The sequence below is a fragment of the Balaenoptera acutorostrata genome, chromosome 8, assembly GCF_949987535.1.
Source record: "Balaenoptera acutorostrata chromosome 8, mBalAcu1.1, whole genome shotgun sequence".
Taxonomy (NCBI): domain Eukaryota; kingdom Metazoa; phylum Chordata; class Mammalia; order Artiodactyla; family Balaenopteridae; genus Balaenoptera; species Balaenoptera acutorostrata.
Window position 1 is genome coordinate 61,152,618 of NC_080071.1, and position 242,170 is coordinate 61,394,787.

At 37.2% G+C, this 242,170-nt stretch overlaps 1 protein-coding gene across 1 annotated transcript; it reads left to right on the top strand.

Moving 5' to 3' along the window:
- Positions 1-12,263: 12,263 nt before the first annotated feature.
- Positions 12,264-207,629, top strand: BMPR2 (bone morphogenetic protein receptor type 2). The gene is made up of 13 exons (XM_007190546.2): positions 12,264-12,397; positions 102,783-102,953; positions 104,030-104,200; positions 162,669-162,779; positions 163,548-163,639; positions 165,691-165,921; positions 166,648-166,762; positions 172,246-172,406; positions 173,429-173,576; positions 177,676-177,812; positions 193,873-194,045; positions 197,520-198,799; positions 200,118-207,629. The coding sequence occupies exons 1-13, from the start codon at positions 12,322-12,324 to the stop codon at positions 200,366-200,368; spliced, it is 3,117 nt and encodes a 1,038-aa protein (XP_007190608.1). The 5' UTR covers positions 12,264-12,321; the 3' UTR covers positions 200,369-207,629.
- The last annotated feature ends 34,541 nt before the right edge of the window (positions 207,630-242,170 follow it).

Here is a 242,170-nt window from a genome sequence, read left to right on the forward strand (position 1 = left end):
TTTAAAGGAAGTAATTTTTTTTTAATTGAAGTATAGTTGATTTACAATGTTGTGTTAGTTTCTGGTGTACAGCAAAGTGATTCAGTTATACATATATATATTCCTTTTCATATTCTTTTTCATTATACGTTATTACAAGATATTGAATATAGTTCCCTGTGCTATACAGTAGTACCTTGTCATTTATCTATTTTATTTTATTATTATTTTTAAATTTATTTATTTATTTATTTATTTATTTTGGCTGTGCCGGGTCTTAGTTGTGGCACGTGGGATCTTTAGTTGCAGCATGCATGCGGGGTCTAGTTCCCTGACCAGGGATTGAACCCAGGTCCCCTGCATTGGGAGCGTGGAGTCTTACCCACTGTACCACCAGGGAATTCCCCTGAGTTCCTATTTTAACTGGTGATTTTGAGATTTGGTAACTTTGAGATTGATGCAAAGAACTAGTCTAAAGTAAGGATGAAGTATCTCTGAAAATGTGGCTGGTTTTTAATAATTCGCTACAACCATGAACTATTAGTTCTATTATTAACTTCGGGTTACATAGCCCTTTTGGTGTAAAGGATTCTTAACATAAAGGTCTTCTCTCCTGCTGAGCTAGGTAGCCTCCTAAATGAACTCTTTTTTTTTTTTTTTTTTTATAGCTACTTTATTTATTTATTTATGTATTTATAGCTGTGTTGGGTCTTCGTTTCGTGCGAGGGCTTTCTCCAGTTGCGGCAAGTGGGGGCCACGCTTCATCGTGGTGCGGGGGCCACTCTTCATTGCGGTGCGCGGGCCTCTCACCATCGTGGCCCCTCCCGCTGCGGGGCACAGGCTCCAGACGCGCAGGCTCAGTAGTTGTGGCTCACGGGCCCAGTTGCTCCGTGGCATGTGGGATCTTCCCAGACCAGGGCTCGAACCCGTGTCCCCTGCATTGGCAGGCAGATTCTCAACCACTGCGCCACCAGGGAAGCCCTTTTTTTTTTTTTTTTTAAAGGCATGTTTTTCTTTTTTTTTTTTATTAATTTTTATTTATTTATGGCTGTGTTGGGTCTTTGTTTCTGTGCGAGGGCTTTCTCTAGTTGTGGCAAGCGGGGGCCACTCTTCATCGCGGTGCGCAGGCCTCTCACTATTGCGGCCTCTCTTGTTGTGGAGCACAGGTTCCAGACGCGCAGGCTCAGTAATTGTGGCTCACGGGCCCAGCCGCTCTGCGGCATGTGGGATCTTCCCAGACCAGGGCTCGAACCCATGTCCTCTGCATTGGCAGGCGGATTCTCGACCACTGCGCCACCAGGGAAGCCCCTAAATGAACTCTTGATCTGCTCATTCTAAACCAATCTCCATCTAGCAGTCTGAATGATTTGTGCAAGATGCATATTTGATCATGCCACTCCTCTGTTTAACACCCTTCAATGGTTTCCCAGCACTGTAGGAAAAAGACCAAATGCTTAACACAGTCCATCACCTATCTCTTTTGCCAGTGTCCTCTAAGCTCTCAAGAACTGGTCACACAGGTTGTTTAGATCTTCCAAAAAAGCCAGTGTCTTCCCATCTTTGCTCAAATTTTACTTTCTCAACAAATCTTACCCTATCATATTTTATACTATTACCTGATTGACCTCCCTACTCCAAATTCAATCACTCTTAACTTGTCTTCATTTTCTTTTTCCACAGTACTTGGCACCTTCTACGTACTAGATACTTTACTTATTTTTCATGTCTTTTATTTACTGCCTGCCTCCCTCTGCTAGAATGAAGTGTCAAGAAGACAGAGATCTTTATGTTTTATTCACTGATGGGCACATAATAGGTGCTTAATACATATTAGTTGAATAAATGAGTAGATAACACTTTTAGTACAGATTTGAAAGTAACAGACCTGTAATTCTGACAATCAGGAGTTGATTAATATGGGACTTCCCTGGTGGTCCAGTGGTTAAGACTCTGTGCTTCCAATGCAGGGGGTGTGGGTTAGATCCCTGGTCAGGGAACAAAGATCACACATGCCTCGCACTGCAGTCAAAAAAAAAAAAAAAAAAGAGTTAATTAATAATAAAGTTGAATAAAAAGAGATAACAAGATTAAGGGTATGGGGACTTCCATGGTGGTCCTGTGGTTGGGACTCCTCGCTCCCAAGGCAGGGGACCCGGGGTCCATCCCTAATCAGGGAACTGGATCCCACATGCATGCTGCAACTAAAGATCCCTCATACCGCAGTGAAGATCCCACGTGACACCACTAAGACCCAGCTCAGCCAAATAAATAAATAAATAATTTTTAAAAACTAAAGGAAAAAAAACAAGATTAAGGGTATGAACCCTGGACTGAGTTGGGAGATATGAGTTCAGTGTTTGACTCTGCTCCTGTTTTGTATATACATTTGAGTAATTGCTTTTTTGGAAGTGTGTGTGAAAATAAAATAAGGATCATGTATAATACCTTAGCCACAGACATGGCCAGCCCGGGCAAATTTATGAAGCAATTGTGTCTCTAAACTTCCTCCCTCTTTCTTTTCAATATCTGCTTTCCTTTTGGACAACTCCCAAACCCAGACAATCAATATCCTCATATTCTTTTTCCCCCCTAAGATGTTTTCTAGATTAACTGTTAGAAAGTATGTTATCAACTAACTCATACCAAAGGTATACATGATTATGAGATTAATGTGGGGTAGGTGGAGGTACCTAAAATTTAATAAAGGAAAATGCCTCTATTGAAAAAAACAAAAATTTTGGAATTCAGGCACCATATAACTGTATTTTTTAATATTTATTTTTATTTATTTATTTGGCTGCGCCAGGTCTTAGTTTCCTAGTTTCCACACGTGGGATCTTCATTGTAGAGTGCAGGATCTTCATTGTGGCATGTGGACTCTTAGTTGCAGCATGCATGTGGGATCTAGTTCCCTGACCAGGGATTGAACCTGGGCCCGCTGCTTTGGGAGCGTGAAGTCTTAACCACTGGACCACCAGCTAAGTCCCCATAACAGTTGTTTTAAATATAGCAAACCATTTTTCTGATTTTAAAGGCCTTGCATGTTTATTATTATTTTTTTTTCATATTTATTTTTATTTATTTATTTGGCTGCGCCCGGTCTTAGTTGCAGCACTAGGGGTATTCGTTGTGGCATGCATGTGGGATCTAGTTCCCTGACCAGGGATCAAACCTGGGCCCTCTGCACTGGGAGCGCAGAGTCTTAACCACTGGACCACAAGGGAAGTCCCTTGCATGTTTATTATTGAAAATATTTAAAAGTATAAAAATATTATTCATACTTCCACCATACAGAGACAACAATTTTGTTTTGATGTCTATTCTTCAATAGATAGTATGTATTTTTTTTTAATAGCTCTTCTGTGTTTTTTTTTAATTAATTAATTAATTTTTGGCTGTGTTGGGTCTTTGTTGCTGCGCGCGGGGCCTTTTCTAGTTGCGGCGAGCAGGGGCTACTCTTCCTTGCAGTGTGCGGGCTTCTCATTGCAGTGGCTTCTCTTGCTGCGGAGCACGGGCTCTAGGGGCGTGGGCTTCAGTAGTTGTGGCACGCGGGCTCAGTAGTTGTGGCTCATGGGCTTTAGAGCACAGGCTCAGTAGTTGTGGTGCATGGGCTTAGTTGCTCTGTGGCATGTGGGATCTTCCCGGACCAGGGCTCGAACCCGTGTCCCCTGCATTGGCAGGCGGATTCTTAACCACTGCGCCACCAGGGAAGTCCCAATAGTATGTATTTATACAGAGAATTATACAGAGAATCTTATATACATACGGTTTAGATAATATATTATTTACATTTAACATTCTGATTTCCCAATTTAACACTGTATCATGGTCATGTCCCCATGCCATTAATTATTTTTTGTAAGTACCATTTTAATAGCTCTATAGTATTCCATTATTTTTATGTCATAATTTACCCAACTGTTCCTTTATTGTTGGATATTTGAATTATTTTCAACTTTTTACTACTATAAATAACATGACAGGGAATTCCCTGGCCGTCCAGTAGTTAGGACTCCGTGCTCTCACTGCCGAGGGCCAGGGTTCCATCCCTGGTCAGGGAACTAAAATCCCACAAGCTGCGTGGTATAGCCAAAAAAAAAAAAAAAAAAATGTGATTGATGTCTTTGTCTGCCTTTCTGACTACATCCTTAGGGTAGAGTCCTAGAATTTCATAGCTGTTCTTTTTTTTCCAACAATCTTTTTTTTTCTTTTTGTTTGTTTTTTTCAACAATCTTTATTGAGAACCTATTCTGTGCTAGTTACTGTACTTATTGCTGGGGATAGAGTGATAAATAAGAGATCATCCCTCTTTTTAAGCTGCTTACAATCTAGTAGGGAAGAAAATGAAAGCAAGTAATCAGAATGCAGCCTGACAAGTGCAACATTAGAAGCTTATAAAAGGTATAGAGGTAACGCGAAGAGGGAATAATAATTTCTGTTTGGGATTTGGGGTCAGGGGAATCCTCATAGAGGTAGTACTGTCTGACCTGGATGTTGTATGGTGGACAAAAATTAATAAGACAATCAGAGGGGGAAAGGGCATTCCTGGCAGATATAAGTTCAAGTGTAAAGGCATAAAGGTATGTGTGTTTGAGGAACTGTAAATTCTTTGGTAGCACAGAGCTCCTGAGAGAAGAGGCTTTGACTGTTTTGCTTAATGTATCCAGAGTAGCACAGTACAGAGCCTGGAGCACAGTAGACAATAAATACTTGCTGAACAAAGGAATGAATGAGAGGAGCTTGGACTTAGTCTTGTACTTCCCATTGGCTGAACCTAACTGGAAGCCAGTAGGCAAGGGAGTCTTGGAAATTTAGTTTGTAGGAGTCAGTCTCTGAACAAAGAAGAGAAGGGAAGGGAATGGAACTGAGAACAAATAGGCAAATTATCTACACCTTTACTATGGCCTATTAACCTTGTATGATGTGGGGCATGCCTACCTCTCTAACTATGTCTCCTATGCTCCAATAAACAGTCCCCCTTTTCATTCATCAGACATACCAAGATTGTCTTAACTAGTTCAGGGCTTTTGCTTGTTTCCTAAGCCAAAAAGGCTCTTCTACCAGATCTCTGCCTAGCAGAGATCATTCTGATAGAATCCTTTTCAACATTCAAATCCCAGGTCAAGTGACACTTCCTCAAACAAGCCTTCCCTAATAAGTCCTTTTAAGGTAGAATAGCTCTCCCTCTCATATTGTCTCTCCTTGCTAAAAGGTAATGTGGTGAACATAATCTTGTCTCTCCTTGCTAAAAGGTAATGTGGTGAACATAATCTAAGGTGACCCCCCAATCATTCACATCCTTGTAAAATCCCTTCCCTTGGAGAGTGATGGAAACTATGCCTTGCTTCTAATCAATAGAATAAGGCAAAGGTGATGGGATGCCACTCCCATGATTATGTTATGTTATATACAACTCAGTCTTAGCCGACTGGAGCAAGAGAGACTCTCCCTGTTGGCTCAAATGAATACGCTACTATGTTGTGAGAACAGCTATGGAGAAGGCCACATGGCAAGAAACTGTAGGGGCCTCTAGGAGCTGAGAGCAGCCCCTGGCAGACAGTCAACATCTGAATGAGCTTAAAAGGAGATTCTTCCCCAGAGAAGCCTTTGGATGAGAACACAGCTTGGCTGACACCTTGATTGCAACCTCGAGAGATTCTGAGCAGAGGACCCAGCTAAGTTGTGCCTGGTCTCTTGATCCATGGAAACTGTGAGATAATAAATATGTGTGGTTTTGAGTTGCTAGGTTTGTGGTAATTTTTTAAACAACAATAGAAAACAAACACAGGTAAGTGCCATGAGAGCATGAGAGGAAGGAACTTGGCTCCCTTGTTCCTTTCATATCATTATATCTAGACTAGTGACTGGCACATAGTTCAATAAACAATAAACATTTATTGATTATATAAATGAAAGAATGAAAGGATGGATGGGGGGATGAATGGATGAACTTCAGCTGGATGCAGGGAGAGGACAGGATTGGATCCTAGAAACATGGCTAGTGGCTATAGGCTAAGGAATACTACTTTCAAAGGGAGAAGTGAATCCACTGGGCAGGTATTGATGCGGTTCAAGGACTACAGGGAGACAGGAGATCTGATATCCTGTTTTAAGATTTCTTTTATTATGTTAAACTTCTTTTTTAAAAAAATTCTAAGCCTTAGCAAAAATTTTAACCATATTTTAGTGTAGCTTAGAGAATAAATGAAGGGTCCTGTTGCTACTCTTTGGAGGAAAGCAGAGCTCAGTGTCTGGCATTTGCAAGGAAAAGCTCTTACAAGGTGTCAGTAGAGAAGTCCAGACCATATCAGGTAAATCTGTGGAAAATGTAAGTCCTCCTCTGGGATTGGGATCTTTCACATGCTTAGGGAAAGGCTGCGTTCTCCTGCTGTGAGTCATTCAGGATGGGAGGTTCAGATGATTCTATTTTGTTCTTAAAGAGAAGGGTTACCCCAGAAGCTAGGCTAACTAAAATTTCAAAAGTTATATAAAAAGAGAAGGAAAGAGATGGGACAAAGATCTAGGTTCCAAAAGCAAAGTTTTTTGTTTGTTTATTTTGTTTTGTTTTTAAAGCTTTGCTTATTTCAGAAAGAGAGAGACTTAAGTTTGCTTTTAGGTCCAGAGGATGAGGGGGGTGGTGTCAGTCTCCAATTTAACTTTCCTTGTACTTCACATCAGGGTTTTCCCCTCTCCCCACAACTACAACTTAATCTTACAAAAGGAGACAATGCCATGTCCCATAACTCAGTTAAATCCTAAAGGTTAAATCCTAAAGCTTCTAAGCAGCTTTAAGTTGCCTTCTGTTACTGGACCCTGAAGGGTGTTCCAGTGCTAACTTCTGGGCATCTGTATTGTTTTTATTCTAGAGTTAAGAATTTTTCTTCTATTTTTCTTTGACACCACCGCTTTATGATGATAAGCTTTGTTCTTAAAAGTATTCAGTATCTCTGAGGCCAGGTAACTCCTATTAGTCCTCAGAGGAGATAATAGGGTTTCTGACTTGGTCCTTATTCCAATCCTTGTTCTAATAATCTACTTAGTCCTCCCAGTTCCCTCCTAAAATCAGGGCCTTACTTTGTTTTTGCAAGTCTTCCACCTCAGAGGAAAGAGATAGTCCATGAGGAGCCATACCACCTAGTAAATTTCCATCAATCTTAGAGATGCTCTTGGTCTGTTCACCTGGATTTCTGTGTTGCTCCCCTCATTTCCCGGTTTCTTACACCAAAGTTTTTCTCGTATGTTAGAAAACCCTCCTATACTACTCGTTGGGCTTTTGGTGATTAGAGTACTGGGGATTAACTTCTCCTTGGGCACCATGGTAGTTATTAAGGTTGTTCACAAATTTTCATGTCCTCCTACTTCTAGTCACGTGGGACAGAATTACCTTTCCCTTTTCTCTTGAGGTTAGGTTTAGACTTCTTTGGCCAATAAAGTGTGAGTGGAAGTGAAGCATATTGCTTCTGGGTGGAAGCATTTTAATGGCTAAAGCAAGACACTGTAGACTAGCAATTAAAATTTATGATCCCTATTGCGGCAATCTTGAAAGCATGTATCTCAGTGAAGCCTCCAACAGTCTGGGGACTTCAGTGACTACAATGAGCAGAGTCCATGTAGTGGATGCTGTACTGAGTTCCAAGATCCACCCTTTAGGACTGAAACACCACGTCTCCCAACTGCTGGAAATATTGGTGGCTGACAGCGCTCAACTGGGTCCCTTTCTGGAGGGGTTGCTCTTGGCTAAAGAGAGCCCTCTCACCCAAGGAGCACCTCCCTTCCCTGGGTGCAGCCCACATCCAATGATGGGTTGGCATAAGGGTATAAAGACCTAGCCCCTGACTCAATTTAGGACAATGTTGAAGGGCCATCCTAGTGCCAGAGCTCCCTGCAGAACTGGCTGAAGCCTCAGTTTTGTAACTGTGCTGCAGTTCAACTTCTCCCTCTGCTCAATCTTGTGACCCACAGTCTCCAGAGATTGTTCTTTTTTTTTTTTTTTTTTTAAAGGATTTTCTTATTTATTTATTTATTTATTTATTTATTTTTGGCTGTGTTGGGTCTTCGGTTCGTGCGAGGGCTTTCTCCAGTTGCGGCAAGCGGGGGCCACTCTTCATCGCGGTGCGGGGACCGCTCTTCATCGCGGTGCGCGGGCCTTTCTCTATCGCGGCCCCTCCCGTCGCGGGGCACAGGCTCCAGACGCGCAGGCTCAGCAATTGTGGCTCACGGGCCCAGCTGCTCCGTGGCATGTGGGATCTTCCCAGACCAGGGCTCGAACCCGTGTCCCCTGCATTAGCAGGCAGATTCTCAACCACTGCGCCACCAGGGAAGCCCCAGAGATTGTTCTTGAGAGCACCACCCCAAAACCTCCTATATGCAAATCTGTTTCAGGGTCTGTTTTCCAGTGAACCCCATTTGTGATGGGCTTCCTAACGACTTGTATCAAACATACAATGTGTGAGAACTAAACTTTTGTTGCAATAAGCTGCTGAGAAGTTTGTTACAACCCAGTTTATCCTAACTACTACAGATAACAAACTTGCCTGCCCTGCTAATCCTTTGTTCTCACCAGAGTTTGACTTTTATTGTCTGTCTTGTCTTATTGGACAGATTGATTGCCAAGTTCTAGTTTTCCTCTGATGTTCTTTCTCATAGTGAGTGAACAGCCATGTCCCAGATGAGCTATTACAAGAGTCAACTACAAATTGGCACTCGCCATTGGCACTTGCCATCTACCTCTACAAGGATTAGATCAGGTGCTTCTGCAGCTGCTGATTTTCAACACCCCCTGAAAGGAGTTCAGGGTGGAGAGCAGAAGTGAGGCACTCTGTGCTCTGGGAAAAACTGGCAGAACGGGTCTTCAGATTGTTATTTTCAGGAGACAATTTTATGAGCCCAATTCTTATATCTCGTCATATCTAGAAAAACACTAAAATCCTTCATGGTGACGACTGCTCCTTGTGAGTAGAAGAAACCTTCTGTAAAAAAATACGGGCTTGATTGCATGTATGCCCCCTTCACCAAAATCACATATATACTGACCTTCCCCCCTGCCTCTTTGGAGCAGTTTCTCAGAGCTATCTGGGATGCTGTCTCCCGGGCTGCAGTCCTCATTTTGCCCCAAATAAAACTTAACTGGCAACTCTCACGTTGTGCATTTTTTTAAGTTGACACAAGGAACAACAGAAAAGGGAAGAGGGTTGTATATCTAGTTGTCTACTAATTATTCATACCAAGTTGGTGGCATAATTTTTTTCATATGAATTTCCTAGGACCCTTTCTTCTTTTCTATATAACCTATACATTTATAATATGTCTAAGGGTACTTCTTGTTTCTTAGGAAAATTTTTATGCAAGTAAAAATAGAGTAATCAAGTACTTAATCCCAATTTGAGAAAGAAAAACAGTATACTACCAATTAATAAACTTTCTACACCTCTAACATACTTAAATCCTATTGCTCTGAGTGCTAGCTCTTATTTCTTGAAAGTCAAATGGTAGAACAATACCAGTTCCTTATTTTGGGCCTTTTGGGCAAAAAAAAAAAAAAAAAAAATATATATATATATATATATATATAGTAATAAAACTAGTGAATCAAAGTATATGCTTTTTTTTTTTTCTTTTTAAGGGATTTTACTACAGAGAAAAACTTCTCTCTGCCTGAAGGGTAAACAGTATAAAAATATTTCCACTAAAAAGAGTCTGAGAATACTGAGCTGGTATTACCACAACCCCTAATTATATAAGATACTTAGTATGATAACAGCAACTAGTGTAAGGAATGTGAAGATTTATTTACATCAAGTTCAGATAAAGAGATAAAAGGGGACTTGAATAAGCAAGCAAAGAGTATGACTTCAGTAGTGTATATTTGAAGGTATCTTTGAACTGCCCTTAGCCACAATGAAAGACCAGCAAAACCAGTCTTCAGAATAACCCTTCTGCTTAGAAGGAGAAGGGAAGGCTAGACTTCACCTCTAAGATCGCCCTCCCACGCAGATTTTCCACCTCGCAGCTAAGAATTAAACCCAGACTTCCGATCATGGCGCCAAGCACGTCACCTTCTCCCTCTTCCCCCAGCAAAATCCCACCCAAGTCGACCAGATCCCTCAGGAGTGCGTAAGAGCTGCAGGGCGGGGGTGGGGGAGGTGGGAAGGATTCCCTTCCCCAATCCTGGTTGCTTGGGGTTTTGCAATTCAAAAAAACCCCTACTAAACAGATCCTCTCCAGATTCAAAGGAAGCTTCTGTACCAGCAAGACCTGCTCTTTTCCTCGGCTGCGTAGACCCAACCCCACTCTTTACCTAGACGCGGCGACTCCTCACCGCAAATTTCCTTTCAAATGTCCTAAAAAGCCCCTAAGGCCCCCAGCCTTTGTGAATAAAGGCCCACCCTCGAAGTGGAAACAGCGCTGCATAGACAGATTGCACAGACAGCAGGACAGCGAATACAATTGTAAAAGAATGAGTTCTTTCTGGCTTTGCATCCTTTCAAATGTTCAGTACTCCCGTTAGCTAAGAAGGGTTACGGTAATGGGTGCTTGAGGGAAGCAGGACACCGATTAGAGCAAAAATATCAATATAGGGGTGGTCTTTCCAAATTCCGGCTTTTGTTTGAGTCAGTGAGAGTAGCCCGAGGAGGCCAAGGTCTCCGGTTCTGCGAAAGGTGGGTCCTTCCCAATTCTTTGGGCTACGGACAGGCAGGCGCGGGCCCCAAGAAACAAAGGGGGTTGTTCTGTCCTTCGAGGCTTTACTCGAGTCCCAGAGGAGTCAGAGGCTAAATCACCGAGCTCGGAAGAGTTTGCCAAAGGCTGGACAATACATGCGGCCGCCCTCTCTTAAGCACGCAAATCCCAAGCGTGGACGTCTGGAAGGTGTGTGTGTGTGTGAAGGAGAAAGGACAGTGCTGTCCATTGCGGGGTGCCGGCCCCACCGTGCCCTGCCCTCAGCGGCTGCGCTAGGGCCGCGGAGTCCGCCTCAGTTAGCACTGGAGTGAGGGGCGGGGCCGGGCGGGGCCGCGAGCGCGCAGGCGCAGTGCGGCCTCGTCGCGCCGCTGCAGCCGCCGCCGCCGCCGCCGCTGCTGCGGCCGCCGCCCGCGCTGCACCACAGGCCCGAGACAGACTGGGCCGGGAAGAGCCGGAGACGGAGGAGGAGGCGGAGGCGGCGGCGGAGGCGGGGCGACTCCGGTGACCGGGAGCGCCGCAGACTGGCAGCTGCGGCGACTCCCCCCTTTGTGTCTGGTCTGCCCGGAGCCGCTGGAAGTGCTTCCCGGAGGGGCGCGGGGTGTCTCGCCGCCTCGCTGCCCACCCCCTCCCCAGCCACCTACATCCGCCCTCCCGCCGCCCCCCACCCTCGGCCCGCGACGCCCGAGCTCCGCCCGGAGCCTAGAGCTGCGGGAAAGCTAGGAGGCGGCGGCGGCGGCGGCTTCCTCGGGAGGGGGGGGTTGTGATTCGCTCAGAGGAGCCATTGACGGGAGAAGACAAGGCTTTCACAGTGGAATTTACCTCAGGCAAGATGGAGCGGCAGCAATAAAAAAGAGAGAGAGGAGCGCACCCGGGAGGGCTAGAAAGGGCAGCCTCCCGGCACCTCCCCTCCGCCCGCTGTCTCGGGGAGCTCGGGGCCCAGCCTGAGGACCCCTCCCCTCCCCCGCTTCCCACCGCCACTCAGCCCTCCCGCCGGGACCTGTCGGACCCTCGTAGGATTGTTCCGCGAAGGCGTGAAGGCCGTGGGTTTGTCCATGGAGGCCAGCACCTTTTTCGATCCAGTCGAGGAAGAGAATTTGCTTTGCTCGAAATCGGAGTAAGGGAAGCACCGAAGCGAAACTTAAAAGGAATCTTGCCCTCCCGGAGCACAGGCGATGCGCCTCGGGCCGCCGGGCGCCGCCGCCGCCCGCCCGGTTTCGCCCTTCCCGGCAGTCGGGAACTTGTGCTGATCCTCGGCGCCCCTCGAATCCCCGCTCCCCACCCCTCGGCACCCTGGATATGTTTTCTCCCAGACCTGGATATTTTTTTGATATCGTGAAACTACGAGGGAAATAACTGCGGGGCTTTTTTCTTGTCTCCCTGCTTCTCCCCACAGACATGCCTTCACTTTGGGGGGCCGAGGCACCCTGTCCTGGGCGAATGAACACCCGCAGCCGCAAGGGAGAGAAATGAAGGGAATTTCGGCAGCGGAATGAAAGCTCTGCAGCTCGGTCCTCTCATCTGCCATTTGTCCTTTCAAACTGCATTGTAATACGGGCCGGATAAGTCCGACGAGAGCGAGGACTAGCCTCCCGGCCGCGTTTCTCCGCCCTCGTTCACTTTCCGTATTTCTTTTCTCTGCTCTCCTGCTTTTTGGCTGGCCCAGGGATGACTTCGTCGCTGCGGCGGCCCCGGCGGGTGCCCTCGCTGCTGTGGACCGTCCTGCTGGTCAGCGCTGCGGCCGGTGAGTAGCCCCGGGTGGCGCGTCCGGGCCACTTCTGCGGGTGGCGGGGGAGGGAGCCTGCAGAGGCCGAGGCCTGCGCTCGCCCGTCGCGACGCGGCCGCCGATCGCCCGGTACCTGCGCGCCTTTCCTAGTCCTTCCAGGCAACTAACCTTTCACGTTGACGTGTAGTTTCGAATCCCCGCACCTCGTATTCCCCACCACCCCACCCCACCCCCGCCAGGGGAAAAAAAAAAAAAGACACATTGGGTGTGGTATCTTAACATTTTTAGCTGTGAGGTAATGCAAGGATTAAAAATAATATTTTAATCACCAGTGAACACTGTCTATTATGAGATCTTTGGAAACAGACCTGTAGATTTTTTTTTTCTAATATAAAGAAGCAGATTTGGCTTACAGTAAAAAGAACATCAACTGTAGAACATATAGTTGAACCTTATTTTTAGATGTAGATCACTCTTTGAGAATCCATGTTACTTTCATTATTCCAAAATGTTCTCGAATGAATTGAATAAATAAATGTTGAGGAAGGCAGAACTGTGAGATGCTTAATATACTGTATAATATTGTTAATTGTTATTATCGTTAGTATTATTTTGTTCCGAAGTATGTTAGTAATAATATTTTCATCTTTTCAATCTGGACAGTCGTATTTTATATGCTTTTGGAATTACTATTGGGCTTAGAAGTATTTTTGGTAGCTTTTCATTTAGTCATGTGGCATCTATTGACTTTCCTGTCATTGAGACAACTTTGACCTCACATCAGACTTCTAGGAGATTTGAGTCCTGAAAGTTCTTTTGACATTTTACTGAAGCTTAAAGGGAAATGGTAGTCATCCTTTCCTTAGAATATTTTGATTTTAGTTCTCAGACACCTTAGGAAAAACCTCGTTTCATTTGCAGTTACTTTTCAAGCAGTCTTTTGGTGATTTGCTTTTAGAAATTTTGGGGAGTGAATCATACATATAATTCTTAAATTTGGTTTAGGATGGCCAAATAGATTATACATCTAAAAATGAATAAAGGACAACATAACACCTTTCCAGTTATTTTTTCTTAATAAGTGTAATATTCACTTTCAGTAAATTTCTCATTGCAATGTTAGACACGGACGGGTGTTTATTTCCATTTAAAAAGTCTGCATTGGGAAGATACTGAAACAGTTTTTGAACTTTCTTTTGTGCTTCTGATATTGTTGATTAATGTCTATTATGTTTGTGATAGTTGTGTTAACATAATTTGAACTTCTGAATTGAATGTATTTTGACATTGATATTTTAATATTCTTAATCATCACAATTCCTTTTGGGGTAAAAGTGAATGATTTTTCTCCAGAGTTCTTTATATTCTGTTAGCTGTTTAAGTTCTCTAGTAGTAAGCCATGTGGTCCCTGTAAAATATGAAGAGAGTAAAAGGCGTTAAGTTCAAGCAGTCATTCTAAGAGGAGAAATCTCAGAGCGTAGACTTGTTAGTGTTCTTTGTTATTCTTGACCTTTTTAGAACATAGATTCTCATTTATTGTTGACAGGCTTATCATTTTGTGATCAGAACTGATAAAAGTAAGAATAAACTTGATTTCTGTTTGGTAAATAAAATATTAGAATAATGGCCCTTAAAAGGGATGGATTAAAGTAATCACTGTTTAAAAGTGATTTTAGTCATCTTTTTCTTTAGTATTACATAGCACCAGATGCCAACATTTGTGAAATTGGATTTCAGAGCTGTAACAATAATAGTAATAGTATTTATTGAGTGCTTGCTCTGCGCCAGCAACTGTCCTAATAGCTTTACATGTATTTTCTCATTTAATTCTCATGACAGTTCTTTACTCCAGGTTCAGTTATGCTCCTTTTACAGAGTGAGTGAAGTATAGAGAATTTAGATAACTCACCACACAGTCAGTAAATTGTGGAGCTAGAATTACAGTCTGTTCCCTTACCTATCACATTAATGATGACAACAACTTCTCACTCTAATTGGGAACATGAGAGAGTTAGTGTCTTCACCAGATTAGCCTTTGAAGAGAAGCAAGGACTCTTGACAGGATCTTGGTACAGCACTGGTTGCGCAAATGTCATGGTTCTAAATGTGTAAAACTTTGCCTAATATTGGAGTGGCTAGAGCAGTTTCATTAAGTGCAAGGTGGCTAGAGAGGGCTTGTGTGAATTTGGGATATATAGATGCAGTGATGTAACTAGACGTGCAAATGGTACAGCTGAACAGGAAAATAATACTGGAAGACTGATATCACATCTCTCTATGGGGTCGTGGATAATCCTCTATTTCTTTTGAGTCCCTCTTTCCTGCTTACTCTGTTTAGTTCTTGGATTCCTTAATTCTAAGAACAGTTAGTATGCAAAAATAAGAATTTATGAAAAATATGTGCTTGTTTGGTTTATAAATGATTTTTTTTTCTTTTTTTTTATGGTCTGGAACAGGGGCATGAAGCTGAACTTGTTCTTTTTTTTTTTTTTTTTTTAATATTTATTTACTTATTTAGGCTGCGCCGGGTCTTAGTTGCAGCACGTGGGATCTTCGTTGTGGCATGCGGGATCTAGTTCCCGGACCAGGCATCGAACCCAGGCCCCCTGCATTGGGAGCAGGGAGTCTTACCCACTGGACCACCAGGGAAGTCCCATGAATTCTTAATTTTAATAAAAGGATACAATATAACGTAATACTTATTTAAAGGTCAGCTTCTGTTTAAAAAAATTTTTGTTTGAAAAAAAAGTTGCCAAGCTTTTTATTTAGGTTGTAATGGTTACAGATAACATATCTAATCCTATATCCTGCCCCACCATATGCCGCCCAATGAGCAGACTCAGCTACTCTTTTCCCTCCAGTCTTAGTTCTTGTGTTCATCCTTCTTGTCCTTCTTGGCATCCTTCTTGGCCTGGGAGACCGGGGAGCCCATGGTATTTCAGATGGTCTCATTGGGATCCCTACCTGGAAGCTTCTCCAGGACACTGAAGGAATTCAGCGTCCTGCATCATGTCATAAACCTTTTTCTCCTTGGCTGGCTCACATGTGTCCGTGGCTCAGTTGTCACCCATGTCAGCTGATTCTGCCTAGTCAATGTCAGTTGATTCTTCCTGCATTTGAAATAATTCACTTGACTGGATTTCAATTTTACATACATCTCTTCAGAAACACACACATTGTCTACAAAAGCTATCGTGGCATGTGGGTTGCTGTAGTGGTGGTATTGGTATTAGTGTGTGTGTGAAATGCGGGGAGAGATGTTTATTCTAGCTTTCCTTCATTAATGGCCAACTTTCTTAACAGTGAAAGAGAAGAAATTGAATATTGGTCTCTGACGGGTAAATTCTAACTATAAAAGGTACAGAGTGAAGTCAGTATAAATCAGTTAATTTTATAACTGGCCATATCGCTTTTTTTTTTTTTTTAACTGAAGTATAGTTGATTTACAATGTTGTGTTAGTTTTTGATGTACAGCAAAGTGATTCAGTTATACATATATGCATTCTTTTTCATATTCTTTTCCATTATGGTTTATTACAGAATATTGAATATAGTTCGCTGTGCCTATACAGTAGGACCTTGTTGTTTATCTATTTCATATATAGTAGTTTGTGTCTGCTAATCCCAAACTCCTAATTTATCCCTCCCCCACTGCCTTTCCCCTTTGGTAACCATAAGTTTTCTATGAGTCTGTTTCTGTTTTGTAAATAAGTTCATTTGCATCCTATTTCATATTCCACATGTAAGTGTTATCATATATTTGTCTTTCTCTTTCTGACTTACTTCACTTAGTATGATAATTTCTAGGTCTATCCATGTTGCTGCAAGTGGCGTTATTTCATTCTTTTTTTAAAAATAAATTTATTTATTTATTTTTGGCTGCGTTGGGTCTTTGTTGCTGCGTGTGGGTTTTCTCTCCATCTGCGGCGAGCGGGGGCTACTCTTCTGTTGCGGTGTGCGGGCTTCTTATTGTGGTGGCTTCTCTTTGTTGCGGAGCACGGGCTGTAGATGCATGGGCTTCAGTAGTTGTGGCACGTGGGCTCAGTAGTTGTGGCTCGCAGGTTCTAGAGCGCAGGCTCAGTAGTTGTGGCGCACGGGCTTAGTTGCTCCGCGGCATGTGGGATCTTCCTGGACCAGGGCTCAAACCCGTGTCCTCTGCATTGGCAGGCGGATCTTAACCACTGCGCCACCAGGGAAGTCCCCTCAATAAATTCTCTTTAAAGAAATTCTGTGTAAGGAACTGGTAGATGTAAGGTACAAGTTTTCTACTATGGCGTGCCTTTAAGAGTCTGTATGATATGTCAAGTTACATAGCAATAAGATGTTAGGGGAATTATTACCAGAAGAGCTAATGTAAAAGTTTACATACATACCTAGAGTCCCAGTGTCCAACACTGTCCATCAACCTTGCCTTGAGCATATTAAGTAACACTTAAACTTCATTACACAAATTATCAAGCTATAATACAAAATTTGTGTAATCATTTTCACCTTAAATGTGTTGATTGTGGACTTGATGGAAGAATTATGGAACATGATAAAGTATTGTGCCAGAGGTATTGGCTGTAATAGTTTTAGATGGAGTTGGATGTTTGGGGGACTAGAAGGATCGTATGCACACATATCTCTTTATGGCAATTCCTCATCTATATCTGGAAGGCTAGATGCAGATGGCGTTGAGAAATTTCAATTTGTTAACGCCAGAAGGTCTTCTCGTTTATCTTTCAAGACAGTTTTCCCTTAAAAATTTCAGTGTCAAAAATATACTTAATAATATACCTTTATTCTGTCCCAGCAATTTAAGTGCAAAATAGCGTGATTTAGAGCAAAACATGACTTAACAAATGACATAGTGTGTCATTTACATATATGTATATATGTGTATGTATCTAATAATCCAAACCACCTAGTTCTTTTCTTTCATTTAAATGAGGAAATAGTTGACTTTTCCCAACATTATTGATCTTTCTTCAGTCTTTGCCTTTGAAGACAAGAATAGTCTATGAACCAAGCTATATAATTGTAAAAGACACTCTAGGCCAACCTTTTAGGGAAAGCTTTGTTTTTGTATTTTTGTTTTTCTTTGGAAAGTAAAGAGAAAATACTGTTAATCCCATAACTCCAACACTGTGTTTTATTTTGGTGTATTTACTTCTAACTTTTTTTTTTTTTTTTTTTTTTAAAGGATTTTCTTATTTATTTATTTATTTATTTATTTATTTTTGGCTGTGTTGGGTCTTCGGTTCGTGCGAGGGCTTTCTCCAGTTGCGGCAAGCGGGGGCCACTCTTCATCGCGGTGCGGGGACCGCTCTTCATCGCGGTGCGCGGGCCTTTCTCTATCGCGGCCCCTCCCGTCGCGGGGCACAGGCTCCAGACGCGCAGGCTCAGCAATTGTGGCTCACGGGCCCAGCTGCTCCGTGGCATGTGGGATCTTCCCAGCCCAGGGCTCGAACCCGTGTCCCCCGCATTAGCAGGCAGACTCTCAACCACTGCGCCACCAGGGAAGCCCTACTTCTAACTTTTAAATAAAGGAGTGTATATTTTTGTGTGGGTGTGATTGTATAATTTATTAATTATATTTCAAACTGTTTTTTGAGCCATGCCATGTGGCATGTGGGGTCTTAGTTCCCCAACCAGGGATCGAATCCGTGCCCCCTGCATTGGGAGTATGGAGTCTTAACCATTGGACTGCCAGGGAAGTCTCTACATTTCAAACTTTTAAACATGGAATAATATGTCACAAACAGTAACTGTGTAATATTCCATTGAGTGTATTTGTTAGTATTTACTTGATTCCTGTTAGGAGATGTTTAGCTTGTCTTGGTTTTCTTCTCTTAATAAAGAGTACCGTATTGAATGTTTTGTGCATATGTCCGTCTTGTGTTTTGGTTTATTTCTGTATTCTCATCTTGATCTATCAGCAGCATGACTCAGTTTGATCATTTGTTTTTTCCTCCTTGAAACACTTCCTTCATTTGTGTTCTAAGATACCACACTCTTGGTTTTCATTCTGCTTCTCTATCTCCTTTGATAGTTCTTCTTTATGTCCCTCACCTCTAAATGATATGTTGTCCCAGGACTCAGTCCTTTGTCCTTTTCTGTGTCTACACTTACTCCTTTGGTGATCTCATCTAGTTTCATGGCTTTAAAAATAACATCTAGAGGCTGAAAAGTTTCAAATTTATTTCCATCCTAAACTTCTTTCCTTGAAATAAAGTTGCGTGTAGCCAGCTGAGTGAGTATTCCGCATCTCCACTTAGATGTCTGATAGTCATCTCGAACTTAGCATGTCCAAAACTGAACTCCTGAGCTTCTTCTGTAGGCCTGTTCCTCCTGTAGTCTTACCCAACTCAGCAAATGGCAGTTCTGTCATTCTAGTTGTTCAGGCCCAAAATTGAATATATCCTGTCTCTTCATTTTTTTTTCTTCCACACTCATATCCAGTCTGATAGAAAAAATTCTTGGCTCTACCTTCAAAATATATCTAGTCTGACTACTTAACACCTCCACTGCTACCATGTTAATCTAAAAGCCATCTTCTCTCACTTGTAGCTTTTCAGTAACTTCTGTTTTCTCTAACACTTTTGCTTTATTACATTAACTTTTCAGTATAGTATCCTTAGTCACCCTTCTCAAACTTAAGTCAGATCATCACTTTTTTCTGTTTAAAACTCTCTGATGCCTCTCTATGTCACTCAGAATCACAATCAGAATCTCAGAATCTCACTCAGTCACAATCATTTAAAATATCCTACACAATCTGACCCCTACTACTTATGGCTGTATCTGCTGACCTCTGTCTTGTTCAACTTTTATTGTGCTTCTAACTTTACAAAGAAGTAAAAATTCAGAAAATCAAATGTTTTAAAAGAGGTTAGGGCTTCCCTGGTGGCGCAGTGGTTGAGAGTCTGCCTGCCAATGCAGGGGACACGGGTTCGAGCCCTGGTCTGGGAAGATCCCACATGCCGCGGAGCGGCTGGGCCCGTGAGCCACAATTACTGAGCCTGCGCGTCTGGAGCCTGTGCTCCGCAACAAGAGAGGCCGTGGTAACGAGAGGCCTGCACATCGCGATGAAGAGTGGCCCCCACTTGCCACAACTAGAGGAAGCCCTCGCACAGAAACGAAGACCCAACACAGCCATAAATAAATAAATAAAAATTAAAAAAAAAAAAAGGTTAGATTTAAGATGCTTTATATAACTTGATAGTGGCTACAGTTAGTGAGTAAATCTGTATTGGGGGAGTAAGGGAGGAGACATGAATATTTCTTAAGCCTTTACTATATCCACTAAATGCCTTACATATTTACTGTGTTATCTCATTATCCTCTAAATAGACTGATCGCTACTATTATTTTTTCCTTATTTTACAGATGAGTAAACGAAGTCTATTATACCTTCAAAGCAAAGCATTAATGTAATATATATAGTGTTAGCCTGCAGGTATAAAATACTTGTAATAGTTCAAGCATCTGAAAATCTTATTGGCATTTTAATCATTCAGGAATAATTGCCTAGACTGAACTACTTCTTAGTTATGATTTCTTATTTTGCTATAAATGACAGCAGATTATTTTCGGTTTTGGTTTGGAGTATAGCAGTCAAATGTTGGTGGATAATAAAAATTTTCATAGAAGATTCAAAGCTTAAGTTTTGAAAAGGAACACCAATTAGATCAGAAGAGAGATGATGACATACTTAGTGGAGGATAAATTTTCAGTGTTTCCATCTGTTGTTAGTGATTAGAACCCCTAGGGGCCAGTCTAGTGTGAAGAGTAACTTTTTATATTTAGTTACTACCCAAAGGGCCATATCATGGTGACAAGAAAGGCAAGATTAAGAACAGTCAAATGATGTCAGAAAATGAATTTATTCATGTTACTTATCGAAACAGAGTTCTTTTTGTGGGAGATAACTTTTCTGGGATATTTATTTTTTCCTTTTGCTAAACCAGTGTGTTAGCTTGATGAAATGTTATCAAGAATGTTAAACTAAATTCACTTTATCCTTTAACACCAACTTTTTCCATTTATCCAGCACTTCTCTAGGAATCATTATTTTGTCCATTTACTTAGGTTTATGAGAAGTTCAGTTTTACTGATTCTTGCTAAATCCTTTTAAGTGCAAGACAGTACTCTTAGATTTGTACTAAGTCAGCTTAGATTTGTACACTAAGCAGCTAATAGGCTGCTTATACTTATACTTCTACTTATACTACTGGTAAGTAGTATAAGTAGAAGACTCACTATTTAGTCTCGTGGTCTCTCCCAACCTCTAGGAAATGTGATCTTTCCAAGTATCTACAAAAGGAATTTGGGAAACAGCACCAATAGTGACTATAGGAAGTAGTAAGATAAACTTGTATTGACTTTGCTATGTATTTTAAGACTTGTTTTTGCTTCTAGACTTTATTTCTTTGAAAGAATCTTTGTTTTTTAGAATCCTAAAGTTGTAACACAGAATCATTAAAAAAATTTTTAGGTGATAATGAAGTATAGAAAATAAAAAGACCCATTCCCTCTTTACTTTATCTCTAATTCCATTCCCTAGATGTAACCATTGTTAGTAGTTTGCTGTATAATTTTTCATACTTTTTTTTTGTATGTACTATAAATAAACATCTGGGTATAACTAGAGTTTGTTTTTTTAAACAAAGGTAGAATCATTACGTACTATGTAATACACAGATTTTTGTGATTATTCATGCAGGATAGTTCTGGAAGTAAAATCATTTGTTGAAAGTTTGCACATTTTAAAATTTTGATATGAATTTTCAAATTTCCCCCCAAAAGATTGTACCAGTTTTCATTTCCACCAGTAGTATATCAGAATTTCCATTTTCTTATACCTTTTCCAAATATTGTATAATATCAATGTTTTTAATTTTTGCCAAAGCAAAAGCATTGTATTTTGTTTCAGTTTGCAGTGCTTTAATTATTAGTGAAGCCAAGCTTCTTTTTGTATGCTTACTGGCCAATTGCATTTCTCTCAATTACCTGTTCAGGTATCAGATTAATTTTCCTAATGATTTGTTTCTTTTTCTTATTGGTTGAAGGTGATATTAATATAAAAGAATGATTTTATGCAATTAGAATTGTTTATCTTTTCCTTTTTGATGTCTGGGTTTTGTGTTATCTTAGAAAAGCCTTTGTTCTGTCTTATAGTAGATGAGTCTATAGGTTCGTTGTTTTTTTTTTTAACGTTTAGATAATTTAAACCACCTGGAACTATTCTTTGTGTTGTACGTATAGTAACTCAATAATAATAAGAAGGTAGATTCTCTTATGTATTATCCCCATTTACAGATGAGGAGTTTTAGGCACAGAAAAATTAAGAAACTTGTCGTGGCAACATAGCTAATAAGTGATAGAGGGGGAATATAGACACAGGCAGCTCATGCTCTAAACTGCTGCACTCTACTGCTTCTTATATAGGCAAATTGTCTTTTTTTTTTTTTTTTTTTTATGGCTGTGTTGGGTCTTCGTTTCTGTGCGAGGGCTTTCTCTAGCTGTGGCAAGCGGGGGCCACTCTTCATCGCGGTGTGCGGGCCTCTCACTATCGTGGCCTCTCTTGTTGCAGAGCACAGGCTCCAGACGCGCAGGCTCAGTAATTGTGGCTCACGGGCCCAGCTGCTCCGCGGCACGTGGGATCTTCCCAGACCAGGGCTCGAACCCGTGTCCCCTGCATTGGCAGGCAGACTCTCAACCACTGCGCCACCAAGGAAGCCCTAGGCAAATTGTCTTTTAATCACTGAATTCCAAGTAGACAAAGTGTCCTGTTTGGGTAGTGAAAAGCATCATTTAGGGGCAGTTAATTTGGAATATATAAAATGTACTTCTGCTAACTTGTCATAATAGATTTTTTGCTTGTCATGGTAAATAGGTGACTAATATCAATTGCTTAAAATGCCTGAGCATTGGGACCCAGACATTTTAGCTCTCATTTAGAGCCTTCCCTATTATTTTAATTTAAAAGTTTCTAAGAACCCTGGTTGTTTGGGTTTCTAACGAGGGAGCATCAAGTAAGTAAATAATATGACTAATATCAATGGCTTAAAATGCCTGAGCATTTGTATTCATTTACTGTATTCAGAACAACTTTGAGTTAGAACCTGTTCTTTTCTTTGCAGCTGGCGTGTGGAAATACATAGCACCAAGTGGAATACTTTTGTCATCCTAGTTTTCCATTCTAGTGGTCATATTTCATAGGAGTAGTACAGATGTAGGGAAGAATAGTGGTAGCAAAAGGTAAAGGGACAGAGTTGGGGGTAGTCTGAGGGAGAAGGGAGAAAAAGTAATTTACTTAATTTCCTCTTTTATTGTCTGTCGTTCTCCACCCAAACTGCCGCAGCTTGGTCTGGCCTTGTTGCCCTTGCCTTTTATCTCTGTATTGGTGTACGCTAGAAAGCAGCATACCATTCTTTGTGTAAGCTCTTCTAGGTTTGTGAATTCAGACATTTTTAAACAGTAGCTTTGATATTGGAAAGTTTGGGAGCTATTACTTAAAGCAAAGAATTATATGTGAAAAGAAAACTCTGAACAATTAAATGACAATATCAGAAGGAAGTTAATACAGTCAGAAGTACTAAAATTACTGTGGGTTGCATTTATCATCCTGTCACTTAAGTGAACCGAGTCCTGAAATCTTTTCAGGCCATTTTACTTATTTAGGTCACTAATTATAGAATTTGTTGTTTAGAAGATAACATCTAGTTAAAGTGTTTGGAGAGAGAGTCCTGTGAGATTCAACTGAGTCACGTCCTCAGTAATTATCTTGAGAATTGTGTTGGAGAAGCAGTGAACTTCTGTAGCTAATGAATATTTCATTACTGTTTAAAGGAACCTGTTGTATAAAAGATTTACCAAAAAAATGTGACATTAATAAAGTAATACTTGGGACCTCCCTGGCGGTCCAGTGGTTGGGACTCTGTGCTCCCACTGCAGGGGGCGCTGTTTCAAACCCTGTTTGGGGAACTGACATGCCGCGAGGCATGGCCAAAAAGGAAAAAAAAAGTAATACTTAAATACAAAGAATTATAGTAGATGCTAATGAGAGTAGCAACGTAAAATAGCTATTGTTTAATAACCATAATGTCCCTCTTTATGAGTGCCAATTGTGTGTCAAGTACAATGCAGAGTGTTTTTAACATGTTTTTCTCTATCAAAACAGTTGAAAGGTAGATATTTTTCCTATTTTAAGATTAAGGAAGCAGATAAACAGAGATTAAGTGCTTTGTTTGATGGTATATACTTCTAATAATAACTTATTACTTATTGAATTATTTACTGAATACCTCTTTATGACAGGCATGCTAAGTTTTTAACTTTATTTCACAGAATCCTTATCCTTTATTTCATAGAATCCTTGTATCAGCTTTGCTGAAATAGATATTTTTTTCATAGGTAAGGAAACAGTTGCACAGAGGTTAAATATATCACCCAAAGCCTTACACTTAGAAAATGGCAGAACTGGAATTCAAGCCAAGGTTTTCATGATTTCTGAAAGTCTCTGCTCTTAACCATATTTCCTCTGAAGACTTTCTCATTTTTAAGAGAGAATTGATCACATTGAGCTGCCTTTCAACTTGGAAATTCTGTGGATTGTTCTCCGTAAAATAATAAAATTAGGATAGGTTATCTTCACACTAGTTGTGTAATAAAAGGTATTCATTGAACATGAATATGCTAACTGTTTTGGGTAGAGAACGACAGACGATAAAAGAGGAAATTAAGTATGGAAGAAGTATGGATCACTGTCCCAGTATTGACAGACTTACCCTATTATAGGACAAGAGCATAAATACAATGGTGTATGCTCAACTACTGGCTGGGTTAAAAAATCCAAATTTGAAGTAAGGTATACAGAATGCATATAGGCAGTAATAAGAAGGATAGTAATAATTTGGGCAGTGGATGAGTCACTGTGGCTGGAAAGGCATGGCATAGAGCTCACAATTCCTTTGAGGTTGGGCTAAGGGAATTCACCTCATAACGGAGGTACTCTTTAGAAGAGCAGCCAGGTGGCCAAGGCACAGTGACCAAATGTGTGGTAAACATAGGTGTGAGCCAACTGTAAGGAGCAGGGACAGAGGCTGAGAGGCCTAGTCAAGTGGGCTAGACTGTACAAAAAAGAGGAGGAGGAGAAGATTCAGCAACCTGAGTAGTCCTCTGTCATTCCTGTGGCCACTGAATTTTATATTTGGTTGACGGTCATCCTACTGAGCCCATGGTGGTGGGGTGGTGATGAAGGCTGAGGTTATTTGGGGCATATATATTCTGTCTTATTTAAGATTGGCTTAAGTGCTGTACTGAACTCTGAAGACTTGAGATCTGGCTAATAATGGTTTATAATCCTTTGTGGGGAAAGTGTTGTGAGGGGAGTATAGATGATTAAGGAGGTAGCGATCAAAGTAGCAATCCAGAAGAGAGAGACACATGTAAGATCTCACTGATACTGTTTAGGGTTGCATTTCCCAGCCACATTACTCCCTACTACTTTCATTCTTTTTTTAAAAAAATTAATTAATTAATTAATTTTTGGCTGTGTTGGGTCTTTGTTGCTACGCGTGGGCTTCCTCTAGTTGCGGTGAGTGGGGGCTACCCTTCATTGCGGTGCGTGGGCTTCTCATTGCAGTGGCTTCTCTTGTTGCGGAGCACAGGCTCTAGGTGTGTGGGCTTCAGTAGTTGTGGCGCACGGGCTTAGTTGCTCCATGGCGTGTGGGATCTTCCCGGGCCAGGGCTTGAACCCGTGTCCCCTGTGTTGGCAGGCAGATTCTTAACCACAGCGTCACCAGGGAAGCCCTACTTTCATTCTTGACAGTTGGAGTTTTTGGGGTATCTAGCTACGTTTGCTTTGTTTTTTTTTTTTTTTTTTTAAAGGATTTTCTTATTTATTTATTTATTTATTTATTTATTATTTTTGGCTGTGTTGGGTCTTCGGTTCGTGCGAGGGCTTTCTCCAGTTGCGGCAAGCGGGGGCCACTCTTCATCGCGGTGCGGGGACCGCTCTTCATCGCGGTGCGCGGGCCTTTCTCTATCGCGGCCCCTCCCGTCGCGGGGCACAGGCTCCAGACGCGCAGGCTCAGCAATTGTGGCTCACGGGCCCAGCTGCTCCGTGGCATGTGGGATCTTCCCAGACCAGGGCTCGAACCCGTGTCCCCTGCATTAGCAGGCAGATTCTCAACCACTGCGCCACCAGGGAAGCCCACGTTTGCTTTGTTTGATGACAGAATTTAAATCAGGTAAGAGGAAACACTTAAAATGAAAAGCAAGTAGTAAAAGAAAGCAGAGGGTATCATAAAGAGATATAGGAAAAGAAGCCCCATTTTAACCCTTAGGTAATGTATTATATGATATATATTAAATGATTCATCAGAGGTATTGTATGCTTGATTTTGTTTTGTTTTTTAATAGATTCAACCACAATGTATTTCCTTGATAGGAGTGCCTTATAGTTTTCTTGAGCAAGAAAGTTTTATTGATACTTTAAATCTCTAGTATACTAAGGGTGAGAGCAGTGTTAATGAATAACATGTCCCCTAAAAAATACCATGTTTCACTAAACCTAAGAACTTTTGATCTATAATTTTGTTTAAGCAGGTTACAGTAGTAAAGAGAAAATGATTCTCTGGTTTCAATGTTTTATGATGACATTTCTACAGAGAAAAGTATTGATAATTTAAATTCAAAATTCTTCATATTGCATCTTTAGAGATTTTCTTTACAGTGTTTTTGGGGAAATGTTTCATTCAGCTCTTTTCTAATTATGTGTGAAAAAAAACTGACTACTAAAATAAAAGGGCTATATGTGAAGCAAATTATATGCTGTAATGCCTCTTATGTTGCCAAGTACACTTAATGAATGAGGCAGGAAGGCCATTTAGCCATCCAGGGAGGCAACTCAGCCTAGTGCTTTTCTATAGGGCAACTGTTAAAATAAGTTTAAAGACATCATAAGTTTAAGGAGAAGACAAGTTTGTAACACTCTTGAAATGAGCCAAGATAAAATATTCACCTGCTGATTTTTGAATATTCTTATGGTTTTCTTATGTCTTCTGGCATTTGAACACTGTTTAGTAGTGTTGAAAGGAGATGTTGAGCAAAATATGTAGGAGACCTTACATTCTGTAATCTAGCTTATACATGTTGTATTTATGAAGATTAGGTTAGGTTAAGAGAATATCGTAGTATCTTGTAACCATGAACAAGGCATCTGGATTTCTGCCTCTAATGGCACTTACTTGTTGAGAAGACAGATCATAAATAAGTAGTAAATACATAAATGAACAAGATAGAGATTATGATAAATGTCACAGGGTTAAGGTGTTAGAGGGTTAAGGTGGTCAGTGGAGCCTTCCTTACAAGGTGACATCTGAAGAATTAAAATGAGGCAGATTTGTGAATAATTGCAGGAAGAGAAACAGAAAGCACAAAGGCTGGAAGGTGGGAAAGAGCTTGGTATTTTACAGGATCAAAAAGGAGACTGGTGTGGCCTATAGTAACTTAGGGAGAGAGATGCATGACAAGGGGTTAGATAGGCAAGCAGGAGCCAAATCTTGCGGGGCCTTTTAGGCCATGGTAGAAAGATGAAGAGTTTGAATTTTAGTCTAGGAAAATGGGAAATGCTGTTGAAAGATTTTAAACAGAGTAAATTCATTATCTAATTTTCATTTTTCAGCGGTGACTTTGGCTTGTATGTGGAGAAGGATTAGAGAGGAGCCAGGGAGAAATAGGAAGCCTGGTTAGGCAGTTGTAGTAGTCAAGATGGACAAGGGAGGTGGCAGGTTGGATTTTTCTCCCTGGTACTGTCAAATAACATTTTGGTATCATTACACACCTCCTTCTGTGCTATACTGTTTTTTAAATAGCAAGGACTATTTCTTGGGTTTAGAGTGTACAGTTGAATTAGTTTTAAAAATGTATTTCCTTCACATGTTTATTTTAGAGATCTGTTATTTAATATTTTCAGTAAGCACTACAAATATGTATTAGTATTATCTGTATTTTTCATTTATTGGAAAAAATGTAAACATGGGAAGTATTTTGCCTCAAAATAATTCAAAGAATAGGGCTAGAGTCCATCTCCCTGGACTCCCTTTATGATGCAGAGAATACAGACTATAAGGATAATTCCTAGTCATACGGCCCTTGTAGATCAGGACTTTCCTGTTTGTCCTGTTCTTAAAAAGATTATTGCAGAGTTTGAAGACTTGGGTCATATCTCATTTGTATTCTCACTTAAAGTAGATGTAATCTTTCTTTTCCCACATAGGCACATATTCAGTATTTTACTTTGAGATTTTTGTTGTTTTTTGTTGATACTCTTCTTTCCCCCGCATTATCACAAGGAAGTGCTCATTCATATATCCCGAGTAGTTTTTGGCCAGGGTAACTTTTTTTCATTCTTGGTTACTTTCAAATAATATTAGAGGCTGCTAGTTTTCATACTTGGACTCTAGAATAAAGTTGGCATGACTGCAGTCTCTAATGTCTCATCATTTTTTTTCTAAACTGACCTTTAAATTATGAGCAATAACAGAGTTTGACCAATAATTTTTTTTTTTTTTTTAGTAGTAGAGTGAAAACTCCGTAAGGCAACATGATAATTGGGGGCAGAATTAGGGTAGAATTTAAATGGGGTAAAGATTTTACAGCTAACTTCCAGAAGCCCTGACATAGCTGGCAGAGTCTATTTTCCTAATCTGATACCTCAGCAGCAGAAGTTTTACAGTTAACTGTTTTAATTTGTAGATATTAAAATACAATATCTGGGTAGTATTTCATTGTATATATGTACTATATCTTCTTTATCCATTTATCTGTTGATGGACACTTAGGTTGCTTCTATGTCTTGGCAATTATAAATAATGCTGCTATGATACTGGGGTTCATGTGTCTTTTCGAATTAGTGGGGTTTTTTTTTTTTTCAGATATATACTGAGGAATGGGATTGCTGGATTATATGACAGTTCTATTTTTAGTGTTTTGAGAAACCTCCATACTGTTTTCCACAGTAGCTGCACCAATTTACATTCCCACCAGCAGTGTACGAGGGTTCCCTTTTCTCCACATCCTCCCTAACATTTGTTATTTCTGTTCATTCTGACAGGTGTGAGGTGATACCTCATTATAGTCTTGACTTGCATTTCCCCGATGATTAGCGATGTTGAGAATCTTTTCATGTACCTTTTGGCCATCTCTATTTCCTTCTGGGAAACATGTCTGTTCACATTTTCTGCCCTTTTTTTTTTTTTGGCTGTGTTGGGTCTTTGTTGCGGTGCGTGGGCTTTTCATTGTGGTGGCTTCTCTTGTTGTGGAGCATGGGCTCTAGGCATGCGGGCTTCGGTAGTTGTGGCTCGCGGTCTCTAGAGCACAGGCTCAGTAGTTGTGGCACACGGGCTTAGTTGCTCTGCGGCATGTGGGATCTTCCCGGACCAGGGCTCGAACCCGTGTCCCCTGCATTGGCAGGAGGATTCTCAACCACTGCGCCACCAGGGAAGCCCTCTGCCCATTTTTTAATGGCAGAGGGTTTTTTGTTTTTTTGGTACTGAGTTGTATGAGCTCTTTATATATTTTGGATATTAACCTCTTATTGGTCATATTATTTGCAAATATTTTCTCCCATTCAGTAGGTTCTTTTTGTTTTGTCAGTGGTTTCCTTTGCTGTGAAAAAGCTTTTAAGTTTACTTAGGTACCATTTGTTTAATTTTGCTTTTATTTACTTTGCTTTAGGAGACAGATCTAAAAAAGTATTGTTATGATTTACATCAAAGAGTGTTCTGCCAATTTTTTTCCTCAGAGTTTTATGGTTTCCTGTCTTACATTTAGGTCTTTAATCCATTTTGAGTTTATTTTTGTATATGGTGTTAAAGACTGTTCTAATTTCATTCTTTTTTTTTTTTTTAATTAATTTATTTTTGGCTGTGTTGGGTCTTTGTTTCTGTGCGAGGGCTTTCTCTAGTTGTGGCAAGCGGGGGCCACTCTTCATCGCGGTGTGCGGGCCTCTCACTATCGCGGCCTCTCTTGTTGCGGAGCACAGGCTCCAGACGCGCAGGCTCAGTAATTGTGGCTCACGGGCCCAGTTGCTCCACGGCATGTGGGATCCTCCCAGACCAGGGCTCGAACCCGTGTCCCCTGCATCGGCAGGCAGATTCTCAACCACTGCGCCACCAGGGAAGCCCCCTAATTTCATTCTTTTACATGTAGCTGTCCATTTTTCCCAGCACCACTTATTGAAGAGACTATCTTTATTCCATTGTATATTTTTACCTTCTTTGTTGTAGATTAATTGACCATAAGTGCATGGGTTTATTTCTGGGCTCTCTATCCTGTTCCATTTATCTCTGTGTCTGTTTTTGTGTCAGTACCATACTGTTTTGATTATTGTAGCTTTGTAGTATAGGCTGAAATCAGGGATCATGATTCCTTCAGCTCTGTTCTTCTTTCTCAAGATTGTTTTGGCTTGTCCAGTCTCTTTGAACCTTTCTCTTTTGAACCTGTTTGTATTACAATAATAGTATTTATGTTAAAGATGGGATTTTTATTTATTTTTTATTTATTTTATTTACTTTTTGGCTGCATTGTGTCTTCGTTGCGTGTGGGCTTTCTCTAGTTGCGGTGAGCGGGGGCTACTCTTGGTTGCAGTGTGCGGGCTTCTCATTGTGGTGGCTTATCTTGTTGAGGAACACAGGCTCTAGGCACGCAGGCTTCAGTAGTTGTGGCGCACAGGCTCAGTAGTTGTGGCCTGCTGGCTCTAGAGTGCAGGCTTAGTAGTTGTGGTGCACAGGCTCAGTTGCTCCATGGCATTTTTTTTTTTTTTTTGGCTGTGTTAGGTATTTGTTGCTGTGTGCAGGATTTCTCTAGTTGTGGTGAGTGGGGGCTACTGTTCGTTGTGATGTGCAGGCACCTCATTGCGGTGGCTTCTCTTATTGTGGAGCACAGGCTCTAGGCACGCAGGCTTCAGTAGTTGTGGTGTGCGGGCTCAGTAGTTGTGGCTCGCGGGCTCTAGAGCACAGGCTCAGTAGTTGTGATGCACAGGCTTAGCTGCTCTGTGGCATGTGAGATCTTCCCGGACCAGGGATCAAACCCATGTCCCCTGCATTAGCAGGCGGATTCTTAACCACTGTACCACTGGGGGAGCCCCGGGCAGGCGGATTCTTAACCACTGAGCCACCAGGGAAGTCCCAAAAGATAGGATTTAATTTAAATTATCTGCAAAAGTATATTCTTTTTTTTTTTTTTTTAATTTTATGGCTACTTTATTTATTTATTATTTATTTTTGGCTGTGTTGGGTCTTCTTCGGTTCGTGCGAGGGCTTTCTCTAGTTGCGGCAAGCGGGGGCCACTCTTCATCGTGGTGCGGGGGCCGCTCTTCATCGCAGTGCGCGGGCCTTTCACTATCGCGGCCCCTCCCGTTGCGGGGCACAGGCTCCAGACGCGCAGGCTCAGTAGTTGTGGCTCACGGGCCCAGCTGCTCCGTGGCATGTGGGATCTTCCCAGACCAGGGCTCGAACCCGTGTCCCCTGCATTAACAGGCAGATTCTCAACCACTGCGCCACCAGGGAAGCCCGAAAGTATATTCTTATACATAACCTTAATACATAATATTTACGACTAAGATGGGGAAGACAGTTAACGTGATATAAAGTTAATCTTTATCAGTGTTGATCTTGGATATTTAAAATTTATTTTTACCAGGGTAATATTAGAGGAAATAGCCATCACTTAAAACACTTAAATTTAAAAGAAGATTTTTGATGAATAGTAGGTGTGTATCATTTAAAATAACACAAACCTATGTATTTTGGAATTTTTTTTTTTTTGGCTGCACCATGCGGCATGTGGGATCTTAGTTCCTTGACCAGCGATCGAACCTGCACCCCCTGCTTTGGAAGCACGGAGTCTTAGCCACTGGACCACTAGGGAAGTCCTATGTATCTTTGAATTTTAAGTTATTTTTGTAATAGATGTGGATTTTAAATTCAGTAACCAACTGAATTTGGTAAACCATCTTAGCCGGATTAGTGTAAGAAGTTTGTATTATTGCACCATGCCATCAATTTTCACTTTCTCCTTTTCTTTTTAGATTTTTCTACTCGCTTTAATTAAAATTAACCATCCAAAAGGGAAAAAGCTTTTTTTCCTCTACATATGTTATAAATTAGAATTAAATGTTAGATTCTAGAAAATAACATATTAGCTATCATTTTTTGAGTACTTAATATGTGTGAGGCATTGTGCCAATTTTATCTTTTTTAATCTTTTCAACCCCTGTGAAGTACAGAGTTTGTTGACCCTATTTATTTATTTATTTATTTATTTATACCACAGGCTTAGAAAAGTTAAGTAAATCTCCATGGTAATTTAGCTAGTGGTAGTGCTGGGATTTGAATTCAGGTAGTCTGTAATTCCTGAGCCCTTCCTGTCATTGACAGCATGTAACTCTCCTTGTTTCTTTGGTTGCTCTTATCAAAGGTCTAAGAATCTAAGTTGAAAGGAACCAGTACTTGGTTCTGGTGGCTCAATTGTACTGTCTTATGCTCAAGACCTGGCAATAATAATTTTGCCTTTTTTCCAGGAAAATATCTTTCAAAGAAAGGAAATAAATGAATTGGGTCTGTTTTCTGGAGAATAACAGGGTCATATACAGATTTTGTTTTTAAATTAATTTATTTATTTATATTTATTTTTGGCTGTGTTGGGTCTTCGTTTCTGTGCGAGGGCTTTCTCCAGTTGCGGTGAGCGGGGGCCACTCTTCATCGCGGTGCGCGGGCCTCTCACTGTCGCGGCCTCTCTTGTTGCGGAGCACAGACTCCAGACGCGCAGGCTCAGTAGTTGTGGCTCACGGGCCCAGCTGCTCCGCGGCATGTGGGATCCTCCCAGACCAGGGCTCGAACCCGTGTCCCCTGCATTGGCAGGCAGACTCCCAACCACTGCGCCACCAGGGAAGCCCCAGATTTTTTTTAAAATGCATTTATAATGCCCAGGATAATTTAAAAATGAAAAGTTGGTATCCAAACTGCCAAGAATTAATAAAGTATATGAAATAACTCAGAGAAACACATCTTTGCTTCTTTGAAAGGAAATGTAACTAATTTTTTTTTTAAATTTAATTATTTTATTTTTGGCTGCATTGGGTCTTCATTGCTGCGGGCAGGCTTTCTCTAGTTGTTGCGGTGCGCGGGCTTCTCATTGTGATGGCTTCTCTTGTTGTGGAGCACCGGCTCTAGGTGTGCGGGCTTCAGTAGTTGTGGCTCGCAGGCTCTAGAGCACAGGCTCAGTAGTTGTGGCATACAGGCTTAGTTGCTCCGTGGCATGTGGATTCTTCCCAGACCAGGGCTCAAACCCTGGTCTGCTGCATTGGCAGGCGGATTCTTAACCACTGTGCCACCAGGGAAGCCTGTAACTAACTTTTTTACTAAAACATTCACTTCATAAATGAGACTCAGGCTTGGATTGTAGTGGTTTTAATTTTTTAAGTTTCTTTTTGTTGTTTTGAAAAGGGAGTAAAGATTGTTTCATTTTTAGATATTAAAATTACCTAAATATGGACTTATAAGAAATACTTCAAGGCGCTTTCTCTAAAGTGACTCTACTTCTGTATGTTTTCAAAATTATATAGTTAAAAATTTAGAAATTTAAAAATTACTGAGGATGATTTATGGGTTATGCTTAATGTACATCTTTTTTTCTCATAGTGTTTTTCTCTCTGTTGGTTGAGTGTCCCAGTTGTTCTTTGGTTAAAAAGGAAATAAGTGGTTTAGAATGCCTAGGTTTTCTTACAATATCTTTGAAAGTCTATAATGATATTGCTTATCATAGAAGAAATGGAATAGCTGAGTAAAAAACGTGTATCCCAGCTTGTAAAATTTTTAGATTTTCTAGGCCACAGGCCAAAGTTTTGTTAGTACACAATGTTTTAGCTGCTGAATATGTAGTAAGACTCAGATTTTGGGAGTTTATCTTAATTATTGGCTTCTATAATAGCAAAAATTAAGTCATTACTAGATTTGATATACTCACTTTTAGGATTAGTTGATATTAAGCATTGATATATTAAGAAATGTTGATATTTGAAGGAAAATTACACACCCAATTGTAATACAAAAGATGTGTTCCACGGATTTCATGATTTTCTTTGGCATGTCAGATAAATTGGGTATCTAATTTGTTTGTTTCCGCAGTAGTGCATCTGAAACTTAAAAGGTATTTTAGTTCAAGTATTATTTTATTTCTTGTTTGTTACAAAGTGAGTCTTATGTAAGAGTTAACTGTTTCAGAGATAATAAATAGAAAGAACGAGGAAGAATGATTTGTTTATCCTCTTTCGTTTTCTTTTTTATGTTAATAATTTCCTACAAAATTAGTACTATGTCAGATCTTTTTAAAAAAATTATTATTAATTTATTTATTTATGGCTGCATTGGGTCTTTGTTGCTGTGCGCGGGCTTTCTCTAGTTGCGGCGAGTGGGGGCTACTCTTCCCTGTGGTGTGTGGGCTTCTCACTGCGATGGCTTCTCTTTTTGAGGAGCATGGGCTCTAGGCGCGCAGGCTCAGTAGTTGTGGCTCGCAGGCTCTAGAGCACAGGCTCAGTAGTTGTGGCGCACGGGCTTAGCTGCTCTGCGGCATGTGGGATCTTCCCGGACCAGGGATTGAACCCGTGTCTCTTGCATTGGCAGACGGATTCTTAACCACTGCGCCACCAAGGAAGTCCCTATGTCAGATCTTTAGTTAGCATTAACTTTCTTCCTTTCTTTTGATACTTTCTAAATGAAACAGTAATCTTCTCTGGAGTTAGGCTATTAGCATTACAATATTTAAAAAGAAAGTGTTCAGAAAAAAGTACTTTGAAAAAAAAAAACCTCTTTCTTAGTTTATTTCTGACAGGTATGGATACCCAGATAGACAGCTTCTACAATTAACATGAGGTATTGTTAGGACAGTTTGATTAGACATAAGCTAATTGGTCTCTGAGATAATTTCTTTTTTTAAAATATTGTTTTGCTTATTTTAAAAAAATATTTATTTATTTGGCTGCGTCGGGTCTTTGTAGGCAGCATGTGAGCTCTTCGTTGCAGCACACGGGCTTCTCTCTAGTTGTGGCGTGCCGGTTTTCTCTTCTCTAGTTGTGGCACGGGTTCCAGAGCGCGTAGGCTCTGTAGTTTGCACGTGTGGGCTCTCTAGTTGAGGCGCGCGAGCTCAGTAGTTGGGGTGCATGGGCTTAGTTGCCCCGCGACATGTGGGATCTTAGTTCCCCGACCAGGTATCAGATTCGCGTCTCCTGCATTGGAAGATGGATTCTTTATCACTGGATCACCAGAGAAGTCCCTCTGAGATAATTTCTATTCTTTAGATTTGAAATGGTCTCTCAAAAAAAATAAAAAAAGCCACACAAATAAACACACACATTTTAAAGTCAAAATCAAATTTAAGAGGATCAAAATGAATTGTTTATTTATTTATATTTTTGGCCATGCTGCACGGCTTTTGGGAATCCCAGTTCCCCAACCAGGGATCAAACCCATGTCCCTTGCATTGGCAGGAGAATTCTTAACCACTGCACCACTAGGGAAGCCCACCAATTCTTTTTATTGTGGTAAAATACACATAAAATTTACCATCTTAAGCATTTTAAAGTGTACAGTTCAGGTGTATTAAATATATTCAGAATGTTGTGCAGCTATCACCACCATTCATCTTCATAACTCCTTTCATCCAGTAAGACTGAAACCAGCTGTACTCTATGCCCATTAAACAATAACTCCCGTCTCCCTAGTCCCTGGCAACCACCATTTCACTCTGTCTCTATGATTTTGACTACTCTAAGTCCCGTATACAAGTGGAATCATACAGTATTTGTCTTTTTGTGACTGGTTTATTTCACTTAGCATAATATTCTCAAGGATCATCCATGTTGTAGCATATATTAGAATTTTCTTCCTTTTTAAGGTGTTTAGTAATTTTTTTGATACTGAAAATAATATATAAACCTCAGAATTCTTAGTCTTATTTGCCATCTGCCTTCCACATATTCCAGAAGAGTAGAAGTTTATTTGTGTCTGCCTTCAGGAGGGCACAGACGCTCCATTTAGGGACTTGGCCTGATGCCTATTTGGTTCAGTAATTACTAGTGGTGAGATGTTCCCACGGTTTGATAAGTTTGACTTTTGACTTGACTTCAAGTTTGAAGACAATATCATACACCATGCTCACTGTATGCTCAGTACCTAGATGAAGAGAGCTGCAGAGTTCAATAGAAGATAGCAGACTCCTTCCAAGTTCTAAACAAAAAGGATTTCAGCTATAATCACTTGCCATATCATTGCTATTTTGAACTCTCTTTTGCAACTTGCTGTTTGTCCAGCTAAACTTCTGTGTTCAGTGAAAGCTATTGCATTTTCAGTTGCCACCAAGCCAGTCCCATAATTTTTATTTTGCTCATAGTTCCCATAATCAGTTAACTACTGCAGTTTGAAACGTTGCTTCAAAGTATCCATGGGTATCCTGCTCTCATAACAGTAATACTCTCTGATATGCCTTTATTCTTCAGCCTACCATGCACTGGTTCCTTGGATATTCTGCTGACATGAAGCGTTTCTGGACTAATGAGCCTCACTGCACTAGTGGAGGGGACTGCTCTTTCAGGTCTAGCTATTAGTGATATTGTTGGCAGTAACATTTTTTTTAAGCTTTTTATTTTGAAATTATTTAAGACTTATAAAAAGTTGTAGGAATAATACAAAGAATTCCTGTATGTATGGGGAAGAATTCCTAGCTTCCCCAAATGTTAATATTTTACTACATTTGCTTTATCATTTTCTCTATATGTTCGTATTGTCTTGTTCTGAAGCACTTGAGAGTAAATTGTAGACATCATGCTCATTTACCCCAAAATATGTCAGTGTATTTCCTAAAAAATGGAGATATTTTCTTGTATAACCACAATACAATTATCAAAATCAGGAAATTAACATTGTTACAATACCTCTTTCTAATCCAGAGGCCTTCAAATATCATTAATTGTTTTAATAATGTCCATTATTGCCAAAGAGAAAATTTTTCTGGTCCAGGAGACAAATCCAGGATCATGCATTACATTTAGTTGTTTTGTGTATTTATACTCCTTTAATCTCTGACAGTTCCTCAGTCTTTCTTTGTCTTTTATGACCTTGACATTTTTGGAGAGTACAGGTCAGTTATTTTGTAGAATATCCCTCAATTTGAATTTATCTGGTGTTTTCTTCATGACTAGAGTCGGGTAATCATTTTAGCAGAAATGCTACATTTGGGTAATTTGGGTTCTGCTATCCTAGCCCATCCTATTGGGGACACATGATGTCAATTTGCCTCATTACTGTTTTTTTTTCTTTTTTTATAAATTTATTTTACTTATGGCTGCGTTGGGTCTTAGTTGCTGGGCGTGGGCTTTCTCTAGTTGCAGAGAGCGGGGGCTACTCTCTGTTGCGGTGCGTGGGCTTCTCATTGCAGTGGCTTCTCTTGTGGAGCACGGGCTCTAGGCGCACGGGCTTCAGTAGCGGTGGCGCACAGGCTTCGTTGCTCCGCGGCATGTGGGATCTTCCCGGACCAGGGCTCGAACCCGTGTCCCCTGCATTGTCAGGCGGATTCTTAACCACTTCGCCACCGCGGAAGTCCCTGCCTCATTACTGTTAATGTTAACTTTTATCACTTGGTTAAGGTGATATCTGCCAGAGAAAGTTACTATTTTCCCCTTCGTAATTAAAAAGCAACTTGTAAAGAGACATTTGAGACTATGTGAATAGCCTTTTTCCTCAACAGACTGGTTTCAGCATTTATTGATGATTCTTGAGAAAGTGATTTTTTTCTAAACCTAATATTTCTTCTACATTTATTGTCATTCTACCATAAGGAAGAACTTTCCTTTCTCCTTATTTATTTTATTCATTTGTTTATTTCCATGTGGACTGGTGGGTTTTTATTTTAGTCAGTGGATTTAGTTATGCATTTCTGAAGTGATGAAGGAGACCTGCTTTTTAGGTTCTTAATAAATGTGTGTGATGTTCACTTAACTGTGTTAAGCCTCAGTTCCTAAGGTGTTATAATGATTTAGTTCAATTAAAGATGTGAAAATGCTAGTTGAATGTTAGTTATTATAGGTTTACAATCTCGTATGAAATTTTGAAAATAAAAACTGAGTATCGAAACTGTTTTGTTAGCTTGCAGCATACTCATTTGGTGGCAAAACAAATTTGAATAGCTATAAAAATATTTACAGTTTTATCTAAGTGTAAATTTTCATACTTTTTGCTGAAGAAATACGATAGATTTAATTACTGGGAGCTTCCACAGACTCTGCAGGGAATGTTGTGTAAAACATGGCATAGGGCTTCCCTGGTGGCGCAGTGGTTGAGAATCTGCCTGCCAATGCAGGGGACACGGGTTCGAGCACTGGTCTGGGAAGAGCCCACGTTCCGTGGAGCAACTAAGCCAATGCGCCACAACTACTGAGCCTGCACTCTAGAGCCCGCAGACCACAACTACTGAGCCTGCACTCTAGAGCCCGTGAGCCACAACTACTGAAGCCTGCGCACCTAGAGCCCATGCTTCACAACAAGAGAAGCCACCCAAATGAGAAGCCCGCGCACCACAACAAAGAGTAGCCCCCGCTCGCTGCAACTAGGGAGAGCCCACGCACAGCAACGAAGACCCAACGCAGCCAAAAATAAATAAATAAATTTATTTAAAAAAAAATGGCATATGCACATGGTACTTTGTAAAACCTGGAAAAATTCAGAATTTAAAGCACATTTGGCTTTAAAGGTTTCATACAAAGGCTTGAGGACCTATAGTACTATAGAGGTTCTATTTATTTGTGAGTATACTTTGAAATTACCAACTAATTTAGTTGGAAAAATTGATGCTGATAGTTACAATAGTATTTAGTAACCAAGACTATCACACAATTAGAATAGTCCTATCAGCATTTGCATAAAGAGCAAAGAATAAGGAGAAAACCCAGCACTTTCTTTCCTATCAGGTATTTTCTCATGCTATTTTATATACAGTTAGGGAGATCAGATTCCCTTGTGAGTGTTTTTCATTCTTAACTGCTGAGCTGGCTGCTCTTCCTAATGTATTCCTAATGTTCTTTCTACTCTCTGCCTACTTAGGCAGGTTGAAAGGATACTTTATGCAGCTATAGAATATAGAGTATCCTGCCGTTCCTCAACTGCCCAGTGACTTTAGCTAATGTTTATTAGTGTTCTATGACTGCAGAATTAGGTTCATATTAAATGATATAAAGACAGATTTTAACTGTTCCTTGACTGAAAAGTGAGTTCTTTTTAGAGTACTAACAGGAAGTGGTCTTACATTTTAGTAGAATATAATAATAATAACATACTTTGCTGTCTTTCCATGGTTTATGAACATAATGGTTATACTGTATGTAATGAGAATTTTAAAATTTGTTTTTATAACAAACGGTACTTATGTTCAGGTCTCAAAATAAATTAGCTGAATAGTGCATACTTTTAAAAGTCTTTAGCTTTATCACTAGAAATTCTCTTAATTATTAATTTAGCTACTATTCGTGAAACTTATTTTTGATTAGTTTTTTGTGTTCTATTATTCATGTACATCAATTCAAACTTTTTAATTTAAATTAATTCGACTTCTATAATCTAATTCTAATACTGAATTTTCAACTCTCCTAAATTATGCTTGATTTAGATAAAATAGTTTTAAACTAGTAACTTAAAAAAGTAAAACTAGTTCAAAATAATACATGCCATAACCAAAAAATTAGAAGTTATATGAAAGGGCATACAATGAAATGAACATTTTATAACCTTATTATCTAAGCCAGGCAAAGGTTGGTAGCTTTCTTTCAGTTACATGTCACTCAGCCTGTTGAGTATGCAGATGTCTTTTGTTCACTTGCCACCCACTTGAAGTAGTGAGTGAAGGGGAACTAGTGAAGATTGCCAACAGTACCTCACATCTCATCTCCCTCGTTAGGTAATCATAAAGTTGGTTGGCACGTGGTGGCATCCAACTTTATGATTGGAACATGTTTCTAGAAGTGAATTAGAGAGTTTTGTTTTTATCAGTTGTAGATTTTTTTTACTATAGTGGGTACAAATTTTCCTGGTAGCTGATACAGTTGCAGTGTACTAAGAATTTTGTAGAAGCATTTCAAGGGAAAGTTATTCTGAAATTAGAGTAGATAGAAGTGATTTTGTTTTGTTAATGAATTTTGGAGATATCTTTCAGTAAGGCCAATTCAAGTTTTTACTTCAAGTGTTGCATGCCAGCGAAAATGACTTCATCTTCTATATAGGTTGCTAATCCTTAAAATATATATGTATTTAGTCAGTGTTTTCATTGGTGTAAGTCAATAAGATGATAAATCTTCATTATGTAACATTTTAAGTTGATGAGCAGTATTTTAAGAGTTTTATTTTTAAAGCAAAAAGGTAAGCCAAATGTTAATCTGTAACACATATAGTGGTACAAAAATTTGTTGAAGTGCCAGATTAAGGAATCAAGTAGCAGCAACCAACGAGTCTCAACATATTAATTAACCCAAGCTTCTTAACGAATAAATATAATTTAGTTTTTGTTGCTGAATGATTTCAAGACTACATTTTTCTTTTAGGATTGTTAGTAATTACGATGCAGTAAAATGTTAGAAATTACAGTGGTTGCTTAAAATGAACATGCAGCAGAAAGGATTCAACAGTGCTTTTTTTTATAAAGAGCTCTGTTGTTAGCACAGTTTTGCCTGTGGTTCCTCTCTTTTAGGGCAAGGCTGTAATGCCTAAAAGTTGCCAGGACTTCATTAAACTAATGTTGGATTACAGCCAGACATTTAGTTGGTTGAGACCCCAGCCTTCTCTGAGACTCAAGAGGAGCGGGTGGGAAAGGGAATGAGGTGGGAATGGGAGGTAGAAGAGACTTTTACACAGTAATTTATGTATTTATTGTGTCAGATGGGTTTAGCAGACTTTTAGAATTAATTTAAGTCTTTAAAGCCTCAAATAAGGACCCCTGGAGAGTCCTTAAGACCCTTTCAGAGGATCTGCAAGGTCAAACATATTTTCTTCGTAATTCTAGGATGTTATTTGCTTTTTTCACTATGTTGATATTTGCACTGATTGTGTAAAAGCAATTGCGGGTAAAACTGCTGGCTCCTTAGCACAACTCAAGGTGGTGGCACCAAACTGTACTAGTTTTCATTGTGATCTTCACTGAGAACTTGCAGTTAAAAAAAACCAAAACAAACAAAAAAAACCTACTCAGTTTCACGTAATATCTCTTAGTTGAAGCAATAAAAATTAATTTTATTAAATCTAGTCCTTTGAATGAAGGACTTTTAAATTGTTTTTCTAATTGTCTTTTTAATATTTTGTGTGGCAAAATGGGAAGCACAAGTATTTCTGCTGCTTACCAAAGTGTGATGATATGTACTTGGATCCAGTTCTTCTAGAAGGTAATGAATGCTCTTATCTCACCAGTTAAAGATGATGGGAGTCCTAGAACATTATAAATCCTCAATCCAATGATCTTTCGCTTAGGCCAATGATTCTTTCCTTTTCATTGAAAGTCATGTATTCCTGTAAGAATCTGATGAAATCTGTGTACCCTCTCTGAACACACCATGACCCACATGCATGTACTCACACACTCACAGGGTCACATAAGCACATGCTCACTCAAAGTTGTAAACAATTTAAGAGTTCTTGATTGGTCTCCTGGAGCATATTCATGGATTTCTAGCTAAAACTCTGTTATGGGTTAAATTTTGTCCCACACAAATTTATACGTTGAAGTCCTAACCCCCTTTACTTAAGAATGTGACCTCTTTTGGAAATATGGTTAATGCAGGTGTAATTAGTTAAGATGAGGTCATATTAGGGTAAGGCCAAGCTGTAATCCAATATGACTAGTGTCCTTATAAAAAGGGGAAATTTGGACACAGACATGCAAATGGGGGAGAACCACATGAAGATGAAGGTAGAGATCTGCAAGTCAAGGAATACTAAAGATTGCCAGGAAATTACCAGAAGCTAAGAGAGGTGTGGAACAGATTTTCCCAAATAGTCCTCAGAAGGAACCAACCCTGCTGACATCTTGATTTCAGAATTCTAACTTCCAGAACTGAGAGACAATAAATTTCTGTTGTTTAAGCCACCCAGTTTGTGGTACTTTTGTTTCAGTAGCCCTAGCAAATTAATACAGACTTCCTGGCCTGGGTTGTAGTTTCATAGCACCTTTTGAATACTGGCCAGAGTAGTTTCCATAGGGAACCGTGCTCTAGCTTTAGGATATCTTATATTTTACTTTATTGATACTTTTTCAACATCAGAAAATTTAAAACTTCTTTCTGCTTATGGAAAATTAAAGGTGGAATATAAAATAGTGATTCAGTTTAGTTTAGCAAACTGTTTTCAGTTAATTCACTATGGTGTATTGGGCAGAGAAGGACACTGGAGCCAAAAGGTCTAGATTTGAATTCTTACTATAAGAACTTCGTAAGTCATTTAACTTTTCTAGACCTCAATTTTATTCTTTTAAAATGAGAAGTTGAACTTGAACCCTTTCTAACTCTAAAAGATACTGACTCCTATCTGACTTGATGAATTTGGATAGTATTTTTTAAAAAAATAAATTTATTATTATTTTTTTGGCTACGTTGGGTCTTTGTTGCTGCACGCGGGCTTTCTCTAGTTGCAGTGAGCGGGGGCTACTCTTCAATGCGGTGCATGGGCTTCTCATTGTGGTGGCTTCTTTTTTCAGAGCATGGGCTCTAGGCGCGTGGGCTTCAGTAGTTGTGGCACATGGGCTCAGTAGGTGGGGCTTGCGGGCTCTAGAGCGCAGGGTGGCACACGGGCTTAGTTGCTCTGCGGAATGTGGGATCTTCTTGGACCAGGGCTTGAACCCATGTCCCGTGCATTGGCAGGCGGATTCTTTTTTTTAAAATTTTTTATTATTATTTTTTTAAATTTTTGGCTGCGTTGGGTCTTCGTTGCTGTGCACGGGCTTTCTCTGGTTACGGTGAGCGGGGGCTACTCTTCGTTGCGGTGCGCGGGCTTCTCATTGCGGTGACTTCCTTTGTTGGGAGCATGGGCTGTAGGCGCGCAGGCTTCAGTGGTTGTGGCATGTGGGCTCAGTAGTTGTGGCTCACGGTCTCTAGAGTGCAGGCTCAGTAGTTTTGGCGCACAGGCTTAGTTACACTGTGGCATGTGGGATCTTCCCTGGCCAGGGCTCGAACCCATGTCCCTTGCATTGGAAGGCGGATTCTTAACCACTGCGCCACCAGGGAAGTCCTGGATAGTATTTTAACTTTAAATTGACCTGATGTGTTTTAATGTTTCTTTTATTGTATAGTTAGGCATATATTTCGTAGAGTTGCTTGTAGGAATATATTTTGTAGAACTTGACTTCTGGTTAAAATTTTTACTTTAAATAGTACTAATGGAATAGAAGAAGACTATTATGATTCAAGCTGTGTCAAAGGCTGTTACCTGCACTCCCTCTCTACCTTTTATCTTGTCAGACTATATCCATCCATTTAGAGCATTGGTTCCCAGCTTTTTCTTACTATACCATAAATTGGACACTACTGAAGTCTTGTATTCCTGAAGCCTGAAGAGAAAATCAGATACCGTAGTTAGTACTGTTTAACTGTTCTGTCGTTTCCTCTGCTATCATGTTTTTATTCATTCATTAGAAGTCCAGACATGGAAAGGTTGAGTGTTTGCAGGGTACTACATAATTTGTGGGACCTAGGGCAAAATGAAAATGTGGACCCCTTTGTTCAAAAAGCATGAAAAGATAGTAAAATATATACCTTTTTCTTTTCTTCCATGTCTCTCTGACTTACAGGGTTTTAAAATTTGTCATTTAATGTCATTTTAAGTAAATAAGAATTAAAAACTTAAATTATTATCATGTTATTTTAGCATTCATTTTTATATTGTGATGCTCATTTAAAATGCAAATATAAGAATATTTAACTGAATTGTGGGATCACTGAAATTAAAGTTATATTTTATAACTTGTATTTGCATGTGTAATTTTTACCAGAACAGTAGAAACACTTACGAAACTAACTCAGCTGTTTTTATTTTACTTCTCAATACATGAGTATTCTACCAACATTCTACGTTTGGCTTACTGATGAATAAGGAAGGCCTGAGAGAAAAAAGGAATTACGGGTTTGCTCTGTCTTTACCTTTCCTTCTATGTCATCATATTTTGCATAAGTGGTTGCCTAAAACTGGCAAGTAATAGGAGTAAGAAAGGATATGATAGGGTTCTTTGGTTGTTCATGTTTCATAGAGCACCATCGCCTTTTGTGTTCTAAGCAAATTGTGGCCTCTTGGGGCTGTGAGCACCCTCTTCTCCAGATTAGAGTTGATATAATATTCTTTGTACTCTGTGGCTAGGGAAGAAACTTATTTTTCTGAGGATCCTTGCTAGTCCTTTTGTAGATCATCGTCAGAAGGACCCTAGGTTGTAACCAATGAGATAAGGAAATTGATGTTAACCATTTGCATAGAATTAAATTGTTTAATAGGAATCCAACCACCAGAACAGGAGTCTTACTGTTCTGTTTTCTGGGACATGAACATAGTTTCATGAGTGAGGAATATTTTTAGCAAATTAAAATTGCTCTCTAAGGTACAGTTAATTAATCCATTATGGTTTGACCCCGGTTTTAAGGGAAACCATATGAAGTTGAGCATTAATGAGTAAATAAATCTCTGTGCCAGAGATTGGGAGACTTTTTGGGTCATGGTGTCATACAAGCTTGGAGTTAGGCACATGTTAGAGGTTGTGACTTGGTAATTCAGCTGTTTCACTTTATCACCAGTGTGCCCTGACTGCTACGCAGGGACAGCAAGAATGTTCTAATAAACTTAAAGCTGTGGTGATGCTGTAATTGATATTAGTGGCTTAGGTCTGGGGTAGTATAGCTGAGCAGTCCTGTTCAGGCATCATTCTCCATGCTTATATTTGTTCTGTCCATCTGTGGCACCTTGTTATTGTAAATATTGGTGTGATCCATCTAGTTCAGGTACTTCTTAATAATACTGTATTCACATTATATTCTGCATAAATATTATACCCAGGAGTTACACCACTAATGGGTTTTTTTTTTTTTTGGAGAGTTTCTTTTGTTCTTGTTTTTGTTTTTGGACACGCTGCACGGCATGTGGGATCTTACCTGGGCCCCCTGCATTGGGAGCGTGGAGTCTTAACCACTGGACCACCAGGTATGTATCCAAGAGTTATACATTATTTTTATAAAATAGATTTAGTTTTTCTCAGTGAATCCTCTGTTTTCTTTATGAAATCCCAAGTTTAAAAAAATCTCTTCCAGGGAGTTCCCTGGTGGCCTACTGGTTAGGATTCAGGCTTTCACTGCCGTGGCCTGGGTTCAATCCCTGGTCGGGGAACTGAGATCCTGCAAGCTGTGCTGCGTGGCCAAAAAAAAAAAAAAAAAAAGTAATTCTTGACTTTAATTTTCTGGGATGATGAGTAAAGTGCTAAAAGATGTAATGGTCAGGTCTTGGTGTCCAAAAGTTTGTGTATTGTCTTATATAAAATACTTTCTATAAAGTGTTTTTTAAAAGCTTTGTAATTTTAGGTGGCAAAATAATTCTATATGTTCATTTTCTCTTAGAAACCATATATCTTTGGTTGCTTCTTAGGTCTAACTATCAATATCCACCCATCTGCACTGGTAGGTTAAATTGCTTCTCATAAAAGATTGGTCTTTACAAATTTTTGTTGTTAGCTTTTCATTATCACTAGATGTTAATTGTACTGGCACAGTAGTATATGAAATCTAGGGAAGAAACAAATCTGTGTGAATCATAGGAGAGTTAATGGGTCCTCCCCAGAGCTCTCATTTAGTTAGATAAATGTATGTAAAGCACCACTTAGCACTGTGCCTGGCACAGAGGATGTGGGCAACAAGTGTTTTTAAAATAAATAAAAATTTAGATTCTTGTAAGCATTAGTATTAATTATATTAGGGACTCTAATCAGTCTTCTATCTTTGAGATTTGAATGAAGCAGGAAATAGGGCGTAGGACCTACAAGGAAACAGGAAGTCTACCCATGTTTTTATTTCACATTCCACTTGAACTATCTTAGAAACACAGGGTAAAGCATCAAACAATGGTTATATATGGGTCTTTTTTTTCTTTTTAACTATCTCTTTATCTACTTTGTATTATATTTTTATTTTTTTTTATTTTTTTTTTTTTTATTTTTTTTTTTTAATTGAGGATCTTGAATCAGATGCGTATGTTTGATTGATTGATTGATTGATTGATTGATTTTGGCTGTGTTGGGTCTTCGTTTCTGTGCGAGGGCCTTCTCCAGTTGTGGCAAGCGGGGGCCACTCTTCATCGCGATGCGCGGGCCTCTCACCATCGCGGCCTCTCTCGTTGCGGAGCACAGGCTCCAGACGCGCAGGCTCAGCAGTTGTGGCTCACGGGCCCAGCCGCTCTGCGGCATGTGGGATCCTCCCAGGCCAGGGCTCGAACCCGTGTCCCCTGCATTAGCAGGCAGACTCTCAACCACTGCGCCACATGGGAAGCCCCTATATTTTTATTTTAGGATACTGGGGATGGAGTGTCCTGTGTCTGGACATGCCTGGAATGTCTTTAATTGATTCATTAATATCAGGAACATTGTGTTTCTTTGTCAAGGAGATTTTTTTTTCATTTCCCATTCATTAGTCAAAGAAACAAAGTATTCTTCTTAAATGTTCATTAAAACTGGTATGTGACTCAAAAACCAAATCATTCAGATCAAACAGGATGTGGAAAGAACTCAAAAAGCTATGTAAATAATAACCTAGTTGTATTATAAATGAGTAATATATAATCACACTGAGGGAGGTGGAGAGGAAAAGAACTAGCCTAAGTTACTTTGAAAAATGATAAAGCTAAAGACAAAAAATGTTATACCCAAATATTATACTCTAGTTGTTTCTTTCTCATAGCGGTATGGATGAGCACTTCTAAATTGCTATTAGCAATTCTACTTTAAATGTATACTTGTATTGAACAAATAAGTAAAAATATTATGGATATTGAGAGTTAGGTTCTTAACTCTCTCCACTGAGAAAACCTAGAAGTAATGACACCACGGTAGCAGTGAAATACACTGCTGCCCAGATCTTGGTTTCTAAATAACATTCTCCAGTAAAAGGAAGCCTGGAGAAAAATGATTGATTCCAGGGCTGGGACAGGGAAATCAAGATGAACTGGAACATTTAATGGTACCAGAAAGTAAGGAAGTGCTCAAAAAATGATGAGGGTATGTTGGAAGGATACAGCTAGTTTGAAGGTACTTCCACTGGCCAAAACTGGGACAAAATAAGCAATGATAGTATTGGATCACAATCCCTAGAATAAAATAAATATCTGTGAGTCTATACTAACATTAACAAGGGAGAAGGGACAGCTCTTTTTTCTATTTTATTTTTTTAATTAATAAACTTTATATTTGAGAGAAGTTTTAGTTCACAGCAACATTGAGGGACAGCTCTGTTTTACAGAATTCCAGTTAATAAATGGAGAGTGAATGATGGAAATAAAAAAATCATCATTAGGCAGATACTGCATAGGTTTTTGTTTCAGGCAAGAATCAGTCAGTGGATACTAATGTTAGTGAGTGAAAGCATAATGAGAAACAGGATGTTTGTATAGTCTCAAAGTATCTTTCCAACAAGATATTTTTTAATTACAAAGGGAACCTTATTTACAGTGGAAGAATCCTGGAGACACCACCTAACCAAGTGACACATTAACATTTCAGGCTTCCTTGATAAGATGCACTGAGGACACAGCATCACCTCTGTGGTATTCTTGCCAGAGAAGCTTAATCTCAATGTAATCATGAGAAAACAACAAACCCAAATTGAGGAACATTCTATAAAATGACTTATCATTTCTTAAAAAAAGTCTCAGGGTCATGAAAAACAAAAAACTGAGGAACTATCACATGTTAGAGGAGACTAAGGAAACATGACAGTTTGTGGGATTCTGGATAAATCCTGGACCAGAAAAAGAATATTAGTGGGAAAATTGATGAAACCTGAAAAAGGTCAGTAGCTTAGTTAATTGTGTTTTATCAGTGTTAATATCCTGGTTTCCATAATTGTACTGTGGTTGGTTGTGTAAGATGTTAATATTAGGGAAAGCTAGGGTAAGGTTATATAAAGACTGTACTATTTTTTGCAGATTTTCTGTAAATTTAAAATATTTTCTGTTGAAAAGGTAGGTGTGTATCTTATAATTCTAAAAATATTTAAGGTGGTAAAAGGAGTTCTTGAGGTAATAAAATGATGAAGTCACCAAAACTTGTGACTAAATTTCAGTTAATTCTTTAGGCAGATTCATTCATCCTTGACAATTTTTACTTTAAAATTGTCATGAGGGACTTCCCTGGTGGTCCAGTGGCTAAGACTCTGCACTCCCAATGCATGGGGCCCGGGTTCAATATCTGGTCAGGGAACTAGATCCCACATGCTGCAACTAAGAGTTCGCATGCTGCAGCTAAAGACCCCGCATGCCGCAGCGAAGATCCTGTGTGCCAGAACTAAGACCCGACGCAGCCAAATAACTAACTAACTTAATATTTTTAAAAAGTCATGAAAAGTGTCCTTTCCTCTGCCTAAGTATTTTGTTCATATAATCATGATTTTAAAAATTTCTGCCCCATAAGAATTAGGAAATAAAATCTTTGAATGTAAAACAAGAAACTCCCTGACCTGAGAAAAGTCTCAGATATAAGAAAACAAAGATAAATCCAGCGTTAGATTGAGCATTTACACAAGTCAAAAACCAAAACAAAAGCCTCTGTCCAAAATCATTGCAGATGAGGGTATTTTCAAGTTGGAGAGGAGTGGTGCTGTATTTGAGTACAGAAAGCAAATGGTTGAGAAGAAAGAATGTCTGGATGTTTGAGCCCTGTAAGTGAAAGGGATGAGATTACTGAGTGGGCTGTATAGGTATTGGGCTGGCCAAAAACTTCGTTCGGGTCTTCCGAAACATTGCACAGAAAAACCCGAACGAACTTTTTGGCCAACCCTATGGAATGACTTTGGGGGGAAAAATTGGGACCCTAACTTATTGGTGTAGAGATTGCAAGATGGTTAGACAGTCAGTTTAAGCTGTTAGGAAAGTTTTAAAATAAGAGAAAGAGAGGAGAGAGCAAGCTAGAGGGAACATCTGGGGGATGTGTTGATCAAGATAGAAAGGTTCAGCTTAGAGAAGCTGAATATACATTTCTGTATTTTCTGAATATCACAGAGGTTAGTCAAGAAATTTCTAGGGGAATTGTCTGTGTCAGAGTTTTTGAAATGGAAGTTTTGACTTTTAAGCTTGAACAGACTTTGTTCTATGTGAATCCTGAAATCCTTTTTCGGCCCTCAAGTTTAATCGGAAAACATAAAAAGAATTAAATCAGTAAATTAGACATAATAAAACTCTACCTGGGTGAACATGTCATACTTTATAGATGGCTTCTGTTGTATCTGTACTTGAAGACGATTATAGGTGTTTTTCTTTTTTAAATTTTATTTATTTATTTTTGGCTGCGTCGGGTGTTCATGCAAGGACTTTCTCTAGTTGTGGCAAGGGGAGCTACTCTTCGTTGCGGTGTGCAGGCTTCTCATTGCGGTGGCTTCTCTTGTTGAGCACAGGCTCTAGGCGTGCAGGCTTCAGCAGTTGTGGCACACGAGCTCAGTAGTTGTGGCTCGCAAGCTCTAGAGCTCAGGCTCAGTAGTTGTGGCGCATGGACTTAGTTGCTCCGTGGCATGTGGGATCTTCCCGGCCCAGGGCTTGAACCCTTGTCCCCTGCATTCGCAGGCGGATTCTTAACCACTGCACCACCAAGAAAGCCTGATTATAGGTGGTTTTGTGCTGCTTCTGTATCATTTTAGGATGGCTAAAATTAAAGCTTTAGAAAAACTTTGTGCTTTGGTATGGTATCTGCACAGCAGGAGAGTAATCTCAATACAAAGATATTAAAAGATGTCTTAAGATGGTGCTGATTCTCATAAATCTTGGTGTCCCTCCAATATGTTATTGATTTAACAGTTTCTAACACTGTTTGGTGCAAGAATCATTATAGATATTGAATTCTCAGTTTACTTCATTTTCCATTTTTATCCTTGTTTACATAGGCTTGTTTTCAGTTTGACTTGAAGTCTTAGATTGAGGCTCAGACTATCACATGTTGCAAACAGAATAATACTGTAGGGAAGAAAAAGTCTTTTCCTCTACCCTTCTGTGTTCTCGACTGGGGCTCTGTAACAAAAAACAGATTACAAACAAAAGCATACAAATTTATTTGATATAAGTTTTAAATGATATAGGAACCTTCATAAGGAAATGAAGACCCTAAGAAGCAGATAAGCCTGAACATTTTTATACTAGGTTTGATGAAGAGTGGAAAATTGTGAGAAAATGTGATAGAACAAAAGTATATGAGCTAAAGGTAGTAAACTGGGGGAAACATAGCAAGACCTGTTCCTTTGGATTCCTCTTGGTGTCCCTCTGTCTTTGAAGATAAGGATGCTTTTTTTTCTCCAGGTATAGGGATGGCACCTCTCACGTAGGGGTTTTATGATCTGCTTCAGGGGAGATGGAGGAGGTCAGAAAGTCCTTCCTGCACCTGCTGTTTCTCAGATTCCTTCAGCTTAATACATTCAGTATGCAAAGGTGCTATATTTTAGAATGGTGGGGTTTTTTTGTAGTTCTTTCTTTCTTTTTTTTTTTTTTTAAGAGTGGTGTGTTTTGAACCCCACCAATATTACAAATACTATTTATGGTCAAGAACTTAGACCTCTACTCTTCACATTAGAGTACATGTCCAAAGATAGGTCATTAGAGTATAGCTATTATTCTGTAATTTATGTATTACTAATTTAATGTTATATGTACTGAAATTGTCCTATGTTGGTACCTTTCTGTCTAATATCTTTGGCTTCAGCTTTAAAGAGATGAATTTTGTTGGAGCCTGCCCAGGTATACAAGTGATAGTTTTCTGAATATTCTCCATAGTGGGCCAACATATTTTACTTGCTAAAATGTTATTTAAGTGTCTGTGGAAATGAACTGCAGCATACTTCAGGCTCCCCTATTACTTACTAACCTCATTTTGAAATGGCTGATTTGTAACAGTGCTACTATCCTATTGGCTTTGTGACAGATGGAATGAGTTTTCTGCCCTTTAGCCTGGAAAGTATGTCTTGAGTTCTTACTATTTTATTTGAAGTCATATAAAGAAAATATCCACTACATCCTGGGGAACTTTGCTAAGATCAAAGATTATCACTTTGAATTTTGGTAGTATTTTATAGTATTCAAAGTGTTCTCATGTGTATTTCCTCATTTGCTAGAGGTAAGATCAGTACTTTTTCTATGGTGGGAATAGTAGTCCAATCTGTCATCACTTATTAAGATATGTTTTGTCATGATTTTAAGATATAACTTATATTTGGCATCAATAATTCTCAATAAAAATACAGGCAAGAAGTGTTAGTTTTGTAAATTTTATAATCGGGAGATAATAAATCCTGTGGGAAAACTAGAGTTTATATAATCACTAACTACACTATTTAAAAAAAAATTTTTGTTCCCTCAAACTTGTTTTTCTGTGTTTATACCTGTGCTGGGTCCAGTGTCTTCAGTAATTACTATTTCATTGGTGGTTCTAAGATTATGTAATTGAAGCAGGAAGAGGAAAACTATGTTTTTTTCAGTTTCATTTTATTATTTTATTATTAAATATTTATTTATTTATTTATTTATGGCTGCGTTGGGTCTTCATTGCTGTGTGCGGGCTTTCTCTAGTTGCTGTGAGCAGGGGCTACTCTTCGTTGCACGGGCTTCTCATTGCAGTGGCTTCTCGTTGTGGAATATGGGCTCTAGGCGCATGGGCTTTAGTAGTTGTGGCTCGTGGGCTCAGTAGTTGTGGCACGTATGCTGTAGAGTGCAGGCTCAGTAGTTGTGGCGCATGGGCGTGGTTGCTCTGTGGCATGTGGGATCTTCCCAGACCAAGGCTCGAACCCATGTCCCCTGCATTGACAGGCGGGTTCTTAACCACTGGGCCACCAGGGAAGAAAACTATTTTCTACATGTGTATTGTATACCATTTGCCTATATGTATAAGTATACATATAGTTGATTCTCATTATTTGTAGATGCTTTATTTGCAAATTCACCTACTCACTAAAATTTGTAACCCCAAAATCAATACTTGTGGCACTTTTTTGATCACTTGTGGACATATGCAGAGCTGTGAAAAATTTGAGTCATCTAATATGAATGTTCCCAGTGAGGTCAAACAAGGCAGTGCACTGCCTTCTTTTTTTTTTAAGGATTTTCTTATTTATTTATTTATTTATTTATTTATTTTTGGCTGTGTTGGGTCTTCGGTTCGTGCGAGGGCTTTCTCCAGTTGCGGCAATCGGGGGCCACTCTTCATCGCGGTGCGGGGACCGCTCTTCATCGCGGACTGCCTTCTTGTTTCAGTTCTTATACTATAAATAAGTGTCCCCTCCATGGTCTATTTAGTGCCACATTTTCCCATTTTTATGCTTTTTTTGGTGATTTCACTGCTTAAAATAGCCCACAAATGTAGTACTGAGGTGTTGTCTGGTGTTCCTGAATGCAAGAAGGCTTTTGTGGAGAAAATACTTACATTAGAAAAGCTTCATTCAGGCATCAGTTGTAGTGCTGTTGGCCCTGAGTTCAGTGTTAACGTATCAACAATATATATTAAATAAGGTTTCTTTAAGCAGAGACACACACATAAAACAATGTTATATATTGTTTGGTTGATGAAAACGTTGTGACCAGAGGCTGTAGGAATCTAACCCTGTACTTCTCCTAGATGTTCATTATTTGTTAATTCAGTGTTTGCAGCAACTTTATAGAACATACAAGAATCAGCTGTGTGTGTGTGTATGTATGTATGTAAATATGTATATGATACCTATCTATGTTCCGTATTATATATTAAACATATTATTAATGATACTACATATATTGTATATTATTAATTATGTATGTGTTATATGTATCCCATTCTCATCTAATCCTACAAAAGCATCCATACTCTTATGAATGAGGAAAATAAGGTAGACACAATTAATATAGTAGCCAAAATTCATGGTCAGGCTCCAAAGTCTGTATTCTTTTTAGATTACACTATCTGCTTTGCCTAAGAAATATCATATAAAACATGTAAATATATCTTGGCATTCAGTTAGATTGCAGGAATAGTAAGTTTTCCCCTCACATCCATCTTTCTATTTGAAAATTCAATTGCCTTGATTTTAGGGTAAAATTCAGCATCATGTACTTTTTTGCTTTAAAAATTTAAATACCTTTTTCTTCAGTGATTGGTTTATTTAAAATGACATGGGCTAATTAGGATAACTTTTTCTAGGTAGTTTTTATTGATTCTTTTTTGGGTTTTATGTTTTAAGTACAGCCTTGACTGGGAAATGTGAAACTGCAGAGTTTCAGTTTCCCTAAGTAAGGTCTCATATGTTTAGTATATCTAATGTCTCCAGAAGAAGACAGTATCTTGTTGATTCTTAAGCTTTTCACTACTATTTGTTTTCCAAAAAGCACAGTGAGAAATTAGAAAAAAAATTTATTATATAAATAAAAGAAGGGAATGATGCACATTTCCTCCAAAAGGAATCAGAAGATTTCTATTAACAATGCTTACTTATCCCTTCCGTTTTTCTCCTAGAGGTAGAATTGATTAATTAATTGCCTACTGCTGCTTATTGCTTACCATAAACAGAGGAATTAGGATGCATCTAACAAAAAATAAAAACAAGACACTAAGAAAAAATAGAAGACTAACCCTTGACAATAATTGAAAGGTCTAACATCCATTTAAAATACACATATCCAAAAATAATAATAATAATAATAAAAAACACATATCCAAAGAAATATTGAGCAATTGTAAAATTAAGCTTGAAGGGTGTGTTTTTACTAAATAGTATAGCACAATTAATGAAATTAATTTATACACAGAAACTCAGTGAATTTTATTGATTAGTCTTACATATCCAGACTCCTTTCAAATACTGCTTCCAATTAAGTCTTCTGGGTTTAAGTTGGAGGATGGGGCCTGCTGGCGTTCCTGAATATGCATTTGTAACCCTACATCCTGCCTGGAATATGAAAACATTTGTAGAAGGGTGAAGAGTTTTAAAGGAGATGTTTAGCAATTGTTTTTTTGTATATGAGATCCAGTTTAGAATAAAAAAAATATTACCAAGTTTCATTTAAAAAAAAAAAAAGAAAGAAAGAAAAGCTGTGTTTTTCTTTTAAAACCAGGCAGTGATATATTTGCAGGCGTAGTTACCTATCACTGAAGGATTTTTTTCCCCCAGAATCTTAAGTCTGTATAATTATTACTCTTAGCGCTTTCTATAGTATTTGGTAGTAAAGCTATCCCCTTTAAACAAGTTTTAAAATGTTTTCAATCCTGAGAGTTGTTTAGAGGAGGGGAATTTTAGAAATTTAGAGGCAAGGAGGTGAGTAGTACTAGAGTTCAGCCACAGGTAAGGAACGTCCCCTTTTTGCCACTCTCCCTCCCCAAGAAAAGAGACAATTCCACTAAGATTCATAGATGTTGGGAAAGCAGCAATGGGAGAAACTGTTGATTTTTTGCATGTGGAGTGGGATGAGGAAGAGGACTCAAGAATTTGAAAAGTGAGTGTATAGTAAATGACATGTACTGTCATTTTAAAGTTCATTAAATGTTTCTTTTAAGCTCACTTCAAAAAGCAGAAAATGCTTTCAAAGAAACTTGTGAATGACAGCTGCTTTTTATCTTATCCTGTAGCTAATTTGAAGTATTCTATACAGAGTTCTTCAAGTTGCCATTTCCAGTGTCTGATCATCAATGAAGTTTATATATTGTTATAAAATAATAAATATAAGGAGCTAGATATTAGCAGGAAAGTAGCAACAAAGATATGTAGACCAGATGACGACTCAAGGCCTGTTAGTGAAGATGTATCTAACTTCATGGTTTGACACGTGACTTCTAGTCCAAAAACAGCATTGACAGGTATAATTTTAAATGAGCTCAAAAACAATTTTAACATCTCCTTGGAGTAGAAGAGCAAAGTGTTGTGCCTAGCCAAGTTCTGGGACTGGAAGTTGGCAATGATGAGTACGAACTAGGTTCCTATAGGGTTAACAGGGTCCAAAAGTGACCATGTGACAAGATCAGAACCAGGCTTCCTGCCTTGAACCCAGGTGTTCTTTCTCCTTGAAACGAGGCCAAAAATCCCCCCAAAGAACAACAACAACAAAAAACAGCTTCTTCCTTCTTGGTGGTAAAAAAATTTAAAAATTTAAAATCTTTTCATTAACTACGGACCTAATGAGTATGAGAATGAAGACGCTTACCCTTATGACCAGAACTTAGCCAAGGTCCCTCCGATCTGTGATGGCATCTGCAGCATCCCCAGTATCTTTGCAGGGTTCGAGTTTCAAAATGATATTATAGGAACCTAGTTTAGGACTACGAGCAGGAGGTAGATATACGGGCGAAATACCTGAAAGTATTCTGGGGAGCAAATGGTGAGTGGGAGTTGGGGGAGAGAGAGAAAGAGAGAGCAAACAAAAAGTCTGAGACTGCAAACTCAAATTTCAAAACATATGCAGAAGAAAATCTAATACTGAGGAAGGTCATTAGAAATGATTCAAAGGTGACACTTATATGTGGGAAAAAAATCTATATGTGAAAAACTTGAAGAAAATATATATCTTTTTGACCTTGGTCTAGAAAAGGATTTCTTTAAAAAGGTACAAAAAACAAGTAATAAAAGGAAATTAATAAATGTAATTAAATTAAATTAAAAAATTCTGTACAACAGGAGATATCACAAAATGAAAAAAGCAGCTACAGGTTGAGAACGATATTTGTAACATATGTAATCAAATAAGGATTATTATCTTAAATAGGAAAAACACCTTAAAAAGCAATTCAAAGGGAAAATGAGAAAGGATTTGAATTCACAAAATAGGGAACCTGGATGGTTAATAAGCTTCTGAAAAGATGCATGATTAATCAAGGAAATGCCAGAAAGAAGATAAAAAAAATTCTGGAGAGTCTGACATTAGCAGTTCAGTGCTGTGGTTGGAAGTAATATATCACTTAGGCCCTGAGTTAGGACATGGAGCAAGACCAAGAAATGAACCTTTGTTGTTTAAGGCAACGGAGATTTTGGGATTATTAGTGAACATAATCTAGTTTATTTTGACTGATAAAGGAGGACGTAAATGGCTTCAGGACTAGGATGAAGGGGAGACTTTTAAGTATATGTCCCGGTATACCTTTAAATTACTATGTGCAGGTATTATATTAAAAAGTAAAATTACTTTGGTTACCATATAGAGACTAGATTATGAGAGGATGTGGAGGAACCAGTAAGGAGGCTATCAAAGTTGGTTAGGCAAGAGATGATGACAGTCAAAACTAGCATGGTGCATTGGATACAGATTAATACAGATAGAAGGAGTCTAGAGATATTTTGAGGTAAAGTTCATTGCACTTTGTGATTAATTGGATGTTATGTATTTCTGCAGTGGAAATTTTTATAGTGAGCATATAATACATTTGTGGGTCTAAAATAAAGTGATTAAGTAAAAAATAAAGAAGTAGGCCTTTATAACAAGGTTTCATTATCAAAATAAAGTTATGTTGACTGAAATAAAAACACACAACATGAGAGCTGAGAATTTCAGTTTTATTTGGGGACTTACTGAGGGCTATAGCCTGGAAGACAGCCTCTCAGATAGCTCTGAGGAACTGTTCCAAAGAGGAAGGGGGGAGGTCAGCATATATGTGATTTTGGAGAAAAGGATACATGCAATCAGGCATACATCTTGGTAGAAGGTTGCTACTAGTCACGAGGAACACATATCTCAGTTAATGATTTTAGTGCTTTTCTAAGTATGGGAAGATGCAACAACTGGGTTCATAAAATTTTCTCCTGAAAATAATCTGGAGGCCTGTTCTGCTAGTTTTCCCAGAGCACAGAGTGCCTCATTCCTGATCTCCTTCATAGCTCCTTTTAGGGTGTGTTCGTTGAAGGTCAGTGACTGCAGTGGCTAGTGACTTAATTCCTGTAGAACCAGACAACGAGTGACATTCTTTAGTTGGCAGTTGTTAAGTAAAAAAGAAGTAGGCCTATACAAGATTTCATTATCTTCTGAGCCTTAAAACTTTTTCATTTCTATATTATCATTTCTCTGAGGTAGTTTGATTTCTTCACTTCACTAACACCCACCCACCTCCCTCCCTCCCTCCCTCCCCCCCCTTTCTCTTTCTTGCATACACTCACTCTCTGTAGTTCACAGTTCATCAGAACTTAACAATTTATAGTTTCTGTTTCTTTGGTTCTGTTCATATTGTTCTTTTTAAAAACAAATTATTTATTTATTTGTTTATGGCTGTGTTGGGTCTTTGTTGCTGTGCGTGGGCTTTTCTCTAGTTGCGGTGAGTGGGGGCTACTCTTCGTTGCAGTGCACGGACTTCTCATTGTGGTGGCTTCTCTTGTTGCGGAGCATGGGCTCTAGGCACACGGGCTCAGTAGTTGTGGCACGCGGGCTCAGTAGTTGTGGCACACGGGCTCAGTAGTTGCGGCTCCCGGGCTCTAGAGTGCAGGCTCAGTAGTTGTGGCTCACGGGCTTAGTTGCTCTGCGGCATGTGGGATCTTCCCGGACCAGGGCTCGAACCTTTGTATCCTGCATTGGCATGCAGATTCTTAACCACTGTGCCACCAGGGAAGCCCCTCATATTGTTCTTGAATGCAGTTGTACCTCTTGATATCTTACTTGACTTTTTTGGGGTCCATCACGAATCCTTTATCTTTCCTCATGCCTCTAGCTAGAAGTTTTCACATGTGCCCATAGCATTCTGTTTACTTCTGTCACAGCATTTTTCCTTCCAAAACCGTTCTTCCTTTATTTCCTGGCTAAGTTATTGACACCACTATTTACCCTATTGCCTAGGCCACAAATACAGGGCTTATCTTTGGTTCTTGATTATTCTCTCAATTTCCATTCCTATTTCCACCAGAGCATCCTACTAGACACCAAAGTAATCCTGTCATTTCTAAGGAGATTAACTAAAATCATCTAGAAACAGCTATAGCATATACAGCATACAGAAATTATTTTCTTACCTCTTAATATAACCCTTGAGGGATTTTTCTTATTTCCATTATACTGGTGAGGGAACTAGGTTCAAAGAGGCTAGGGTTAAATGTTAAAATTTTTATGTGATTTCAAGGCCTATGCTAGTTTTGTTTGGTCCTATAAATATTTCTATAATCCATTCCCTTTATTTCTCTCAGTTCCTACCTTTATCATGTTTCTCTCTGGATTATTGCAATAGCTTTTTTTTTTTTTTTTTTTAAATGATGGAAGTTTATAAGGAAATGGGTTGTTTTTTTTTTTTTTTTTTTTTTTAATTTATTTATTTATTTATTTTTGGCTGTGCTGGGTCTTCGGTTCGTGCGAGGGCTCTCTCTAGCTGCGGCAAGTGGGGGCCACTCTTCATCGCGGTGCGGGGACCGCTCTTCATCGCGGTGCGCGGGCCTCTCACTATCGCGGCCCCTCCCGTTGCGGGGCACAGGCTCCAGACGCGCAGGCTCAGCAGCTGTGGCTCACGGGCCCAGCTGCTCCGCGGCATGTGGGATCTTCCCAGACCAGGGCTCGAACCCGTGTCTCCTGCATTAGCAGGCAGATTCTCAACCACTGCGCCACCAGGGAAGCCCTAGCTTTTTTTTTTTAATATTCTTTTCCATTATGGTTTATTATAGGATATTGAATATATGCAATAGCTTTCTAACTGGTACAGTGCCTCTCTTCTCTCCCTCCCCCAATCTCTTTTTCATACTCTGCCAGAGTGCTTCTTTAAAATACAAATCTGTTCATTTTATTCCCCTGCTTAAAATTCTTCAGTTGTTCCCTGTGGCCTACAGAGTGAAGTTCAAACTCCTTATCATGGCACATCCATCATCTGGTTCCTGCTTACATTTTCAGCATCATTTCCTACTTACTCTCCCTTCCCCAGTCTGCATTCCAGCAACACTGAACTGTTTATGGTTACTGGAACTTAACATGTTCTCTTCAAGATTTTGCTTTTGGAATTTTCCCCTTGCATGGAATTTCCTTCTCTCCTGGTCTGCCTTGTGAATCCTTACTTTTCTATCACAGTTCAGTTCAAGCTATAGTTCTGTGATGTGGACATTTAAAAATATTCCTTGACTTTCCCCAGAAGGATGAGGCAGTGTTAGGATTGTCTGCATCTTCTTTTTTTTGCTTCCAGTAAAGCATTTACCACATCGTACACTGTTTCTCTCACCTATTAGACAGTGGCATCCTTGAGGACAAAATTGTTTTCTTGAATTTGAGATTATCTTTTTAACTCTAGTCCCTAGTATATATGAGTCTGGCACAGTAGATATTTGTATTAATCTGCTTGGGCTGCCATAACAAAATACCATAGACTGGGTGGCTTAAACAACAGAAATTTATTTCCTTGCAGTTATGGAGGATATAAGTCCAAGAGAGCGTGCTGGCATGGTTGGATTCTGGTGAGGGCTCTCTCTCTGACTTGCAGACAGCCACCTTCTTGCTCTGTGCCCCCATGGCCTTTCCTTGTATGTGTATGTTGTGGGAGAGAGAGAAATCTCTTTCTCTTCCTCTTCTTATAAGGCCAGCAAGGCTATTGGATTAGGACCCCACACTTATGACCTCATTTAACATTTTTTTTTCTTTTGGCTGCATTGGGTCTTTGTTGCTGCACGGGCTTTTTCTAGTTGTGGCAAGCGGGAGCTGCTCTTCGTTGCAGTGCACGGGCTTCTCATTGTGATAGCTTCTCTTGTTGAGGAGCACGGGCTCTAGGCACACGGGCTTCAGTAACTGTGGCACGTGGGCTCAGTAGCTGTGGCTCATGGGCTTAGTTGCTCCACGGCATGTGGGATCTTCCCGGACCAGGGCTTGAACCCGTGTCCCCTGCATTGGCAGGTGGATTCTTAACCACTGCGCCACCAGGGAAGCCCGACCTCATTTAACATTAATTACCTCCTAAAAGCCCTATCTCCAAATATAGTCACATTGGGGGTTACACTGAATTTGGAGGATACAATGAATTTTGTGGGGGATACACTTAAGTCTATAGCAGGATTCAATATTTGTTGAAAGAATCATTTAAATTATTTTTATTTTATGATTCACTGTTTACATGATTGTCTTTGCTATTAGATTATACATTTCTTGACACTTGGGGTTGTTTCCTATTTTTGTATTTCTTGGACTTTGAATATATGGATTTTCAAGAGTTGTTGAATGAACTAATTTAATTGCATTATAGAATGAGATTGATGTGTTATTTAAGTCAGATAGATGCCTAAGTAGGGCTTCTGAACTACTAATTTTGACTGACTTTCTTCTCTAGATCTCTTATTCTTTGTCTTCGTATTTCAAGGCAACCATTGTTACTAGTTTCAGAAGTATTCTATTTATATATAAGTATTATATATATTTATCACTGCAGGATTTTTGTCATTAGAGATAATAAATTATGTAAAATAACCAGTATGCTGTAATAAATCTAGTAGATTTATTACTGCTCCTGCAGTCAGAAAATTCTTTTAGGATTTGTTTTCATTTTATAGTTTGAAATACTCTGTTAATTATCAGATCACGAAGGTTCCCCATATTCATGTGTAAGTAGAAAGTAGAAAAGTGATATCTAATATCAGATAATGAATTATATCTTACCAGTTATTTGAGGTTATTCTATATCATGATGTTTCATTCCATTAGCACAGTGGTACTAAACAAGAGGTGATTTTGCATCTGGGATATTTGACAATGTCTGGAGACATTTTGGGTTGTAAAAACTAGGGGATGCTACTAGCATTTACTAGATAGAAGCCAGGGATGCTGCCAAACAGTCTAAAGTGTACAGGACATCCCACATAACAAAGAATCATCTGGCCCAAAATGCTAGTAGTTCTGAGATTGAAAAACCCTGTATTAGCATAAAGCATAATGAATTGAGTATAAGCCATGGCCTCTCTCGTTCTTTCTATAATTATAGTCTACGTTGACTCTTCATTTCATGATTTTATAATTTTAAATCTAAAGCGATCCTAGATTAGGTGTTATCTGATATGCAGCAGATGTGTACATCTGTCCTGTTTCTCAGATTCTGATCTTAAAGTCATTTTATCATATAGTGTTGACATTTGCTTTTGAAAGTTTTCACCTTAATTAAAAACATACCAAAGGCAGCAGAAGATACGTGTTTCTTAAACTAAAATGATAAAGTGATCCTTAACTGTTCAGTACTTTGCTGCTTTTGAGTTTGATCTGACCCTATTGCATAACCCACTGAGGCTAAAATTATATAGCCATCTGCCAGCTGGTAAAATAGTAGCAGTCTAGGATGTTCAAGAGTATTGGTTTGCCTCATTGGAGGCAGGTAAGGCCTACGTCTAAATTTCATCTTTATGGGACCTCCAAGGTATTTAGGGCTATTAATAATGTAATTTTTCTCTGGAATTCGGCAGTTAGATGGTGAAGGTGATTCCTGGTGGATGTGAAGTCATGAGAAGTAGGTGATGTGAACCGATGTAATAACTGGTGTCCTTTTAAGAAGAGATGAAGGCAGAGACGCTTGGAGGAATGCAGTGTGATGATGGAGACGGTGATTAGAGTAATGCCATCTGCAAGCCAAGGAACACCCAAAAATTGCTGGTTAGAAGTTACAAGAGCCAAGGCAGGCTCCTCCCATACAGGTTTCAGAAGGAGCACAGTCCTGCTGACTTCTAGCCTCCAGAACTGTGAGACAATAAATTTTTGTTGTTTTATGTCACTCAGTTTGTAGTACTTCATTACACTAGCCCTAGAAAACTAATACAGTATCCACATTATTATCTTTAATGATGTTGAAGAAATTCATTAGGATTGAAGGTAACTCTGAATTATTCAAAAACTTAGTCTTTTAAATAGAGTTGCCTGAAGGTCTTGCCAAAATCCAGTAGTGTCTCTGGGCTGTCCTGAATTCCTGACAAGGGAGAAACTGGTCTCTTCATAACTGTGGCATCATAAGTCACAAATTGACAAGTTGCCTGTCAGCTGATATATCAAGTAGTGGTTTGGATCATAAACAATATTTTCATTTTTAGATTAACTTTCTGTAGCCTGAATTGTTGCTGTTTTCTTTGTTTCATAGTGAATTTTGTTGGTATTATATGCGCTACCTAATAAATATTCTTTGGGGAAGTTGCAGTGGTTTTAACTGGATTAAAGCCCTAGTTCTTTTCTTTGAGGAAATGACAAATGTTGCTGGACAGTAGACAACTCTGCTAGATAATCAAGAGATATTCAGGTTTCTTTGTTTATAGTGACTGCCATGCCTCCAGATTTTCTCCTTTAAGATGAAAGCTATGGGCATTTCCCATTAGAAACATGGGAAATTCTTTCACCTCTACAAAATTTCAAAGGCTTTAGATTTAGGACCCCTGGAACAGAGGTTGAGACTAAAGCTCAGTTCATAAGAGGCAGTGTCTAATTATAGTGGCTGTGGTAGAGCAGAGGATAGTAAGCGACTCCTGAAGGGAAGAACAGAGGTGCTCTTTGTGGTAACATTCTCCTGATTGGGACCATGGCTTAGGTCATAAGGTTTCCTATTCTAGGGCCCGGGCCTACCCTAAATTAATGTCTTGACATTTTCAGTTGTTTATGTTTAATTAATATATATATTTTTCCTGTTAGAATTGCTTATTGAATTTTTAACAAAGGCTGAAATTTGTTATTTTCTGAGGAGGAGTAGCATGTTACTAGAGATAACGTGTTACGAATAGAGAGAAAAAAATATAACTTAAGGGAAATTATTTACAAGTGACCTTATGTTTCCCAAATTGATAACTGGTTTCATTTTTCTCAGGAACATTGGTAAATGTGGCTACACAGAGTTTATAGCTATGATCGTATACAGCAGATACATACAAATTAATTGAAAGAAGTATCAATTCTAGGAAATATCCATTCATCTATCCTCTATGCATGGGCATATGTGTCATTATTGTATGTGTATAGGGAATGGAAGATCACTCACCACACCCTCACCTGCCCTACCAAGTTCTTCAATTTAAAAATGAGCATAGGGATGGAAGTCAACTTTAATTTGATAAAAAATACAGCCACCTGGCAAAAGAGGATAAGTGCAAAATCAGTTGCAGTTAACTCAGCCAGTGGGTTGGTAGCAATAAGAATCCATGTTTTATTAACATGTCTTCATTCAAAAGGATATAGTTTATCCTGAGCTGTACCTCTATTGTGGTTTGGTGAGTTTTGTCTTCTGAGCTTTTGAGTTGATCTGTGGGCTGTGACTAGCATTAAAAGATATTAGTATGTTGCCCATAGTAAGAAAAGTATTGTTTCATGAATTTTTTGTTTAACTTACACGTGTATGTACGTGTGTACTAGGTCATACGACTCAAAAAAAAAAAAGCATTTCTTACACTGTTGTAAGTTAACTATAAAATGGCACGTCATTTTTAATAGTGTTAATAAATTGGCCATTTTCATGAAAACTTTATCTTGATATAGAAATTTCATTTGGTTCTTGGCTTTGTAATTTGCAACAGTGCATGGCCTATCTTTTGAATTAGCAAACTCTGAAAACATCCAAGTAGATCATCTATCAGAGATCTTACATACAGGATGAAATTCTGCCTTTTTATGGAAAATTTGACTTCTTTGATTCTTTCCAAGTAATATTTTGTGATTCTAACTTATTTATGGTCCTACTCCTAGAAAATGATATAATCTTTTTGTACAGTTTTTCCAGTTGTACTGAAAATAACCTCAGCCCAAATTGGTTTTGCCAAATTTGGCAGTTTTGCAAGAAACATGACTATACAGTTCTTTACTAAGTCTTTGCAAAATATTTTGTCGTGCTGTAGGAATTGTGCTTTACTCAGCTTGCTGTTTCTTATTTTCATGCCTTCCCATATTACCCAAATGGAAAATTCTTCTTTTTAGTAAATTAACATCTCTCTGGGGGCTTCCCTCAAAATACTTAAATTTACCTCTCTCAGAACTTCAGCTGATTGTTTATATCTTTGCTTCTTCTGTTTTCAGTTGTTGCAAATAAATTTTTACTTGTTGTATAATGTTTTACAGATGTGGTTTTTATTCACATGTAATATTTTCTATAGCAGCTTTATGAGAAATAATTTACATATCTATAATTCATTCATTTAAAGGACAAAATTCAGTGATTTTTAGCATGTTCACAGTTGTTCAACTGTCCCCTTAATCAATTTTAGAGCATTTTTATCACCCCCCCCCCCCAAAAAAAGTCCTGTACCCATTAACAGTAATTCTTCATTCACTCCTTCCCCCAGCCCTTGGCAACCTCTAATCTACTTTCTGTCTCTTAAGAATTTGCCTATTCTGGACATTTCATATAAATGGTATGATAAAATACACGTGACCTTTTCTGTCTGGTTTCTTTCAGTTAGCATTCTGTTTGCAAGGTACATCCATGTTGTAGCATGTATTAGTAATTCATTTGTTTTTGTTGCCTAACATTCCATTATGGATATGCCATATTTTGTTTATCCATTTATCAATTGACATTTAGGTTGTTTACATTTTTTGACTATTGTGAATAATGTGGTTATGAATAATTTTGTACAAGTCTGTGTGAACATGTTTTTATATCTCTTGGGTATACGGTTAGGAGTGGAATTGCTGGGTCATGTTGGTTGAGTTGTAAACGTTTCTTTTATGTTTTGGATACCAGACTTGTATGAAATATATAATTTGCAATTTTTTTTCTCATTCTGTAATTGTTTTTTCACTTTCTGCATGATGTACTTTGAAGCATTAAAGGTTTAAATTTTGATGTTCAAATTACCTATTTTTCCTTTTGCTATTGTGCTTTTTTGGTGTCATAGCTAAGAAACTATTGCTTAATCCAAGGTCACAAAGAAATATGCTTATGTTTTCTTCTGAGAGTTTTATAGCAGCTTTTACATTTGGAGTCTGTGGTTTGAGTTAATTTTTGTATATGGTGTGTGAGGGGATCCCACTTCATTCTTTTGAATGTAGATATGCAGTTGTGCATGGATATACAGTTCAACTATTTCTTGGAAAAGCTAACTTTTCCCCCACTGAGTTGTCTTGGCACACCTGTTAAAAATCAATTGACGATACATGTAAGGATTTATTTCTGAACTCCCAATTCTATTTCCTTGATATATATATGTCTGTCTTTATGCCAGTACCACACTGTCTTGATTAATGTCACTTTGGTAGTGAGTTTTGAAACCAGGAAATGTGAGTCCTCCAACTTTGCTCTTTTTCAAGATTGTTTTGGCTATTCTGAGTCCTTTGCATTTCCATATGAAATTTAGAAGCAGCTTGTCAATTCTGCAGAAAGGGAACTGGTATTTGATAGGGATTACATTGAATATGTAGATCATTTGGAGAGTATTGCCATTTTAACAGTATTAAGCCTTACAATCCATGCGTGGGATATCAGTGACTTTCGATGACTTTTTGTAATAGTTTTCAGTGTACCATTCTTAACCACTGCACCACCAGGGAAGTCCTGGAATTGTATTCTTAATTTCACTTTTGGATTGTTCACTGCTAGTATATAGAATACAATTGCTTTTTGTATATTGGTCTCGTATTCTGCAACCTTGCTGCACTTATTTATTAGTTCTAATAGTATTTTGTGATCACTTAGGATTTTCCATGTATATGACTGTGGCATCTGCAAATAGAGATAGCTTTACTTCTTCCTTTCTAATCTGAATGCCTTTTATTATTTTTTTCTTTGTCTTTTCTCTTTTTTGCCTAGAATCTCCCGTACAGTGTTGAATGGAAGTTGGGGAGCCAACTTCTTTGTCTTATTCCTGATCTTAGAGGAAAACTTAATTTTCAGTTTTTCACCATGAAGTATGACGTTAGCTGTGGGTTTTTCATAGATGCCCTTAATCAGGTTAAGAAAGTTCCCCTCTATATTTCTTAGGATGCTAAATAAGCATTGGGTAATATTTATATATTTTTCCACATGATAAAATAATCATAATACTAGTCTTTCAAAACTTTTCTCTCTTCATTTTTTCTCTTTTGTGTTGAAGGGAAAGCAGAGATGACAGCAGGAGAGTTATTTACAATAAGTGTCTTTTTGAATTTAAAAACGCTATTTGATCGTTATAGAATAGTCATTAATTTAGTTCATTTAAAAATTACAAAATATATTGGAAGTAGGATAATAGAAATGTTTTCTTGAGGAAGTCAAATAACTTGTCTGGGTTAACTTCTTGTAAATAAAGGGAATTACCCTAAGTGAACCTTAACATTATTATCCTCTTCAAATTTCAATGATTCTGGGACTTCCCTGGTGGCTCAGTGGTTAAGAATTCGCCTGCCAATGCAGGGGACACGGGTTCGAGCCCTGGTCCGGGAAGATCCCACATGCTGTGGAGCAGCTAAGCCCGTGCACCACAACTACGGAGCCTGTGCTCTAAAGCCCTTGAGCCACAACTACTTAGCCTGCATGCCACAACTACTGAAGCCTGCACACCTAGAACCCGTGCTCCACAACAAGAGAAGCCACCGCAATGAGAAGCCCGCGCACCACAACATAAGAGTAGCCCCTGCTCGCTGCAACTAGAGAAAGCCTGCGCTGGGTAACGAAGAACCAACGCAGCAAAAAATAAATAAATAAATAAATAAAAATTAAAAACAAAATTCAATGATTCCGTGGTTTTACAGCTCAAATGTATTATAGGTTCCCCTCAACCTGAACCCCTGTACCTGTTAGCAGTTAAATCTCTTTTTACCTTCTACACACACCTCCCTATTCCAGCTGTAGGCAACTACCAATTTATTTTCTGTGTCTGTCTTCACCTGTTCTGGACATTTTATATAAATGGAACTATATAATTTGTGTTTTTTTGTGGCTGACCTCATGGTTCATTCATCTTATAGCATGTATCAATACTTCTTTCTTCCCTTCCTTTCCCTTTCTTTCTTCCTTTTCTTTCTCCCTCCCTCCTTCCTTCCCCCTCCTTGCTTCCTTTCCTTTTTATTGTGGCAAAAATCATAACATAAAAGTCACCCTCCCAACAGTTTGCAAGTGTGCAACCAAATGCACATTGTTTTGCAACAGGTCTCCAGAACCCCTCTGTCCTGCATAACTGAAACTCTAAACCCACAAAACGCCTCCCCTTCCCTCCTCCTAACCCCTGGCAACCACTATTCTACTTTCCATTTCTGTGAGTTTGACTGCTTTAGATAACTCATTTGAGTGTAATTATACATTTGTCTTTTTGAGTCTGCTCTATTTCTCTTAGCATAATGTCCTCAAGGCTCATCCATGTGATAGTATATGACAGTATTTCCTTCTTTTTTTTAAGGATGAATAATATTCTATTGTATGTATATACCACATTTTCTTTATCCATTCATCTATCAATTAACATTTAGGTTGCTTCTACCTCTTGACAATTATGAATTAGGCTGTTATGAACATGTGTGGTATAGGCTGAAATGTCGCCCCCCGCCATTCATATGTTGAAGCCCTAACTCCTAGTATGACTGTATTTGGAGATAGGGCTGGTGAGGAGGTGATAAAAGTTAGGCCCTAATCTGATAGTCCAACAGGGTGGTGCCCTTAAATAAAGAGGAGGAGACACCAGAGCTTGCCCTCCCTATCGCTCCCCCCACCACTCCTCCTCCTCCTCCTCCTCCTCCTTCTTATGTCCACCCCACTCTCTCTGCCACGTGCAGACATAGTACTGAGAAGATTGCTGTCTCAAACCAGGAAGAGACCCCTCACTAGAGAACCAAATCACCTGGCACTTTCAGCTTGTACTTCCAGCCTTCAAAACTGTGAGAAATAAGTTTCTGTTGTTTAAGCTACCCAGTCTGTAATATTTTGTTACTGCAGCTGTAGCTGATTAATATAATTGGTGTGCAGATATCTCTGAGATTCTGTTTTCAATTCTTTTTTTGTTTTTTTTTTTTGTTTTTTTTTAAAAAATTATTTATTTATTTATTTATGGCTGTGCTGGGTCTTCGTTTCTCTGCGAGGGCTTTCTCTAGTTGTGGCAAGCGGGGGCCACTCCTCATCGCGGTGCGCGGGCCTCTCACTATCGCGGCCTCTCTTGTTGCGGAGCACAGGCTCCAGACGCGCAGGCTCAGTAATTGTGGCTCACGGGCCCAGTTGCTCCGCGACATGTGGGATCTTCCCAGACCAGGGCTTGAACCCGTGTCCCTTGCATTGGCAGGCAGATTCTCGACCACTGCGCCACCAGGGAAGCCCCTGTTTTCAATTCTTTTGTATATATATCCAGATGTGGGGTTGGTGGATCATATGTGGTAGTTCTATTTTTAATTTGTTGAGGAATCTCCATACTGTTTTCCATAGTGGCTGCACCATTTTACATTACCATTAACCGTACCCAAGAGTTCCAGTTTCTCCAAATACTTGGTAACACTTGTTATTTTCTTTGCTTTTAAAAAATATTTATTTATTTATTTATTTATTTGGCTGTGCCGGGTCCTAGCTGTGGCATGCGGGACCTTCACTGCCGGTGTGGGATCTTCGTTGCAGCATGTGGGACATTTAGTTGCAGCACTTGGGACCTTTAGTTGTGGCATGCAAACTCTTAGTTGAGGCATGTGGGATCTAGTTCCCTGACCAGGGGTGGAACCTAGTAGGCTCCCTGCATTGGGAGTGCGGAGTCTTAGCCTCTGGACCACCAGGGAAATACCAACACATTATTTTGTTTCTTTTTTCTTAAAGTGGGCATTCTAATGGGTATGAGGTGATATCTTGTTGGTTTAATTTGCATTTCCCTGATGATTAGTGATGTTGAGCATCTTTTAAAATTCTTCTTAGCCATTTATATACCTTCTTTGGAGAAGTTTCTATTCAGATTTTTCCCATTTTTAAATTGGGTTATTTGATTTGTTGTTATTGAGTTGTTGGAGTTCTTCACATATTCTGGATAATAACCCCTTATCAGATATATGATTTGCAAATATTTTCTCCCATTCCATAAGTTGCCTTTTCACTCTTCATGGTTTCCTTTACTGGCAGAAGTTTTAAAGTTTGACAGAATCCCATTTGTCTGTATTTGCTTTTGTTGCCTATTCTTTTTGTGTCATATCCATAAAATCACTGACAAATTCAATGTCATGAAGTTTTCCCTTCTATGTTTTCTTCTAGGACTTTGATAGTTTCAGGTCTTAGGATTGGGTCTTTAATGCACTTTGAGTTAATTTTTGTATGTGATGTAAGATAAGGAAGGGTCCAACTTCTTTCTTTTGCATTTGGCAATTCAGTTTTCCCAGCACCATTTGTTGAAGAGGCTGTTCTTCTCTCCTTTGTGTAGTCTTGGAAGGGTTTATTTCTGGGTGCTCTCTTCTGTACTGTTGGTCTATATGTCTGTCTTTATGCCGGTATCCCACTGTTTTGATTACTGTAGCTTTGTAGTGTTTTGTAATCAGGAAGCGTTAGGCTTCCAAGCTTTGTTTTTCTTTCTCAGGATTGTTTTGGGTATTCAGGATACTTTGAGATTCCATATGATTGCTTCATTTTTTAAAAAGTATCCAAAAATCCATTGTATGTCTATATCATATTTTGTTTATCCATTCATCAATTGATAAAGATATGGGTTGTTTCCAAGTTTATTTTCTTATGGCTAATGCTGCTATGAATATTTGTGTACAAATTTTTATGTGGATATATGTTTTCTTTTTAAAAATATCTTTTTAAAATTAATTTATTTTATTTATTCTTTTTTTTTTTGGCTGCGTTGGGTCTTTGTTGCTGCGCACAGGCTTTCTCTAGTTGAGGTGAGCAGGGGCTACTCTTCATTGCGGTGCGCGGGCTTCTCACTGCACTGGCTTCTCTTGTTGTGGAGCATGGGCTCTAGGCACGCGGGCTTCAGTAGTTGTGGCACGCAAACTCAGTAGTTGTGGCTTGCAGGCTCAGTAGTTGTGGCACACGAGCTTAGTTGCTCCGTGGCATGTGGGATCTTCCTGGACCAGGGCTCGAACCAGTGTCCCCTGCATTGGCAGGTGGATTCTTAACCACTGTGCCACCAAGGAAGCCCTTGGATATATGTTTTCGGTTCTCTTGGGTACATATCTAGGAGAGTAATTCCTTGGTCATATGGCAACTCTATGATTAACCTTTTGAGGCTCTGCCAGATTGTTTCTCAAAGCAGCTGCAGCATTTTATAGTCCCGTCAGCAATATATGGGGGTTCCAATTTATATGCATCCTTGCCAACACTTCTTATTGTTTGTTGTTTTCATTATAGCCATCCTAGTGGATGCTATTGTAATTCCCTGGATGTGTCACATAAAAACATATTTTAAGATTGGTGCAAGAAAGAATATGCCTTTGTGTTTACTTGTATTTCCAAATAGGGGATAATTCTACTGTTTATATCTCTGCCCACTATCTCAGAAGATATATTACATTGTAATATCCTTAGAGCAGGGCTTTTCTGCCTTGGCACTGTTGACATCTTGTGCTGGATGATTTTTTTGCGTGGGGAAGTATATGTGCATTGTAAAATTTTTAGCAGGACCCCTGTCCTCTACTGCAGATGTCGGTGGCACCACCACCTGCAGTTGTGACAACTAAAATTGCCTCCTAACATTGCCGAAAGTCCCCTGGGGAGTAAAATTGCCCCTGGTTGAGAACTGTACTGCCTTAAAAAAGAAATAAAATATTCATCTTTGTTCATATCCTTTTTTTGTCAGTCTAGATTTTGCTGTTTTTGTCATTCAGAATATTTAACTTTGCTCAACAAAATTTTACAAAATTTTAATCTTTCAAATAAGAGAAATGGATTATTGCCTAAAATCTTGCTAATTAATTCGCAGGGGAGTTTTTCCTCAGTGAGTTTAAGTTGAGATTTGTAGGATAGGGATAAAGTGTCATCTTTTTTTTTTTTTCTTAGAAAGTTTATTTTTGAAATAAAGATTTTAGGCACATATGCTTGTGAAGAAATTTTTAGAATTATATAACCCTAGATGTTGACTTAGATGGGAACTTAAGAAAGGCTTAATTTAACATATTTTTTGATTTTTAGAATGCAGTCTAGAGAAATTATGTAATTTTTTCAAGTAACATTGTAACCTGACTGGTGACAGAAATAAGATAGAAAGACCTGTGGTGTTGTTTTGGGGTTAGAGGGTGAAGGTTTGCCTGTTTGTTTTTTGGGTTTTGTTTTGTTTTTTATTGGTGAAGATAAATGTATTTAATATATGGGGTTGGAAGGATTAGTTTGCTTTTGGGTAAAAGTTAATTCATAGTCTTACTTCATATCATATGTACAAATAAATGACAGATGGATTGTAGTGATAAACAGTACAAAAATAATTTTGTAAGAAAAGTGAGGCAATGAGAAAATAGAATAAAATAGAAGTCAACATTTTAGGACAGTAGAAACACTCTATATGATACTGTAATGATGGATTCATGTCATTATGCATCTGTCCAAACTCATAGAATATATAGCACCAAGAGTGAACCTTAAGGTAACGGGTGATTATGATGTGTCATTGTAGGTTCATCAGTTGTAACAAATGCACCAGTCTGCTTGAGGATGTTGATAATAGGGGGGGCTATGCATGTGTGGGGGCAGAGGGCATATGGGAAATCTCTGTACCTTCCTCTCAAATTTGCTGTCAACCTCTAAAGCTGCTCTAAAAATAAAGTCTTTAAAAGAAAAAAAAAAGATGAATTTAAGCAAATTAAAAAAAAAAGAAGTTGAACATTTATCTCTGGAAGGAAAAGGCTTTTTCTGTATTTAGTGTGATGGAAAATTAAAGTGAAAAGAAAATCTTGATAGATTGACAATGTAAAAGTTGTGCCTCTTTGCCTTTTTAAAAAAAATATTTATTTATTTGTTTGTTTATTTATTTAGTTAGTTGTACTGGGTCTTAGTTGCAGCAGGTGGGCTCATTAGTTGTGGCATGCATGTGGGATCTAGTTCCCTGACCAGGTATCGAACCCGTGACCCCTGCATTGGGAGCGCAGAGTCTTGTCCACTGTGCCACCAGGGAAGTCCCTCTCTTTGCTTTTTGACAAAACTTCTGTGTTCCATTATATCATTAGGAAAACCTGTTCTTTTGATCCCCAGTTCAGTGCTTTCTTCATAACACCATGTTTTATAGAACTAATAAACTCTCTCTGCCCTATTTAGTTTGTTCTGTTCTGTCTGGAATAGATCATATTATGAAAAATATATTGAATATATTTCATATGTACTGAAAATATATGAATGAAGAGCTGGTTACAGTAAAAGCTTAGGGCTTGCTTTTAAGAATTTATATTCTTAGATACCTGGGAGCTTGGATATACATATACTTATATATCCATGTGGCTATTGTAGATATACTTATTATAATGACATTTGACCCAATAGCATGTATATTTTACTTAAGACTTTGGAGATGTTTTTAGTGGGGTTTGTTTTGGCGAGTAGTGGATAATAAGTTACGGCTGAGTTGTCAGTTTGGGTGTGTGTGTGTGTGTGTGTGTGTGTAGTATTGTTGAAGTTTAATTTACATAAAATAAAATTCCCTCTTTTAAGTACCCAGCTTGATAAGTTTTGAAAAATGAGTATGATTGTGTGACCATCACCACAATCAGTAACATCTCAACACCCTCAAAATTTTCCCTCTTAACTGTTTACCATTGCTTCCTGCTCTCAGCTCTTGCTCCAGGTTACTGTTGATGTGTTTTCTGTCTCTTTGATTTTATCTTTAGTATTTAATATATGTGAAATGAATTTATTAATTAGTATAATAAATTAATGTAGAATTAACTGTTCATTTAGAAGTATATCTTACGCTTTTTCGTCTTTAAAAATGAATGACTTTAATAGTGATTAGACAGTTTTGTATTTGTCTGTAGTATTTCATATATATATGTTTTTTATATTTATTCATGTTGTTACATGTGTATGTAGTTCATTCCTTTTTATTGTTGAGTAGTATTCTTTAAGCTGTTGTGAATAATGCTGATATGAATGAACATCTTGAATACTGGTACGTTTTCATTTCATGGAGTACCTAGGAGGGAAATTGCTATGTAGCACTGTAAACTGCTCAAATTTTCCAAAGTGGCTGTACTGTTTTGCATTTCACCAGTAATGTATTAGAGTTCCACTTGCTCTACATTCTTTCCTGTGTTGTTTTTTTGTATGTTTATGTTTATATATGTCATGATTTTGAAGACCTTGGTTTGTTCATATGTGAAACTCTTTTGCATAGAAATGGTTTTATGGAGGTTGCCAGTGTTTTGTTTTGTGTGTGTGTTTGTGTGTGTGTTTTAAAGAGCACTAGAAATTTGATCAATATAACTTTGGATCAAACAGTTCTCTTTTATTTACCCATCTTTACCCCTATAATTAGCTCTCCATTTAGAAGTATATCTTAGGCTTTTTAATTTTTAAAAACCAAAAACAAATAACTTTTTTAGTGAATTAGACATTTTTAAAAGAGTAGTAGTAGATAAGTGACATTCTTGGTGCATTCCATCACCATATACTTTAAGGTACTACCTCTGTCCTTTTTTTTTTTTTCTTTAATTTATTTTTTGGCTGCGTTGGGTCCTCTTTGCTGCGCGAGGTCTTTCTCTACTTCTGGCGAGTGGGGCTACTTTTCATTGCGGTGTGTGGGCTTCTCACTGCGGTGGCTTCTCTTGTTGCGGAGCACAGGCTCTAGGTGCCCGGGCTTCAGCAGTTGTGGCACGTGGGCTCAGTAGTTGTGGCTCGCGGGCTCTAAAGTGCAGGCTCAGTAGTTGTGGCACACAGGCTTAATTGCTCCATGGCATGTGGGATCTTCCCAGACCAGGGATGGACCCATGTCCCCTGGATTGGCAGGCAGATTCTTTTTTTTTTTTTAGATGAATGAAATGCTTTCTTTCTTTCTTTCTGGCTGTGTTGGGTCTTCGTTTCTGTGCGAGGGCTTTCTCTAGTTGCGGCAAGCAGGGGCCACTCTTCATCGCGGTGCGCGGGCCTCTCACTATCGTGGCCTCTCTTGTTGCGGAGCACAGGCTCCAGACGCGCAGGCTCAGTAGTTGTGGCTCACGGGCCTAGTTGCTCCGCGGCATGTGGGATCTTCCCAGACCAGGGCTCGAACCCGTGTCCCCTGCATTGGCAGGCAGATTCTCAACCACTGCGCCACCAGGGAAGCCCCTCTCTGTCCTTTTTTTAATAGGTATTCTTTAAAATATACAAACATAATTTTTATAAAGAATTTTAAATTTGTAAGTTAATATACTGGTGAGAAAATTCTTCATAATTAAATATGCACAATAATTTTTAATTTTTACATTAAAATTTTTTTTTAACTTTTACATTTGTTTCTATTTTAGCTAATTGATACTCTCTATAAACCATAATAATGGGCCTTTTAGGTCTTCAGTTTTGATATCCTGTTAGTTTAATGTAATAAAGAGTGTGTTACCAATACTAAGTCATAATCCCACCATATTTTGGAATATATCCTTCCAGGAGTTTGTTACATACGTGCGCATGCACACACACACACACACACACACACACACACACAGTCTCTCTCTCTGTCTCTCTCACACACACAAATTTACAAAAATGGAATTATGTTCACTGGTTTTTTGTAAAGGACACGGTTTATTTTATTTGTAAAATCATAATCCTTGTTTATTTATTTTGAATATTTTATTTTTTATACAGTCACCATATTTAATATGGTCTTTTCCATTAAAAAATATATCATCGTCCCCCACCACGTAAGCAGATCAAGTCTAAACGATTTTTTATGGCTGCGTAGTATTTTATTTTTGTATATACTCTGATTTTGATAACCTAAATGTTTATCAGTAGAGAACTGTTTCCAATTTTTACTATTATAAACAATGTTCCAGTAAGTTCACTTATACATATTTACATATTGGTTCTTTATTTTCTTAGCATAAAAATTGAAAGGGAATTTGGGGGCTTAAGAGCATCCACATTAAAAATATTTATGTAAAACACCACGTCGCTCTTGTGGAAAGCTGTGGCAAAGTATGTAGTTGAAGAATATTTTTAGGATACTCTAAAATTTATTCTCGAAAGAGTAGCTACTGAGAATGACCACTGATTGCACCATAGGAGGAAAAACTGAGTGATTCAAAGCCATCCTATGAAATTCTTATATATTTATTTGTTTTGCAGTTTTATAACTTTTATATTTCCATCAGTAGAATATACGCACCTTGAGAGTAGAGTCACTGTCTATTCCTTTTGTAGTATACTGTATCTTATTCCTACCATATCTCCAGTGCCTGGCATATAACAGGTGGTTAATAAGTATTTGACTGACTCTTTAATGACTGATTGTTAGTCAGTGGTTTACTGTTGCTGTGAATTCGGGGAGAACAATGTATCTCACTGCTGTTTGGGAGAGCTTGGACTGCCTGAGACATTTTGTTCAGCCCAGAGTTGTTGTTGTTGAGTACGTGTGTATTCATATGTGGTGTTTTTTGTTTTTTCTTCCCCTCAGTCAATTGGACAACTTTTGTGGATGGAGAAACTTTACTTCGGTCTTTTTTTTTCCTTTGGCCACCATCACGGCTACAACATTGAAACATTAATAAATGATGCTAATTAAAGTGCTAATAATTACAATAATGATAAAGCTATTATTTCTTGCATGTTTTTTGTTTGACACAGAGAGAGAGAGAGAGAGAGAGAGAATCTGAGATAGTCTATGATTTACCTTTGAAGTTATATAATAGTTCACCTCAGCCATGTTTAACCAAGAGATCATTTGAGCTAGTGACCTGGCAACCCAGGCCCAAGTCCAGTTGGACAGCTGGTCGACCTGGCAACACGGTGTCCAAGGCCCATGTCTGTTCAGACAGCTGGTCAGCCTTGCAACCCAGTGCTCCAAGTGTTTGTGTGTATTTTAATCAGCCTTTGGTTGTCATTCTCCTTTGGCATCTATGCAGAAAAGGAGTTAACAAAACAAGGTTGCTATCCTTAGAAAGATCTGCTTATAAGATTGGCCTTTGGCTGGCATCTGAGAAAAATTGGATTCTGGGAGTGTTCCCACGATTTCATAACTGATAAGAATGGTTTACTATGCTTAAATTATTTATACAAACAATTTGGTTTATGTTGAGCACCTCCTTTTTTTCTAGGAGTCTGGAATTTTTGTGTGTACTAGACAGAGGCTGCCTACGTGACCCCAACAAAAACTTTGGATACTGAATCTCTAATGAGCTTCCTTGGTTAGGCATTTCACACGTGTTCTCACAATTCAGTGCTGGAGGAATTAAGTGCATCCTCTATGACACGGGGCGAAAACCCCTGGAAACTTGTACCTGGTTTCCTCTGGACATCACCTCATATAGCTTTTCCCTTTGCTGATTTTGGTTCTGTATTATTTTGCTGTAGTAAATTATAGCCATGAGTACGATGATGTGCTGAGTCCTGTGAGTCCTAGGGTAGTTACAGGGACTCCCAACATAGCACCAAATTCAGGAACATCCTAAAGAGGCACTTTATGAAGACTGTAATCTTCTTCCCACTTTGCTCTCTCTTTGACATTATGGGAATGCTCCCCAGAATGACAGTTTAATCTCTTGTAATCTGGATAAAGAAATATATAAATTAAGAGATAATTATTTAATTTTTGAAAGAATTGGAAAAATAAGAAACTTTCTTACTTGATTTATTATAATTGAATTTAGAAATTTGAGTTTGCACCAAATTTTTTAGGAACATTTCTGTTAGGTTAAGACATTCTCTCTTTGTAGCGATACTCTGAAATCCCAGTTTTGTTTGTCCCGAGAAATTTGTGTTCTAAGAACAGGATACTGTTGTTTCAGTTATTCAGTTATTTGCCCCATTACTGCAAGGTTCCTGTGTTGTTTATTTTAGATAGTTCATTTTGACACTTAGATAAACAGAAGCCAAACACACAAGCATACCCAGAACTAGTCCTTGAACTTTGTTCCAGGGTAAAGATAAGGCATTTAGACTTTTCCAGTACAGATAAATATATTACAGCTACTGAAAAATGGATGTTATGTGACTCTTGGATTGTTTAGATAGGCAGTGAAGGTCTTAAAAAAATTCCTGCCAACAAAACTAAGGGAAAATTTATATTCATTCATAGAACCAGCTTTTAAGAGCTTCTGTGGTGCAAGCTTTTTTGTAGGGTCGTACTTCTTCAGAGCCAAACCCTGGGATCCACGTGTTCCACTGGCATTCTAGATGCAGCTGGACATCTTTCACCTCCAGGATGCTGGACTTGCGATGCCGAGATTAGGCATAAGATTCTGTGACTCAGGAAAACATTTGTATATACCATTTCACAACATGCATAAAAAATTGCTCTGAACTATGTTGTCCTGTTCCTGTTCAGTTTTATACTGTGTACCTGTCTTTTTGAAAATGGACCTAGTTGAGGTATAAACTGCATGTGTTTAAACTGTATAATTTGATGAATTTTTATAATTGTATATACTTATGAAAGCCCTCCACCACAATCAGCATACAGAACATTTTCATCATCTCCCAAAGATTCCTTGTTCTCTTTTGTAGTCTTTTTTTCCTTCTGCCCCTAGCACCAGGCAACCACTAATCTACTTTAGATTTCTTTTATATTCTAGGATTTCATATAACTGGAATCATATGGTATGTTCTCATGTGTAGTGTCTATCACTCAACACAAGATATTGAGATTTATCCACATTATTGCATGTGTCAGTAGTTTATTCCTTTTACTGCTCATTAATATTTATATGGATATATTACATTTTGTTGATCCATCCATCAATTTATGGACACTTGGATAGTTTCCATTTGGGGGCTATTATAAATAAAGCTGTTATTATACTTGCTTTTGCATGGACATAGGGTTTCATTTTGCTGGTGTGCCCTACTTTTATTCATTTTTTAAAAATTTTTTGTAGTAATACTTCGTGTCCTTCGCAAAAAATAGGGGAAGGAAACACATTAATCATTCACATATTCAAAAACATATATATCGAATGCTCGATATAATGCCATGTGCTGAAGACACAGTGGTGAACAAGAACTCAGCCCCTGCTCTTATTTAGAGCTTCTAATTTGATGAATAAGTCGGGCACATACAAGTAATAAGAAGTTGTGGAGATTGTGTAAAGTACAGAATGCTGTGGAGCATATGATAGGAGTTACCGGCCTTACCAGTCTGGGGTGAATAGGGAGAGATTCTTTGAAGAAGAAACGTTAAGATGAATAGAGGTTGAGTAAATGAGGCATTTTGTCTAGGTAAAGGGAATAGAATGCATGAATATTCTAAGGTGAGAAGGAGAATGGTACTCCATGGTTGCTGTCTGGATGAAGCTGGAAAGATTTGCAATTACTAGATCATGCAGGTCCTTATACATCATCTTAAGGATTTTGGAAATGAAAATCAAGCAAGGAAGTGATAAGGTCAAATTGTGGATCTCAGCTCAGTATATACTGTGGTCAAGTTTTTTGAGTAAGTACTTTATAATCTCCTTATTTCCAGAAATTCTGCCTGCCATCTTTAATTCTGTTGATTACTTTTAACCATAAGTTTTAGTAAGGAATACTGTTAGTCAGGTGTTTTGGTAAGGAATGCTATTAGGAAGTTGTGCAGAATATTGGAGTAAGATTCAGATGACTACTCATTTAATTTTCTTATTTATTTCTGATTAAGTAGAATTTATCAAGATATGACTGGAATACTAATGTTGAAAACTTTCATATATGTAAGAAAAGTTTATTTGCAGGAAATCAGTTTGGCAGGAGGCCTGATATATAATGCTTGGCGACAGTCTGATGACCTTTTGTAACCTAGTACCTTGTTAAGATACTGAACACTCTTTTATAGTACTTGCTCTGAGGCTAGGAAGAGGAAGTCTTTTTTTGGAGGACCAGGGTTGTCATAACAGTTTACAATTGTGCTTTAAAGAATAAAAGCAAAAAGTGAGCATAATCTCAAACTAGTTTTGTTTATATCTAGTGCCTGGTATATTTATATAAACTACTAGAGCTGCACTATCTAATTATGTCACTATCCACATAGTTGGCTTTATTAGTCAACTCGAACTGCCATATAAAATACCATAGATTGAGTGGCTTAAATCAAAGGAATATATATCTCACAATTCTGGAGGCTAGGAAGTCCAAATTCAAGGTGCTGTTTGGTTTGCACACAGCCATCTTCCTCACATGGCAGTGGTGAGTGCGGGAGAGAGGAAGCAGGCTGTCTGGTTTCTCTTCTTATAAAGGCACTAATCCCATCATGACGGTCCCTCCCTCATGACCTCAACCAAACCTAATTACTTCTCAAAGGCCCCCCCTCTAAATACAACTACTTTGGAGGTTAGGGCTTTAACATGAATTTTGAGGGTACACAATTCAGTCCATAGCAGTGGCTATTTAAATTTACGTTTAATTAAAATTAAAACAAAAAAAAATCAGGTTTTTTTTGGTCATATTAGCCATATTTCAAGCGCTTAATAGTGGCTACTGTATTGGACAGTATAGATTATAGAATATTTCCATCATTGCAGAAAATTATATTGGATAGTACAGATACAGGCAGCGTTTGGAAGCCTTTCAAGATCCTATGTATCATATAAACGAGGTTAGTCCTATTTTGAGTAAGAGGCAAGGCTGTGATTGCTTCTAATTTGGTTTGCTTTCTTCAATGAATATCCATTATAATGAACCCTTTTAAGAAGTAGAGAGTTTTGTTTGGAAGCAGTGGTTAGTTTCATTTTAAAGTTGATTTTTTAAACTGCTATTTGCTATATTATTATCATGGTGTGTTCTTTTGTATGATTTTTACTTTAAAGTAGTATTGCTAATTACTTGTTTCAGATCTCATCAGAAAGGTCATTTCTATATGTATAATACTTTTCAAAGCCCTTTCATATATCTCTGCAAACCATGGTGAACCTGAGTTTGGAGATTGCATGAACTATACAATATACATAGCTTCACATGTGGGTATCTCTTAAAAGGCTCAGAGTAGTGTAAATGCTCCTTTCTAATAACAATAAATCTATAAATTGACCTATATTCTTCCGTCCCTCCCTCCCTTCCTTCCTTTTTTTAAAGTGTCAAATATCAATTTGAATTTTTAGAGGGAGAATATACCTTTCCAGTACACTGTACTGGAAAGGTATGTGTCTGCCAAATTGCTCCTATTATCAAAATAGATTTATCATCTGTCTATCTATCTATGGACACTAGTATTATTAGCATCTGATCCAAAATAATGAATGAAATTAAGCTTCATGTTGTGAGATTTTGAGCTAGAATAATAGCCTTAATACGTTTGGGTTTTGTATATCATGATGGGCACATCCTGTTTCAGTTATTTATTGCTTCAGATGATGGTTTTTTTTTTTTTTCATTGCTTCATCCCCAGTATCTGACACAATTTTTGTTCACAAAGAAGGTGCTCTATAATTATTTGTTGAACAAACTTTCAGCCCGTGACAATTGTCTTGTAAATACTTTAAAATCTCATATGACATCTAGCCTACTGTGTATTAATACATATTGCCCCCAAATCAGTACTTGTTTATTAATGTGTATTCCCTATATGTACTATACTGAGACATGCACTTCAATATATATCATAAGTGGAGATCTGACTTTATAGTAGCAGATAATATGTGAATATTTTTAACCATTTCTTATGTAAAACCATCAACATAATAAAATTTTATAATAAAGTCCCTCTTAATAGATCTTGATCTTAGCTCTATTATAGTGAATCTCTATTAGTATAACTCATATACATGCCTATGAGATAACTGTTTCTCATGACAATCATGTTTTTGGTGATTTCTTCAGCAATTTATATCTTTAATGATTGTTTTAGAAGAAAAGAAAATAATACAAATAAAAAGATACATCATTTTATTTTTAGCAAGCTTTGGTTTTATATATAGTTTTTAAGTTTAGATAAGCCATTGAGATATTTGGAAACATATGCTCATTCTTCTTTGTCAAAGTTTCTTTTTTTATCTTTTTCTTTCTAGTGTCAAACAATAAAATGGGGACATTTCTACTCCAAGGACAAAACATAGGTTACAAAATTTCACTTTTTTAAAGTTAAATAATTGGACACCTTCTACTTAAATGGTATGATAACACATGGCCAATTCTGTGTAATGATACTTTCTGCTGAAAGCGTTAATTTGCCACATCTATAAAATTGATTTTTAAAAAAAATTTGAATGCTTAATACTCTCGTTTTCTGTCTTTGTTAATACCCTCTGTTAGAATTTGGCCTCTGCTTTATTCTTTCAAACTCTTCTTTTTATTCTTTCTGTATCTCTGAGTTTAACAAATATTCAAAGTAGATGCCAACCAAATGGTAAAGATTTCTTTCATGTCACGTTTTCCTTCATTTTATTTTTAAAAGTTGCCTTCTTTTTGATTTGAGATGTGAATTTTTTACATTCTTTAAACTAATTTTCTTATTTATTTTGTTCTCCAATATATATCTGCCTGTAAGTAAGCTATTATTTATAACTACAATTTTCATGTCTGTCAAATCTCCTCAGGGTATAAATTGGTTATCACTAGGTTCTAAAAAGCTATTGTGGAGTTAATTTGAAAAAAACTGTTCTCTATATTGGTGTACAATTTCTAGAGTTTTACATTTATAGACCTAGCTTGCATGCTGTATCGTAAAGATAGAAAAAGTGTAGGCTGTTCTCAAAATGTTGGACTGAGAAAGTAAGATGTCCTGCTGCCAAATATATTGTTGTTTTCATGTCTCTGCTATAATTCTTCTTCTTTTTTTTTTTTTTTTTTTTTTTTTTATAATTCTTTTTTTCTTTAGGCATTCCCCTGTAAGCGAACTCTCTTCCTTTGCTTTCCTAAAGGTCTGGTTTTTTGGATACTTGTTTATGAAACTTTTATTGGCTACCACCTGGCTACTCACTTCGGAATCCTCATACTCCTTCTTTTACCCACTTTTAGTTATTTGGTAAACATGATTTATCAATAGAGCTCTACTTAGTTTTGTTGAATAAAATGATAAAAACTCGTACTATGAAAAATAGAAGATTATTTAGAATTCCTAGAGGTTGATTCTATTTCTGAAAATTAGATAGAATTAAAACCCCCAAGTGTTTAAATTGTTTGGCATTTGGCATTAGAGTAACTCTGTTATTAAGAAAAAGAAAACCATAAGAATATTTGAAGGCAGGGAGGAAGAACATCCTTGCACTTATATTTTAAGGGATGTAACTAAAAATTCAGTAAATTTTGATGAATCTCAAAAGCATAATGTTTTAAATTAAAAAAAGCAAGTTTCATGATCCTGTGCACTACCTTTTATGCAAATTTAAAAACACCTCAAAGATTGCCAAACATTGTGGATCCATATATTCATATATATGTAGTAAAAATATAAAAAGATACATTTAAGGGTTGAACACAAATTTCATGAATGTTGTTACTCCTCAGGAAATAGGATCAGGGAAAAGTCAAATAAGTTTCCAAGAGTAGATATAACATTTAGAATAGATCAAAGCTAATATGGGAAAGTATTAACATTTGTTAAATCTGGATGGTGAGTACTATGGTTTATGTTATACTTTTCTGTGATTTGAAATTTTTTATAATAAAACAATTTAATAGGAAAAATTAAATCAGTATTAAAAGAAGTAAAGAATAGATGTGGTACCACAAAACTGAGTAAGAAGCCTGGAAGGATACGATGAGAAGCTCTCATAGAAGCAGAGCAAAAGATGGAAATGCTGAAATAGAATGTACTGATTTTGGACACCATGGGTTCATAATATAACTGTCATTTTCAAAACAAGGAAAAGAAATGAAAACAATTATCAAAACATAATTAGTATTATTTTTCTGACCTGAAAAAAGACAATTTTCTATATTGAAAGGCTTATCTGAGTATCAATAAATGTATAATAAAAAGAGAACAATACTTTGAACTAAAAAGAAAGAAGAAGCATTTATAATTAGTCCACCAACTTCCTAGTTTGGTGAAAAGGAACTAAAATCAAGCTTCACCTCTGAAAATCTAATGTTCACTATGAGCTGTGTTAACAGTTTTGACATAAAAATGATGTTTCCAGGATTCAGGGGAAGCGAGAAAATATGAGGGTTTTAAATCAGAAGCAACAATTCATTTGACTGAGAATAAGACTTGACTGCAGTTGACTACTTAATGGTAAAGAAAAGAAGAAGTCAGATTCCTTTTACATATTCTCAGTTATTTGACAAACATATTCACATAATTTGGATTAATTCTGTGTATTATATTTTCTTATCTTCCTAAATGTCAGGAATCATACCATAAATTTCCTTTGTACCTCCCTAGTATGGCGGTGGGGTTGCATTTTGGAAGGGATGACTCTATTACCTGCAAAGCTGCTTTGCATATTGCAGAATATTTAGCACCCCTGGCCACTGGCATTAAAGCCAGTGAAAACCCCTCAGCCATTTTGACACCCGAAACAAAACAAACAAAAAAATACCTCTTCACACGTCTCCAAGTCACTACCCTCCCACCACAGGCCATCCTGCCCAATTTAGGAACTGCTGTTCATGTATTGGTTTGTACTCAGAGTGTTAACCAACACCTACCAATCGAAAAACATTTAGCGGCTATCTAAATCTTTTAATAAATGTAGCGATTACAGTAATTCTGTCTTTTACCCAATTTTTCATCATGCCTCTCCATTCCCCCATCCCATACTTTTAAATAATTAATTAATTAATTAATATTTATTTATTTGGCTGCGTTGGGTCTTCGTTGCTGCATGCAGGCTTACTCTAGTTTTGGCGAGCGGGGGCTACTCTTCGTTGCGGTGCTCAGGCTTCTCATTGCGGTGGCTTCTCTTGTTGCGGAGCACAGGCTCTAGGCACGCAAGCTTCAGTAGTTGCAGCACGCGGGCTCAGTAGTTGCGTCACACAGGCTCTAGAGCGCAGGTTCAGTAGTTGTGGCACACTGGCTTAGTTGCTCCACAGCATGTGGGCTCTTCCCAGATCAGGGAAGAGACTTTATTTTTTACAGTACTTTTAGGTTTGCAGGAAAATTGCCTGGAAAGTATAGAGTTCCCATATACCCACCTACCCAGACTCCTCCACTGTCAAAATTAAGATGAAGAAGTTCCCCTGTATTTTTATCATGAATGGGTGTTGATTTTTTTTTTTAATTTATTTAATTTATTTATTTTTGGCTGCGTTGGGTCTTCATTGCTGTGCACAGGCTTCGTTGTTGTGCACGGGTTTAGTTGCTCCGTGGCACGTGGGATCTTCCTGGACCAGGGCTTGAACCCGTGTCCCCTGCGTTGGCAGGTGGATTCTTAACCACTGCGCCACCAGGGAAGCCCCTGGGTGTTGATTTTGTTAAACACTTTTCCTTCATCTGTTGATACGGTCATGTGAGTTTTCTTCTTTCGTCTGTTGATGTGATAGATTATACCAATTGGTTTTTGAATTTTAAACCAGCCTTGCACACCTGGGATATATCCCCCCATAAAAATTTTTTCCCCAAATGTTCAACTATAGATAGGCCTTGTGATTTTTTAGTCTTAGCCATTCTATGTTCAAAACTCTGTCAAGGTATTCTATTTTTACGCATTGTTTTAGCTTACCACAATTTCTTCATTTATAAAATGAAGAGATTGAACTATTAACACTGAAGTTCTTCTTAGTGCTCTAGTTCTGTGAATCATGTCTAGAATATTTAAGCTGTCATTGCCCAAAAGCCCAGCATTTAAAAATTAAAAAAAAAATTTTTGTTGTGAAATATTTCAAACGCACTAACACTCAGAGACAAATACCGAAGACCAAGATTTATTAAGTGTTACATTTTGTCATTATTCCACTATATTTGTTTTAAAAATGTATGTGTGCATGGATCAGATTAGTTAAAACTCCACTCCCTAATTTCATTCCCTTTCCAGCTTTCCAAAACTAATGCTTTCCTGGGTTGCAATGAATCCATGTACCTGTAGTTTTTATACATAATGTATGCATCCGTAAACAACCTAGAGTATTACTTTCGGTTATTTAACGTTATATACAGGCGAACTTTGGAGACATTGTGAGTTTGGTTCTAGACCACCACAATAAAGCAAATACCACCAAAAAAGTGACTCGTGAATTTTTTGGTTTCCCAGTGCATATAAAAGTTATGTCTAAAAAAACAATGTACATACCTTAATTTAAAAATACTTTATTGCTCAAAATGCTAACCATCATCTGAGCTTCTAGCGAGTCAGTCTTTTTGCTGCTGTAGGGTCTTTCCTCCCTGTTGATGACTGCTGACTGATCAGGGTGGTGATTACTGAAGTAGGTGCTGTGGTAAGTTTTAAAATAAGACAGTAATGGGGACTTCTCTGGTGTCTCAGTGGTTAAGAATCCGCCTGCCAGTGCAGGGGACACGGGTTCGAGCCCTGGTCTGGGAAGATCCCACATGCCACAGAACAGCTAAGCCCATGCGCCACAACTACTGAGCCTGTGCTCTAGAGCCTCTGAGCCACAACTACTGAAGCCCACGCACCTAGAGCCTGTGCTCTGCAACAAGAGAAGCCACCGCAATGAGAAGCCTGCACACCATAATGAAGAGTAGCCCCCACTCGCCGCAACTAGAGAAAGCCCGCGCGCAGCAACAAAGACCTGCCAGTGCAGCCAAAGATAAATAAATAAATTAAAAAAAAAAGACAGTAATGAAGTTTGCTGCATCAATTGACTCTTCCTTTCATAAACAACTTCTCAGTTGCATGTTGTGCTTTTTGATAGCATTTTACCCACAATAGAACTTCTTTCAAAAGTGGAGCCAATCCCTTAAAACCCTGCTGCTGGTTTATCCACTAAGTTTACGTAATATTCTGAACCCTTTGTTCCAAACTCCTCTTAATGTTGATATTTTGACCTCTTTCCATGAATCACAAATGTTCTTAATGGCGTCCAGAATGGTTTCCAGAAGGTTTTCAACTGACTTTGCCCATATCCATCAGAGGAATCACTGTCTATGCCAGCTATAGCATTACGAACTGTATTTCTTAAATAAGACTTGAAAGTCGAAATGACGCTTTGATCTTTGGGCTGCAGAATGGCAGGCATGAAAACAGCATTAATCTCTTTGTACATCCCCATAAGAGCTCTTGGGTGACCAGGTGCACTGTCATTGAGCAGTAATATTTTGAAAGGAATCTTTTTTCTGAGCAGTAGGTCCAAACAGTGGGCTTAAGATATTCAGTAAGCCATGCTGTAAACAGATGTGCTGTCATCCAGGCTTTGTTGTTCCATTTATAGAGCACAGGCAGAGTAGATTTGGCATAATTCTTAAGAGCCCCAGGATTTTCGGAATGGTAAGTGAGCATCAGCCTCAACTTCAAGTCACCAGCTGCATTAGCCCCTAACAAGAGAGTCAGCCTGTCCTTCGAAGCTTTGAAGCCAGGCATTGACTTCTCTCTAGCCCTGAAAGTCCTAGATGGCATCTTCTTTCAACACAAGGCTGTTTCATCTACATTGAAAAAAATCTGTTATTTAGTGTAGCCACCTTCGTCATTTATCTTAGCTAGATCTCCTGGATAACTTGCTGCAGCTCCTACATCAGTACTTGCGGCTTCATTTTGCACTTCTGTGTTATGACAATGGCTTCTTTCCTTAAATCTCGTGAACAAACTTCTGCTCGCTTCAGACTCTTCTTCTGCAGGTTCCTCTCCTCTCTTGGCCTTCATAGAATCGAAAAGAGTTTGGGTTTAATTTACCTTTCTTTTTGTAGTTTCCTAAGGTGGTGACGTCCCTTTTTAAAATTCAAATACATAGGGCTTCCCTGGTGGTGCAGTGGTTGAGAATCTGCCTGCCAATGCAGGGGACACGGGTTCGAGCCCTGGTCTGGGAAGATCCCACATGCCGCGGAGCAACTGAGCCCGTGAGCCACAATTACTGAGCCTGCGCGTCTGGAGCCTGTGCTCCGCAACAAGAGAGGCCGCGACAGTGAGAGGCCCGTGCACGCGATGAAGAGTGGCCCCCGCTTGCCACAACTAGAGAAAGCCCTCGCACAGAAACGAAGACCCAACACAGCCATAAATAAATAAATAAATAAATTTAAAAATGGTCCACATCAAAAAAATCTTTAAAAAAAAACACTCTAAAAAAATTCAAATACATATAGAAGGAATTGATATACTAACCTAATACATATTCAAAAATTATCTCTACCAAATTATTTTTAAGATTAGTTTTAAATTTACATAAGTGAAATTTTCTCTTTTTGGTATACAGTTCTATGAGTTTTGAGAAATACATAGTCATGTAACTACCATCTCAATTAAGGTACAGAACATTTCTACCCCTCAGAAATTCTCTTTTGGTACCACTTTATCATCAACTACTCCGTCCTACCCCCCCCCCCCCCCCCCCCCCCCCCCCGCCGCCGCTGCCCAAATCAGGTCTCTGGCAACCAGTGATCTAGTCTCCATTCCTGTAGTTTTACCTTTTAGAATGTCATATAATGAATCATATATTATATAGCTTTTTGAGTCTGGGTTCTTTCATTTAGCATAATATATTTGATATTCATTCATGTTGTTTCTTATGTCAATAGTCCATTCCTTATTTATTTATTTATTTATTTATGGCTGCATTAGGCCTTCGTTGCTACACGTGGGTTTTCTCTTGGTGTGTCGAGTGGGGGCTACTCTTTGTTGCAGTGTGCGGGCTTCTCATTGCGGTGGCTTCTCTTGTTGCGGAGCACCGGCTCTAGGCATGCGGGCTTCAGTAGTTATAGCACATGGGCTCAGTTGTTGTGGCTCACGGGCTCTAGAGCACAGGCTCAGTGGTTGTGGCGCACGGGCTTAGTTGCTCTGCGGCATGTGGGATCTTCCCAGACCAGGGCTCGAACCCATGTCCCCTGCATTGGCAGCGGATTCTTACCCACTGCACCATCAGGGAAGTCCAGTCCATTCCTTTTTATTGCTGAGTAATACTTGTTTATCCATTGCTCAGTTGAGGGACATTTGGGTTATAAACAGTTCTTTGTGACTATAAATAAAGCCGCTATAAGCATATAGTGACTATAAGGTTTTTTTGTGAACATAAATTTTCATTACATTTAGGTCAATACCCGTAAGTATTAGGGAACGGGATTACTAAGTTAAATGGTATATGTTTAACTTATAAGAGACTACCAAACTATTTCTCACAGTAGTTGTACCATTTTGCATTTTCATCAGCAGTTATTCCCATCTGTGTCAGCATCCTGATCAGTACTTGATGTTGTCAAGAATTTTTTGTTTTGTTTTTAAATTTTAATCATTCTAATAGGTGTGTAGTAGTATCTCATTGTAGTTTAAAATTTTTTTCATTCATTTCATTTTTAAAAAAAATTGAATTGTAATTGACATGCAATATAATATTAGTTTCAGGTGTACAACATAGTGATTCAGTATTTTTATACATTGTAAAATGATCACCATGATAAATCTAGTTACCATCTGTCATCATACAAAGTTATTACATCATACAAAGTTGTATTATTAGCTATAATCCCTATACTGTATGTTATAGCACCATGACTTATTTATTTTAAAACTGGAAGGTTGCACCTCTTAATCTCCTTTACCTATTTTTCCCATCCCCTCACCCTCCTTCTTTCTGGAAACCACCAGTTTGTTCCCTTTATCCATGAGTCTGTTTCTGCTTTGTTCTGTTTGTTCATCTCTTTTTTTTTTTTAGATTCCACATGTGAAAAGTGGAGTCACATGGTATTTGTCTTTCTCTGTCTGACTTATTGCACTTAGCGTGATACCCTCTAAATCAATGCATGTTGTAGCAAATGGCAAGATTTCATTCTTTTTTATGTCTGAGTAATATTCCACAGTGTGTGTGTGTGTGTGTGTGTATACACACACACACCACATCTTATTTATCCATTCATCTGTTGATGGGTACTTAGATTGCTTCCATATATTAGCTATTGTAAATTATGCCACAATGAACATAAAGGTACATATATCTTTTCAAATTAGTGTTTTCATTTTCTTCAGGTAAATAGAAATGGAAATGGAATTGCTGGGTTGTATGGTAGTTCTGTTTTTAATTTTGAGAAACCTCTATACTGTTTTCTGTAGTGGCTGCACGAATTTACATTCCCACCATCAGTGTACAAGGGTTCCCTCCCTTTTCTCCACATCTTCACCAACACTTGTTATTTGTTGCTTTTTTGAGAATAGCCATTCTGACAGGTGTGAGGTGGTATCATTGTGGTTTTGATTCGCATTTTTCTGATGATTACTGATGTTGAGCATCTTTTCATGTGCCTGTTTGCCATCTGTATGTCTTTGAAAAAATATCTATTCAGGTCTAATGCCCATTTTTTATTTGGGTTGTTTGGGGTTATTTTTTGATATTGAGTTGTATGAGTTCATTATATATTTTGGGCATCAACTCCTTATAGGGATTGCAAATATCTTGTCCCATTAAGTAGGTTGGCTTTTTATTTTGTTGATGGTTTCCTTCACTATGCAAAAACTTTTTAGTCTGATATCATCTCATTTGATTATTTCTGCTTTTGTTTCCCTTGCCTGAGGAGACATAGCCAAAAAATATTGTTAAGATTGGTGTCAAAGAGGTTACTGCCTATGATTTCTTCTGGGATTTTTATAGTTTCAGTCTTACTTTTAAGTCTGTAATCCATTTTGAGTTTATTTTTGTACATGATGTAAGAAAGTGGTCCAGTTTCATTCTTTTGCATCTAATTGTCCAGTTTTCCCAGTACCATTTACTGAAGTGCCTCTCTTCGTCCATTGAGTATTCTTGCCTCCTTTGTTGTAGATTAATTGATCATATAAGCGTAGGTTTATTTCTGGGCTCACAGAATATTCTGTTCCATTGATCTGTGTGTCTGTTTTTGTGCCAGTATCATACTGTTTAGATTATTATAGCTTTGTAGTATTGTGTGAAATCAGGTCATGTGTCACCTCCAGCTTTGTTCTTTCTCAAGATTGCTTTGGCTTTTGGGGCATTTTGTGTTTCTATAGAGATTTTAGAATTATTTGTTCTAGTTCTGTGAAAAATGTCATTGGTGTTTTGATAGGAATTGCATTGAATCTGTAGGTTGCTTGGTAGTATGGACATTTTGATAATATTAATTCTTCCAATCCATGAGCACTGATAAATGGATATCTTTCCATTTATTTGCATCATCTTCAGTTTCTTTCTTCAGTGTCTTACAGTTTTCTGAGTACAGGTCTTTCACTTCCTTGGTTAAATTTATTCCTAGGTATTTTATTCTTTTTGATGCAATTGTAAATAGGATTGTTTTCTTCATTTTTCTTTGTTTGTTCTCAGTGTATAAAAGTGCTGCAGATGTCTGCATATTAATTTCATATCCTGCAACTTTACTGAATTCATTTATTCTAATAGTTTTTTTGGGGGGGGATAGAATCTTTAGGGTTTTCTATATATAATATTGTCATCCCCAAATAGTGACAATTTTACTTCTTTCTTTACATTTTGGATGCCTTCTATTTCATTTTCTTGCCTAATTGGTGTGATTAGGACTGTGAATACCGTGTTGAATAAAAGTGTCAAGTAGGCATCCTTGTCTTAGTTCCTGATCTTAGAGGAAAAGTTTTCAGCTTTTCACCATTGAGTATGATGTTAGCTGCGGTTTGTCATACATGGATTTTATTATGTTGAGGTATGTTCCCTCTATATCCACTTTGTTGAGAATTTTTATCATAAATGGATATTGAATTTTGTCAAATTCATTGTACTTTTAATTTATTTTCATGTGAAATTCACATTTATAATGTGAAAATTTATTTGCCATGTATCTATTTTTAATGTAGGGAAAAGAAAGATGGATGGATCAATCTTGTTCTTGTTATGCTTCTAGGAAAAGCCAGCCAGCAGAGGTTTCCACATTAAAGGGCTCCGGGTATCCAGGCATCAGAAGGGAAAGAGTGCCGCTTTGCCTGTTGGACCTTGTTACAAAGGACTAGTCTTTGTTTAAACAACAACAGACATCCCAAACTGGAATCTCTTATCTCAGATATTTAGTGCCATAATTAGCTTGTATTTTGTCACATTTTACTTTTTTTATATGTAAAGGATACTACATGAATGGTTCTTTAAACCATAATCCCATAGCACAATCCAGTTTCTCCCCATACTAGAACTACTTGGTGAGAGGAAGTAAGAGAGTGTGAATGCTTTTTAATAAACTTTTAATGGACAAATGTGTATGATGAGGCACAATGTATTTTGTTGGTAGAGCACATGGTCTTAGTGTCAGGTTTCTTTTTACTGACATCGTACTTTATTTTTCTAGGATATTATTCTTATTTTACTTCAAATAAACAAAATTCCTAATAAAATTGAACATATACACAAATGTTCATAGCAGTTTTATTTCTAATAGCCAAAAACTGAAAACTACCCCCATGAGCTTCAAAAGGTGAAAAGTTAAACAGATTGTGTATTTCATCCATATCATGGAATACTACTCTATAAAAAGTAATGAACTATTGATACATGCAACAAATTGGGTGAACCTCAAGGAATTTTTGCTCAGTGAAAAAAGTCAATCTCTAAAGGATATGTACTACATGATTCCATTTATATAGTAATCGTGAAATATAATCATTGAGTTGGAGAACAGATTAGTGGTTGCTGTTGGTTAGGAATGGGGACAAAGGGATCGTGATTATAAAGCGTTAACATGAGGGTATCTTGTGATAGTACAGTTGAATATTTTGATTGTGATAGTATGTGACCGAATTGCATAAATTCGTACTCACACAAGTTGAGTGCATGTATAACTGGTAAAATCTGATTAAGCTCTATGGATTGTGCTAATGTTGATTTCTTGTCTTTGATACTTCACAGTGATTGTGTGGGATGTTTGCATTGGGGAAAGGGGTACTGGACTTGTCCCTATATTCCTTCCTTCCTTCCTCCCTCCCTCCCTCTTTGAGAGTGGGACAGCACAAGCTTTATTCAGTGGCCAAAGAATGGAGAAGTGGGAACCTAGTTCACAAATCACCTTCTCCTCCTTACATTTCTTTCCAACTACCTGTGAATATATAATCATTACAAAATTTTAAAAAAATGTAAAAATAATTCAAGTACAAAAACCCTTTTATTTTTGAAATATGTAATACATGAATATATTTTCATGAAAATTCAAATAATATAAGAGTATTTGGTTAAAAAAAGGAAAAGGGCAAATAGTTAATATTTTAAGTATAGCCATTTTTTCCTTTCTTTCCTCCCCCATAAAAGCGAATAGATAGTATTTTTCAGTGTATGCATAATGATGCTGATTTATGTCGGTAATGACAGTTAACTGATGCAGACATGATAAAACTATGCCATACCTTTATACTCTACATTCTTAATAGTGTTATATTGCGGAGTGGGAAACGTAAGACAGCTGAGTATTCCAGACATGCCACATATGTTCCTGGGAATTAAATGCTGCACATGATTAGCAAATGCTGATCCAGAAAGCATATGTAAACAGAAAATGATTAGTTTATTCTCAGTAAGTTGGAGATATATATATATGAAGATAATATAATATTGCATGTATACACATACTATTTTCACAGCTTCATTTATAGTAGAGTGGTCAAAGGACTAGATGATTATTGCCTAGATTTTGTAACCTTTGAATGGGAATATGATATTGAGTACAATACATGTAGATATGAAAGCTGTCTGCCTGTAACACTGTTGGGTATTCGTGGTATACAAAATGAGTTATATACACCTAGTCTTCCTCTAGGAACAAGTGTAGTCAGCCTCCTACTTGGTGGGGGAGATATGCATGTAAACAGATAAAATATAATGCCATACAATGCTAAAACAGATAGAGTTAAGAGATTTGGTAGTGTAGAACATATCATTTAACTGCAGAGTAAACTGAAGAACATGAAAAATGGCATTCTAGATACTGAGTACATTATGTATAAAGGTCAGGAAAGGCCTTGGCATATTAGTGTGGTGGAAACTGAGGAATGGAGGAGTGGGATGAATGACAAGAGATAGATTGAGTCCCAGGGCTGACTTACCCATTAGGCACAGGGCCCACAGTATTTCTGGAGGTCCATGAAAATGTTTTAATTTGTTTTAAAAGCAGAAGGAAAAAAGGAACTTTCATGTTGAAGAAAATGTTCTAATATCTAGGGTTAACATATTGTCTTTATCCCAATGCAGTTGTGAGGTATAATTTTTTTTAAAAATAAATTTCTTTATTTGTTTTATTTTTGGCCGTGTTGGGTCTTTGTTGCTGCACCTAGGCTTTCTCTAGTTGTGGTGAGTGGGGGCTACTCTTCGTTGCGGTGCACGGGCTTCTCATTGCAGTGGCTTCTCTTGTCGCGGAGAACGGGCTCTAGGCACGCAGGCTTCAGTAGTTGTGGCATGTGGGCTCAGTAGTTGTGGCTCGCAGGCTCTAGAGCGCAAGCTCAGTAGTTGTGGAGCATGGGCTGAGTTGCTCCACAGCATGTGGGATCTTCCCGGACCAGGGCTCGAACCCATCTACCCTGCATTGGCAGATGGATTCGTAACCACTGTGCCACCAGGGAACTCCAAAGTATAATTTTTAATATTTTTTATTGGAGGAAAGGGCCCATGAAATAAAAAGTTCCTAGGGCCCACCAAAGTGATTATGGTCGTGTTGGGTCTTGCTTATGAAGGATGTTAAATGCCAACTAAAGAGCTTGAATTTAATTCTAGGAACTTCAGGGAGCTAAAAGATTTTAAGCATGATCAACTCTTTTTATGAAGATACCTCTGTCAGCAGTTTGGATGAGACTGTTTGCGGTTCGATGTAGTTATGTTAATCAAAATTGCTTTAGTGCTTATTACAACCAAATATCACCTGTTTAAAATGAGGAGAGAGAGGGCAGACAGCAGAAGCAAGAAGAACTACAGTCCTGCAGCCTGTGGAAAAAAAATTACATTCACAGAAAGATAGACAAGATGAAAAGGCAGAGGGCTATGTACTAGATGAAGGAACAAGATAAAACCCCAGAAAGACAACTAAATGAAGTGGAGATAGGCAACCTTCCAGAAAAAAGAATTCAGAATAATGATAGTGAAGATGATCCAGGACCTCGGAAAAAGAATGGAGGCAAAGATCGAGAAGATGCAAGAAATGTTTAACAAAGACCTAGAAGAGGGCTTCCCTGGTGGCGCAGTGGTTGAGAATCTGCCTGCTGGTGCAGGGGACACGAGTTCGAGCCCTGGTCTGGGAGGATCCCACATGCCACGGAGCAACTAAGCCCATGAGCCACAATTACTGAGCCTACGCGTCTGGAGCCTGTGCTCTGCAACAAGAGAGGCCACGACAGTGAGAGGCCCGCGCACCGCGATGAAGAGTGGCCCACGCTTGCCGCAATTAGAGAAAGCCCTCGCGCAGAAATGAAGACCCAACACAGCCATAAATAAATAAATAAACAAATACTTAAAAAAAAATAGACCTAGGAGAATTAAAGAACAAACAAACAGAGGTGAACAATACAATAACTGAAATGAAAACTACACTAGAAGGGATCAATAGCAGAATAACTGAGGCAGAAGAACAGATAAGTGACCTGGAAGACAGAATGGTGGAATTCACTGCTGTGGAACAGAATAAAGAAAAAATAATGAAAAGAAATAAAGACAGCCTAAGAGACCTCTGGGACAACATTAAACGCAACAACATTCGCATTATAGGGGTCCCAGAAGGAGAAGAGAGAGAAAGGACCAGAGAAAATATTTGAAGAGTTTATAGTCGAAAACTTCCCTAACATGGGAAAGGAAATAGCCACCCAAGTCCAGGAAGTGCAGAGAGCCCCATACAGGATAAACCCAAGGAGAAACACACCGAGGCACATAGTAATCAAATTGGCGAAAATTAAAGACAAAGAAAAATTATTGAAAGCAACAAGGGAAAAATGACAAATAATATACAAGGGAGCTCCCATAAGGTTAACAGCTGATTTCTCAGCAGAAACTCTACAAGCCAGAAGGGAGTGGCATGATATACTTAAAGTGATGAAAGGGAAGACCCTACAACCAAGAATACTCTACCTTGCAAGGATCTCATTCAGATTCGATGGAGAAATCAAAAGCTTTACAGACAAGCAAAAGCTAAGAGAATTCAGCACCACCACACCAGCTCTACCAGAAATGCTAAAGGAACTTCTCTAAGTGGGAAACACAAGAGAAGAAAGGACCTACAAAAACAAACCCAAAACAATTAAGCAAATGGTCATAGGAACGTACATATCGATAATTACCTTAAACGTGAATGGATTAAATGCTCCAACCAAAAGACACAGGCTTGCTGAATGGATACAAAAACAAGACCCATACATATGCTGTCTACAAGAGACCCACTTCAGACCTAGGGACACATTCAGACTGAAAGTGAGGGGATGAGAAAAGATATTCCATGCAAATGGAAATCAAAAGAAAGCTGGAGTAGCAATACTTATATCAGATAAAATAAACTTTAAAATAAAGAATGTTACAAGAGACAAGGAAGGACACTACATAATGATCAAGGGATCATTCCAAGAAGAAGATATAACAATTATAAATATATATGCACCCAACATACGAGCACCTCAATATATAAGGCAACTGCTAACAGCTATAAAATAGGAAATGGACAGTAACACAGTAATAGTGGGGGACTTCAACACCTCACTTACACCAATGGACAGATCATCCAAAATGAAAATAAATAAGGAAACAAGCTTTAAATGACACAATACACCAGATAGATTTAATTGATAATTATAGGATATTCCATCCAAAAACAGCACAGTACACTTTCTTTTCAAGTGCGCACAGAACATTCTCCAGGATAGATCATATCTTGGGTCACAAATCAAGCCTCAGTAAATTTAAGAAAATTGAAATCATATCAAGCATCTTTTCTGACCACAATGCTATGAGATTAGAAGTGAATTACAGGGAAAAAAACGTAAAAAACACAAACACATGGAGGCTAAACAATACGTTACTAAATAACCAAGAGATGACTGAAGAAATCAAACAGTATCAAAAAATACCTAGAGACAAATGACAATGAAAACACAATGATCCAAAACCTATGGGATGCAGCAAAAGCAGTTCTAAGAGGGAAGTTTATAGCTATACAAGCCTACCTCAAGAAATAAGAAAAATCTCAAATAAACAATCTAACCTTACACCTAAAGGAACTAGAGAAAGAAGAACAAACAAAACTCAAAGTTAGCAGAAGGAAAGAAATCATAAAAATCAGAACAGAAATAAATGAAATAGAAACAGAGAAAACAATAGCAAACATCAATAAAACTAAAAGCTGGTTCTTTGAGAAGATAAACAAAATTGATAAATCATTAGCCAGACTCATCAAGAAAAAGAGGGAGAGGACTCACATCAATAAAATTAGGAATGAAAAACGAGAAGTTACAACAGACACCGCAGAAATACAAAGCATCCTAAGAGACTACTACAAGCAATTCTAGGCCAACAAAATGGAAACCTGGAAAAAATGGACAAATTCTTAGAAAGGTATAACCTTCCAAGACTGAACCAGGAAGAAATAGAAAATATGAACAGACCAATCACAAGTAATGAAATTGAAACTGTGATTAAAAATCTTCCAACAAACAAAAGTCCAGGACCAGATGGCTTCACAGATGAATTCTATCAAACATTTAGAGAAGAGCTCACGCCCATCATTGTCAAACTCTTCCAAAAAGTTGCAGAGGAAGGAACACTCCCAAACTCATTCTATGAGGCCACCATCACCCTGATACCAAAGCCAGACAAAGATACTACAAAAAAAGAAAATTACAGACCAATATCACTGATGAATATAGATGCAAAAATCCTCAACAAAATACTAGCAAACAGAATCCAACAACACATTAAAAGGATCATACACCATGATCAAGTGGGATTTATCCCAAGGATGCAAGGATTCTTCAATATATACAAATCAATCAATGTGATACACCATATTAACAAATTGAAGAAGAAAAACCATATGATCATCTCAATAGATGGAGAAAAAGCTTTTGACAAAATTCAACAGCAATTTATGATAAAAACTCTCCAGAAAGTGGGCATAGAGGGAACCTACCTCAACATAATGAAGACCATATACGACAAACCCACAGCAAGCATCATTCTCAATGGTGAAAAACTGAAAGCATTTCCTCTAAGATCAGGAACAAGACAAGGATGTCCACTCTTGCCACTGTTATTCAAAATAGTTTTGGAAGTCCTAGCCTCAGCAATCCGAGAAGAAAAAAAAATAAAAGGAATCCAAATTGGAAAAGAAGAAGTAAAACTGTCACTGTTTGCAGGTGACATGATAGTATACATAGAGAATCCTAAAACTGCCACCAGAAAACTACTAGAGCTAATCAATGAATGTGGTAAAGTTGCAGGATACAAAATTAATGCACAGAAATCTCTTGCATTCCTATACAGTAACAATGAAATATCTGAAAGAGAAATTAAGGAAACACTTCCATTTACCATTGCAACAAAAAGGAGAAAATACCTAGGAATAAACCTACCTAGGGAGACAAAAGACCTGTATGCAGAAAACTGTAAGACACTGATGAAAGAAATTAAAGATGATACCAACAGATGGAGAGATATACCATGTTCTTGGATTGGAAGAATCAATATTGTGCAAATGACTATACTACCCAAAGCAATCTACAGATTCAATGCAATCCCTATCAAATTACCAATGGCATTTTTTATGGAACTAGAGCAAAAAATCTTAAAATTTGTATGGAGACACAAAAGACCCCGAATAGCCAAAGCAGTCTTGAGGGAAAAAAACGGAACTGGAGGAATCAGACTCCCTGACTTCAGACTATACTACAAAGCTACAGTAATCAAAACAATATGGCCCTGGCACAAAAACAGAAATATAGATCAATGGAACAAGATAGAAAGCCCAGAGGTAAACCCACGCACCTATGGTCAACTAATCTATGACAAAGGAGGCAAGGATATACAATGGAGAAAAGACAGTCTCTTCAATAAGTGGTGCTGGGAAAACCGGACAGCTACATGTAAAAGAATGAAATTAGAACACTCCCTAACACCATACCCAAAAATAAACTCAAAATGGATTAGAGACCTAAGTGTAAGACCAGACACTATAAAACTCTTAGAGGAAAACATAGGAAGAACACTGTTTAACATAAATCACAGCAAGATCTTTTTTGATCCACCTCCTAGAGTAATGGAAATAAAAACAAAAATAAACAAATGAGACCTAATGAAACGTAAAAGCTTTTGCACAGCAAAGGAAACCATAAACAAGACGAAAAGACAACCCTCAGAATGGGAGAAAATATTTGCAAACGAATCAATGGACAAAGGATTAATCTCCAAATATATAAACAGCTCATGCAGCTCGATATTAAAAAAACAAACAACCCACTCCAAAAATGGGCAGAAGACCTAAATAGACATTTCTCCAAAGAAGGCATACAGATGGCCAAGAAGCACATGAAAAGCTACTCAACATCACTAATTTTTAGAGAAATGCAAATCAAAACTACAATGAGGTATTACCTCACACCAGTTAGAATGGGCTTCATCAGAAAATCTCCAAACAACAAATGCTGGAGAGGGTGTGGAGAAAAGGGAACCCTCTTGCACTGTTGGTGGGAATGTTAACTGATACAGCCACTATGGAGAACAGTATGGAGGTTCCTTAAAAAACTAAAAATAGAATTACCATATGATCCAGCAATCCACTACTGGGCATATACCCAGAGAAAACCACAATTCAAAAAGACACATGCACCCCAATGTTCATTGCAGCACTATTTACAATAGCTAGGTCATGGAAGCAACCTAAATGCCCATTGACAGATGAATGGATAAAGAAGAAGTGGTACATACATACAATGGAATATTACTCAGCCATAAAAAGGAACTAAATTGGGTCATTTGTTGACATGGATGGATCTAGAGACTGTCGTACAGAGTGAAGTAAGTCAGAAAGAGAAAAACAAATATCGTATATTAATGCATATATGTGGAACCTAGAAAAATGGTGCAGATAAACCGGTTTTCAGGGCAGAAATTGAGACACAGATGTAGAGAACAAACGTATGGACACCAAGGGGGGAAAGCTGTGGGGGGGGGGTGGTGTGATGAATTGGGAGATTGGGATTGACATGTATACACTGATGTGTATAAAATTGATTACTAATAAGAACCTGCTGTATAAAAAAAATGTGATCAAATGTATTCTCTTGGAAAGAAGCAAAAAAATACTGCATTATATGTTTGAAAGTCTCTAAGAGAATAGATTTAAATGTTTTCACCATACACATACATACACAAAATGGTAATTATGTGAGGTGATGGAGCTGTTAACCAACCCTATTGTGGTAATCATTTTGCAATATATACATGTATCAAATCATGTTGTACACCTTAAACTTACACAATAATATATGCCAATTATATCCCAATAAAGCTGGAAAAAATTTTAAAAAAATAAAATGAGGAGAGTAGTTTTTAAAAGACTCATATCTAATCACTGTATTTGATTAAGGATGTCCCTTGAAAGAGTTAATTGACCATACTTGATTGATCAAGATTTGTTCATTAGCTGTTGACAAATTCAGAAAACCACATGTAAATGATCAGGTCTCTTTATGTGAGAATATAATACTAGGCTATACTGTTTCTCATAGTACTCTTTGTTTCATGCCTACTTTTCCTGCATTATTTATGAAGAATCCAAAACTTTATACAGAGATATTGCTGAGACATTACAACAAATAGCATTTTAAAAGCTGCAAGCGCTGTTTTACAAAATGTAGTTTTTCTTTCTTTTAACCAAATGGAGTTTAGTTAGAATTCTTGCTCAAACACCTTTATTTAATATAGGAATTTGCTGAATCATAATTTGAGAGTTACTCTTAAAATAACGAAGTATAATTTTCCTATACTAATGACACTGTCATAAAAAAATTCCTATGAAGTAGGCTGAAGTAATTTTAAGAAAAAATTTTTTGGTGAAAACTGAGGGATATTAAAGGTATGATTCAGTGTCCTACAGTTGTACCTTTATTGCCTTGATCTTGGGATGAGGGGAGAGGGAGACATAGAGGAGATTGGATTTGTTTGTTTGTTGTCTTTTTATATAAGGAGAATTTTAGGTTTCAGTCATCAAATTATTTAATAATGGAACTAAAAATTTTATGCATGTTCATTCCTTTAGCTACTTTTCAGATGTGAAAGAAATCCAGGCAGAGGAAAAATTTTCATTTTGTATTTATTGTTTCACAAGGATATACTTTTCTTTTTCTTTTTAAATTAAATAAGGCACTTATTTATTTATGATCCATCTACCTCCAGGTACGGTTAGATCCCTATTCATTAACTCAATATTCAATACAAAATTCTAGTCAAAACGGATAACAACAGAAGAGGAGGGGAAAAAATAGAATATCGTGGTTGTGGAAAACTAGAGATAATGAGTTCATAAATTCATTCTGATCTTTCTAACAATCAAGACAGAAAGGGAAACAGAGTGGGTTACATAATTTCAGCAAGTGGTAGTAGGTAAGTAGCACATAACCTGAGTCAAGAAATGGGGATAAGGAATTATGTCTCATAAATAGGCATGCTTTTTTAGATCTACATTACAGAGTTTTGTTTTTAGTTTGCGTCTTTTAAGTATCAATCTTTGTGTTGTGTGTACTTTATATGTAGAGATATGTTTGATTTTAATCTTTATAATAATTTTGTAAAGTTTGCAAATTAGGGTATATCTAAGGAAATACTGGTAAATGTGCAAGATAATATAAATGTTTGTCATTAAAGGAATTTGAATATGTGACTACATGTGGTAAAAATGTGGTATACTCATAATCTGGCTAATGCCCTGGAAGTAGTTTATATAAAAGGCTAGGGGGGCTTCCCTGGTGGCGCAGTGGTTGGGAGTCTGCCTGCCGATGCGGGGGACACGGGTTCGAGCCCTGGTCTGGGAGGATCCCACATGCCGCGGAGCAGCTGGGCCTGTGAGCCACAACTGCTGAGCCTGCGCGTCTGGAGCCTGTGCTCTGCAACAAGAGAGGCCGCGATAGTGAGAGGCCCGTGCACCGCAATGAAGAGTGGCCCCCACTTGCCGCAACTAGAGAAAGCCCTCGCACAGAAACGAAGACCCAACACAGCCACAAATAAATAAATAAATAAATAAACTTGGGGGGTGGAATAAGGCTAGGGACTTCCCTGGTGGTCCAGTGGTTAAGAATCCTCCTTTCAATGCAGGGGACTTGGGTTCGATCCCTGGTCAGGGAACTAAGATCCCACATGCTGGGGGGCAGCTAAGCCTGCGGGCTGCAGCTAGTGAGCCCGTGCGCTCTGGAGCCCGAGCACCGCAACTAGAGAGAAGCCTGCACACCGCAATGGAAGATCCTGTGTGCCGCAACTGTGACCTGACGCAGCCAAAAATAAATAAGTAAATAAAAAATCTTTTTTAAAAAAAGGCTATACTACATTTTCTGGCCATTTATATGATATTAGTAAATATCTTCTAGAAGACTGCCTGAAGTTCTAAATTGTGGAAATGTGGAAGTCACGTTTATTTTTTTTTAGTAATTACTGTCTGTCGCCAAGCAGACTATAAGGTGCTTGAAGGGTAGAACTCTGTATTATCTATTTGTGAATCCTCTATTTACTTAGCTCAATACTTTGAAGGTGCTTTCTGTTGTAATAAATACGGCAGGTCTGTGTTTCTAAATAGACTTGGGCACACAGTTGTTGGTGCTTTCATTTCTTCTCTAGGGTTTGGTCCTTAGTTTTGTAGTTTCAGAAACATTATTTTAATAAATCATTTCCAGTGCTAAGGTGCTAATGAATTAAGCCATACTAAATAAGATACACAGCAAAATCAAGAAATAAATCAGAAGCCCATTAGGAATATAGTGGCAAAGTGTATTAGATTGTTATTCTGGCAAGTCAAACACAGTAGGAAAGTCTGCTTTAAGAAACCAAATAAAGATCAGCTGTTGCTTTTGATAACCATTTACTTCTTTGGTATTCTCAGCAGTGTTGGTAAATGTTTATTAGCTGATAAATTATGTGGCAAATGTTCTACTGAGATTAGTTAAATCAGATTATGTATATGGAGAAAGACTGACTGGCGTTGGAAATACATTGGGTTGACTTTTGGTATAAGGGATTGTTGAGCATTTCTTCTTCTGACTATTATATTGATTTTTTAAAAATTAATTAATTAATTTAACTAATTTTTGGCTGCATTGGGTCTTCGTTGCTGCGCATGGGCTTTCTCTAGTTGCGGCAAGCAGGGGCTACTCTTCGTTGCGGTGCGTGGGCTTCTCATCGCAGTGGCTTCTCGTTGCAGAGCACGGGCTCTAGGTGCGCGGCCTTAGTAGTTGCAGTGCGTGGGCTCAGTAGTTGTTGCGCACAGGCTTAGTTGCTCCGCGGCATGTGGGATCTTCCCGGACCAGGGCTCGAACCCGTGTCGCCTGCATTGGCAGGCGGATTCTTAACCACTGCCCCACCAGGGAAGTCCCTATATTGATACTTTTAAGGACAGAAAATCATTTTCTTATTTAGCACTAATAGCCTTAATTTTTAAAAACAGGTTTATTAAGGTATAATTTACATAGCATGAAATTCATGCATTTTTAGTGAACAGTTATTTTTTTGTACATTTACAAAGCTGTGCAAACATTGCCACAATCTAATTTTGGAACATTTCTATCTCCCCAGATAGAAACCATGTACTATCCATTTGTAGTCTCTCCTCATCCTTAGTTTAACATGCCTAATGTTATGTTTAACATTTTACAACTGAGTATAAAATATGGTAGAAGTGAGTACTGTAGAATTTCCAAAAACTATTCAGCCTTCTAGGTTTGCTAATTTGTTTTGAATTTTTAATAATTTAGAGCATGGACATTTTTCTGATGATATTTCTTTATTCAGACACCAATATTATTCAATAGGAGAAAGAGTGGTGAGAATAATTTATGTAAGAGGGTATTGCTTTTGGGAAATGAGTTTTCAAGTTTGCTTCTTGTTTGGAAGTTACAAATTAATTAATGAAAAGAAAGACGTTACTGAATAAATACAAAATTGCACATTTATTCAAGCCTTGTTAGGGATTTAGTAGGGAAGTTTACAGTGCTTTTCAAAAAGGCACTAAGATTTTATATAATAATGTTTTGCAAAGATTATCATAAAGTGAATTTGTCATTCTTTTTTTCCTTTATTTTAGCTTCTCAGAATCAAGAACGTCTTTGTGCATTTAAAGATCCATATCAACAAGACCTTGGGATAGGTGAGAGTCGAATCTCTCATGAAAACGGAACAATATTATGCTCAAAAGGTAGCACCTGCTATGGCCTTTGGGAGAAATCAAAAGGGGACATAAATCTGGTAAAACAAGGCAAGTAATACTTTTTTTACCTGAAATAACTGTTTCATAAAATTGAAGTTGATCTAAGAAGGGCGTGGAAGTAGATTATAAAACCCTCTGCAGGAGAACAGTTAGTTTAAAAGTGTGTATTCATGTATGTATTCATACCAAGCTCCAAATTTGCAAAGGGTAATTGGTTTTAGCTTATTTTAATAATATTTTATTACAATTTTAATAATATAATGCCATTTTATGAAGTTTAGAAAATAAAACTATAAGAGAAACAAATGTCTACAATTCCATACTTTAAAAAGTTTTTTTAAAAAACTATATTGGTTTATTCCCTTCAGGTGTGTTTTCTTTGTACTTCTATGTTTATATGTGTGTGTGCTATTTTTTTCAAAATTATGGTAATACTATATAAATAATTTCATATACCGTTTTTCCCATTTTAAATTATATCATGGATATTTTCCTATTTCTTTAAATATACTTTGAAAACACTCAAAATCTATACAATTTTTCATTGTATACATGTATCTCAGTTTACTTACACATTACTCTGCAGTTGGACATTGTTTTCTGGTTTTCATTGTAATACCTAATGCTTCAGTGAACATCTTTGAACATAATTCTTTGATTGTATCTCATAATTTTCCTGGAATAGACTTCTGGAAGTAAAATTAGATTATAAAACATGAAAAAGCTCTTCATAAAAATTGCCATGTGACTTTCTAGAAATGTTATATACATTTACATTCCCTCCAGCACTGTGTGTTACTGAATCCTTGTTATTGTTATATATAATTATTTTAAAACCCAGAAGAATTCAATAGATATAGACAAAAATGTAATCTTATTGATTTTTTAATAATAATTCTTAGATTAACTGTGAAGTGAAACATTTTATTAGTGGCTTTTTCCTTCCATGAAATGCCTGTTTATACTTTGCCATTTTCTGTTATTTAAAAAATGTGGTTTCCTATTGGTTTGCAAGAGTTATAACTTATAAAAAATGTGGTTTCCTATTGGTTTGCAAGAGTTATAATTTATTTACATTATTACATATATAAACCTAACTTGTTTACATTAACATCAATTTGTAGGTTGCTGGTCTCACATTGGAGATCCCCAGGAGTGTCACTACGAAGAATGTGTAGTAACTACCACTCCACCCTCAATTCAGAATGGAACATACCGTTTCTGCTGTTGTAGCACAGACTTGTGTAATGTCAACTTTACTGAGAATTTTCCACCTCCAGACACAACACCACTCAGTAAGTAGTTAAAGTAACGTACGTTTCCTTGTAATTCCTTTCTCCAAAGATTTTTAGAATTTAAAAATATATGAAAATATTCAGGTTGGGCCAGAGTGAGAGGGAGAGTTCCGGCATCATGAGACTATATCTAGCTAACACCTAAAATCGAAAAGAGATACACCAGGATTTCCAAGGTATTGGTATATTATCAAATAAGTTTGAATCAAAATATAGTACTTTCCAACTCACATGAAGAGGAGTTTGGCAATATTAAGAACACAACATATGTGCTTACTCTTTCACCCAGCACTCCCATTTGTAGGAGCTTATCTTTGAAGACATACCTCCAACAGTATGAAAATACATATGCATAAATTTATCCATTGTAGTATTGTCTGTAACTGCATAGTATTGGAAACTACCTAAATGCCTAAGAATAGGAGATTGATTGAAATCCACTATGGTACATACGTGTAATGGAGTACTAAATATACAGCTATAAGAAAAAAGTGGCTAAGATCTCTGTGAACTGATATGGAGTGATTTCTAGAGATAACGTTAGGTGAATAAAAAGTTTATATAGTATGCTGTCTTTTGTGTAAAACAGAAAGCTTATCTTTACAAAAAGAAGCAAAGAAAGGATAAACCAGAAAATAATGAAGTTGGTTACTTACAAGGGTTGGAGGGAATGGAACAGAAAGGATACAGGAAGGAGGAAAAATCCTCTGAATATAGCTTTATGCATGTAGTTTTGACTTTTGGAATCCTGTTACTAACCTGTGTGTGCAAAAAATATAATTAAATCATTAAGGATGGGAAGGGGGCAAAATCCCAAACTGAAAACAAATGAGCCCAGTTGTATTTTACATAAACATCATAATCACACTTAAGGGAAAAAGAAACAACTAATCTAAGCATTTTACAAAAACAGTATTTGACTGTATATACTCTTTTAGGCAAGATATGATATAAGAGATGGGGGGAGAATTGCAAACAAATACTGAACTCTTTTTAGAAGGTTTGATTTTTAGTAGTGTATACAAAGCAATTCTGAAACAATTGTAGATATATTTGTATTATAGGATTAAGAAAATGAGTATTAGTGTTGATATTCTTGGGAACTAGTGTTCTCACTGAAGGAATAGGGAAACAGTTATAGATGGGGGAAGAAAAGAGAATCCTATGTGAATAGATTGTAGTTCAAGGTATTATTATGGACTTACGACTTAAAAAATATCCATATGTATGTGTTACATGCATGTATATGCAGCCATGTATGTATGTATTTGTATGAGTATGTATTTATATGCGTGTGTGTATACATACATGCCTACATATATTTCTTATCTCTGTTTGTTGAAAAAAATAAGAAGCAAAAGCACCCCTGTAGCTATGAGTGTACATAATGCCCAGGTTTAGTTTCTACTACGGCTCTGCAGTCAGTGGGACTTGGGCTCCTTGGAAAAATGACTTATTCTAGGACTGGGGCAGGATAGGTGCAAGATAAGCCTGCAACATCTTATAACACTAGAAGATAAGGAAAGAAGTACCCCCCCAAAAGGATGGAGACTTGTCACAGTAGCCAGTTTGAAGGAACCTCCCACGAGCTACATTTGAGATCATGTTAGTGCTAAAAAAGTACAGTAATAAGTTATAAACCATTGGAGGGAAAATGAATTGAGTCTATGCTGATAGCAGAGAAGGGAGAAGAGAGGGCACTTGTGGATAGTAGAATGCCAAGTGCCAAGTTGTAACTGTAGGTGTTGGAAAATTATCATTATGCAGCCATCATGGCAAGGATTGGATCAGGCAAGAATCATCCTAAGATCCTAAATCTAGGGGGCAGGTTCAATAAGGACTGAGGATATTTGCATTCTTTTAGAGTTTGTCCAACATATTGCAAGGGAAAAATTAGTAATTATAAAGTGAGGAAATTGGACAATAGCTTAACCAGGTAATATCATTAATGAAGGGCAGATGGACGTCTGTGATACTCTGAGAACACAGTGTCACTAATTTAGTACTGTATTTCAATCAAGAATGAATAATCTAATCACAAAGGAACATCAGGCAAATCATAAATTAAGAATGTTCTGTTATAAAAAGGGAGTTTGTTTTCCTCAAAAATGTCAATATCATGTAAGAAAAAAGAGACTGTGAGAAAGATCTATATTAAAGGAGGCTAAAAAAGTTGACAACTAAGCGGTACCTAACTCTCCTATATTGGATGTGCAAAATGTGATAAAGGATGTTGTTAATCCAATTGACAAAATAGATGATTAAAGATTTTTTTCAATGTTAAATTTACTGAAGCTGATAAGAATAGTGTGGTTATATAAGAGAATATCCATATTCTTAGGAAATACTCTAAGAAGTGTTTAGAAGTAAAGGGCCATGATGTGTGTATCTAACCTTCCTTGAATGATGAAGAAAATGGGGTATAATGGTAAGAAAAGTGAATTTGTATAAAGGCATATGGGTATTCTTTGTACTATTGTTATTCTTGCAACTGTTATAATTATTTCCAAATAAAAAGTTTTAATTTTTTTTAATAATTTTTTTTTATTGAAATGTAGCACTTTTCAAGAATTCTTTTCTCTGTCAAGAAATTTTATCAGTCCATACTCTAAGATCTTCAGTTTTGGATTATTTCCTTTGATTTTTTATTTATTTATTTTATTTTATTTTATTTTTTAAAGTGTTTTTTAAATTTCTTATTTTATTTTATTTTATTTTATTTTATTTGGCTGCATCGGGTCTTAGTTGTGGCCCACAGAATCTTTGTTGCGGCATGTGGGATCTTTCGTTGTGGCGCGCAGGCTTCTCTAGTTGCGGCACGCAGGCTTCTCTCTAGTTGTGGCACATAGGCTCCAGAGTACGCGGGCTCAGTAGTTGCGGTGTGTGGGCTTAGTTGTCCTGTGGCATGTGGGATCATAGTTCCCCAACCAGGGATGGAACCCACATCCCCTGCATTGGAAGGCGGATTCTTAACCACTGGACCACCAGGGAGGTCCCTATTTCCTTTGATTTATTGATGAAACACTAAACTGAAAGCAATAGGGAGTTTTTTTCATGTAGTTTCTATCTACTCAAGGCAATTAGCTTTTATTGCGAAATTATACTGAATTGGCTATATTTATTTTCCACAAAAAAACAAACAAAGCAAGATCTCTAATTTTCACATCTAGCTCGATGAAAGAGAAGAAGTGAATTTGTCCATAAATTCACCTCAAAGATCTTTACAGGGGCTTCCCTGGTGGCGCAGTGGTTGAGAATCTGCCTGCTAATGCAGGGGACACGGGTTCGAGCCCTGGTCTGGGAGGATCCCACATGCCGCGGAGCGGCTGGGCCCGTGAGCCACAATTACTGAGCCTGCGCTTCTGGAGCCTGTGCCCCGCGACGGGAGGGGCCGCGATAGTGAAAGGCCCGCGCACCGCGATGAAGAGCGGTCCCCGCACCGCGATGAAGAGTGGCCCCCACTTGCCGCAACTGGAGAAAGCCCTCGCACGAACCAAAGACCCAGCACAGGCAAAAATAAATAAATAAATAAATAAATAAATAAATAAAAATTAAAAAAAAAATACAGTATCCAATGTTGCCCTTTAAAAAAAAAAAAAAAAAAGATCTTTACAGCTACATTTCAGATTGTTACCTAGATCTTGGTCTACTGTAATCTTTTGAATCAAAAGCAGGGAACGATTGCCACTATAAATCAGTAATGTTATCCTGATAAAAAGGGAAAGTGTTTTAAGTGTTCTAATTTGAGAGTGTTAACCCAATTAATGTATTTTGTTCTTCAGACAAAACAATCAAGTAAATTCATTGTTAGTAAACAAAATGAATATTTACTTTTATATTAATTTCAAGAAAAATAACCACTACTATATAGAATGTTAGACATTTAGTCTGTAAATGGTTAGGTGCTTGACCAAAATAAAAATAGTTTTAAGTGTTAAAGTTTTTTTTTTTTTTTTTTTTTTAATGTCTGAAACATTTATATTAACATATTTCCATACATATTTCCATACAAATACAAATATAAGATTTTTAGAAATTTCATGTAATGTCTGAAACATTTATATTAACATATTTCCATACATATTTCCATACAAATACAAATATAAGATTTTTAGAAATTTCATGTAGTGTCTGAAACATTTATATTAACATATTTCCATACATATTTCCATACAAATACAAATATAAGATTTTTAGAAATTTCATGTAATGTCTGAAACATTTATATTAACATATTTCCATACATATTTCCATACAAATACAAATATAAGATTTTTAGAAATTTCATGTACTGTCTGAAACATTTATATTAACATATTTCCATACATATTTCCATACAAATACAAATATAAGATTTTTAGAAATTTCATGTAATGTCTGAAACATTTATATTAACATATTTCCATACAAATAACCCAATGAAAGTTTAGTATTAGTTGTTTTGTTTGTTTTTTTATACTGCAGGTTCTTATTAGGCATCAGTTTTATACACATCAGTGTATACATGTCAATCCCAATCGCCCAATTCAGCACATCACCATCCCCACCTCATCGCAGTTTTCCCCCCTTGGTGTCCATATGTCCATTCTCTACATCTGTGTCTCAACTTCTGCCCTGCAAACTGGCTCATCTGTACCATTTTTCTACGTTCCACATACATGCATTAACATACGATATTTGTTTTTCTCTTTCTGACTTACTTCACTCTGTATGACAGTCTCTAGATCCATCCACTTCTCAACAAATGACTCAATTTCGTTCCTTTTTATGGCTGAATAATATTCCATCGTATATATGTACCACAACTTCTTTATCCATTCGTCTGTTGATGGGCATTTAGGTTGCTTCCATGACCTGGCTATTGTAAATAGTGCTGCAATGAACATTCGGGTGCACGTGTCTTTTTGAATTACGGTTTTCTCTGGGTATATGCCCAGTAGTGGGATTGCTGGGTCATATGGTAATTCTATTTTTAGTTTTTTAAGGAACCTCCATATTGTTCTCCATAGTGGCTGTATCAATTTACATTCCCACCAACAGTGCAAGAGGGTTCCCTTTTCTCCACACCCTCTCCAGCATTTGTTGTTTGTAGATTTTCTGATGATGCCCATTCTAACAGGAGTGAGGTGATACCTCATTGTAGTTTTGATTTGCATTTCTCTAATAATTAGTGATGTTGAGCATCTTTCCATGTGCTTCGTGGCCGTCTGTATGTCTTCTTTGGAGAAATGTCTATTTAGGTCTTCTGCCCATTTTTGGATTGGGGTGTTTGTTTCTTTGATATTGAGCTGAATGAGCTGTTTATATATTTTGGAGATTAATCCTTTGTCCGTTGATTCATTTGCAAATATTTTCTCCCATTCTGAGGGTTGTCTTTTGGTCTTGTTTATGGTTTCCTTTGCTGTGCAAAAGCTTTGAAGTTTCATTAGGTCCCACTTGTTTATTTTTGTTTTTATTTCCATTACTCTAGGAGGTGGATCGAAAAAGATCTTGCTGTGATTTATGTCAAAGAGTGTTCTTCCTATGTTTTCCTCTAAGAGTTTTATAGTGTCCAGTCTTATATTTAGGTCTCTAATCCATTTTGAGTTTATTTTTGTGTATGGTGTTAGGGAGTATTCTAATTTCATTCTTTTACATGTGGCTGTCCAGTTTTCCCAGCACCACTTATTGAAGAGACTGTCTTTTCTCCATTGTATATCTTTGCCTCCTTTGTCATAGATTAGTTGACCATAGGTGCGTGGGTTAATCTCTGGGCTTTCTATCTTGTTCCATTGATCTATGTTTCTGTTTTTGTGCCAGTACCATATTGTCTTGATTACTGTAGCTTTGTAGTATAGTCTGAAGTCAGGGAGTCTGATTCCTCCAGCTCCATTTTTTTGCCTCAAGACTGCTTTGGCTATTCGGGGTCTTTTGTGTCTCCATACAAATTTTAAGATGATTTGTTCTAGCTCCGTAAAAAATGCCATTGGTAATTTGATAGGGATTGCATTGAATCTGTAGATTGCTTTGGGTAGTATACTCATTTTCACAATGTTGATTCTTCCAATCCAAGAACATGGTATATCTCTCCATCTGTTGGTATCATCTTTAATTTCTTTCATCAGTGTCTTATAGTTTTCTGCATACAGGTCTTTTGTCTCCCTAGGTAGGTTTATTCCTAGGTATTTTATTCTTTTTGTTGCAATGGTAAATGGGAGTGTTTCCATAATTTCTCTTTCAGATTTTTCATCATTAGTGTATAGGAATGCAAGAGATTTCTGTGCATTAATTTTGTAACCTGCAACTTTACCATATTCATTAATTAGCTCTAGCAGTTTTCTGGTGGCAGTTTTAGGATTCTCTATGTATAGTATCATGTCATCCGCAAACAGTGACAGTTTTACTTCTTCTTTTCCAATTTGTATTCCTTTTATTTCTTTTTCTTCTCTGATTGCCGTGGCTAGGACTTCCAGAACTATGTTGAATAATAGTGGTGAGAGTGGACATCCTTGTCTCGTTCCTGATCTTAGAGGAAATGCTTTCAGTTTTTCACCATTGAGAATGATGTTTGCTGTGGGTTTGTCATATATGGCCTTTATTATGTTGAGGTAGGTTCCCTCTATGCCCACTTTCTGGAGAGTTTTTATCATAAATGGGTGTTGAATTTTGTCAAAAGCTTTTTCTGCATCTATTGAGATGATCATATGGTTTTTATTCTTCAATTTGTTAATATGGTGTATCACATTGATTGATTTGCGTATATTGAAGAATCCTTGCATCCCTGGGATAAATCCCACTTGATCGTGGTGTATGATCCTTTTAATGTGTTGTTGGATTCTGTTTGCTAGTATTTTGTTGAGGATTTTTGCATCTATATTCATCAGTGATATTGGTCTGTAATTTTCTTTTTTTGTAGTATCTTTGTCTGGTTTTGGTATCAGGGTGATGGTGGCCTCATAGAATGAGTTTGGGAGAGTTCCTTCCTCTGCAATTTTTTGGAAGAGTTTGAGAAGGATGGGTGTTAGCTCTTCTCTAAATGTTTGATAGAATTCACCTGTGAAGCCATCTGGTCCTGGACTTTTGTTTGTTGGAAGATTTTTAATCACAGTTTCAATTTCATTACTTGTGATTGGTCTGTTGATATTTTCTGTTTCTTCCTGGTTCAGTCTTGGAAGGTTATACCTTTCTAAGAATTTGTCCATTTCTTCCAGGTTGTCCATTTTATTGGCATAAAGTTGCTTGTAGTAGTCTCTTAGGATGTTTTGTATTTCTGCGGTGTCTGTTGTAACTTCTCCTTTTTCATTTCTGATTTTATTGATTTGAGTCCTCTCCCTCTTTTTCTTGATGAGTCTGGCTAATGGCTTATCAATTTTGTTTATCTTCTCAAAGAACCAACTTTTAGTTTTATTGATCTTTGCTATTGTTTTCTTTGTTTCTATTTCATTTATTTCTGCTCTGATCTTTATGATTTCTTTCCTTCTGCTAACTTTGGGTTTTGTTTGTTCTTCTTTCTCTAGTTTCTTTAGGTGTAAAGTTAGATTGTTTACTTGAGATTTTTCTTGTTTCTTTAGGTAGGCTTGTATAGCTATAAACTTCCCTCTTAGAACCGCTTTTGCTGCATCCCATAGGTTTTGGGTCGTCGTGTTTTCATTGTCATTTGTCTCTAGGTATTTTTTTATTTCCTGTTTGATTTCTTCAGTGATCTCTTGGTTATTTAGTAACGTATTGTTTAGCCTCCATGTGTTTGTCTTTTTTACGTTTTTTTCCCTGTAGTTCATTTCTAATCTCATAGCGTTGTGGTCAGAAAAGATGCTTGATATGATTTCAATTTTCTTAAATTTACTGAGGCTTGATTTGTGACCCAAGATGTGATCTATCCTGGAGAATGTTCCGTGTGCACTTGAGAAGAACGTGTAATCTGCTGTTTTTGGATGGCATGTCCTATATATATCAATTAATTCTATCTGGTCTATTGTGTCATTTAAAGCTTCTGTTTCCTTATTTATTTTCATTTTGGATGATCTGTCCATTGGTGTAAGTGAGGTGTTAAAGTCCCCCACTATTATTGTGTTACTGTCGATTTCCTCTTTTATAGCTGTTAGCAGTTGCCTTATGTATTGAGGTGCTCCTATGTTGGGTGCATATATATTTATAATTGTTATATCTTCTTCTTGGATTGATCCCTGGATCATTATGTAGTGTCCTTCCTTGTCTCTTGTAACATTCTTTATTTTAAAGTCTATTTTATCTGATATGAGTATAGCTACTCCAGCTTTCTTTTGATTTCCATTTGCATGGAATATCTTTTTCCATCCCCTCACTTTCAGTCTGTATGTGTCCCTAGGTCTGAAGTGGGTCTCTTGTAGACAGCATATATATGGGTCTTGTTTTTGTATCCATTCAGCCAGTCTATGTCTTTTGGTTGGGGCATTTAATCCATTCACGTTTAAGGTAATTATCGATATGTATGTTCCTATGACCATTTTCTTAATTGTTTTGGGTTTGTTTTTGTAGGTCCTTTTCTTCTCTTGTGTTTCCCACTTAGAGAAGTTCCTTTAGCATTTGTTGTAGAGCTGGTTTGGTGGTGCTGAATTCTCTTAGCTTTTGCTTGTCTGTAAAGCTTTTGATTTCTCCATCAAATCTAAATGAGATCCTTGCTGGGTAGAGTAATCTTGGTTGTAGGTTCTTCCCTTTCATCACTTTAAGTATTTCATGCCACTCCCTTCTGGCTTGCAGAGTTTCTGCTGAGAAATCAGCTGTTAACCTTATGGGGGTTCCCTTGTATGTTATTTGTCGTTTTTCCCTTGCTGCTTTCAATAATTTTTCTTTGTCTTTAATTTTTGCCACTTTGATTACTATGTGTCTCGGCGTGTTTCTCCTTGGGTTTATTCTGTATGGGACTCTCTGCGCTTCCTGGACTTGGGTGGCTATTTCCTTTCCCATGTTAGGGAAGTTTTCGATTATAATCTCTTCAAATATTTTCTCTGGTCCTTTCTCTCTCTCTTCTCCTTCTGGGACCCCTATAATGCGAATGTTGTTGCGTTTAATGTTGTCCCAGAGGTCTCTTAGGCTGTCTTCATTTCTTTTTATTCTTTTTTCTTTAGTCTGTTCCGCAGCAGTGAATTCCACCATTCTGTCTTCCAGGTCACTTATCCGTTCTTCTGCCTCAGTTATTCTGCTATTGATTCCTTCTAGTGTAGTTTTCATTTCAGTTATTGTATTGGTCATCTCTGTTTGTTTGTTCTTTAATTCTTCTAGGTCTTTGTTAATCATTTCTTGCATCTTCTCAATCTTTGCCTCCATTCTTATTCCGAGGTCCTGGATCATCTTCACTATCATTATTCTGAATTCTTTTTCTGGAAGGTTGCCTATCTCCACTTCATTTAGTTGTTTTTCTGGGGTTTTTTCTTGTTCCTTCATCTGGTACATAGCCCTCTGCCTTTTCATCTTCTCTGTCTTTCTGTAACTGTGGTTTTTGGTCCACAGGCTGCAGGATTGTAGTTTTTCTTGCTTCCTTTTTTTTTTTTTAAGTGTTAAAGTTTAAAGGAATTAATTAAAATATAAAATTAAGAAGCAGAACTTTTTGTTCCTTGACATATATTGAATAATACATCAGTAGAAAGTTTGGCGATAGTGATTTTTTTCTCTAATTTTTAATTATAAAAATGCCATTTATTGACTATTTAATATAAACATTGGCCAAATAAAGACATGTATTTAAAAATTACTAGAAATATGGTGCAAACTCATCAAAGGTAGAGAAGGGGGGATAGTTCAGGGCGACTGTTTATGGGAGGTTGCCTATTATTATTATTATACTTTTGTATTGTTTGAATCTTTAACATGAGAATATATTTGTATATTACTTATTTAAGGAAATATTAAAGGAATACCTGCCTGTTTATTCAGAAAAATAGAAAAATGAGATAAATGGAGAGGAGAATAATAATCTTTAAAAATCCCTACACCCATATACAAACATTGTTAATATTTTGAATATTTCTTTCTAGTCTTTTCTCTTTAATTTTTGTATAGTTGTATTAGTGATATAAATTTTAGATCCTCCTTTTTAAACATAATATAATATTTTCCAGGTATTACATGTTTCATAATCATCAGTTTTAATGGTTGTATAATATTTTACCAACTAGATATTTTTCTTATCCATTCCCCTGGTTTTGGGCATTTAGGCTGTTTCTAGTTTTTTGCTACAATGCACATCTTTGTATATATAGCATTATATTAAATTATAATTCCCAGAATTGTAATTTCTGTATCCACTAGTAACAGTATTAAAGTTCCTCATACATTGTCAAATTGCTTTTCCAATGGTTGAAACAATTCACATTCCCATCAGTGATATACTAAAGTGCATATTTCATCATATGTTAATCAGCACTAGTATTAAAATAAAACTTGGCTGAGGTCATTTTGAAAATGGATTTACATTGTTTTTATTAATGAGGTTCACTTGTTGTTTGGTTGTTCTTTATTTTGAATATTTTTATATTCATTGTCCATTTGTAACATTATTTCTCAATAATGAAGCTGACTAGTTTTGAGAAAAATGATTTTTAAAAATCTTTGAACCTTGGCTCTTCCTAAGGAAATACCCTTAATATCTTTCAATAAAAGTTCAGTGTTGGGGCTTCCCTGGTGGCGCAGTGGTTGAGAATCTGCCTGCTAATGCAGGAGACACGGGTTCGAGCCCTGGTCTGGGAAGATCCCACATGCCACGGAGCAGCTGGGCCCGTGAGCCACAGCTGCTGAGCCTGCGCGTCTGGAGCCTGTGCCCCGCAACGGGAGGGGCCGCGATAGTGAAAGGCCCGCGCACCGCGATGAAGAGCGGTCCCCGCACCGCGATGAAGAGTGGCCCCCACTTGCCGCAACTAGAGAAAGCCCTCGCACGAACCGAAGACCCAGCACAGCCAAAAATAAATAAATAAATAAGTAAATAATAAAAAAAAAAAAAAAAAAAAAGAAGTAGGACTAGTATTCATAAAAAAAAAAAACTAACCATGTTAGGCTTTAAAAAAAAAAAAAAAAGTTCAGTGTTCATTTCATAGTGTGTAAATTATACCTTAATAAAGGTGTTAAAATGCTTATTACTCATTCTTCTGAGAGAACAGTGTTCACAGAAACAGTATCTCCATCCCTCACATGATGTTTTTGTGATGGTGTTAAAGCCTTCTATTGCATAGTATTTTATACTTTCAAAGTGCTCTCAGATCTATAAACTCCTTAAAGATGTCTCCTTAATGTGTAGGTAGTTCAGTCAAAAATAAACCCTGTGTTTTAATGAGTAACCATGCTACTCAGGAGGAATGGATTGAAGTGGTTGTCTTTCTCTAGCAGATTTGACTTATAGCTTATCTTTCTTTAACTTTTTGTCTATTGTATTGGTACACAATAAAAGTCAAGTGTTAATATTTTGGGCCCCCAACCAAAAAAATTCTTTTAAACTTTTGAAATTATTTCAAACTTATAAAAACTCCCATGTACCCTTACTCAGATTCACTGATTGTCAACATTTTGCTGTATTTGCCTTATCATTCTCCCTCTCTCTATATATGTAGATCACTATTTTTTTAACCTTTTGCAAATAAGTTGCAGGCATCATACCTAAATTTTTATGTATTTTGCAGTTGTCTCTCTGTCTCTTCTAGATTCTAAAGTCTTTGGTGATAGGGACTTTGTTTTAATGCCCCTTTGTCTCCACAGTGACTGGTGCAGTGTCAGGTACATAGTGGGAGTACAGTAAATGTTTGTTGAATGAATAATTTAATAAACGAATATGTGCTAATGTGTAAATTTTGAAATACTGTTAAATGCTTGAAAGGAATAGGATTTGCCTTTTTTTTAATCTGGCAAAAAAATGAATTTAATGGATTCACTAACTAATGGACAGGGGTTTATTTTTTTAAATTTATTTTTAAATGTATTTATTTATGGCTGCGTTGGGTCTTTGTTGCTACGCGCAGGCCTTCTTTCTCTAGCTGCGGTGAGCGGGGCTACTCTTCGTTGCGGTGCGTGGGCTTCTCATTGCAGTGGCTTCTCTTGTTGCCGGAGCACAGACTCTAGGTGCACGCGGGCTTCAATAGCTGTGGCATGTGGGCTCAGTAGTTGTGGCTTGCGGGCTCTAGAGAGCAGGCTTAGTAGTTGTGGCGCATGGGCTTAGTTGCTCCGCGGCATGTGGGATCTTTCTGGACCAGGACTCGAACCCATGTGCCCTGCATTGGCATAACCACTGCGCCACCAGGGAAGTCCCTGGACTGGTGTTTATTGAAAGCTGGTTGCTACTTTCAGTTAAAAGGACAAATGTAGCAAAATAGTTAAGTGGGATAGCAAACCGAGACAAAACAAATTAACTCTCCTGTTTGAGATTCACCATGGTATAAGTACAAAAAAGCCATGATCATTCCCCTCTCCAAAAAATGAAACATCAGCCTTTAATTTTTAAGGTAATAGAAGAATATAAAAGACTTTTCCTAAGTAGATTCTGTTATACGATCTCATTTTCAGAGATTACTCTAAAAGTACAATTGTAGCGTATTTTAATACTGGTAAAGAAAACAATGCACAAGTATCAATAGATTATGGCTGTTTAAAAGACCACATAGTGAGGTTAAGCTCCAGGGAACAACAGAGGGTACTTAATGTTCTCTGTGAATCCTATTCATTTCTTTCTAGATTGTTTTCAACTGAACAGTTTGCTTCTTGACATTAAACCATTCGTTGCTGTTACTGTAATTATATCTTTCTCATCAAGTATGCATCTGTACAACATCCACAACCACATTTACTTGCCTTCTTACTTGCTATCCCTTGTACATTGAGTAGGGTTAGATCCAGCAGCAGTAAAGAAATGTATGGATGATTGAGAATAACAAGGTGTAGCTCTCTTTCTTCAAAAGAAGCTTGTTTTTTTTCCCCAACCTTCACTGAAGCTGAAGACAATGAGGTACTGAGTGATAGAAACTAAAGCATATGATAGTAGTGGATCTTTAAGAATAATGTGGGGGGAGTTGTTAGGGGAAAAGGTGATGGACTAACCAGAGGACCATAAGCAACTATCTGTAATTTTGCCGAGCCACAGAGTGTCACATTATAATAATTCAAGGATTACTTTGATAGTTATAGGATTGGAGGAAGGTACTCTACTTACCTGTAGTTCTTAAATTTTTTTTAATCACAGATTTTATGTAGTCTTATAAAACTGCCCTACATAGTGTTTTAGAGGCAACAAGATAGGGCACAAATAAATGAAACCTCTGCAACCTGTTCACTCAGGTGAATCTGGGTAACATACATATGGGAGTTTTTATAAGTTTGAAATAATCTCAAATTTAAAAGTTAAAAAATTTTTTGTTGGGGGCCCAAAATATTAACATAAGGCATTTATTGTCTACCAATATAATTATAGGCAAAAAGTTAAAGGAAGATAAGCTATAATTCAAGTGTGACTGGTTCCTGAAAATTTTAGCAGAATGGGAAGTCCACTGATGCTTTTGTTGAGACATAAGTGAAATGTCTGCTTTAAAATAATTAAACACCAGCAGTTAATTATTAATGTTGGAAAAAGTTATGTGAGCATTTTTATGTGCCATAAAAATTAAGGTTCTATTTGGACTATAGATCACCAATGGTTTCTGGCTAGTTAGGACACTAGCTCTCTGTTCTCAAAACCTTTTTCCTCCAGTCACAGCATCTGAAGTATAGTTTACATGTTGTGTTTCTCCATTAAGAAGAATTATTACCATTAAAAAAGAAAGAGAAAGTAAAAAGAGCTTCTGATATTTAGAAATGTGTGTCAATTATTTTGCTGTAATCCCTGATCTGAGGTTGTTGGCAACAGAGGCTTACAGTATGTGTTCAAACAGAAACACATTATGAGATAATTCTCCAAAACAAAACTGGCTAGAGGTGAGGAGATTCATGGATTGATAACTCATATTCTAGGTCTTTGTACCACAATCATTACTTTTTCAAAGATTTTTCTGTTCTACTAGTGAGTCTGTTTCAGTTGTTTATCTCTTTTTAAGGGGGATAGGTACCATATTTGACTATTTGAACTTTAAAAATGAGAAAATATGAGAACCTTAATAAATACTAGCCAGTAGTTCTGTACCTGTTTAGTACTTAATTATAAGTAGACCTGGTTCTAGACACAGTTATGGAATTGAGGAAGATTAGATACTTTTCTTCCCTTGAGATCTTATTTTCTGAGGCCCTTTCCTTTCTGTTAGGAAACCCTCCCTCTGTTTGTGCTCAGTATGATAATGTTAACTTTTTTGGGCACTTTCCTTCCATCCCCCATCAGCATATGCTGTTCTTAATTCTGTTTTCCTCTGGCCTTAAGACATTAGTGTTGGATATTTATTTAATGAGTGTTGCTCCTTAAAGACTTGGCAGTAAACTTAAGATTCTTAGAGAATGTTTTTCCAGATGGGATAAATCTCGTAGAGAAATTTCAATTCACTTTATCAGGATTATAGAGTTGTTAGAGCAGTCTCTTTTCGTAAACATATAAAGGGCGTTCAGGCATTTAGTATATAGAGAAATTGAAACTAGCTAAATAACATTTTTGACTACTCACTAAGGGCTCTATACGCACTAAACCTTTACGTTTAACCCTTACAGAAACATATGAAATGGTTCTGTTATATTATTTCCCATGAAGAACACTGAGACACAGATATGCAATTTACCAAGTCACACAGCCAATGAGTGGTAGAGCCAAAATTCAAACCTAGGTGTTTTGGCTCCAGAGTATGTGTTACTAAACATTACTGTCTATTAGTTTTAACCATTACTCTCTGTATTCAATTGTCATTAACCATTACTCTACACTCAAACAGGGGGCCTGTTAATATTTGTTTGTTCATTCATTTGGGAGAGAGATTGAAAAGATTTTTTTGAAAATGTTTATCACATTTCCTAAAATTCAAGGACCACTTGTATTTTTCTTCATATAACCTCATTTAAAAAAAACACAACTTATATGTATTTTAAAGGGAAATTTCCCATCACTACTGTAAATGGAAAGCCAGTATTGTAAGTAGAAGGTAACTTTAAAAATTATTTATTTAATTGTAAATAAGGTGAAAGTAAAATCATATTATTAATTAGCTAGATATTGTTGCTTATCAAATTGTCTGAAACTTGAAGCTTGCTTTCTCTGTGTTAAAAGAGGAGAATAGCAAATGTTTGTTAGGAAATAGAATTACATTGTCACCAAGTTGAGATTTTCTTCTTTAGGAATCAGACAAAAGAAAGAAAACTAACTTTCACTAATGACATGTCCATGTACTACCTAAAACCAGAAGTCTGACACTTTAGGAAAGTGAACTATATTATTCTGAGTCTCTTCCAACCATTAGAGACTTTCTGGCACTTAATCTGTTTAAAAAGAAAGCCATTCTTGGGACTTCCCTGGTGGTCCAGTGGTTAAGAATCCACCTTCCAATGCAGGGGACGCGGGTTTGATCCCTGGTCAGGGAACTAAGATCCCACGTGCTGTGGGGCAACTAAGCCTTCGCTCTCTGGAGCCTGTGCACCACAACTAGAGAGAAGCCCTTGCACCGCAACGAAGAGCCCGTGCGCTGAAAGGAAAGATCCCACATGCCTCAGTGAAGATCCCACATGCCACAACTAAGACCCGACACAGCCAAATAATAAAAAAATTAAATTAAAAAAAAAAAGAAAGCCATTCTTTAAGTAAGTGAATTTATACCTACAGCATTCTTTTACTTTCTTATACCCTTAATTCATCCTTAATGTGCTTGTAAATTCCAAGAGTTTGAAAGAAGTATGTATGTAATTATTGCAAGGTTCACAGCTATTTTAGAAAATTTTCTTGATAAGACTTATGGAATTGGTATAATTAACCTCCCTAACTATAAACAAGATAATCAAGTTAGTAGAAAAGCTGGCAAAAATTTGTCATTAAAAAAAAATTAAACCTAACTTATTTTATTTAGTGTTGGAAGTTCTTAGATGAAAGTCAATATAAAAATGTAGAATCCTTTTCTTTTATGTACACTATTCATTAAGTTGATGGTTGGATCGAGTTGATGAGAAATAAAAATCAAACTGCATCTAAAGCTAGGTGTAAGAAATTCTGATTTATGCTGTGCTGTTAAGATTAGAAATTCTAATTTCAGCGTCTGGCAGCAAATGTCTTTATCTCACACTAAGCTAGAAAAGAAAGCCTACATTCAGAGAAGCTGACATTGGCTTAGGGCCACAGGTAGGTTTTTAGCTATTGTGAATTTATAGTGATTTTTTTCAGTTTTTACTGCTTCTGTGACAGCATTAAAGTGATTGAGTAGACAGAAAATGGGAAATAAGAATGTTTTAAAAGTCTTTGCTTAATACTTCATGAAGCATTTTAGCAAGAAGCAAAACAAAATATGTCATTCCTTTTTATACTTATTAAAAATATTAGTGGAGAAGGAGTGGCACAAGAGAAATAGAGGAGTGCATCCTTTAGAAAATATTAATTCTTTAATGCGGTAGTAATAAGATTCTATTTACACATGTTATGTATTGTTGGTCAGACAGTTTTCATTCTGAAGTTTTGTTAGCTCTGTCCTATTGAAAGTCCATCCCATTCCATACCTTTCTACTTTGCTTCTATTCTCTCAAAAAAATAATCACTCTTCCTTTTGGTGTTTTTAAAGTTTATATTACTTGATTGTCTTGAAGAACAAAGCAAAACCTGTTGACTAATCTGGCTTTACTGACAAACTCAGTGGAAGTTTTTGGTCTGTAAAATCCAAGTCCCAAGTGTGTATGGTAGAATTGACCGGTATTTAAAAATAAATGTCTCCTGAGATACAAATGTGTATATTGATCAAGAAATAATTTCCATGTCTTTATTTCAGTATATACAATTTTTCTTGTCTTTTATGATTTCCGGATCCATTTGTGTTCCTCTCTATCTGTCTGCCTGCCTTAACTGTGCTTCATTTCCATGTAGTATCTCTCTGATTACTGAGAATTTTCTGCATCTTTTCATATGGAAAAACTGATTATTCTTAAATCCATAAATATTTAGTGGTTTCATATGCCAACATATCATAAGAAGTAAAGTCATAGATACATGAAAACACTTCAAATACATTCAAAACCAAGATGAAACTGTTACTAACCAGGGTTCTTGGACTCCTTAATCAATAGAAATTGATAAGAGGCCAGGCAAGAAATTCAGGCAAGGCTTTGTTGGGACTTCTGCTGCAGCAGGAGGGAGCAAAAACAAGTAACAGATTCCCTTGCTTGCTCCCTGGGGTTGGGGGGGGTGAGAGCTGGTCCCTTATATGGGGTAGGGTAGGGGCGGGTCCTGGCTTTGAGCCAGAGGGGTGACTTGGGTGGTTTGCCCATGCCCTTGGTGGTGCTATGTGCAGGGGGCATGTGTAGTACCCTGCTTTCCCTCCTGACTCCTCCAAAGTGGCAGTTGGGTTTTTTGTCTTTTTGTATCTTGTTCATAATTTGCCCCAACTGTGAATGCATGCAGTTATTTTTAGTCCCTTATCGTTTCTTTGTATTTTGTTGCTCCAGGAGACACTGGTCCAGGTGCAAGCATTGCAGCAAAAGGTCCCAGGTCCCAGGTTCCAGCCTGTCTCAAAACTAGCTGTGGTTTGAATAGCAGCTGTCTTTAAAATAATATGTTGGTTTTTAAAATTGAGGTATAATTGACATATGAATATATTTAGTTTCGGATGTTCAACATAATCTGTATAATAATCTCCACATTCTCTATATCTATAACCTAAGTTTTTTTTTTAATATTCCACATAAAAGTATTTGTATAAATATTCCACATATGGTATTTGTCTTTTCTCTGTCTGATTTATTTTACTTAGCACAGTGCCTTCAGGGTTCATCCATGTTGTTGCAAATAGAAAGATTTCCTTCTTTTTATGGCTGAATGATATTCCATTGTGTGTGTGCACACACACATGTGTGTGTGAATGCATGTGTATATGTATATATATGTACTTATATACATATACCACATTTTCTTTATCCATTCATTCATCAATAGACACTTAGGTTGTTTCCATATCATGGCTATTATAAATAATGCTGCAGTGAACATGGGGTGAATATATCTTTTTGAGTTGGTGTTTTCATTTTCTTCAGATAAGTACCCAGAAGTGGAATTGTTGTATCATATGTTAGTTCTATTTTAATGTTTTGAGGAAACTCCATACTGTTTTCCACAGTGGCTGCACCAATTTTCATTCCCACAAACAGTGCACAAGGGGTTTCTTTTCTCCACACTTCACCAGCACTTGTTATTTCTTGTCTTTTTGATAAATAATGTTTAACAGTAGGTGAACAGATACATCGTTGGCTGGGAATGCACTGATGGCTTCAAAATACTGTTTTAAGTACTTCTCAAAGTGTCTCTTAAAAAAAGTACATTTTATTCTAGCCAAATATGAAGTTAGCCTAATCATCTGCTAAAAAAAAAATAGGATCATCTGAGGGAAGGAAATACTAGATTTCCAAAATAATCACTTGATTCTTTGGGAGGTTGTATAGCATAATGATGAAGAGCACTGGCTCTCAATCTCAGTGCCTGGGTTAAACCTTGCTGTTCTACTTGGTAAACATAACTTTGAGCAGGTTACTTAGCCTCTCTATGTATCAGTTACTTCATATGCAAAATAATAGTATCTAATTTATATGGTTGTTGTATAGATTAAACAAGATAATGCATGTAAAGTGCCTAGCATGTAGTAAGCATTCAATAAATAATGGCTATGATTAGGAGGGAACTGACTAAGCCACCTATTATAAACATCCTCCCTTATTTAATTCTTTTTTTTTTTTTTTACTATGAAGGATACTTTTCTGCTAGTTTTACTTTATTATATGAGGCCTATATTCTGTGATCTTTTTTTAAAATTAATTTTTATTGGCGTATAGTTGGTTTTCTGTGATCTTTTTTTATTTGCAGGAAAGATTGTTACTGGGTTTCCCGTTAAATGTATTCAGGTTCCTATGTCCTTCTAGGTGAGAAATTGAAGATAGTATTTCCTGCATCTTTCATCCCCCCACAACAAAAACTATAAGAAGTTATTCCTCTGCGAGTTTGGGATTAGCAGAGGCAAACTATCACATACAGGATGGATAAACAACAGGGTCCTACTATATAACATAGGGAACTATGTTCAGTATTCTGTGACAAATCATAACGGAAAAGAATATGAAAAAGAATATATGTGTGTATATATAATAAGTTTATAAATATATATATATATAACTGAGTCACTTTACAGAAGAAATTAACACAACATTGTAAATCAACTATACTTCAATAAAATTTTAAAAATTAGTTTTGAAAAAATGGATATTCTGCTTAATTTTTCCCAAGTGTAAACTTCTCAAGGTTTTGAAAAATGAATAAAACACAGTTGATCTTCAGGATTCCATATTTGTGACTCCTTACTTGCTAAAATGTATTTTTAACCCCAGAATCCATACTCACAGTGCTTTCTCAGTCATTCACAGACATGAGCAGAATAATAAAAAATTTGAGTCGTCTAATGTGCGTGTTAGCAGCTAAGGTCAGTCAAGGCAATGTGCTGCCTTCTTCCTTAAGCTCTCATACTGTAAGCAGGTGTCCTCTTCGTAGTCTACTTTGTGCCATGCTTTTTGCATTTTTGTTGGTGATTTTTTTGGTTTAAAATGACCCTCAGTTGTAGTGCTGAAGTGCTGTCTAGTGTTCCTAAGTGCAAGAAGTCTTGATGTGCCTTACAGAGAAAATACATGTGTTAGGTAAGCTTCTTTCAGGCGTGTTATAGTTCTGTTGGTCATGAGTTCAATTCTAATGACTCAGTACTATACAGTATATTAAATGACTTTTTTCTTTTTTTTAAATTAATTTTTATTTGAGTATATTTGCTTTACAGTGTTGTATTAGTTTCTGCTGTACAGCAAAGCGAATCAGCTATGCATATACATATATCCCCTCTTTTTTGGATTTCCTTCCCATTTAGGTCACCACAGAGCATTGAGTAGAGTTCCCTGTGCTATACAGTAAATGACTTTGAACAGAAACACATATAAAAGAAGGTTATATATTGATGGGTTGACAAAAATGTTTTGACTAGAGGCTCACCTGACCCTGTATTTCCCATAGGAACAATGATTCAGTATTTGCTAATAAAGTGTTTGCAATAATTTTACAGAACATGACTACCACAGTTAACGAGAATCAAATGTACAGATGCTCCTCAACTTACAATGGGGTTACATCCTGATAAATCCATCGTAGGTTGAAAATATTGTAAGCAGAAAATTCATTTAATACTCCCAATTTAACGAACATCATAACTTAGCCTAATCTACTTACACAATCTCAAAACACTTAGCCTACACTCGGGCAGAATCATCTAACAGAAAGCCTACTTTATAATAAAATGTTGACTAGCTCAGATAATTTGTCTAATACTGAAAGTTAAACACAACTGGTGTGGGTACAGAATGGCTATAAGTGTATTGGTTGTTTACTCTCATTCTCCTGTGGCTTACTGGGAGCTGGAGCTCACTGCTGCTGCCCAGCATCACAAGAGAGTATGGTACCTCATACGGCTAGCCCAGGAAAGACTCAAAACTCAAAATTTGAAATATGGTTTCTACAGAATGCATATCATTTTCACACTATCATAAATTTAAAAAATCCTAAATCAAATCATCATAAAGCAGGGGCCATCTGTATATATACTGGGGTAGGCAACCTCTGACATGGCTCTCAGTGATCCCTGTCTCCTGGTATTCTCACCTCTGGGTAATCCTGGCTCTCTGAATATGGGTGGGACCTGGTGACTTGATTCTAACAAATAGAATATGGTAAAAGTGATAGGATATGACTTTTGTAGTTAGGTTTTACAAAGACTGTGACTTCTGTCTTGCCAGTATACTCTCTCTAGCTCTTCTTCTGTGCCAGTTCTGATGAAGAGGGCTGCCTGGCAAAGTACTGAGGTTAGCCTCCTGCCAACAGCCAGCAAGGAACTGCCAACAGTCCATAAGGAACTGAATCCTACCAACAACCACTTAGTGAGCTCAGAAGCAGTTACTTCACCACTTAAACCTTGAGATAACTATGGCAGTGCCCTAAACCTTAATTGCAGCCTTGTGAAAGGTCCTGAAGCAGAGCACTCAGTTAAGCAGTACCTGGATTCTGACAAACAGAAAATGAAAAAATAAATGTGTGTTGTTTTAAGTCATTGAATTTTAGGGTAATTTGTTATGCAACAATAAGTAATTAATACATGTATAGTTAAATACATATAGTTACATATTAAGACTTCTAAACACAATAGTTGAGATGGAGCAGGCAATAAAAAACTGTGCTGTGTTTTGACTTTTGGCAGCTTTTATTCTTTCTCCCCAATGTTCAATTATTATTTTCTTTTCAGTTCTAATTTTTTGATAATAGTGACCACGATTCCTTCTTTTTTATTCCTTTTTCATATGAAGATTGCTGTATATAGAGGAAAAAGTTTGAGTATTACAATTAATATCTTATATTTCTGTGTAGATTCAATAATTATTAACATTTCCAAAATTTGCTTTCTTCCCCACCTCCTCTCTTTATAGATGGATGGATAGATAGATACCTGTTTTCTTATTGTTGCTGTTGTTGAACTGTTTGAAAGTAAGCTACAAATATCACATGCATCTCTTAGAAATACAAGACATCATTCTCAAATCCAAGAAAATTAACAATAAATTCCATAATATCATCCAGTATCTAGTCCAACCACAGACTTCCCCATGATGACTTTGTATAACTTTTTTTCAAAACAGAATCCAGTAAAGGTTGATGATACATTGCATTTGATTGTTTTGTCTCTTTAGTTTCTGTTAATCTAATACAGTCTTCCCCTACCCCTATATTTTTACTATACATGAAATTGACTTCTAGAGAGTTTAGGCCAGTTGTCCCTACATTCTGGGTTTGTTAAATTGTTATTATATTTTTAATCCCTTGAAATTTCTAAATTGGAAGTTAAGTCTAGAAGGTTGATTTCATTGGAGTTAAACATTTGGGCAAGAATACTTCATGGGTGATATTGTATACTTCTTATTGTATCATATCAAGCACAGTATCATTTAAAATGATGACTCTTCATTGGAAAGGTACATTTTTTCCTTTGCAATTAGTAGGTAATCTGTGGGTAGTTACTGTGGCACCGTGCAAATAATTTTGTTACTCAACAACCTTTTCACTTCATGCATTGGTAATCCTTTCCCAAACTTGTTATTATATTAGGGGTTATAAAATGGTGATTTTCTTATTATATTATTTATTCTATTAATAATAGCTGGCATTCTTGTGTTAAAAAAAGAAAAAAAAAATTAACCAAAAAGTCGTTTTTTTTTTGAGTACTACTATAAACTTGTGGATTTTTATTTTAATGCTAAAATAACCATGAATTTGGCTAGAAGAGTCCTTTTAAGCTGGTTCTCTGTCCTTTTTTAAAAAGTAACAGCTTTATTGAGATACAGTTAACATCATAACATTCATCCTTTTAATGTATATATTTAATGTGTAAAAGTTGATGTTTTTTAATATATTCACAGTACTGTACAACCATCACCACTATCTAATTCCAGAACATTTTCATTACCTCAACATAGAAACCCTAAACCCATTAGCAGTCACTCTCCATTACCCCTCTCCCCCCAGGTGCTGGCAACCACTAATCTACTTACTGTCTCAATGGATTCGCCTATTTTGGACATTTCATATAAATGGAATCATAGAATATGTGGTCTTTTGTGTCTGACTTTTTTCACTTAGGATAATATTTTCAAGGTTCATTCATGTTGTAGCATGTATCAGTAATTCATTCCTTTTTAGCAATAAATAACATAGTTGGTCCCCCATTCCATGGATATGGAGGGCCAACTGTACTATGCCATTTTTATAATTGTCTTAAGCATCTGTGGACTTGGGTATCCATGGGGTTCCTGGAACCAATTCCCCTCAGATACCGAGGGACGACTATATTCCATTGTATGAATATATCGCTTTTTGTTTCTTCATTCATCAGTTGATGGACAGTTGGGTTGTTTCCAGTGTTGGCTATCAATAATATTGCTATGAACATTAAGGTACAAGTTTTTTTGTGGACGTATGTTTTCAGTTCTGTGTATACCTAAGAGTGGAATTATTGGGTTTTATTGGTAAATCTATATACTTAACTTTTGATGAACTGCCAAACTGTTCTCCAAAGTGGATGAACCATTTTACACCCCCACCAACAATGTTGTCCATATTTACAAAAAAAGGCAACAGGGATTTTGATAGGTACTGTATTGAATCTGTAGGTAAATTTGAGGAATATTGCCATCTTAATAATATTAAGTTCTTTAATCCATAAGCATGAGATCGGAAGTCTTTCCATTCATTTAGGACTTTTTTGTTTTGTTTTTTGGCCACACCACGTGGCTTGCAGGATCTCAGTTCCCTGACCAGGGATTGAACCCAGGCCATGGCAGTGAAAGCACCGAATCCTAACCACTAGACCACCAGGGAACTCCCCCCATTTAGGACTTCTTTAATTTCTTTCAACGATGTTTTGTAATTTTAGTGTACAAGTCTTACACTTCCTTTTGTTAAATTTGTTCCTAATTATTTTTGTCTTTACTGTAGCTTATTGTCTTTAACCAAGATAGCTACACATTGAGTATACACCATTTATAAGAAATACATTTTTAAAATATTTAGTTTTGGTAACATACATATAACAAAATTTGCCATCTTAACTGTTCATAAGTGTACAGTTCAGTAGTGTTAAATGTTGGTGGAAGGAGAAAATCGGAGGCTTTGGTGTTAATAGATGAATGTAGGAAGTGGGGGCAAAAGGGGGAGGAGAGAACTATTTTCCAGATACTCTTGGTAACTTTACAGTTCTACTCCCAATTCCATCCCTATCCTCAAGTCTGCTATGGCATTTATTAAAGTAGCAGGGAGATGTAGCCACCCTAGTATGTCTGTCATTGGACCATTTTTTGGCTGTCGATTTCACTTTCCCTTTATTCCCGCAATCGTTTACTAAGTACTATAAAGTCTTAACTACTTTTTTAAAACTGAAAAAATTTTTTCATAGTCTTGCCAATTACTTTGATTACCTTTCAGTCCTAGGATACATCCACAGGACCTCAGCCTATTCCATTACATATCCCTATATTTTCTACTCATTTCCTCTGCATTTCCAAGATGTTCAGTAGTTTGTTAAATTAATTAATTAAAGATTAATTGATAGAACGACTGACATAGCTTGGTGAAAATGGCTTACCCAACAAGATCTATTGGTTTAATGTTATGAGAAAGCAGTGTTTGGAGGGTTATATATTAACAAGAGAAACTCCTATTGACTTCAATTCTGAAGTGTTTTAAAATGAAAAAAAGAAATGGCATTCTTTTTTTTTTCTTTTAATTGAACTATAGTTGATTTACAATTCTGTGTTAATTTCAGGTGTACAGCAAAGTTATTCAGTTATATATTTATATTTGGTCATATTTATATACTTTTTCAGATTCTTTTCCATTATAGGTTATTACAAGATATTGAATATAGTTCCCTGTGCCATACAGTAAATCCTTGTTTATCTGTTTTATATATAGCAGTGTGTATCTGTTAATCACATACTCCTAATTTATTACCCCCCTCTCCCTTTGGTAATCATAAATTTGTTTTCTACGTCTGAGTCTGTTTCTGTTTTGTAAATAAGTTCATTTGTATTATTTTTTAGATTCCACATATAAGTGATATAATATTTGTCTTTGTCTTTTTGACTTAGCTCACTTAGTATGATCATCTCTAGCTCCTTCCATGTTGCTGCAAATGGCAATAAGAAATGGCATTCTTTAATTTCAGTTTCTATTAATATTGGCACAGAGATTAAAAGCCTGATGTTTAATTCAGAATTCAGGCTTTCTATTTTAGAATTTATGGAGTATTTTTTTCTGCCTGCCTTTGTTTTTTTGTTATTGTCATTTGTTTTTTGGGTTTTTGTTGTTGTTGTTGTTGTTGCCATGAAATAGAATTTTCCCTACTCCTTTTTATATGCGATTTTATTTTTATTTTTATTTTTTATAAATTTATTTATTTTACTTTTGGCTGCGTTGGGTCTTCATTGCTGCGCGTGGGCTTTCTCTACTGGTGGCAAGCAGGGGCTACTCCTTGTTGCGGTACGCAGGCTTCTCATTGCAGCGGCTTCTCTTGTTGCGGAGCGCGGGCTCTAGTTGCATGGGCTTCTGTAGTTGTGGCCCGCGAGCTCAGTAGTTGTGACTCGCAGGCTCTAGAGCGCAGGCTCAGTAGTTGTGGCACATGGGCTTATTTGCTCCATGGGATGTGGGATCTTCCTGGACCAGGGCTCGAACCCATGTCCCCTGCATTGGCAAGCAGATTCTTACCTACTGCGCTACCAGGGAAGTCCCTTATATGCGATTTTAAAAGAGGTTTTTACAGAATTTTTTTCCCAATAGAAATTTATGCTTATATTTAAAACAGTAGTTTGCAATTATTTCACTACAGAGACTTCTTTTTTTCTACCTGTCCTGAGTCTCTCTGTGCCATTTTGGGGAAGATTTTGTCTACCGCAGTGTATTTTATTTAGTAAAAGATCACTTCTTTTCCCTTTAAAAAATTCAGTCAGACACATCTCAGTGCCAGACCACCTAGCAAGTCAACATGGTATTTCTAGTTGCCAAAGCTGCTGACCAGAGGTCGGTGTTTTGAAGTGAAGGAAAAGGTTATTTCCTTTATCAAAGACAAAAAATACACTGAAATAAGTGCTAATAGTATCTGTAAAGCATTTTATAAATACTGGAAATTGTTACTGAGTTCTGGTCTTTATGTGTATGTATATATCCTTGATATTTTAAAAATAAAAAGTTATCTTTGAAAAAGGTGAGAACCATTCTCTTGGAGTGTTTTTTTAATTGTGGTAAAATATGCATAACATAAAATTTGCCATCTTAACCATCTTTAAGTGTACAGTTCAGTAGTGTTAAGTACATTCACATTGTTATGCAACCAGTCTCCAGTCTCATCTTGCAAATCTGAAGCTCACAAAAGTTAAATAAAATGTTCATCTTTGGGGAGTATTACATTTCTTACCCCACAATACAACCAAAGCGCTATGTTTTAAATAAACAAATATCATTTATTTTTCCAATGTTAAAAGTTCATTCTGTAGTTAATAGCGGGGTTATAGGCATTTCTTATATAGACTCTTTTGTTTGGACGTTAATATGTCTACAATTGTGAGAAAAACATGGGTAAAACTAGAAAAAAATTTTATTCTAAGCTATTCCTAAATGTCTGATTTTTAGATAACTTGAAAGTTGTACATATTTGCACACATCTCTGTAAGACGCTACGTGAGCAGTAGGAGGTATACTCAATTATTTGTCAGCTATTGCCAATAATACCTCATCAGTAAGCCACCTCTAAGTTCAGTGGCTTTAACAACAACCATTTATTCTCATAATCAGCGGTCTTGCAGATCTGCTGGAGTTTTCCTGATACAGGCTGGACTGAGCTCCAGGCTGCAGGGTCAGTTCAGGTCTTCTCTGGGGCTCAGGATAAAGGGGCAGCATTCTACTCAGAACAGTTCTCATAGTGGATTAGTTGATCACAGGGAGTTCGAACAAAACTACCCAAGCATATTTTAGATCTCTGTTAGTTTTATATTTGCCAACTTCCTGTTGGCCGAGTAAGTCACATGGCTAAGTTCATTGTCAAGGGGTGGGGAGCTACAGTCCATCTACCTCCATAGGAGGCCATAGCAAGAATGTGGATATATTTCTGTTACAGGAAAGTGAGAATTTTAGGAAGTAAAAAGAGTTGATTTCTAAACTTAAAAGGCAGATTTCTTTTAGCACCTATATATTTAGTACCAACTCTTTTCTGTATGTTATAAATTCCTCACTCCTTTTAAAATAAAATTTGTTGTGTATAAGATTGGACATCTAAAATGTACCCACAAATGGTATAAATCAAAATTATTTTTACTCTGCTAGCTTTTAATACAGATGTTTTAGTTAGGTAATTTTTTACATTCTTTTTTAAATAGCCTGTCAGTTACTGTAAAGATCACTACTTTTTCTTTTTTATTAGGTTGGTATTTTTTTATATGGTAGACATTATTAATCCAGCTATATCAGTAATCACTTTAAACATCGATGTCTTATTTTTTAATTTTTAATTTTTTAAAAAATATTTATTTATTTATTTATTTATTTATTTATTTATTTATTTATTTATGGCTGTGTTGGGTCTTCGTTTCTGTGCGAGGGCTTTCTCTAGTTGTGGCAAGTGGGGACCATTCTTCATCGCAGTGCACGGGCCTCTCACTATCGCGGCCTCTCTTGTTGCGGAGCACAGGTTCCAGACGCGCAGGCTCAGTAATTGTGGCTCACGGGCCCAGCTGCTACGCGGCATGTGGGATCTTCCCAGACCAGGGCTCGAACCCGTATCCCCTGCATTGGCAGGCAGATTCTCAACCACTGCGCCACCAGGGAAGCCCCTTAATTTTTAATTTTTAACATAAATTTACTTATTTATTTTTGGCTGCGTTGGGTCTTTATTGCTGTGTGTGGGCTTTCTCTAGTTGCGGCGAGTGGGGGCCACTCTTCGTTATGGTGCATGGGCTTCTCATTGCGGTGGCTTCTCTTGTTGCAGAGCACGGGCTGTAGGCGTGCGGGCTTCAGTAGTTGTGGCACACGGGCTCAGTAGTTGTGGCTCACGGGCTCTAGAGCACAGGCTCAGTAGTTGTGGTGCACAGGCTTAGTTGCTCCGCGGCATGTGGGATCTTTCCAGACCAGAGCTCGAACCCGTGTCCCTTGCATTGGCAGGCGGATTCTTAACGACTGCGCCACCAGGGAAGTCCAGTTGGTATTTTTAGTTGATGATTTTTGAAGTGTTGGATCTATCAAAGGATTGGAGCCACTAAACAATAACTCATTTAAAAAGATTAATGTGTTTTGTTTTGCAATTTGATGTAATACTATGATATTTTTTAAAAACATAAATTGCTTTTATCTCACAGAGATCATATGATAACTATTTGTTTGTTTGTTTTTGTTTTTGTTTGAAAACCAAGATGGAGTTGGACTAAAACTATAACTTCTTACATTGCCCAGCATTTCATTAGTGCTTCTAAGCAGGACATGTAGGTGCCTCTAAGACAAGTTTGTAGACAAAAATATGTACAAGGAGGAAGAAAGGAACATAAAAGATAAGGAAAGGTAAAAAGAGGAATTGGGAAAAAAGAAGAGGTGAGGAGGTGAGAAAGAGAAGTATCTGTGTTGAAGAATGATTCAGTACCGGCAACAGTTATTCTGAACTCCACTTGGCTTCATCAATGCCCTAGATATTGTGTCACTTTACCACCGTTCTCTCACTGTCTGAGGAGTGGGGTTTGTAGGAACTGAGGAAATATTTATGAACAGTTTTGAGTGAGAATAATCAATGATGGATGATCTGATGATCTTTTCATGGAAGACCAGATGCGCATGTTTGAAGGTCTCTTTTAAAGAATTGTCAAGTACGATAAGGTAGGTGCTTTGAGGGTAGGGGATGAGGAAATAGTCTGAGAACTATGGAATAGGTAAGTTAAGGATTTCAGTGGTTTATTAAGGATGGTTTTCTGAACGGTGCTAATTATATAAAGCCGTGTCCAGTAAGGCATGTTTTCCTCTATCCTATCTCTTAATCTCCAAGCTTTTCTTTCTGCTCTGTTCTGCCCTAGTGTATCTTTTATTAACTCTGACCTTTCTGGTTGCTACTACTGCGTCTGCTGCCAAAACATTAGAAACGGTGAGAGAATGTGCAGCCTTTTCATTTGTCTGCTTTGTTTAATATTTTTCTCTTGCCAACAAAATTGGATACTTTAAAAGTACTAGGGTTTCCCTGGTGGCGCAGTGGTTAAGAGTCCACCTGCCAATGCAGGGGACATGGGTTCGAGCCCTGGCCCAGGAGGATCCCACATGCCGCGGAGCAACTAAGCCTGTGCACCACAACTACTGAGCCTGCGCTCTAGAGCCCGCGAGCCACAAATACTGAACCCACGTGCCACAGCTACTGAAGCCCACGTGCCTAGAGCCTGTGCTCCACAACAAGGGAAGCCACCGCAATGAGAAGCCTGCGCACCTCAACGAAGAGTAGCCCCTGCTCGTTGCAACTAGAGAAAGCCTGCGCGCAGCAACGAAGACCCAACACAGCCAAACATAAGTAAATGAAATAAATAAATAAATGAAATTCTAAAAAAAAAGCCCAGCTCTTTAAAATAAAAAAAGAGTACTAAATAAAACTGGAAGAATAAATGTATATAGATGTGAAATGTTTCTTTTCTTTGTTTTTTTTGGCTGCATCAGATCTTCGTTGCGGTGCGTGGGCTCTCTAGTTGTGACATGCTTGCTCCAGAGAGTGTGTGGGCTCAGTAGTTGCGGCATGCAGGCTTATTTGTCCCTCGGCATGTGAGATCTTAGTTCCCCAACAAGGGGTCGAACCCGGCCCCCCTGCATTGGAAGGCGGATTCTTAACCTCTGGACCACCAGGGAAGTCTCAGGATGTGTAATGTTTCTATGATGCTTAGTAGGGATTACCTACCGTGGTCTTTTAATTATTATTATAATAAGTTCCAGGCTCATTACAAAGAAAAATAACTTGTTATATAGAAAAGCAACCCTGAATGAATTTTATCTGCTCATAACAGCACGGTTAAATCTTGAAAACATTATTGAATAACAGATCAAGGCACAAAAATTCTATTTATATAAAATTCAGAAATGGGCAAAACTAATCAGGTAGAGAATGTAATACTATTAAGAAAAGCAAGGAAATGATTACCACAAAAGTTAGGATAGTGTCTTTATTTGATGAAAAGAAAGGCTGTTATGACCCAGAAGGAGCAGGTAGGGTTTTGGGGAACCTAGATGTTCTATTTCTTGGCCTAGGTGGCAGCTACATGAGTGTTTACTTCATAATAATTTACGGAACACTGCATTTGTATTATAAACACTTTTGTGTATGTGGGTTATGTTTTGTAATAAAAAGTGGTTTAAAATAAGGAAGACAATTATGGGAAAAACTAGAAAACAGGCAAACAAATTTAATAGAAAAAAGATAATTTTTCTCTACATGTTTATCTTGCTTTCCTTATTAGAGTGGGCACAAGTTACTAGCATAATGAAGAGAACATCAGAGGGGTCGGGATTTATCTGTACAATGCAATTTATATTTTGCTGTCTAGTCGGCAAAGACTGGACGATGTAACTTCGACTTTTATAGTTAAATTATTTCACGGTCATTTTCTGAGGGGTCTTTAGTATGAATTCTGGATTTAGAAGTATCATTTATATACCAGTTAGAAGAATTGACTAAGTATCTCTTAGTCAATCTGACTCTTTGGTATGATTCTGTATTGTGAGAATTTTAATTTTAATTTGTTTTGTTTTACATAATGAATATTGCAGTGATTAGATTTCTGTTTTCCTAATGTTAACTTAGGCTCAAATTGACTTTTCTTGCTCAATTAGGTTATTGATGATTTGTAAGGAGTATGAAATATTTATTTTCAAAAGCTGTTGCATGCAATAACGACACTTCTGTTTTATCATATATATATATAAAGGTAGAAAATAAAATCTGAGCAAAATAGCGACAATTAAGGCCTGGTAGAATTATACCAAAAATATTTTGAGAACATATCTAATGATGTTTTCTTTATACTTTTATGTTGTTTTTTAAAGGTAGCATAGTCTGCAGATTAATCATTATCTTGTATTTTCTTCTATTGACTAAAAATTCTTAACCTATTTACTTACATTCTATTTTTAAGCTTATTTAATGACTTTATTCCAATGAAATATAATTAACTTTATTTTTAATTCCTTCTCTGATAAGAGAAACAAAATGCTGAAATTCAGTCTTCTTAATCACAAAGCAGCTATTTTAAAGACATTAAAATTTTAAATACATAGTTAGAAGTTAAGATTGATAGGCACTGAATATCTTTCCTGTGTTTTCTTCTCAAACTTATTTTGGGGAAGGGGGTTTCACGCAGTTTGTTTCTCTTTCTCTCTCTCTTTCCCATTAGTTTTCTGCCGTTCCTTTTATAATTCAGTCATAAAATGCCTGGACTCAGCAAAATATGAAATATTTTTGTTTATTGTTGTTATTTGTTGTGTTTGTTTCTTACAGGCTAGGTCTGTTTACAGTGATTAACAAGGAAAGTTATATTTAAAATAGTCTTAAATGTTCAGTATTAAATACCACCTTGGAGGAAAAAAACAAGAAATCTGCCTCCTCTCAATTTGTTTTTGGGGCATTACACATAAACATTAATCTGATTATGATTACTGTATAGTTACCATTCCAAACATAGTAATTAAAATAAGTCAACATTGTTTACTCTTTGTAAAAATATTTGTTCAAAACACTATGCTGCACAATATATCATCATTACTGAAATGGTATTTAACAATCTGAATTATTTTGCTATGGAATTTATTTAATTCCCACTACATTGTTTGATTTAAGTGTTTTTCTCTGCTTTTATGAAAAGCACACTCTTAAAAAAATTTTTTTTTAACTTAATCCCTAATTGGCCTTTTCACACAAAGTTTTAGAAGATTAAGGAGTCAACATAACCAGTGTGTGTTATGTTTAAGATTTCCTTTGTTGTTTGCAGCACATGCAACAATGTTGTTCTTTCTCTGACACAGACCCAGACAAAGGCTGAGTGTAGCGAGGAAGCAGACAGCACGCCTCCAGTAGTGGCCCCTGCCTGGCTCCAGGATTTGTAAACAGAAACATCCCAGGCTCCAATGAGGCAGACAGCGGTTCCCTGTCAGTTCTGCATGCAGGAAGTGCTTGCTTGTACAAGCCCAGACATTGCACACAGGCATACATAGCAGTGTTTACATTTGGCTGAGTATTTAACTGAGAAAGCTGATAGGGAGGAAGAAGAGGGTTTATTAGTACTAGCAGAATACAACAGTTTCAGGGATAGCGTATATATAGCATATATGTTTTTTAAAAAAAGATACAAAAAACAAAAGCTTGGAGTTTTTTGGCTAAAGGCCTCTTTTATTGCACACATATGTGAATATACATACTGAAATATTTTTCTTGGCAGTTTTTCAGGGATTTCATATTTTTAGACCATGTGACATATACTGAAAACTTTTTCATTTAAAATATTTAATCATTAGCATGATTTTTAATGTTTAAAAATATTTTAACACTTTTTTTCTTCCCTATTATATGAATTAATAATTTCTATTTCAGATTTTGGGTTAATGTATACTTTTATATAAAATTTCTGTTGAATTTTCTTTTGTGAATTTGAGAAAGCAAAGAGAATGCTGAGCCTTCAGAAAACACTAGAAGACTTAAACAGAATTTTGGAATTAGAAGGACTTTAGAAGTTACCTAGTATAACCACTTTTTTTTCCTAATAGTTTAATTTTAATAGCAAACGTATAGGAACAGCACAGCAGACAGACAACATTAAAAACATGTTACTGCATGTAGGACAACTCCGAAAAGTATAGTGAATGGGTGGAATCTACTGTATTATAAAAATGCTACAAACACCATTTAGTTGCTGCCAATAAGAAATTTACTTGTTTTTGAAAAAATCCAAATGCTGGCATTGTTCAGAAACACTTAACAGGTTTATTTATAGTTGTTATGAAGTTGAACTGCTGAAACTTGTTCACTGAAACATTTTGACTTGCATTTATGCTTTCTGTGTCCTTGTTTATATTAAAAATTGACATACAAATGAAAATAGAAAAACTGCCAATACCTAATTTCTGTCCCCTATTTTTCCACTCCAAATCATACCTTTTGACCCCGTGGTGGTGGTGGGGGGGAGGAGGTCTAACATTCAGAACTATTAATAACAAGAAGGAAAGAAAAAAATTATTTTTTGAGAATGAAATGTTTCCTGTCATACTGGATTCTTAAGTACATTCCCCACACATGTAGCATGCTAGTTGACTGTCTCTTGGCATAACAGTCACACATTTGGCATGGATAGCACACAGGTTGCTGTCTTCAATAAAGTCCAACCAGGACTCCCCTGTTGGCACAGTGGTTAAGAATCCACCAGCCAATGCAGGGGACGCGGGTTCAATCCCAGGTCTAGGAAGATCCCACATGCTGCAGAGCAGCTAAGCCCGTGCACCACAACTATTGAGCCTGCGCTCTAGAGCCCGTGAGCCACAACTACTGAGCCCGTGTGCCACAACTACTGAAGCCCGCACGCCTACAGCCCGTGCTCCGCAACAAGAGAAGCCACCGCAATGAGAAGCCTGCACACCACAACAAAGAGTAGTCCCCCGCTCGCTGCAACTAGAGAAAGTCCGTGTGCAGAAATGAAGACGGAACACAGCCCAAAAAAAAAAAAAAGGCCAACCAGAGAGGATTCATTCCCCTCCTGTGCTATGGACGTGCAGATTTGTTTTGACTTCCTGAGCAATTTCTCACACCAAATACTGAAAGGGAAGTTTGGGAATTAGAATTTTAGTGAACTCCTAATAACGTCTAATTTTATGGACTGCTGCAGTACCAGGTCTGTAACGATGAAGTGTCTTCACTATAAGCAGCTGAGATAGATGCTACAAAATTTTTCTATTTTTATAGAAGTCCCTTAGTCTTCTTTTAAAAGTTTGTTTTCTTAAAATTTACATTCAGTTATAACAAGTTAGGCTGTGTGTTTTTAAAACCCAAACTAGATTATAAAAACGTTAAGGCAAGCACATTGACAACATAAAGAAGAGATTGCAAAGGATGAAATGGAGAAATTGGAAATCAGTTGCAATAATGTAGAAAAACTCAGTGGTCTGGGAATCCTTAATAGCCCTGGAGAATATCACCATAGGCTAATTGATATCCAAAATTATGACCCCAGCCATGTAGATATTTGCTCCAGTATATTTAGGTTAAGAAGGCAGAAAAAATACACATTATACTTTAAAGAGCATTTTATATAAAATGCTTTAAGTTAAAAAAGTATTCAATTGTGATACTCATTGACTTTTATCCAGCATTTTTTGCTCTTCTGTACTAATCATTTCTCAGTGGCACTAATAGGCAAGGGAAATAGCCCCTATTTTGCAATAGGTGGTAATAAGGAGCTTAGTTTTGAATATGTTGTTTAGATATCTCTAAAATATTCAATTAGGAATATAAAGTATATTTAAGAAACTATAGGTACATTAATTTTTTTGCAATGATATTTATTTTAAATATCTTTGTTGGACTATAATTGCTTTACAATGGTGTGTTAGTTTCTGCTGTATAACAAAGTGAATCAGCTATACATATACATACATCCCCATATCTCCTCCCTCTTGTGTCTCCCTCCCACCCTCCCTATCCCACCCCTCTAGGTGGACACAAAGCACCGAGCTGATCTCCCTGTGCTATGTGGCTGCTTCCCACTAGCTATCTATTTTACATTTGGTAGTGTATATATGTCCATGCCACTCTCTCACTTTGTGCCAGCTTACCCTTCCCCCTCCCCGTGTTCTCAAGTCCATTCTCTATGTCTGCGTCTTTATGCCTGTCCTGCCCCTAGGTTCTTCGGACCTTTGTTTTTTTTTCTTTTTTACATTCCATATGTATGTGTTAGCATATGGTATTGGTTTTTCTCTTTCTGACATGCTTCACTCTGTTTGACAGTCTCTAGGTCCATCCACCTCACTACAAATAACTCAATTTCGTTTCTTTTTATGGCTGAGTTATATTCCATTGTATATATGTGCCGCATCTTCTTTATACATTCATCTGTTGACACTTTGGTTGCTTCCATGTACTGGCTATTGTAAATAGTGGTGCACTGAACATTGTGGTACATGACTCCTTTTGAATTATGGTTTTCTCAGGGTATATGCCCAGTAGTGGGATTGCTGGGTCGTATGGTAGTCCTATTTTTAGTTTTCTGAGGAACCTCCATATTGTTCTCCATGGTGGCTGTATCAATTTACATTCCCACCAACAGTGCAAGAGGCTTCCCTTTTCTCCACACCCTCTCCAACAGTTATTGTTTGTAGATTTTTTGATGATGGCCATTATGACCAGTGTGAGGTGCTACCTCGTTGTAGTTTTGATTTGCAGTTCTCTAATGATTAGTGATGTTGAGCATCCTTTCATGTGTTTCTTGGCAATCTGTATATCTTCTTTGGAGAAATGTCTAGTTAGGTCTTCTGCCCATTTTTGGATTGGGTTGTTTGTTTTTCTGATACTGAGCTGCATGAGCTGCTTGTATATTTTGGAGATTAATCCTTTGTTAGTTGCTTCATTTGCAAATATTTTCTCCCCTTCTGAGGGTTGTCTTTTCGTCTTGGTTATGGTTCCCTTTGCTGTGCAAAAGCTTTTAAGTTTCATTAGGTCCTATTTGTTTATTTTTGTTTTTATTTCCATTTCTCTAGGAAGTGGGTCAAAAAGGATCTTGCTGTGATTTATGTCATGGAGTATTCTTCCTATGTTTTCCTCTAAGAATTTTACAGTGTCTCGCCTTACATTTAGGTCCTTAATCCATTTTGAGTTTATTTTTGTGTATGGTGTTAGGGATTGTTCTAATTTCATTCTTTTACATGTAGCTGTCCAGTTTTCCCAGCACCACTTATTGAAGAGGCTGTCTTTTCTCCATTCTATATTCTTGCCTCCTTTATCAAACATAAGGTGACCATATGTGCATGGGTTTATCTCTGGGCTTTCTATCCTGTTCCATTGATCTATATTTCTGTTTTTGAGCTGGTACCATACTGTCTTGATGACTGTAGCTTTGTCATATAGTCTGAAGTCAGGGAGCCTGATTCCTCCAGCTCCATTTTTCTTTCTCAAGATTGCTTTGGCTATTCAGGGTCTTTTGTGTTTCCACACAAATTGTGAACTTTTTTGTTCTAGTTCTGTGAAAAATGCCATTGGTAGTTTGATAGGGATTGCATTGAATCTGTAGATTGCTTTGGGTAGTATAGTCATTTTCACAATGTTGATTTTTCCAATCCAAGAACATGGTATATCTCTCCATCTGTTTGTATCATCTTTAATTTCTTTCATCAGTGTCTTATACCTTTCTGCATACAGATCTTTTGTCCCCTTAGGTAGATTTATTCCTAGGTATTTTTTTGTTGTTATTGCAGTGGTAAATGGGAGTGTTTCCTTACTTTCTCTTTCAGATTTTTCAGCATTAGTGTATAGGAATGCAAGAGATTTCTGTGCATTAATTTTGTATCCTGCTACTTTACCAAATTCATTGATTAGCTCTAGTAGTTTTCTGGTAGCATCTTTAAGATTCTCTATGTATAGTATCATGTCATCTGCAAACAGTGACAGTTTTACTTCTTCTCCGATTTGGATTCCTTTTATTTCTTTTTCCTCTCTGATTGCTGTGGCTGAAACTTCCAAAACTTTGTTGAATAATAGTAGTGAGAGTGGACAACCTTGTCTTGTTCCTGGTCTTACAGAAAATGCTTTCAGTTTTTCGCCATTGAGAACAATGTTGGCTGTGGGTTTGTCATATATGGCCTTTATTATGTTGAGGTAAGTTCCCTCTATGCCTACTTTCTGGAGGTTTTTTACCATAAATGGGTGTTGAATTTGGTCAAAAGCTTCTGCATCTATTGAGATGATCATATGGTTTTTCTCCATCAATTTCTTAATATGGTTATCACATGGATTGATTTGCATATATTGAAGAATCCTTGCATTCTTGGGATAAACCGCACTTGATCATGGTTTATGATCCTTTTAATGTGCTGTTGGATTCTGTTTGCTAGTATTTTGTTGAGGATTTTTGCATCTATGTTCATCAGTGATATTGGCCTGTAGTTTTCTTTTTTTGTGACATTTTTGTCTGGTTTTGGTATCAGTGTGATGGTGTCCTCCTAGAATGAGTTTGGGAGTGTTCCTCCCTGTGCTATATTTTGGAAGAGTTTGAGAAGGATAGGTGTTAGCTCTTCTCTAAATGTTTGATAGAATTCACCTGTGAAGCCATCTGATCCTGAGCTTTTGTTTGTTGGAAGATTTTTTTTTTAATTTATTTATTTTTATTTTTGGCTGTGTTAGGTCTTCATTTCTGTGCGAGGGCTTTCTCTAGTTGTGGCGAGCGGGGGCCACTCCTCATTGCGGTGCGCGGGCCTCTCATTATCGCGGTCTCTCCTGGTGCGGAGCACAGGCTCCAGATGCACAGGCTCAGTAGTTGTGGCTCACGGGCCTAGTTGCTCCGTGGCATGTGGGATCCTCCCAGACCAGGGCTGAAACCCGTGTCCCCTGCATTGGCAGGCAGATTCTCAACCACTGCGCCACCAGGGAAGCCCTGTTGGAAGATTTTTAATCACAGTCTCAATTTCAGTGCTTGTGCTTGGTCTGCTTATATTTTCGAAAATTTCTACCTGGTTCACTCTTGGAAAGTGGTGCTTTTCTAAGAGTTTGTCCATTTCTTCCAGGTTGTCCATCTTATTGGCATATAGTTGCTTGTAGTAATCTCTTGTGATCTTTTGTATTTCTGCAGTGTCAGTTGTTACTTCTCCTTTTTCATTTCTAATTCTATTGATTTGAGTCTTCTCCCTTTTTTTCTTGATGAGTCTGGCTAATGGTTTATAAGTTTTGTTTATCTTCTCAAAGATCCAGCTTTTAGTTTTATTGATTTTTGCTATCGTTTCCTTCATTTATTTTTCATTTATTTCTGATCTGGTCTTTATGATTTCTTTCCTTCAGCTTCCTTTGGGGGATTTTTTGTTCTTCTTTCTCTAATTGCTTTAAGTGTAATGTTAGGTTCTGTATTTGAGATATTTCTTGTTTCTTGAGGTAGTGTTGTATTCCTATAAACTTCCCTTTTAGAACTGCTTTTGCTGCATCCCATAGGTTTTGGGTCGTCGTGTTTCATTGTCATTTGTTTCTAGGTATTTTTTGAATTCTTCAGTGATCTCTTGGTTATTGAGTAGTGTATTGTTTAGCCTCCATGTGTTGTATTTTTTACAGACTTTTTCCCGTAATTGATATCTAGTTTCATAGCGTGTGGTCGAAAAAGATACCTGATACGATCTCTATTTTCTTAAATTTACCAAGGCTTGATTTGTGACCCAAGATATGATCGATCCTGGAGAATGTTCCATGAGCACTTGAGAAGAAAGCGTAATCTGCTGGTTTTGGGTGGAATGTCCTATAAAAATCAATTAAGGCCATCTTGTTTAATGCATCATTTAAAGCTTCTGTTTCCTTATTTATTTTCATTTTGGATGATCTGTCCATTGGTGAAAGTGGGGTGTTAAAGTCCCCTACTATGATTGTGTTACTGTGAATTTCCCTTTTTATAGCTGTTAGCATTCGCCTTATGTATTGAGATGCTCCTGTGTTGGGTGCATAAATATTAACAATTGTTATATCTTCTTCTTGGATTGATCCCTTGATTATTATGTATTGTCCTTCTTTATCTCTTGCAGTAGTCTTTATTTTAAAGTCTGTTTTGTCTGATATGAGAATTGCTACTCCAGCTTTATTTTGATTTCCATTTGCATGGAATGTCTTTTTCCATCCTCTCACTTTCAGTCTGTATGTGTCCCTAGGTCTGAAGTGGGTCTCTTGTAGACAGCATATATACGGGTCTTGTTTTTGTATCCATTCAGCCAGTCTGTGTCTTTTGGTTGGAGCGTTCAATCCATTTACATTTAAGACAGTTATCGATATGTATGTTCCTATTACCATTTTCTTAATTGTTGTGGGTTTGTTACTGTAGGTCTTTTCCTTCTCCTGTGTTTCCTGCCTAGAAAATTTCCTTTACCATTTGTTGTAGAGCTGGTTTGGTGGTGCTGAATTCGCTCAGGTTTTGCTTGTCTGTAAAGGTTTTAATTTCTCTGTCGAATCTGAATGAGATCCTTCCTGGTGTAGTAATCTTGGTTTTAGGTTTTTCCCTTTCATCACTTTAAATATGTCCTCTCACTCCCTTCTGGCTTGCAGAGTTTCTGCTGAAAGATCAGCTGTTAACCTTATGGGGATTCCCTTTTATGTTATTTGTTGTTTCTTCCTTGCTGCTTTTAATATTTTTGCCTTGTATTTAGTTTTTGATAGTTTGATTAATATGTGTCTTGGCGTGTTTCTCCTTGGGTTTATCCTGCCTGGGACTTTGTGCTTCCTGGAGTTGATTGACTATTTCCTTATACATATTAGGGAAGTTTTCAACTATAATCTCTTCAAATATTTTCTCACTCCCTTTCTTTTTCTCTTCTTCTTCTGGGACCCCTATAATTCGAATGTTGGTGCATTTAATGTTGTCCCAGAAGTCTCTGAGATTGTCCTCAATTCTTTTCATTCTTTTTTCTTTATTCTGCTCTGTGGTAGTTATTTCCACTATTTTATTTTCCAGGTCACTTATCCGTTCTTCTGCCTCAGTTATTCTGCTAATGATTCCTTCTAGAGAATTTTTAATTTCATTTATTGTGTTGTTCATCATTGTTTGTTTGCTCTTTAGTTCTTCTGTGTCCTTGTTAAACATTTCTTGTATTTTCTCCATTCTATTTCCAAGATTTTGGATTATCTTTACTGTCATTACTCTGAATTCTTTTTCAGGTAGACTGCCTATTTCCTCTTCATTTGTTTGGTCTGGTGGGTTTTTACCTTGCTCCTTCATCTGCTGTGTATTTCTCTGTCTTCTCATTTTGTTTAAGTTACTGTGTTTGGGGTCTCCGTTTTGCAGGCTGCAGGTTCATAGTTCCCATTGTTTTTGGTGTCTGCTTCCAGTGGGTAAGGTTGTTTCAGTGGGTTGCTTAGGCTTCCTGGTGGAGGAGACTGGTGCCTGTTTTTTGGTGGATTAGGCTGGATCTTGTCTTTCTCATGGGCAGGACCATGTCCAGTGGTGTGTTCTGGCGTGTCTGTGAACTTACTATGATTTAGGCAGCCTCTCTGCTAATGGTGGGGTTTGTGTTCCTGTCTTGCTAGTTGTTTGGCATAGGGTGTCCAGCACTGTAGCTTGTTGTTCGTTGAGTGGAGCTGGGTCCTTGTGTTGAGATGGAGATCTCTGGGACAGCTTTTGCCGTTTGATATTATGTGGGGCTGGGAGGTCTCTGGTGGACCAACGTCCTGAAGTCGGCTCACCCACCTCAGAGGCTCAGGCCTGACACCTGGCCAGAGCACCAAGACGCTGTCAGCCACACAGCTCAGAAGGAAAGGGAGAAAAAGAAAGAAAGAAAGATAGATAAATAAATAAATAAATAAATAAATAAATAAATAAATAAAATAAACCTATTGAAATAGAAAAAAATTATTAAAAATAAAAAACTTAAAAAGTAATAAAAAAAAAAAAAGGAAGAGAGAAAGAAAGAAGGGAGCAACCAAACCAGAAACCAAATCCACCAGTGATAAGAAGTGCTAAAAACTATACTAAAAAGAAAAAAAAAAGGACAGGCAGAACCCTAGGACAAATGGCAAAAGCAAAGCTATAGAGACAAAATCACACAAAGCAGCATACACTTACACACTCAGAAAAAGAGAAAAAGGAAAACAATATACATCTATAATTTTTTTAAAAAAAGGAAGAGAGAAACCAAATCAATAAACAAATCTACCAATGATAATAATCTCTAAATACTAAACTAAGATAAACATAAAACCAGAAAGAAATTAGATGCAGAAAGCAAACCTCAAGTCTACAGTTGCTCCCAAAGTCCACCCCCTCAATTTTGGGATGATTCATTGTCTATTCAGGTATTCCGCAGATGCACGGTACATCAAGTTGATTGTTGAGATTTAATCCACTGTTCCTGAGGCTCTGGGAGAGATTTTCCTTTCTTTTCCTTGTTCACACAGCTCCTGGGTTTCAGCTTTGGGTTTGGCCTCACCTCTGTGTGTAGGTCACCTGTGGGCATCTGTTCTTCACTCAGACAGGACAGCGTTAAAGTAGTAGTTGATTAGGGGGCTCTGGCTCACTCAGGATGGCGGGAGGGAGGGAGGGATACGGAATGAGGGGTGAGCGGGGTACGGAATGCGGGGCGAGCCTGCGGCGGCAGAGACTAGCGTGACACTGCAACAGCCTGAGGCGTGCCATGTGTTCTCCTGGGGAAGTTGTCCCTGGATCACGGGACCCTGGCAGTGGTGGGCTGCACAGCCTCCCAGGAGGGGAGGTGTGGAGAGTGACCTGTGTTTGCTCACAGGCTTCTTGGTGACTGCATTAGCAGCCTTAGCGTTTCATGCCCGTCTCTGGGGTCCGCGCTGATAGCCGTGGCTCATGCCCATCTCTGGAGTTCGTTTAGGCGGTGCTCTGAATCCCTTTTCGCACACCCGGAAACAATGGTCTCTTGCCTCTTAGGCAGTTCCAGACTTTTTCCCGGACTCCCTCCTGGCTAGCTGTGCCGCACTAGCCCCCTTCAGGCTGTGTTCACGCAGCCAACCCCAGTCCTCTCCCTGGGATCCGACCTCCAAAGCCCGAGCCTCAGCTCCCAGCCCCCACCCGCCCCGGCAGGTGATCGGCAGCGATCCTCTGTGCAGGAATCTCTCCGCTTTGCTCTTTGCACCCCTGTTGCTGTGCTCTCCTCTGTGGCCCTGAAGCTTCCCCCCACCAACACCCCCCCCGCCCCCGCCCCCAGCTCAACCAGTGAAGTGGCTTCCTAGTGTGTGGAAACCTTTCCTCCTTCACACCTCCCTCCCCGAGGTGCAGGTCCTCTCCTTATTCTTTTGTCTCTGTTTTTCCTTTTTTCTTTTGCCCTACCCAGGTATGTGGGGAGTTTCTTGCCTTTCAGGAAGTCTGAGGTCTTCTTCCAGCGTTCAGTAAGTGTTCTGTAGGAGTTGTTCCACATGTAGATGTAGTTTTGATGTATTTGTGGGGAGGAAGGTGATCTCCACGTCTTAGTCCTCTGCCATCTTGAAGGCGCCCCCCCTGCATTAGTTCATTGATACAGTTATTCCACATATTCCAGAAGCCAGCTGCTGTATCTCCTAGTCAAGGAGATTTTCCTGGTACATACACATGATTATTCCTACACAGCTAAATAGTTGCGACAGGTCAAAGGCAGAGACTTCTTTCCCTATGTTACATCTTAAAGATTATTCAAAGCTTGTAAGTTCTAGCTCCTCAACATTCATTTAGAGAATCCAAATTTGACTCTTCCTGCCACAAGTTTCCTATTTAAGAATGTTCATTTAGGCCAAATGTGAAATCTAGTACCTCACATTTCTATCCCTGTAGTTTTTCTCATGGTTTTTCTACATCTGGCATGCACAGAAGATATCACTTGCCCTTTATTACAGGTAAAACCAGCACTTATGTTCTTTTGATGCATGTTTAAATTACACCCCCTACAACTTCTGTCAATGGCTCAACTACCTTTTTTTTTTTTTAATTTATTTTTGGCTATATTGGGTCTTCGTTGCTGCCTGCGGGCTTTCTCTAGTTGCGGTGAGCAGGGGCTACTCTTCATTGTGGTGCGTGGGCTTCTCATTGCAGTGGCTTGTCTTGTTGCGGAGCACAGGCTCTAGGTGCGTGGGCTTCAGTAGTTGTGGCATGCAGGCTCAGTAGTTGTGGCCCATGGGCTGTAGAGCGCAGGCTCAGTAGTGTGGCACACGAGCTTAGTTGCTCCTTGGCACGTGGGATCCTCCCGGTCTAGGGCTCGAACCCGTGTCCCCTGCATGGCAGGTGGATACTTAACCACTGCACCACCAGGAAGCCCATCAACTACCATTTTTAAGACTGGATATAGCTCTTCTCATCTTCTCAGCTATTTCAGGTTTTCTTTTGGTAGTAAAAGAACATATAATGACTACAAAATCTGTTGAATTCCACTGCAGAATAAGATGGCTTTTTATTTAGGTTGTTAGTTCCTCTGTTTTTATGGGTGCCATAAATAAAGCATTTGATTATTAATTTTGCTAAATAAAATGTGGATCTTTTGCAGAAGAAAACCTACCTGATTGTATGTTTTTGATGCTAGCCATTGCTTTGTAATCTGGAAATGTCATTTACTTATAGATAATGCTGCACAGGCTGCTGTTTGAATAGACATACAATTGTGAGGAACATTCTTTGATTTACAACTGCATTTATTCCTTATAGAATCTGTTTTTTGCAGTATTCTTGTTGGCTTCATAATCATTGCCAAGTTTCTCCCCATGAACACCATCCTAGAACTTTTGGTTTCATATCAGGCTGATCTATCTGCCTCGACGATTTTTCAACAGCTCACAGTTATGCAGAACAGTTTAACTGTACTTAAGAACATCTTTAAAATGGTTTTGTTCCCCTCCCCTTATTCTATAGTTCATTGTAAAGAAATCCGTTGATTATTCTATGTTGATGATTCTTCTAAGATGTATATAGCCCCGTGTATTTGATTTATTATGTGCCTATTTTATTAATCTTATCTTTTAATATTTGGGAATAAGGAGAGAGCAGAGGATAATAGATTTTTTTTTTTGTAAACCTCCTGACCAGTTCATATAAAGTAGGATTTAATGGTGACAGTGTGAAATTGGTAAGATGCCTGTGGTGTGTTTATATTTTGTAGACAAAGGAAAATAAGTTGAAAACTATCATTTTATTATATAGTTTGGCAGTATACAATAGTGGCAGCTAATAGTGGTGGTTAATAGTAGAGGTTAAGGAGAATATTTGTTTGTGCAGTAAATCTTATATATCAGATACTAGCATTTCTTAACCCAGACTTCAGAGAAACTGGGATACCAAAAGTAAGATGTTAGAGGATAATTCCTTATGATAGTAAAGCAGGAACATTTTGTACCCAGCCAATAAAGAGGGAAGCTCATACATGAAAACTGGTACTACATTGTGAACTCCTAGCGAACAAGCAGTGAGTTCTTTTAAAATGATGGTTGTTGGGTTTCCTGCTGCTTAAAATAAAAAATAATACATATTTATTGTAGAATATTTAGAAAATACATATATAAAAATTGCTCAAAATCTTTGCTAACATTTCAGTACATTTCCTTCTAGTCTTTTTTTCTGGGCCTAAGTATTTTATAGTAAAACATATATAAAATATATACAGTTCAACATAAAGCATCATCAAACCCAAATCCAGAAGAACATCCCAGATGACCCCTGTGTTATGTCTCTTCCTAATCACAACTCATTTTTCCCCCTTTTCAGGATAGCTGTTATTCTGACTCTTACGATAATCATTTCCTTGATTTCCATAATTTTTTCAGTAATCTTTTCTTTAGTTTCTCTATCTTCTGTTATATGCCCAACAGTTAAATATAGTTAAATTTTTCCAGTTTTTAAATTAATTCATAGCCTCTTCTTTTGTGTCTTGCTTCCTTCACCCAACAAGATGTTTTTAAGATTTGTTTGTGTTACTGAGAAAGCTGCAGTTCTTCTGGCATTTTTGTTTGTTTTTAATATAATGAATGCAAATCATTTCCACTGCTGCATAGTATTCCATTGTATGGATATACCACAATTTACATGTCCATTCTCTTGATGATAGACATTTGGGTTGTTTCTAATTTTTGTATATTGAGAATAATTCAACTCTGAACATTCATGAATGTATGTCCTGGTACACATGTGCATGTGTTTCTCCAAAGTATATACCTAGGAGTAGAATTGCTTAATCATAGGAGATAGAGCTAAACTGTTTCCAAAGAAGTTGTACCAGAGGACAGACAGCAGAAGCAAGAAGAACTACAATCCTGCAGCCTGTGGAACAAAAACCACATGCACAGAAAGATAGACAAGATGAAAAGGTAGAGGGCTATGTACCAGATGAAGGAACAAGATAAAACCCCAGAAAAACAACTAAATGAAGTGGAGATAGGCAACCTTCTAGAAAAAGAATTCAGAATAATGATAGTGAAGATGATCCAGGACCTCGGAAAAAGAATGGAGGCAAAGATCGAGCAGATGCAAGAAATGTTTAAGAAAGACCTAGAAGAATTAAAGAAAAAAAAAGATGAAAACTACACTCTAAGGAATCAATAGCAGAATAACTGAGGCAGAAGAACAGATAAGTGACCTGGAAGACAGAATGGTGGAATTCACTGCTGTGGAACAGAATAAAGAAAAAATAATGAAAAGAAATGAAGATAGCCTAAGAGACCTGGGACAACGTTAAACGCAACAACATTCACATTATAGGGGTCCCAGAAGGAGAAGAGAGAGAAAGCACCCAAGAAAATATTTGAAGAGACTATAGTCGAAAACTTCCCTAACATGGGAAAGGAAATAGCCACCCAAGTCCAGGAAGCACAGCGAGTCCCATACAGGATAAACCCACGGAGAAACACGCCGAGACACATAGTAATCAAATTGGCGAAAATTAAAGACAAAGAAAAATTATTGAAAGCAGCAAGGGAAAAAGGACAAATAACATACAAGGTAACTCTCATAAGGTTAACAGCTGGTTTCTCAGCAGAAACTCTACAAGCCAGAAGGGAGTGGCATGATATACTTAAAGTGATGAAAGGGAAGAACCTACAACCAAGATTACTCTACCCAACAAGGATCTCATTCAGATTCGAAGGAGAAATCAAAAGCTTTACAGACAAGCAAAAGGTAAGACATTTCAGCACCACCAAACCAGCTCTACAACAAATGCTAAAGGAACTTCTCTATGTGGGAAACACAAGTGAAGAAAAGGACCTACAAAAACAAACCCAAAACAATTAAGAAAATGGTCATAGGAACATACATATCGATAATTACCTTAAACGTGAATGGATTAAATGCTCCAACCAAAAGACACAGGCTTGCTGAATGGATACAAAAACAAGACCCATATATATGCTGTCTACAAGAGACCCAGTTTAGACCTAGGGACACATACAGACTGAAAGTGAGGGGATGGAAAAAGATATTCCATGCAAATGGAAATCAAAAGAAAGCTGGAGTAGCTATACTCATATCAGATAAAATAGACTTTAAAATAAAGAATGTTACAAGAGACAAGGAAGGACACTACATAATGATGAAGGGATCAATCCAAGAAGAAGATATAACAATTATAAATATATATGCACCCAACATAGGAGCACCTCAATACATAAGGGAACTGCAAACAGCTATATAAGAGGAAATGGACAGTAACACAGTAATAGTGGGGGACTTTAACACCTCACTTACACCAATGGACAGATCATCCAAAGTGAAAATAAATAAGGAAACAGCTTTAAATGACACAATAGACCAGATAGATTTAATTGATATTTATAAGACATTCCATCCCAAAACAACAGATTACACTTTCTTGTCAAGTGCGCACAGAACATTCTCCAGGATAGATCACATCTTGGGTCACAAATCAAGCCTCAGTATATTTAAGAAAATTGAAATCACATCAAGCATCTTTTCTGACCACAATGCTGTGAGATTAGAAATCAATTACAGGGATGAAAACATAAAGAACACAAACACATGGAGGCTAAACAATATGTTACTAAATAACCAAGCGATCACTGAAGAAATCAAAGAGGAAATCAAAAAATACCTAGAGACAAATGACAATGAAAACATGACGATCCAAAACCTATGGGATGCAGCAAAAGCAGTTCTAAGAGGGAAGTGTATAGCTATTCAAGCCTGCCTCAAGAAACAAGAAAAATCTCAAATAAATAATGTAACCTCACACCTAAAGGAACTAGAGAAAGAAGAACAAACAAAACCCAAAGTTAGCAGAAGTAAAGAAATCATAAAAATCAGAGCAGAAATAAATGAAATAGAAACAAAGAAAACAATAGCACAGATCAATAAAACTAAAAGCTGGTTCTTTGAGAAGATAAACAAAATTGACAAGCCATTAGCCAGACTCATCAAGAAAAAGAGGGAGAGGACTCACATCAATAAAATCAGAAATGAAAAAGGAGAAGTTACAAGAGACACTGCAGAAATACAAAGCATCCTAAGAGACTACTACAAGCAACTCTATGCCAATAAAATGGACAACCTGGAAGAAAAGGATGAATTCTTAGAAAGGTATAACCTTCCAAGACTGAACCAGGAAGAAATAGAAAATATGAACAGACGAATCACAAGTAATGAAATTGAAACTGTGATTAAAAATCTTCCAACAAACAAAAGTCCAGGACCAGATGACTTCACAGGTGAATTCTGTCAAACATTTAGAGAAGAGCTAACACCCATCCTTCTCAAACTCTTCCAAAAAATTGCAGAGGAAGGAACACTCCCAAACTCATTCTATGAGGCCACCATCACCCTGATACCAAAACCAGACAAAGATACTACAAAAAAAGAAAATTACAGACCAATATCACTGATGAATATAGATGCAAAAATCCTCAACAAAATACTAGCAAACAGAATCCAACAATACATTAAAAGGATCATGCACCATGATCAAGTGAGATTCATCCCAGGGATGCAAGGATTCTTCAATATACATAAATCAATGTGATACACCATATTCACAAATTGAAGAAGAAAAACCATATGATCATCTCAATAGATGCAGAAAAAGCTTTTGACAAAATTCAACACCAATTTATGATAAAAACTCTCCAGAAAGTGGGCATAGAGGGAACCTACCTCAACATAATAAAGGCCATACACGACAAACCCACAGCAAACATCATTCTCAATGGTGAAAAACTGAAAGCATTTCCTCTAAGATCAGGAACAAGACAAGGATGTCCACTCTCACCACTATTATTCAACATAGTTTTGGAAGTCCTAGCCATGGCAATCCGAGAAGAAAAAAAAATAAAAGGAATCCAAATTGGAAAAGAAGAAGTAAAACTGTCACTGTTTGCAGATGACATGATAGTATACATAGAGAATCCTAAAACTGCCACCAGAAAACTACTAGAGCTAATCAATGAATTTGGTAAAGTAGCAGGATACAAAATTAATGCACAGAAATCTCTTGCATTCCCATACACTAATGATGAAAAATCTGAAAGAGAAATTAAGGAAACACTCCCATTTCCATTTCAACAAAAAGAATAAAATACCTAGGAATAAACCTGCCTACTGAGGCAAAAGACCTGTATGCAGAAAACTATAAGACACTGATGTAAGAAATTAAAGATGATACCAACAGATGGAGAGATATATCATGTTCTTGGGTTGGAAGAATCAACATTGTGAAAATGACTATACTACCCAAAGCAATCTACAGATTCAATGCAATCCCTATCAAATTACCAATGGTATTTTTTTACGGAACTAGAACAAAAAAATCTTAAAATTTGTGTGGAGACACAAAAGACCCCGAATAGACAAAGCAGTCTTCAGGGGAAAAATCGGAGCTGGCGGAGTCAGACTCCCTGACTTCAGACTATACTACAAAGCTATAGTAATCAAGACAATATGGTACTGGCACAAAAACAGAAACATAGATCAATGGAACAAGATAGAAAGCCCAGAGATAAACCCACGCTCCTATGGTCAACTAATCTATGATAAAGGAGGCAAGGATATACAATGTAGAAAAGACAGTCTCTTCAATAAGTGGTGCTGGGAAAACTGGACAGCTACATAAAAAAAGAATGAAATTAGATCACTCCCTAACACCATACACAAAAATAAACTCAAAATGAATTCGAGACCTAAATGTAAGACTGAACACTATAAAAGTCTTAGAGGAAAACATAGGAAGAACACGTTTTGACATAAATTATAGCAAGATCTTTTTTGATCCACCTCCTAGAGTAATGGAAATAAAAACAAAAATAAACAAATGGGGCCTAATGAAACTTAAAAGCTTTTGCACAGCAAAGGAAACCATAAACAAGACGAAAAGACAACCCTCAGAATGGGAGAAAATATTTCCAAACGAATCAACGGACAAAGGATTAATCTCCAAAATATATAAATAGCTCATGCAGCTCAATATTCAAAAACAAACAACCCAATCCAAAAATGGGCAAAAGATCTAAATAGACATTTCTCCAAAGAAGACATACAGATGGCCAAGAAGCACATGAAAAGCTGCTCAACATCAATAATTATTAGAGAAATGCAAATCAAAACTACAGTTAGGTATCACCTCACACCAGTTAGAATGGGCATCATCAGAAAATCTACAAACAACGAAGGCTGGAGAGGGTGTGGAGAAAAGGGAACCTTCTTGCACTGTTGGTGGGAATGTAAACTGATACAGCCACTATCGAGAATAGTATGGAGGTTCCTTAAAAACTGAAAATAGAATTACCATATGATCCAGCAATCCCACTACTGGGCATATACCCAGAGAAAACCATAATTCAAAAAGACACATGCACCCCAATGTTCATTGCAGCACTTTTTACAGTAGCCAGGTCATGGAAGCAACCTAAATGCCCATTGACAGACGAATGGATAAAGAAGAAGTGGTACATATATACAATGGAATATTACTCAGCCATAAAAAGGAACAAAATTGGGTCATTTGTTGAGATGTGGATGGATCTAGAGACTGTCATACAGAGTTAAGTAAGTCAGAAAGAGAAAAACAAGTATCTTATATTAACGCATGTATGTGGAACCTAGAAAAATGGTACACATGAACCAGTTTGCAGGGCAGAAGTTGAGACACAGATGTAGAGAACAAACGTATGGATACCAAGGGGGGAATACCATGGGGCGGTGGGGATGGTGGCGTGCTGAATTGGGTGATTGGGATTGACATGTATACACTGATGTGTATAAAATTGATGACTAATAAGAACCTGCTGTATAAAAAAGTAAATTAAAATTCAAAAATTAGAAAAAAAAAGAAGTTGTACCAATTTGGACTACAAGCAAGAAGCATATAAAAGTTCTCATTGTAGCACTTGTGCTCATAATAATTGTTCATGGAGTTTTAAGAAAGGGGCTGAAATATGACATCAATAATTAATCATGGAGAGTGTAATAATTGTTACCATATTCTAAGGTCTTTCTACTGCCCGGAAAACTAGTTGGCATGGTCCAATAGTCTAAAATAAAATAGTAGATATAAACACAAAAGTGTCACTAAGTATCTTAAATGTAAATAGATTAAATATTCCAGTTAAGAGACAGAGATTGTTTGGATTGAGTTAAAAACACACTAGCATCCGTATGCAAAAGAATGAAGTTGACCCCCTACTTTACACCATATACAAAAATTAACTCAAAATGGTTCAAAAATCTCAATATAAAAGCTAAAACGATAGAACTTTTAGAGGAAAATATAGGAGTACATCTTCATTACATTGGCTTTAGCAGTGAATTCTTACATATGACACCAAAGCATAGGCAACAAAGGAAAAAGTAGATAAGTTAAACTTCATCAAAATTTAAAACTTTTGTACTTCAGTGGACATATCAAGAAGGGGAAAAGATAACCTATATACTGCAACATGGATGAACCTTGAAAACATTATGCTAAATGAAATAAGCCAGACACAAAAGAACAAATATTATATGATTCCATTTACATGAAATATCAATAGTAGGCATATTCATAGAGAAAGAAAGTAGTCTGGAGTTTACCAGATTGTGGGAGAAGGGGAGAATAAGGAGTTAATGCTTAATGGTTACAGTTTCTCTTCGGGGTGATAAAGTTGCTTTTTTTTTTTTTAATTGAAATATAGTTGATTTACAGTGTTTCAGGTGTATAGCAAAATATATATGTGTGTGTGTGTGTGTGTATATTGTTCTTCAGATTCTTTTCCATTATAGGTCATTACAAGATATTGAATATAGTTATAGTTTCCTGTGCTATACAGTAGGTCCTTGTTGTTTATTTTTTTATGGTAGTGTGTATCTGTTAATCCCAAATTCCTAATTTATTTCTCCTGCTCCACCTTTCCCCTTTGGTAACTGTAAGTTTGTTTCCTATGTTTGTGAGTCTATTTCTCTTCGGTAAATAAGTTCATTTGTACCATTTTTTTCTTTAGATTCCACATATAATTGATATATTTGTTTTCGTCTGACTTACTTTACTTAGTATGATAATCTCTAGGTCCATCCATGTTTCTTCAAATGACATTATTTCATTTTTTTTATGGCTGAGTAATATTATATTTTATCTATATCTATATATCCATATCTATATCTGTATACCACATCTTCCTTATCCATTCATCTGTCACTGGGCATTTAGGTTTCTTCCATGTCTTGGTGTTTTAAAATAGTGCTGCTATGAATATAAGGGAGCATGTACCTTTTTAAATTAGAGTTTTTGTCTTTTCCGGTTATATGCCCGGGAATGACATTGCTGGATCATATAGTAACTATATTTTGAAGTTTTTTAGGAACCTCCGTACTGTTTTCCATAGTGGCTGTACCAGTTTACTTTCCCACCAACAGTGTATGAGGGTTCCCTTTTCAAGATGATAGTGAATAGCACTCTTTTAAGAAATGCTATGTTGCTTTCTCAGTGATGATTTTAATGGCACATAGGAGAGAAATGTATGTTGAATCATTATGTTTTACACCTGAAAATAATATTCTGTTGTATGTCAGTTATATCTAGATTTTTTTAAAAAGAGATGTATGAAAAAAAAGAACATAGATGTCCGATTCAAAAAATAAAAATCAAGGTGACAAGTCATAGCTTGAGTTCTACTTTAAGCAGTGTAATTTTTATCTCATTTTTTCCTCTGAAATAAAAAAAATATGTAAGTACCATATAGTTGGCATTTGTAATGTTTTCAAGACATTACTTTATTAATTCATATGTGTTTGAATTACACAAGAAAATAAATATCCATTTAAATAATTAGCCTTTCTAATTTGGAAATAGCAAACCTTTGTTTCATACTAGATTTGTGAATTTTTATTAATGCAGTTAAAGAACAACTTCATTCTATGAAAAATAAATTTTGTCTGTCACATTTGATACTGAAAATCAGCCTCTGTACACCAGCCCCAGTTTGAATCTCAGAGAAAGAGTCTGGATGAAGTAGAAAAGAATAGCTTTATTGCTTTGCCAGGCAAAGGGGGCCACAGCGGGCTAATGCCCTCAAAACTGTGTCCCAGTTTTGGGGGGGCAGTTTGTGAGGAGTCTTATAGTCAAGGGGAGGGGTTGCTGATAAGGATCTGGGTGCCTGCAGGACCTGCATTCCTTCAGTCTAGAGATCATCTGGTGTCAGGTGGTCTCACGATGGGATTCTGTGCTTCTCGAGATTATCAAACTGTGACCTCTCTGGAATGAAGAATGCTTCATCAGGTAGTTAACATCTTCCATTTGGTGGGGGTTGTAGTACTGCAGAAGAGCTCAAAGATACTGATATGTATATCCCTTGAGGAGGATCCAGGACCCTGCTCCAAAGCTGCACTATTGTTTTTTGACTACTCCTCCCTTTCTCTGCATCCCCTCCCTTCCTCGATTAGCAACTGTTTGAACCTGCCCTTTGGAACTCAGGGAAGGTCATGGAGGCTGAATGAAGCCTATTTCCTACAAACAAGAAACGGGGGACACAGAAAGGGTTTTGGGCCCAGGAGTCCCACAGGGCCTGCTTGGTTTCACATGGGTGCTAAAGTTGGGGCAGATATTTTATTTTATTTTATTTATTTATTTTTTTTAATAAATTTATTTATTTATTTATTTATTTTTGACTGTGTTGGGTCTTCGTTTCTGTGCAAGGGCTTTCTCCAGTTGTGGCAAGCGGGGGCCACTCTTCATCGCGGTGCGCGGGCCTCTCACTGTCGCGGCCTCTCCCGTTGCGGAGCACAGGCTCCAGACGCGCAGGCTCAGTAGTTGTGGCTCACGGGCCTAGCCGCTGCGCGGCATGTGGGATCTTCCCAGCCCGGGGCACGAACCCGTGTCCCCTGCATTGGCAGGCGGATTCCTAACCACTGTGCCACCAGGGAAGCCCCCCAGATATTTTATTTTAATGTTAACTAGATGAATTGGATTTAATTTTGTATGTCCTTTTTTTTCCTTTTATAATAAATTCTAGTGATTTCCTAAGTTTTTACCTTAGGAAACTAGAAAAAGAGGAGCAAATTAAATCCAAAGTAAGCAGAAGGAAAGAAGGAGTAAAAGTTAGATCAGAGATCAGTTGAATTGAAAACCGGAAATTAATAGAGAAAAGGCAACAAAACCAAAAGCTGGTTCTTTAAAAAGATCAATAAAATTGATAAACCTCTAGCCAGGCTTCCAATAAACAAATGAAAAAAGAAATTTCTAATAATCATAAATGAAAGAAATGTCATGACTACAGATCCCATGGATAGTAAAGGAATGTTATGAACAACTCTATGTTAACAGATTTGATAACTTAGATGTATTGGACCAATTCCTTGAAAGACACGATCTACCAAAACTCACACAGGGAGAAATACATAATCTGAACAGGTGTTTATCTATGAAAGAAATTGAATCAGTAATTAATACTTTCTAATACCAAAGCACCAAGCTGAGATGGTTTTATTGTTGAATTCTAGAAAACATTTAAAGAAGAAATGATTCCAGTTCTCTATAATTTCTTCCAGAAAATGGGAGCTTAGAGAACACTTTCTAATTCATTCTGTGAGGCCAGCGTTACCGTGATACCGTGACAGTGAAAAGACAATCCACACTAAGATAAAATATTTGCAAAACACATATCTGATAGAGGATTTGTATCTGAAGTATGCAAAGAACTGTTAAAACCTAACAATAAGAAAACAAACAGCCCAATTAAAAAGTAGACGGAAGATCTAAATGGACAGCTCACCATAGAAGATAGACAGATGGCAAATAAGCATATGCTCAACATCCTATGTCATGAGGGAATTGCAAGTTAAGACAACAATGAGATACCAGTTTGAAAAAATCTATTAGAATGGCTAAAATCCAAAACACTGACTACAAGGATGTAGAACAACAGAAACTATTCATTGCTGGTAGGAATGCAAAAGAGGACAGCCACTTTGAAGAGAGTTTGACAGTTTTTTTACAAAGCTAAACATAGGCTTACCATACCATGTGACAGTCATGCTACTCAATATCCAGATGAGCTGAAAGCTTCTGTCCACACAGAAACCTGTACACAAATGTTTATAGCAACTTTATTCATAGCTGTCAAAAACCAGAAGGATCCAAGATGTCTTTCAATAGGTGAATGGGTAAACTGGGATACCATGGAATATTATTCACTGTTAAAAATAAACTGTTAAGCCACAAAAAGACATGGAGGAATCTTGTATGCATATTGCTAAATGAAAGAAGCCAGTCTGAAAAGGCTACATACTGTATTCCAACTATATGACATTATGGAAAAGGTAAAAATCAATGAGTTCCAGAGTGGGAATTGGAGTGAAATATGAGTAGGTGGAGCACAGGGAACTTTTAGGATAGCAAAGCTATTCTGTATGATACTGTCATGGTGGATACATGATATTATGTATCTGTTAAAACCTGTAGAACTATACAACACAAACCTTGAAACAATGTAAACTATGGCCTTTAACTAACAATAATGTATCAATATTGGTTCATAATTTGTAATAAATGTTTCCATACTGTCTTAGTCTGCTCCAGCAGCTGTAGGGGAGAAAATATCATTTTCCCTCCACCCTTCTAGGTTCTTGGCTGAGACCAAGACAGAATGACAGCAGAAAAACAAACAAGTTTAATAACATGTATATACCTCCTACATACATGGGAGATACCCAGGAGAAAAATGAGTGACTCTCCAAAATGGCCCAAGCTATCACCTTTTAAATACCATCCCCAGCTAAAGACAAAAGAAGATTGGGGTAAAGGTGAGGTGGAGACCACTTTTGGGAATTTACCAGGCAAAGCAAAATAAACAAGGGTATAGTTGTTATGCAGATTTAAGTATAAGCTTTCTACAGTAAGTTTTAGTCTTCCTCTTCCTGGTACAGAGAGGGAGATACCTTTACAAATGGATATATCCCTTAGAAATGTAAATATCCCTTATAAAAGGATAACTTCTATTAGGTTTTCAGAGCTTCTCCAGTGTCTGCTGTTTCTTAAAAATAACCAGCTCAAGAAAATCCTTATGCCAAAGGGGCATATTTTGGGGTGTCATATTCTGTTGCCCTTCCCATCCATAATAAAATAACATAACAAGTGGCTTGAACAACACAAATTTATTTTCTCACAGTCCTGAAGGCTAGAAGTTGGAGATTAGGGTTCCAGCATGATTGGGTTCTACTGAGGACTCTTCTGGGATTGCAGATGGCCTCCTTCTCACTGGTTCTTCACAGGGCAGAGAAAGAGAAAGCAAACACTCTCTTGTTTCTTCTTATAAGCACACTAATCCCACCCACTGTGAGGCCACTCTCAGGGCCTCATCTAAACCTGTCTCCCAAAGGACCCATGTCCAAAAGTCATTACATTGGTAGTTAATGCTTCATCATATGACTTTTAAGGGAACACAGTTCAGTCCATAGCACACACTAATGGAAGCTATTAATAATAAGAGAAATCATGTGTTGGAGGTTAGTATATGAGAACTGTCAGAACTTTCTGCATAGTTTTTCTGTAAACCTAAACATCTCTAAATAGTAAAGTCTATTAAAAATAATAAGAACAGGGCTAAAGATTATGAATTTCAATTTCAGAGAGATTTAAAAATAGATGACATTTTCTTTGATATTCACTGCCCAATAGAATGCTAAATATGACAAGAGCAAGCCATGTCAAGTCAGCATTCACCGTGTTACACCTTTTGGTCTTTCTTTCCCTTTCTTCTGCCTTCCTTGAAACTCTCTACCTTACTTTAAATGTCACTATTTTCCACTATATCCTTGTTTCTTGTTTTGTCCTCCACTTTTCATCTCCTACCTTTTCTCTCTTTTTGACTTCAGTGGACCATAAAAATAAAATGTGAGCTTCCATAATAATGAATCTGTAATCTGATTGTCTTATACAATATATAGTTTAAAGCTTCATAGTTACCTTAAAAAAATAAAAAGTGTCTGACAGTCAGTAATGATCTGACAGTCAATAAAGGGACGATCAATAAGCACATAAAATAATTTGTGTATATCTTATTATAGTAAAGAATCTATAGATTATTATTTTGTGTGTGCATGTATCTGTTTTTTGTGTGTTGAAAATAAATTTTCTTTTGGGTTGGGCATATTCTAAAGTCAGGGTTTTTTTAAAGGTAAAATTCATATAACGTAGAAATAACCATGTTAAAGTGTGCCATCTAGTGTATTTACAGTGTTGTGCAACCTCTATCTAGTTCCAAAACATTTTTATCAATCCAAAAGGGAATTCTGTACCTGATAAGGAGTCTCTGCAGATTTCCCCCTCACCCCAGTCCCTGGAAACTACTAATCTGCTTTCTGTCTCTCTGGATTTGTCTATTCTGGGTATTTCATTTAAATGGAATCGTAGAATATGTGACCTTTTGTATATATCCATTATATGGATAAACCACATTTTGTTTATTCAATCATTAGTTTATGAACATTTGTGTTGTTTCTACTTTTGGCTATTATGATCAGTGATGCCATGAACATTTCTGTAGAAGTTTTTGAACAGTTAATTTTAATTCTTTTTGGTATATGACTAGGAGTCGGATTACTGGGTCTTATGGTAATGCTAGGTTTAGCTTTTTGAGGAACTTCCAAAATATTTTCAACTGTAGCTGCACCATTTACATTCCAACAATAATGTACAAGAGTTCTAATTTCTCTCCCCATTCTTGCCAACACTTTTTTCTTTTTTTAAACTATAGCCATCCTAGTGTATGTATGAAGTGATGTCTCACGGTAAAATGAGGTTTCCTCCTATAACTTATTCTATATGTTAAATTTATGTGCAATTATTAATATGTTAAAGTCTATTAAAATACAATAAATGTCCTGCAGATTAAGAGAGTATTACAGTGCTTCAACAGATCCTTCTATAGAAATATTGTTTTGACATTTTAATATTTAATTGTGCTTAATTTGAGACAAATACATTCATTTAGAACAGGAGTGCCCGTCAGAGGAACTCTTTGCCATGCTGGCTTTTGAGTTTGCTATAGAGCCTTCTAGTTTGATAGAATACATAATGTCCAAAGTGAGAAAGATTTAAAACACAATATGCTTGATTTTGACAGAGTGCAAAGAATGATTAAATAAAGATATTAGCAGTCATTAAGCCCAGTATCTGGTCATCATTATCAAATACTTCGTGAATACCTCCAGTTAAATGAATATGAACAGCTATCTCATAAGATAATTCATTCCTTTTTATTTATTTTTTAATTTTATTTTTGGCTGCGTTGGGTCTTCGTTGCTGTGCGCAGGCTTTCTTTGTTTGCAGATAAGGGGGCTACTCTTTGTTTTGGTCCGCGGGCTTCTCATGGGCGGTGGCTTCTCTTTGTTGCGGAGCACGGGCTCTAGGCGTGCCAGCTTCAGTAGTTGTGGTACGCGGGCTCAGTAGTTGTGGCTTGCGGGCTGTATAGCGCAGGCTCAGTAGTTGTGGCTCACAGGCTTAGTTGCTCCGTGGCATGTGGGGTCTTCCTGGACCAGGGCTCGAACCTGTGTCCCCTGCATTGGCAGATGGATTCTTAACCACTCTGCCACCAGGGAAGTCCCATTCATTCCATTTTAGACAGCTCTGTTTATAATCTTAAGTTCTTCTTTATGCTAGGTTAATAACTGCTGTCCTTGAACAGATACTAATTGGATCTTGTTATCCTCTCTAGCTACAGGTCCATTTTTCCACACAAAGACAGCTACCATATCCCCTCAAGTTTTCTCTTTTTCTACATCTGACACTTCTAATTCTTTCTACCCATCACATTTCAGAGTTTTTATACCTTCACTGTTCTACGTGCTCTCTTCTGGATGTGCTCTAGTTTGTAGTCATCCATTCTAAAGGGTACTTCTCTAGACATGATCTGATCCAAAGAATGAAACTAACACATAAGATGGTTTGCATGCTCATGATAGGCCTGTGATTTAGACATGTGTGTTCCCTTTCTGCAAGTGAATAAGCTTAGGCTCAGACAGGTAAAGGTATATTCCCAAGGTCATAGAATATGTGGAAGATGGAGTTTTACGTCCAGTTCAGGTTTAACTGTCTGCAAAGCTATACTCTTTTCGTTAATAATCATAATACCAATATTGATAAACATAACATTTATTGCAATGTAGAATATACTCAACACTGTACTAAGTACTTAGACTCCGACCTAAGCCTCGCAGAAGACTTGTGAGGTAGAGATTACTATTTTTACAAATGAGAGAGTTGAAGATCAGAAAATTCTAATAATTTTCTAAAGGCCACTGAGAGACTAGTGTAGTCAAGATTTAAAACCAAATGTGATTCCAAAGATTATTCTCTTAAATATTATACTGTTCTGTCTATGCTGTTCCATGATATAGTTGATATTTCAGTAATTAGGAGCACAACTACCAGGTGTTTCAGTGTTCTAGGTCTATATAAAATAATTCATATGATTAAAAATATACAATTTACAGTTATTGCAAATTTATTATTAATTTTTCTTTCATTTCATTTGATGCAAAAACACTGCTGATTTGACTATATATTGATACAGCCTTTCTGTCAGTATTTAGAAAAATACCAAAAAGAAAGGGTGACTATATTTAAAAATTTGTTTTCTTTTAGGTCCACCTCATTCATTTAACCGAGATGAGACAATAATCATTGCTTTGGCCTCAGTCTCTGTATTAGCTGTTTTGATAGTTGCCTTATGCTTTGGATACAGGATGCTGACAGGTAAAAATATAATTTTTTGTTTTGTTATGTATTAAACATGTCATTTAATCAGAATTGATTTTATTTTAAAAGAATTCATCATGGTAAAAAAACATCTCTGTGCTGTGGTAACCCCAGAGTCATCCTTCTCTCTTAAACTTTTTGTCCTAGTTTTTATGAAAGGTTTCAAACATATACAAAATACCTATTACCCAGCTTCAATGATTATCACATCTGTATATCATCTATAGCCCCACTCACCACATGCTTCCATGCCACTGGATTATTTTGAAATAAATTGAAGGTATAACTTATCTGTAAATATTTTAGTATTATCTCTGAAATATAAAGTCTTAAAATATATATAACCACAATACCATTTTCACATCTAAAAATAACAGTAACTCCTAAGTATCATCAACTGTATAGTTGATTCTAATAAACTTTAGATTTGACAAGCTTTTTAGGAAATCAGCACCCATTCATTCATTTGAATAACTTTAATAAAACCTTCTTTAATGTTTCTGCATACTTCTTAGGGTTTTATACTGGGTGTGTTACTGGAACAATCTCCCAGAATTCAGCTTTTGTGTTATTCATTTTTCATCTTCATTTATAGATGATTCCTAGTTTAGTAAATAGTTTTATTCCCTTTGACATTAGGCATAAGTCTTGCTGTCTGTCCTTCTGTAGGTCTTTTTTTAACTGTAATATATTAAAAAGTGTAATATAAAGATTTTCATTTTAAGAGAACCACACATTAGCAGGTTATTTTTCCTATTCCTCTAGGAGACCGTAAACAAGGTCTTCACAGTATGAACATGATGGAGGCAGCAGCATCAGAGCCCTCTCTTGACCTAGATAATCTGAAACTGTTGGAGGTAAGATTGCTTTCAGATTACGGACTGTTTTTTCTGCTCTCATAGTATATCTGAGACAGTGATTTCATTAATTTATTCATTTATTCAACAAGCATTTATTATCAATTTTGTGCCAAGGCCTATTCTAGGCACTGAGAGTGTTGGTGAACAGTACAGATACATGAGGCTTATATTCTAGTGAGAGAGAGGCTACAAGAGGGTAAATAAATGAAAGTACAGTTGACCCTTGAACAACATGGTTTTGAACCGAATGGGTCCACTCATACACAGATTTTTTTCAATAGTAGATACTACAGTACTACACCATCCACAGTTGGTTGAATCTGTGGATGTAGAACCATGGACAGAGAGGAACCATGTATATATGAAGGGTCAACTATAAGCTATACGTGGATTTTGGACTATGTGGAGGGGTTGGTGTCCCTAACGCTCACGTTGTTCAGAGGTCAACTGTATATTTCAAGTAGTAGTAAGTGCTATGGAGAAAAAAAAAAGCAAATGAGATAAGAAAGTTATGGAAAAGGGGTTATTAAAGAAAGTATATTTAGAAAGGAGATGATCTTTGAATACAGACTTGAACAAGAGTATGGGAATAGAGACATATCAGATTCTGAGAAAAATGTGCTAGGCAAGCAATTCACAGTAGATGCTGAATAAATAATCCTTGTCTGTGTATATATTGTATATTGTATAGGTACGTACGAATATGTTTTGTATAGAATTAAATTTTCATTTGGTAATATCTCAGAACCTGTGTTAAAAGTCTTACCATGATGAATGTTTTTATGATCTTTATTAGGATAAATTAACTAAACCAGAGACTGCTAAATAATAGATCTGGTAGATTTGGTTATATAAAACATTTTAAGAACCTTCCATTTGGGAGAAAAATATAATAAAAGTTAAAAGCAAAATTTAAAAAAGGTATTTCAACACAAACAATTGATAAAGAGATGGTAGAAATCAACATGAAATAAACAGTCCATTAAAAATAGACAAAAGAGATGAATTATCAATTCATAGAAGAAGTAAGTATGCCTAGTAAATGTATAATAAGATTTCCAATTTACTAAACTGGAAAAAGTACTAATTAAAGCCATTAGGATTTTATCCTGGACTGAGTAAAAGAAACACTCCCAAACATTGCTGATTTAACTTTATATTGATACAAGCTTTCTAAAGGGCAGTCTATCTGTTTGTTAAAATTTAAATTAGAAATAGTGAATGAAATATAACAAATATCCTTAAATGGTAAATCCCTAACCTTTTTTCAGCAAAAAGTCAGAGAATCCCAGAAGCCAAAAATGAAGAGAACAGTTGCCTCTTGCTGGGGTTTTTTTGAGTTATTTTTTATTGTATTGTATTGTACTAGATATTGTGAATGTCATATTGCGGAGACCCTATGTTCTGTTAGGTTCTTCTAAAGTGTGTTCATTTCCTTGTTTATTTTAGTAGGTGATTAACTTGGTTGGACATATTGCAAACTCATCTCTTGAGCTGAAGTTTAGTTACTTTTTATCTTTAGCTGGAGTCTGTCCCATGCATTAATTGGGTTTCCAACTCTCTGACTCTCCTTTTTGGGATTCTCCCTTCATTTTCCATGGTGTGGTTGCCCCAAATTCTGTCCCCTGCTTCCTGAGGCCAGAAAGATTTTCTATCACAGTTTTTGCTCCACTACGCAGTGCAGATTTCAGCCTGCTCACAGGCTTAAAGCTATAAAAATAAGTAGCTCACCCTGTGACATTCCTTTCTTCCAAGTGTTGACTCCCCCCAGAACCTATCTACTTTTGTTCATTCTCCAGCATTTTTAGATTTCTTTTTAAAAACAATGTTCAGAGTTTATAGTTGTCATCTGAGGGAGGGCTGGGTCTGGTAGGAGTTTCTGAGCCATATAAGATGCCAAATTTATTATTTTCTTGACAATGGAGTTACTCAAACTAAGCAATAGAGACCTGGTTGCATACATATGGATTTATACTTTATTATTTAGTAAATTTGATTGTTAAGTTGTGATGAAATAATATCTTGCTTTCTTTAAAACAAATTTACAGCTGATTGGCCGGGGTCGATATGGAGCCGTATATAAAGGTTCCTTAGATGAACGTCCAGTTGCTGTAAAAGTGTTTTCCTTTGCAAACCGTCAGAATTTTATCAATGAGAAGAATATTTACAGAGTGCCTTTGATGGAACATGACAACATTGCTCGCTTTATAGTTGGAGATGAGAGAGTCACTGCAGATGGACGCATGGAGTATTTGCTTGTAATGGAGTATTATCCCAATGTAAGTTCTTCATAAAAAATATACTGACATTTATGTCAGTCAGATTTGTAGGAGGACCCCGGTTATGTAGAGTGTTCCTGGTTTGCAAACTGGTTATTAATGGTCTACAATGAGACAAGGATTTTACTCTAGAATGTGAATGAAACTGTTTAGTCCTTACGCACTCACGTCACTGTGTCTCTGTCTCTGTCTCTCTCTCTGAGCAAGACTTTCTTGATGAATGGAAGCAGTGCTTTGATTGACGTTTATTCTGATACATGCTTCTTATCCCAGACTGGTAATAAATAGTTTGTAGATGAGCACCTTGAGTAGCACTGACACATATATATTTACAAAAGCCTTCTGTTTTCTACTTGTAAAACATAACAGTATAATTTATATTTGTACTGGTATAAGATACAGTGTAAAGAACGAGTTGAAAATACTTTTTTTTCTGTCTTAAGTTGATAAATAAAAGAAGCGTTTAAAATGAAATAACCATTCATAATTTTTAATATTGGAGAAATAAAAATTGATAATGTCTAAATTCTGTTTTCCATCCTCTCCTCCTCTCTCTACCTATAGAAATGTCTTTTCTTACTTCAAGATTCTGAAATGTTATAATTCATTAGATCTCCTTTGAATCCTAACATATGCAAATCCTTTTTACAGCTGCTAACTTACCTCTTCATGTTCAAGTAAAGTAATTCTACTTTTTCCCCCTTTTTACTTTTTCCCTCCATACAGGGATCTCTATGCAAGTATTTAAGTCTCCATACAAGTGACTGGGTAAGCTCTTGCCGTCTGGCTCATTCTGTGACTAGAGGACTGGCTTATCTTCATACAGAATTACCACGAGGAGGTAAGACAATGAATAGAAGATGCATGACAACCATGTGGGGCCAGAATTCACAAAGGGAAATTTTATTCATATCTTTAAAGTAAAAGTATATTTTATATTATAGCAGATCTATTTATCAGCCAGTTGTTTACAAGATCTAGCGTGAGGAAATATATTTGAAATTTAACAAGAAGAATAAGAAAAAGAACTTCAATTCTCTAGAGGGGTCATAGATTCCATTGCGATTTTGATTAAAGCTCTGAACACTCCCCCTGTAAAGACAGACGTATGGGCATACTTTAAAAAATACTGTTTTGATTGTAGGGGTTCTCAGATCCTTTGAAGTTCATCTATGGACCTAGGTTAAGAACCTCTTAGCTAGACTGTGTTGTATTTTCCTTGTATTTATTTTGCTTATTTAAATGAACTACAAATGTATTATCACTTCTTTACACATGAATTCCATAGGTTGGTTGGTCTTTAGTGTAAAACCCAAATGTATCTTTTGATAAATCAGTGCTTCTCTTAGCTAGAATTAGGCTTGTTCAAATTTATCAGGGAGAAAAAAGTAACAGGTTTCAATGAGGATGACTTTTTTTTTTTCTCATGTAAGAATCTGGAGAGAGACAGTCTAATGTTTTTTGGCAGCACCATAATATTATCAGGGCCCCAGGCTCCTCTATTTCTCCTCCATTACTCTTTATATGTGCCTTGTTTTCAAGGTCACCTCATTGTCCATCATGCCATATGCTAATCAGCAGAGAAAAGGAAAGTAGAAGGAATTGCCTCCTTTTGCCTCCAGAAGTCCCACTCTTGTGCTTATGTTTTGTTTCCCAGAACTTAGTCCATGCTTTCCTACCACACTTAGCTGCAAGGGATGCTTCTGAATATAGCTTGTTTTTGTTTTTGTTTAGCTGGGTGCATTGCTGCCTCAAATAACACTGGGTTCTGTTACTAAATAGGAAGAGGAGAACGCATGGTGAGGAGTCAGGCTTCACCAGTGTGTCAGTACCGTGTGGTTATGTTCCTTGCCTTAACAACAATTTATATTCAGCCTTTATGTACATTTTTGCTAGTTTTTCAAATCATCTTTTTAATATATTTGCTTTTTCACTTTGTTTCAATATACACTTCACATCACAGGCATCTCTAAATTAGCTTTGCTGTGAAAATCCGTCTTTGCATTTTCATCCCTTACAGCAATTTTCTTGTCATGCATTGTTTTTTCAGTTGAAGAGAATATTTAATGTAAAAATTTCTTAGATCTTTGTTCCATTGTATGATAGCATGGATCATCTTTTCTATCTGCTGCTTCATATATAAATAATTTCTCCTGAATAATTTATCAGTTCATTTATCTTGACATCTTGCTTTTCCTGAATACAGAATTGACCAATGTTATTGCCTGTGTCAGCAACTTGATGCACTTACTTTAGCTCACTAACCATTTGTACTGTGTTTCCTTATTCTTAAATATTATAACTCCTTTAAAGAGCTGGCTTAGCACAGAGCTTAAAATACCATCCTAATCCCCCTTTTCAAGGCTTGCATGATTCAGTAAGGTTTCTAGTCAAACATTGGCTGAAAAGAATGATTGCCATCAAATATGAGTTTTATTTAAACACAGATATTATTCTAAAACATTACCTAATATTATCACTAAATAGTTAACCTTTTTAAAAATGCATATCTATATGCTATTGTAAAAAACATACGTATAATAGCTATTTGAATTTTTGATTTTACCTAATTATTTAAAAAATATTCCATACCTCACACCAGTCAGAATGGCCCTCATCAAAAAGTCTGCAAGTAATAAATTCTGGAGAGGGTGTGAAGAAAAAGGAACCCTCCTACACTGCTGGTAGGAATGTAAATTGGTACAGCCACTATAGAGAACAGTATGTAGGTTCCTTAAAAAACTAAAAATAGAGGTACCATATGATCCAGCAATCTCACTCCTGGGCACATACCCGGAGAAAATACAATTTGAAAAATTGCATGCACCCCAATGTTCATTGCAGCACTATTTACAATAGCCAAGCAACAGATGTCCATCGACAGATGAATGGATAAAGAAGATGTGGTATATATATTTAAAGGGAATATTACTCAGCCATAATATAATGCCATTTACAGCAACATGGATGGACCTAGAGATTATCATACTAAGTGAAGTAAGCCAGAGAAAGACAAATATCATATATCACTTATATGTAGAATTTGAAAAAAAAAAAAGATAGAAATGAACTTATTTACAAAACAGAAATAGACCCACAGACATAGAAAACAAACATATAGTTACCAAAGGGGAAGGGGGAGAGGGATAAATCAGGAGGATGGAATTAACATATACACACTACTATATATAAAATAGATAACCAACAAGGACCTACTGTATAGCACAGGGAGCTATACTCAATATTTCGTAATAACCTATAAGGGAAAATTATCTGAAAAAGAATGTGTGTGTGTGTGTGTGTGTGTGTGTGTGTGTGTGTGTGTGTAAATGACTATATTTCAATAATAAATAAATAAATATTCCAACTATACTGTACTATTTCAAAATATTTAAAGTGGCATTTCACTTTTTTTCAGAGAACTCTATTCTTCCCGGTATCTTCAGATATAACTTTGCTGTTTGGCATACAAATTTTGTAGTAAGGAATAATACTATTATTATTTATTCAGCTATTTTTTGCTTCAGGAAAAGTAGGAGTTGAACCTGTTTATTTGTAATTGGTTCTCCCCATGAATTTTTTTCCTAATGATAATGTCAGTGTAACATTATCATGGAAAAAAGTCTAGCAAAGAAAGACCATATATAGATCACTTAAATCTATAACCAGAAAATTACTATTAACTAGTTTATGTACATCTTTCCAGGTCCTTTGCTGTGTGTGTGTGTGTGTGTGTGTGTGTGTGTTTATGTAAATATCCACAGAGAGACTATTTTGTGTTCAGGTTTTATTTTTTAACATAATTAAAATAATATTGTGTCCCACTTTGCTTTAAGAAATTTGCCCAGTGTGCTACTGCCCAGGGCAAAATTATTACATGCTCTGCCCCCCTTTCTACAAACCACAACCCCTTCCCCAGTAAAAAAAATTAAAATGAATATTGAGGGGAACTTTAAGGGGAAAAGAAGTCTCAAAAAGGTGGTCTATAGTTCCACCCTCTGCATTGGTGATGAATCCTCTTGTCTCTTCCTTTTTCTTTTTTTTCTTTTTCCTTATTTCCTCCCTCGCTTCCTTCCTCCTTTGCTTCCTCCCTCTCCTCTTTTCTTTTCATTTGTTTTGTTTCCTTTTTTATTAGTAGCAGAAAGTATTACGCTGTTTTCCCCTCTGGCTGGCTGACTGACTGACTCATTGCACATTCTTCACATTATTAACCTGGTTTCCCTTATGTGTGAGATATTTTAGTTTAAGTATTGCTTTGGTGTTAGTATACAAACATTTTCCAGTGTCTCTATAAATTTTCTTATATAAATATCAGCTCGAGATTATACCACATATACTTATGTTGTGGTTTTATCCATAGTAAGAAATGTAGCTCTGTTAGGGGTTGAGTGAGCCATGTTAGTACATACTTTGGAAGGCCGGACCGGGAAGAGGCGCAAATGAGATAGAAGTCAATTTTTAGAAAAAGAAACCTGGTAACTGCTATTTTTCTTCTAGTTGTGCTATTGCCTCCCCCCACCCCACCCCGCCCCGCTCCAATATCAAAGGAATCATTATCTTCTGTCTTTGGTTTCATTGTTGGTGAAATTGAAGTCTAATACATGTTAATGAGAGTAATAAATGTAAATACTGAGTCTTTTTGTGCCTGAATATAAACACTCTCAACTTATCATTGACTTTGTTCTGATTGCTCTATTTCTTTCTATACCTGAGGAGTTATTTTAAATTTTGGGGGCTTCCCTGGTGGCGCAGTGGTTGAGAATCTGCCTGCCAATGCAGGGGACACGGGTTCGAGCCCTGGTCTGGGAAGATCCCACATGCCGCGGAGCGACTGGGCCCGTGGGCCACAATTACTGAGCCTGCGCGTCTGGAGCTTGTGCTCCGCAGCAAGAGAGGCCACGATAGTGAGAGGCCCGCGCACTGTGCTGAAGAGTGGCCCCCGCTTGCCACAACTAGAGAAAGCCCTTGCACAGAAACGAAGACCCAACACAGCCATAAAAAAAATAAAAATAAAAATAAATAAATAAATAAATAAATTTGGGAATGGTACTATAGAATTTTTTTCTTTTCAAGAGCTACGGTTTTATTTCAATATAAGATTTATATAAGGTTTTCTTTTTTAAAAATTGTATTGGAGTATAGTTGATTTACAATGTTGTGTTAACTTCTCCTATATAACAAAGTGACTCAGCTATACATATATATATTCTTTTTCATATTGTTTTCCATTATGGTTTATCACAGGATATTGAATATAGTTCCCTGTGCTATACAGTAGGACCTTGTTGTTTTTCCATCCTATATATAATAGTTTGCATCTACTAATCCCAAACTCTCAATCCGTTCCTCCCCCTCCCCCCGCCAAGGTTTTCTTATAAAGAGGAAAAGAATTATGATTTTAGTTAGGGGCTTAGGTTGGATATATTCTTTCACTCAGCAAGCATTTACTATGTGCCATGCCTTTTGAATTCAGGCAAAACATGTTCTCTCTCTGCCTACATGGAACATTTAGTCTTCTGATAAACAAGTAATAGAATGAGTATAATAGTGTTTTGTTTCTTTGTAAAATCATAAAACAGCTACCAGTCCATTGCAAAACTGTTTCTAGTTTGATTTGAAGAATTGTGGTGGGCTTAGATACATGGCTAAGCCTCAGGACAGAACTGGGATTTTCTGTCATAGGTTTGATTTGTTTAAGCTGTAAGAAAATACTATAAAATACATATACCAATTTTGGAGCCATGTCAGTTTTTCAGTGATAATTGTTTTAGATAAGTTGACTTTTTTTTTTTTTTTTTCAAACATCTTTATTGAAGTATAATTGCCTTACAATAGTGTGTTAGCATCTGCTTTATAACAAAGTGAATCTGTTATACATATACAATATGTTCCCATTTCTCTTCCCTCTTGCATCTCCCTCCCTCCCGATAAGTTGACTTTTTATTGTTTTTTATGCCAGATATTCCTTTCTCTGTTGCCTCCTTTTGCTACTCTAGAAATGAAAAGGAAAAAAAAAAGTACGTGTTAAAATTAGAAGCAACAGCCTCTTGGCTATTAATTGCAGCTGAATGTTTATGTAGCTGAATGTTTAGAGTTTAATTAATTATAGTTCCAACAGGAGTTATGTTGTGAAATATACCGAAAATAGTGGGGATTGTGAGTTGAAATTTTGATTTCTTATGTCCTTTTTTGCTATTGGAAAATAAATGGGCAGAAAAATAACACTATCTTCTATGTTTATATAGCCCCTATTACCTTCATGCTCATTTCATGTCCAGTAGTGCTATTTAAGCATTAATAAATATTTGAAAATTATCCAAACAGATCACTATAAACCTGCAATTTCCCATCGAGATTTAAATAGCAGAAATGTTCTGGTGAAAAATGATGGAACCTGTGTTATTAGTGACTTTGGGTTGTCCATGAAGCTGACTGGAAATAGACTGGTGCGCCCAGGGGAGGAAGATAATGCAGCCATAAGTGAGGTGAGTGTCTACAAAAGGTATCACACTGACATATTTTCAAAACATAATAAATTGCATTTAAAAATCCACTAACTACTCAGGACAGTTATCCTTATCCAAGTGTAGCATATTAGGAATTACAAAATTAAGATATACGGAAGATATTGCATGAAGTTCATCAATTCATTGTGCAAATCACTGCCATTCCAACTCATTTTTGTCAATATTAGTAGGAATGCTATTGAATAGGATGAATATATCACAGTTTAATTATTTAAAAAGGGTATTTTTTTTGAAAGAAAAAATTGCTAAGGTGAATTTTATTAAAATTAAAAACTTCTGCTCTGCGAAAGACAGTATTAAGAGAATGAAAAAAACAAGCCATAGACTGGGAGAAAATATTTGAAAAACACATATCTGATAAAGGACTTGTATCCAGAATATAAAAGAACTCTTAAAACTCAACAGTAAGAAGACAATCAAGCCAATTAAAAAACAGAAGATCTGAACAGACACCTTACCGGAGAAGATATACAGATGGCAAATAGGCATATAAAAGTTACTCAACATCATTCCTCATTAGAGAACTGCAAATCCAAACAAGATTCCATTACATTCAAATGGTTAAAAAAAAAACCAAACAGTAATATCAAATGCCAGTGAAGATGTGGAGCAACAGCAACTCATTCATTGTTGGTGGGAATGCAAAAGGGTATAGCCACTTTGGAAGACATAGTCTTCCAGCAATCACACTCCTATATATTTACCCAATTGAGTTGACAGCTTATGTTCACACAGAAACCTGTACATAAACGTTTTAGCAGCTTTATTCATAATTGCCAAAAACTGGAAGCAACCAAGCTGTCCTAAAATGGGTATTTTATTTATTAAAAATTTGGTATAGAAAGGTTCGGTGACTTGCTTTGGTTCAAATAACATTGACATATTGTTGACCTGAAATTTATGTATAACTTCTGGTCTAATGTATGCCCTTCAGAATATGCTACATTCTTTTTCTGAGATACATCACTCTAATTTATCAGGTTGGCACAATCAGATATATGGCACCAGAAGTTCTAGAAGGAGCTGTGAACCTGAGGGACTGTGAATCAGCTTTGAAACAAGTAGATATGTATGCACTTGGACTAATTTATTGGGAGATATTTATGAGATGTACAGACCTCTTCCCAGGTAAGGGAACTGCTGTCAAAAATTGATGTATGTTTTGAAGTGAAGCAGTTATATTTTTTTCTACCTATATTAAATAAGTCGACTTCGACATGTTTGACTTTCATTTAAACCTTTAGCTCATTGCCATCTAGTGTTCAGAAACATTACTAGCAGAAGGATGTGAATCAGGAAAAACTTTTTAGAAAGGACTCCAGGTTTGCATCTGAGTGTAATTTAATTAATTGCTCATAATAGCTTATCTTTGTTCAGGATGGTCTCCGATTGCTTTAGCAGTCATTGTTTTCTTTACACAACCTCTGAGTATTTGAGAAGCTGCACTTAACAGTATTTCCTGAATTGACCCAATAAGGAATTAGAAGTAAAGAATTATCCATTGGAACACTTTTTTCTTCCTTTCATTTTTTCATTCTCCTTTTCTTCCTTTTTAAAAAACTTCTCCCTTGTCATCATGCCTTCCTGCCTACCTTCCTTCCTTTCATGAAAGAACACTCATTTAATGTGAATGCTTATTTGAGGCTTACTTGAAATAGCCAAATAATTGTATCTTTTTCTTCCTTTTGTTAAGATTACATCACTGTCACTGTGATATAAAAATTTAAAGTAATTACCAATATGTGCACTGCACCCTTATAGGTGGTGTACAAAATGACTTGACATAAATGGTCTTTATCTTATAAGAATAACCACATTAAAAACATAAGAAAAGGATATACAGTCAGTTAAACCAGCATTGGACAAATTTATGAAATGGAACTATTTAATAAAAACAGATTAGTAGTGGGGTTAAATTTTTTTCCTTTAAAAACAGTTAGCATTTAACAATAGTTTAATTTTAAAATATAATGAAATAAATTAATAATTACTTAGATTACCTACACATCAATCAGTTATTATTTAGAAGTATATTTTCCAGTTAATTGGAAGTACGGAGTACTCAAAGTGTTTTTCTGGAAATAGCAGTGATTGCAATAGTATCACATATTATTGGAACCATGGAGCTTCTAATTTCTATTATTGGAACTTTGGCCACATATTTTTTAAAAATCCTAATCCAGAATTTCTGGTTTTTAGAAGCATGTCTGACTGAAATGATTCTTGTATCAGCTTTAGTTAGTACATTGCTATCAGCAACATTTTTTGAACAATTACTGATTCAAAGAATATCTGTTGCTCTTGGACTGATAAATAATAAAATGCAATATCAGATGTTTGAAAAATAAAAGACAATTAAATCTTGTTTGAACAATATTATTATAATAGAAATATAGGATGAATTGAAATAGTACTAGAAAGAGTTTAAAAAGGAAAAAGAAATTGGGGGCTACTTTTAAATGTATACAGAATTTCAGTTTAGGAAGATGGAAAAAGTTCTGGAGATGGATGCACAACATTGTGAATGCCCCTAGTGCCACAGAACTGTACACTCAGAAATGGTTAAAATGGTAAATTTTATGTTTTGTACATTTAACCAAAATTTAAAATAAAAGTAAAGGAAAAAGAAGAGAGTTGCATTAAGATACCCTGCAATCTTGGGTATGGAAATGGGGAAGAAGAGGCATATGTGAGACAAAATGTAGAAAAGGAAGCTATGGTTCTGGTTAGCTATTGGAAGACAGTCTAGGGAATTGAGAAGTATTGAGGGGTCTGAGAAATAGGGTGGCAGCCAGGAGCTTAGGAAAAAGTACTGGTTTACATTGGAAAGATGAGTTAATTGTGGGAACTTTTGGGTGGGGTATTGATAGACAACTGAAAAAATTGTTACTGAAGAACTTAAAAGAGTGAAGAATTTAAGATTAAAATGATTATTTGGGAATTACCTACATAGAGATGGTAATTGAGAATTTATAAGTGGATGCAGTCCCCTAAAAGAATAAATGAAGAGAGAAAAACATTGGTGAGTAAAGACTGAATATTAGGTGACCTCCCCCTCCCCCATCATAGGAAGACAAATGGACAGTGAGGAAACTGAGAAATCTTAGTATTTTGGAAGTCAATGTTAGAAAGTATTAAGAACCAACATTAGTAGAAACATATGTAATTGAAAGGTCAAAAGGAAGTGGAACTGAGGAATGATCTTGGAATTTGAATAGGAGGAGGTCATTGGTATTCTTAGAGGAGTTTCTGTGGAATAGAGAAGACAGAAATATTACAGGGTGTAGGAGGAAAAGAGTGCTAAAAAAGCACAGGCAGAGGATACAGGGTACTCCTAAAATTTTTAACAGTGAAATGGGGTGTAAATTGAAAAAAAGTTTTCCACAAACATATGAATAAGCCTAAAGAATAGCATATATTAGTGGAAAAATTCTTATAAAATATTTTTTAAACTTCTATAATAGAACTCCAAGTGCAGGACATGCTTTTATTATTATTCTGTTTTATTGAATGGAAACAGTTTGTTATGAAGGCTGCCTCTCTCAGTAAAATATTAACAATATAAATGAATTAGGATCTATATTACAAAGGAAGAGCAGGAAGGAAAGGCAGGAAGGAAGAAAAAAAGAAGGCAAGAGAAAGAAAAAGGAGGAAGAGAACAAGCATAATTTAAGAAGGGGATTAAAACGTTCCTAACTGCTTAGAGACATAATTAACAAGTAACAGATGAGAACCATGAAGATTTAGTAGAAATTTGATAATTCTTAATGTCATTCCATTCCCAAAACAAGATTGTGCATCAGTTTTATTTAGCAAGTTTTCTAATTATAATTTACACCCAATTAAAACAAATAAGTAAAATTGTATTAAATATTTATTGATTCTACTGAAGAGCATTTGAGGAAAAAATAACACTTGGAAGGTATGTATGTGTGTTGTGTATATGTCTCAGAAAGACAAAAGAGATATATTAGTAAGTATCTTACAGTTCACAGATGGTATGGGTTGAGGGTTTATCATATGAGATTTCATGAAAGAAAGTGATACACTAACTGGCAGGATGAAATACTTTAGTTTTGTCTTTCAAGTTCAGTGTTGATGGTTATTGATCAAAAGTAAGTATCTGCTTAAATCTTTATAGAATATGTGAAAATACCATTTGTATTTATAGATAGTGCAATATTCCAAAAACTTTGGAGGGCAAGTGTATAGGTGGTGTTTTTTTTTGAATATTCAAATTGAAGCATAAAACTTCAATTACATGCTTTGTAATGTACTTTCTATCTGGGTCATTATAAATTTTGTATTGTCTCCACGTGAGTGAGATAAGGAAGGCAGACATTTCCATTTTGCTGACAGGAAAACTGAAACACAGAATAGTTAAACGGCTTTTCCTAGATAGAGATGAAGCCAAGATTAGAACCTAAATGCCTTACCTCCTTCCTGGTATTCTTTCTTCTAATTTATCTTGTCATTTTAATGGTATCGGGGGAGGGACAAGGAGGCAGGAAGAGTCTATTTCTCTTGTGTTCTTTGCCAAGATTTTGACTAAACGATTGGTTTTCTAAATGTTGGTCCCAGAGGTCTTCTGGGTGGCTGAATATGTTAATTAAGTTTAATTTGACAACATTTTGTAAAAATCTAAGTCTTTTATCACAAGCTGCTGATTGTGCATATTGGTGATGAATAGGGTTATTAAACAGTGGTAGAATACTTAATGATATTTCAAAATCCTTGATCTAGATACTACTTATTAAGGGGAAAAATCAGTTTATTGATTTTTTGTCAAATGGTCATTATAAAAATTTTTGTGACATATGAAAAATCTGGCTAGACTATATAATAGAGTCAGTGATGTAATGAGACATGACTGTACCACCCACCCACTTACATTTAGTTCTACAGGCATGTTTGTTGTACTAGATCTTGGACTTTCTCCTCATAGTCACCACCCTCAATCCCTGTATGGGATAAGAATTCAGTTTTAAGTGTTAAACCTCATGTATATAATAATGTCCATCCCCACCCCCAAATTCACTAATACTAGAAACCATTTAAAAATAGCTGCCCATCATTGTAACTACCATCTAATTTATAACAAACATTTAATTTATCAAGCAAAGACTATTCTAAATAGAGCTTTTACTAATAGTGCATAAAACCCACAACAGGGTCTCTTTATAATTATAAATTTTACTCTTATCTTTTTTTAAAAAAAAAAACACAGGTGAATCTGTACCAGAATACCAGATGGCTTTTCAGACAGAGGTTGGAAACCATCCCACTTTTGAAGATATGCAGGTTCTGGTGTCTAGGGAAAAACAGAGACCCAAGTTCCCAGAAGCTTGGAAAGAAAATAGCCTGGTAAGGAAAAACTAAATTATTGAAAAAGAGGACTTATGATGAAGATGTTCAAATGTTGCTTGAAGCAAAAATAGATTGTTAATAATGGTAATAGTTTTTAGAGTTGTCTAATGCCAGAAATCCAACTTACTTGATTTGTATGCTATTATATATTTTCAAAGAGGGACTAACTGTTGTGTCTGAAGTTTGCTACATTGGGTAACAGCTAGAATAATTAACATGATAATATTTTAAATATTATTGAAATTCCATTCCATTTATCCTCTTGAGAGTGGTACCAAAAATGTTAATTAGTGCAGACTTACATATTCAAGGACTAATAGAAATTTAAACTGCACCAAAAAGAAACCAAGGTACCACATATAAATTCTGCTTATTAAAAATGCAGTTCACAACGCTGAAATATTTTCAGAGGCTCCTGCCATTTCAGTAAATTGTTGCTACAACGCTAAAATCATCTTACAAACATTTGTATACAAGACATATATCCACACACTCTTTCTCATTTTTTTTTTAACATGAGTAGGATCATCCACTATCATTTCTGAAGCTGATTTTTTCACTTAGTTTTTCATGTCAGTACATATATAGATGTACCGCTTTCTGTCCATTTGATCAGCATTCCATTATATGTCATAATTATTGAATTGCCCTCTTATTAATGACAGTACCCTGTATTTCTTATTTTAAACAACTATTTTTTAAATTTAATTTAATTTATTTTTGTATACAACAGGTTCTTATTATTATCCATTTTATACATATTAGTGTATACATGTCAATCCCAATCTCCCAATTCATCACACCACCCCACTACCACCACCACCACCACCACCACCACCACTTTTCCCCCTTGATATCCATACGTTTGTTCTCTACATCCGTGACTCAATTTCTGCCCTGCAAACTGGTCCATCTGTACCATTTTTCTAGGTTCCACATATATGTGTTAATATACGGTATTTGTTTCTCTCTTTCTGACTTACTTCACTCTGTATGACAGTCTCTAGATCCATCCATGTCTCAACAAATGACCCAATTTCGTTCCTTTTTATGGCTGAGTAATATTGCATTGTATATATGTACCACATCTTCTTTATCCATTCGTCTGTCGATGGGCATTTAGGTTGCTTCCACAACCTGACTATTGTAAATAGTATTGCAATGAACATTGGGGTGCATGTGTCTTTTTGAATTATGGGTTTCTCTGGGTATATGCCCAGAAGTGGGATTGCTGGGTCGTATGGTAATTCTATTTTTAGTTTTTTAAGGAACCTCCATACTGTTCTCCATATTGGCTGTTATCAATGTACATTCCCACCAACAGTACAAGAAGGTTCCCTTTTCTCCACACCCTCTCCAGCATTTGTTGATTGTAGATTTTCTGATGATGCCCATTCTAACTGGTGTGAGGTGATACCTCACTGTAGTTTTGATTTGCATTTCTCTAATAATTAGTGATGTTGAGCAGCTTTCCATGTGCTTCTTGGCCATCTGTATGTCTTCTTTGGAGAAATGTCTATATAGGTCTTCTGCCCATTTTTGGATTGGGTTGTTTGTTTTTTGAATATTGAGCTGCATGAGCTGTTTATATATTTTAGAGATTAATCCTTTGTCCATTGATTCGTTTGCAAATATTTTCTCCCATTCTAAGGGTTGCCTTTTTGTCTTGTTTATGGTTTCCTTTGCTGTGCAAAAGCTTTTTAGTTTCATTAGGTCCCATTTGTTTAGTTTTCTTTTTATTTCCATTATTCTAGGAAGTGGATCAAAAAAGATCTTGCTGTGATTTATGTCAAAGAGAGTTCTTCCTATGTTTTCCTCTAAGAGTTTTTTAGTGTCCGGTCTTACATTTAGGTCTCGAATCCATTTTGAGTTTATTTTTGTGTATGGTGTTAGGGAGTATTCTAATTTCATTCTTTTATGTGTAGCTGTCCAGTTTTCCCAGCACCACTTATTGAAGAGACTGTCTTTTCTCCATTGTATATCCTTGCCTCCTTTGTCATAGATTAGTTGACCATAGGTGCGTGGCTTTATCTCTGGGCTTTCTATCCTGTTCCATTGATCTATATTTCTGTTTTTGTGCCAGTACCGTATTGTCTTGATTACTGTAGCTTTGTAGTATAGTCTGAAGTCAGGGAGGAATCTGCTTTGGCTATTCGGGGTCTTTTGTGTCTCCATACAAATTTTAAGATTTTTTGTTCTAGTTCCGTAAAAAATGCCATTGGTAATTTGATAGGGATTGCATTGAATCTGTAGATGGCTTTGGGTAGTATAGTCATTTTCACAAGATAGATTCTTCCAATCCAAGAGCATGGTATATCTGTTGGTATCATCTTTAATTTCTTTCAACAGTGTCTTATAGTTTTCTGCATACAGGTCTTTTGTCTCCCTAGGTAGGTTTATTCCTAGGTATTTTATTCTTTTTGTTGCAATGGTAAATGGAAGTGTTTCCTTAATTTCTCTTTCAGATTTTTCATCATTAGTATAAAGGAATGCAAGAGATTTCTGTGCATTAATTTTGTATCCTGCAACTTTACCAAATTCATTGATTAGCTCTAGTAGTTTTCTCGTGGCATCTTTAGGATTCTCTATGTGTAGTATCATGTCATCGGCAAACAGTGACAGTTTTACTTCTTCTTTTCCAATTTGGATTTCTTTTATTTCTTTTTCTTCTCTGATTGACGAGGCTAGGACTTCCTAAACTATGTTGAATAATGGTGGCAAGAGTGGATATCCTTGTCTTGTTCCTGATCTTAGAGGAAATGCTTTCAGTTTTTCACCATTGAGAATGATGTTTGCTGTGGGTTTGTTGTATATGGCCTTTATTATGTTGAGGTAGGTTCCCTCTATGCCCACTTTCTGGATAGTTTTTATCATAAATGGGTGTTGAATTTTGTCAAAAGCTTTTTCTGCATCTATTGAGATGATCATACGGTTTTTTTTCTAAAGTGGGATTTTATCCCACTTCTTTTTTTTAATTAATTAATTTATTTATTTTTGGCTGCGTTGGGTCCTCGTGGCTGTGCGTGGGCTTTCTTTTTTTAGTTGCGGTGAGCGGGGGCCACTCCTCACTGCCGTGCGCAGGCCCCGCACCGCGGTGGCCCCTCTCGTCACAGAGCACTGGCTCTAGAGCGCAGCTCAGCAGCCGTGGCGCACGGGCCCAGCTGCTCCGCAGCATGTGGGATCTTCCCAAACCAGGGCCCGAACCCGTGTCCCCTGCATTGGCAGGCGGATTCCCAACCACTGCGTCACCAGAGACGCCCATCATCATACGGTTTTTTTTTTTTTAATTTATTTATTTATTTTTGGCTGTGTTGGGTCTCCATTTCTGTGCGAGGGCTTTCTCCAGTTGCGGCGAGTGGGGGCCACTCTTCATCGCGGTGCGCGGGCCTCTCACTGTCGCGGAGCACAGGCTCCAGACGCGCAGGCTCAGTAGTTGTGGCTCACGGGCTTAGTTGCTCCGTGGCATGTGGGATCTTCCCAGACCAGGGCTCGAACCCGTGTCCCCTGCATTGGCAGGCAGATTCTTAACCACTGCGCCACCAGGGAAGCCCCATCATACGGTTTTTATTCTTCAATTTGTTTATGTGGTGTATCGCATTGATTGGTTTGCTCATACTGAAGAATCCTTGCATCACTGGGATAAATCCCACTTGATCATGGTGTTTGATCCTTTTAATGTGTTGTTGGATTTTGTTTGCTAGTATTTTGTTGAGGATTTTTGCATCTATATTCATCAGTGATATTGGTCTGTAATTTTCTTTTTTTGTAGTATCCTTGTATGGTTTTGGTATCAGGGTGATGGTGGCCTCATAGAATGAGTTTGGGAGTATTCCTTCCTCTGCAGTTTTTTGGAAGATTTTGAGAAGGGTGGATGTTAGCTCTTCTCTAAATGTTTGATAGAAAGCACCTGTGAAGCCATCTGGTCCTGGACTTTTGTTTGTTGGAAGATTTTTAATCACATTTTCAATTTCATTAGTCGTGATTGGTCTGTTCATATTTTCTATTTCTTCCTGGTTCAGTCTTGGAAGGTTATACCTTGCTAAGAATTTGTCCATTTCTTCCAGGTTGTCCATTTTACTGGCATAGAGTTGCTTGTAGTAGTCTCTTAGGATGCTTTATATTTGTGCAGTGTCTGTGGTAACTTCTCCTTTTTCATTTCTACTTTTATTGATTTGAGTCCTCTCCCGCTTTTTCTTGATGAGTCTGGCTAATGGTTTATCAATTTTGTTTATCTTCTCAAAGAACCAGCTTTTAGTTTTATTGATCTGTGCTATTGTTTTCTTTGTTTCTATTTCATTTATTTCTGCTCTGATCTTTATGATTTCTTTCCTTCTGCTAACTTTGGATTTTGTTTGTTCTTTCTCTAGTTCCTTTAGGTTTAAGGTTAGATTGTTTATTTGAGATTTTTCTTGTTTCTTGAGGTAGGCTTGTATAACTATAAACTTCCCTCTTAGAACTGCTTTTGCTGCATCCCATAGGTTTTGGATCGTCGTGTTTTCATTGTCATTTGTCTCTAGGTATTTTTTGATTTCCTCTTTGATTTCTTCAGTGATCTCTTGGTTATTTAGTAACATATTGTTTAGCCTCCATGTGTTTGTGTTTTTTACGTTTTTTTCCCTGTAATTCATTTCTAATCTCATAGCATTATGGTCAGAAAAGATGCTTGATATGATTTCAATTTTCTTAAATTTACTGAGGCTTGATTTGTGACCCAAGATGTGATCTATCCTGGAGAATGTTCTGTGTGCACTTGAGAAGAAAGTGTAATCTGCTGTTTTTGGATGGCATGTCCTATAAATATCAATTAAATCTCTCTGGTCTATTGTGTCATTTAAAGCTTCTGTTTCCTTATTTATTTTCATTTTGGATGATCTGTCCATTGGTGTAAGTGAGGTGTTAAAGTCCCCCACTATTATTGTGTTACTGTGGATTTCCTCTTTTATAGCTGTTAGAAGTTGTCTTATGTATTAGGTGCTCCTATGTTGGGTGCATATATATTTATATTTGTTATATCTTCTTCTTGGGTTGATCCCTTCATCATTATGTAGTGTCCTTCCTTGTCTCTTATAACATTCTTTATTTTAAAGTATTTTATCTGATATGAGTATTGCTATTCCAGCTTTCTTTTGATTTCCATTTGCGTGTAATATCTTTTTCCATCCCCTCACTTTCAGTCTGTATGTGTCCCTAGGTCTGAAGTGGGTCTCTTGTAGACAGCATATAGATGGGTCTTGTTTTTGTACCCACACAGCAAGCCTGTGTCTTTTGGTTGGAGCATTTAATCCATTTGCGTTTAAGGTAATTATCGATATGTATGTTCCTATGACCATTTTCTTAATTGTTCTAGGTTTGTTTTTGTAGGTCCTTTTCTTCTCTTGTGTTTCCCACTTAGAGAAGTTCCTTTAGCATTTGTTGTAGAGCTGGTTTGGTGGTGCTGAATTCTCTTAGCTTTTGCTTGTCTGTAAAGCTTTTGATTTCTCCATCGAATCTGAATGAGATCCTTGCAGGGTAGAGTAATCTTGGTTGTAGGTTCTTCCCTTTCATCACTTTAAGTATGTCATGCCACTCCCTTCTGGCTTGTAGAGTTTCTGCTGAGAAATCAGCTGTTAACCTTATGGGAGTTCCCTTGTATGTTACTTGTCCTTTTTCCCTTGCTGCTTTCAATAATTTTTCTTTGTCTTTAATTTTTGCCAGTTTGATTACTGTATGTCTTGGCGTGTTTCTCCTTGGGTTTATCCTGTATGGGACTCTCTGCGCTTCCTGGACCTGGGTGGCTATTTCCTTTCCCATGTTAGGGACGTTTTCGACTATAATCTCTTCACATATTTTCTTGGGTGCTTTCTCTCTCTCTTCTCCTTCTGGGACCCCTATAATGCGAATGTTATTGCGTTTAATGTTGTCCCAGAGGTCTCTTAGGCTGTCTTCATTCCTTTTCATTCTTTTTTCTTCATTCTGTTCCGCAGCAGTGAATTCCACCATTCTGTCTTCCAGGTCACTTATCCGTTCTTCTGCCTCAGTTATTCTGCTATTGATTCCTTCGAGTGTAGTTTTCATTTCAGTTATTGTATTGTTCATCTCTTTTTTTTTCTTTAATTTTTCTAGGTCTTTCTTAAACATTTCTTGCATCTTCTTGATCTTTGCCTCCATTCTTTTTCCGAGGTCCTGGATCATCTTCACTATCATTATTCTGAATGCTTTTTCTGGAAGGTTGCCTATCTCCACTTCATTCAGTTGTTTTTCTGGGGTTTTATCTTGTTCCTTCATCTGGTACGTAGCCCTCTGCCTTTTCACCTTGTCTGTCTTTCTGTGAATGTGGTTTTTGTTCCACAGGCTGCAGGATTGTAGTTCTCCTTGCTTCTGCTGTCTGCCCTCTGGTGGATGAGGCTATCCAAGAGGCTTATGCAAGTTTCCTGATGGGAGGGACTGGTGGTGGGTAGAGCTGGCTGTTGCTCTGGTGGGCAGCGCTCAGCATAACTTTAATCCGATTGACTGCTGTTGGGTGTGGCTGGGTTCCCTCCCTGTTGGTTGTTTGGCCTGAGGCAACCGAACACTGGAGCCTGCCTGGGCTCTTTGGTGGGGCTAATGGCAGACTCTGGGAGGGCTTACACCAAGGAGTACTTCCCAGAACTTCTGCTGCCAGTGTCCTTGTCCCCACGGTGAACCGCAGCCACCCCTCACCTCTGCAGGAGACCCTCCAACACTAGCAGGTAGGTCTGGTTCAGTCTCCCCTGGGGTCACTGCTCCTTCCCCTGGGTCCCGACACTCACACTACTATGTGTGTGCCCTCCAAGAGTGGAGTCTCTATTTCCCGCAGTTCTGTCGAAGTCCTGCAGTCAAATCCCTGTAGCCTTCAAAGTCTGATTCTCTAGGAATTCCTCTTCCCATTGCCGGAACCCCAGGTTGGGATGGCTGACATGGGGCTCAGGACCTTCATTCCAGTGGGTGGACTTCTGTGGTATAAGTGGTCTCCAGTCTGTGAGTCAGCCACCCAGCAGTTATGGGATTTGATTTTACTGTGATTGCGCCCCTCGTACCATCTCATTGTGGCTTCTCCATTGTCTTTGGATGTGGGGTATCTTTTTTGGTGAGTTCCAGTGTCTTCCTGTTGATGACTGTCCAGCAGCTAGTTGTGATTCTTCTGTTCTCGCCAGAGGGAGTGACAGCATGTCCTTCTACTCCACCATCTTGGTTCCAATCTCTACAAGTAATTTCTTGATTATAGTTAAAGAACAAAAATGAGAAAGTTTTCATTAAGCAATATAAATCATTTTACTGCATATGTTCACATTTTAATTGTAGGTTGTCTTGATAGGATTAGAATATTTTCATTCTGGATCCAGGGGTTGTGGCATTTTGGAAAGAAGCTAGAGAGATTTTATATGTTTCCAGATAGATTTAGATTGAGTATTTTTTCCATTGGTCATCTTTGTAAGTAGATTACCTTCAAGGAAGGCTTCTGCTTCTAATGAGATTGAAACCTTCGGGTATGAGGCAGTTGAAGACCTATTCCCAAGCTCGTATGCCCAAGATTGCCACCAAACTGTAGTCCCTGCTGTGGGAACTGGGACAGATTTTTAAGAGGTCCCTGACATCAGGTGAGAGGCTGAATCCTTTATCAGGATTCACTAGATGTGCCAGCCTCATAGTAGAGTACGCTTCAAAGAAAAGTCTCTTTGTGAAATTTTATCTAGTAAAATACGACTTCATCTTCCTTAAATTGTTTTATTTCTTCAGAGAAATTGGACTCCTTGTTCTGAAGTATCTCTTGGCAACCCTACCATTACGGGATATGCATATTTTTCTGAAAACTTTTTACTTTCAATTTAGATGAGGTTGCTGAGTAAGAAAGAAGTAGTATTTGGTTCACTTCCAATTAATCCATTTAAAATCTAATGTGCTGCAGTCAATAGAACTGCTGCTTCTATTCAATGAGAATCCAGTACTAGAGTTAGATAGCAAATACATAGTTTTATAAAATGAGAAATATCCCTTTTTTTTTTATGAAGGCATTTTGCTTCATAGTTGCATTGAAATTAAAAAACATTTTTATTGTAACAAAACTCAAAATCTTCTAAATATTAATGAATGTAAAAACTCATTTTAAAAACTGCCAGGGAACCAAACATAGATCAGTTAATAAAGGGGGAAAGAATAGTTTCCTGATAAAATGGAAGTATGGAAAATAGTTTGAGGGAAATACCTGAAAATGCATACATAGGTCTTCAGTTGCTTATATTGACATTCTGAAAATATTGAGTCATATTAACATAGATTTATAATTACGTTTTATGCATTTGTCTGAAATTCTATAGAAAAAATAGGAGTCACATCCTAAAAACACAATGATACTGGCTTTTTTGTTTACCTATGTAGTTACTTTTAAAAAAATTTTTTTTATTGATTGATTTATTTGTTTTATTTATGTATTTATTTTGGCTGCGCTGCGTCTTCGTTGCTGGGCGTGGGCTTTTCTCTAGTTGCGGCAAGCGGGGGCTACTCTTCATTGTGTGTGTGCTTCTCATTGTGGTGACTTCTCTTGTTGTGGAGCGTGGGCTCTAGATGTGCGGGCTTCAGTAGTTGTGGCGCGTGGGCTTAAGTAGTTTTGGCTCATGGGCTGTAGAGCGCAGGCTCATTAGTTGTGGCACATGGGCTTAGTTGCTCCGTGGCATGTGGGATCTTCCCTGACCAGGGATTGAGCCCGTGTCACCTCCATTGGCAGGTGGATTCTTCACCACTGCGCCACCAGGGAAGTCCCCTATATAGTTACTTTACCAGTGTTCTTTAGTTCTTTATATGGCTTCAAGTTATTGTCTAGTGTCCTTTCACTTGAGCCTGAATGATTCTCTTTAACATTTCTTTCTTTCTTTTTTTTTTAATTTATTAAATATATTTATTTTTGGCTGCATTGGGTGTTCATTGCTGTGTGCAGGCTTTCTCTAGTTGCGGCAAGCAGGGGCTACTCTTTATTGTGGTGCACAGGCTTTTCATCACAGTGGCTTCTGTTGTTGCAGAACACGGGCTCTAGGTTTGTGGGCTTCAGTAGTTGTAGCATGCAGGCTCAGTAGTTGTGGCACTCGGGCTTAGTTGCTCCATGGCATGTGGGATCTTCCCGGACTGGGGCTCAAACCCTCGTCCCCTGCATTGGCAGGCGGATTCTAATTTCTCTTTCACTATTGGAGGATAGTTTTCTCTGATATACAATTCTTGGGAATTCTATAGAAAACACTTGTTTTCTTCCAGCAGTTTAAACAATGTCATACCATTGCCTTCTGGCTTCCAAGGTTTCTGATGAGAGATTAACTGTTACCTTTATTGAGGATCCCTTATACATTTCAAGTTCCTTCTCTTGCTGCTGCCTGATTCTCTCTTAATCTTTGGCTTTTTATAACTTGATTATAATGTCCCAGTATGGAACTCTGCTTTGAGTTCCTTGAGTTTCTTGGATGTGTAGACTTATTTCTTTTATTAAATTTGGGAAGTTATTGACGATTATTTCTTCAAATATTCTTTCTCCATTTTCTCTTCTTCTGGGGCTCTCACTCATGTGTATTTTGATGCGATTAATGGTGCCTCAGACGTTTTATAGGCTCTGTTCATTTTCTTCATTCTTTTTCTGTTTCTGCTTCTCAGATTGGATAATTTTTATTTCCTATCTTCAAGTTTAGTAATTCTTTTTTCTCTCTGCTCAGATCTGCTGTTAACCACTCTGGTGAATTTTTCATTTCAGTTTTTGTACTTTTGAGCTCCGAAGTGTCTTTTTAATTCCTTTTTATAATTTCTATCTCTTTATTGCTCTTCTCCATTTTGTTGAGACATTGTTTTCCTGGTTTCCTATAATTCTTTGTCTATGGTTTCCTTAGTTCTTTGAGCATATTTAAAGTCTTTGCTAGTAACTCCAACGTCTGTATTTCCTGAGGACAGTTTCTGTTCATTTCTTCTTTCCTGTGAATGGGGCATACTTTCTTGTTTCTTCCCATGCTTTGTAATTTTTTGTTTAAAATTGTATGTTTTGGGGCTTCCCTGGTGGCACAGCGGTTGAGAGTCTGCCTGCCAATGCAGGGGGCACGGGTTCGAGCCCTAGTCTGGGAGGATCCCACATGCCACGGAGCAACTGGGCCCGTGAGCCACAGCTGCTGAGCCCGCACGTCTGGAGCCTGTGCTCCGCAACAAGAGAGGCCGCGATAGTGAGAGGCCCGTGCACCGCGATGAGGAGTGGCCCCCGCTCGCTGCAGCTGGAGAAAGCCCTCTCACAGAAACGAAGACCCAACACAGCCATAAATAAATAAATAAATAAATAAATAAATTTAAAATTGTATGTTTTGGATATCATTATGGGCAAAAAGGAAACAAAAGAAAAATATTCTCCAAGTCTTTGGAGATTGGCTCTGTGTTGGGGCCCTCCGTTAACACTTATCCAGGCCTTTTACCATTCTGCCTTAGCCTTCACTTCCTGCTAGTGCTGAGCGTAAATACTTCCTACTGGCTGAGCCAGCCAGTTATGAAAGCTTATGGTCTTCTCTGAGCATGCATCCTGCCCTGGACTTGTGTGTGGTTTTCTAGATTCCCCAGCATATGTGGAAGCTTTTCAATGCCCTTATTCCCCAAAGTTTCTCCACCCAGCTTTTCCTCCCTGACTTTCGGCATTTTTGTTGTGTGCCTCAACTATTATATTTTTCCCCAGGCTATAGCACTTGTTCATTTGGCTTTCAGTGTTTTCAGGGAATGTTCTCCACTTAGTCATAGCTACTTCCCTGTCCTGAGAGAGTTCTGAGTTAGGCAGAACAAAGATAGACCTCTCGAATCAGTCCTTCAGGGATCTCATACACATGTCAAAACAGCATAATTCCTTTGAGACAAGATCACTCTTCTCCCTCTGGGACCAGGTACCACCTTGGGAACATGGGCAGCCATGTTCATATCTGCCAGCACTCCAGGGCCTGGGAGAGTTCTCCTCACCACAGAGTTCTCCTACCCTGTTTCAGTGGCCTTTCTTCTTCCAGTTATATTTTAGTTGGTTGCTGTAATATTTGACTAACTTCCAGAGTTTCAGTAAAGTTGATTTTGATAATATTTGCCAAGTTATTGGTGCTTATTGGGAGGAATGTCCCCCAAAGATCCTTCCTCTGCCATTTTGACTGAGGTCCTCATAGAGTGAACTAGGTAATATCCTCCCCTGTTTGATTTTCTGGCAGACCTGTGTAGACTTGGCATTAATTTTTTCTTAAATGTTTGGTAGAATTCATTCAGAAAGCCATCCAGGCCTGGTGTTTTCTTGGTGGGAAAGTTTTAAAATACAAATTTACCTTCCTTAATAGATACAGGAAATATTCAGGTCATCTATCCCTTCTTGAGTGAGCTTTGGCAGTTTGTCTGTTTTTTTTTTCTTTTAACTTTTTATTGGAGTATAGTTGATGGCAGTTTGTGCCTTGGAAGGAATTTATCCGTTTCATCTAAATTTCAACTAAATTGTCAAGTCCGTTCTCAGTATTTGTTTGAAGACCTGACTTCTCATTGGTGACTTAATCCTCCTGTTTAATACTGTTTATTTCATTAATCTTCTCTTAACGACTTTTCCCCTTATTCTGGGGTATTCAGCATTGCTTTACCCTATTTCTGGAAGTTTTCTCCAACCAAATTATTGTTTTTTAGACCCTCAAAGTCCTCCTTATAGTCATCCTCTTTGAATTCTCAGTTATTTTTCTAATTTTTCCTTTTCCCAATTTCTTATTAGTAACTTCTAAGTCTTTACTTGTGTTAATGACTTACCAACTATTATTTTAACGTTGTTTGGAACTTGTAATAGATTTTCTTCAAAAAATCAACTTGCAAATTTTGTAGCAGAACCAACCCATTTATCCACTGGGAACTTTCCTGTACCAGCATAGCTTAGAGTCAGTCAGCATAGGATAATGTATAAATTGTGGAGCTATGCTGCCTGGACTTTGATCTTAACTTTGCCATGTGTCCTAACTTCTCCTCTGGGCCTCTTTTCTTGCATCTGAAAAATGGAGATGATAATAGTATTTACTTCATATAAGAATTAAATGAGTTAAAACAATCTAGTACAAAGTTAGAACTCATCAATTATTTACTATTATTATTCATCAACAATGATTCTGTCTGAAAAATGGAAACTTCTTAGACGTAGGGAGCAGTGCTTCTGTTTATATGATTTTATTCATCATCCAATACAATGCCTTGATGACTGTCTTTTTTTGGTCTCATTTTTCAAAAAGAATTTTATCAAATTATTTCCCAACTGTATAATGAAAAATAACAAATTTTATCCACATTCAATGTCTCTGTTTCCTCAAAATATAGAAAACTCAGTGTATGATTTCTAACTACTTGGATATTGGTGTTTCTGAGCTTTTCTGAGCCAGCAAGCAGTTGGTGAATGGGACTCTGTAAAATAGTTAGTGCTTTATTTTTGAAAAGGAAAGGGTCACTTTTAGTTTTGTGTGTAAAGGTGTCCAGATCTTTGCTTTAGAAAGATTTCAGTGTGTATGCTTCAGTGTTGCATTTTATGTTTAGTAATTAAGAACATGGATGAAGCTATAAATTTGTATGTGGGGGTATGTGACGTATATGTGCTTGAAAAAAAACAGAGTTTCTCTGGAAGAATACTCAAGAAATGGGTGATATTTGTTGCCTGTAGAGAGGGAAAATGGGTGGTTGGTGGATAGGGATGGGAGGGAGATTGTATTCCCTTTTTGACCTTTTGAATTTAGTGACATATTATCAATACATACATTACCCACTTAAAAAAAGTCATTTAATTAAATGTTTTTCATGCATGTGGTAAAAATTCAAAGAGTTCAAACGATAGAGCGTTATTTTTAGGGACTTCCCTGGTGGCCCAGCAGTTAAGACTCTGCGCTCCCAGTGCAGGGGCCCCAGGTTCAATCCCTGGTCAGGAAACTATATCCCACATGCTGCAACTAAGAGCCTGCATGCCAGAACTAAAGATGCCTCATGCCACAACTGAAAAAGATCCCACATGCTGCAACTAAAGATCCCGCACGCCACAACGAAGATCCCAAACGAGGCAACAAAGATCCCATCCCGTGTGCTGCAACTAAGACCAGGCGCGGTCAAATAAATAAATAAATAAATATATTTTTTAAAGTTATTTTTAGCAATACAAAAAATATGCAGTGAAAACTCTTACACTCACCTCAGACATCCAAAAACCCCTCTGGAGAAGCAACCACTGTTAGGTTCCTTCTGTAGACTTCCAGAAATGTCTGCATATTACAAGACTATATGTTTTTATATCCTTTTCTAACATACTAATGGGAATTACTATACCCATTTAACCATTTTACTTAGCAATTGGGAACATATACATCTTCCTCATTCTTTTAATGTTGCATAGTATCCATTATACCGTAAATTTTTAGCAGATTGCTGTTAGAGGACATGTAGGTAGTTTCCAGCTTTTGCAGTTATAAAAGACAACTGCAGTGAACATCTTATACATGCATTTTTCTGCAAATGTAAAAGTGTAGTTGAGGAATAAATTCCTGGAAGTAGTATTGCTGGATCAAAGGGCAAATACATTTGAAATTTGTTATTGCCAGATTACCCTCCAAACTGATGGCACGCCCAATAATAATATATATTGGGAGCCTGTTTTTCCATCACTAACACTTTGTGTTACAAAATTTTATTTATCGTTGTTAATGTGGTAGGTAAAAATAGATCTTGTTTTGATTTGTAACTAGTAAATAATAGAGCCACAATTTGAAGCCAGGATCTTAATTTAGCTGGTACTGACACTACAAAGCTGGAACTAATATTCTTAACTACTATATTTTATGTACTACCTCAACATGGTGAATAAGGTTGAGCATTTTAGCATATTTTTAAGGTATTTGCATTTCTTGTTTATGTGCACTTCGTCTATATTCCTATTATGGATTTACTATCATTTTTTTAAGTGTCTTCTTACTGGCAAGCATCATAGAAATAATTGATTCAGCCAAGAAACATCAAGAGATGCTAAAACTAGTGGGTGAAAAGCTGAATGCAGAACAGGATATTTACAGGGCTTTGAGTACTTCCCCCCCAAACGGTGATTGATTATTAAAGGGATAATGGAACTTTACAGTGAAGAAACCTGGCAGACACCAACTCAGTCATGTGATCAAGCTTAACTTCTCTAGTAATGGGACAAATCAAAAATGTGTACCACATGATAGGATTCAATGAGAAGAACACAGCATCTCTTCTGTGATTTTCTGCCAAAGATGCAAACTTTGAATCTGATCATGACGAAACATCAGATAAGTTGAGGAACATTTTAAAAAGTAACTGGCCTATAATCTTCAAAAATGTCAAGATCATGAAGGAAAAGAAAAGTAAGTTTGAAATTATTTCAAAATAAAAAGAAAAATTCCTCTTTTCATAACTTGGGACCAGTTCATTTTTTCAAACCAATATTAAAATCCACTAAGGTAAATGTATAACTAGTTTTTAGAGGTATATTTGTCACAAAAAATTAGTTATAATTGATTCTTGAGTTTCTTTTATTATCTTCAAATCCAAGTCCATTTTAAATCCATTATATACAGTCTTTCCTCATTATTCATGAATTTCATATTTGGAATTCAACTACTTGCTAAAGTGTATTTGTAGTCCTAAAATCAACACTCAGAACATTGTCCCAGTCATTTGTGGATATGTGTAGAGCAGTGAAAAACTTGAGTTCAGATGTAATGTTCCCAGCTGAAGGTCTAACAAGGCCTTCTTGCTTCATCTCTTGTACTGTAAACAAGTCTCCTTTTTGCTATGTATTTAGTACCTTATTTTTCACACTTTTGTGCATTTTGTTGGTGATTTCACAGTTTAAAATGGCCCTTAATTGTAATGCTGAACTACTGTCTAGTGTTCCTACGCACAAGAAGGCTGTGATATTCCTTATGAAGAAGGAAAAACATGTGCTAGATGAGCTTCATTAGGGCATGAGGTATAGTGCTGTTGACCATAAGTGCGATGTTAATAAAGTGATAATATATATTTTAAAAAGTATCTTTAAGTACATAAAATCTGGGTTTTTTTTGGCTGCGTCGGGTCTTAGTTGCAGCATATGGGGTCTTAGTTGTGGTGTGCAGGCTTCTCTCTAGTTGTGACATGTGGGTTTTCTCTCTCTAGTTGTGGCACACAGGCTCCAGGGCACATGGGCTCTGTAGTTTGTGGCACTTGGGCTCTCTCATTGAGGGGTGCGAGCTCAGTAGCTATGGCAGGCGGGCTTATGGGATTGCATGACACTCAGTCATGTGGCGTGCGGGATCTTTAGTTGCAGCACGTGGGATCTTTTTCAGTTGTGGCATGAGGCATCTTTAGTTCTGGCATGCAGTTGCCCTGCGCTATATGGGATCTTAGTTCCCTGACCAGGGATCGAACCCGAGTCCCCTGTATTGGAAGGTGGATTCTTTACCACTGGACCACCAGGAAAGTCCCTAAAATCTGTTTTTTAAAAGGGAGTTTATACCAACTTTCCCCAAATGGGACACTGTTGTTCATTGCTTATATATATGAATGCTACAGAATGGGACTGCTTTTGATACTACTAATGAAACTAGTTTTTAAATACGAAGAAAATACCAGGCCTTTAATATTTACGGTTTGAATGAAGCACTCTTACTAGGAGAGAAGGAGAAAAAGTTCACCTAGAGATTGAAGACAGACTAGTGCCAAAATTTCATAAAACTCAGAACTCATTTTTGAAGTGGAATTAGTGGCTATTGATTGAAATAACAATGCTGTGGATCAACAATGACATAAATGTGTGGCCTTGAAGAAACATGTAACTTACTACAACTGCTTACTATTGTGGATAATTCTTCAATGAGTTCAGTTAAAGTTTGCTTACATACTTGCTCCTCACCTTTTGAGAAATATACCCCTTTACAAATCTCTGAAGTCTAAGATACTTTATTATAGTTATATAAAATATTGGTTAAAGAAAACTGATTTTTCTGTCACTTCATGTCGCTAAAAAACTCAGTATTTTTTGATAAGGTACACTGTTTGACCATGTACTTTATTACAGGCAGTGAGGTCACTCAAGGAGACAATCGAAGACTGTTGGGACCAGGATGCAGAGGCTCGGCTTACCGCACAGTGTGCTGAGGAGAGGATGGCTGAACTTATGATGATATGGGAAAGAAACAAATCTGTGAGCCCAACAGTCAATCCAATGTCTACTGCTATGCAGAATGAGCGGTAAGACCCTGAAGGTTTGGAATCCCTCTGTCAGTATTTAAAACTGATACCAAACAGAGAACAGGAAATAAATACTATTAAACCAGACTAAAAGTGCAGTGATTAACTTGTACAATCTAATGTCATAATTTTTCTTTCAGTATTCCTGTTCTTTTACCAAAGTTTTTGTATGGTGTAAGTGCAAGATGAAATCTGTGTTTTTGTATATCTAACGATATAGTAAAAGATTAGTCTTTCTCTGTTAATGCTCCAAGTTCCCTACAGTAATGAAGGAAAAACATTTTCATAGTTCCAAAAGTTTATAAGCACTTCTACATACTATATTGTCTTGATTATACTTTGTTGGCATTATTTCTCTTTCCCCTGCATTTTGTTTGTTTGTTTAAAGGAAATAGAACTATGAACTTGCCTATGTATCTAACCACTGCTTCACTGGAAACTAAAGTTTCCAGCCTTCCTATCCAATGTTCTTTCTTTATAGAATGCTACTACATTTACAAGAAAGCAATTTGTAAGGTCTTTTCATCCCATCATGAGCATTATTTCATGAGACATTTCTTTATTAGAAATATGATTTTTGGTTGTAAATAAAAGGGCTTAAAAAAAAATTCCGAAAACTTGGAACTTTCAGACTGTGTAATCTGTGTTTCTTTGTTCCATGTTTAGGGGATAAAGTCTTCCCACAAATTTGTCATTTTATCTAAAATATTATGTTAAAAGTTTTCAGAAGGGCATCCAGGAAAGAGTAACCAGAGAAAATTGAGATAAAAACAACTCGATTCTTGAATCATTTCCTTTGCTATTTTCTATTGTTCTAATTTCTGAGAACGATTTGTGTTATGAACTATAGGCCCAAAATTGGGTTTACACTACTTACATTTAGACTGAATTACCTTCAGCATATAAACCTTTATTCCCATTATATCAGGAAGTCAAGGAAGGTAGAGACTAGCAATTCTAAATATAAATTTTCTCATTTTACACACATCTGAAGATAGTCTTCCTCTTCCATCTACCTTTATCTCTGTATTTTCTATGTGATTTAGTATGCTATTTGCATCTCTCTTAAGAGTCAGCCACTTTTACTTTAAGTGTTTTTTAACTTTTCTTGACTAGTAAGAAGAAACTTTGATGCTCCTCCTTTCTTTGGCCATTTTTGCCTCCTGTGTTATTCAGCTCTACCCTTTACTTGCTTCTTTTCATGTCTTCTAAATAGTTTCCTCCAAATCATACTTCATCCCACACTCATTCCACTCTAGGTTTCATTGTATTGAATCTTACCCTACATCCCTCCTTAACTTCCTTTTCTTGTGCAGTACAAAAGCTTTTTTCTTCCTCCCCTTCCTGTCATTCCCCTCATAACTTCATCAGTCTTTCTTCATAGCACTTCTTCTCCTTTAGTTGCTGCTTTTCTGCTATAACACTTGTATCTATTAATGTTCCCAATGTTTATACTTGATTGTTTTAGTTAAAACTCTCCCTCATTTTTATTTTATTTTATTTTATTTTATTTCATTTCATTTTGTTTCATTTTATTTTTTCTTCCAGTTTATTGGGGTATAATTGATATATAGCACCGTATAAGTTTAACATATATACCATAATGATTTGACTTACATACATCATTAAATGATTATCACAATAAGTTTAATGAATATTCATCATCTCATAAATACAAAATTAAGGAAATAGGGGAAAATTTTTTTTCCTCTTGTGATGAGATCTCTTCGGATTTACTCTCTTAACAACTTTCATACATAACATACAGCAGTGCTAATTATATTTATCATGTACATTACATCCCTAGTACTTATTTATCTTATAACTGGAAGTTTGGACCTTTTGACTGCCTTCATCCAGTTCCTCTTACCCCCACCCTCTGCCTCTAGTAACCACAAGTCTGATCTCTTTTTCTATGAGTTTGTTTTTGAAATATAATCAACCTACAACACTATGTTAGTTCCTGTTACACAACATAGTGATTTGGTATTTCTGTACATTTCAAAATGATCACCAAGATACGTCCAGTTACAGTATATCACCACGCAAAGTTATTACATAGTTATTTACTATATTCCCCCACAGTGTGCATTTCATACCCATGACTCATTTATTCTGCAACTAGAATTTTATACCTCTTCATCTCCCTCACCTATTTCTTTCCTCCCTCCAACCCCCTCTTCTCTGGCAACTGTTTCTTCTCTGTATCGGTACCTCTGTTTCTGTTTAGTTTTGTTTGTTCATTTGTTTTGTTTTTTCGATTCAATGTAAAAGTGAAATCATATAGTATATCTGTTCACCTATCAATAGGCACTTGGGTTGCTTCCATATCTTGGCCTGGCTTTTATTTTTAAAACATAAATATATTATAGTGTGATGCTCAAGAACCATCACTCTCAAGGTGTGACAGTGACAGTGAAAAACCCTTGATAACTAGAGAGCAGTTCTGAATCTTTGATTTTTTTAAAATTAATTAATTAATTAATTTACTTATTTATTTTTGGCTGCATTGGGTCTTCGTTGCTGCGTGCTGGCTTTCTCTAGTTGCGGCCAGCAGGGGCTACTCTTCTTTGCGGTGTGTGGGCTTCTCATTGCAGTGGCTTCTCTTGTTGCGGAGCATGGGCTCTAGGTGCGCAGGCTTCAGTAGTTGTGGCACACGGGCTCAGTTGTGGCTCATGGGCTCTAGAGCGCAGGCTCAGTAGTTGTGATGCACAGGCTTAGTTGCTCCACAGCATGTGGGATCTTCCTGGACCAGGGCTCAAACCCGTGTCCCCTGCGTTGGCAGGCAGATTCTTAACCACAGCGCCACCAGGGAAGTCCCTGAATCTTTGATTTTTTTTTTTTTTTTAATCTGAGTGTCACATTCTGCCTTGTACTCTAGGCTCTAAGACCCATATCTAAGACCTTCATTGACATGGCTCAGTCTACCTAGGAAGATATGTTTCTTTGCTAGACTATGCCACTTAATGGAGCACTTCGGAACAACCTAAAAGCTTGTGTTCTTTTTACTATTTGGAACTTAATTGGTAACATATTTGTTGAGTAGCCACTGTGTATCTAGAATTGTGGAAATGCAAAAGACACATGCCTTGGTTCCTCCTCTCACGGAACTTCATGTCTTGTGCAAATATACAATTTATAAAGATGTATTTGCTAATATTACAAAACTATAGGGGAGATCTTTAAAAATAATAACTCTTATAAGCCAAAATAATGAACATCTATAAAAATCATATCTAGATCCACATAGGTTTTTTGGTCGGGTTAAACAGTATAAAACTAGCCTTTAGCAAGTTATTAGTTGATACTTGATTAATACTTGATTAGAATTTTTTTCTTAAATAATCTCTAGAATATTGTGGGTTAAAAATAAAATAAAAAGCAATTCATACTTTAAAATCGGAGGTGTTAAACTTGGAGAGTCAGTTTGTCATAAATGTATTCTCAATGTGGCACTTTTTTTCTTTCTTTAAGCAACCTGTCACACAATAGGCGTGTGCCAAAGATTGGCCCTTATCCAGATTATTCTTCTTCCTCATACATTGAAGACTCTATCCATCACACTGACAGCATTGTGAAGAATATTTCCTCTGAGCATTCGATGTCCAGCACTCCTTTGACTATAGGGGAAAAGAACCGAAACTCGATTAACTATGAACGGCAGCAAGCACAAGCTCGAATCCCCAGCCCTGAAACAAGCGTCACCAGCCTGTCTACCAACACTACAACCACAAACACCACTGGCCTCACTCCAAGCACCGGCATGACCACTATATCTGAGATGCCATACCCAGATGAAACAAATCTGCATGCTACAAATGTTTCACAGACAATCGGGCCAACCCCTGTCTGCTTACAACTGACAGAAGAAGACTTGGAGACCAACAAGCTGGATCCAAAAGAAGTTGATAAAAACCTCAAGGAAAGTTCTGATGAGAATCTCATGGAGCATTCTCTTAAACAGTTCAGTGGGCCAGACCCCCTGAGCAGTACCAGTTCTAGCTTGCTTTACCCCCTCATAAAGCTTGCAGTGGAAGTGACTGGGCAGCAGGACTTCACACAGGCTGCAAATGGCCAAGCATGTTTAATTCCTGATGTCCCACCTGCTCAGATCTATCCTCTCCCCAAGCAACAGAACCTTCCTAAGAGACCTACTAGTTTGCCTTTAAACACCAAAAATTCAACAAAGGAGCCCCGGCTGAAATTTGGCAGCAAGCACAAATCAAACTTGAAACAAGTAGAAACTGGAGTTGCCAAGATGAATACAATCAATGCTGCAGAACCTCATGTGGTGACGGTCACCATGAATGGTGTGGCAGGTAGAAACCACAACGTTAACTCCCATGCTGCCACTACCCAGTATGCCAATGGGGTAGTACCATCTGTCCAGACAGCCAACACAGTGGCACATAGAGCCCAAGAAATGCTGCAGAATCAGTTCATCGGTGAGGACACCCGGCTGAATATTAATTCCAGTCCTGATGAGCATGAACCTTTACTGAGACGAGAGCAACAGGCTGGCCACGATGAAGGTGTTCTGGATCGTCTTGTGGACAGGAGGGAACGGCCACTGGAGGGCGGCCGAACTAATTCCAATAACAACAACAGCAATCCATGTTCAGAGCAAGATGTTCTTACACAGGGTGTTCCAAGCACAATAGCAGACCCTGGACCATCAAAGCCTAGAAGAGCACAGAGGCCTAATTCTCTGGATCTTTCAGCCACAAATGTCCTTGATGACAGCAGTTTGCAGTGTAAGTGGAGGGATTGTATAATCTCTCCTGCTTGTCTTTTGGGACCATTTAAGTAACTACTTAGATAGAAACAGATTGTGTTTCAACAGCAGTATTTACTTTTACCACATTTGATTAGACTTCAAAAGTAATTAGACTATTGTAAAGAAAAAAGTAATGTTTTTGTTGATAATTAAAAAGTCAGTGTCACAATAATCAGAATAATTACCAATTTAATATGTGCCTTATGTAGCTGCTGGTTTATAATGCAACTCACATACTTTTTGTGAATAGTTGAGATAAAGTACTCACCAGTTTAAAAGATCCAAGTAAAATGATACCAGTATAACTTTTGAAACAGTTTGTTGAGCATATTATATCTATTATATACACATTTAGATTTTATCTGACTAATCTTAATAAATCTTAAAAGTCCAGAGAAGATTCAGAAGAGTCACTATAAAGACACTATAAAATTGTTCTTGGTTTTTAATGTCAGTTTTTTCAGGAGTTGTGTGTTGAGTCTCCCACACGCCTGTAGCATTGTGCTATGGGACCTCTAGCGACTTAAACAAATAACTTGATACTTGGTTTATGGTCCTAGAGGGATTATAACACAAGACAGGAGAGCTCACCAAAATCTTTAACAGTCATCATTGTACAAAATGATTTCTCTTTTAGACCGATAGCACTTATAAAAAAAAAAAAACAGAAGAAACTAAGTCATGTTTTATGGCTGTTGTCAAGGACTACGAAATGGGCTAAAGGGATTCACCTGACCAAAATCAGTAGAATCTAGCCCCTTGCTTGAGTGGCTTGTATTATAGAAAGGTTGACATACCTTATGGCAAGGTTCCATATCAGTAAAATGTCTTGTCAGGTTTGAGACAGGGAAATTACTAGAAAATTTGTGCTGTAGTGTTTATGTCATTCTTCTGAAAAGTATTATATTCCAGGTGCCTACTTTGAGCATGAAGTAGAATGATTAAATGCATTTTGCCAAGTTAGACTTGCTACCAATAACCAAAGGATTTGAGAATACAATTGAGAACTTGGAATTTTCTCCTCTGTTTTTGCTTTTTGTGGTTTTTCTATATTTTCTTCCTTGCCCTATGGAATAATTCAACCAGTTATAAAAACGTTAGGCTTACAGAGTCTCAAAAATAAGTTGGTTAAGTTTTGCCTAGAAAAATATTGCTTGGCATCATAAATTTCAAGAAATGTCCATTAGCTCCTCCTGTAGACATTAGTTTGATCTCTTTTCCAGTTACAACCCTAACTTTTTACTTTTTAATAGTTTCTTTATATATAGTTCATTTTTCTGCACTTTTATTTTCAGTAGGTGAGTCAACACAAGATGGCAAGTCAGGATCTGGTGAAAAGATCAAGAAACGTGTGAAAACTCCTTATTCTCTTAAACGGTGGCGCCCGTCCACCTGGGTCATCTCTACTGAACCACTGGACTGTGAGGTCAACAACAATGGCAAAGACAGGGCAGTTCATTCCAAATCCAGCACCGCTGTTTACCTTGCAGAAGGAGGCACTGCCACAACCATGGTGTCAAAAGATATAGGAATGAACTGTCTGTGAAATGTTTCCAAGCCTATGGAGTGAAATTATTTTTTGCATCATTTAAACATGCAGAAGACATTAAAAAAAAACTGCTTTATTCTCCTGTCAGTACCCCCTCCCACCCCTGCAACAAGGACTTGCTTTAAATAGATTTCAGCTATGCAGAAAAATTTAGCTTATGCTTCCATATTTTTTAATTTTTTTTTTAAGTTTTGCACTTTTGTTTAGTCTCGCTAAAGTTATATTTGTCTGTTATGACCACAGAATTATATGTGTGTGTATCAAAAGTGGTCTCAAAATATTTTTTTAAGAAAAAAAAGCAAAAACAATGTATTGCTGATAATCAGTTTGGACCAGTTTCTAAAGGTCATTAAATCAGAAACAGATTAAGACAGGTTTGACTGCAGTGGTGTCTGGTATCCATGTTTTATTTCTGGGCACAAGCTAGTTTATATGTTGATATGTTCCTGAACACATTATCTGTTGGACTTTCTTTTCTCTTGTGTTTTGTTTGAATGTGCAATAGTCTGTAGGCCACAAATAAGCTTTCTCATAAGTTCTCTTCCTAACAGAATACGCATTCTTCCATGATATGAACATTTTCCTCCCCCATCCTCCATACTTTTAGCAGGTCAGTTCTTTGACAGTGAATTTTTGCACAAGAGAAAGCAGCTACCTGATTTCTTGCTTTCTCTCTCCTTATGGAGAATGCAAAAACATTGTCTCAAAGGGCTCTAAAGAAGGAACTACCAAAACCTAATTTGAAATGCCATTTCTTTTATCCTTCCAAATCCTAAACATTTCCTTCCAGGCATTTTAATGAACATATTTGGTTCTGGTTTTGGAAGTTCATAAGAGCATAGAACAATGAGCAAGTCAAATATTAGCTGTTTTCCATTTTATTTTATTTTTTTATATGTATGTTCATGTTCCATATTCATTTATTTAAGTAGCACATTTTTATCAGAAAACTTATAGAGCTATACTTACATGGAATTTTTAAGTAGATAGATGGTTAACACAGTATAGTATTATAGCCTTCATTCTCTGAATAGGCCATGTTTGACTCCAATAAAATTACATCCTGTTTAAAATAACTTCAAAAGTAATTCATAGTTTTGAACCTGTAGTATCTTTTTTTTTCTTTTCCCAAGCAAAGCCTGGTAACTTTATCTGAAAATGATTCCTCTTCCCATGACCTAAAACACTGTGTGGAAAAATCATTCAACTGGCATGCCAAACCCCTGTGGAAGGAAGGATTGCTGCCAAACCTATCATTTTTGAGCAGCCTGAGACTTAACCTCTCTCTTTTCAAAACTGTTTCTTCACTAATCCTATTTTCATCATTTTTCCATTTGCCAGTTTTTCATATCATCTTTGATATGTGAGCATTTATTATTTACATTATATTAGAATGTACCTTTTAGTGATAACATTATGTATATTCAAATCATGTTGTTTTTTTAAAGCTTCCTTTGCTTTCATTACTGATAATTGTCTCTAAAACAATCTCTGCATGTTTTTTTAAATAAAGCACTTTATGTCAAATAAGGGACTTTTTTTATGAGCACAAATTGTTTTCTATCAATTTGCAAACAATGAAGATCTCACTTTTTTTTTCCAGATTCTCAGAGTACTTAATAGACTTTAATTAAGTTCTAAGATTTCTCTGGGAGATAAAGAAGCTGAGAGGAAAACACAAATCCCAAATTCCTGATTGAGGTTTTTATCTCCTGAACAAAATTTTCTCACTCATATTCCTCTATCCACATCATTTAGCTAAAGACAGCCTAAATTTCCCAATTTGCTATCCAAAATATTTATGACTTACTTGTGTATATAAGCCTTCTTTTGTTTGCCATCTACTGTGATACTATGAAGTGAGATGTTCAGCTAGATTGCTGAACATGGTTTTGAACTCTTAGAATTAACATTATTTTGCTAGTGCCCAGGATTTCCACCCTTTGTATTTTATTGGCCCTTCTCTTGATTCAGATCCTTAACATATTTTTCAGTCATCTAGCATAAAAATTTTTCATTTTCTTATTTTTTTATCTATGTAATGAATTATTTATATTTTTTCCAATGAATTTTCACTTGGTTCTCTTGATTTTCAGTGGCTTTCAGCTGCATTCCAGGATATTACTTTTAAGTATTTCTAGAACATCTTTGAGTCCAAATAAATTATATTCCTTCTCCAATTGGAAGCATCGAAGGTAAATGACCATTTGAGGTCTAACTGATTTTTCCTGACAGAAGAGTTGTCTTACATTCTACTACACTGTGTTTTGGCCAGTTGATTGTAAGGTTTTCAGCATTTTTTGATGTTTAATAGTAAGATGCTTTCAAAAATTGGTATACCAAATTAGAAGAACTCCTTATAGTTTCCCATTTTTATGCGAGCATGTTTAAAACAATTTCCTTTCCCCATGTTTTTATTAGTAGACTCTTGGAAAAGTAGGAGAAATAGTGTAGATCATTTTAATAAATCTTAAATTAAATTGTACATCAGACTTATTTACTTTTAGAATCTGTTTGCTGTATACAAGCAAGCAAGATTACTTAAAATACTCATTTGCAAACTTTATTCATGTAATAATAATGTATCTTAAACCTAATATTTAACTTCCATCACAAAATTTTGCATGTAGAAAAGCATTTGGGTCCCTTTGAATTAAAGGCTATTCATTTAATGAAAAAATACTAAAATTCAACCTTAAAAGTATTATAACCCTAAAAGCATCATAATAGGTAATCAAAGTCTGATATTAATTCCCTTAACTGTCCTAATTGTATACAAGAAATGTCATTGAAAGAACTTGATTTGAATTGAGTTTAGACAAAATGATTTAATTATAATTCCTAAAACGTTTCCCTCTTTTTAAATGCATAATTGGAAAAAAATATTGGTGTAAAAAGTTATTGGAAGGCAAAGGAGTAGATACTAATACTAATTGGCCATTTATTATATACTGAATGCTGGGATATATATATACACATTATCTCTTTTACTCCTCATAGCAACCGTATGAGGATTATAGTTAATATTCCCATTTTACAGATGGGGAAACTGAAGCTAGAGAAGCTAAGTGATTTGCCCGAGGTCCACACCTAGTATTTGACAAATCTGTGATTTTTAACCTAGGCTTGCTCTCTTCACATCTCTTTCATCGACACCACACTGCCTATACACTACACTGTATGACAGTATGCGTGATGGACTGACATTTTGTAAGAAAATTAGTCATTATACCCCAGCACAATTGTGGCTTGTATATAAGCCAAACCAGATACCTTAATGACTTTAGAAATTAGGCAAACAAAAGGAGATGTACAGACATGTCTGTGGTGATTGTTGCTTGAAAAAAATTACTAATTCAAGACAAAATTCAATCCCACATCTGCCATCATGAATCTTAAAATCATTTCATTTCTCTTCACTCCTGACAGTCTTATATTGCAGAACTAAAGGTAAAGTAAATTTTAAGGGAAAAGCGAAGGCTTATGGGAACAGAGACCTTTTCCTAAATTGATTCCATATTTGATTTTGCGGAATTAATTTAATGTTCACTTTGTCTCATCAATCCTTTCAGTTCATTTTGAAAATTTCTGCTTTTAAAAGTGACTTTAGAAAATTTTACTAATCCAGAGAACTAATTGAAGAGGATGTAGGAAGGATAATGTCCTTTTTATAAAGCAATTTATATAGCTTCCTTTCAGGTATCCACTTGTTCCGGAAAATGTGTGTTGGTTCTGAATGTGAAAATAATTAAAGAAAGGTAGGAACACTCAAGTAAGTATGTGTTTCAGTGGGAGTTATCATAAAATTCGGCAAGTATTTTTATTTAAAATATTTTCTAATTTGGCTTCTAAAGCCAAATGAAACACCTGATAGGCTGCAGCTATTTACTGAATTTTCCATTCTCTATAAACCTCTCTCTTCAAAGTCATTTAAAATGGAAAAAAATTTCAACAAACTTCTTGGCTTTTTTTTCTTACTTATAAAAATGAATATTTCATTGGAGGTAATTAGTTCCTAGAATGTGAGATTACATTCTATTTCTGTACAACCTTTTATATATTTATGTTAAACTTACTTACTACCAGTTATATGCAGGTTATTACATAACTATTCACAGATTGCTTTATATATTACTCTATCTTCCAAGCTAACTTCTTAAACTTAAAATCTAGACACACATGTTAGTTGATTATCTAGACCAATTATCCTAGAAATTGTATAACACTCCCACAGACACCCCAGGAGTCTTTTTCAGACTAGGAAGTTTCTAAATATTCATACCTTTTACTGTCAGTTTGCTCTTCAGCAAATAAGAGTGCATTTTGACTTTTAGATTCTGAACTATGTAAACTTTAGCCAAAACTACCTTGCGTGATCCATTCCTAAATATAATCCTTGATTAAGTAAATCTGGCAAATCACTGTTTAAACTAGTTTACACAAATATTATCAAACGAAGGATTTTCTACAGGTTCCCAGATTAACATACAAGAAAAGAAAAAATCCCAGGGCACTCTGATGCACCTCCCCATTACTTTCCTTCATTCACCTCTTAGTTTCTGTCTTCACTTACTCTGTCCCTTGGTTATCTGACTTGCAATCTTCTGTGTCAGGAAAGTTTTCTTCATATCTATTCTGCTTCCCTCCTGATTCATTTTATATCCGTTTCTCTTATCCAATAGTAAAGAAAAGAGAGCAGTTGCTCATCCTCTCCAACACTGTTACTCTTCAGTATACTTCAGGCTTCTCAACACCTAAGTCTCAGTTCTTCAGACAGAATTGCTTTGGTTCCTTTAGTATTTTCTCTTCAGTTTTATTTTAATACCTACTTATATTTAAGAACACCTAAAATTATATTTTGTTATATTCAAATTCATTACTCCAGTTAAGTAATAGTTAAATAGGATAGAATTGAGAATTAAGATGTTACCATTTGACAGTGGATCCAACCATCAGATTGTCAGCAAATCAGCACTTAAGTTTATATTATCTAACATTTTCTATTGTGGAGTTTTATGATTTTATACTCTCATTAGTTTATAACTAAAAAGCCATGCATACAGAATTGTGTATCATTTTGCTATTCTTTTTTAACCTATATTGCAGCACGCTTAGCATTCATTATGATTGAGCCACAACATTTTACATATTTCTTTGTATCAAATATTAAACACAAAATGCAATATTAACTTTCAATAGCAAACCCTACAATAATCAGGTATTATCTACGAACATTTTTGCAGACCACTTTTGAAATACTCATCATAGTTTTGCAACATAGACTGGACTCTAACAACTTTTAAGTGACTGGTTAAAATTGAGTATTTGTGCATATAAGGAAAAATTTAAGATTTTATCTCATGGCTGGTAACATTTGAAAAGTAAATACTTCAGAAGAATTTATGCTGTTTACTAAAATCATGCCGAAAATAAATATTATATCTTGAAAATTCTAATTCCTTTATTACTGTGATGTTCATAGTGTTACTGTTAAACGTTGTAACATTCATTTTTTAAACTTGATTTGAGACTCAGATTTTAAAATCTGGGTAAGAGACAAGGAATCTTATCACATCATTAGGGCGTCCAGTTTATGATTGAATTTTCAAGCAAATTACTGTATTTTAAACTGCAACTTGTTTTTGTTTTTAATGTTTTAAAAGGCAACATGTGGGTTTTTTACATTTTATTTGTACCTTTAGATTTCAGAACCATCTTCCTGTTTTAGACTCGCTCTGTAGACATAATATTACTTAAAAACTCAGGGCCCTTTTCATCCCTTTGCACACTGAAAAACTTCAATTGATAGCAAACAAGCAGTTAGATACAGTTGAATTTGTTGCACACACAGTTCATTTAATGTTTCATCTTATGATTTGACTTCATTTACATAAATATAATATCAGCTTTCATTAATCATAAAAACTTGCCCAGTTTTATAATTACTGAATAGAGGGAAATGACTCAACTAATTGGCTACATGTTGCAGCATATTTAGGCCTTAGAGTTGAAGCACAGTCTTCAAACGATTTCTCTTCTTTGGTTAAATGGTTATACATGATGGGACAAACTGTTTCATTTTGTTTTTGTGTTTTTAATTGGAGAACTTGGTAAAGTTCCTCTGAGATAAAATTTTTCAAGAGGTAATTTAACATTATTAAACTGTCTTCTAAAAGTGGACTAGTGAGTTTATAGCTTTAGTAGTAGCTTGGATGGTTTTGAGAAGGTAATCTATGGTAACCTATTTATCACATTGTCAGATCCAAATAGAATGTTTCTTTCAGACAAGTTTAAGCTCCAAATTGGTAAACTGTATATGTATACTTAAAATCCTTGCAGTGAAGTTATTTGTAACCAGTCTCTTGTCTCAGGCTCTCCACCTTATTACCAATCCTCTTAAGTGTGATAGGGAAAACATATTTTTAAAGAAGCTTAACAGTAAGAACACTGAATTAATAAAAGATGAACTTCAAAGATAGGTCCTGGTTTAATATTGAATTGCTTGGCTTCTGTGGCTTTTCTTTTTCTGGTCACATTTATTTATTTAAACAGTTTTTGTATGCCTTGTCATGTTTCCATGGAGATTATATTGTATAAGTGTTTGTATAAGCTGGAATCATCCTTAATTTTCTGTTGATAATTTTTCAAATGAAGATAAGTGGATAATTGTAAAATACACTAACTCTTAGGGTGTTGTAGTAGCTGAAATATGGAAATGTGTAGCTGCCATGCTTTTTCTGAATGGACAGGAGAAACATAAGCTACAGAGTATTCATTTCTGAGGATGCTTTTCTGGAATAAGAAAGGCTGAAAAATACTGGCAATTCCTCAGAACCCTCTTTCTTGTTAACGGGTATCTTTTGTTGGTGTGTTTTGCTCTTACATTACCAATAGAATATCATATATGAATTTTATGAATAATTGCTTTCAGTTATTTTGCTTTTGTATAAGCCGTCTGAGACCTTGCTATGCTGTATAAGTTGTGTTTGATGGATCGGTGTGAGTATGAAATAAAGCAAATCACTTTTCTTTTGTATTATCTATTGATGCCACTATGAAAGCTGACATTAAGCCACTAAAGAGTTTTCTATGAATAACTGTAAGTAAATGCTTTGATATATATAAACCTAAATAAAAAGATTGTATTGATACAGAGACATTGTAGAAGAAGATTTTAAGAAAGTTCTTTAGGTTTAAAAATGGCTTGCTGTAAAATGGTGCATTATTCCATTTATTAAAGATCATATTAATGACAACATTGATTGGATCTTTTGATTTTATGAGGTCATCAGAAATTGATTGTTATTGTGTTATTTTAGGTATTTTGCACCAGAATAGTAAATGTTCATCTAATATGACTTTCATTACTCAGTATGATACGTCAAAAAAAAAAAAATCAACTAACATTAGAATAATAGTTGCACACTCACTGTATGCCAGGTATGGTGTTAGTTATTTTACATATGTTGATAATCCTGACAGCAATTCTACAAAATGCATATTATTATTCCAGTTTTATAAATTAAAATAATGGGCTCAGAGAAGTCAAACACCTTGCCCAAAGCCACAGAACTGGTAAAGATGAGATTCTAATGTATTTTCCATTTTGCTTTGAACTACAGTTTTCAGTTTCTGACTGTAGGAAGAGAAACTCAAAAATAAAAATGGAAATGACCCAGTGGCTAAATAGAGTAGCCAGGAACATGAAGCAATTTGAGATTACTGAAGAGTTACCAGGTACCAAAACAACTATCTCTGTTAGCCTGACACTGCATTTGTGCTTCACATCATCAAATAATCTTTTCAGTTAGATCTTTGTATTTTTTTTTAATTTTTGAATTTTATTTATTTTTTATACAGCAGGTTCTTATTAGTCATCAATTTTATACACATCAGTGTATACATGTCAATCCCAATTGCCCAATTCATCAAGACCTTTGTATTTTTAGAAGGCCTTGTTAAAATGAAATATGAGTTTGTGAAGGCAACATATTGTTTTTGACTCTAGATTAATTCAGTGTATTAGTTAAGTGTCCTGGAGCAGGATCCACAGGACAGCCATGTATGCCAAGGGGATTTTTGCTTGAGAAAAAGCATGGTCTACTCCCATAGGCTCTGTTGTCACCTTACATAATATTGTAGGGATAATAGGTTTGGAGTACCTTTTTCCTTTTGACTCACATGCCCAACCTTACTATATATATGATGTTACAGAGTAACATTGCAGTCCTCTACAGAACCCACTGTGTAATGTTCAAGATGATAACTAAATGTCCTTAGAGAAAATATGATGACCTGGAGGAAATGTATAGTAATGACCTGCTGAACCTTTTAATAATGACTTACCACAAGTAAAATTATTCTCATTTACACCTATACCTATGTGATCCATCTTCCCAGTTTATATACCTCTCAGCAAAGGACAAACTTAGATAGTGACTAATCTTCCTCTTTATTCTTGGTGTTTTTCAAATTAAAGTCCAAATTCCATATTTGGGCAGCTTTCATTTTATTGGTATAATATGTTATTATTCACTTTCTTGAAATTGAATCATTATTGCTGTACTGAGTATGATACAATTCCTGCCCCCCAGGAACTTAAGCCATCTTGTGGAGGAGAGAAGGCCCACCCAGGAAGAGGTTCCATCCAATCAAGATGACGTGTAAGTGCCCAAATAAGTGGTAAACTATATGTTCAATATGTGTTTGAAGAGCCAGGGAAGACTTCAGTGAGGAAATGATTACTGAGCTGGGTCTTGAAAGGACAGGTGGGATTTCAGTAGGAAAAGTGAAGGCAGAATATCTGAAGTGACCAGAAATAAAGAAGAATAGAGACTGGAAGTAAAGCAGAACATGTAGAACCAAACAGACATTAAGACTTTTGAAAACCAGGTTTTGGACTTGCTGTCGTAGACAATAGGGAAGCCAAAGTTTCTTAGGAAGGAAAGACCTTGATAGAAGTAATTTGAAGAAGTTTGGACTGACAGATGGGCAGGATAGATGAAAAAGGAGAGTGACTCTACTCGGGGCAGGAGAGGAACTGCAAACAAAATACAATTTCAGTTGTGACCAGTAAGTTTCTTTTTTGAAGGGGCATCAAAAAACTTTTTTGAACACCTATTGTGTAGCAAGCACTGTAGTGGGAGATAAAAGACACAGCCCACCCTCAAGGTGCTCACAGTAGATTTGGAGAAAATTTTAATTGGAGAAAATTATAGTACAGATTATAAGTATTGTGATCGAGTGAAAACTAGGGGTATTATGGCAAGGATACCTAATCCAGTCTTACTGAGTCAGAGGCAATTTCTCCTTTTGAGATAATTTTCCTGACTCTTAAAATATAAGTAGGACTTAGTTAAGAAATGAGCAATGGCCCTCTAAGCAGAAGTTGCAGCACCCACAAAGCCCTAGAGGCCGGAGAGGGTGGAGCTTTTACTGGGGGGTGGGAAGATGTTAGATGGGAGTAGAGTTTGGGATTCTAAGTGATAGTATGGAGAGAGATGATCCAGGGGAACCCAGATGACCCAGACAGGACTATAACACAGAAGGGCTAGCATAACTATGCTAAGAGTTTGGACCTGGCTGGAAGCCACTGGAAGAATTCAAGCAGGGAAGGTTCAAATTAGATAACTCAGCTCGTAGTATAAGGAATGGATTGAGAGAAAGGGAGTTGAGTATAGAAACATGGAGACCAGTATGGCACTGGTGAGAGATAATGAGAGCCTGAACCAAGGCTGAGTCAGTGATGGTAGGGAAGAGGCAGCAGACTGGGTCAGGGTTAAAGGGGAATCTCAAGGAATGTGCAGCTAACAGAGGGGACTGCCTTCATAGGTTTTAAAATAGAACATTTTTGACATCGTGTGTTCAAATTTTTGGTTCCAGATATATATGCAGATGCCTTTCACCTATTTTCTGTAGGAACGCTTCAAGTACAGAGCCTTCCCTAAGTAAGTCACACACAACTTAAATTTGATCTTTTTGACTGTGCTATATTAGGCCAGCTTGTTGTACAAATTACTGTTCTGGGATATTTTGAGGGTTACCCTGTCCCTGCCCCATAAAAATGAGTATCAAAATCAGCCTTAAAAGGAACTACAACAACAAAAAGTTATCCGAAAATCGTGGGTGGTGGAAAGACAGTGAGGAGGTTGTATTGATTGTAGATGTGTGATCTTCCAAGGAGAACCCTTCTCTTGCCTGGTGCTTCCCTCTCCCATCAAGTCCTCAAGCAGCTTAACTTCTCAACACTGGAGCTCTTCCTTTCTTCTTTACTTAATTAGAAAGGAAGGTAGAAAAACCCAGAAACTATTTCCTATTGAAGGAAACAAGCATCCCAAATGAATGTTTGATTTTTTTGGTAATTGCTATAAATGGGACAGATAAGAGAGAAGTTTTCCTTTGCTTAGCAACCTTTTCACAGATGAACCAATACTTTGTGTAAGATGTCAGAGAAAATATGACATCTAAGGAAATGTATTTAAGAAAATGAGTTATTTTCTTTAGATGTCATGCAGAACTTCAGAACTACCTGGGATTTTTAAACCAAAATTTTTATTTAGTTTTTAAAGTAAACAAATAAATTTATTAAACTTGCTTCTCCATGACACTGGCGATGCCCTCTGGAAGTCACATCTTCTCACATTTAGAAAAGTAAAAAATAATTCAGTAAAATTCTGAAGTGAAACCTCTTCCATCTCTATCTCCTTCTCCTAACTCCCACTGCACCTTCTTAACTGAGTTTCAAAACCCCTCCCTCTGTGAGCTGTTTCGATAGGCTTTTAGTCTTCCTTTTTTTGTTGTTTTCTCCCTACTCCAGACAATTTTATACTCTCCTGCCAATCATCTTGTCAATACCCTTATCAGGTTGCCAATGGTTCATGCTCCTCGACCTGAAATTCTAAGTTGTCTACCGTGCATCGGCCACTTCCTTTCTAGCATTACCTTCTGCCACTCGACTCTATAGCTACCTGCTGTTTATCTCCTTACTGGATGGTCACCTTTTTGCTTCAGGGAGGGAGTCTTATCAGTGTTTTCTGTCTCTGAAATACCAAACTTGATTGATATGCTGTACCAAAATAGTTTTTAAAATATTTTAGATTCTCACCTAACTTCTCTTTTTTTTTTTTTTTTAATTTTTATTTATTTATTTATTTATTTTTGGCTGTGTTGGGTCTCCGTTTCCTGTGCGAGGGCTCCCTCTAGTTGCGGCGAGCGGGGGCCACTCTTCATCGCGGTGCGCGGACCTCTCACTGTCGCGGCCTCTCTTGTTGCGGAGCACGGACTCCAGACACGCAGGCTCAGTAGTTGTGGCTCACGGGCCCAGTTGCTCCGCGGCACGTGGGATCTTCCCAGACCAGGGCTCGAACCCGTGTCCCCTGCATTGGCAGGCAGATTCTCAACCACTGCGCCACCAGGGAAGCCCCCACCTAACTTCTCTTAATCAGGCTTCTTAGTCCATCCGAGTTCTCTGCGTGCTTGAAAGTAATTTAACTTAAGGTCATTCAGTAAGTTATTTTGTGAGATTCATGGCACATCTTTAGGGTTAAAATTGACCAAAATGAGAAGCACTGAAAGAATGTGTGGGTGTGCTTTATATATATAAATGCAGAGCTTTAAATAAATGAATACCAGTATTACCTATAAACTACATTCAGCAGGCATGGTTTCAGAAAAAGTGAGTTAGAGTAAGTGGGTTTGGGAAATAGGTCCTTCAGTTAAATGCTTTAATCTTTTTTGTTTTTTACTATAGTGTCTTTTTCTCTTTACTTTTTTGGTCATGTTAAAAAACAGTAAAATCACTGTTCCTCAGGTACCCAGCAGCAAGTCTGTGCACCACTTTGACCACCAGGAGGCTCTCTTATTTCATGTTCTAAGAACTGGAGGCCTCTCCATTCTTTTCAAAGACTAGATGTCTCAAATTTGGTTCATAATGTTTTCTTTTTTCTTTTTTTTAAAATATTTATTTATTTATTTATTTATTTATTTATGGCTGTGTTGGGTCTTCGTTTCTGTGCGAGGGCTTTCTCTAATTGTGGCAAGCGGGGGCCACTCTTCATCGCGGTGCGCGGGCCTCTCACTATCGTGGCCTCTCTTGTTGCGGAGCACAGGCTCCAGATGCGCAGGCTCAGTAATTGTGGCTCACGGGCCCAGCTGCTCCGTGGCATGTGGGATCCTCCCAGACCAGGGCTCGAACCCGTGTCCCCTGCATTGGCAGGCGGATTCTCAACCACTGCACCACCAGGGAAGCCCCATAATGTTTTCTTATTGATTATGAATAATAAGCAGGACAGGCTCTGTGAACACTATTTACATTAGAAGAATCCAGTGCATTTCGTTGACTAAGAACGTTTGGGCTACTAGGCAGAAAGTCTACAGGTTCCCTTCTCTCCAGAAGAAACAAATACCAGAGCCAGGACTTGACAAACATGACCTTCTTATGACTTCACTGTCGTCCTGCAGTGAAACATAGTGTACAATTCCTGAAACATTGGAAAAGGTGACTAATCCTTAGTTGTTCGAATGTTTTCATGGAACAATGGCATTTGCCAGAATTCGATCAAAGTTTAGCAGAGTTCTATAAAGGCATTTTATGAGCAAAGTTAGGTTTTAGGTTTTTTAAAACCATTTTTACTTTGGCTTTCTTGATATTTAATTTTTCAAGGACACAATTTCTGATTATTTTTCCTCCTTATATTTTCTCTTCTCCAATTATCTACCTTAAAATTTCAGTCGTATCAATATTCAGAATTGTTGAACAGCCTTCAGTATTACTCTGTATGTTATCATAAGAAGGGAAAACAGGTCCAGTTTGTTTTTTTTTTACTTAAGATGCCTTCAGATGTATAAACTGACAGGAAGTTCCCCAATTATAAGAACTTATTTGGGGGCTTCCCTGGCGGTGCAGTGGTTAAGAATCCACCTGCCCATGCAGGGGTCACGGGTTTGAGCCCTGGTCCGGGAAGATCCCACATGCCGTGGAGCAACTAAGCCCATGCACCACAACTACTGAGCCTGCGCTCTAGAGCCCATGAGCCACAACTCCTGAGCCCACGAGCCACAACTACTGAAGCCTGTGCGCCTAGAACCCGTGCTCCGCACCAAGAGAAGCCACTGCAATGAGAAGCCTGTGTGCCGCAACGAAGAGTAGCCCCCGCTCACCGCAACTAGAGAAAGCCCGCGTGCAGCAACGAAGACCCAATGCAGCCAAAAATAAATATAAATAAACAAATTTTTGAAAAACTAACTTATTTCGAAATTTTAGGTGGTAAATGAAGCTACTCGTATCTCCTTTACTAAATATGAAAATGAAATAGGGAAGAATGAGACATTACTACCTCTATCCTGATAAACGGAAATACCCCAAATGATCAGGGGGGTGTTGAGCTAGAATAGATCATACCTGACTCAAATGTGAGTTCAGGTTACCTATTTCAGAAATGTTGGATAAATTTTAATATTATCTTGTCTTTTGTCTAAATCTGAGCCACTATTTTCTCATGTTCTCAAAAGAGAAATTATTTTCCCAATCTTCCAAATCTTTTTGGATTTGAGGGCTGTTTCTGTTGTGACACATTTTAATACTTCATGTGTTTTCAAACAGGACATCTTTCAACATGAAAATTTTTAGCAACATTAAGAATGATAGACTCACAATGTAAGTTGGTGCAGCCACTATGGAAAACAGTATAGAGGTTCCTCAAAAAACTAAAAATAGCAACCCCAATCCTGGGCATATATCTGGATGAGACTATATTTCAAAAAGATACATGCAACCCTATGTTCATAGCAGCACTATTCACAATAGCCAAGACATGAAAACAACCTAAATGTCCAGGGACAGATGAATAGACAAAGAAGATGTGGTATATATATACAATGCAGTACTAAGCAGCAGTAAAAAAAGAATGAAATAATGCCATTTGCAGCAACATGGATGGACTTAGAGATTATCATACTAAGTGAAGTAAATCAGAAGTAGAAAGACAAATACCATATGATATCACTTATATGTGGATTCTAAAATTTGATACAAATGAACCTATCTACAAAACAGAGACTCACAAACATAGAGAACAGACTTGTGGTTACCAAAGGGGAGAACAGGTTGCGTAGGGATGGATTGGGAGTTCGGGGTTAGCAGATGCAAACTACTGTATATAGAATGGATAAACAACAAGGTCCAACTGTATAGCACAGGGAACTATGTTCCATATCCTGCAATAAACCATAATGGACAAGAATATAAAATAGAATGTATACATATGTATAACTGAATCACTTTGCTATACACCAGAAACTAACACAACATTGTAAATCAACTATACTTCAATTAAAAAATAAATTTAAAAAAGTAAAAAATAAATAAAAGAATGATATCCTCACGTAGACTGTATGGGCAAGAACCAAAAAGGGCAGTAATTGACTTTTGAGCAATCTGGGGGGAGGAGGGGAGGTTCCATCCTTTCAAAGAGATTTGCACAAAAATATTTTATATTGCCCAGCCCAAAGCTGATTTGAAGAATTAAAGTAAGAAACCAGAACTAGGATTGCTTTAAATTCACAGTGTGACTAAAATTCTAGAAATCACCTCTCCTAGGGTATGCAGAAGTTCAATAAATTATGCTCTATCTAGACCTTCCTCTTAATTAGTTTTGATTTTCTGTATCATTTCCATATCTGACATACAAGAGGAGAATACCTTAACCCCTATTCTCTAAGAAAGGAGTAAAAGCAGGATGAGTGAAGAGCTGAACACAGCCAGCCAGCCAGCTGTGTTTGTTTGGCCTGCATAATATTCAAAATGTGTTTTAATTTAAATGCCTTTTAGATGGGACCTGGACTCTTCCCCAAACCAGTAATTCCTAATTGTCTTCTACCTAAGATTTACCCATTTATGTCCCCTTCCTAATCTTTGTAACCTTGATTCGTGCTCCCTGTTCCAGGAATTTCCATCCCAGGCATAACATGGAAATAAGGACCTAGAGGAAATGCTTGGCACACTGGGATAAACTTGAGAGGAGAGGCAGCCCCAGCTAAAACTGTGAAGCAAGGCAGCTTGTGTGCTCTCTCCACTGGTAAGCACTCTTCTTCCATAGGAGGTCCACCGTTAATCTTATTTCTCCATTCTTCCTTCATCTCCCATTGAAATCTGAACAAGGGTCCAATCCTCATTCATGGGATAGAGGACTACTTTAAAAAAATATTTTTTAAAGCTGTGTTATCCTAACCCAATATGTCTTCCTTTAAACCCAAAACAAACTTTCATCTCCGAGCAAAATGGGATAATCAGAAATCACCCCATACTTGAACCCTGCTTGGTTGTTTTTATAATGGCTTCTCTTTCTTAATGCTTTTCTTTATTTTTTTGACTTGGTAGGAGAGATGGTCAGGAAAAGTAGACAAGAAAGGCCACTCTTGAGAAAGGAAAGGTAAGACAAGTTTCACTTCAGCCTTTTAGAATGAGAGGACCAGGGGGAAGAGGCGTTTAGAAATCATTTTCTCCAAGTCACCCCCTGCTTCACGGCAAACTGAACCCGAGAAGTACAGAGTGGTGTTACTGACCTCAGAAACTTGCCTCCGTGTCCTTCACCTCCATAAGTCAAGACCTATTGGTACTGATTCTCACCTAAAGTTCTTCTGGTTTTAACTCTGGGATATTTATTCTTTCAGTTGCTCATGTCAAAGAAAACAATTGGTGATGTGCTTTTAAACAGATTTCAAAGTTAACATAAAATCTCCCCCATAGTTTTTTCTTCTAAAATCCCCTTCCACTTTCCTGTAAGTCTCTCTCTCATGTGTCTTATTTTGAAATGTTCTCCTCATTTATTGATAACCTTTGTCTGATTTGTTTTCACCTAAATTGTGTGGCCCAAATCAGACCTTTAGTACCTTCAACTTTAACATTCAATGGATAACTTAAAATTTCATCTTGGGGAAGGTTATTGATGCTACTAACCCTGCTGAACTGGCTTTTCTAGACCAAAACTTGAGTGAAGTTTAGGCTAGAATTCAAAAGGAGTATGTTTTATTATACAGCATACAGGTGTGCCTCTCTTTAACAAGCAAATCTGCTACCTGAAAACCTGCCTTTGTAGAATAGAAAGTGGTTCTTCAATTAAAAGGACTCAAGGACTCACCAATACTTTTTTTTTTTAAATAGGCTCTCCTCTGGTACATATAGTCTTTTCAGTAACACATTTATCGTGTGAATTAACATGCACTTGTATAATTTGAGAGGGTGAGAAGAAAACTATCTGCAAACTGAAGCAATATAAGAGCTGTTAATTTTATAGAAAGTAACAATATGTCTTTGTGTCATGTTATTCTATGCTGCTCTTTCCTACATCTTTCTTAATAAGTCTCTACCCAAAGCAAAACTTTTTTTTTTTTTTTTAATATTTATTTAGGCTGTGCTGGGTCTTAGTTGCAGCACGTGGGATCTTGGTTGTCACACGCGGACTCGGTTGCAGAATGCGGGATCTAGTTCCCCAATCAGCAATCAAACCCGGGCCTCCTGCACTGGGAGCACGGAGTCTTACCCACTGGACCACCAGGAAAGTCCCCCAAAAGCGAAATTTAAAGGGCTTCATTTCTGCTATCCTCTAGCCTAAGTAAATAAGCTCCTCCCCAAATAGTGGGCAAATAGAAAGGAAATTAACTCCTCAATTAAAAAAAGGAAGAATATACTTACTAATCTCTCTACCTTTATAAGTTTCAAAATAATTAAATTGATTTCAACTCTTACTCTTTATTTTTTTAAGATTACATTTTAACTAAAACAAAGCAAGAACTTCCCTTTAATTCAAACAGTTCCTTGAAGTTTTCAGATAAGCTCTACCCTTGGCAGCACTGACATCTCAAAGGTGAGAGCCAACACCCAAAGCTCCTTTGTAGCTGGGATTAGAGAACGTTATTTCCTAATAATGCGCGCGCGCATGTGTGTGTGTGTGTGTGTGTGTGTGTTTCAGAGACACAGAGAGACAGACAAATTAAAACTGAGAAAACGGGATCAGTGACTGGAATTCATGAAGCTCAAAGCCCAGAACCCCTTTGATCCCTAGAGCAATGGAAAATCCATTTCATTTACGTTGTTACTCAGAAGTTAGAAGTGGCAAAACATAGGGAACTTACTGTCCTAGAAACACAGCAGGGTACAAAAGGTAAAGGAAGTGGTGGTTTGAGTAGGCTGCCAACTCTTTTCTCCTGGGGGAAGTGGAGGGGACCCTCTTCCCACCTTTTCCCAGGGAACTTAACTGCAGGAGATTCAGTGCTCCTCTCTATACTCACCAATTATACACCTTTGTCAGGTGAACTCAGGAGTCTGCATTTCCAAAATGAGTGGCTTACTTCACAGAATTTATGGGTCATTTAAAAATTGTTGCTTTGTGACTATGGTCTAGGTCAAACCTTGACTTCATTGTCATATTCTGGGTAGGTATGTTTTGACTTGTCTGGTCTTGTATCTTCTGTAAGTAAATAGTTTTTACCAGGTGGAAATAAAATTGTCAGTGTCTTTAGTTAGTAAAGTTAGGCTGGTTATTTTGGAAAGAGATTAAATCTTTTTACATATTAGTGACTTTTCAAATTGACTAATTCACACATTCTACAAATTTTTTTTTTACCTACCATCATCATATCCAATATATATGAAACGTGGAACAGATCATTTTTTAGCTCCCCTCCTCTATACAACTAATTTATTTTAAATAAGAATCATGAAATGAACAACAACAGTGGCCAGAAAAGAAATCTGAGGGCAAAAATTTTGTTTCATTGAACTTTCTATCTATCTATCTATACACTCATGACATGAATAAATAAGTAATGAAATAAATACAGTACAAAAAAGGAAAGAAGTAATTGATACATTTTATTTACATTAATGTATTTGTTGAAAAAGTTGAAAAAAACTTATGCCTATATATTATATATTCATATCTCATTTATGGGAGAATTGACTACAGGCATTTTCCTTCTAAAGTCTGTTATTTCTTAGAGGCTGGGCCTACCACTCTAATCATTCTCTTCTAGGCCTGTGTCTCTTCCCCTTTCCCCCACTTCTGTAGCTTGGGTAATTTATGCACAAAATAGATATTATTTGAATAAAAGGACAACACCTAAGTTAAGACATCATAGAGTGATTTGAGGTTACCGGTGCACACGACTCCACATGTTAAGCTTTCACTTTGTATAATATACCTACATGGCCATTGAAATGCAGCTACTGCCCTGGTTCTTACATGGAGTAGTGACGGATTTAGCATCACTATACCTGTATAAGTAGGCCACGTACAACAATGGCAGAACTTAAAAATTTAGTCTTGCAATAAAGAGGGCATCTTGTACTAAGCACCTTGCTTACACTTCTGACAAATCTTGAGAATACGTCTAGAATTAAGAATCCTCTGCAGAGGCACATATTTCATAGACCCCTTCTTGACCTCAATTTCTCAAACAGAGATGCTTATACCAATTTGTTCATTTTCAGAGCAAAGTAAAGGGCATGCACTCCAGGTTCCTAGCATTTTTCTTTGACCCATGGTAAAATTTGAGTTAATGGCTATTTACATCTATTATGTACAGTACTCTCAGTGAACAGCTTTGATATTATAGCATCTGACCGACCATGCTCTTGGCCAGTAAGTGTGAATTAGGAATGCTCATCAGGTGGGTTCCTGCAATGATCAGGCAGCCCCTTCTGCTTGCAGTACTTGGAAGTCGGTGGAGACGTAAGAAGAGAAAAGAAACCTGGAAGTTGCCTACCAAGGTGGCTCTGGAAAAACCTTACTGAACAGACTGGGTTTTGTTTGATCTTTCGTCAGACCTGGATAGTACTTAGATAAAAGATTATCTGTGGATACAGAGTCTTATAGGTATTTCCTCTAGGCTGACAACTCCTCAAGAGCGTGGGCCACATCTTCTTTGTCCTGAGGGTGTGGGCCTGGCACAGAGCAGGCAGATAAGAGATTAAAGAGATAATAATTATCTCATTGGTTGAAGTCACAATCAACTACCACCTTCATTACATATATATTTTTCTGTTACTAATCTGGGATATGATAAAATTCTATGGTGTCATGAGGCTTGAATACTGTCCTAATATTATTTTAAAATATTAGAGATGAAATAGACCTTAGAAATAATTTACTATAGAGTACCTTCCTTTTGCAGATGGGAAACTGACACCCAGAGAAGTTAAATGACTTTTCAAAGCTACTTAGTGACAGACATAGAGGCAGGAGAATCCAGGTCCTCCTGGCTCCCAGTTTGCTACTAAACACCCCAAAGTGACTAAGAAGACTGCTTCCACTTTAGGTTACATTTTGTTTTGGTTTTTTTCTTTTTCTTCTTTCTCTCTCTCTTCACATGCTTTTATCTCCCTACTTGGACATGAGATAAACAGGCAAATCAGAGAACTTAGAACTTTTTAGAAAAGCCAGGGCTGTTGTGTTGTGACCCAGTATGGTGGGGGTGGAACTTTATCTTTCTGGAAAGGTTTTACGTTTACTCATGTTCTCTGGGCCATAGTTGAATGTGAGAGCCTTGCCCAGGTGCAGGCATCTTTACTGCTGATTGGATGTGCCTTGCTCTGGAAAGTCAGGAGACCTGAGCTCTCATCTTGGTTCTGTCACACTCCTGTGACCCTGGGAAAGTTAATTTTCCTCTCTAGGCCTCAGTTCCTCCTTTATAAAACATGAAACTTGGACTACGTAAGCTCTAAAATCCTATGAGTCTACCTGTTTCCACTTCTGAATTATGAGGAATTAAAACTTTTTTCTATCTTTAAAGTAAAACTGCACCTAATCCCCATGCAATTTGATCACCCTTACATTTTTGTGTGAGTGCTGACAGGCCTTCTCTGCTCTACTTGGTAATAACTAGAATGATTTAGTTTTCATTTCAATGGTTTCAACTGTTAGCTTCCATTTGTCATTCTACCAAAGAAGTAATTGGCACAATGGTTAAAGGTGATATATGACTCAGTTCTTTTGGGTCCTGTTTCAAGTGTTACTTTGAAAGTCTCTAGACTTCCTCCCCTCTATCTTTCACTCATCCGGAGTTGGATGGTATCCATGGATCCTACCTTTTTTTGCTTCTTGTGGAATTGGTAGAGAGGGCATAGGGTCTCCTTAAGATCAGGGACCCAGGGAGGTGCCTGGAAGGGGGAACATTTTCTCTAAGTAGAGGGAGGGAAAGCTGCCAGGTTGCTGACTCTTGCTGTACCAGGAGATAAGGAGTTAGTTGCAACCTGACTCCTCTCCCCACTGTGGGGTTACTGGCTTTGTGTTGTCTCAGCAAAGTCCCCTAGACATGTCATGGCAGCCTATCCCTTGCTTTCCTCTGCTTACATGCCTACACGCCCAGGAATGGAGAATCATGAGATTAGCTTTCTGGCTGCTCTTGAAAGGATGCCCTGTTTGTTAGAGGCAAGTGGCCTGCCTTACACTGAAAATCACCCTGATGTGCAGAGCTGCAGAATGCATAGTTATGTTACCTGCACTTAAAGGAACATAAGACCCAGTGTCGCATTACTTTGTTTACCTCTAACAGACCCTTCTCTTTTGCATTGACTGTTTCACACCATTAATCACTCAACAGCATTTATGAAACACCTGCCTTAAGCCTGAAGGAAAGGTTGAAAAGGAAGAAAAACCATGATCTCTGGCCTTGAGGGCTAAAAAGTTGCTGAGAGGAGACTTGAGAATACATAAAAACACAAAGTACTATACAAACAAGTCCAAATTAACATAATGCAGAGTATTTCCAGACATGATTAGTAGTTAATTGGCAAGATCAAGCTTGGGTGGAGTTGATCAGAGAAGGCTTCTTAGAAGAATTGTCACTGCTAATTTGACTATATTAACATACTTACCTAGAGAACCCAGGGACAAGTTTACAAAAGGTTTAAATGATTAAAGAAAGCGCCCGAGTCATATTCCAGAAAACACAAAAGATGAAAACTAAAAAATGACATGGTAAGCTGTGTGAAAAGGCTTGAGTAGAGAGAGAATGAGGAAACTAAGCAGGGAATTTGTAGAAATTTACATGAAGGCTGAGTTGAAGAATTTGGATCTGATAAAATTTGTGATAGAAAGCCTCTGGAGATTCTTGAGCATGGGAATGGTATGTGAAATTGTCTGAGAAAGATTAGTCTTCCTGCTATGTATAAACTAATATGGAAAAGTTAGTGGTGGGGCTCAGGTTAGAGCTGCAGCTATGGAAATGAAGTGGAGGTACACTGGAGGGATAAGATGGAACCAGTGAGCAGAGCTTGACCAATGCTTAGACAGTCGTCATGACCACCCTTCACTGAGTGCTTTCTATGTGCCAGTCACAGAGCTAAGAGCTTGTCACATGAATTAATGCATTCAAACCTCAACTGAACTGTATGAGAAGAAATTAAATAACTTGCTCCAGATCATGCAACTATAAATGAGGAACTAGAATTTGTACCCAGGCACTCTGGCTCTGAAGCCACTTAACTACTATCCTAGACTGCATCTCTGAAGTCAAAAAGTAAGGAAGAAAATTACCCTACTGCTGTGGTCGAGAGTATGACCTCTAGATTCAGACTCTCTGGGATGTCTGCCTATGGCACTGCCTAGCTATACCCTCCTAAACAAACCACTTAAAATTCTACCCCTCCTTTTCCTTATCCATAAAAATAGGGATAATTGTACCTGTGTGTAGGGTTGCTATAAAGCATAAATGTGTTATAGTGTGTACTGTACTCAGCCCAGCACCTGACACACAGTAACTGTTCAATAAATGTTAACCATCAATGAAATTGTTATTATCATCCTATGTTTTAGAACCTGGCAGGATAGCACTGTAATTGCCAGAATAAGAAAAGGGGGACATTTGGTTTAAGGTTATTTACCACTCACAAGTCCTTTGCTCTTGAGTTATAGAATATTTAGGGATCAGTAGAAATCATACTGAGGGAAGTGAAGAGAAATTGAGGGATGTTCCAAAGAGAAGAGTTAACTGAAAATGCCAGTCATTCAGAGCATTGGAGAAAAATCATGTTAGAAGTGGAGGAAAGGGAGGGAGGCTAAGACTTTGGTTAGTGTGGAGCCTGCTTTTTGGGTAGGGAGGACTGGGATTGCCACTTTATTAACTTATATATTGAGCATGAATTTAACTTCCCTTTTGGTTTCTGCTTTTTCATCCTCACTATTAATAGACTATGCACATATTAAGAAGTAATCTATGCTGCAACTTTTCTCAGAACTGTGTCGACTTAAAGAGGAGTTAGGAGAGATTTTTAAAGAACATTGTTTAAAAAAATATATACAAAAACAACGAGGAGAACATGATAGGTGATTGTCATTGTTCATAGGTCAGAGCGGCTAGTTCTCTGAAGTCCTTTTCTCCCTAGAGATATCTCCAAGGAGAGATCTTTGTGCCCCATGGAATGACTACTTAGGAGCTGAGTCAAACAAGCAGTCTTAGTTTTCTGAAGACCAAGTCTGGGCAGGCCTATGCTTTCACTACACGGGAGGGGTAAGTGGTTAAGTTTATTCACATGTGAACTGCCTAAGTCATCTCACAGGCTACTATGGCTCAGTTAGCTCTCCCAACTGACAGAAGACACATACATGAGGGGATAAGCTACTCCCCACTGAATGTAACAGGAAGCAGTGACTTGGTACTCTGCCATTTGAATTCACTCTGTATTCTGGCATGGCTAAGTGACACTGAGAAAAGATAGCAGTAATCATTGGTGAAATTATTAGTGCCCTTAAAATCACTCATCCACAAGTATTTATTGACAATGGTGAATATCTGTATAGAACACAGTACTGGTACCTAGTAAAAGCTCACATTTTTTAAATTCTAGCTTGGACTGTACATTTGCCAATATACAGAACTTAACTGCATTTCTTTCAGGAAAATTCAACTATATCTATAGAGTAAAAGAATAAGTAAGAATTGCAAGGGTCCCGTGATCCAGGAACAACTTCCCTGGGAGAACACACGGCGCGCCTCAGGCTGTTGCAACATCATGCTGGCCTCTGCTGCTGAAGGCTTGCCCCGCATTCCGTACCCCTCCCTCCCTCCCCCCGACCTGAGTGAGCCAGAGCCCCCGAATCAGCTGCTACTTTAACCCCATCCTGTCTGAGCGAAGAACAGACGCCCTCAGGCGACCTACACACAGAGGCGGGGCCAAATCCAAAGCTGAACCCCTGGAGCTGTGTGAACAAAGAAGAGAAAGGGAAACTTTTCCCAGCAGCCTCAGGAGCAGCGGATTAAATCTCCACAATCACCTTGATGTACCCTGCATCTCTGGAATTCCTGAATAGACAACGAATCATCCCAAATTGAAGTGGTGCACTTTGGGAGCAACTGAAGACTTGGGGTTTGCTGTCTACATCTAATTTGTTTCTGGTTTTATGTTTATCTTAGTTTAGTATTTAGAATTTATTATCATTGGTAGATTTGTTTATTTATTTGGTCACTCTCTTCCTTTTTGTTTTATATATAGATTTTTTTTCCCCTTTTTCTCTTTTTGTGAGTGTGTATGTGTATGCTTCTTTGTGTGATTTTGTCTGTATAGCTTTGCTTTTACCATTTCTCCTAGGGTTCTATCTGTCTGTTTTTATTTACTTATTTTTTAGGATAGTTTTTAGTGCTTGCTATCATTCATGGACTTGTTTATTGGTTTGGTTGCTCTTTTCTTTCTTTCTTACTTTTTTTATGACTTTTAAATTTTTTTATTTTTAATAATTTAAAAAATTTTAATAACTATATTTTATTTTATTTCTTTCTTTTTTTTCTCCCTTTTCTTCTGAGCCGAGTGGCTGACAGGGTCTTGCTGCTCTGGCCGGGTGTCAGGCCTGTGCCTCTGAAGTTGGAGAGCCGAGTTCAGGACATTGGTCCACCAGAGACCTGGCTCCACGTAATTTCAAACGGTGAAAGCTCTCCCAGAGGTCTCCATCTTAACACTAAGACCCAGCTTGACTCAATGACCAGAAAGATACAGTGCTGGACACCCTATGCCAAACAACTAGCAAGACAGGAACACAACCCTACCCATTAGCAGAGAGGCTGCCGAAAATCATAATAAGGTCACAGACACCCCAAAACACACCACCGGACACGGCCCTGCCCATCAGAAAGACAAGATCCACCCTCATCCACCAGAACACAGGCACCAGTCCCCTCCACCAGGAAGCCTAGACAACCCACTGAGCCTTATCCACTGGGGGCAGACACCAAAAACAAATGGAACTATGAACCTGCAGCCTTTGAAAAGGAGACCCCAAACACAGTAAGTTAAGCAAAATGAGAAGACAGAGAAAAACACAGCAGCTGAAGGAGCAATGTAAAAACCCACCAGACCAAACAAATTAAGAGGAAATAGGCAATCTACCTGAAAAAGTATTCAGAGTAATGATAGTAAAGATGATCCAAAATCTTGTAAAAAGAATGGAGAAAATACAAGAAACGTTTAACAAGGACCTAGAAGTACTAAAGAGCAAACAAACAGTGATGAACAACGCAGTAAATGAAATTAAAAATTCTCTAGAAGGAATCAATAGCAGAATAACTGAGGCAGAAGAACGGATAAGTGACCTGAAAGATAAAATAGTGGAAATAACTACCACAGAGCAGAATAAAGAAAAAAAAATGAAAAGAATTGAGGACAATCTCAGAGACCTCTGGGACAACATTAAACGCATCAACATCCGAATTATAGTCTTCCCAGAAGAAGGCGAGAAAAAGAAAAGGACTGATAAAATATTTGAAGAGATTATAGTTGAGAATTTCCCCAATATGGGAAAGAAAATAGTCAGTCAACTCCAGGAAGCATAGAGGGTCCCATACAGGATAAATCCAAGGAGAAATACGCCAAGACACATAATAATCAAACTATCAAAAATAAAATACAAAGAAAAAATATTAAAAGCAGAAAGGGAAATACAACAAATAACATACAAGGGAATCCCCATAAGGTTAACAGCTGATCTTGCAGCAGAAACTCTGCAAGCCAGAAGGGAGTGGGAGGACATATTTAAAGTGATAAAAGGGAAAAACCTACAACCAAGATTACTCTACCAGGAAGGATCTCATTCAGATTCGACAGAGAAATTAAAACCTTTACAGACAAGCAAAACCTAAGAGAATTCAGCACCACCAAACCAGCTTTACAACCAATGCTAAAGGAACTTCTCTAGGCAGGAAACACAAGAGAAGGAAAAGACCTACAATAACAAACCCAAAACAATTAAGAAAACGGTAGTAGGAACATACATATCGATAACTACCTTAAATGTAAATGGATTAAATGCTCCAACCAAAAGACATAGACTGGCTGAATGGATACCAAATCAAGACCCATATATATGCTGTCTACAAGAGACCCACTTCAGACCTAGGGACACATACAGACTGAAAGTGAGGGGATGGAAAAAGATATTCCATGCAAATGGAAATCAAAAGAAAGCTGGAATAGCAATTCTCATATTAGACAAAATACACTTTAAAATAAAGACTACTAAAAGAGACAAAGAAGGACAATACATAATGATCAAGGGATCAATCCAAGAAGAAGATATAACAAGTGTAAATATTTATGCACCCAACATAGGAGCACCTCAATACATAAGGCAAATGCTAACAGCCATAAAAGGGGAAATTGACAGTAGCACAATCATAGTAGGGGACTTTAACACCCCACTTTCACCAATGGACAAATCATCCAAAATGAAAATAAATAAGGAAATACAAGCTTTAAATGATGCATTAAACAAGATGGACTTAATTGATATTTATAGGGCATTCCATCCAAAACCAACAGAATACACTTTCTTCTCAAGTGCTCATGGAACATTCTCCAGGATCAAGCATATCTTGGGTCACAAATCAAGCCTTGGTAAATTTAAGAAAATTGAAATCGTATCAAGTATCTTTTCCAACCACAACGCTATGAGACTAGAAATCAATTACAGGAAAAAAATTTGTAAAAATTACAAACACATGGAGGTTAAACAATACACTACTAAATAGCCAAGAGATCACTGAAGAAATCAAAGAGGAAATCAAAAAATACCTAGAAACAAATGACAATGAAAACATGACTACCCAAAACCTATGGGATGTAGCAAAAGCAGTTCTAAGAGGGAAGTTTATAGCAATACAATCCTACCTCAAGAAACAAGAAACATCTCAAATAAACAACCTAAACTTACACCTAAAGCAATTAGAGAAAGAAGAACAAAAAACCCCAAAGTTAGCAGAAGGAAAGAAATCATAAAGATCAGATCAGAAATACATGAAAAAGAAATGAGGGAAATGAAAGCAAAGATCAATAAAACTAAAAGCTGGATCTTTGAGAAGACAAATAAAATTGATAAGCCATAAGCCAGACTCATCAAAAAAAGGGAGAAGACTCAAATCAATAGAATTAGAAATGAAAAAGGAGAAGTAACAACTGACATTGCAGAAATACAAAGGATCATGAGAGATTACTGCAAGCAACTGTATGCCAATAAAATGGACAACCTGGAAGAAATGGACACATTTTTAGAAAAGCACAACCTTCTGAGACTGAACCAGGAAGAAATAGAAAATATAAACAGACCAATCACAACCACTGAAATTGAGACTGTGATTAAAAATCTTCCAACAAAAAAAAGCCCAGGACCAGATGGCTTCACAAGCGAATTCTATGAAACATTTAGAGAAGAGCTAACACCTACGCTTCTCAACCTCTTCCAAAATATAGCAGAGGGAGGAACACTACCAAACTCATTCTACGAGGCCACCATCACCCTGATACCAAAACCAGACAAACATGTCACAAAGAAAAAAAACTACAGGTCAATATCACCGATGAACCTAGATGCAAAAATCCTCAACAAAATACTAGCAAACAGAATCCAACAGCACATTAAAAGGATCATACACCATGATCAAGTGCGGTTTATCCCAAGAATGCAAGGATTCTTCAATATATGCAAATCAATCAATGTGATAACCATATAAACAAATTGATGGAGAAAAACCATATGATCATCTCAATAGATGCAGAAAAAGCTTTTGACCAAATTCAACACCCATTTATGGTAAAAACCCTCCAAAAAGTAGGCATAGAGGGAACTTACCTCAACATAATAAAGGCCATATATAACAAACCCACAGCCAACATCGTTCTCAATGGTGAAAAACTGAAAGCATTTCCTCTTATATCAGGAACAAGACAAGGTTGTCCACCCTCACCACTATTATTCAAGATAGTTTTGTAAGTTTAGCAATCAAAGAAGAAAAAGAAATAAAAGGAATACAAATCGGAAAACAAGAAGTAAAGCTGTCACTGTTTGCAGATGACATGATACTATACACAGAGAAACCTAAATATGCTACCAGAAAACTACTAGAGCTAATCAATGAATTTGGTAAAGTAGCAGGATACAAAATTAATGCACAGAAATGTCTTGCATTCCTATACACTAATGGTGAAAAATCTGAAAGAGAAATTAAGGAAACACTCCCATTTACCAATGCAACAAAAAGAATAAAATAGCTAGGGATAAACCCACCTAAGGAGACAAAAGACCTTTATGCAGAAAACTATAAGACACTGATGAAAGAAATTAAAGATGATACAAACAGATGGAGAGATATACCGTGTTCTTGGATTGGAAGAATCAACATTGTGAAGATGACTATACTACCCAAAGCAATCTACAGATTCAATGCAATCCCTATCAAACTACCACTGGCATTTTTCACAGAACTAGAACAAAAAATTTCACAATTTGTATGGAAACACAAAAGGCCCCGAATAGCCAAAGCAATCTTGAGAAAGAAAAATGGAGCTGGAGGAATCAGGCTCCCTGACTTCAGACTATACTACAAAGCTACAGTAATCAAGACAGTATGGTACTGGCACAAAAACAGAAATATAGATCAATGGAACAGGATAGAAAGCCCAGAGATAAACCCACACACATATGGTCACCTTATTTTTGATAAAGGAGGCAAGGATATACAGTGGAGAAAAGACACCCTCTTCAATAAGTGGTGCTGGGAAAACGGGACAGCTACATGTAAAAGAATGAAATTAGAACACTCCCTAACACCATACACAAAAATAAACTCAAAATGGATTAAAGTCCTAAATGTAAGGGCAGACACTTTAAAACTCTCAGAGGAAAACGTAGGCAGAACACTCTATGACATAAATCACAGCAAGATCCTTTTTGACTCACCTCCTAGAGAAATGGAAATAAAAACAAAAATAAACAAATGGGACCTAATGAAACTTAAAAGCTTTTGCACAGCAAAGGAAACCGTAAGCAAGACGAAAAGACAACCCTCAGACTGGGAGAAAATATTTGCAAATGAAGCGACTGACAAAGGATTAATCTCCAAAATTTACAAGCAGCTCATGCAGCTGAATAACAAAAATCAAACAACCCAATCCAAAAATGGGCACAAGTCCTAAATAGACATTTCTCTAAAGAATATATACAGATTGCCAAGAAATACATGAAAGGATGCTCAAAATCACTAATCATTAGAGAAATGCAAACCAAAACTACAGTGAGGTATCACCTCACACCAGCCAGAATGGCCATCATCAAAAATCTGCAAAAAATAAATGCTGGAGAGGGTGTGGAGAAAAGGGAACCCTCTTGCACTGTTGGTGGGAATGTAAATTGATACAGCCACTATGGAGAACAGTATGGAGGGTCCTTAAAAAACTAAAAATAGGACTACCATAGGACCCAGCAATCCCACTACTGGGCATATACCCTGAGAAAACCATAATTCAAAAAGAGTCATGTACCACAATGTTCATTGCAGCTCTATTTACAATAGCCAGGACATGGAAGCAACCTAAGTGTCCGTCGACAGATGAATGGATAAAGAAGAGGTGGCACATATATACAATGGAATATTACTCAGCCATAAAAAGAAATGAAATGGAGGTATTTGTAATGAGGTGGATGGAGTTAGAGTCTGTCATACAGAGTGAAGTAAGTCAGAAAGAGAAAAACAAATACAGTATGCTAACACATATATATGGAATCTAAGGGAAAAAAAAAAAAAAAGGCCATGAAGAACCTAGTGGCAAGACGGGAATAAAGACACAGACCTACTAGAGAATGGACTTGAGGATATGGGGAGGGGGTGGGGTGAGATGTGACAGGGTAAGAGAGTGTCATGGACATATATACACTACCAAATGTAAAATAGATAGCTAGTGGGAAGCAGCCGCATAGCACAGGGAGATCAGCTCGGTGCTTTGTGACCACCTAGAGGGGTGGGATGGGGAGGGTGGGAGGGAGGGAGATGCAAGAGGGAAGAGAAATGGGAACATATTGTATATGTATAACAGATTCACTTTGTTATAAAGCAGATGCTAACACACTATTGTAAGGCAATTATACTTCAATAAAGATGTTTGAAAAAAAAAAAAAAGAAGAGGTGGCACAATGGAATATTACTCAGCCATAAAAAGAAACGAAATTGAGTTATTTGTAGTGAGGTGGATAGACCTAGAGTCTGTCATACAGAGTGAAGTAAGTCAGAAAGAGAAATACAAATACTGTATGCTAGCACATATATGTATAATCTAAAAAAAAAAAAAAAAGGTTCTGAAGAACCTAGGGGCAGGGCAGGAATAAAGATGCAGATGTAGAGAATGGACTTGAGGACACGGGGAGTGGGAAGGGTAAGCTGGGATGAAGTGAGAGAGTGACATGGACATATATATACTATCAAATGTAAAATAGATAGCTATTAGGAAGCAGCCGCATGGTACCGGGAGATCAGCTTGGTGCTTTGTGACCACCTAGAGGGGTGGGATAGGGAGGGTGGGAGGAGATGCAAGAGGCAGGAGATATGGGGATATATGTATATGTATAGCTGATTCACTTTGTTATACAGCAGAAACTAACACACCATTGTAAAGCAATTATGCTCCAATAAAGATGTTAAAAAAATAGTAATAATAAGTAAGAAGAATTGATTAGGTACAATGTAGGTTGAGTGTATTTTTTCTCTTCTGTTTCCCTCTGTTAAGAAATCCAGCTCCAGTTCAGCAATGGTACAGTGACTGCTATTACACAGCAATAATTGGTGTCTGTGAGCTCATGTTGCGTGCTTGCTACAGAATTTGAAAGGGCAAGGCATATTTCGTGTACCAGTCCTCAACTATCTCCATCAAGCTGTCACCATAGAGACAGAAAACTTAAGACTTCCTACAATCATTTGAGAAGGGAAATGTCTATTTCTGGCTGAGACTTGGCCTCTCCGGAGTAGAGTTTACGAGGAATTACTGCTTGCTATGTAGTGTGGAATTTAGGACAAAATATGGCGCAACTTTATGAGGTAAGAGGATCAGCAATATTAAAAAAAGGAAAAACCTACTTTGATTAGCATAGAGCTAGATCCTACAAATCAGTTATGACCTGGATATAATTTAGCTACTTTAGAAGTAACTTATCTTCATGTTCTGTGGCCTGACTCTCTCTGGAGTGTGGTTGAATAGTTTCTTGCCCTAATTATTCCCATAACTTACAGAGCAGTCACCACCCTGAGATCAGGTCTCCCACAAACAATTAAGTCGTAAACTCAAATATCAGTTACCAAAGATCATCTGGCTTAAAGAATTTTCTTAGCTGCTACTTCCTTAGGTCTTTATAGATAAATAAGACCAAGTACCTCTTTGTAAGTTTCCATTTTTGCCTCTACTGCAATACCAATCAAATGGCCTTATTGGAGAATCTAATTTTGTTTTCTAGAAAGATGAGAAATTCTAATCTTTCAAATAGCCTGTGTTAGCGCTAATTCTGAAGCCAAGTAGGACCCATGGAAAAGAAGAATTTATTTCAGTCTATTTTACCTCTTGGAATATTAATTCCATGAGAAAACACTTTATTAAATTCTGCTGACATTTAAAGCTTATAAAATACATTTGCCTGGTTCTTTTAAACCACATTAAACTTTTTTCTTTGGATACAAAGAAATCAAATTTTAAAACAGTTACCCTTGGATACCACAATTTCACCTCAAGGAATTTCTTCCAGAAAAATATTCCCATTAAATGAAAGTCTATTCTGAACTTGAAGCTATTCAGCCTAATTCCTGCACTTGGCCCCAGGAATGCCAGAAAAGAGATTGGTGGATTCTCTTTTGAAAAAAATGTAACATCTCAAGAGAAATTATATTTGGGGGCCCTACAATGAAGCAGGTGGATTCCTGCTTGATGACCCCAAAGTAAAGCCCACCAACAGACAAGCCCCATTTGAGTACTCAGAGCTAACAATCAGCTATTATGTGAAAGTCACTTGACGTTTGAGGAATGTCTCCATCATGAAAGGCAGATGCCAAAACAAAGGGATTTGGGGAAAAAAAGAGACAATGCAGGAAGGTAAATAAATTATATCCATGAAACATGAATAAACAACAATGGCATGCTATAAAAAAAGGGAATGATCAGAAAATAAAGGGAGCTTTTGGAAATGAAAAATATGGTTTCCTATGAAATAGGAAATTTGTAGAAGTGTTGGGAGATGAAGACAAGGTAATTTCCCAGGAGGTAGATCCAAGAGATGATACAGAAAGCGAAAACTGAAGAGAATGTTAGAGGGTTAGTCCAGGAAGTTCAATATTTCCTGGAAAATGGAGAGAGAGAGAGAGAGAGATTGAGAGCAGACTATATCAGTCAGAGTCCTAACAGCAAACCCAATTCACCCTACATGGTTCTGATAAAGTGATTTTTACGAAGGGACTCCTTATGGAAGTGTGAGCAGTAAGGATTAAGGGAACAAACAAGGGTGGTATAGTGTCCAGAGACTAGCAACAATGAGAAGGTGTTACACTCCCAGGGCTGAAGGGGCAAGGTTGGAGGAGGTGGTATAAATGGAGGCCAGCGAGAACTGCAGCCAAGGAGGTAGAGACTCCCAGCAGGAGACATAGCCACTGCCCAAGAGATGTGGCTTTACATCAGGAATACAGCAGGGAAGAAACACTCTGACTTCTCTCTCTTCTTGTGATCTGATCTCACACTGGCCAAACCTAACCAGAAACCAGCTGATATAGTCTACTGGGGTCATTCTCTCAGAGCAGGTCAGGGCTAGTATGTGAAGGGAAATAAATTATTGAAGAATAATACAATAGCATTTTCCCATCTGAAAACCATCTGTGACCATCCCAGAGAATTTAAAAAAAAAAAAAAAAAAAGAGCCCTACTTAAGCACAATATAATGAAATTTCACAACACCATTAACAAAGAGAAGATCTTAAAAGCTTCCAGAGAGGAAAAAACATCATATATAAAGGATCAGAAATCACAAAGGCATTGGCTTGATCAACAACACTGAATGCTATATGACAGTGGAGCAATGTCTTCAAATTTCTGAGGAAACATTCTTTCCAAGCCGAATCACCAGTTAATTGTAAGGATGGAATAAAGACATTTGCAAACATGCAATGTCACAAAAAATTTACCCTCTAGACACCCTTGCTTAGGAAGCTATTACAAAACAAAGGAGTAAACAAGCAAACAAAAACAGAAGTCCTGGGTTGCAAGAACATGATATATGCATAGCCAAGAAGTGAAGAGAAATCCCTGGCTGAGAGTTATGCAGAAGTCCTAGAATATTTCTAGTTTAAACAGAGCAGGAGAGAAGAAGTCTCCGTTAAGATGTCTTTAAGGAAAAAGACAAACCACTAATCATTTTCAGAGAGATTTAACAATTCTTTGGAGGGTTTGAGAAGGGCAATGAAAGCAAATGATTATTTAAGAAAATCAGCCTTCTAAAGCTATTTGATTTCTTAATTTGTGTATACATACTGCTTTTATACATTAAATTTAAAATACTCTCACAAGAATGCAAAGTATAAGTGCAAAGATATCATTACAACATTGTGTGGTATATCAAAAAGTTGAAAATAACCTAAATGTCCATTAGTGAAAGATTGGTTAAATTATGGTGCTGCCCAATGATAGAATACTATGTATCCTTGAAAAGGAATGAAAGAGAATCTAGATGTATACTGAGTGAAAAGATGTCCTAGATATATGTTTAAGGGGAAAACAAAGGTTTCAAAACTTGTATCCATGATGTGACCGTTTTTTAAAATAAAAAAAAAATCTTCTAAATATGTATTACTTTATACATAGGAAAAACAAAAGCTTGGAGAACCGTGGATTTTTATTTTCTAATTAAAATTTTTGGTATTGAGTTGTTGTTTATAATGAGGATGGACTTCATGTACTCAGAAAAATCAACACAGGTGAATTTTTAATTTTATTTATTTATTTTTATTGAAGTATAGCCGATTTACAATGTGCCAATCTCTGCTGTACAGCAAAGTGACTCAGTTATACACATATAGACATTCTTTTTTTTTGTATTCTTTTCCATTATGGTTTATCAAACGATACTGAATATAGTTCCCTGTGCTATACAATAGGACCTTGTTGTTTATCCATCCTATATATAATAGTTTCAGATGAATTTTTAATAAGATTACTTTGGGGCTTAGAAATCAATTTTTCCATACCTTCAGTTAACAATATTCATTCATCAAACTATTGTGTTTGGTACTGGAGAGACAGAGATGAATAAAATATATTTCCTGCCTTCAATTTTTTTTTTTTTGGATTAAGCTATGGTTTTTATTTTATTTTATTTTATTTTAACATCTTTATTGGGGTATAATTGCTTTACAATGTTGTGTTAGTTTCTGCTATATAACAAAGTGAATCAGCTACACGTATACATATATCCCCATATCCCCTCCCTCTTGCGTCTCCCTCCCACCCTCCCTATCCCACCCCTCTAGGTGGTCACGAAGCACGGAGCTGATCTCCCTGTGCTATGCTCCTGCCTTCAATTTTATGACAGTCTAGTGGAATGATTTTTAAACTGCCTGGTGCTTCAGGGGTGGAATAAATGTTTGATCTGAATTTCATTTCAAAATACATTTAAAATATTAAAACACCTGTAATAAAATTAATTTAATATAATAAATTTTAATGCATTGGGACCACCACTGGTTAATTTCTACTGTCAGGTAAACTAGTATTTTGTGTGTGTAGCTATCAGCATTAAATTTTTCCTGTTATTTCTGAGCATATATTTGAATTTATTGTAAACATGTCATTACTTAGAAAGTTGTAGCTTTCTATTGGTCTTTAAAAAATCTAATCTGTGTAAGGTGCTTATAGAATAATGTGCATGTGACTCTGCACCCACAGCATATATGCGCTAAACATGATTAAATACACAAAAAAGCTCAAGTTCATCTGCTTGATGTACATTCTTATGTGCAATAACAGATAAATGTATAACAGGTAGGGTAGAGAGGATTTTGCAGATCCTTAAATTTAAAGCTTTGTAAGATTTCATTGTTTGTCTGACTTTTATAATAAAGCATGTGAGCAGTTTTTGGCTATTTTTGTGAACCAGTTTTTAAAACATTTTATTATGAACACTTTGAAACAGATACAAAGTAAACAATAGACTAATGAACAACTCTATACTTATCACCCAGCTTCAACAGTTGTCAATATTCTGCCATTCTTTTGTCATCCAAGAATGACACAAGGGATCTTGATTCCCTACTTGATTATTATTTTTTCCAGTAAACATTTTCCATTACTTCTGTTTCAAGTTTCTGAATCTGTCCAGTTGAAGAGCAATCAAAAGAATGTTGTTACCATTTTTAATTACTTATCTTTGTTGATCAGGATTTCCTCAGTGTTATTCAATCTAAACAAAATACAGAAATGTTTTGGATACTGAAGCTTATATAAGACTGCAATTATCATTTATAAATTCTAATTTCAAACTTTAGTCTTCACCAAGATAATCTGGTTTCTGATATTTTTTATATTAAAATTTTTTTGCTAAAACTATTATATAAACATGCTATAAAAACTTCAAAAATAGTACAAAGAGTATGCATAAAAAAGAACATCTTCTTCCTACCCCTACCCCTCCCAGTTCCTCTTTTCAGAGGCCAGTTTCTTTGGGAGAATTTCCAGAAATACTCTATGCATGCACATACAAGCATGTGCATAACTATAATCCTTAAAGAGAAAAGAAAAGCCTTATTGGCAGTGTACACTGTTCTATACCATGCCTTTGTTCATTAATGTTTCTTTTAATACACAGATCAAAGAGTTTCTGAAAAGATGCAAAACTGCTGGTATAGTGGGAACCATATCTCTAACAGCACAACATCAATGAACAAAGAGAGGAGGGAGCGAATACCTTGCTTTTAGGAAATGGAAAAGGCCATGTGAAGTTTTAGCTGAATCTTGATGGAAAAACTCGCATGGCAGACAAGTATTATACTAGAAGATTGTTTTAAGTGGTAATACGCACCAATCCCAAACCTAATTTCTTGGTTTTTCTTTTTTCTTTCTTCACAGCATATGTTAATTGGTGGGTACAAAATATCCAGAGCAGCTGCTAGTCTGTTGAAAGTCATCCCTGCTATGTTGAAAGCATGCTGGAATTTGAGTCAAAAGACCTGGGTTCTAGTTTTAGGCAAGCCATATAACCAATTTAGTTTCCTTATTTCTATAATGGGGATACCACGTACTTGTCTTTCTTACCAGGTTTTGAGACCATATACTGAAGTAGAGTACCATCCTAATGTGAAAGCAAATTGTCTTTGGAGTCTAAGAAACATAGGTCTGAAATTACTGTTTTGAAGCTATGAATGGTATAGTTGCTAAGTCATTCATTCCATTCACAGGACATTATTGAGTACCTGCTGTTTGCCAGACACTATCCTAAGTGAGAGGATATAAGGGTGAACAAGACAGACAGGCACTTAAATTGTTTTTGAGCATTTAGTGTGTGCCAGGAACTTGACTCTTAAATATACAATGCCTTTTTGATGACTCCTTTTAAATAAAATTCATAAGAAACTCAAACATAATTTTTTTTTTTTTGGCTGCACTAGGTCTTCGTTGCTGTGTGCGGGCTTTCTCTAGTCGCAGCGAGCCGGGTCTACTCTTCATTGCGGTCCACAGGCTTCTCATTGCCGTGTCTTCTCTTGTTGTGAAGCACAGGCTTCTAGGCGTGCAGCCTTCAGTAGTTGCAGCACATGGGCTCAGTAGTTGTGGCTCAGTGGGCTCTAGAGCACAGGCTCAGTAGTTGTGGCGCATGGGCCTAGCTGCTCTGCAGCATGTGGGATCTTCCTGGACCAGGCTCAAACCTGTGTTCCCTGCATTGGCAGGCGGATTCTTAACCACTGCGCCACCAGGGAAGTCCCTCAAACATAATATTGATACATCCAAACCTAGACTGACTTTGATCCCAAAGCTGTTCCTCCCTCCTCTCTTCCCAGTCTCTATAAACAGATCACCATCCACCAAGGTGTTCAAGCCAGAGACCTGGGGGACTTCCCTGACAGCTCCTCTCCCTCACCTCCTATCACCTGCAAGACAAATTAGTTCTACCTAAAAGGCAGATCTTGAGTCCATCCACTGTTTTCCTCTCTGCAATCCTCCTTGCTCAGACTTCTTTGCAATAGGTGCCTTACTATTTTCCTTGCTTCCTCTTGCTCCCTTACAAGCCATTCTCCATACAGTGGCCAGAGTGGATTCCCAGTGTGAAAGCAACAGCAACAGTAGTGGTAACAAACACAAACAAAACAAAGACACAAAACTAAAAATATAAGTATTCTTTCATTCCCACTCCTTTCTGGGAAGATTCCACCCCTGGGCTCTGGGGCTTCTGTTGTGCTGATGGGGATAAATTGGTAGAGATGCAGAAACGGTGAGGTCAGAAAGGATAGACTGATTTACACAAGCAAGTGCAGGGAGTTATTCAAGGAGCAAGAATGGACTCTTAAAGGAGAGAGAATGAGGTCAAGGACAGAAGAGCCAGGTCCAGGTCTGGCCTAGTTTGGGGGGTAAAATTTAAAGAGAAGAGTGATTGCAGACTGTTGCTGTGCTGTGATGAGCAGAACTTAGAGAGAGAGATCAATATTTTTTAAAAGCATGTTTACTGAGACTCACGCACAGAAATTTCCCTTTTGTGCTTATTTCATAAACTTCTGTAAATATTAGTTTGCTTTTCATTTTTATTTTTGGTACTTGTTTCTTTTGAATGAGACCGGCTATGATAATACAGGCAATGAGTGGGCTCAGCTTTATTCAAAATCCCTTACCGGGGCCTAATGGATGGCAGATTCTTATCTTTTAGGTCTCATCTTAAATGCCACCTTTTCAGAAAGTCCTTTGCATCTATCTTAGCTGGATCTCCATTGTTGTTCTCTTTCATGGCACTCTATGGTTTCTTTCATAGAACTTCGCAGTTGGTAATTTATTCATGTGTATGGTTACATGTGTGTGCACACATGCCTGGGTTGCTTGTTGTCTGTTTCCAGCAGATGTACGTTCCAGAGGACAAGGAGCTTGTGGCTTTGTTCACTGCTGTGGAGCCAATGCCCCTCACAGTGCTCTGCACATAGAAGGCTGCCAATGAATACTTGTTAAGTGAACAAACAAGCTCATGTAGAGCTTAACATTGAGAAGGAAATACAGATACTGAACAGATAATCATGTTATGATGACCACAACAGGTAAGTATGGTATAACTGTAAACCTGAAGAAGCTAACTGAAATGGGGAGCAAGTCTAAAAACAGATCCGGAGTTAGCCAAGTGACAAGAGTGAGGATTGTTCTAGGCAGAGGGAATAACAAGTGTGAAAGCCAAAGGATGAGAGTATGGAGTATTTGGGGGAAATCAAAGACCAGTATGGCTAGAGCCTAGAGAGGAAGAGGTGGGCCGGTGGAAACATGTGCTAAGCTTCAGGATTGGGAGCTTCAACCTAAGGAAAGGGAAAGCTTCAGGCAGTAGAGTGAGGTGATTAAATCTGTGTTTTTAAAATACCACTACAGCTGTGTGGGGAATGGATTACAGGTTGGAAATGGAGCATGGAGAAGTGGGGAGCTTGGAGAGGAAGGCCAGGGCAGAGATGATCTTGGTTAGACTGGCTAGGTATGTGTAGGAGCACAGGCCAGAGAAGACAGAGGCTTGGCTAGAGGAGATGGTGAGTTTGGAGAATAGTGGTAGATTCACAAGCGATTTAGAAGCTAGAGTAGTTAAGGTATGGTGCGTCATTGCACTTGCCTTAAGGGAGCAGGAGGGCCAAGATTATTTCCAGGGTTTTGATTTATACCTCTGAGTGGCACCATTTATTGAGATAAGAGAAAACTGGAAGAGGAGCCAGTTGTTGGTGGTGAGTAAGTGGTAGAAAAATGACAAATTCAGTTGTTGACAAGATTTGAGGCACGTGTGAGATATACAAGGAGCAAGACCAAGCAGAGAGTTAAATAGATGGCAGTATGATGGTCAGCGGGATTCTATGTACAAACGAAGCTATCTGTCTAGGGAGTGAGTGGGAGTGAAAGGCTTAGGATGGAATCCTGAGGTCCTCTCACCATTTAAAGGTCAGGTTGAGAAGCAGCCAGCAAAAGTGACCAAGGAGTAGTCAGAGGGGTAAAAGTAACACTGGAATGTGTGGTGCTATGGAAGGCCTTGAGGAAATGGTCTAAGACAAATGTCTCAGTGAATTAGCAGTCAGATTTCAAGCAGAGAACATCACTCAGCAATTTAAGTTCTGATCATTCTCCCCCTTTATTAGGAAATTGTGTATCAACATATCTTAGGGAAAATACACCTCCCCAACTTGCACCTTAAAATGACTATTTTATTTTCATATCAGTATTTTATCTTCCAGTATGTATTTATAATGCATAAACATTTTTGCATTGTTGTAGCTACAATGGATGCATAATTTTTATTTTTTCCATTTTAAAGTGAAAGGAACTTAATGACTTCATAATTATCATTTTAGTGGCTGTTTAATGTTCCATTCAATGACATTTTAGAGATCTGTAAAAAGATATGGCTGATTCTACTAAAACTATAGGAAGAAGAAAAAAAACTACAGGAAGATAAACTTTTTCTCACAACCCATCTTCCTTTACCATTAACAAGATCATTTAAAATAGTTAAAGAAGCACAGAAGCAAATGAGCCTATCAATAATTTTGTCTTCTGGAGTTTAAATACATATAAACCAATGCCAATATGTTGCTTCTTCAACTTCATACGGTCACATTTCAACTCTGGAGAGAAAACGGAAAATTTGATTATATCCTAAGAAGAACAGGGTTAAACCACAGGGAGACATATTTATTTCGTTGATCCTTGAAATACACGGACTTTCTTCTTAGATAAACTAGCAAACTGAAGATCAATACATCACCTTGATGCACATTGTTCTGAATCTTCACCAACAGATAATGAAATCAAGCGCAAGAATAAACGATGCTTTTATGTATTGCCATTAAGTCTTAAAAACGGACTGAAGAGTTCTAAGGTATCCAAGTGAGTTTTTTTTTTTTAAGTATTCTTTGATGACTTCATACCTTCAGAGTTTTATTTATGTCATCATAAATATCCTATAGTACAAAGGGGTTAAGTAGTACAGAAATGGTTAAGACCTGATTCAGTTGAAGTGGTCTCATTTGTTTGTTTAAAGATTAGCCCTAAACTAATGATTAAGCTATCAAACAAGATGAAAAAGAGGGATTTTCTGGAGCTGTGGCGTTTGAGTTTCTATAGGAAATATGACAGAAGCAAAAGGTGAACTTATGATTGAGCCAAGGACATTTTAATTCTTTGATCTAATGAACTTCTGTGCTGAAATCAGTACTTTCGCTCAGAAAAGTTAAAAGTCTTTTGTCACCAACAAACAGGTCTCTAGTTTGGTGACATCAAAAGTAATTGATCAGCAGCACTATTTACAATAACCAAGACATGGAAACAACTTAAATGGCCATCGACAGATGAATGGATACAGAAGATGTAGTATATATATATATAGATAGATACAGATAGATATAGATATAGATACACACACATATAATGGAATATTACTCAGCCATTAAAAAGAATGAAATAATGCCATTTGCAGCAACATGGATGGATCTAGAGATTATCATACTAAGTGAAGTAAGTCAGAAAGAGAAAGACAAATACCATATGATATCACTTATATGTAGAATCTAAAATACAAAAATCAACATATCTACGAAACAGAAACAGAGTCACACACGTAGAGAACAGACTTGTGGTTGCCAAGGGGGGTGGGTAGGAAGTATTGGGAGTTTGGGATTAGCAGATGCAAACTATTATATACAGTATGAATAAACAACAAGGTCCTACTGTATAGCACAGGGAACTATATTCAATATCCTGTGATAAACCATAATGGAAGAGACTATGAACAAGAATATATATATATTATATATATATATATATATATATAAAACTGAGTCACTTTGCTGTACAGCAGAAATTAATACAACATTGTAAATCAACTATACTTCAACAAAATTTTTTTGAAAAAGTAATTGATCAGGAAGCCTAAGACTCTAGGGCTGCTGAACTCCCTCAGTTTAACTCAATAAATATGTGTTGAGCTCCTACGTTGTGCAGGACAAAGTGCTGGACACAGCTTCTAGGACATCCTTATTTAAAGGCTTATCTTCTCTCTTACCCCTTGTTTTAAGACTAGCTTTAGCTCTCTGCACGGATCTTGTTGGCAGTTTCCTTCTTCCTGTCTAGGGAGAAGCTGCTTTTGTCTTCATTCCAGGTTGTGTGGATGGGTAGTGATGTCAGGTCTATCTAGAGCACCACCCAGCTTAAGGAAGGTCCTGGGATAAGGGCTTGGGGCCTCTGTTTGTGGTGGAGGAATTCGTGATAAGCAGAGATGCGGGCCTCTGAATCACATGGAAACTCAAAGTATTGAGTACTTTCTACGCATCACATTCTCATTTAACCCTTGGTTGATAAACGATTGTATGAAGGAGATGGTATTGTTTAACTGCATTTTACAGATAAGGAAACTACCTAGTGACTTATCTAAGGCCACAGAGTATGTGGTGGATCTGAGATATGAATCTGTTTTCTACATCCTCAAAGGCTCTCCACCACAGTGCATGGGGCCCAGTAGAATTTCAGGTCAAGAGCAAATCATACTGGGCCTGCCACTCCCATGTTTTTACAAGACAAAAATCTGTCTAGAATGTATATCTAATAAAGTAGTAAAGGGAAAACGGGTCATGGACAGGCAGTTTATAGCCTGAGAAGTGAGTATGTGGGCTACGGGTCCACCTTTAAAAAATTTTTTTTTGTCTTGATAAGGAGCCTCTAAGGTTATTTTAGAACTAGTGTTACTGAGTTCTTGCCCATACTACAAGGACCTGTTTTCTCCACTAGACAAAAATATGAATGGCTGGTCCAGTTTTGTCTCAAATAATGATAGTGAGGATAAAATAAGGCCCTTTGAAAACTATGGCACTTAACAAACTTCTAAGGCAGCAGCATCTTGCCAAGGTATCAGGGAACTGTGAAGTAGCTGATTAAAATAAATTCTTGATTACTTGAGATACAGGAGATGTAGCAGTAGCATTTGGTAACTGGACTTGATAGATACAATCTAAAACCGCATTCAAACCAGCAATTTTAATCTTTCTGAGATTTGGCTCTTTGTAGAGCTTAAAAAAAAAAAAAGAGACAAGGTGTAAAATGCCAGTAAGATTAATTAAATTTCTTTTCCTTTGAGCCCTGTCCAAACGTTGACGGAATTAGGACAGAACACAAAGATCAAGAAAAAAAAGCCAGAAAGAGACGCACGTACACGGACTGTGCCAGTCAATATTGAGGTAAGGAAGGGAGTTTGGGGGGAAAGACCTCAGACATCCCTGGGGACAGCTTTGCTTCGGGACATTCCCTTTGGCAAT

Bases quoted from the DNA above. Each gene is read 5' to 3' on its own strand.
- BMPR2 (XM_007190546.2), top strand. From the start codon at position 12,322: ATGACTTCGTCGCTGCGGCGGCCCCGGCGGGTGCCCTCGCTGCTGTGG. The intron at 162,780-163,547 runs GTAAAAATATAA...CTATTCCTCTAG, and splicing joins TGGATACAGGATGCTGACAG to GAGACCGTAAACAAGGTCTT. The intron at 172,407-173,428 runs GTGAGTGTCTAC...CTAATTTATCAG, and splicing joins ATAATGCAGCCATAAGTGAG to GTTGGCACAATCAGATATAT.